The following is a 280,161-nucleotide window of genomic DNA, read 5'->3' as shown; positions in this document are numbered from 1 at the left end:
GGAAGTATTGCTCCTGTTTTCCTCTTCCCGAGTGGACGGTCGTGACCGTTCTCGGGACGCCCTGCGATTCTCCTGTCTCGGAGATCGGTGCCGATCGGGTGTCTGTTGATGTCGCCTTTCGTTGCGGGCCCGGTCGGCTTCATAGGTCCTTTGTCTCCTGTCGATGGGAGGAGACCGTCGTTCGGCATTCACGGAGCGGGATTGGCCACGAAGGGAAACTTGACAATCCTTCGTGTTGTGCGTATTCGGTGGAAGGAGCGAACATAAGGGTCCACCTCTTTTTGGCTTGGGCGGGCGGCCACTTCTTGTACGTGCGACCTGGCGTGGGGGGATCGGATTGCTTCAGCTTTCGGTCCTCTAGGTGGCTGCTGAGCGGCGTGCTGTTTCCGCTCGGCATGAATAGGTGCCCGCTCGATGGGAGTTTCCTTTTTCTGGGCGGCTTGTGCTTCTTCCACGTTTATGTATTCGTTGGCCCGATATAGCATATGATCATAATCTCGGGGCGGCTTTCGGATGAGCGACCGGAAGAAGTCCCCATCCACAAGGCCCTGAGTGAAGGCATTCATCATCGTCTCCGATGTGGCCGTTGGGATATCCATCGCCACTTGGTTGAATCGCTGGATGTAGGCTCGAAGCGATTCTCTCGACTCTTGCTTGATGGCAAACAAGCTGACACTTGTCTTCTGATAACGCTGACTGCTAGCGAAGTGGTGGAGGAAGGCCGTTCGGAAGTCCTTGAAACTAGTGATGGATCCGTCCGGCAACCTCCGAAACCACCATTGAGCCGATCCCGAGAGAGTTGTAAGGAAGACGCGGCACTTTACTCCATCTGTATATTGATGGAGCGTAGCCGTGTTATCAAACTTACCCAGATGATCATCCGGGTCCGTTGTTCCGTTGTACTCGCCGATTGTCGGAGGCACGTAGTGCTTGGGTAGAGGGTCTCGTAGAATAACCTCCGAGAATTGACGATTGATCCGCTCGGGAGATGAGTCCGCTCGGGGAGCTTTCCCCTTCCTGTCATCCCGCCTTGGCATTTCGTCAGAAGAAGAGCCTCTATCTCTTCGAGCTGGTGCGGCTTCAGGGGTGCGAAATAAGGCCCGATGGAATGCGACAGTGGCTTGAGGTGCTTCCGCTCGGCCACCAGACGCAGATGTTGCTTGTTACTCCGGCCGTTCGGCTGATGCTTTTTGTTTTTGCTCCATAAGTTTGGTGGCCCTCATCTCGACTAGAGCATCGAGTTCTTCTGTTGAAAGCGTTACGATGTGTTGTCGTCCAGCCTCGTCCATTGTTCCTGTTCGAATGCAGGTGCGTTCCCACAGACGGCGCCAATTTGATCCTGTTCGAACCAAGGGTCAACGAACGCTGGGGATGTGGCGCTCCTTGCTGGGTCCTCGAGTGCTCCGGTGAACCTGCAGCAAAACCGAGCCGGGAGGGGTGTCCCGGCGACGGCCCTCCGACGCTCAAGTCAGGCGAGGAATAACAAGAAGGTGGTCTCCAGATCAAGATTTTTCATACCTCCGGTGAAGAAAGGGAGGCCTTATATAGACCTCCCGAAGAAGCCTGGGCGCACCAATCAAAGTAACCACCTGCCTTTGACCATGCCCAGGTATGGGTCTGTCAGAAGGGCCATGCCCAGATATGGATATGTCAGGAAGATGTCCATGAGGCCATACTGCTACTGTATCAACCTTTCCATGATGTGACGGCAAGGTCCTCCATCGTGCGATCTTGTGTACGGCCTAATCATCAGACATGCTTTAGCTGATATCCCATATCCCGAGCCGAGCGCATAGGCCGCTCGGCCCCCTTTGTACCCTCGCCCTTATCTTGGCCGAACGGACGACCCGCTCGGCCCTTCGGTTCCAGCCGAGCGGCATCCCGCTCGGCCCTTCGATCCTCCTGCCTTGGCGTCGGAAACCCAAACCCTTGGATGGGTTATGTCTAGCTCCGCTCGGACTTACTCAGCTGCTCGGCGTGGCCATTAACCGCTTAGTCAGCCCTTCATCGGTCCTCAAGCTGAGACCCTTCAAAGAATGGGTCCCCCATTCTTATCGCCGGATCATATGTGATGTTGTTAGTAATCATAACAACTATTTTATATAACAGCTGCATTTTAGATATTGGCATACGGTGTACCAACAGATGCTACTGATGAGTACATTAAAATAAGGGAATCGACTTCCATTGAAAGTGTGAAATGATTTTGTCGTGTTGTTATTGAAGTTTTTGGAGGGTATACCTACGACTCTAAACGCTCACGATGTTATTAGGATACTTGGATTGGTGAGCAACGAGGTTTTTCAAGTATGTTAGGTAGCATAGATTGCATACACTGGAGGTAAAAAAAAATATCCAACTGCATGGGTAGGACAATATTCCAATCGTAGTGGAAAGTCAACAATTATTTTGATCAGAATTTTTTCATTATATGGAATGGACAAATCTGATCTACATTACTCATATCTCTCTACATAGCTTATTGCATATCCAGTAAACGACTTTATAGTTCACCTTATTACAGGAGACGTTTGCCGATATCAAAGTATACAATTCCTTATATAGGGAACCGTAGTGACTTCAGGTCTAAGGACTATTTATACTAATAATCATTATGAAAATGTTTATGATACTCATATAACGATCCATGAAACTTCTCATGATGGGTCAATTCAGTATATATTCTCTAATATATACTCATGTGTCAATTTGTTATTTTATATCCATGACTTATCAGAATAAGTCATCAATTGACCTACATGCTAGTTTCAGTGTATTAATATTGTCCTTGTATATTAATATTTGACTAGGAATAATTAAGAATAATGTTCTCTATATATGTCGACAACCTCCCACAATCAATCCAACAATTGATATGCTGTAGATTAGAACATACTATTTTAAGGCATTATTATATATATTCAGCTAGCGCAAACATAAAGTAAATATAATAACCAAAATATTACCTTTCATTGATAAATATGATACAATATGTGCTAAGTCAATCAACACATGATTATCTCTTTGGGCTTACACTAACACTCCAAACACTCACGATGTTGCTAGGATACTCCAGAATTGGTGAGCAACGAGGTTTTTAGGTATGTTAGGTAGCTTAGATTGCATACACTGTAGGTGAAAAAAATTGTCCAATAGCATAAGTAAGACAATATTCTAATCATAGTGGAAAGCAAACAATTATTCTAGAAGCTATAGTTGATTATGATCTATGAATTTGGCATGCATATTTTGGGTTGGCTGGATAGAATAATGATATTAATGTACTTGAGTCTTCTCATATTTTTGTTAATCTTGCTGAAGGTATTCTATTTTGCTCGTTATGTTGTTCAAGAAAAGAGTACAATATAGGCTACTATTTACCTGATGGTATACATCCTAAATGGTCAATACTTGTTCAAACGATTCATGATTCATGGGATCGAAAGAATATATTATTTGCAATGAGGCAAGAAGCGTGTGGAAAGAATGTTGAGTGAGTATTTGGCATGCTCCAATCACACTTTGCAATTATTGCAGTACCTTCACATTTTTGACGAAAAATATTTTACATAATATAATGACATCATGTATTATTATGCATAATATGATAATTAAATATGAATGTGATTTAAATGCATAAATCGTGGAATACTTCGATCGACCTACTCTAGATGTTGAGGTAGCCATAGATGATAGTATTCAATTTGAAGAGTTTCTAACTTGATACAGATAAATCAAAGATAAATTAAAGAAGTTCAATTGCCCTTCGAAATGCATTAATTGAATATATTTATGAGAATAATATAGTAATTCTGAAAGTTAAAATCTCATAATATTATATTTTCAATTATGTGTCATTGTTTATTTTAAATAAAAATTAATAAAATATTTTATCCTAATTGTGTATGATTTATAATATTTTTAAAAAATAATTATACCAGAATAACTATATAATAAAAATGAAAAATGAAAATCATAATTATATATATTAGTTGGATGGAGAATATTTTTTAAAAATTTAACCTATCATATATCAATTAAAGTATTTAATCATGTCGATAGTGTTGGGACCTTGACGTCCGCTAGAGGGGGGTGAATAGCGGCTCACTCAAATCGATCACTTCCTATAATGTTAGTGCACAGCGAAAATACAAAAACAACTACTAACAAGAGAAAGCAAACCTAACACGTTGATTTAACGTGGTTCGGAGATAAAGCTCCTACTCCACGGCTGTCCGTAAGGTGGACGATCCCGATCCGTCGGTGGATGACTCCTCGAAAAACCTCCGGCTAGCTCAAGCTCCTTGTCGGTGGAGAAACCTCGCCACAAACACTTGAATACAAGCACACCGATCACACGAGGGCTTGGGAGACTCTAATAGGCTTTAACCAAGTCTATTTCGTCAACTTCAACCAAGCTTCCAATGCTTGGTTATATAGGCCACGGGTTAGAAAACCCCGCCTACCAGTCGACTGCCAAAACATGCAGTCGACTGCCCTTCGTGGAAATTCGACCGTTGCAGCCCAACGGCTCGATACCAACCCTCTGTTCGCTACCAGTCGACTGCCCCAATCGACTGCACCAGTCGACTGATGAAACCACCAGTCGACTGTTACAGTAACGCTACAGTAACGCTATAGTACTACTACAGTAAACCCTAATTTTGGGATTTTACCCCGAGTACATTCACTCAGCACTCGTTCTCGCCCGACCAACCTAGACCTAGCCTTCTAGCCTCCTCCATCAGCCTTGCGTCCCTCGGATGCCTCCCCATCCTTCACGTCTTGCCTTCTGGAGCTTCCATCGGCCTTGTCATTGTTGTCGGGTCTTCCTTTGCCAAGAGGTCACGCCTCCGGGACTTCATCCATTGCCAAGTCACACTTGGACTTACGTTGCTAAAACTACATGCTTGGACTTACACCGCCAAGACTTATCCTTGGACTTTCCTCCTTTGCCAAGATCACACTTGGACTTACGTTGCCAAGACTACATGCTTGGACTTATACCGCCAAGACTCACCCTTGGACTTTCCTTGTTATACCTGTATCCTGCACACTCACAATGCATATCAAATACAACAATAAACCTAACTTAAACTTTTGCCCAAACATCAAAACCTAGGGTACCCAGATTGCTCCAACAGATAGGATGAAAAGTTAGGATGTGACGCTCCCCTTAATCTCCTGTAGACTTCGCTCCGACCTGCAACACATATGACGTCAGTGCCGAGCTAAGGAAGGGGTCCCCGGTGTTAGCCTTCCGATGCTCAAATCAATCACCGGCGATGATGCAGAAAGCAGAGCAACAAGAACAATGAATAGTAGCAACAACATTGAATATCACATATCTTCACCGATGCTTGGATTCCCCTTTATATAGAGCTCCTGTAGCACGCGTACATGCTTCCCCAAGCAGGTACGTTTCTCGAAGCTTTCCTTGAAAAGACTCATCAGTAAAGTGTCCCTGATACAGTACCTTAACAAAGCTGAGTATATCTCTGAAGTGATAGTGAAAGTTTCTGCTGTACGATCTTCTGACTGACCATGCGGGGTGTCGGCGGTACTAACTCCTACAAGGATGTCGATGGATAACAGAGAGAGTATGTTGCTAGGCCGAGCGGGTTGGCCGCTCGGCCGGAGCTCCCATATTTCTGAGTCCCGTCCGCTCGACCGGGATTTCGTTACATGCATCCGCTTGGTCGGAACTCGACAGTGCTCGTGCTACGTCCGCTCAGCCCAAACACCAATGTGCCTGTGTCGCGTCCACTTGGCTCAGATTCTGCATATCATCCTTTGGCATCCTCTTATTGAGCGTCAGCTATTCGGCGTATTACCCGAGTCAGGGGGTGGGATCGGATCAAGCCCTTTTCTTCTCGGTCGGGACATTATCCGACCAATCGATGATATTTCGAGCGTTGATTGTCTTGATCCCGATCTCGACCGTGGCATCTATCCTCCTCGGGGTGGTGTCCCTCCTTATCACCGCATCAGTATTAATTTTAAATATAATAAATATCATATAAAAAATTTAATAAATTAAAATGTAAGTTGATAATTAAATTAAATAAGAAAAAAATAGAATATTCTAAGAATAATCCTTTTTGGTGTGATATGGTATAAGTGGATTGGAATTGAAATAGTTTTTAATGTTAAAATTATATCATTTTGGTGTAAAATTTATATCAAATATGGTGTTTGTGATGGGAGATCTCAAGACATCTCCAATGAGCAATTTTTAAAGACGTTTGTGATCGAAATGAAAAAATAGCTAAGAAAAAAATTCTAATTATTATGGATGCATGATTTGAAATTTATAATTTAAGAGTCATAGTGAAATTTCAATCCACTTTTCATCTAAAAATTAGCAATATGGATGAGAAAGGTAATTAATAATGCACAAGAAATTTATAGGACAAATTTTTAATTATGACGAGAAGGTTAGATTTTTATATTTGGATGTCATATTAAAGACTAAAAAAATTAAACACACATTCACTATATATAGTTAATCTTAAAGCTTTATTTATTTGGAAAGCTTCAATAGATATAACAATAATCTTTTATTTACTTGGTAAAAACAACAAGAACACATGAGTTACCCTCTTCTTTTATGGGTAATTATTGTGATCCTCCCTTTGTCCTTGGCCACGTTCGGTGGGATAATCAAAAACAAAAATACAGCGAAGCCAGAAAAAAACGTCTCCCACGTGAAGGCCGTCAAATCTCTTTCCCCAGAAATAACCAAGTTGATGTTTTGACGGATGCAGAGGCCAGAAATCCGACAAAGTTTGATCCAAACTCACTGTTAATTTTGGACGATGTCAGCACTTAATTCGCCAAACTCTCTGCCACCAGATGCTCTTTCTGTCCTCGTCTGCTCTCTTGTACGTAGTTTGCCAGCTTGTCATCTTCTTCTTCCTCCTCCTCCTCCTCTGTGATTTGAGCAGACTGGAGGAGGAGGAGGAGGAGGAGGAGGAAGGGTAAAAAGAAAAGAGAGAGAACAAAATGGCGAAAGCTGCCAAGGAAGAATGATCCAAATAGAGGACAGCCAACCTCTGTTCCACAAATCGAGCTCATCTTATCTTTTTCCTTCATTTCCTCCACCTACTCCTCACTATCGTCCCAAAAGGCGGTGCTTTTCAACTTGTGCCGCCGATAAAAAATCACGCCGTGCCTTCTCTTGGTTCACAGAGGAAGAATGAAAGCGAGTTCTGTAGATTTACTTTGTGCCGTGTTGTTTCTTGGTCTTGGGTGCGCCGCAACGGCGGCCGCCGGAGACGGGGATGTGCCGGCGTCGCCGTTGCCGAGGGCGAACGCGAGCCAGAGCGGCTGCCGGTTGGATTTGTCGAACGAGCTCTTCGGCGGGGTGGGCGACGCCTGCGTCCGAGGGGGGCTCGACAGGAGCCGGTGCTGCCCGGTGCTGGCCGCCTGGCTCTTCGCCGCGCACGCGCGCTCAGCCTTGGAGCTCCCGGAGGAGGACGAGTCGGAGGGAGTCGACGGGCCGATGATGCCGGAGGACAACGAGAAGTGCGCGGTGTCTCTGCAGAGCGCGCTGGAGCGGCGAGACATCCGGTTGCCGCGGCCCAACGCCACCTGCGACACCGTGCTCTGTTTCTGCGGTATCCACCTCCACCACATCGGGCCACTCCGGTGCCCCGCGGCGTTCAATCTCAGCGGCGGCACTGTCGCGCCCACCGCAGCGGTCCGGCGGCTAGAGAGGGATTGCCGGAACGCGTCCTACGCTGGCTGCTCCCGTTGCCTTCGTTCCCTCGACAAGGTCCGATTTTTCCACGCACAATCTCTTCCCGATCAAGTTTAATTTACAGTTTACTCGAGTTCGTCAGATTTTTCTACTCGTTTCTTAATTTTATTCGCGCGATTAGTGGCATTTATTGCTCGATTCGCTAATCAATGCTCTGTTCCAGAGCAGAACAGAACAGAACAGAAAGCATCACCTCCCTGACCTACTTAGTACTTAATTAATTATGAACACCGCAATCATTGATTCATTCCCTTGAATTTAATGAGACGAACTCGTAGTACACTTGGATTACTTGTGCGCAGGTGAAGAAGGGGAACGGCGGTGGGGGCGACGGCGGCGATCGGGCGGCGAGGATGTTTGCGTGGGACTGCGAGCTGATGAGCCTGACGTGGCTGCTGGCGAGGAACAAGACGGCGTACATCCCCACGGTGTCGGCTGTCCTCCGCGCCTTGCTCTACAGTGGCCTCCCGGCGGCCGGAGGCGGCGGCGGCGGAAGGTGCAGCCCGGACCTGGAGAACATGCCGCTCGCCGTCGACTCCCTCCAATTTCAGCACTTGGGTAGCGACGAGGTTAACTCCGCGGCGCTCCCTACTCGTAGGCCCGTTGACTCCCTCTTACGCGCTTCATTTTCTCTGGCCGTTGTCTTCGCTGGAGTTCCCTTTCTCTAGGCCGGGGCCGGCGACTCACGCCGCCGGTGAATTAATACGTGAGGCTATGGGGGTTGTTGTATACTAGTCTTGAATATTTCTTTATCTAATTATTAATTTTTATTTAAACAAAATTCTGTTCTTAGAGATGACTTAATTTGATATGATGCAAATGATTTACTTATTTTCTTTATTATTATTATTATTTTTAAAACCATTGAAGTGATACTTTCAGTCACTATCGAGTGCAACATGTTCATTCTCGTGAGGGAGACACGACACCGATTCATTTCAAATAATTTCATTTTGCTTTATAGCTTTTTTACATTTTTTGTTTTATGTTCTATAATTTGGAATAATATTTTATCCTGATACACGTGGCAAACAAGCTGAGAAGTAAAAAATCTATACACGAGGGATGATGCACTCGTAATCTTAGGGAATATGATATACTGTGATGTAGTTTGGTTTCGGATAATGTAATAAAATAGTTTTTAGTATATAATTTAATATTAATAATGATAATATTATTATTAATAGTAATTGATATATAAATAAATAAAATCAGATAATTTATTTATTTATTTGTATTATTTTAAAGTTTTTTTAATAATTTAATTGGGTTTTAAGTTTTAAATCTATTTAATTTATCTCAACTATAATTAGGAATTATTAATTTCATTTATTAAGATTTTAATTAAAATATTAAAGTTAAAAAAAATCAAAATTCTTCATCATCTTCCTCCCCCACTTTCCACCGCCGTCGACTGCTACCACCTCCTGCCACTATGTCTCTGTGCGCCGCTATCGTGTCCACAAGAAGCTTCGGTGACAACCTGCGCGTGTGAAGGAAGGCTACACCTGCTGCCGTCGCCTGCTGCCACCTTTGGCATCGCCTCACTGTCAATTTGACACCGCCTCGCTTGACGACCATGTTCGACTCCGATTGTGCTCCAAGCGTTCAAAGGTTAATTTCGATTTTCTTTTTTACTTAACCTCCGAAATTAAGAAAAATCTCAGCAGCCTGATCTAGATATTTTGATTTCGAGTCAGGTGCTCAAATTGATAACGTTTGTTAACATTTTGAAATCAAGAAAAACTTCAAATTCCAAAAAAATATATATATAGATCCATTACATTAACAACTCCCTTAGTATCGGCCTCAGGATATGGAGGGAGGTATATGTCGGTATACAGGCATCAGGTACATGGTGGGGTAAATCTTAAGTAGTTAGTTCTTGAAAATCGACCCCTGTCCATTACACCAGAGATGTCATACGCCACTGTCTATGCTACACCCTGAGCACTTCAGATTTCAAAAAAATCTCAAATTAAACATTATTATCATTGATAGTCTTAGGCACATAACTAAGATTATCCATGATAACTCTGAATTTCATACATGCCTTTACGGTCAAGATAGTTGGCCTCAAGGTAAAATATACAAGAATAAATTAGAATACTGAGCGGTTTTCTAAATACATGAGACATTATTTTTTCCCTAGGAAATGAATCTATTAGAATTGACCCATCTTAATATATCAAATGACTCTACAATCATGGTGGAACTTTCTGAAATTAATTATGCCGAATTACTTCCAAATATTTTTGTTAGTGTCACTATTATCTTATTATGCTGGGTTTCATTTTGATCCATATAAAGTTAAATTATAAACCGAGATTAAGAGACTAGTTGACAGTTGATTTTAATTTTGTCAGTTAGTATTAGATATTTAATTTACATTGATTAATTTTGGATGATGATTTTAGTTCTATAAAAATTTTTTATCAATCATTATAAATTGAGAAGTTTATCTACCAATCTAATATTCTTAGATCAATAGCTCATTAAAATTTTTTTATTAATTTATCAATAGTAAGATTTGATTCGTAGATTGGTAAGAGACAAAGAAGATGCCTTACCGCTCTAAGTCGACCGGATAATGGTGGTCTGGCTGGTGTGACCATATGATTTACTGTAAATCTAATTTGACTAAGTGATAGGAGTGTACAATGATAAATACAATATATATAGATTTTTTTAAAATGACATACTCACAATTTAAATTAATTATGAAAATGAAATTAATAATTTTTTATACCATATAATTTTAAATTGTTTAAATAGCCACACTAATTATAAAATAATAAAATTATCGTAAAAAGTATGAACAAAAATATATTTAAAAAATATTGAAGGCGAATGCCTCGTAATTAAGTTTAGGATAGCAACATGGTTATATTTTATTCATTAAACTCTCAAATGTCAATGGCTTTCATGTCCTTTCTTATAATCCAAATTAAATGTTTAATGGAAGTAGAACAGCATGAATCGATATGCTTTATATTTAAAAACAATTTCCAGTGTTCTTCGTCGCTTTCAGTTGGAGTTCGATCTCCTTCTCCGCTTGGTAAATTTAAGAAACAGTCCACCTATCAATCGGGGAGGAAAGCGGATCCTTTTGCTTCTCATTTCTTCTCAGGTATTAACTTTCATCGCCGTTATGTGATCATCTTCGATTTTGTAAGGCGATTTCAATCGCATTGTTCATATTTTCCCACTTTTTTGGTTTGCGCTTCGTTCTTCATGTTCATACTGTTAGATTGTGTTTAAGGGGATTTTCTTGTCTTTTCTTTTCTTTTTTTTGTACACAAGATTACGACAAACTTTCTGAAAGAAATGGATCAAATTGGTGGAAATACTTAGTTCTGGATCGGAGAAAGGCCTCTTTTATACGATTGATCAATTTTTTGATTAAAACGAAGGTCGACACGTAAGTTACAAGGAAGATAATGAAGAAATAAGTTTAGTTATAGTCTCTTGTTTCTATTTTTCTTACTATATGACCTAATTTGAGGTAACAGAAACCTCGATCATGTCCTTTTGTTGTTTAACCCCACTGGATTATCCGAGATGGTAAGTGGTGCTTACGTTTGCAACTGAGAATGCAGGGTCGAACCACAGTGATGTCGGGGTGTAAATCTCCGGACCTTGTGTACCTCCCCCACCCACCACTTGCCCTTTCGGTTACCGTGATTTACCTCCATCGTGATGACCTTGGGTTGGGTGCGACAAGGGCATTGGGGACGAGCGATTTCGCCTTTTACAGATGTCCTTTTGTTGTTCGAAGCATGATTAAAAAAAGGTAAACTTGCAAACATGGACTCGGATCCTCTGGTCCCCTTATCCTGGTCCGCTCCTGGACCAGGATAAGGGGATTGGTGGGAAGCAATGACCCCCACCTGTTAACAGGTGGGGGGTCATTGCCCCCCACCAATGCAAAGGCTGGACCATGAATTGGTCTAGCCTTTGCAGACCAGAGGATCCGCCCCTTACAAATATAGAACAGTCAGTTGTTTGACTGATGTTTATTGCATCTCAGAATCAAATGGAAAAGTCAGAAATGAGAACAAACACAAGTGAAAGGGGACCGGATCCTCTGGGTCGCTTTTTGCGATCCAAGGGATGGTCCCTTTGCATGCATTGATGGAATAGATGACCCCCACTCATAAAATAGGTGAGGACCATTCATCCCATCAATGCATGCAAAAGGATCATCCCCTGGACCGCAAAAAACGGTCAGAGGATCTGCAGACACATGAATCGACTGTCACCTTTATGGATATTTTTCCTCCTTTTGAGGAAAATGGCTATAAAATTTAGAGATGGTTCGGAGCTAACTCCTTCTGTAATTGTTGCTTTTACTTATTTGTAGATTATTATCAACTACTTTCTATGCTAAGTGGTAAATCTTCAACTATTTCTTTTCTTTAGCATTTGAGTTAGGAATATCTGTCTTTTTGTTCGGTTTTCGTTTCTCCTTCATGTCATAGTGTGACTCATTCAGGAGTGCTCTATAGCCGTGCTCAAGGTTTGTTGTCTTGTAGTCAATTATATCTCCATTTTTTGGTCTAGAAACTATTTTCTTCCTTGCAAGATAATAATTGGGACTCGTTTTTATGTCAAATGAATTTCCTTTCCTTCATGACAAAATCGAAAAAGAGCAGGAAGCATCTGATGGCATCCTCAAAGATTCAAGCCTTTTGGAATCACCCTGCAGGACCAAAAACTAGTATGTTATCATTCTTGTCCTGCCGTTTTACTTTCTTGTTGCAAACATTCATGTGCATTTCATTGGTGCTTGTTCAATTCCACATGTATTTTTCACTCAGTCATTTATTTTTGTTTTGTTCTTACTGCTCGTTCCAATAAATATAAGCAGCGATACAAATTTGTGCTGCAGGGTTATTTACAGTTAATGGATCAAGTAATTAAACTTCGATATGCATGTCTTCAATAAGAATTGAAACCTCAATGATCATAGTGAAACAGCCACACTTGATTTCGCCTTATTTTTCTTAAGTTCATTAGTGGCTGCACTAGAAAATTTCTTCAATCCATCAACCTAACTAAAATTTCTCTAGTTAACAAGAAAACTCATATCAAATGTTTTTCTGAATAAATGTATTTCTTTTTCCTTTTAACAGCTTACTGAATACTGACTCAAAATATTTGACATCTGGATAGTTATGACTTCTGATGTCATAACTCATCAGTTGTTTTGGACACAATTCTAACAAAAGAATTCACCAGAATCTGAGCTAGGGATGCCGACAATTTTATTAGAACATCTGCACCCTATATAGCTTGCTTAAGGTTACTAAGAGTACTAGTTCATTAAATTTAGGAAACTAGAAATATGAAAATTTTTTAGTTATCTTTGTGATTGGTACTGATCATGTCCGAGTGCTGAGTCGACAGATGCTGGGGACGTAGCGCTCTCGTTGACGGCGTACGATCCTCCGACTGGTGTGAGCCTCCGGTGGAAACCTGCAAGCACGAAACCGGGCCGGGAAGGGGTTCCCGGCGACGACCCTCCGACGTTCAAGTCAGCTCCGGCGAAAAGAGATCGAAACAGTGTAACGAGACCAAGAGCTACAATAGATGAGAATGCATACCTCCGTCGAAGGTTGGGGGCCCTTATATAGGGCTCCCCGGAGGCGCGTGCACGCTCTTCGAAGCGTGCACGCTCCTCAAAGCATACCTAGAAATGGTCATGTCAGAAAAGTACGCCTGACGCCATACCTCAACCGTCCGAGCATATCTCTGACGTGACAGTGGAAACTTCCACCGTACGATTCTCTGTCCGGTCCGGCCGCCAACCATGCTGTTTGTCGGCGACTCATGTCTCGAGAGGGATATCACCGGCTGTCCCCTTTATCCTTTTCTGCTCCTTTTTATCTGTTGCTAGCCTAACCGGGAGAGATGCAGGGACCCACTGCCGTCCGGGATGGGACGTGTACTGGTCCGAGCGCGGGGGCCGCTCGGCCACATGCTCGGACGAGAGTCTTCGTTGATTCGCAACTTGTCCGAGCGAACAGGCCGCTCGGCGCCTCAACTTTCCTAGGCGGACTCATGAGCGTCAGAAATCCGGCCCGCGACCGAGCTGTTTCTGCGCCGCATTGGGCGCGGTCGTGGCCGATCAGCCAGGTGGCCTTCCGATCAGCCACACCTTTAGGTTGACTATCTTGGCTTTTACCTCCGTGTCATTGACCTCTATCTCGCACGGGACTCCACTCTTACTACCGGATTAGGTACAAATAGCAGTATAAAATGTTGGTGTTCGTATTAAAGTAGATACTTCTAAGGAGTTTTAGATGGTAGTTGGTTAATTGACATATAGATATGAGAATGAACATGGTCAAATTGACAGCCCTGGGCATCAAGTTTGTCTTGCTACTAAAGTTGAAACTTCCAAGGAATTTGAAGTGATACTTTGTTAATTCATCATATAGATATGAGATGATGAAATTCACAGTTAGTTCCATGCCTTTTTGAAAATAAAGTATTTGGGATTGAGCTAAACCAGATATTACCAAATTTTCTATCAACATATTGCATAGGATCTTCACCTTTCAGTTGGCTTGGTACCACAAAGGATATCTGATAAGACGAGTTTCTTATGAACAAGTTTGAAAATGGCACGAAGCAAAAAAAACTTGCAAAACTAACATGATTGACTTCTCATTTCCATTTCACTTTTTAAAAGATCCAATTAAGTCAGGAAGATCTTAGGTTTAATTCTTCGCCTATTATAATTCTTAGTATAACTTTGTAAAATCACTAACCTTATTCCTTTGCTAGTTCATTTCTGGGCACCAACTTTTAAATGGGGTATTAGCATGATTGACTTCTCATTTCCATTTCACTTTTTAAAAGATCCAATTAAGTCAGGAAGATCTTAGGTTTAATTCTTCGCCTATTATAATTCTTAGTATAACTTTGTAAAATCACTAACCTTATTCCTTTGCTAGTTCATTTCTGGGCACCAACTTTTAAATGGGGTATTAGCATTGCCAACGTTGCCGACTTCTCCAAGCCACCTGAAAATATCTCTTATCCTCAGCAATTTGGTATGTCTCAGGCAAGAGGAATTGTACTTCTAAATTGAAGTTTTAAACTGGCACATATAACATAATCCTTTTCATTTTATTTTGGTACTCAGTTGTTGCATGCACTGGTGTAATCTGGTCCCGATACAGCACGATCATCACACCGGTATACCCTATCATATTTACTATTTCTGTCGTGTATGCTAGGCGTGCACGGGAGGCACCCAACATATCACAACTCCTAGCCTGCATATCTTGCTAAATTATAATTCCATTTTCGTGCCCAAACTTGGTTAGCAACAATAAAAAGACTTGGTCGTTGTTGCTAAACATGCATATCAAACGAGGAAGAGGAAGACAAAAAAAAAAAAGACTAAATTACATCCATTATAGTAAGATCATGCCCATTCACATGTAGAGTTTGTGATGACATAGCTACGGCTAGGTATTAAGATAGTAGGATTAAGCTTCTCTTAACCCACAATAGTTTCTGAGATATAATTATTTATCCTTTAAGATTGAGTTTTGCTTCTGTCGATCATATGATTCAATCAGCTGGATGCAAATGCACAGCATTCATCCTTCACCAGTCGGAATTTTTCCCGGTCTATCAAATGGCAAAAAAACTAAAGATAAAAAATTGATCCAAGTGTTGGATTGACTGCTGAAGCAGTGGAACCAATGATAAATGTATCTTTAGTTCTGATTTTGAAGGCATCTTTTTTATTTGCTTAAGATTAGCAATATATCTGCTGGTGATGTGTTTATTTGAATAATGAAAAAAACTAATATAGTGCTAAATTGGCTGTATCACAGTGAGGAACTTACTTCTTAGCTACATCTATTATCTTATTCATCAGCCACTGGACATGCATCAATCTTTTTCCAAAAATTTTGGTGTCTCACTAGGAACAACATATTGAATTTGAGTTAATGGGTCATTCAGTTAACTACTAATTTTGGTTGTTTTCTTGATTTAATTGAGATAAAATGTTATGTTGGACTTGTATACACCATTTTGGGAGGAGCAAAATTAACTACTGATCTTGTCCTGTTTGCCTGAGATTGCAGAAGAACTGGAACCTTTTTAGTGTAAGTGTCGGAATGGCTGGAACCGGGCTTTATCAGCTGTCTCGCAAAATCAGGTGTGGTAATTTCATTTCAATTGTTCTTTTGTGAGGCTTCTATGGTACATTGACAATTTGTTGATTTCTATTTTTACTGTCACGACTCACATTTTATGAGCAAATTGTGCCTTGAATTGCTAACTTAAAATTCTTAAACTGAGTTGATTATAGCTTATCCTTGCGCCTTCATGTAGCTTATAATTATTCATGATTAAACTACTTTATTTGATGAAAAGGCTGGTGACTTGCATTGCAATATCAGTATTTTGTTAAATTGATTAACGGCATTAATGGAATGAACATTTCCCTTTATCTTAGCTATACTTTCTTGTTGAGACAATCAAACAAGTACTGAATCAGATTCAAATTTCAGGCATGATTACTTATCTGCAGAAGAAAAAGAACCTCTCAAGGAATGATGTTATTATGATCAGCAACTTTTCTTTGCTGTTGCAGCAATTGACAATTCAATGTCCGGTTGATAACCTGTAAAATGTTTTACTTCTAAATCATTCCACGCAATTCATTGTTTCATGTAAGATGCAATTAGTCTGGGTGACTACTGCATTTCTGGGAACTATCCTAGACAATAAATAAACAATATTATATACAACAATATTGTATACAATAACAATAGTAATCAAGTCTTATCCTACTAGGTGAAGTCGACTATGTGGATTATTCTATGACATTGAACTCTGTCCCCTATTATGTCATCATCTATATTTATATAAATTTTATCTTATTTTATTTTTACTAATCAAGTCTTTTTTGATCTTCGTTTGATGTGCGTATTTATGGTAGTTTCACACTATATAATTGAGACATTTATTGACCGTTTAGTACATGTCTCTATAATCTTAAACGAGTCTTTCAGAGTTTGACTTCTTCGTAAATATTTTCATTTCTTATTTTGCCCATCTAATATGTTTACATATCCACCTTAATATCTTAATTTTTTTATCTTCATGTATTTGAGTTATACCCCAACATTTAACATCATATAATATAAAATATCTAATTATCATTTTATAGAACTTCCTTTAGAGTTTTATAGGTATTGAAGGATATAATTCCATTCGAGAATCCAGATTGGATTTAGAAAGCATAGTTCATATAACTAAAAGCTCTCTCTACCTTACTAATAAATAAAATAAAATTTTATACAATTCCATTGTTTATTTAAATAATTTGTAACCAAATAACACATTTGATACGGTATATTATGAGTGGATTCAGAGGTGATGTGATAGTCAAAATCAGGATATATGCAGCTAAATGAATCGCTCTCATCGGGGCTCAACTCCTCACCTCTCAGCGCTAAGGCCTTCAGTATGAAATCGGTCGGTCCTAGAGCCGTTCGAGCTTAGGAGACTTATCGCTCTACTCAGAGCCCAGATATACAGAGTAAATTCGGTCGGCTCCTTCAACAGTCAGGCATATGGAGCCTAGCTCTCCGATTCTACAATACAACTCCCAACATATTACCGATTGGCCAAAGGGGCAATCGGACTTATAGGGCATAGTTCTCTATCTCTCAGCGCTAAAGCAACTCTCAAGATATGGTCGGTCGGCCAAAGAGGCGATCAGACTCAAAAGACTTTGTTCTCCACTTTTCTTGTCAGTCTCCCAACATACAGTCGGTCGGTCACTAGGTCGATCGGACTACCTCCAAGAGATAATATTGTTAGAGAATCACAATAACCTATCAGATAATAGCAACTACTTGACATAGAATATTTCGCCATCAAGGCATATACAGGAAACATAACCTTCCTTTGAGGGTGTCCATGCAACTTTTATTATCTAGCATTACTGAGCATATTTTGATATCTGACATTCTCAGTCGTCTCATTAATACAAGGATTACAAAAGATGATTCATGTGCATAAAATGAAACCTTTCTCGAAGGGTGGCTATACAGATTCCATTACTCGACATATTTTGACACTAGACATTATCTGACACCTCATGATTACAGGGTTCTGAGAGTTAGTATAACAAGTGATTCTCTCCGTTGGCCAAGTACGTTAGAAGATGCACACATTTACTGTTCATCTTCTTCTCCGCTTTTCGCTCGGCTGTGGTACTGACTTGAGCGTCCAAGTGTTTGTGTAAGGGAACCCTCCTTAGTTCTTGCGTCCAAGTGTTTGTGTGCGCAGGAAGGAGTGTCAGGAAAAAGTGTCAGGTGTCGTCTATTTTCCGTCCCAGAGTCTTCTCTCAGTTAATGACAGAGTCATTTACCTAGCACATCATCTTCGTCGCTTTAAGACATGATCAACATTGTATTGAAGAAAATAGTCTTCTTCATTTATTTTCTAATTTTAAATGTGTTTCTTTGTCATTTTTTCTACCAAATTAAACTAATTATATTGGCTTAACCAAGGATTATACACTAATTTTCTAACTATGATTTCTATTAATAATTAATATAGGTCGATATATATGATGATGATTCGTAAAGTCGTTGAGGAAGTTTTCACGGCCAGCTCAATGGTCCAAACGCAAAGGACGACGAGAGATCCAAATTTAGCTCTTTTGCCCAACCACCAACCCACGATCACTTTATGCATGTCACCAAAATCCTCGGCGACAACCAACGACGAAGAAGGAGATCGAAAACAAGGAAGAAGAGGATGGTGAAGGAAGCATAGTGACAAGCCATTCCACTTCCTTCGTCAATCTTCTTCTTCTTCGATCGTCTCAATCGTGTTCTCGATCCTTTCGTTGCTCCATCGATGGGTTTGCTGAGTTACACTAAAAAGAAAAGCCAAAAGGTTACCCATTACTTGTGCTGTTGCAAATTGTCGATCGCCAAGAGGAACAAGGATGACAAGATACCCAAGGAAGAAAGGAAGAGTAAGAGGAGAAAGACAGCCAAGGACAACGAGGTGAAGAAGAAGAATGACGAGGGAAATAAGCCCTTTTTCTGCCTGCAAAAGCAGTCGAATAAGGGCGAGAAGAAACAGAGAAAGCTACTGCTTTTCGGAAAAAAGAAGGCATCGAAGCTTTCGATGGAACAGAGGAGGAAGAAGTTTAAGAAGTTTTGGAGGAGGAGGAAGAAGGCGCAAAAGAAGGCAAATCTCATATCGCTCGTTAAAAGCATCTCATTCAAATCCGGTAATTAATTAATTAATTATTTATTTGTTACATTAGATCGGCCTTGAATGATTTGGGGTTCGAATTTAGATAAAGTCAAGATAAATATTTTCCTTATGTACTAGTCAATATTCCAAAGGCTAGTAGTCGTCCGTGATTTACCTCCTCCGTGTTGGCCCTGGGACGGATTGACGGGGGGCGTTGGGACGAGCGTATTCGTCTTTTACCACAATTGAATGGGATATTATTTTCCGAGACTACGGTGCCGCTGTAGAACATCAAATTTGTCACCTAATTATCCGTGGTTCGATTTCAATTACGGTATATTTATAAGAATTTTTCTTCTAAATGGGACGTGTAACCAACGGATAGTGGGCTTTTAGGTTATCCATCGCGCGCGCTTTTCAATTTATTTTAATTGCCGATAGAAAAATTCTGTGAAATTAGATCAATCATTCAGGATTAATCAATAAGGCTAACTGAATTCCTTGCAGATAGTGGCAAGCAAAGGTTTGCTGCCGAGGAAATCCTACGCATTGGAAGCGAAAATATTGCAGCTCGGGTGTTTACATTTAGAGAACTGGCAACGGCCACCAGAAATTTCAATCCTGAAAACTTAGTTGGCGAAGGTGGATTCGGGAGGGTGTACAAAGGACAGCTTAAAGGCTCAAATGAGGTACTACTTTTTGTTTGATCGTTTACCGACAAATAAATAGGACTATAAGTGAATCAAACGTTCACGTTTAAAATGTAAAAACTTTCAAATAAACAAACAAAATGCTTTCAGTTCGTAGCAGTTAAGCAACTGGACAGAAAGGGATTTCAAGGAAACAGGGAGTTCCTCGTCGAGGTCCTCATGCTCAGCCTGCTCCACCACCAAAACCTCGTGAAATTGCTCGGCTATTGCACTGACGGAGATCAAAGAATCCTTGTCTACGATTACATGCCGATGGGTTCACTGGAGGACCATTTATTCGGTACCTCCTTCAATTGTTCTCTCAAAGACTACTAATTCTTCTTGTCAAATTAAAGAGTGAAATCTGGATGCAAACTTCTTTTACAGATTTAGGACCCAATGGCAAGGCTCTGGACTGGCACACGAGGATGAAAATCGCCGCGGGAGCGGCCAAGGGACTCGAGTACTTGCACGAGATCGCAACCCCGCCGGTGATCTATCGAGACTTCAAGGCATCGAACATCCTTCTCGATGAGAATTACAACTCCAAGTTGTCGGATTTCGGCCTCGCCAAGGTAGGCCCGATGGGGGATAACAGTCATGTGTCCACCAGGGTGATGGGCACCTACGGCTACTGCGCGCCGGAGTACGCTCTGACGGGCAAATTGACAAAGATGTCCGACATTTACAGCTTCGGAGTCGTGTTCATGGAGCTGATCACCGGAAGGAGAGCGATCGACATCACCAGACCCAAGCAAGAGCAGCACTTGATCAACTGGGTAAACTTACAATTCTTTCCGCGCCTTAATTAAGGAGAATCTTGGTGCAACGATAAAGTTGTTACCATATGATTAAAAAATCACAGGTTAGAATCTTGAAAATAGCCTCTTATAAAAATTAAGATAAGGCTGCGTACAATGAATCCTTTCTCGAACTCCGCATGAGAGAAGTTTCGTACATAGGATTATTTTTTTTTTTAATGTATTTGTGAGTACATACATAAGATTCTGTATGGGCACCTACAGGCAGAGCCACTGTTCAGAGACAAGAGGAAGTTCGAGGCGATGGTTGATCCAGTTCTGGAGGGCAAGTACCCGATGAAGGGTCTGTACCAAGCAATTGCTGTGGCTCAAATGTGCCTGCAGGAAGAAGCCACAATTCGCCCGCTCATTAGCGACGTCGTGACGGCTCTTGAACACCTCGCCAATCCCAAGAACGACGACACTAACGCTCCCAATCTCTAGCGATCGAGGCGCCTGGGGGAAGTGTCGAATAAATAGTTAACCAGAATTTGACTGCACGAGTTGTAAAATACAAAGACTATATTATCTTTTCAGTTGTATTTACTGCATCTGCAATATCTTGTGTGCATTTATTTGTGCCGAACATGTTTTTGAATGTCGCGTCAGTAATATAAGGTTATATTTCCCTTTCAGATTCATTGACGTATATAACATGATTGTGGTTAACCAACAACAACAACAATAACTAAATTTTTTCTCACTAGGTGAAGTCGACTGTATGAATCCTTTTACGCCATTGACCTCTATCTCCTATGATTGTGGTTAACCAATTTGGCCAAAAATTGAAAGGAAGATTTGTTACGTGCACTACTACTTGATAAGCTGTTGCAAGTTGAGATCCCAAGCTGTGCACTACTTGATAAGCTGTTGCAAGTTGAGATCCCAAGCTGAAGCCAAACGCATCGCTAGTTGATCTGGTGATGCCCCCTCCCGGTCCTCCGGGGGTTCGAGAGCTGAAGCTTTGCGGAGGTTCAGTAAGATCTCTCTCTTCCAGTCGAGAGGAATGTTGAGGAAGCCCGGTCCATTCTCGACAAAGAAATCCGATAGCTGCAACTCAAACGTAGAATGGTTAACTATTTGGGGGTCGGAATGAGAAAATAGGTGTTGAATACTGGGGTACCTGTTGGAGCCAGGACACTGCAATATCAAACAGACTTTCTTCGGGAATAAACTGCCCAATTGCACACAAGACTTCGATCGCAATTTCACCGCGGAGCTGATCAAAGACTGGACCAGATTTATCCATCAGCTTTACCAGCAGTAAGTCGTCGTCGGTAGACAAAATCTCTGCATAAGCTGAATCAACATCACTACCATGGAGAGAATCCATAGCTCGAGTCCAAGATGCCCAAAGAGGCCCCTTGTCTAACCTTGGATTTTCATCAGCTAGAGCTTTGGCATCTGGTTCTGGAACGGCTACTCTTGCTGCGGTTCTAGAAGTTCCGTTGTCTTCTCCAGCTACTCGTATAGCTTCTAGAGTAGCCTCGTCTTTTGAAGCTTGCCAAACACTTCTTGCTGAAGGCCCTTCGCCGAGCCTAAATGGCCCAGATCCCCTTTCCCAACCCCGCCTGCCACTGAATTGATTCGTCTCATGATCAGTTCGGGGTACCCAACTCTCCCCTGGAACAGTCGCATAGCCTCTTCTAGAGTTCATTGGACCATTTCTCGGAAGACCATAGGAATCCCATGTTTCAGATTCTAACCCCCAAGTGAAACTCCTTCCCCTCAATCCAGAAGCCACATTGTCCTGTTGATAAAACTGCTCCGAGAAAGGAAGTCGCCCCTCGCCACCCCTACCCAACATAGAGCTGGAGTAATCATGTAGGCCATTGTACTTGCCCATAGACCTACCTGGAGACCTATCAAACCCATGGATCATGTTTCCACCTCTTTTTCCAGATGAGAATGTCAAATCACGAGCCATTTCTTCGACAACTCTCTCAAGACATCTGACTCGGTTGTCAAGAGTTACCATGCTATCATGGGAGCCTCCCATAAAGTCCTGCGTTGATGCAGCATGCACAAGAAATGGGTGAGCGCAAAGAGAAAAAAGAAAAATCATACAATCATTTAGACTCTATATAATTAACAAAAAATTGAAAACCAAAATATATACAGGCTGCTTACATAAAGCACAGATCTCTGCTCTTTAAGTGTAATTAACAAGAATGCCCAAGTAAAGGTCTTCCCACCAATTAAGGGATGATATGCAAAAGAGATATCCTAACAGAGAATCTTTCACTGGCGTGCATATGTTAAGATTGCTTCAAGACAGTGAGCTTAAAATTCAGTCGTCATTCATAAGAGTTTAATCAAAGCTCAAGAATAAAACAGATCAAAAATACCAATTTGTGAATAGGCATAATGGTTCTTCTGCTGTCACATAAATGAATTAGTAAGAAATCAACAAACTAAAAGCAAGTTAAACAGTGTTAATCAGTACCAGTTCACTAAAAAGTGACAAGAGTTATATTTTATCTGAAAGCATAACTAGGAAAAGATTCATCTAGTAGATCGCACATGGTTAACTGCTCTTAGTAAGCAAACCTAAAATGCGAGCAATCTTGGTAACTAACAGATCAGTGTTTGAAGAAAGTTCAGGCACTAGTGCCCCAACCTAAGTGCTTTTACAGGTTGAGATGAGGTGAGCTCACCTTGATGCAAGGCATTAAGGTGCGTGCCTAAAAGCTAGGAAGAACCAAAAGAAAGTTCAGGCACTAGTGCCACAACCTAGGTGCATTAAGGTGTGTGCCTAGGTGGATGAATGTTTTGTTATTTCCTCAGTCGATAGCTAAAGGAAGAACCAAAAAAACAAAAGTTAGAACAGGGACTCTGAACTTTGACCAAATGAAGATGAGGACTTAATTCTTTGGATAATTTAAATCTATTGATCATTTTTAATCATCTTTACACCATTTCAACTTATTCTCTCAATTTAGCAAATATTGACTATACACCTAATTGTTGTTGTTGAATATTAGTATTTTTTTTTTAATCCTTCATCTTAGCATTTTTATCTCTGCTACATTAATTTTCCAAAATGTGCATTGATATTCTGAAAAAATGTGTCTCCCATCACTTAGGTGTAAGCACGGACATTTTGACCCTAGGCTCTATGACCACTTAGTGCTTAGTCATGCCAAGCTACTTTCAAAACAAACACAGCAGCAAGATACTAAAAGAACATGCATTTGACAACCTGCTAAAAGCAATCAGCAGATAGTGAGCACTTAAATTGAACATCTTTTGTATGCAAATGACAAATAAAAACAGTTGATCTCATCTCACACAAAGAAAAAATGTAACGAATAAGATATTTTATCAGCAGACAAACCTGTAACATATTCATAAGACTTGATTGTTGCCTCTCTAATTGGGTTAGCTGCCTCTGTATCGTGGACCAATTTGCTTTGTTGTTTACAAAGGATCCTTCAACATGCACATCAGATCTTGTAACGTTGACACGTCCAGGAGAAGGATCCCCAATGACTTCTGATCGATCAACATCAGAGTTTTTTGCTTTTGATTCTTTTTTGATGAATCCTCTTTGATCTATCCCAGCATCTTGATCAAGATTGAGCAAGTCTTGTAACTTATTGTGATCCCTTACACGTTTCACAGAATTCTGATAATTTGCTTTGTTATGTTCATTAGCACCTAGTTCCTGAAGCACTGCTCCAGAACCGTTTGATGTTCCAGTTGAATTACTATAAGTTGTTTTTGATCCATCTTCATTTTGTGAATTAGAAGATTGTAAGAACTTCCGAGGTACCACTACTTCTACAGGTAAGTCATTTTGACTCCTTTTCTCAAACTTCTGAAAGAATTCTGGGTTCAATTCTTTATCGCTTAAAGATGGTGCTTTTTTCTTTAACATTACCACTGCTTTCTCTGGTATGTTAGTACCTTTTCCTTTGGGTATAGAATCATTTTCAGTTGGTGAAGAATCAATATATGTGCTTTTGGATTCTGACCTTTTGCTTGGGCTAAACCTTTTAAGATATGTCATCCCGTCTTTATCAGATATGTCAGGATTTTTAGAATCTGCAGTAATGTTCACCACCAAAATGTAAAATTCGTGTAGTAAGGTAAGGGGATTCAATAAATATGACCAAGTTCAATTACATGCCTTTTGCATTTCCTGATGTTGAATTCTCACGGTGCCCTGTAATATTCATCCATATCTGCAATGCTTCTGTCACACTGTCTCTGACAGGTTTTACCTGAAAGATGAACCAATGGATTGACAAACCTAGCACAAGAAGCAACATAGTATTTGACAAATTGTCATGAAAGATCATGTTGAGCTGACTATTCGGTCATGTGTTTCATCAGATACATGGACGATGATGATAATAATAATCAAACTCGAGTGTTCGAGTGAACCAAGGGAAGTAGTTGTGTGCTATTGTCATATACAGGCAGGCAAAAAAATAAACAAATTTGAGTGAACTAAGAGAAGTAACCTTCCTCAAGAGCAGCTATTGTCGCTGAAGTTTCATCAGCAATCAAATGGCTTGAGTATGAAGCCAAAACGGCAAGAGTATCAGCAGCAGCTTTGCGTGCAGCCCACTCACTACTCTCAAGGCATTCACAAACACTTTGCAGCACTTGTTGCATGCTCTGCATATGAATACCTCCTACCTGAGAAAAGCATTGGTAGAATATTTTTTAGAACAATGTTGTACTCAAAGTGAAAGTTATAACTTTTGCTCAGGCCAAAACGTGAAGATCTTCACCATGTAATTAAGGAAAAAAGAATTTGACAACATTCAGACACAATCAACCTGTGTTTCAATAAGATATTCATATAAAGAGACAGGAAATTATATGTTATAGACCTCAGGCAAAAACATTTCTACCAGTATATTCAGATAGAAAAAAAAAAATCAAAGGACAGAGAGAAGTACATAAGCTTAAATGAGAACCCACTCAAACGACTCTCGCCAAGAAAGAAAGAAAGGAAAAAATTCTCCATATGATTAAATTGAGAAAATATTCTACTAAAAATACAAATAGCTGACATAAGCTTGTGGTCATCTACTAAACTATGAATGGAAAAAAAAACATGGTAGGTTCTGTTAGCTGAACTGAAAGATACATAAGAAACAACTAAAAGATGAAAGTTTTACCAAGGATCTGGTCTACATTTTAAATGTCTCAGTGATGATTCATCTCCAATAACTATTAATCGCAATCCATCAAGGAAAAAAATTAGAAGCATGTTAAGAATCAGGTCATATAGACTCTTGGAGAGTGATGGCTACTGAAACAGAACAATCTGCAAGAATGTGTTCTGCCGACAAACCAGACACTCCAAAGACTAACCTTTGCCACGCTAGAGAGAACTGAAAGCAAGGCTCCTTTGGCTAGAAAGCTTTGACAACTAAACAGCTTACAGATCCTAGGGCACAACCTCTGGAACATCGCCCCGCCTGCCGCCGCCGTCCTCCCCTCATCTTCCCCCTCCCCACCACCACCTCCGCAGCCTCCTCCGCCACCACACTCGACGACCTTCGCGAGACACATTGCCGCCCCTCCCTGCACCGCCTTGTTCTGCTCCCCCATTGCTTCGAATAACGGTTTCACGAACAGCGTCATTGCAGGAAACGACCCACCAGTGGCACCACCGCCGGTGCCTTCCTCCTGTGCCGCCGTCGCCACCAAGGGCCGGAGGTAGAGGGCGGCAAGAGAGCCGGCAGCATCACGGCACACCTCGCGGACGCATGTGTCGGAGGCCGGATCCTTGAGTCGTCGCGCAATGTGGCCGATGATCTTCGGGAGGTGGGCGGACGCCGCGTCGGTGTGGGCGGCGCACAGGAACGCCAGATGGCGGAGTGTCTCGCGCCGGGCGATGAGAAAAGATGCGTTCTTGGAGCCGGCGGGATCCTGAGGGCCGGGCGAGGGCAAGGAGGAGTCGTGGGCGAGGGTATTGAGCACCATCGGAACGCCGTCAGCGGAGATGGCGCGGATCATCTTTTCGAGGTCCTCGACGGCGATATGGTAGGTGTCTCGCTCGGAGAGCTTGGCGAGCGCAGCCAGGATCCGCGACCTGAGCTCCACCATTGCAAGATGGGAGGAGAGGGAAGAGGAAGTTTGAGTTTTGGAGGAAGAGGAGGAGGAATTGGAAGTGTTTGGGTTTAGGGAAGCGGATTTGGAGAGCTTCGAGGGTTGAGGAAGAGGATCCGAACTGAAAGATTGGAGGAAGAGAAGAAGAAGCAGAAGTTCTACAAATGTTTGGGGATTCGGCAGAACGTGGGGAATACTGAAGACATATATTTGTTTGTATAACTTTAATTTTAATTATTAGAAATATACTTTTCTTAACATTATCTGATCAGGTAGTGAGAGCGCCCCCCCCTTTTGCAAAGTCAACGCCAGGTGGAAGTCACCGGAGCAGGCACCCATCCGGGGAGAGTGTGGTCCGACCGGACTGCCGGCCGTAGACGGCCGGTCCGACCGGACTGCCGGCCGGCCGATGGAATCGAATACCCGGATGGGTCCGGCCGGCTCGCACTTATGGTTGGAAGGCACCCTGTCAAATCGGGATTCCGACGCTCAGTTGAAAAGGTCATGGACCGAGCTGACCTTTTGACCGACCAAAGTCATAAAGCACCCCTGTTTATTAGTCTCCACAAAGCACAAGTAAACCACCGCGGATGTCCGCCCGGATGTTGAGGGAGCTGTCCGCCCGGACGACAAGTTTGGAGCAAGGGAAAAGGACAGGGGACTTCTTTCTCTGACAACCGGTAGGTTTCACGTGTGTGCCATGCTCCAAATCTTGTGACAGGGGATTCTGCTGTCCCATCAAGGGCATGCTTTGACTGTAGTGATATGGGTCAGGTAAGCTTTCTGACAGCCGCATACCTAGGAAAGGACAGAGGACACGTATGCACCTCGGTACACGTGCCCAAACCCTTCACAGCTCTATATAAAGAGCCTCAGACTTCGCCGGGAGAGGATTTTTGGGAGAGGTATTCTGAGACTTTGGGAGCCACCTTGTTTATCGTAATTTACCTGACTTGAGCGTCGGAGGGTCGCCGCCGGGAACTCCCTTCCCGGCCCGACTTCTGTGCAGGTTAGCCAGAGCATCGCGCCACCAGTTGGAGATCTACATCAGCGAGTCGGAAAGTGCCACGTGCCCAGCGTTAGCCGGAGCATCGCGCCACCAGTTGGAGATCTACATCAGCGAGTCGGAAAGCGTCACGTGCCCAGCGTCTGTTGACTTCTGGTTCGGACAGGATCAATATCATTTCGATATTTTTCAATACTTAATTTGTTTTTTTAGGAGAAACTTCATTTTACCCTTAAGTTATTTACATTTATTTCAACATGCCCCTCAGAATATACATAGTTGACCGGCCAGGTCCCACGGAGTCTCTGGTCCTACTAAATTTTTTCACGGACTATCGGAATAAATCTAGAGTAGGTATAGTGGGCAGTTCAGATGTCTTGTATCCTTTGATTGTACCCTCCATTTAAAGAAAAAAATTTCTATAAATACATTATAGATGAGATTGAATCGTAAATATTTAGATAATAATTTGAATGTCCTGGGACGACATTATAATCCCGGGACTATAATATAGATCTTTATATCCTGTGTAATAGTGTAGATATATTCTTAATTTCTGAACCATTTAAAAATTGAGTTCACGAATTAATAAATAAACTTTATTTAATGGGCAATTGATTAAGAAAACTGAGCTGATAGGTCATTCATTAATTCTTAATTTACTTTGATAGTTAATCTGAGTATTTTAGAATTAATCGATGTAAACTGAACCGGGTGTTAAGTTGATTTCAAAATGTAAAATTTGATCGGGTAGACATTAAAAAGTGAGCTAGCAAAAAGAAAGAGAAGTAGTTTCATTTTGTCGAATAGATGTGATCCTATATATTTGAAAGCGGAAAAGATAGTGCATTGGGCAGATAATTCTGATGTTGACTCGGCAAAGATTCCTAGCTCGAAAAAAATGACTCCAAATGGCCTTGCGTGTCAAAAGGAACGTCAGCAACTAGAAAAAGGAGGGGTTCCCCTCGCAAGCACTCTGATGCTCAAGTTAGTAATCCAGATGGAGACGATAAATAGTAGAATGAACAGTCGTTATGGATGAGTAAAGTTGCATAGCATCGCATGCCTCGCGTACCTATGCTTATAGATGGAGACCCCATTTTATAGTATAACTGTGTCTGTGCACAAATCTCACAGCATTTTCAAAAAAAGATAGACCATAAAGATGTTTTAATACCTTTCTCAAAATAGACCCACAATTTCTACATTTTAAAGAGTGGAAGTTTTTAGTGTACAGCTTACATATGGAATATTCTCAATCATCCGTGACACAAATACCAAAAAGAAATGTGAGGTCGTTGGGTTGAGGAGCTCTTAATATGCTTAATTAGCAAACCGATCGAATCCCTCCTATAAGTGCCCCGGGTTGATTTTGATGTGGTCAACCAAGTTAAGTTAGAATATGTTGTGTTTGATTCTTATGTCTAAGTGTGTGGAAACTTAAGAAAAAAAAAGTCGAGCGAAAGACGCAGCGAGAAAGATGGCACGGGAAGCGAGTCGACGGGCTCGGTGCATCTGAGGGACGAGAAGCTACGGGAGAGTACACCAACAGACGAAAAGGAGGTGTGCGGCGTATCCGAGGGATGAGAAGGTCAGAGTTGATCAGTTCAGGTGAGCTCAACTCTAATTGACCGGAACATCACCCACGTGAAGAGCGGCAAGCAAACGCTAGTAGCCACTTCTACTATAAAGACAGAGTTGGTAGCATGATATGAAACATCCTATCACAGGATTTGGCTGCGGAACTTCATCATAACATTGCAAATCGTTGATAGCATTGACAAGCCACTAAGCATCTACTGTGATAATAAAGTCACAGAACTTTATGCCAAGAACAACCGTAGTTCGTTGAAATCTAAGCACATTGACATTAAGTTTCTAGCAGTTAAAGAAAGAGTTCAGAGTTGTCAGGTCATGGTAGAGCACATGAGCACAGATTTCATGTTGGTTGATCCACTCACCAAAGGCTTGGTGCCTAAAGTGTTTCATGCGCATGTTATAGATATGAGAGTATTTATTATGGAAGAAGAATTCAACTAGTAGAAGTCTGTATTTATTTTATTGCACTATGTTGATTAATAAAGAAACATTTATTTTGATTATTATACACACTTAAAGTTCAAAATATTAATGAGAATTTATATATTTGTTTGACACTTTGACTATGATTCATTTACTGTTTCTATTTAACATTTGGTATCTGCAAATATGATACAGATTCCTTTTGGAATCATAAAGTTTAGATCATGATTTGCTATTGCAGTTTAGCATAAAGTATTTTACAAATATGATCTGATGTCTTTTGAGGTCATCTTAGGACTAGTTAGAAATTAACATGTATTGATTATATTTAATATAATTTTCACTCTACACATCCATATTTTGATCTATGTCATTAATAACATTAGTATTGTGATTACTATTGGAGCTTGTTACGATCACATACAGTAGTTATGACCTCTTTAGTTCTATATTAATAATGCCCATGGACTAAATTGTTTACAGAGGTATCTTGTACCCATAAAGTTTGATATTAACTAAAATTGCATTCGCATATTATTTATAATCACATATAGCTCAAGTGGACGATTGCTGAATTTAATATCCCTTGAGGTGGGCTCACATGTGATTTAAGAGACTTGTGATACTAAAATACGTTAAGTAATTTAACTTAAGATTATTGGGTTTCGGGCTTCAGGTTATTGGATGTGGGTTCAATGTGTAGAACCCTTTAGTTCAATTCATTATTATCTATGAGCGGATAACGGATTAGAGTCCAATATAAAGAAAAGTTTCCCAAGGATTTAGGGGATCAAATCTTGACCTAGTTTCTTGTTCCCCATTAACAAGGAACTTTTTGGCACCATCATCCCCTAAGCCTCCTGGAAGATCTTCCCCATTTACTTCCACTTCTTCTTCTTCCTCAGGATCTTCCATGCGGCGCTAAAGGACAAAGACATGATTCTTTAATCAGGTTCTTTGTCTATTATGTTTTCTTATATTGTGGCATATTTACGACGTAACTAGATCTTGATTAGGTTTATTATTTATCTCGTTAGATTTCTTTATTGGTTCTTAGAAATCATGATGTTAGGGGAAACAATTAACTCTATCAAAATGATCTTCATCAACTTTAATAGTATAAAAAAATTAGGATCATCTAACTTCATTTTCTGCAACTATTCTAATACATCTCATATATCCCCAACTCTCATATTTATTATTCTTTTGGATCGCAAATAGTTTTTATAATCCTCAGGAATAAAACCTAAATTCTCCCTTCCATCTACTTACCTCACCATAAGCTAATGAGATGCTTTCGGGAGGATTCATATATTACTTGACATCAAAATCTGTATCACTACAAAAGAAGATATATTCCTATGACTTCTATAGTTGTGTGTTTTGTTTGGACTTGAGAGATAATGATTATGCTCTTTAACAAATTACACCACAATTAGCTTGTCATTTTTTTATTGCTAATATTCATTTTGGTCTCACAACCAAACCTTATTTCAACATGACTTGCTTTGACATAAAGATCGCATTTATCTTTTCCTCTTTTACCTTACACATAACAATAAAATACCCTATCAAGCAATTTATCTGATATATCATTGTGGGTTTTACCTCTTTTTACGTCAAATTTAACCTTTTTAACATATGTCAAATAAAATTGATATTCATACTCTCTATCTCAATTTTCAACCTCATTTATAGTATATCCAAATCTTTTTCATTATTCAGACCTTTAAAATTAATCAAACAATACAAAAATTCAAACAATCAATATAGATATTCAATCAAACAATGCAAAACTACAAAAAAATAGCTTTCAATACATTTCACTACGAATAAAAAATCATAATTTAATTTAAAACAGTAAATTTTACAAAATTATGCTAAAATCACTAACACATCGCATAAGTAGTAGATATTTAATAAATATTTGTAAAATTCGACTCAACAAAATACTACGCAGTCCCAAATTGTATAAAAGCATAAAATTCAAATAAAAATAGTACCAATTAACCTAAATAATAAAAATTTATTCTATCAATGCTAAATTCGATAAAATTTAATTAAAACATACTAACTTGCATAAGAAATAATGAATTCACCCAAAAAATGATAAAAATGGACAACTTTAACTACAAACAATATCAATTTCCTTTAACTACCTATTTCAAAGAAACAATGCAAAATTCGAGCTATATAAACATAAATACAGTCTCACTTTGTAAAAAAAAATTATACAGTCTCACTTTGCAAAATAATATAATTTCACAATACAATTTCACAATACACAAAGGAAAATTTGATAAACTAGAGCTCGATACATTTTCAATCTGATTCTTATTATCTTCATCAATAATATTAAAGTTATTTTCTTGATTATCTTTATTTCCTTCAAAATTCAAATGATGATAACTTATAAATTCACGCTCCATAATAATTGTTTGATCTTACAAAAAACAAACAACGGAAAATTTATAGATTCTCAAGGCCAAGCAAATAACAAAATAACTAACATCTTACTATTTTATTAAAAATCTCCCCCCTTTATTAACTAATTTTGATGAAACCTAAAATGAATTTACGTTACTATCCTTTTTTTCTATTCACACTAAAAATAATTTCAAGATTTATTAGTAATTCCACAAGCGAAACAATTAGTAATCTAGAGTTCGAGACTCAGCTACAACGTATTATTATGAATTTTTTTCATCATTAATTTTCTCTGGTTATTTTATATAAAAAAATATAGTTCTCTTTAGTCGTCCCACATCTTAGAATTAACAACACTATGATCAAAAAATCTTCTATAAATATTTTAGGCCGACGATGTTAAAAAATATACTTTTCTTAGTTTCTTTTACTAAGATAAGTATAATATTAAATTAAAATAATTTTTTGTATAGAGAAGACTGTTACAGTAATTTATTGTTAGGATTCTCTAATGTCACCCATGCATTATTGCACTATTGCATGAGTCTTGAAATAATTTATATATTATTATATTACACACGCAACTCGTGTGCACGATCACACTAGTATCAATGAAGTTTGGATATATTTTATAAAACAATCCTACTAGATCCTATTATATTTAATAAGTGTTTTTATTTTTTTTTAATCAAAGTTGGCATTTTTTTTAGCCACTCATGTTTCATGTTTCAGCAACATCATTGTCTTTTGCTCAACACCGGTACAGTTCTAAGGCCATTATCTTAACCAACAATAACTAAAATTAGAGTAAAATAGTACCTACAAAATTCATCGAGGACAAAGCTCAAAGCTTGGGTCCTTGAGGGTCGAGGGCAGGGCCTTAAAGTTGGTCGTCGTCGAGTAGGAGTGGAAGCCCTGGGTTGTACTTGTCAACGGCATGTCATCGACGATTAGCTACTCAGAGCTTTGAAGGACGGAAACTAAGATGATTGGATTGTATTCAGATGTTGCCAGAGCTTGGGTCGTCACGAGAGGTCATGAATCGATCGGAGGCCATTCGATCAGTGGTGGGTCGTCACAAGAGGTTGCAAGTCATGAAGTTGAGTATTACATTTTAAAGAAATTAGAGCTTGGGTCGTCACAAGAGGTCGCATACCTCTCTTTCAAAGAAATTAGAGCGTAAATAAAATGATATCTAAAATATATGTGCACGAATCCTCGAATCATAAGATGAATTAGTTCACTCATAGATGCGGTTCTATGGACTCCATTTATTTTTGATCCTGTTCGAGCGCTGAGTCGACGGACGCAGGGGACGTGACACTCTCCGCTGCTGATCCGACTAGTGACGTAGGTCTTCGACGAACCTGCAAAGAAGCCGAGCCGGGAGGGATTTTCCGACGACGACCCTCCGACGCTCAAGTCAGGCAACTAGAAATGAGAGAGGCAGCGTAACTGTGGCTACAGTGAACATTGCGCATCCCTTCGTCGACGTTTGAGGGTCCTTATATAGGACCCCGGGAGGCACGGATACGCTTCTCGATGCATGCACGCTTCCTAAACATACCTTAACGAGCTCATGTCAGAAAAGTATCCCTGACGCAATTCCGCAATCGTCCGAGCATATCCCGGATGTGACGGTAGAAGCTTCCACCGTATGATCCTGTGTACGACTCGGCCGCCAACCCTGCTGCCTGTCGGCGGCAGATGTCTCGAGTATGATGTTATACCCTGTCTCCTTTGTCCTCTTGCGTCTCCTGTCTGTTCCAGTGCTGAGCAATTTGGCCGCTCGACGGGCATATCACTTCTGTCCCGATCATATGCTCGGATGAGATTGCTCCTGCCTGTCTTTGTTGCCTTGTGCCCCGGCCGAACGGATGGCCCGCTCGGCCCTGAAATCTTTTTATCTTGAGCATCGGAAACCCGACCCCTAGTCGGGTTGTCTTTCATTTGGCTCGGGAGATTCCCGGCCGATCGGCCCTTTTCGTCCGGTCGATCGGGTTTCAGCGTTGAATCTCTTGATTTTTGACCTCCATATGTCGTTGACCTTCCGCTCATGAGGATCCTTTATTTTTATCACCGGATCAATACAGATGAAATCTATAAAATTTTACTTATGAATAACCTCTGGTTCAGAAATAAATTAGAAATTATAGTCCAGAGAATCCGGACTGAGAACATGATAGCAAGTTCAGGAGATCCGAACTACTGTAGAGCCGCTGCCGTCCCACAGATGTTAGGGACTCGTCTTTCTCCAGCGGATGAAGAGGCAGGCACGCCTGCCGAGGATGGGACGGGAATATCTATCTTTTTACAGAATAATTAAAACGACCACTAAAATCCAAGGAAATCTAAACTACTATTACAGAATAAAATATTAATTAATTAATTAATTAGTTAAAAGATCACATCCTAAAAACCCAAAAACAAAACAAAAAACAAAAGCCTTCGCCGCCGGAAACTGATCGTTCTCCATCACCGTCAACCGGAGATATCTATCTCGATGAGGTTCTCCTCCGCTTCAGCCTTAAGGTCGATCTCTATCATGTCCTCCCCGTCCTCCTCCCCACTTTGTGAATCCCACCGGAGCCATAGCTCCTCCGGCGAGCTCGATCCCTCCGCTGCGTCAATCGAAGATCCTTCGTCACTGTCCGAGTCAGAATCAACGCCGGCGAACCGGAGCGATCCTAATCTCCCGCTTCCCAAGTCGCCATTTTGCCGCCATCTCAGGTATTCCCAGAAACGAACGCAGCCGACTTCGCCTTCCTCCTCGTGCTCTTCGTAAATGACCTCGAGCGGGAAGCCCCGCCGGCCGTTATCGTTGAAAAAGGGCGCCTTTTGATGGTAACTCGAGAAGCATGTTGGCTCAGAATCAATGATTCGCACACACGCACAAAGCAAAGAAGAAAGAAAAGAGAAACACAGAGCAGTGCCTTCACAAAAAATAAACTTGCAGTGAATTGATTTCTACGTACATCTGTGATGTATTTATACACAAAAGTTGATAAGAATTAATACTACGAGATGCAACAAAATAGGAAACGAAATAGGAAAGATCCATACAAATAGGGAAGACTGAGTAAAAGAATTATCAAAAACCGACGTGGGGATAAGGCTTATTATATCAGGATTATTTTATCACATTACTCCCCCTAATCCTGACATGGTTGTAAATCACGGACGTCGAGTAATTGTCGCATCGCAGCTAACTTCACTCCTGACAATGCTTTAGTTAATACATCGGCTCGCTGTTCTCCGGTATTAACGAACTCAACCTCAATCTGTCCCTTTTCAACACATTCTCTGATAAAATGAAATTTTGTATCTATATGTTTGCTTCGACCATGGAATACCGGATTCTTCATGAGAGCTATGGCAGATTTATTATCAACAAATAATGTTACCGGCTTCGGCTCTACACCGGTTAATTCGCTTGCAAGGCTCTTTAACCATAAAGCATGACAGGCTGCAGTTGTGGCTGCCATGAACTCTGCCTCACAAGATGAAAGTGCCACTGTCTTCTGCTTCTGTGAATTCCAAGACACCAAGCTTTCATTAAGATAGAAAGCCATTCCACTTGTACTTTTCCTTCCATCAAGATCACCAGCTAAATCACTATCCGAGTAGCCGAATATACAAAATTCCTGAGGTCCTTTTATGTAAACAAGCCCAAAATGGATTGTACCTTTCAAATACCTGAGAATTTGTTTGACCACCTTGTGGTGCATAATTGTGGGTCTCTCCATGTATCTGCTCGCCATTCCGACAGAATATGACAGGTCCGGCCGTGTATGTAACAAATATCTCAGGCAACCAATGAGGCGCCTATACTCCGTGGCGTCAATTGGAGTCCCTTCCAAGTCTTTATGCAGCTGTGTCTTGGGTTCCATTGGATGCTTTGTGGCGTTGCAATCTGCCATCTTGAAATGAGATAGAATTTTCTTGGCATAAGCTGATTGTCTAAGTAAAATCCGATTCTTCTGTTGTTCCACTTCAATCCCTAAGTAGTAGGAGAGAAGACCCAAATCACTCATATCAAATTCTGCCATCATTTGTTGTTTGAACTTGTTGATGTTTTCTGTGCTACTTCCTGTCACGATGAGATCATCGACATATACTCCAACAAGTATACTTACTTCTCCTTTACGCCTTGTATATACTGCATGTTCTTGCGTACATTTTTTGAAGCCAAGCTCTTCTAGACTCCTGTTCAGTCGTATGTTCCAGGCTCGTGGAGCTTGCCGCAGTCCATAGAGAGCTTTGGACAATCTGTACACCTTATCTTTCTGATTTGGTACTTCAAATCCTTCCGGTTGATTGACATATATTTCTTCTTCTAACTCTCCATTGAGAAATGCTGACTTCACATCTAGATGGTGTACCTCCCAGCTTTGATTTGCTGCAAGCGCAAGAATTACTCGAACAGTATCAAGTCTAGCGACAGGTGCAAATACCTCTTCAAAGTCGATGCCGTGTCTTTGTACATAGCCTTTCGCCACTAACCTTGCTTTATGCTTAATGACTTTCCCATCTGCATCTTTCTTCAGTTTGAACACCCACTTTAGGCCGATAGGTTTGTGGCCTAATGGGAGTTCAGTTAGGGTCCAAGTCTTGTTCATCTTGATAGACTTCAGTTCCTCCTCCATTGCTTTGTACCAGCAAGCCTCGGTTGCAGCCTCTTGGTAACATGTCGGCTCTTCAGACATCACCATCATCACCTCTTCATTAATACCATCAATTTCCTCAGTGTTGGTGTAGATATCGGCAAGGGATCTATAACGGACTGGTCCTTCATAAGACTCGGGTGTATTTGATTCCGAAGATGAGGTAGCTGCATAGGCGTTCGATGATGGTGTAGATGGACTTGATACACTTGTCATGGGCACCACGGCTTCTGATGGTGGTGTGACATCTTCCACTCCTGCCTCAGTATCTGCTGCAACAAACGGCTCATCGGAATAGGATGCATCCAACATACTAAACTCCGGCAAGTTTTCTTCATTGTTAGCACCTGCATTCCATGTCCATTCACAATTTTCTTGAAATATGGCATCTCTACTTACTTGTAGCTTGCCACGCTTTGGATCAAATAGCCGATGAGCTTTGCAGCCTTCCTCGACACCCAAGTATACCATGGGTGAACTTCTGTCGTCGAGCTTCTTAAGGTGAGGGGTTGTGTTTTTCACATATACAACACAACCGAACACCCTCAAGTGGGAGAGATGTGGCTTTCTCCCCATCCAAGCTTCAAATGGAGTACGCTCTCCTAGCGCCTTAGTTGGGAGACGGTTTAGTAGATAGACAGCATGCCTAACCGCCTCTCCCCAGAACCTTGCCGGCATATGCGTACCCTTGAGAAGAGATCTTGCCATGGCTATAACGGTGCGATTACGGCGCTCCACAACACCATTCTGTTGGGGTGTGTAGGGAGCCGTGAGGTGTCGCTCGTGTTAGTTAGAGCCCTAGAGCCAATCATTTGATGATTGTATGGACTCATGTATATCATATTCTTGTTTATTAATAAAGGCATTTGTTTGGTTATTATACTTATTTATATTAGTGTCAAATAGACTAAGTATAATAGCGTCCTTGAGTAGAAGGTTCATACCTATATCAATCGATTAGTTGAATCGATAGTGAGATGATATAGGGAACACTACTCTAAATCATTCCTAGTCGAGTATTAGCATTCAGGGACAATGTTAATACAATAAGACTAGCATGTAGGTCAGCTCGATGACTTGATCTCACAAGTCATGGATATAGAGATATCAAGCTGACACATGGGTATGCATTAGAGAATGTATACTGAATGACCCGCCATGAGAAAGTATCATGGATCGTTATATGAGTGTCATATACTTTCTCATGTGGCTATTAGTATGACTATTAGTCCTTAGACCTGAAGTCACCATGGATCCCTACATAAGGAGTTATGTACTTTAGTTTCATCAAACGTCACCCGTAATTGGGTGGACTATAAAGGCGATTCTGGGTATATAACGAATTATGTAGAGGATGTGAGTGATGTAGATGGGATCTATCCTCCCATATGACGGGAGCGACATCGGTATTCTTGATAGAGTGAGACCACTAAGTGCATGGCCATGCCCAAATGAGTCAACATTAGATGTTGAGCTCATTTGATCGAGTGAGTCTACTTGGAGTTCAAGATTTAGATTGATTAGAGGATGACACGGTCTATGCCTCACATTGATCAATCTAGATGTCTAGGATAGAAGGACACTTGTCATTATTTTGTGAGTAGTCACAATTGGTAGTCACGAGGTGATGTCGGATCTCGACATTCTTGTAACTTGGGTAGTAATGATGTGTTGCTAGATACCGCTCATTACTTATGCTCCTAAATGGGTTTAGGGCATTGCCAATGTTACAAGAACCTATAGGGTCACACACTTAGGACAATTAGGTGGAGATTAGGTTCATATGATGAACCAAGAGGATTAGATTCATTTGATGAATCAAATTGGATTAAGAGTAATCCTAATTGGGCTAACTTGAGTTCGACTCAAGTTGATTCATGTGTTAAATGAGTCTAATTTAGATTATGACTCATTGAATCAATTTAATTTAATGAATTAGATTCATTATATTAAGTTGGCTCGAATCAAATGGTTGGATTAGATCCACCATGGTAGAGATTGTGTCAAGTTTGACTTGACATGAGAAGGAAGACCAAAGGTCAATTTTGACTTGACCTTTTGCCACCTCATTGGTGAGTTGGCATTAGGTGGACCAATAATGATGTTCCACATCATCATGGGTGCCACCTCATGAAAGTGACAAAGCCACTCTCTTAATGGTTTCATATTAATTGTAATTAATGCAATTAATGTGATTTTATGGTTTCACATTAATTGCAATTAATGCAATTAATGTGAATTTTGAAATGTGGCCGGCCACTTTGTTTTGGGTGAAGAAATTCATTTTTCATTCACTAGAGTGTATCTTCCTCCTTCTCCCTCTCAAGCTCTACCTCTCCCTCTCCTCCCTTGGCCGAACCACATAGGTGCTAGCACACCTTGGTTTTGGTCATCTCCATCTAGTGTGTCCGTGTGGATACTTCTAGAGGACCGGCGCTTGACGGTCTTGAGATCCGGCATCATTTGGACGAGCGGGAACGCGAAGGGCATCGCATCAAAGGTATAAATGGTTTATCCTTATGTAGATCTACTGTAGATTAAAGTTTTCAAACTCGTATTTTCGTTCGGTTTTACCTTGCACGAGATCCGTGGCTTGGGCGATTCGGGGTTTCCGCGACGCGAAAAGCGGTTTTCGCGGCCCGAAAAACCCAACAGTGGTATCAGAGCCACGTGCAAGGCTTGTACGAGTTTGTTTTTATTTTTATGAAAAATAAAACCTTCTGTGATTTTCTGTAAAAATTAGTTTTTTATGATTTTATGGGTAATTTTTCCGTAGAAGCGAAGCACAAGTGTCTCGGCACTTGTAGGCTTCGGCTACCGGAAAGATCTTTCAAAACCGGCTTCGTTTTGCCCCAAATCCTTTTGGGACAGCGAGCTTGGGTGCCATTAGATCGCAAAGGAGCAACTCACGATGGTTAGATCGTGGGTAGGGGTACTTCCCCTAACCCCGCAAGGGGATTTGCTCCGCGATTGCACCCGAAATCGCTAAAAACGAACCCGCCGGGAGATTTTTCCGAAACGGCAATGTCTCGACCCAAATCGTTTTGGGACAGCAGGTTTAGGCGCTGTTGGATCGCAAAGGAACCCTCGCGATGGTTAGATCGCGGGTAGGGGCGATGCCCCTGGGCCCCGCAAGGGGATCCGTTCCGCGACTAAACGGGACCGCCGGGAAATTTTATTCGTAAAATTGTAAAAATTAATTTTAAAATTATAGAAAATTATGAAAAATATATAATTTTGAATTATATATTAATTTGTGATAGTCATGGCCCAAAGCCCAATTTGATTGGATAATGTGTTGTAATTCATAATACGGCCTGCGTGCCGTTTTGTGATGTGTGTGCTTGTAATTTTATTTTATTTTCGCGACCTGCGAGTCGTGCCTCTCTCTTATATTCTGGTTGTAAATTAGATTTAGACTCGAATGTAACTCGAGTTTCAAATTGTAATGTACAAATTGGAGCGGTGGAGGGTCCACACGAGACGGAGTACCGAGGCGGGCACGAGCAACACAAGGTGGTCAAAGGGAGGAGCTTGGAGAAGCTGTTGACCCTAGGTTGACCATTCGATCTTCTCATTGGCTTGAGAAGATCGTAGTAGGGCCATGACTAAATCACAAATAGATTAATTAATTAATTGTTATGTATTTGATGCATGTTTAATAATTAATTAATTAATTAGTGCCTTAACGATTAGATTAGATCTAAGTCGTGCACATGATGCACCCTTGCGATTAGATTAGATCTAAGTCGTGCACAAGATGCATCCTTCTCGATTAGATTAGATCTAGATCGAACCAACTCTAAAATGCCTAACCGTGCTGTGATACCTATCACTACCTTGATCACATGTATTGTTGAATCTGCCAAAGCAGAGCAATACATATTATCTTGGTAGGGTACGGAGGGACAATCTTGGTCCCGCCTATCAACGCATGGGTGAATACAAACTCAATTAGATTGAGTATTCCTAGTTACTCGGTTGGATCGAGTCAACTATAGGCATTATTCCAACGGTTGGAAAAGTAGGTCAAAATCACATCTATATTAACTCTCGGGCGTATTAGCCAAAGCTAACTCGAGTTTTAATATAAATGCAGATATTGATTCTATAAACAAGAGTTGCATAGAGATGTAATTGGTAATCGTTACCTACTGATCATACTAAGCCTTGGGCGTATTAGCCAAAGCTAACTCAAGGGTTAGTATGATGTGGATCTTGTCCCACAAGAATTATAGAATTCAGTGGGAGCATCGTTTAATTAAAGGCCTAATTAAATGATTTTTTAAAGAATATGATATTTATTTCTGCAAATTTTCTGTTGTAGATAACCATGACGTCAAATACGAACATTTTCTCTCTGCGATCTGTCCTTAAGAAGGACAAGCTCAACGGAGCAAATTTCTGGACTGACAGGAATCGAGAATAGTTCTCACCCAAGAACGTGAACTGTACGTTCGGAGCAGGCTCTTCCACTGCCACGCGAAATGATCGAGATGCTTACAAGAAGCATCAAGATGACGATTAGATGTGTCTTGTCTTATGCTCGCAACCATGAACTTTGAGCTTGAAGCAACATGAGTTTATGAGCGCTACGATATGGTTGAACATCTTTGTCACATATATCAAGGACAAGCAAGGCAATGGAAGAGGAACTCCAAAGAATACCGAAGATCTTAAGAAGAAGAGAAATAAGATTTCTACTTGGTATAAATGTTATAGAAGTCAACCTCTCTATTTCTTCATCGTGGGTATTAGATCGGATGTGCTTCGCACATTTGTACTAATGTACAAGCCTGAATAGCGAGCATTGACGAAGGGTGAGATAGACTCACGAGTAGGCAATGGAGCACGAGTTCTTGCTATTGCTGTAGGAACTTATCATCTATCTCGCCCTGGGCTAGTACTAGAATTAGACGATTGTTGTTATGTACTGCCTTGACAAAGAACATAATATCGTTTCTTGTTTGGACAAGAGAGGATACTGTTTATAATAAAGAACAAATGTTGTTCCGTCTTTTTAAACGATATGTTCTATTGTAGTGCACCTCGATAAACGGACTCTACATTCTAGACCTAGAGAGCCCGCCTATAACATAAATACCAAGAGGATCAAGTCGAATGACTTGAACCAAACTTACCGCTGTCGCTAGGTCATATAAATGACAAGCGCTTATCCCGACTCCATAAGGATGGTTTCTGGACTCATTTGATTTTGAATCATATGAGATATGCGAGTCATGCCTACGAGGCAAGATGACCAAGACTCCTTTAGTGGGCATAGCGAGAGAGCAAGCGATTTGTTAGGACTCATACATAGTGATGTATGTGGCCCTTTCAATGTTGTCTAGAGGCGGTTATATGTACTTCATCACATTTAGTAGATATGGTTATGTGTATATGATGACACATAAATCTGAATCCTTTGAAAATTCAAAGAATTCAAGAATGAAGTACAAAACCAGCTTGGCAAGAGTATTAAGGTACTTCGATCAGATCGAGGTGGTGAATACCTAAGCCATGAGTTTCGTGACTACTTAGCTGAGTGTGGGATTTTATCTCAAGTCACTCCTCCTGGAACACCACAGTGGAATGCTGTATCCGAAAGGAGGAATCGTACCCTATTAGATATGGTACGATCTATGATGAGTCACACAAATCTTCCTATATCTTTTTAGGGATATGCTCTAGACACAACAACCTTCACACTTAACCATGTTCCATCCAAAGCTGTGATAAAGACACCATATAAGATATGGATTGGGAGAGATGTTGAGATATCTTTCATGAGGATTTGGGGTTGTGAGGCTTACGTTCGACGCAAGTCTCGGACAAGTTAGGACCCAAATCCGACAAGTGCTATTTCATCGGATATCCCAAGGAAACTAAGGGATATTACTTCTACATTCCAAGTCACCACAAAGACTGGGGTCTTTCTAGAAAGAGACTTTGTTTCTAGAAAGACTAGTGGGAGCACGTTCAATCTTGAAGAAGTTCAAGATGCGAACAATAGCACTAATGCTCGATGGAAATTGAACTGGAACCACAAAGTGTTGTGGATGATGTTGTTCCACAAGGAGTTGAGGAACAACAACCAGTTCAAGTAGACATACCTCTTCGCAGGTCTGATAGGGTACGTCGTCAGCCTGAGAGATACTCATTTCTCTTGTCTGACCATGATGACATTGTGCTCATAGAGGATGAGCCTACCACCTATCAAGAAGCTGTGATGAGACCAGATTCTGAGAAATGGCTAGAAGCCATGAGATCCGAGATAGAATCCATGTACACCAACCAAGTATGGACTTTGGTTGATCCACCTGAAGGGGTAAAACCCATTGGGTGCAAGTGGGTCTTTAAGAGAAAGACTGACATGGATGGACTTATCTATAAGGGTCGCTTGGTAGCTAAAGGTTTCAAGCAAATTCATGGTATTGACTATGATGAAACCTTTTCTCCAATAGCGATGTTTATGTCTATTCGGATCATGCTTGCTATTGCAGCCTACCATGACTATGAGATATGGCAGATGGATGTCAAAACCGCGTTTCTGAATGGAAACCTACTCGAGGATGTGTACATGACACAACCTGAGGGTTTTGTAGATCCACAGCATACTAGTAGAGTATGCAAGCTGCATAGGTCCATTTATGGACTAAAGCAAGCTTCTCGGAGCTGGAATCTTCGATTCGATGATGCGATCAAACAGTTTGGTTTCATCAAGAACGAAGATGAACCTTGTGTCTACAAGAAGGTTGTAGGGGATATAGTTGTCTTCCTCATATTGTATGTGGATGACATACTACTCATTGGGAAGGACATCCCTATGCTTCAGTCTGTCAAGACTTGGCTAGAGAGTTGCTTCTCAATGAAGGACTTAGGTGAGGCATCCCGCATTCTAGGGATTCAGATCTATAGAGATAGATCTAAGAGATTGCTTGGCCTAAGTCAGAGTACATACATTGACAAGGTACTCCTTCGGTTTGCCATGCAGAACTCCAAGAAGGGATTTCTGCCGATGTCACATGGCGTGAGTCTTTCGAAGACTCAAGGTCCCTCTTCTAGAGAGGAGAGAGACCGCATGGATCAGATCCCTTATGCCTCAGCCATAGGATCGATCATGTACGCCATGCTATGTACTCGACCTGATGTCTCGTATGCTTTGAGCATGACGAGCAGATACCAGTCAGATCCAGGTGAAAGTCACTGGATAGCGGTCAAGAATATTCTTAAGTACTTGAGAAGGACTAAAGAATATTTCTTGATATATGGAGGCAATGATGAGCTAACTGTAAAGGGTTACAGTGATGCTAGCTTCCAGACCGACCAGGATGACTATAGATCGCAGTCGGGGTTCGTATTTTGCATTAATGGTGGTGCTGTCAGCTGGAAGAGTTCGAAGCAGGATACAGTAGCTGATTCTACAACAGAAGCCGAGTATATTGCTGCATCAGAGGCAGCAAAGGAGGCAGTTTGGATCCGCAAGTTCATCACTGAACTTGGGGTGGTTCCTAGCATCGCTGACCCAGTTGAGCTCTATTGTGACAACAATGGAGCTATAGCACAGGCGAAGGAACCTCGCTCACACCAGCGGACCAAGCACATACTACGGCGCTTCCATCTCATTCGAGAGATTATCGATAGAGGAGATGTGAAGATTTGCAGAGTACCGACAGAGGCTAACATCGCAGATCCCTTGACCAAGGCTTTGGCACAGAGGAAGCATGATGGTCACACTAGGTCTTTAGGCCTTAGAGCCTATACTGATTGGCACTAGTGCTAGTGGGAGATTGTTAGTTAGAGCCCTAGAGCCAATCATTTGATGATTGTATGGACTCATGTATATCATATTCTTGTTTATTAATAAAGGCATTTGTTTGGTTATTATACTTATTTATATTAGTGTCAAATAGACTAAGTATAATAGCGTCCTTGAGTAGAAGGTTCATACCTATATCAATCGATTAGTTGAATCGATAGTGAGATGATATAGGGAACACTACTCTAAATCATTCCTAGTCGAGTATTAGCATTCAGGGACAATGTTAATACAATAAGACTAGCATGTAGGTCAGCTCGATGACTTGATCTCACAAGTCATGGATATAGAGATATCAAGCCGACACATGGGTATGCATTAGAGAATGTATATTGAATGACCCGCCATGAGAAAGTATCATGGATCGTTATATGAGTGTCATATACTTTCTCATGTGGCTATTAGTATGACTATTAGTCCTTAGACCTGAAGTCACCATGGATCCCTACATAAGGAGTTATGTACTTTAGTTTCGTCAAACGTCACCCGTAATTGGGTGGACTATAAAGGCGATTACTGGGTATATAACGAATTATGTAGAGGGATGTGAGTGATGTAGATGGGATCTATCCCTCCCATATGACGGGAGCGACATCGGTATTCTTGATAGAGTGAGACCACTAAGTGCATGGCCATGCCCAAATGAGTCAACATTAGATGTTGAGCTCATTTGATCAGAGTGAGTCTACTTGGAGTTCAAGATTTAGATTGATTAGAGGATGACACGGTCTATGCCTCACATTGATCAATCTAGATGTCTAGGATAGAAGGACACTTGTCATTATTTTGTGAGTAGTCACAATTGGTAGTCACAAGGTGATGTCGGATCTCGACATTCTTGTAACTTGGGTAGTAATGATGTGTTGCTAGATACCGCTCATTACTTATGCTCCTAAATGGGTTTAGGGCATTGCCAACGTTACAAGAACCTATAGGGTCACACACTTAGGACAATTAGGTGGAGATTAGGTTCATATGATGAACCAAGAGGATTAGATTCATTTGATGAATCAAATTGGATTAAGAGTAATCCTAATTGGGCTAACTTGAGTTCGACTCAAGTTGATTCATGTGTTAAATGAGTCTAATTTAGATTTTGACTCATTGAATCAATTTAATTTAATGAATTAGATTCATTATATTAAGTTGGCTCGAATCAAATGGTTGGATTAGATCCACCATGGTAGAGATTGAGTCAAGTTTGACTTGACATGAGAAGGAAGACCAAAGGTCAATTTTGACTTGACCTTTTGCCACCTCATTGGTGAGTTGGCATTAGGTGGACCAATAATGATGTTCCACATCATCATGGGTGCCACCTCATGAAAGTGACAAAGCCACTCTCTTAATGGTTTCATATTAATTGTAATTAATGCAATTAATGTGATTTTATGGTTTCACATTAATTACAATTAATGCAATTAATGTGAATTTTGAAATGTGGCCGGCCACTTTGTTTTGGGTGAAGAAATTCATTTTTCATTCACTAGAGTGTATCTTCCTCCTTCTCCCTCTCAAGCTCTACCTCTCCCTCTCCTCCCTTGGCCGAACCACATAGGTGCTAGCACACCTTGGTTTTGGTCATCTCCATCTAGTGTGTCCGTGTGGATACTTCTAGAGGATCGGCGCTTGACGGTCTTGAGATCCGGCATCATTTGGACGAGCGGGAACGCGAAGGGCATCGCATCAAAGGTATAAATGGTTTATCCTTATGTAGATCTACTGTAGATTAAAGTTTTCAAACTCGTACTCGTATTTTCGTTCGGTTTTACCTTGCACGAGATCCGTGGCTTGGGCGATTCGGGGTTTCCGCGACGCGAAAAGCGGTTTTCGCGGCCCGAAAAACCTAACAGCTCGATTCCTTCATTTCCACAAAAACGAGTGAACTCCGTGGATAGAAACTCGCCGCCTCGGTCTGTTCGAAGTGTTCTGATCTTGTACCCAGTCTTGTTCTCCGTCAAGACTTTGAACTTCTTGAATGCTTGGAATGCATCATTCAGGTTGGGTCTTCTAAGCTTGCTATGAGACAGACTTGCTTGAATGTCTTCAAGGTTATCTTGTACAAGCGATTTTGTGTTCGCTTTACCTGTATCAAAACTCCGCCCATGATGACCAGTCATGGCCGGTCCCAAGCCCGGATAAAGGAGGAGGGTTGCGTTAGGTTGCCAGCCAGCGTCAAACTATGGCAAAATTTCATGAATGAATCCATTAAACTATTGTGCTAATGCTAGGTTGTTCCCCGGAAGGAACGCGTTACAGGGTCCGACTGTAACGTCTCGGCAAGGACCGCTACATCTCCAGAACTCGGGTGTAGTGATAAATATGCAAGAGTTCGCGTTACAGGGTCCGACTGTAACGTCTCAGCAAGGACCGCTACATCTCCATGAGAACTTGGGTGTAGTGTTAAATAGGCAAGAGTTCTCACACCATAGGTTAGATAAGAACAAATATGATAGGAAAACTAATAATCTAAGATTTGGAACATGGAATATAGGAACTCTCACTGGTAAATCAATGGAGGTAGTAGATATGATGATTAGGAGAAAAATTAATATTTTATGTGTACAAGAGACAAAATGGACAGGTGAGAAGGCAAAGATGATAGAGAACTCGGGTTTTAAGTTATGGTACACTGGAAAAAGTAAAACAAGAAATGGAGTGGGTATTATTGTAGATAGTTTGTTAAAGGATGAAGTTGTAGGAGTAGTTAGAAAAGGGGATAGAATTATAACTCTTAAGATAATAGTGGCGAAAGAAACTATGAACATAATTAGCGTATATACACCACAAGTAGGATTAGATGAAGCTACCAAATTAAGGTTTTGGGAGGACTTAGATGAAATATTACAAAATATTCCACCAAATGAAAGGATTTTAATAGGAGGTGATCTAAATGGCCATGTCGGAGTGAAAAATGAGGAATATGAGAGAGTACATGGGAGTTATGGGTTTGGAACGAGAAATGAGGAAGGGAAAACTATATTAGATTTTGCGATAGCATATGACCTTATATTAGCTAATACATTTTTTAAGAAAAGAGAAGAACACTTAGTCACATTCAAAAGTGGGAAGAATAAATCGCAAATTGACTTTCTTATGGTTAGGAAGAAGGATAGAAAGATTTGTAAAGATTGCAAAGTCATCCCTGGAGAAAGCTTAACTACCCAACATAGGGTAGTAGTGTTGGATACACATCTTAAACATAGTATCAATAGAAAGAAAATATATACAATTCCTAGAATTAAGTGGTGGAAGTTAAAGGATGGGAAGCAACATATATTTAAGGAGAAGGTAGAAGTACAAGCATTAGGTGAAATATACGATGACTCTAATACAACATGGGATAAGATGGTATCAAAGTTGAAAATAGTAGCTAAGAGTGTCATCGGTGAGTCAAAGGGGCATGCACCGCTAAGTAAAGAATCTTGGTGGTGGAATGAGAAAGTACAAGAGAAAGTGAAGGAAAAACGAATAGCTTATAAGGAATTATATATTTGTAAGAATGAGGAAAACTTAAAAAAATATACAATAGCCAAGAAAGAAACTAAGAAAGTAGTGAGTGAAGCAAAAAATAAAACTTTTGAACGGTTATATCAAAAATTGGATACAAAAGAAGGGGAAAGAGATATTTATAGAATAGCTAAAGTGAGAGAAAGGAAAACAAGATATCTTAGCCAAATAAAATGTATTAAAGATGAATGTAATAGGGTATTAGTAATGATGGAGAAATAAAAGAGCGGTGGAAGAGGTATTTTCATCAACTTTTTAATGAAGGTTTAGGAGACCAACTTAACTTAGGTAATTTAATTAGGTCAAATGAGCATCGAAATTTTAATTTTTATCGTAGAATTCAAACTTCAGAAGTAAAACAAGTTTTAAATGAGATGCACAATGGAAAAGCCGTTGGACCAGATGATATTCCGATAGAGGTATGGAAGTGCTTAGGGAAACAAGGTATTGAATGGCTTACAAAATTATTTAACATGATATTGAAAACGAAAAAAATGTCTGATCAATGGAGGATAAGTACTCTAGTTCCCTTATATAAGAATAAGGGAGACGTACAAAATTGTGCAAACTATAGGGGTATTAAACTAATGAGTCATACTATGAAACTTTGGGAAAAAGTAATAGAAAAAAGATTAAGGAAGGAGACCATAGTGACAGAAAATCAATTTGGGTTCATGCCTGGAAGGTCGACAATAGAAGCTATACATCTTCTTAGACAATTAATTGAAAAATATCGAGAGCAAAGACAAGATCTACACATGGTATTCATTGACTTAGAAAAGGCATATGATAGAGTCCCAAGAGAAATTATATGGAGAATTTTAGAAAAGAGAGGTGTTAGCGTAACATATATTGAACTAATTAAGGATATGTATGAGGATGTAACGACCAGAGTAAAGACTTCAGGTGGAGTAACTGAAGCATTTCCAATAAAGATAGGGTTACATCAAGGATCAGCTCTAAGTCCCTATCTTTTTACACTAATTATGGATGAACTCACTGCACACATTCAAGACACAGTACCGTGGTGCATGTTGTTTGCAGATGATATTATTTTGGTAGATGAGACACGTGAAGGAGTAAATGCTAAGCTAGAATCTTGGAGGGAAACACTAGAAGGGAAAGGTTTTAAGCTTAGTAGATTAAAGACGGAATATATGGAATTTAAGTTTAGCAATATTAGAAGTAATGAAACAATTGTTAAGATAGGAGAGGATGAGTTGTCCGGAACCGAGAGATTTAAATATTTAGGATCATTTTTACAAAATGATGGAGGGATTGAGAGAGATGTCTTACATAGCAGGATGGGTGAAATGGAGGGCGTCGAGTGTTTTATGTGACCGTAAAGTACCTCTTAAACTTAAAGGTAAGTTCTATAAAACCGCAGTTAGACCTGCTATGTTATATGGAGCTGAATGTTGAGCTATGACTCGAGCACATGAGCAGAAGATGAGAGTTGCAGAGATGAGGATGTTAAGGTGGATGTGTGGACATACGAGCATGGACAAAATAAGAAATGAGAGCATTAGAGAGAAAGTAGGAGTTGCATCTATTGAGGAAAAACTCAGAGAGACACGTTTAAGATGGTACGGACATGTACTTAGACGACCAATAAATGCTCCAGTTAGGCGATGTGAAACTATGATAAACATGCATATAAAACGAGGAAGAGGAAGACCAAAAAAGACTTGGTTAGCAACAATAAAACAAGATAAAATTTATTTAAATATAGATGATGATATAATAGGAGATAGAGCTCAATGGCGTAAAAGGATTCATACAGCCGACCCCACTTAGTGGGAAAAGGCTTGGTTGTTGTTGTTGTTGTTGTTGTTTACCTGTATCAAGAGCTTCCCGCTCCTATCAATCACCTTCATGGTATCTCCTTCCATGTGCACCTCGTTCCCAATTTCTGTCAATTGACCAAGACTTATGATATTACTACAAAGTTTCGGAATGTAGTATACCTCGTGGATAGCCTTCTGATCACCGTTCTTGCATTCGAACACAACCGTCCCTTTGCCCATGATCTCAATGGTTGATCCATCGCCAAACCTCACCCTCCCGGTGATGGTTTCATCTAGTTCTTGAAACTTCTCACGATGGCCAGTCATGTGGTTGCTGGCACCGTTGTCAAGATACCAAACGTCTTGATCTTCTTCTTTCTTAGCGTTGCGATACATCTCTGGTAGAAGTCGTTCTTCGTTGAGCAGAATGATATCTTGCCGCTCATGCCTAGTGTGAGACTCCTCGTGGTACACTGTCATCATCAGTGTTGGTTCTTCATCGGCGACGCAAGTGAGGTGAGCCTCATCTCTATGAGGCTTGCTGTAGCATTCAGATGCATAGTGCCCCATTTTCTCACAATTGAAACATTTTATATGTTTCTTGTCCCGAGTGCCACTGTTGTTGCTGCTAGTGCCTCCTGCACTGTCTTGGCGCTGCGTACCACGGCCACGTCCGCGCCCTCGCCCACGTCCACGCCAATTGCCACGATTGGGATTGCTGGATCCACGCCCCTTGCCTCTTGATGAAGTGTCCACATTGCTTCCTTTCTGTCGCATTTGCCATTCGGCATGAGTAAGTAGGAGCTCACCTTCAGTGTTGTTGGTGTTGCCATGTAATCGTAGTGTTCGTTCCTCGTACGCCTTCAGTCGCCCTATAGCCTCCTCAAAAGGCATAGTCTCAAGGTCGTGGAACTGCTCAATACCGGCAACAATAGGGAAGAATTTATCAGGGACAGAATCGAGCAACTTCTTTACCAGAGAGGAATCTTCAAGTGTGGCACCAAGGGTGGAGAACTTGCTGCTCAAGGCGCTGAGTTTGCCAGCAAACTCATCAATCGTCTCGGTCTCCTTCATCCGGAGGGCGTCAAACTCGCTCTTCAATGTTTGTACGCGTGCCTTCTTCACCCGATCACTACCAAGATACCTCGTCTTGAGGCTATCCCAGACTTCCTTCGCCGTCTTCTTATTTGCGATCTGGAGAAGGATGTCTTCGGGGACACACTGCAAGATATATGCACGTGCCTTTTTGTCCTTCTTTGCATCTACCTGGGCTCCTTCTGCTGGCTCCACCGTCTCCCAGACTCCCTGGGCATCTAGAATCGCCTCTGTCTTTATCGCCCACACAGTGTAATTGTGAGGGTTTAGCATCGGATAAGGAAATGACACTCCGCCGTTCTCCTTCGCAGCAGCTTGTGGGATACCCGACATTTTTTGTAGAATCGTGGATTCAAGGCTCTGATACCAATTGTTGGCTCAGAATCAATGATTCGCACACACGCACAAAGCAAAGAAGAAAGAAAAGAGAAACACAGAGCAGTGCCTTCACAAAAAATAAACTTGCAGTGAATTGATTTCTACGTACATCTGTGATGTATTTATACACAAAAGTTGATAAGAATTAATACTACGAGATGCAACAAAATAGGAAACGAAATAGGAAAGATCCATACAAATAGGGAAGACTGAGTAAAAGAATTATCAAAAACCGACGTGGGGATAAGGCTTATTATATCAGGATTATTTTCTCACAAAGCATTCCGTGTTGTCCGTGAGGTACGATGCCGGGAGCTCCTTCTGCTCCGCCGCCACGGTGGCGGCAGTGGGAGTCTCTGCCGGTGAGGATCCGAGGCGGAGAAGGGCGGCGAGGAGTAGGAATGTGGAGATGGGAACGGGAGAGAGAAGGAAAGGGAGGAGCGAGCGGGGGACGTAGAGGGCGACCAGGAGGGAGGCTGCGGCGAGGACGGCGAAGAGGGGGTGGGAGGAGAGGGAGGAGGCAAGAAGGAAAGATCTTGAGAGGAGACCTGGGAGAATAACAGAGGATTCCTCAGTTTTTGCTTCCGCCATTGTTGGAAACGCAGAGCGAGCGAAAGCTCGAGGCGAAGAGGGAAGAAGCAGCTCGATTTCGGAGAAGCATGGAAAAGCAAGAAACAAGGCTGCTTTTTTTTTTGTTGGTTTAAACTTACTGATGATGTTGATAATTGAAATGACACGAGGAACCCACCTTCTCCTGTTTTCTCCCAAGGCCTTGTTTACGTCGGGCGACCAGGGTGCCTTCGCCTGATCCTGATGTGCACTTTGAGGAGGTAATCTACTTGCTATGATCACCTGCGAAACATTTTTTATTTTATACATATATATTTTGATAAACTTGTTTTTTTTTTCCGGCTGTCTTGTTCCTTTCACCGTTAGAATATCCATACCAACTTCTTTATTAAAATACATAATTTAGAATAATTTTTTTCTTTATTAAATTAAATACTATTTTTTACTACACCATATATTAATCTTTTTATTTTTTTTCTTCTTTATAATATTTAGATAATAAAATTTATTTCTTAAATTTAAAGAAATAATATTTATAAATATAAAATTTAAGAAATGAATAAGATAATTGATGTAAGAGTTTTTTAACTACCCTATTTAAAATTTAGAATAAAATTTATAAACAGGATAATTAATATGGACGCTCATGTATATACGTATAATAATGAGCTAAATTAGGACAATATAAAAAATATAAATATAATTTCATTAGATCATATACGAGAAACTAAAGCAAAATGAGATAAAATAGTCTAGTGCATAAAATATTTACTTTACCACATCCCATATACGTTATTAGGTGTTATTAGGCTGATAAAAGCAACCAACTTCTAGGTAGAGCATTCTAGATCAAAACAAGTTAATGCATGAGGTGGTCGATCAAATGAACACAATACATAAGGTCAGGGGCGTAGCCATCTTAAGGAGAGGGGGTGCGACCGCCCCCTCTCACATTTTATTTATATATATATCTCGTCACTTTGAGCAGATGATTCATCACCATTCAATGTTGAAAATTGAAATTGATCATATATTTGAAAAGTTCATGAACTAAGTTATCCATTGGCACCACTTCTATGAGGAAATATCACGATTTGAAATGTTAAGTATTGAATTTTAAAAATAAAATATATAATAATAAACAAATAAACTAAATCATAGGGCACAAAGTAAGGAAGCTAAATTAAATTGAATCGAGTTTGAACTAAATTCAACAGGTAGATATGGAGATAAGTATTATGTTGGTTCAAATTGGAATTGATTTGAAGTTGAGTTATGAGCAAATTAAGTTTAATATTTAAACGAGTTTGAACGATTTAAAAATAATTAAGATATTTTTGACAAAACCTTTCATTTTTTTTCTCTCCCTCTTCTCCCTATGCATGTTACATCTCAATCATATCGTATGTCACCCCTTCGCCCATTTCTCTCTCTTTTTTTTTTTTTTTTCTCTTCTTCCTCATTTGCTTCTTCATTTTTTCGTCTCCAATGTTAGTAAACCTATAATTTTTTCCTCTCCTCTTCTAAAGCACAAGAGCTTTTTTCTTCTCCTTTCTCTTCTCCAACAAGCAAGAAATGCAATATCAATTGCTACCCTCTTCTAGCAACAAGATCAAGCAACCATCAACCCCCCTACTTCTTCCTCTTATGATATTTTTTAGGATTTTATGACCACATCAAAATAGTCATGTTTTGTCTTGCCCTGCTCTCTTTGTGTTATTACCGAGCTCACCAAAACTAGTCGAGGTTGCTAACGAAGAAAGTAAAGTTCTCCTATTTTTTTTACTTCTTCCTTTTTATTTTATCTTCTCTATTTTTCTAAAAAGCAATGATCTTCCAAGAGTTGTAAGTTATTCCTTTATTGTTTGATGAATTTTTGAAAATTACCCCTTCTAATTAAGGTCCGTCATATTGCACCGCACATAACTTGCTTACTAGTAAAAAAAAACAATGTTAGAAGGTTGCATATACATAATGAACTGAAGATTAGAAGTGGCATGGAAACTAAGACGACTCATGGATTATGATGGTTCAAAGAAGTTGATTATTCTCTTCCTAATTTGAGCAACTATTAATCGGCAACACTACAAACCAAAATGAATTCAAGTGTACACAGCAATTTTAAGATCACATCTATGATGTAATCATAAAGGCTACGTTTAATTAAGTGTAATATAATTAAATTTATAATGTAATGTAATGTAATCTTGATTACATTACTACGTTTGGTAATATAATGTATGTAATCTTTGATTACAAAGATAATTATATTCTTTTATTTGGTATCCATTATTTTTTATAAGAAATATAATTCATATTGTTATAAATGATAAAAATATCTTACGACTTCAACCGACGATCGTCGCACCTCTGTCGGAGCTTGTGTCCGGTGATCGATGTCGACCAGTGACCGGCGATGACCAGCGACTGGTGGCAACGGCCACCGTCGCTGACCGACGACCAACGGCGGGGGCCGGCGATCTGCGGCGGCGGCGGCCGGTGAGCGAACGATGGTCGACAGGCGATAGGCTGACTAGGGATATATTCGGCATTCAATTTTTGATTAAACAGTGATCTCGTAATGTAATCAGATTATATAGTATTTACTTTGTAATCCAGATTACAAAATTTCACTACCTTTTATAATCAAGATTATATTACATTACAGGTTTAAAGTTAAAATAAACAAAATAATCAACCTTGTAATATAATCCTGATTACATTATAAGACAGATTACACCCCACCAAAAAAAATATTCCAAGTGTACATACCAAAATGAAATCTGATATTGATGGAAGATCACAAGATGAAGCAACACTACATGGCCAAAGGTTCAATGAACTGGTCAAGTGGCAGGGAGGGATGTTTACTTCACATCACTCTGCCAACTCTTTTCTTCTCATCCACCTCACTAAACAATTCGCCATCAAACTTTTTTTTTGGGTCCAAGTATGGTCAAATGGCCCCCCTTCCAACAAAGGCAGTAGTAACCTTTGCTCATAGTCCCCTACAAACTTTTTAATTATTGGGTGAGCTACAAATTGGAATCACTTTTTGAGGTACCTGAAACGGATGCGGCAGATCTTTCGTTTTCCAGCATCGCCTCCTATAGAAAGTGAAGTACGGACCAACAGGCCAAATTGTGGGATGAATTTTTCTTCTTCTAAGTCTGCCTTATATTGCTTCTCGTGCGGATTAAACTTAAAGCAAAGTAATAAAATATATGTTTCAATTAATAAAAGATATATTATAAATTAAATTTCATATAGAGTGAATGAAATATCGTAAAAGGATAAGCGTGTAGCATACAAATTTATTGTCCATCATGTGGCTGAAAAATCTTTAGCTCAGTACTGTGCAGGAGAATATGGAATTGACGGCAAAGCTGCCTTTCAGAAAAAGAAACACACTTATTTTATAGCATTTGAATATTTTGCAAATGAACAAAAGATACAATATCAAAACAATTTTAAAAAAAAGTTTGCATGGTCCAACAACAATTTCTTGGCTTAAAACTGCTTGAACGAAAATATAATATACCTGAAACTTGCAACTCTTAATGGATGATCCAATTGTGCAAAAAAGACGGGTCCTGCCGTCCAACGGCCCCCTAGGCCTGACCCCACAGGGATCTTAGGAGGAGGTAAATCAGCTTAATGGATGATCCAAGAAATACAGCTGAGTGGTTGACGGCCCCTTTTATAAAGATGCTGTTGGGTTCAGAGCGCAGCGGAAGACATATATTGAATCATGGATCTTTCGTGGTACATATAGTTTTACACAAAATAATATAAAACATACCTTGAGTCCTCGATAGGTGTGAATGATATCACAGACAGATAGACAGATAAGAGCCCCACGTGTGACTCCTCTAGCGGTATCCACGCGCACTAGATCACGAACTTGACACAATCCGTTAGGTGCTAGCCACTTGGATCGACAAAGTCTTGGAAGCACTACCGATCTCTTCCGGTGGAAGACAAAGTTGACGAAGGAGAAACGGAGAGAATGAAATCCTTTTATTGAATCTTTCCGAGGATGGCTATTTATAGCTTCCAAGGAATACGAAGAGTTAAGTCTTCAATTAATTCATCATTTATGATCTTCATTAATAAGAAAAATGAAGAGTTATAGGCTCCATAAATTCTTCATTTATAACCTTCATTATGATAACTCTTCAAATTCTTCATTAATTATCATTATGATGACTTTTCGAATTCTCCATTAATCATCATGATTATGGCTATTCGAATTCTCTCTTCTTTGTATCAAATAAATCCATATTTGATTTTGATCTCGACTCGCTTCCGATACTCTTGTTCATGTCTACGTGCTATGCGTGCGACCCTCTAGGTTTTATACACGAAGGCAGTGTAAATCCATACACAGACTAAGGTCTAGCAATAGTTTTTAGCCACCCAACGCGATAAAATTAATATCAGTCATAAACTGTAAACCACTATGAACCGATTACTGTGTAATTCAATCTCTTCATCTAAAGCCTACATCCCAATTAATTCGATATATTATGCATCATTATCAAATTAATTGTTTTACTTGATTTCCAAGATATAATAGACTTCTCTTGAATGATAAATCATTCCTCCCATGGCCATGGATTTTGAGTCACTAATATCTCTATCAAGCGGCCAGGATGTTAACTCCTAATCCAAGAGAGCGATAAATCCTCTATTGACTCAACACTATTCTCTCTACGCTTTGTCATACACCCAACTACCGTATTAATCACAATCCGATTAAAGACTGCTTTTAACGGCATCAAAGCACATAACTCCACGCATAGAATAAATGAAGGTCTCAAGTCAAAAGATCAGTTACACTCGTTCATAAGAGGAATAACCAATGATGTTTAATATGTGGTCTCCTCTTGAGCGGGTCGTGTCCAGTGTACCTCTAAACTCAAGGCACCCCCAAGTACAACTTGGATATCCATCCCTCCGGTCTATCTCGACCTAGTCATACTCAGCGTTGATCTAGACATCCATGTCCTCTCTAGATATCTATCCGATCAAGGACTGCTTTCAGATTAATATACTCATTAATCTGTGGGACTTTATCATTAATCATATACGTACAGAAAAGTAAATAATTAATGATAAATTCTTGCCTTTATTAAATAATTATTATTTATCCACAAAATACATAAGTAGTGTCTTGGCACATAAGTGCACACACTAACAATCTCTCACTTGCACTATTGCCAAACACTACGGACTCTCAGTCCTAGGCTCCTCACATGGGTCTCATGTTTCTGTAGAGGTAAGGCCTTTGTGAGTGGGTCTGCGATATTCTCGCTGGTATCTACTCTGCTAACCAACACATCACCCCTATGAACAATCTCCCTAAGGAGGTGATACTTCCTTAGTACATGCTTGGATCGTTGGTGAGACCTTGGCTCCTTTGCCTGTGCTATGGCCGCATTATTGTCACAGTATAGCACAACTGGATCAACAATGCTAGGAACCACTTCAAGCTCCGCTATGAAGTTCTTGATCCACACAGCTTCCTTTGCTGCCTCTGAAGCTGCTATGTACTCGGACTCAGCTGTTGAATCTGCAACTGTCTCCTGCTTGGAACTCCTCCAGCAAACAGCTGCACCATTCAGACAAAACACATATCCTTGTTGCGACTTCAGATCATCCCGATCTGTCTGAAAACTTGCGTCAGTATATCCTCTAACGACTAATTCCTCGTCTCCTCCAAAAACTAAGAACATGTTCTTTGTTCTTCTAAGATACTTGAGGATAGTCTTTGCCGCAGTCCAATGACCCTGTCCAGGATCTGACTGATATCTACTCGTCATGCTTAATGCATACGAGACATCTGGTCGAGTGCATATCATAGCATATATTATGGACCCTATAGCCGAAGCATAAGGTATCTTGTCCATTCTACTTCTTTCCTCTTGTGTTCCTGGACACATAGCTTTGGAAAGATGCACACCATGTGATACTGGTAAATATCCTCTTTTGGAGTCCTGCATACCGAATCTATTCAGCATTTTATCAATGTATACACCTTGACTTAACCCTAGTAACCTGCTTTGTCTATCTCGGTATATTCTAATACCTAAGACATAGGTTGCATCTCCAAGATCTTTCATTGAGAAACACTCTCCCAACCAAGTCTTGGTAGATTCTAGGCTAGGGATGTCATTGCCTATAAGAATTATATCATCAACGTACAACACTAGGAATGTAACCTTACTCCCACTAACCTTCTTGTAAACGCAAGGTTCTTCTGGATTCTTGACGAAAGAAAAATCTTTAATGGCTTCGTCAAATCGCAGATTCCAACTCCGAGATGCTTGCTTTAGTCCATAAATGGACTTCTTGAGCTTACATACTTTATTGGCATTCTCGGATTTTATAAAACCGGGAGGTTGTACCATATATACTTCCTCCTGTAACCTTCCATTTAGGAAAACAGTTTTAACATCCATTTGCCAAATCTCGTAGTCCTTGTAAGCTGCTATAGCTAGCAAAATTCTAATGGACTTAAGCATTGCAATGAGTGAAAATGTTTCATCATAGTCAATTCCATGACGTTGATTGAAACCCTTTGCCACAAGCCTAGCTTTATAGGTACTTATGTTCCCATCCATGTCAATCTTTTTCTTGAAGATCCATTTGCACCCTATGAGTTTTACCCCAACTGGCACATCAACCAACTCCCAAACTTGGTTGGTGTACATGGAGTCCATTTCAGATTTCATGGCTTCCAGCCATTTCTCAGAATCATTTGAAGCAACTGCTTCCTCGTAAGTCGACGGTTCATCATCTTCGATGAGTAGCACTTTCTCATCTTGGGTTACCAGCCAACCATATCTGTTTGGCTCTCGATGTATTCTTGTAGACTTACGTTGATCTCGCGTTTCTTGAGCAGTCCCGGATGAAGGAGACACTTGTGCTTGTGGCACTGTCTCATTATCCAACTGTTCATCTTCCAACCTATTTGTAGAGTCTATAATTTCTTCAAAACTTACTTTACTCCCACTATTTTCTTTAGAAATAAATTCCTTTTCCAAGAAAGTAGCATACCGAGCAACAATAACTTTATGCTCACTTGGGAGATAAAAATAATATCCCATTGTAGCTTTGGGATAACCTACAAACATACATTTTATGGATCTTGCTGCAAGCTTATTAGAATTTTCATTCTTCACATAAGCATCACAACCCCATATCTTTAGATAAGACAAATTTGGTTTCTTTCCAAACCATGACTCATAAGGAGTCTTATCTACTGTCTTAGTTGGAACTCGGTTAAGTGTGTATGCTGCTGTTTCTAAGGCATAGCCCCAAAATGACATTGGAAGACTTGCATGACTCATCATTGATCTAACCATATCCATGAGTGTGCGATTTCTCCTTTCCGAAACACCATTCCACTCTGGCGTCCTAGGAGGTGTAAGTTGGGAAATTATCCCACACTCTTTTAGGTAATCAATGAACTCTTGGCTTAGATACTCGCCACCTCGATCACTCCGAAGGACCTTAATCTTCTTACCAAGTTATTTTTCTACCTCATTCTTGAACTCCTTAAACTTGTCTAGAGTTTCAGACTTATGTCTCATTAAGTAGACATATCCATATCTACTTAAATCGTCAGTAAAAGTCACGAAGTAGGTATACGCTCCTCTAGCCTGAACTTGCAATGGTCCACAAACATCACTATGTATGAGTTCTAGTGGTTCCTTTGCCCGTTCACCTATCTTGGTGAATGGCTTCTTGGTCATTTTTCCTTGTAAACACGCTTCGCATGTATCTATGGGCTCTAATTCAAAAGAGTCCAAATACCCATTATTGAGTAGTCTAGCGATGCGTTTCTGGGTTATATGACCAAGTCTACAGTACCAGAGGTATGTTAAGTTTGAGTCATGTAATTTCTGTTTCTTACTTTCAATACAATAGATCGGTTCATCTAAGTTAAGAACATAAAGACCATTATTTAATGAACCATTCCCATAGAATATATTATTCAAATAAAAGGAACATAACTTGTCCTTGAATTGAAATACAAATCCCTTGGTGTCTAAACTTGACACCGAAATGATATTCTTTGAGAAACTAGGAACAAAATAATAATTTTCTAAGTTTAAAACAAGTCTGCTAGGCAAATTTATTGAATATGTTCCTACAGCTAACGCAGCAACTCTCGCTCCATTAGCTACTCGTAGGTCCATTTCGCCCTTGGACAACCGTCTGCAGTCACTTAGACCTTACATGTTCGCACAAATGTGAGAATTACTTCCAGAATCTATGACCCATGATGAAGAAACAGAAAGATTGCACTCTATCATAAAGATAACTGAAGCATCCGCTCCACTGGCATTCTTCTTCATGAAAATATAGCAGTTTTTCTTCCAGTGACCTTTCTTGCCACAATGGAAGCATATTGCCTCCTTCTCATCAGATTGGGGTACCTGCATCCCTTTCTTAAGCTTCTTCTGAGCTTGATATTTAGGATTCTTCACTGTATTAGCCTTGGGATTGAACTTCCCGGTGCTTGGACGCTTGTTGGTCTTTCTGACCATCATTGCATGCAGTGAAGGATTTACCTTCATATCCTTCTCAGCAGTTTTCAACATTACCATCAAATCAGTCAAACTCTTGTCCATGCTGTTCATGTTGAAGTTCAACACAAACTGAGAAAATGATGGAGGTAGTGACGATAAGACTAGGTCAACAGCCAAGTCCTGGTCTAACTTGAAACCTAAGCTCTCGAGCCTCTCTATGTACCCGATCATCTTGAGTACATAAGGCCCAACTTGGTTTCCTTCCTCCAGCATGGTACGAAACAGTGCTCGAGAGGTTTCATACCTCTCTACTCTCGCACTCTCTTGGAAGAGCTCACGCAAGTGCTGATCAACCTCCTTAGCACTCATGTTCTCATGCTGTCTCTGTAACTCGGGAGACATAGAAGACAACATGATGCATTGCACATCCAGTGCATCTTCCATATACTGAGAATAATATGACTGATCTTCCTCTGAAGCATCGGGTGTAGGCTCTTTCAGTGGTTCGTCTTCAAGCACATAAATTTTTCTCTCATGTCTTAAGACGATTTTTAGTTTCCTATACCAATCCAGGTAGTTGGAACCGCGCGAGGAGAATATTCTCTTTCTCGAGAATGCTTCGCAGCGATAAGGTACTTGTGTTTGCCATCTAAAATTTAAAGCAGAGTTTTAGTATTTGTGGAATTATTTAATAAAGGTCTTTTATAACTCCTATTATTTTATTCAAATCCAACAGTCCTCACTGTCAGAATCGGGAATTAGTTGGTAATAATTCCTAATAGGACCGAAACCCTGAATCATATAGAATGCACACAGCTGAGCTGTACCTACATGCTACATTCATCAAGTAGGCCTTAACTTGCCAATTACAAATCTATGTGACTTTCGGTATATTCTTGTCGTGCCTTATATTCTCAACTCTCGCCCCTCAAATCAGTTAACCTTAGCTGAGCTAAACAAGTCAACGAATTTGAGTTAAGTCGACCCACTAATAATTATAATAAATTATAGATGTTTTGACATAAGCCCACAGCTGAGCTGTACCGACTTTATGTAAAAACTCTAACTATCATCATAGTTATTAGTGGAGGGCATTTAACAAATCTTGACTTTAATATATTTAAGGGATTTTATAATTATTAAAATGTCTCACCATGATTAACTTCTTGTGCGTTTGCACAATCTTATTACGAGATTTATCTCCATTAATCCTTATAGTCTTTTAAGACAATAGGTCTCAGAGATTTTAACACATTAATCTACTTATGCCACAAGGAATTTTATATCTAAATTACAACATGCATTACTTCACAAGTTTTTAGACAAAATTCATTTCTATCATGAAATATTACGGCATATAACTTAAAATAAAGAAATTAAGATTTCTTCGAAATCTCTCGAAACACTGATTCCTTCAAATAAATTTTGAAGAATCGGTTTCGTACTATATGATCCGACCACGAATTTGCTCTGATACCACTGTTGGGTTCAGAGCGCAGCGGAAGACATATATTGAATCATGGATCTTTCGTGGTACATATAGTTTTACACAAAATAATATAAAACATACCTCGAGTCCTCGATAGGTGTGAATGATATCACAGACAGATAGACAGATAAGAGCCCCACGTGTGACTCCTCTAGCGGTATCCACGCGCACTAGATCACGAACTTGACACGATCCGTTAGGTGCTAGCCACTTGGATCGACAAAGTCTTGGAAGCACTACCGATCTCTTCCGGTGGAAGACAAAGTTGACGAAGGAGAAACGGAGAGAATGAAATCCTTTTATTGAATCTTTCCGAGGATGGCTATTTATAGCTTCCAAGGAATACGAAGAGTTAAGTCTTCAATTAATTCATCATTTATGATCTTCATTAATAAGGAAAATGAAGAGTTATAGGCTCCATAAATTCTTCATTTATAACCTTCATTATGATAACTCTTCAAATTCTTCATTAATTATCATTATGATGACTTTTCGAATTCTCCATTAATCATCATGATTATGGCTATTCGAATTCTCTCTTCTTTGTATCAAATAAATCCATATTTGATTTTGATCTCGACTCGCTTCCGATACTCTTGTTCATGTCTACGTGCTATGCGTGCGACCCTCTAGGTTTTATACACGAAGGCAGTGTAAATCCATACACAGACTAAGGTAACCGTCCAGCAATAGTTTTTAGCCACCCAACGCGATAAAATTAATATCAGTCATAAACTGTAAACCACTATGAACCGATTACTGTGTAATTCAATCTCTTCATCTAAAGCTTACATCCCAATTAATTCGATACATTATGCATCATTATCAAATTAATTGTTTTACTTGATTTCCAAGATATAATAGACTCCTCTTGAATGATAAATCATTCCTCCCATGGCCATGGATTTTGAGTCACTAATATCTCTATCAAGCGGCCAGGATGTTAACTCCTAATCCAAGAGAGCGATAAATCCTCTATTGACTCAACACTATTCTCTCTACGCTTTGTCATACACCCAACTACCGTATTAATCACAATCCGATTAAAGACTGCTTTTAACGGCATCAAAGCACATAACTCCACGCATAGAATAAATGAAGGTCTCAAGTCAAAAGATCAGTTACACTCGTTCATAAGAGGAATAACCAATGATGTTTAATATGTGGTCTCCTCTTGAGCAGGTCGTGTCCAGTGTACCTTTAAACTCAATGCACCCCCAAGTACAACTTGGATATCCATCCCTCCGGTCTATCTCGACCTAGTCATACTTAGCGTTGATCTAGACATCCATGTCCCCTCTAGATATCTATCCGATCAAGGACTGCTTTCAGATTAATATACTCATTAATCTGTGGAACTTTATCATTAATCATATACGTACAGAAAAATAAATAATTAATGATAAATTCTTGCCTTTATTAAATAATTATTATTTATCCATAAAATATATAAGTAGTGTGTTGGCACATAAGTGCACACACTAACAGATGCATCAAGCCCACATTCAGAGAGTGAAAGGACACCACTGATCAGAAATGAGACAAACGAACACCCTTTTCCACATTGAATCCAGACATAGTGCTGCTGTATGCAATAAAAATGCAAGAAATACTTATGTGAACACTTTACAAATACAAAATACTCAAAATAGACATATTCCTGAGAAAATATTGACAATTCTGGCATGAAATAGAAAGTAATATATAAAAAAGTCAGTCCAATGCATGAACTCTTGTCATGCGAGGTTCCAGAAAAAAATTTATTGTACATAATTTTACCTTACTGTTTATAAGAGATTGTTTTCAAGATTCATATCTGTGATATCACAAAGCAACAACTTTATCGTTGCACCAAAGCTCCCCTTCATGAAATAGAAAGTAATATGATCTTAAAAAATTATTCTATTTTAGAAAATGATATTGTTGATATTTAGAATTCACAGCATAATCATCTGGTCTCAATTTACCAAAATCTTGGCCGCTTAACATTCGGACAAAAGCCACCAAAAATCTTCCTTTCCATTTACAAAGGCAGTCTAAATGAAGGCAAGAAAATGATCCATAGTCAGAAGTGAAAAGGACCTTTTAGGTCGATAAATATAATTTTATTAAACTTGATTTCTTGCTTAAAAGTTCATTTCACAAGAATAAAATCATATTTCCAACATTTAGCAGCTTAGAGGGCATCTAACAAAGACAAATATAGCACACTTCATGATCTTTTTAAAGAAAAATGGGCATCCACTAGGAAACTAATAAACATTGAATGTACAAATAGTTGACACGCAATCCACCAAAAAAATATGATTAAAGGAATATATGAACACATGTGACCAGACAATAGTTACATGCCCTATATTCACTATGTTCAGTTGCCGAACTTTTGGAAGCAGTTGTCAGCTTTCATGTTCTGGTTGGAGATACACTTATTAAGGTAAGTTGCTTCTCTGATAGTGCCATTTCACAAAACAAGTGTCCTAATCTGTCATTGAAACATAGATGGAAGCAATTGATTCCATCAGGAACAGAAAAATCACGCTTAAATAAAGGATGAGCGTCAGATTCAATTTCAGAAGCACAAATGCCAAAAAGGTTAATCATAACAATTTGACGCTTAGAACTTCTTGCGTATTGAATATTAAGCAGACTGACTACCTCGCTAGTTACACAACAGATGTAGCACAGTGCTGTCTTTCTTCTATGACAGCAAAATCATTCCTTGCAAAGATAGTCATTATTAGACAACCATTTAGAGAAACTGAGTCATCTGGATCAATGATTTTACGGGCTTCCAGATGAGACAAATAGATGATGTAGAATAGAAGGCCTCCCTACAAAAATCATGTCGTAATTCTAAGCTTACATGAGATAATGTGGCATAAGTAAGATCCTGCACATCAAAGTTTACCAAACTTACATGGAAACCTGATATTCAAGATTAGATTAAGTGGCAGACAATGCAAAAATAACCTCTTTAACTGAAATATTTACAATCTAAAAACATTGAGAAGGAAAACCAAGTGTTAACAGAATGAAAACAAACCAAAAGAATCTCTTGTCCAAAATGAAATTACTAATTGAGATTGTCGTACATAATGCAAATTCAACAAATATATTCAAGCACAATAATTTTCTTTGATAAAACATCTATCATATCGTTGTTCATATTACAGAACTGCTATAAATGACAGTTGACTCAAATATCAGACCAATGAAACAACATTCAATACAAAATGCAGATGATACCATTTTAAATATATACATGTGATACAAACTGTAGCAAGAAAATTAGTTATGTAGCTCTTTCATAGCAACAACAGCCACTGAATCAAAGTCAATTTCCTGGCCTTTGGGCAACCTATCAAAAACTGAAGCTTGTCCTCGTTTTGACATCAAGAATGCTATCTTCCAGTACACAAATGCTTGCCAACTTCCAAGTTTTCGTTCTCTGTAATAGTTGCACAAAACCTTCTTGTTCCAACATAACACACTGGTAACTAATTACATTTTTTAAGTTATTAGTTATTGTGATGGTCTGAGCACTTTGAATAGCTGGTGTCATTGCCATCACCGTTTACATTAACCATTACATCATGGATATCTTAAGTTTCAACTTGTTTTTGTCATGATCATTTCCTTGTTGCTTTGGCCCCTTCACTTATTGTTGGTTGTCCTACCTTGAACTAATCCAACATACTTGTGTTCTTGAAGTTCTTGATGCTTTTGCCTTTCCCTAATAGTATTGACAATGTTAAGACAATGACTAGCAAAGTATGAATGGTACATTCTTCAATTAAAAGTGATGCACTTATACAACTAACCTTAATCAACACTCTCTAGACTTCTGTTGCTTCAAATATCTTGGCCACCAAATTCCACTGAACCCAACTTGCATTTTTAAAAAGATGACAGGAAGAAGTTGATCTTCAAAGATTTGATTCTATTCTTCATGTGATTTTTTTCAATGTTACACCTACCTTGCCATAATTTGTGATACAATAGAATTTAAGTTCCCAGGCAAAATTCATAGAAATTGTATGTGATACTCTCATTCAGTCTCATGTGATTGTGTGAGAAGTTTTGGACTAATTAAAGGGTCGACAAATTTAAATGAACAAACTAACAAGAATCTTGACTTAATCATCTAGGATTAATCATCAGTGATAACACATATTGAATAGATCTCTCATTTGAGTAAGTTGTGACATGTTAGTATCAGACCCAACTTAATCCTACACAAGATGAGAGTTTGAAAATAACTACTTGTTGATAGCAAAACTAACATCAGCCTGACATGTTGTCACCTGTGTCAGTCAGATTTGGATGTATCTGACACAAGTGTAATCCTGACACAGGCTATTTCTAAAATTTCTGACGTGTGATCAATAGAAATATTGTACCCACTCAGAGTGTCAATATCCGAGTGTTGATATCTGACATGAACATGACAGACAATTAAAGAGTCAAAGTAACAAAGGTTGACAGCTATGTCTCAGTTTGGCAAGTTGGACTTCAATTTTTGAAGTGAGCATTAAACCATATGTATGAGAGAATCTAATTTTCGAGTTGTGGGCCAGTGAAAGAGATTGATACCTTGAGATGGTGAATCATCAACTATTATCAACTTGGATTTAAGCATTTGGGACAAGTAGTTAGACCTAACAAGTTAACAAATCAATTTTCTCATTTGGTCAACGTGCAAATTGTGACATTACATATATGATCACAAAGAACCATCAATAAATAGATGAGAAGCATGCCTTGTGACCTGATTACAAGAATTATCTAACCCTCTAATTACTTTGTCCATTGTTTAAGCAAGTCAGCAATGCTTCTGCACTGATTCAACCATACTTTATATCAGTACTTGAATTATGAATTTTCAACCTACTTCTTCATGAATATTCAACCACCATAGAAGAAAGTATTTATAAGAAATTTGAATATTGCAAGCCACTTTAGTATGGAATGCAAGAAAAGATCTATTCTTCAGTTATTCTCACCCATAAAGATCAATTCAAATCATACATCTCAACTATAAGAAAACTCTACCACAACTCCGATACCCTACGCACCCACGGTGCACACCTGCCTTGGGCGATGAGGGGGCAGCGCCCACGTGGGCCACTAGGGGGGCCACAACACATGGGTACGCCCCCTCAATCGCCCACAGTGGGTGTGCAGCCTAGCAAGCGTGTGGGAGGTGCGCACCATCATGCACAAGAAGGTAAATAGGGTATATATATATAGGGATGTTATGCAGCACACCTTATGGTGCACACCCCATGAGCACCTAGTGTATTTTTTTTTTTTATTTCTTTAGCTTAAATACTATACCCTTCTAAAAAAATGTCAAAAAAAAATACACTAGATGTTCACGGGTTGTGCACCATAAGATGTGCAACATAACAAAATCCTATATATAAACTCTAAAAAAATTTCAAAAAAAAAAAAACACTAGATGTTCACGGGCTGTCCACCATAAGATGTGCAACATAACAAAATCCTATATCTATATAGTGTGAGTGAGAAAGCAATGTAAAATTCCTATGATGTTCATAATAGTTGATTCATGATACATATAGATCTTCTATTCCATCTTTAACAACACTGATCTAAGGGTGAAAATAGGCAACTCCCCCCTAATCAGGAAAATAAAAAAAGGCTACTTAACAGCACAGGGCCTGACTACAACATTGCAACAGCATTAACTTCTTCAGATATTATCAAAATGTGAAACTTGAGCAAAAACAGTATTCATGGTCATATAAAGCATGCTTGGGATAGATATAACAGAAATAAGCATTGCTGGGAGTAATCACCTTATCTTGTGCTTATTACGCTCCACCATTTTTTGGATGCCTTTTCTTCTGGATGACCATACTTTTGAAGCAATGCCTTTGTCTCTCGCAGGCGCAATTTGTAAGCCTTTTTCCAGCTAGAAAACCGCGCCTTTAACTTTTGCAGTTCTTCAACAGGATTCACTTTAGAACTTGCTTGCCCTACCTTCACTTTGGCAATGGATCCAGCATCATCCTCAAATGTCTGCCGATGTTTCTCAAACTCCTTTACAAGATGAATAACCGCTATACTTCTGTAATCAATGTTCCTTGCTATTTCACCATCTATAATGTGTTTAGTAGGAGTTTCTTCAGGTGTTTGATCACTGAAAGATGTATCTTCTGACTCATAGCTGTGGTTAATTGGGTACATATCCAACCGATCAGATTGGCTTGTCATATCATCAGGAAGGAGGCTCCTTTGTGCAGTGGCTAAACTTAACTGTAGTGTAAAAAATTCATTAGGCATTTAAAGCAGTATAATTCCTTCAGTTGCTAATGTAAGGATTAACTTAATGATGCCACAAATTATTCACATTGAAAAATAGATCACAAAGAAAACTCTAAACAAAGTTCAAGGGTTCTTTATGTTAAATTTTACATCCATTGGAAAGAAAGAATAAAGTAAATAGCAATTACACACTGGAACATGAAATTACAAATCGGAATTAACCATAGTAAATTATGCTCTAATCTTAACTAAATGCTAAAATGTATTCAAGTATGATCTAAGAAGTACATCAAAGAAGTGGAACAAAAACCATGTCTACTCTATCTTATAAATTCACCTGCAAATTACATAGCTGTTTCTGCCATGTCTGCTCCATTGACTTCATTTTTAGTTCATATTGCAACCATGTTGACTCATATTGTTTAAGTCTTTGCTGCAATATAGCATTTTCCTCTTCCTTTTTTCTCAATGCTGCCTCTGCCATCAGGGCCCTCTTGTGAAGTTCATTGGTATTTGTAAGGTGAACCTGATGAAGCTGAATGGTTACATCCTACTATTTTGGAGCATGATATCTTTAGCTATTAATTAGAAAAACGAAAATAAATTTCTACATGATAAAATTTGCTTTTAACAAAGCACATGAAAAATTCTTGCTTCTATCAAACTCAATACATCATTGTAGCCATATAATTTCATTTTTAGTTACAGTATTTTTTTCTAATATTAATTGCAAATGTGATTCATGCAATGCTTTTGGTTCAAAGAGAGTTTTTGTACTAAGAATACAAATAAATAAAATGGTTTGCAAAAAATAGAATGCATGAGGATCTAAAGATGCTAAAATAATACAAACACATGAACAGTTCCAAGTAGGCATTCAAAACACCAAATTCTCCTCCAGATTTTATTTATGCTAGTTCCTGTAAGCCTGTAACTCCATGTCACACAGAATTAGGAATTCAGACATACTAGTCTGCAATTTTTATTTGGAAGATGATAATACTATATGATGTAGCAATTGAATCCTAAGAGATATCCATTCTATAACAAGATACTAGCAAATGCTCAGTCAGTTCACAGCTTCAGTAACTTCTATGGTATAAAGCATTAAGCAATACACTCATTATCCAGTATCACTGAATAAATACATAAACAAAAATGAAGGTTATACCAAGGTTATCGAGTAGGCAAACCTATGTCCTGAAACTGACATTTGATTTGAACATGACTCCAATCATTTTCTTAAGAACCATACCACAAAGAAGATTATTTTTGAGAAATTTCCAAAATACTACTCGACAAGAAGCTCAAAGTAGATAAATTATGTTGAACTACAATAAACAAATCTTCTAAGTACTGCACATATACTGATGTTTGATATACAAAGAGGGTTTATCTTCTTAAGCACAAATATTAAGTAGATACCTCAACTGGTCGAGGAAGATTCATTTCTGAAGTTTCCTTTACTAGCACATGATTTTGTTTTGGCATTTCCTGAATATGCCAGCCAGCAAAATTCTTTCTTGCCAACCAACCACGAATAACTGCAGAGACAATTCAAAAGAGTTGAAGCCCAAAAGGAACTGGAAAATGACTAAATTGATGGTTGCAAGATTTAGCTAGCTTACGAGATTGCAAAAGAACAATGCTCTTCTGCTGGTAGCCAAATCTCCTCTTAGCAATTCGTCGTCTCACATGCTTTTGGATAAGAATAGCCACACTCCATCTCCTTGCCAAAACATCAAAATTGTGTCTTGCTTTTTGACCACGAATAACTATTTAAGTTAAAATTAGTCAAAATAATAAGGTATAGGAAGGATCCAAAAAACTGATACTGGTTTCTTAACAGAAGATGACATGTACAAGAAGAATAAAAGAATATTTGTCCAGCTAAATGAAGCATTTCTCCTTTATCAACAGGTCAAAATAATAGAGCTAGTTAAAATCAATGGCATTTGATGAAAGAAGCCTAGCTTAAGCATGCTAGTAGAAGCATTCTTCCTAGTTCAGACTAGATTTTGCCTCAATTAAATCTATATTTATAAAAGGTTAGAAAAGATTAAAAGATGCATAGCATGTGATGGCTAGCCCACGATGCATATAGAAGCATTACATGATTGTATCGTAGTTGCTCCGCTCATCATTTCTCTATAACACCTATGGGCTTGAAAACAACGGAAGTTCTTTTGAACTTTAACAACCCCCCGTAAAACTTGATTTCGAGCTTCTTCCAGTGTAGCAATCTGAATACAAACCAAAGAGTGTTGAAAAACATAAATAACATCTCAAAGTCATATTATATAGGCATAGGATACATATGATTATTTATATTGCATTATTCCTTTTCATAGTAAGTGACAAATGATTTTAACCAAACTTCCATACAGGAAACCAGAACATGATTAATCGATACCCCATGCACTTTATTGTTTATAACACAATCTTTCTAGCGTCTATTACGAGATTAATGACAGTTGCAGGACTAGCAGGCTAAGAAAGAAATTAGCAACTGCAGCAACATTTATGTATAAGGAATAGCAGTGTTTTACAAATAAAAAAAAAAAGGGCAGCCCGGTGCACAAAGCTCCCACCATGCGGGATCCCGGGGAAGGATCCATTGTATGCAGCCTTACCCTGCTTTTTGCAAGAGATTGTTTCCAAGATTCGAACACGACCTTTTGGTCACATGGCAACAACTTTACCGTTACGCCAAGGCTCCCCTTCAGCAGTGTTTTACAAATAAAGCACAAATTTGACAATTCAAAATATATTGACTATATACTATGACATTACAAGTTCTTAGAGTTTTATTTTTTTTTCTGGACTCAGTCCTACTGATTGGTAACCTAGTCATTAGTAGTCAGATATGGTAGGTGCTGAATTTTTTGGCTCATAGCTGACCTGATTTACAATCAATTTCTCAAACAATTCAGCAATAGATCAATTTAATTATATATTTAATCTCCGTCTATGCCACATGATTGTACATATCTCGCCAACTAATGAATATAATTGGTGGACCTTTGAACTTCCCTTTCCTCAAAAGTAGGAATCAAAATGAATAAATTAAGCTCCAAAAGTGGACCTTGAGGACAAATAAAAGCAGAGAAAAACTTTAATGAAAGAATATCGATGTGAACGACAAATGTACAAAATAACCAAAGCAGAAATTCCATTGCATTGAAGGGAGAAATGTGAAAGAATAAAGAAAAACAAACTACCTGTCCTGTTCGGAAAAATAACTTTGTGTAGCCCACTCTATACATCTCAGGTGCCACATTGAATTGTTGTAGTATGGCAACTGCTAAACTGAGTGAATCATGAGGCTTTGAATTTCTTATGAGAAGAAACCCATACCTACAGAGAAAATATGTATATAAGTCATAAGAAGTTATCATCCAGCCAAACTATTGCTGCTTTACCCAATTAAAAAAATAAAAGCACACCGTTCAACAAATAGTTGATGTTTTATACGAGTTGGATAGCCTGATCTGGATATCCGGACAACTTCAAGAACACCACACCATCTTAGCTGTTGTAAGACAAGATCATGCTGGTACAAGCCTGCGAGTTGCTTGCTATTTGGCTTGATACATCGTATAAAATGTGGAGTAGTACTTTCTAACCTTTGCATCAACTTGAAAAGTTGTCCCTACAAACATGTTGCAACATATGACAGTATCAGTTTGCAATCAAATTTATATCAAAAAGTCCAACCATTAGATTTGACTATGATGAACATATACAATACAAAGATACAGACTCACTTGTTTTGCAACTATGTGAAAATACAATTTCTATTTATTCTTGAAAATGCCAGCGTTGATAAAAAAATAATTTAATGTTAGGCACCAAAATCACAATGCAACAGTTGTAACTTACAAGTCCTAGCAACATTAGAACATTTATCTCTCTTGGTGATTATGATTGAAATTATTAATGAGCCATAAACATCACAACAATACAGAGGTTTGACAATTATTCTTGTTTCTCAGAAGTATAAAAGTTTAATCTCATAAAGAAAGTTTAAAGGAATAGAAGTGCAGAAAATAGCTTATGTGCACAGATCCACTAAAATAAATGTTGGAAGGAACTATTGTATAAGAAAAGCTTTTTAGTAAGATATTGAAGGAAGCATACATCAATGGAGATATCCTATGAATTTCAAGTGTCAAAGAGGGCCCTAAAATATGTGCCTAGGGGAGTAACAGAGAAATCTCATTCCACATTAAAGTTCTCATCTTGTTAAAGGCACATGTAAGGGACTCCTAGTAACACAAATATTTAGGAAGGATAGAATAGAATGCGTTACCAGTGGAAAGGCCATTTTGCAAAAGAAAATTTAGTCATGCAAGACATCTTCCTAGAAACTCAAAATTAGTGACAGAAGTGCTCAGCAAGTATAGGACTGCAAACCAACCGAATCGCAAACAAACTAGGGAAAAGCATATCTACATTTGTTTGAAACGCCAAATGAACAAGATCAAATAATTTGTTTAGCTTGGATAACCAAACATATTTAAGCTGGGCTCAATGAAACACCTTAAATATGTATATTAGCATTGTTTATATTTGTTTAATACTACCTCCATTGCATCTATACTTGACACAGACAACCAAATATGCACGAGCACTCTCGTACTACGGACAAGCTTGTATTATCTTTGAATTTGCAAAATTTTATTTTAGAGTTTCAGCTATTCTCCCCCACCCCCTAGTCATATCAAAACATACTCGAGCCTCTTCAAGACTGGTCATTGATCCTAACAATTACAATACTTCCCTTTTAGTTTAATGGAGGCGTGTGATCATACAAGACCCTAGAAGCTCCACTCCCTTTCAAGCACCCATTCTATATATGATTAATTATTTTAATCAAAATCTGAGTTAGATTATTAGTGTCAACTGCCCTAAACACTAACATTATATATATAAATATGTAGGTTTATTTAAATATTTAATTATATTATTTTCTTATTTATAAAACACATACTAAATTTTATATAAAATGTATTAATTGAGAACAAAATAATCTACATAATCTTTTCTTTTATCAAGATAATTACTACCAGTGTAGTTTTAAGACATAATGTAACTGCTTAGAATCCAAATCATTTTATATTCTTTTAAGATGAATCCACGCAAAATGAAGCTAAGTTTCACATATTGATTTGAGTTTGAGCATGATTATAAAATGAGATTCTCTCTAGTTAAGCTAAGTAAAAGCTTGCTCGAGCTCCTTAAGAGTTCATTAAGCTGTCTAGAAAAAGAGCTTGATAGAATAGTATCGAGCATAAATGTTGATTACTTAATATGGTTGTCACCAAGTTAATTACTACCAGTGTAGTTTTAAGACAATGTAACTGCTTAGAATCCAAATCATTTTATATTCTTTTAAGATGTATCCATGCATAATGAAGCTATATTTCACTTATTGGTTTGAGTTTGAGAATGATTATAAAATGAGATTCTCTCTAGTTAAGTTCAGTAAACGTTTGCTCGAGCTCCTTAGGAGTTCATTAAGCTGTCTAGAAAAAGATCTTGATAGAATAGTACCGAGCATAAATGTTGATTACTTAATATGGTTGTCACCAAGTTAATTACTACCAGTGTAGTTTTAAGACATAATGTAACTGCTTAGAATCCAAATCATTTTATATTCTTTTAAGATGTATCCACGCATAATGAAGATAAGTTTCACTTATTGATTTGAGTTTGAGTATGATTATAAGATGAGATTCTCTCTAGTTAAGCTCAGTAAAGGCTTGCTTGAGCTCCTTAAGAGTTCAGTAAGCTGTCTAGAAAAAGACCTTGACAGAATAGTATAGAGCATAAATGTTGATTACTTAATATGGTTGTCACTACCTTAAATTTCGCCACAACACTTAGCTTCCGTAGATCAACACTACCTAGTTGTCGAAACGGGCTTTGATCCTTCTCAGACTGCAGTGTGTTGTAGAGAAATGATTTGGGAAGCAGGTGAGCACAGGAAACAAGAAGCTGGACTAAATCTGTATGCAATGTATCTCTGTTCTTCTCCAAGAAACCATTTGAATCATATGAAACCTGTTGCCATTTCAATTGTCAAATGGAGGAATTTGGAGAACAAATGAGTAATTTACTGATTAAGTGAAAGAATGATGCTATCTAAATAAACAGCAAGAAGTGTGTTAAGGAAATGAGATTTCTGTAATCAAACTGTGTGCTGATCAAACAACAAAAATAAAATCAAGCTGAAAAGTTCTTTTAATCCACCCATACAATTAAGAGGTCCACAAAGAAGAAAATCCCTTTGTTAAAGCTCAGCAACAAACAGAAATCAGATACCAGCAAAGCCATAAAACAGTGAAGTTTCTGACCTCTCCAGCATAATGGGAAATTCTAAAAGCACCTCCTCTTTCCCCCTTAAAGCAGTTGTCACCAGTCAAGTGCTGCATGAGCTTGTTAGCAAAAGTTAGATCTGATGCTTTAGGAAAAGTAGACTCTTCGTCCAAAAGGGATATTAGCCCTAAAGGTTTCTGCAATGATAAGGTAAACAGCAGTAATACTCTGACCTGTTATTATGCTGATCATGAAGTGAAAAGTTCATATGATAAATTGAGAAAATAAGAAACGGAAAAAGAAAAATCAAATAAGCATGAAATTAGCTTAGAAAGGATGGTAAGTTGCAGAAACTACAGGGAAAAGACATTCTGTTACTCAGAGTACAGTCAATAAATCACGGAAATAGGAACTTTAACATTGTGAGTTCTGATTAATGCCAAGTCATGAATGAGCCTTCTAAGAGGCCAAAATGTTCCCATAGCTAAAAACTGACATTGAGCTAACAGTTAGTAGCTCTAATGGTAAGCCAGCTAGATCCATAAAAGTTCACCGGTTCGAATTAGTATAATACTATAATGAAATTGATGTAAAGGATTTAACCTTGCCATTCTTGCCCCGAAAGGAGTAAGTTTAACATCCAATGTAGTGCGGGTACACACCTCATGGTCAAGACCAAAAAAAACTTGTCGTCGACAGGAATCCTGCCATGAGGTTGCTTAGTGAGCATGATATTTCTCTTACTTCTGCTTTGAGCCCAAAAGTATGAAACTTGAGGATATCATCACTAAGCCATAATACACACACACCCAACCCAATGCCTATTCAAGATCTTGGCACTGCCTATTACAGTAAAGTAACACATATTAGAGACATGACAGCAACTAAGCAAGCTTGCACTAGTTTTTTAGGTGAATTAACAAACTTTCACCAATTTTTTTTTAGTGTGAGTTAAACAAAGTTGCACCAGTTAAGTGAAGAATACAAACCAATCCACATGTAGCACATTTAAGATTTAGTCTGTCAGAAAAAAAAAAAGCTAAACAAAGTAAGACAGTTCTATTTTGCTATCTTTGTGTTAAAGGTAATGGGACAGAATGCTAAAAGAATGGAGAGCAAATTGTAGTAACCATACCAGGTGATGTCCAGCACTCCAATTCAGAACACCTAAGCTAACTAATCTAAGAAACTGTGTACTGCACTTCTGGTAAATAGATGGGAGGATGAGCTCCTGTTTTCATAGGCATACCTAAAGAATTGGCTAAAATGGCAAATACCCCAAACAAAATAATGAATCCACATTCCACAAGTGTAATATCAGGTGAATTTGCTAACATAAAACCTCCCTAAATACAGAAATATACATGGGCTGACTATCCAAGACACATAAACAAGATATTATAAACATCTTGCGGCTCATAACCAAATATATCCTTTCCCTTCAAGACCATCCAAAAAAGGTATGGAACTCATTCACCAAATCAAAAGTAGTTTGGAAGCACTAACAAATGTGTAATGATAATACTTGAACATTAAATATTGGTGCACCAAGGATACTAGCACATGAATTTTAATTTCTTTATTAAGATTAAATGATAGACTTGCCACATGAGTCATGAGAATAAGGAGCATAACCATACTCCACCATAAATCCAATTTTCAACACATCCAAAAATTAATATAGAATATTATTTAGGAATAAGAATGTTTAGATTATATTTATATAATTCAGTCGACCAATTAAGTTAACATGATATTGCTCTAATGAGACTTCTAAAGGTATCAGCAGTCAAAAAAGACCAGCCAAACCTTTTCAAAGAGATTGAGGCAATCAGTATTATCCACAAATTCAACTTTGTCCCAGTCAATTCCATCTTGGGCATATTCCTATAAAATTAGAAATGCATAATAATAAGATAAACCAGATATAAACAAATAAAAAAGAAAACAAATAAGGTGCACTGCAATAAAGTTCCATAAGAAAGAAACCCAGTAAAACACAAGGCCCTTCACATGTTGGATTCAACTTTGATTAATGTGAGATGCAAGGATTTGAGAGACAAATTCCTTGGCATGTTTCCAAGGGTGCAGGGAACATCACACTTACTAATGGGATGGAACTACATTGATTTGAACTACATACCTATTGAGTGGGTCTGTGTCTTTTAGGATTTTATGTGATTGAATGTCAACCTGGTCAGTTTTTCTGCCTGCCCTATCAGGTATTCTATCAACTCGACTTGATGCTCTTCCAATTTGATATAGTGTTTGAATGTAATTTGGCATATATGTAACCAATTTTGCATCCACATACTTGAGCAAATTTTTATGCCAGTAGTCAATTCCTTGGTTTATAAAAGAAAATCTATCAGTATGTGAGATATATGTTGTAGCCAGTCACACAATATTATCTCTTTGTGCTACTATGACGTATGATATCTTATCAAACAACTTATAATTATTTCACTTGTTGATTTTGCTTGCATATCATTATTCTACTTTCTCTTCTTCAAATTTTTGTGTCTCACTTCTTCTAGCATTAAAGAACGAAGGTGTTTGATTCCTAACTAATAACAACAATAACCAAGTCTTATTCCACTAGATAGAGTATAACTCGCAATTCTACGTCATTGAGCTTTATCCCCTACTATATCATCATTTATATTTAAATAAATTTTTATCTTATTTTATTATTGCTAATCAAGTCTTCTTTGGTCTTCCTCTTCCTCGTTTGATGTGCACATTTGTCATAGTTAATTCCTAACTAACAACAAATTCATAATATATGGATATAAAAGTAAAATGCCATATACATGTACAAAAAAATGCCCCATGTTAACATCTCCTACAACTTTTTAAATTCTTTAACATTGATGATAATTTCAGAATTCTCATCATTGTTATCGTCAAAACATATTTATCTCAGCTCCTTAAGATTGGATACATGATGCCTTTCATATTGTATGCATGCTCTAATTTAAATGTAATAGATCTAGGTGATATCATTGTAACAAAGCCATCTAATGTCAATATTTCATAATGCATCCATGATCTAATCCAAGGTTGTGTTTCCTACAAAGAAGAAAATGTGAAAAAAAATAAAATGGCGGAAAGATTTACCTAACAATCCTCATCCTAAATTTCCTTTAGAAGGAATGGGGAGAGGGAGGAACAGACGATGGAGATCTTTCCCCGATTGGGGATTTTAACCAAAATTGTTTTGCCAAATTTGTGCAGAAGTATTGTTCACATGCAACGTCCGCTTTGTATTTATGTTTTTTATGCTTTCAATAAACAAATGCTAAAATTTAAGTTCCACTCTCTTTCCTTCCCTCCAAGTAAACAGTTGAAAAAAGAAACTCACTTCTTTCCTTCCTCCAAGGAAATGCAAACAAGGGAAATATTTCCCTTCTTTCCTATGATTTTTTCCCTCCCTACTTTCCTTCCATGACTGTTTTCACCTCATGGTGATTCCTGCATCATGTCTCTCTTTCCTTCAAACTCCTCAGTTCAGGAGACATAATTTTCTTAATTGGATATTGAGTTTTTGCACAAAAAGTGAGATGTCAAACAAAAAAAAAAACCATCATATACTTTAGATAAAATAATAACTGATTCCAGGAATTGAAACCAACCTTATGAAATCATATCTACTCAACCCCTTCAAAGAAAAATGAAGGCATTGCCACTACTTTATAGCAAACAACTTCTATTGACACAGCAAAACAAAAAAAAAATTAACAAAAAAATTCAGTGGTAATACTAATGAGATTCAAGCAATCAAGGATAATCATGATGATGATGTCTTTGCATGATGCCTTTGCATGTATATATCTAAGGGAGAGAGAAAAAATCAAGAAGGTAGGATCTTGCCTCCTGTTCAAGTTTAAATAGGTGGCGATTGAAGTGTTGTTGTAGCTTCTCATTACAATAATTTATGCAAAACTGTTCAAAACCGTTTTTCTACAAGAGTAAAATGTCAGTCTAATAAACAAGAAACATTCAATAAAGCAATATTTAATTGAAAGCACTGGTAGATCCATACATGAAAAGATTCAAATCCGAAAATATCCAAAATGCTAATGGATTGTCCAGCGTAGCATTTTCCTACTTCAAGTGATGTGTTAATTTGTTCGACAAGCCAGTCAAATAAGCTAGAATACATTGTTTTTGCCAATGCATCCCGGGTGTCAATTGCCTGCAACAGTAGAGACATAATTTAGCCAAAAGGGATGTACAACATCATCTTAGTGGAGCACCATTGAGCAAATAATTCCAATTGTACCTGCTGTAATGTAAGCTTTTGGATAATATTATCATTGCCAGCTTGGATTTTACGAGTTGATAAAGCTAGCATTAAATCAGGTATTTCACAATCCATCAACTTTGCTGCATTAGCTACTCCTGCAAATGGCACAGGAGAGAATGAACATTATTCTTTGCAGCATGGAGAACAGGCAATCTCATCAGAGGAAGGAAGAACAATGGAGCTGGATAGGCTCCAATACCAAGTTGAGAAACTTGATATTATATTCTATACAAATGGGATTAAAAATCATTTATTTATAGATCTAAAGATGACTATTCCCATTCAAAGTCCTGCTATATAGCCCAATGCCTAACTTGCATCCAGCTAAATTATCTAATAATTTGGTTGAATTGTAACTTCTCAAACAAAGGTGCAGTACTAGCATGGTTATTTACATCATCATTGTCATATTTGTCCCAACTATTTAAGGTGGGCTATGTGAATATCATTGATCCATTTAGAACTACATCACCAGTACCATTCAAATTAATTTAATCACTATTTTATTACCCAACTAAAGATTCTATTAGTCTAAAATCTTTTATACCTTCCCCTCTAATGGATACAACTCAGGTAACTAAAGGATCTACTAGTTGCCTTTGAACATGTCCACACCATCTATTTTTTTGTAATTTGATCATTTCTTAGAACTATTCAGGTTTTAAGTTAAGTTATAAGCAGGGATTCTGATTCCCAATGAGAACAAAAGCATGAAACTATTTGGTGTCATGCTGGCTTGCAAATACTGGTGTTCGTCGGCAACAAATAACACAAAGAACCCTGCACACTGCTGAACCCTAACAGCATCAAAAAGGGAACCAGGTGGAGGAATAGAAACTTATTTGAAAGTTTACAGTTAAATCACCATCAAAAAACTGTTGGAAGCCTCTGCCGAAGATCTCAGCCTCCTGGCATGGTGTCTCAGCTGGGTCATCATCTTGGTGTGGAAGTGGAAATAGACATCACATCCAATATGGATTGGTGGTATGAGATTTAAAACCATGCTTGCTGTAGTAGTATATTTTATTGTAGCTATTCTAGTAACCATGCATATGCATCTTACATTTTATGAGCAAGCATGCATGAGGAAACACCAAGGAGTTTATAACAAGAAAAAGCAATGGTAAGTTGGAATAGCCATGTATAAATAGTGTACCTTCACCAAGGACCACTTCAACATGGTTTTCATTATCTACCACTGAGAAGCAAATATTACCCAGCCATAATACTGCAGTAAGTGTAGAGAAGAGATGCTTTTGATTTTGCTTAGATATTTGAATGACATCCAAGGCTTCCTGGAGAAAATTAGTCAGTTACATGATTATCATGCTGAAAACAATTAAAGAATTTCATAAAAAATAATTCAAGGAGCATAACATGCTTTTGAGTGATCAGTTAAAATTTACCATTAATTTGTGAAATCTCTGAGCATCATCAACATAGTCTATGGTCAAGCAGTTACTTTGCTTCAAATATTCATATTCATCAGCAGTTCTTAGATTCAACTCCTCTGCATATTACAATTGAATTTCAAGAGATGTGTGGCATAGTATAATATTCCTTAAAGCTAGAAAGTTATCATGTATCTGGGAAGTAAGGTCATATATGAAATTGACTAAATGAATACCTTTGAGACTCGGAGCAGCTCCAGCACAAAGTTGATAGAAAACATGATATGATCTTTCACCTGTTGGTCTCTGAACTACCCTTGACTAGAGGAAAAAAAGTTATAAGCCATTAAGTACTAATTTGCTACAATGTATTAGAGAATTGCCTTATACTGTAAAATAAATACCTTTTCAAGTAAAACTTCCATGTGCAAATTGTTTGAGAATACGAGATGTGAAAATGTCAGTTGCAAGGGGAAAATCTAATATAAGAAGCAGTAAAAAGGTACCAATAACATTTCTTACAAGTTTGAATTTTAGCACCACCAATTTTTCCAGCAGTACTGAAATTTATTTCAATAAGTTTCCCCTGCGACATAAAACAGTGTATATGCAAACAATTGTCAAGATGATAGATACACGTTGGCAAGGCTAGCAGGATAGGAAAAAAAACATATTGATCATGCAAATACAATAAACTGCTCTAGCCATTGGCCAACTCACAAATCTGCTTGAGTTATCATTTCTTGAAGTTTTTGCATTTCCAAATGCTTCCAGTATCGAGTTACTCTGCAAAACCTCATCCTCTATGCCACAACCACCCCCGAGATCTGCAAGATACAGCATTGCGAATTTTGCAGTCTCAGTTTTACCGGCACCACTTTCACCACTGCAATTCAAGATGCAACATAACCACTCAAGAGATGCTAATAATGAATGACACAAATTATCAAGCTGGAAATTTGTAGATGGATCAAAAGCTTCACATAATTGCTATGGAGAATGAAATCACCTTATTATAATAGATTGATTTACACCATCTGCAGAATAAACAATTAGGATTTATCAATTGCTCCAGAAATTCAATGCAACACAAACATATTTACCTAATAAGAGATCAAAATTGTCATCAAGATGCAGGCCTACCTCTCCTCATTTCATTAAAAGCAGAATCTGCTATTGCAAAGACATGTGGGCTCTCTGTGAGCTTCTGCTTGTATGCTGTAATATAATCTTTTCCATAAAAGGGTACCTCTTTAAATGGATTGATTGCAACCAAAACAGGTCCTGCTTTAGTCTGAATAGAGGGAAATAAAATTCAAATAACTAGTGAAGGTGAAAAAAGTGGGGAAAAAAAGTTAAGACTAAGTTTCATATATTGAAAAGCATGCTTACATAAACACTATCACAAGAGTAGCGGTATCTAAGATTGTGGAGAACTGATGGTTCATTCAAATAACTAAGCTGTATAAGATCATCAACACCATCAAGGATATGAGGGTTGGCGGGCAAGAGATCTTCACCAGTAACCAAAAGAACCTGATTATGGACCAGTAGTTAATTACCAGATATTGCCTGTAATTATATAGAAGACAAGTACAGATTTAGGATTTTACATTTCCATCAGATAACAAGATTTTCACATTGTCCCCTGAAACTGTTTGAATGTGACCTAGCTCCCACTTCGCTTCCTGAGTCCAGCACCAAACTTGCATATTCTAAAAGGTGGAACGGGAAAATCTTATGTAATATGTTTGAAAATTATTTAAAAGAATAAAGAATACCGATATTGAATGGAATAGAGTAAGAATTAAGAACCATCAAACATTTATCGCCAACAGGAACTCTTAGAAACAAGTAAACCAGAGTGTCTGGCGATGATATTTCGAGAAACTTTAAATTACCTTCTTCACGGCACATTCACTAGTGCCACTCTTCCCCAACTTCTTGTTCCGTGGGATGGATGATGGCAGTGCTACAGAAGAAGGCCTTGAATCATTCACCTCCACCTTTTTTCCGTGGTTCTCTAGCTTCGTCATCATGACATAGGGAGACTCTTCTGGACGCTCAAGCCTCCGCACTTTCTTACTATCAAATACACCACTCCTAAACACCACCTCTTTATCACCCCTTCGCATTTTCTCTTCATTCTCAAAATCCCGTTTGACGTGACCCCTTAAAATTTCCTCAGATGCACTTTGTCCGACTTTAAGATTGACAGCCACGGACCTTTTTGAAGTAGGAAGGCGCCCTCTCGCGGTGGGACGGACAGGCAAAGCAGGTGGAAGATCTTTTGGCTGCTCCTCCTTCATCCTGATGGAATCCAGCATCACCTCAAGGGAACTTCGAACGATCGAAGGAGATGTAGCCGCCGCTGACAACATGATTTGAAACGCCTCAAAATGAACAGCTACTACCTAAAAACCAGCTTTCTCCGGTTATTTCAGTCTTTCCATGGCTTCCCGCAGTACGAACCTGACATCGATCCCGGCCAAAACTCCTAACGCTGGAAACTAGTTTCAACCATACACTGTCCGAGAAAAAGCTGCAACGTTGAAGGAAGTTCAAAACACGAAGCAGGGAAGCGGAGGTTGTTGTCTGATTCCAAATTCCAGAGTGCCTCAGAGGAAGAGACGATGGGAACAAGCAGCGCTCGCTTCGAAAGAGAAGCAACTAGGGTTTGCTTCGCCGGGAACTCGATTCAAAATTTCGCACAGGAATCCGTATCCGTCGCTGTTTCTCTTCGCTTTTCGCTAATAAAATAGTAGAAAACGACAAGGGCCGACTCGAGAGACAAATAAGTCCTCCAACATTGAAATAATTACGACTGCACTGCATTCGGTGAGAAGTGAAGATGGTCGATGGACTGTGGGCAAATTTGTCAGTTCGCATTGAAGGGAACGGAATTGTCTTCGCGTTCGGTAGGTTACGGTTATCCGCGAAGGGTTGAGGACGGAGCTACGGGCTACAGCGTCATGAGAACGGACGAACATAACGGCCATTGGACAAAAAAAAGATTCCCGTTATATTAAATTCATTTAAATAAATCAATAAATATTCATATTTATGAATTTAAATAGAGACAATTACGAGTGCCTATAATTTTAAATAAATCTCGATTTAATCTAAATTTGATTAGTGGATATAATTGGATCTTGATTATGATATAAATGTACTTAATGTCCTTCCATTCTTTTGATCTTTATTAACAGGATTTATGCCCCGGGAATAGGGATGGCAATTGCACCCGAATCCGATGGAGGATCTGACATCCGACCCGAATGGAGGAGGGTATGGAGGGACTATCAATACCCGATACCCGACCCGAATACCCGATTAAATAATATATATACATATATTAAAGAAAATTTTCTTTTCCCAAAATCGACTTACTATTTTTGTTGATATTAAGAGGAGACTATATAGATGTTTAATCTATTTTTTTAATTATATATATATTTTAATAGGTTGTTAATTTTAATATATGTTTGTTGAATGATAATAGTTGGATAGAAAGAAGAAAAATTATAACTATAGAAGATATCTGATCATTTAATGGGTATGGGTATACCCATCGGAGATCCTATACCCGATGGGTATGGGGACGGAGGATATAGAATTCGACCCGAACCCGACCCATTGTCATCCCTACCCGGGAATATGGTGCAGCGGTAAGATATTTAGGTTGTCATCCAGGTATTCGTGATTCGAGTCCCAACTATGGTGAATTTATAAGAATTTTTCCTCCAAATGGGACACACAATTAAAGGATGTTGGGCTCCTGGGTTGCCCGCTGCGAGCGCTCCCGATTTACCTTAATGATCGGTGAAAAATTTTCGTGGGACTTAGTCGATCACCTCAATCTCAACGTTACCCAACCTGATTAATTTTTTTTTATTAACGAGATTTAGAAAATCATGTCATAATCCCTAATTATGATATATTTATTAAAAAAAATCCAAAAAAATATTACTTCTAGATCATCTGAGTATTTTCTAATTAAAATATAATGAAAAATTTTGATAGATCAAACTTGAGATTAGGTGTTCATCATTTGTTTTTTATTAACAGGAGTTAGAGCATTTAATTTTGCTTTAAATTTTAGACCGCTTAATAGATGCGAATCAAACCGTATTTTGTATTATGGAAAAGCAAGCTAATAGTGCATGAACATGCAATCGTTAGTTCCCTCGGATAGATCTAGTGGTTAATATATGAGATATTGTCATCATGAGGTCTGAAATTTGAATCTCAGAAAAACTGAAATAAATGTCTCCCTTATGTGCTAGTCACTATTCCAAAGGCTAGTAGCCGTCTGTGATTTACCTTCTCTGTGTTGATCCTGGAACGAATTGACGGGGGCGCTAGGAGCGAGCGTATTCATCTTTTGCAATTATAAACATGCAATCGTTAGCCGTTTTAAAAGGGTTTTACGATATTGTTATGATCAACCTCCATCAACTACCTTACCTTACAACTTTTTTTTATTATATCTACAGCCCAAGTGGCGTAGTCACGTGGCGACAAGAAGATGCGATCGTCCTTGGAATTTTTTTTTTAAATAGTATTATATATTTAAAAAGTCCTCATCACTATTTTAACCAATCGATTCACTATTATTCATCGTCGAAAATTTGAAATTGATCACATATTTGGAAAGTCCTCGACCTACTTAAGCTATCCATTAGTACTACTTTTACAAGAAAATATCGTGATTTAGAATGTTAAATATTAAATTTTAAAAATAAAATATGTAATAATAAACGGATAAATTAAATTGTAGAATACGACATGAGAACACTAAATTAAAATTGGATTGGGTTCAACTAAATTTAACAGGTAGATACAGAAATAAGGATTATATTAGATCAACCCAAGATTGATTTGAAGTTAATTTAGTCAAGTTATAACCGTTGGAATCTCTTGTAGTGGTGCAATCTGGGTGTAGGTAGAATAACGGTATCCCACCATTTTGGCAATGTCAATACTAGAGTTAGACTCTATCTTGTTAAAATGAATTTACCCAACATACAGTGCTCACGGAACAAAACAATCGTCTCCCGAGATACAATGAATGTATCTTGCAATAGCATCACTGTAAATCGCAAGACCTCCAAACCGAAGAAGTTTCTTGAACTCTCCAATGCAAGTATGGAATGCAATGTTTGCTTTACTTAAAAATAATTGAGTGAGTGAAATGAGAATGTAAGGGACCTTATTTATACTAAATGAAGGGGTATAAAAATCTCTTTGTTCAATTAGATCTCATCCATCCATTTTGAATTAGATGATGTTAACAACATCTTTTCCTAAGAGACACCCTACCTCTTCATTAGATGTCACTATTTAGAAATCAATGAATGAAATTTAACCATCAAAAGGATATTTAAACCTTTCAAGTTGAATGAACAAGATTTGTCAATCTTGATCTAACGATCAAGATTTAATTTCTCATTTACATTAAATTTCTAACAATTCCCCACATAAATGAAAATTAATGCATGCATGTTACCACCTAAGGAGAGTTAAATCGAAAAATTATTACATCAGGAGCGGTAGCTTGTGACTTTGAACCTTCCATAGTAGAGTATCATCGAATTTACTAGGCTACTTGGTGAACATGATATCTTGAACTACTCAGTCATTCATGTAAACCAAAACAATGATACCTACACAATAACTTCTCTCACTTTTTTATAGTTTTCACTGTTCTGTGAGTTTTGACCATGGACAACATCTTGGATTTAAAGTATTTGATTGAAGCGGTCATCTTCATACTTATATAGATGACCTCCTATATAGAGTATCCTACTGTACTCTACTTTTTCAAGTATAGGAGTCATTAAAAGTTTATAACTTAACCTCACTACATATCGTATGTAGCACTTTTCTATCCTAGGAATGAGAGGGGAACTAATCCAAATGCTCACGAGAACTTTCATAATTTCGTTGTCCCATTGAACTAAGATCTTGAGATCTCCAATCAACAATGTTGGGTTACCACTATGAATGTTCTTGTTTGTAGATTTTTAATCTTATTCCTCTTGATATGCAGTATATTTGATCTTTATTTAACCCTTTTATAAAAGGATCGACCAAGTTATCTTTTGATTTAACATAATCGACAAAGATAATTCTATCAGAGATCAACTGTCTAATGGTATTGTGTCCTCGACAAATATGTCGTGACTTACCATCATGCAAACTATTTTTTGCCCTTGCAATTGTCGATTGATTATCACAATATATCATCATAGTAGGTACTGATTTTTCACAACATGGGATATCTTCTAAGAGGTTACAAAGACATTTTGCTTCTTCTGCGGCTTTATCTAAAGCTATAAACTCAGATTTCATAGTTGATCGAGCTATGCAGGTTTGTTTCATGGATTTTCATGACATTGCTCCACCACCAATGGTAAATACATATCCATTGGTGGATTTAGAGTCTTTTATATGATATCCAATTTGTATCATAATAGCCTTCTAGTACCATTGGATATCTCGTATAATATAATCCATACTATAAGGTATATCTTAAATATTTAAGAACCCTTATTAATGTCTTCCAATGGTACCCGTAAATCTACTTAATTTATTGACCGCATAGGTAATATCCGGACATGTGCAGTTAGTGATATACATCAAAATGCCAATTATCCTCAAATATTTCAATTGGGATACGGTTCACCATAGGTCTTAGCTAAATGCAAGCTTAAGTGCATCGGTGTTTTTATAGAGGAAAGACTATATACATTAAATTTCCTTAGTACTGTCTCAATATAATGACACTGTGAAAGGATAATTCTATCTAATGTCTTATTGATCTTAATCCCGAGTATAACGTCTGCTATACTAATATCTTTCATATCAAAGGTTTTTGTGAATATTTTCTTAGTAGTCATGATTATATTATAATTACTACTCATGATGAGCATATCATTTACATATAGACAAATAATAACAAACGAGTAAGTGTGCCTTTGATATATATGCATTTATCGCAATCGTTTATTTTAAATCCATTTGACATCATAATTTTATCAAATTTCTCATACCACTGTTTCAGCACTTGTTTTAGCCCATGTAGTGACTTCACGAGTCTATACACCTTTTTTCTTATTTTGGAGCCACAAACCTTTCAGATTGCTCCATATATATTTATTTTTCTAATTCATCATTTAGAAAGGTTATTTTCACATCCATGATGTATCTCAAGGTTATGTATTGCAACAATAGCAATGAGTACTCGAATGGATGTGATCCTTGTTACTGGTGAATATGTATCAAAGAAGTCAAGGTATTCCTTTTCTTTGAATCCCTTTGACACTAGTCTTACCTTATATTTTTTAATAGTTTCATCAGCCTTATATTTCTTCTGTTGGGTCCCTTGGCGGTCGGCTTGAGGGAGGGTGAATTTCCTGAAAAAGAAAACAAAAACCTTTCTCATTCTTTCAACTCTAATTAAAAGCAACTATAATAATAAATGAAAATAACAACTTAAAAATGAGTCACCATATTTACTTGGTTACAACCTAGGTGGTTGTTAATCCAAGACCAATGAAAACACCAAAAGAAAATCTCCTTCATTGAAGGCGGAGAAGCCTCTTACACTCGTTGAAAATCTCAAACAGTTGTTATGAAATGATTACACGAGTTGTTATCTATTTCCTATATCCAGGGGGTCTTTTTATAGCCCTTGGAAAATTTTATCCGTGGCTTGAATGCGCCTTCCATAGGGTTGGAAGGCGCCTCCAGTGAGACACCAAAGGATAAAGCTTTATCATTTGCAATGGCTAAAATCAGTTTGGTCAAAGACGCCTTCCATAGAGCTGTAAGGTGTCTTCGTACTGTTCATCGAAGGCGCCTTCCAGCCATGGAATGCGCCTTCCACAATGAAGGTGTGAGGGCGCCTTCAATTCACTTTAAGAGTGCCTCGAACAACAATTACAGCCTCCTTTCGCTCTTCTGCTGTTCTGATTGCCTGGGTGATCGCAACCATCCGAAATAGGGCTCACCCGGACCCATTTTTCAGCCTTCTCCTCAAGCAAGCTTTCGTTCCGGCTTCTCATCCCTTGGTATGTCGCTCACATCCTTCTCGTCCATCGGTGTACTCTTTAGCAGCACCTCGTCCCTCGGATGCACTGAGCCCGTCGGCTCCCTTCCTGTGTTATCCTTCTGCTAATTGCTTCTTCCGCTCGACTTCTTATGTTTCTAAGCTCCTGCACACTTAGACACAAGGGTTAAACACAATAGGACCTAACTTAACCTAGTTGATCATATCAAAACTACTACGGGATTCCAACATCTTCTTTAGGATATATTTACATCCTAAAGGCTTGATTCCAGATGGAATATCCACCAATTCTCAAGTATGGTTTTACATGATGAAATTTATTTCACTATTGATGGTTTCTTTCCAAAAGGGAGCCTCAGGACTTGAAAAGGCTTCGCTTATTGTCTTTGGTTCATTTTCCAACATATAAGTCATGAAATCAGGACTAAATGAATTTACTATTCTGGCCCTCTTGTTGCATCTTAGTTCTTCATTATTTCCAATATTACTCACAGTTTCATAAGTTCTTTTATTTAAACTTTCATCTTTCCTATCTTTACAAGGAAAAATATATTCAAAAAATATAGTATTCCTTGATTCAATTGTTATTCCAACATGTACATCACGGGCTGCTAATTTGTGCACCAAAAATCGATATGGACTACTATTATTGGCTATTGGCATATCCAATAAAAATGCAATCAATTGTCTTTGGTCCTATTTTGGTATGCTTTAGCTTAGACATTTTTACCTTAGCCATACACCTTGACACTTTCAAATATTTATAAGAAGGCTTATGACCATTTTTATAACTCATAAAGAGTTTTATCATTCCTTTATGAGGGATTTTATTGAGAATATAATTTGTCGATAAAATAGCCCCCCCCCCCCCCCCCCATAAATTATGGGGTAAGGTCGAACTTATCAACATAACTTTCATCATTTATTTAAGATTCAATTCTTACACTCGACAATCTCATTTGATTGAGGAGAGTAAGGAACTGTCGTTTAATGAATAATGTCAGATTCTGTACAAAATTCATCAAATGGATCACCATATTCTCTTCCTCGATTACTTCGAATTCTTTTAATTCGTTGACCAATTTGATTCTCAACTTCATTTTTATAATTTTTGAATGCTTCTAAGACTTTATATTTGCCTTTCAATAGATACACATAATAGTATCTAATGTAATCATCAATGAAAGTAACAAAGTACTTTTTATCTCCTCTAGTTTGCATAAATTTTATGTCACATATGTCAATATGAATTAATTCTTGAAGGGTCATTCTTCTTTTCACTGAATGGAAAGACAACTTTGTCATTTTAGCTTCAACACATATTTCATATTTATGTGTTGGATCAACATTAAATGTTGACTATAAATTTAAATTCATAAGTTGTCACAAAATGTTATAATTTATATATCCAAGTCAAACATATCATAAATTAGAACACTCGATCAAATAAGCAAAATTTATCAGTTTATTACCATTGAATTCATGGTGTACAACTATTACATTCATTTTAAATAGATCGTTCTCCATAAACCCTTTGCTTATAAATTGACCATTTTTTGTCAATACTTATTTATTCAGACTCAAGCACTAGCTTGAATCTAGCTTTGACAAGAGTCAACCCTAACACTAAATTGTTTCGAATGTCGGGAACATGAAACACATCAATTAGTGTCATTTATTTGCATGATATCATCTTTAGTACCACCTTACCATGACCAAAAATGTTGAAAGTTACAGAATTACCCATAATTAGTTTTCTCCCATTAATAGGGGTATAAGTTAAAAATTAGGCATTGTCAGAGCAAATGTGTTGTGTGACATTAGTATTGACCCACCACTGTCTTAGATTGTCCACCAAGTTGACTTCAAATATAATGACAGTTAGGTTTAATATTGACATATCTATTGGTACTGACTTATCTTCGATCATGTGCACTTGAGTGACTTTCTTTGGAAGTCGACAATCTTTGGCCTTGTGATTCGGTTTGCCACAGTTATGGTATGTTCCTTGAAACTTCTTGGCCCTGTCCTTTGTTGGGATAACTTTTCTTTCTGCTAGTATTTGGTTCCAGCAGATTTGCCTTTGTAAATATAGACATTTTTATTGTTTTTTATTGCTTATGATTGTCTTCTTCAATCCGCAGTCTTACAATCAGATTCTTAAGTTTCATCTCCTTTCGCTTGTGCTTTAGATAATTTTTGAATTCCCTCCATGAAGGTGGAAGTTTCTCGATTATCGTGGTAACTTGAAATGACTCATTCATTATCATGCCCTCAACATGCAAATTATGTAGGATCAACTGCAACTATTGAATTTAAGTTGTTACAATTTTAGAATCAATCATCTCGAAATCTAAAAAATTATCGACGATTAATTTCTTTGATCCGACATCTTCTAAGTTGTAATTCCTTTCGAGAGATTCCCATAGCTCCTTTGCAGTTGCCATTGGAATATAAACATTGTATAACGTGTTATCCAAGTTATTGAGGATATAGTTTCAACATAAGAAGTCACTATGTCCCCAAGCATCATATGCCCCCTTCTTTCCTTTATCAATCTCGTCTTGAGATATAGAGGGCCATCTTTACATAAGAACCTCGCAAGGTTCAACCTGGTTAGATGAAATAACATCTTTTGTTGTCGCCTCTTAAAATTCATACCTATAAATTTCTCTGACTTCTCGCCAAGTGCCGATGGAATGTGAGCCATCGATGATGAATCTATTAAGACTGCACAGAAAAAATCATCTTAAAATGGTTGGAATCTTTTGATAATGGTGCAATCTTTATGCGGGCAGAATGACGGTATCCCACCGTCTTGGCGAAGTCGGGGCTAGAGTTAGACTCTATCTCTTTAAGACAATTTTTTTCCGCACACAGTGCTCACGGAACATGACAATTGTCTCCCAAGATATAACGATTGTATCTTGTGATAGCAGCATTGCAAATTGCAAGACCTCCGAACCCAAAAAAACTTCTTGAACTCTCCAATGCAAGTATGAAATGCAATACTTGCTTTGCTTAGAAGTAATTGAGTGAGTGAAATGAGGATGTGAAAGAACTTATTTATACTAAATGAAAGGGTATAAGAACCTCTTAGTTCAATCAGATCTTATCCATCCATTTTGAATTGGATGATATAGATCACATCTTTTCCTAAGAGACACACTACCTCTTCATTAGATGTCACCTTTTAGAAATCAATGAATGAGATTTAATCATCCAAAGGTACTTAAACATTTAAAGTTGAATGAACAAGATTTGTCAATGTTGATCTAACAATCAAGATTTAATTTCTCATTTACATTAAACTTCTAACAATGACTGAATCAAGTTTAAGATTTAAATGAGTTCGATTGATTTAAAACAAATTATGATATATTCGAGGAAACCTTTTCATTCATTTGTTTCTCCCTTTTCTCCCTACGCAAGCTACAACCCCTACCGTGTCGTATGCTACCACCATGCTTTCACCTATCCTCTTTTATTTTTCCCTTCCTCTTCTTAGTCATTTCCTTCTCTTCTCCAACGACAGTAAACCTACAATGTTTTTCTCTTCTCAAGCACATTAGCTCTCTTTTCTTCTCCTTTCTCTTCTCCAGCAAGCATGAAATGTAGCATCAACTGCCGACCTCTTCCGGCAACAAGAGCAAACCCTTGACCCTAGCATTTTCTTCCTTTTTTTGTGTTTTCTAAGATTTTGTTGGCACCGTAAGAATAGTCATATTTTATCTTGCACTTTTTTGTGTCATTGCCGAGCTCATTGAAGTTAGTCGAGATTGCTAGCGAAGAAAGAAAATGTTGGTGCAATATCCCTTAGGTCAAGGTTGACTGAGTTGACCAAACTTGAGTCTTGGTCATAGTTTCGATGTTTGACAATACATGTTAGACACATGGACAATGCAGGTGCAGTTGTTCATGTGGGGAGATTCTGATCAGGGACTGATCAGTGTGATTGAAGAAGAGTCAAGTAGGTCAAGAGAGTGACTGGATACTTGACTGGAAAGTCCTGGTGAGTGAAGCCAGGCAGAAGGAAAGTCCTGGTGAGTGAAGCCAGGCAGAAGGAAAATCCTGGTGAGTGAAGCCAGGTGAAAGACCTAGTGAGTGAAGCTAGGCAGTAAGAAAAGTCCTGGTGAGTGAAGCCAGGCAGAAGGAAAGTCCTGATGAGTGAAGCTAGGCAGATGGAAAACCCTAGTGAGTGAAGCTAGGTGAAAGCCCTGGTGAGTGAAGCCAGGCAAGGGCAAATCTAGTTGGGTCAAGGTTGACCAGACATCTGGTGGAAGTCCAAGTAGGTCAAGGGAGTGACCGGATACTTGGCACGAAAAGAAAAGTCCAAGTGGGTCAAAGGGATTGACCGAACACTTGGTGTGGGAAGTCCTAGCAGGTCAAAGGAGTGACCAGATGCTAGGCATGATGTATCAACAGGACAAGGTTGACCGGATGTTTGTTTGAGAGGCTTAGGACTTGGTTTTGGGCAAAAACCAAGAGCTGGATCGATCAGTGGATCGATCCAGGTGCTGGATCGATCAGTGGATCGATCCAGACCTTTCCCAGCGAATAGAGTGCCTCTGGATCGATCAGTGGATCGATCCAGAGGTCCCAATCGATCAGTGGATCGATTGGGACGCTGCTGCTTCGCGCGATAAGCGCTGGATCGATCCATGGATCGATCCAGGCGTTTTTCCCAGAGCACAGAGGCGCTCTGGATCGATCCAAAGCCTCCCCGATCGATTGGGAGCAATCCAATCGATCGGGATCCGACCGTTGGCATCGATAAAGGCCGCAGGCGCACGATTCCTTCGGTATCTCTTCACAGATTCATTTCAGATCCTCACCAGCTCCTCCACAACTCTTCTCAAGCTCGAGATCGCCAGTTCTTGAAGGTTCTTGGAGGCTCTTCCAAGTCAAGAGGCGGATCAAAGCAAGAAGAAGAAACTAGGGTTAGGGTTTGTGTACTCATTGTAAGCTTGTAAGCTTGTATTTCTTTACTACCCTTTCTTCTTCTTGTATTGAGTCTTGTAGGGCTTCTCCGCCCTTGGTAGTTACCATAAAGGAGAGTTTCATTAGTGGAGGATGCGTGCGTTATGTGGATCCTTGGATTAGTCACCTCCCTTGGAGGTGGATACCAAGTAAAATCCAAGTGTTAGCGTGTTTGTATTTGTTTCTTTGTATTTCCGCTGTGCATCTTTGAAGAAACAAGCAACGCCGAGCAACGAGCACAAGAAGAGCTATTCACCCCCCCTCTAGCTACTTTTCGGTCCTAACAGAAAAGTTCTCATCTTTTGCTTCTTCCTCCCTATGTTCTCTTCTCCGTTTTCCTTAAAAGCAACGCTCTTTCTTTTATCTTTTCTAGTGAGCAACCATTTACAAGGAGCTCATTTTCCCCTTTATCCAACCACAACAATAATAAGAGGAGTAAGCTATTCCTTTCTTCTTTCACGTTTCATTATTTGGAGGAAAGTCGTAAAGTATAAACTTTATTTTATTATGTTGCTAGTTAGGATTGTTAAATTGGAATGGAGAATGCTAAATATCATGCGTAAGTGAGATCATAAGTGATTCTTAGACTTTAAGTCATAGATAAGTTTTGGAGATCAACGGATCATGATTTCAACTAGAATCAGGGGTAATTTTTTTGTGTTTAATTAATTTTTTTGATTTATTGAATTGACCCCCTCTGGTTGAAAATTTTGGCTAGTCCACTGATTGTCCTCATGAATTAGTGAGGTTGATATCTACGTGATTGTTTGCTCCAATAAATTTCGAAGTCAATTTTCAAAGAGCATAAAATACTTCTCTCGTTGGGTGTCTGATTTCCTCCATAGTCATTATGATAGGACAAAATACTAATCATGATTTACTTATATTTTGTCGTGGAGTTGATGATACTAAACTACTTGAGGCGAGTGATATCACTTTTACTCTAATATTTTATTACAACTACTCTATAATGTTTACCTATTTGAAATAGTTCCTATTTAATATTTTAAAAAATTGGCAAATGTTTACATTAAAAATTAGTTAACAACAATACAAGGATAAACATCTTTTAAATAGAAATAGAGTTAATTTTACTTAATGTGATAAAAAATAATTTATTATAATTATAATATAATTATTTTTTTACAATAGATAGATGATCTTTTGATTCACCTATAATTTAAATTTTGTTTCTTTAATTATTTCTTTGAATATTTTAGTATTACATCATATATATATATATATATATATCTTGTTACTATTTAAATAATATCTAAATATTATTATATGTAATCATTTAGTAATTTTAAATATATTATAATAGCTTTGGTTGATATTAGACTTTTATATAATATGGAAAACATAGCTGTTCTTTTCCTTCAAATACGAAGCAAAATATTAGACTAGTTTGTAATGACTTTCAACAAATATTCATATATTCATATTTTTTTTATATGAATACAAATGTAAAAGAAACAAAAATAATAATAAAAATATTTCTCATGCAGCGCGTGCCGTTTTACCAAACGTAAATAGATTGTTGCATGAATGATTCCACCTAACAACCATTCACACTCGTCCTTTTGCCGCGGCCTCTAGGGTATCTTTTCGGGTAGCTTTGCGTGCGCCGGACCCAGAGAATCGCGTTCGTCAACTAGTTTTTCTTAACGGCCTGCGATCGCCCCGTTTCATTCTTCTACTCTCGCTCGCTCGCACGCACTCCAATTCATTCGCCTCTTCCCTTGCAGCTCGCGCGGCTCTCCTTCGATCGAAGTCGCCCAATCCCCTCGCAGCTCTCCTCCCCGCTTCCAGCTCTCATGTCGCCCGACTCAAGCAACTGCTTCTCCGGATTGCGAGCTCAAGCGTAGGGTTTCGGCTTCTAATCCGGCCGCTTCCTCCATTTTTCTCGTTTACATGTCTTCGCCTTCTTCGGCGTCTATAGCGGCGCCAGCGGTCAAGATCTGCTTCAACACACACTGTAAGGAGTCCGTATCGGACCATCAGCCACCTCGGAGGAGGGGATGGCGCCTTCGCTCTGGAGAGATCGCCGAGCTTTGCGACCGCTGCTCGTACAGCCTCTATATCTCGCCCACTCTACTACTTCATGTTACTGTCCCTTTATTCATAAACCGTTTATTCTGTTTATATTGTCTAAAAACGTATTGGGTCATTCACGATTCGAGTTTTTCTGTGCTCAGATTTGGTTTTCCAGTGAGCCACCGCGGCGGCGGCGGTTGTTTCTTTCCATCTACTTTTCGTATATCTGTTCATTTATTATTTTACGATGACGTGCTTTCTAAATTGATTGTTCTATTTCTTACCCAAAAATGGAGTTCTATTATTGCGACGTGTTTGAGGTAAATTTTTATGTTTAATAATTACGGTAGAAATGTTAACAGATGTCATCTTATGCTTCCGATACGCGAAATGTATGTAATTTATTATTATTATTTTCGTGTTCGAATTTTCTCTCCAATCAATTGTGTCATTCTTATATTTAAATCCCGATTTTATCCACTGTAGATCCGCGTTTGAGCAAGGGACTTTCTGCGAGACGTTTCATGCCGATGATTCTGGTTGGAGGAACTGTGAGACGTGCGTCAAGGTTAGAGATATCTGTTAACTATTTAGATTAGCATGTAAGCATGTTACTTGTGGGCCTGTGGCCGTGGCTGAAGGCAAAATCTTCGTTTGCGGCTATCTGTGTCGTATACCTTATCATGTTGTCCTGTTTACAGCGACTGCATTGTGGGTGTATCGTGTCAGCTCAGACTTATGTATTTCTTGATGCTGGAGGAGTTGAATGCATCGCATGCGCTAGGAAATCTCTTACAATGGTGCGCTGCAGAAGCCTCTTTTTATCACTGTTATGCAGTACTTATCTTTGATTCTTCCTTTCTTTTATTGACTCTAGCATAATTTATTGTTCGAGCTGCAACATCACTCGAACATTTTGTCTTTATCTAGAATTTGTCTTTTGGATTTTTTGTGGGTCCAAAATTTCTATCATCATATGATATAGAGGCACTAAATAATATGAGAGATAATCTGATTAGCTAGAAAGACACTGTGCTGGTATAATTGCTGCTGTATGTTTATTTCAAAACTGAATGCTATCAGGATAAGTTCCTTAATTTACATAATTTTTTTTTTATCCTTGTATATTACTACTATACTTTCTAATCAAACATCTATACTTGGAGAAATGGTCTAATTGACAACGGAGCTAGGGGTCTCAGAACAGCAATCATGCGATTCTATTGTATTTTCTCCATACTAAATCATTTGGTAGCTGTATTCAACTGAATTGATTTTAATCTATTAACACAGTTATTTGTTGCATTTAATCTCATTCCATGCCATGAGTAAAAATATAGATATCCAATATTAACTTTTCAGATATATCAGACTTTTAATACTTTGCTTGTTGACTTCATTCCTATTCATAAATTTCTAGGCACCAAATCAAATATCATCTTCTCTTGTGCTTATGCAACAGCATGTACCTGAAGGGAGAGATTCACCTGCTAAAACCTGGAGATCAATTGCTACTCCATTGTGTGGTCAGTGGCGTCAAGCTCCACATATGTGGAATATGACAATGCAGTCTGATTTGCAACAAAGACTATCATATGAATTTGACAGACCTAGTAGCATTGAGAAGTTGGCACCTGGAGGACGCCATTCTATTTCAGCACATGAAAAGAAATTTGAGCCCGAGAGAAAAATTGCTACCAACCTTAACAACATCTCACGAGATAAATACACTCACGGGAATACAGGTTTGGAGTCATTTCTTTGTTACGGAAAATATTATACGTAGATAATGCTGGCATTTTGGTAAACTTCTTGTAGGAGAAAATGATCCTATGTCTATAAGGAAATCAGTAAGTGCAGACCCTTGTTCTACCAGTTCCTTAGTAAACTTTGAAGCAAAGCAAAATTCATCTATCAAGTTGCAACAATTACCTGTTTCAAAAGAAAACTCGTCTCTACTTATTGGTCTTCCAGCATCCTTTTCATCATCAAATGGAGTCAAAGATCCAATGAATCTTTCACCAAACCAACCACCAGCACAAGTAACTACTCCATTATCAAAGCAGTTTTACCCTCAACGTATGAATGAAGCTGAATTGCAAGTTCAAATGCGCAATGGAAGAACTCGAGTTGATACCTATCCACGGACACAATTGCTTCCTCGATATTGGCCTAGGATAACAAATCAAGAGATGAAACAAATATCTGGCGAGTATCCTTCTATTTTGTATGTTTTGGCATTATCACGCATACCTTAATGTACTTATCTATGATGTTATTCCCTACCCCTTAAATGTTACTGAAGTCTTTACTTAACTGTTACAAGTCCACAATCCTCCATCACTCCCTTGTTTGAAAAGATGTTAAGCGCTAGCGATGCCGGGCGGATTGGACGACTGGTGCTTCCAAAGAAATGTGCAGAGGTAACTTCATTTTTTTAGTATTAATATTAGAAATTTCAGAAACCTTAAGTTCATTAAATAATAATTCTCTTTTTTATACTTCTAAAATTTAATGTCCGTACAAAATGCCTAATTTGTCCAACAAAGTTTAATGTTCAATGATGCCTGACTACAATAAAATAATATGTTCTGCACCAAGGGAATTAGATCTCGATAGAGTCCACATATTTCCTACTTATTTATTGTCGAGGGATTGCTAAGCTGAATTCTTGAATTATTTATCCAACATATTTTTTATTTTGTACACTGTACTTCACAGCTCTTAAGGATTTGTGGCTTTCTGTACTTTTGAATGCCATTAAACTCATTAACTCATTGTTGGTCTGACTTTGCATGGAATACATTACATAGCTACTGGGATTGAGTTTTATTAGCTTTATACAATGAAAAAACAAATTATTTTACTCCCAACTATTGGAGAAGGTGACATGGATTCTATCTTGTCATCTATGCAAGGTTTTGCTAATAATATCTCTCTACCCTTCACTCCATCTTAACCTATATTACCTCATATTTATCAAATTTGCTTCATACATATAGCAATAGCTCTTTAGATAAACATATTCTTGTTTGTTAACTTTTTGATCCACCGGAAGTTTTCATCTAGAGAACTAGTTTAGTTTCTTAGTTGGCCTTCTTGTTGTCTATATTTTCAACACAGGCATACTTCCCTGCGATTTCTCAGCCAGAAGGACTTCCTTTAAAAGTTCAGGATGCAAGTGGAAAGGATTGGGTATTCCAATTTCGATTTTGGCCTAACAACAACAGTAGGATGTATGTGTTGGAGGGGGTTACACCTTGCATTCAGGCAATGCAACTGCAAGCAGGTGACACAGGTATTATTCTAATATATTTAGATGATCATCTCTTGGGCAAAGATATTGCTATTGAATGCTTCCATGGTTTCTCCAGATAATCCGTATTAATCCTCCCCAAGATCAATGGATGCATTGACACACATTTCTTTAAGTTGGCCATATTTGATCTTAACTCTTTTATATACCATCTCTTCCAGTTTTAGTTTAATTATCCTCTTGCATCATCTTGTCATCATGGGATGATATATCAAAGTTACCTTATGTATTATCTTATGGAAGATGTTTCTCATGATGGCTTTAGTTTTTTAGTTTTATATTATTGTTTCACGCTTGACATATTAAAGTTGTGAAGGCAATATATATGCAATGTACAAGTGTAGTTTAACATAGTTGTATGGTGTTTATTTTTATTTTTGTGTTGAAGCTAAATGTATTTCTGCAGTTACATTTAGTAGGATAGATCCAGAAGGAAAGTTGGTCATGGGATTTAGAAAGGCTTCTAACAGCTCTATTGAACAGGTTGGTTGATCAAGTGTTAGGCATTCAAAAAATGTATATGCTTGGCTAGAATTTTGTTGTTCTGGAGATGGATTAATCCTGCTTTATCATGTAGCATGTTATTGTGCTGATAGAGAAACTTCTCACCACTTGCTTCTATGCTCCTCTAAACCTTCCAATTGAATGCACTGTCAATGCATCAATTTGAATTTGTTTTTTTGTTGGTCAGTGGTCATTTATGTATTAACAAAATTAAAGTTTGACTGCCCTACGCTGAAGAGTATAGCCCTGCATATTATATTGCTGAAATTGATTTATGTAGCTAACCCTATGGGATCATAAACATTGTTGGTCTTTTTTTTTTTGCCAAGAACCGAGTTTCTTTTATTAATGCCTTTGCATGGTTTCTTTTCCTAATTTGATTGATTCACATTTGCTTTATCAAATATAAGCATCCAACTAGTCTGTGCTAATATAATCATGTAAAGATAAGTTACATTTTGATAAAGGTGTTGTATTATTCATGAATTTTGCATAATTTATGTTAAACATCTGTTATATAATTTATTATAGTGTTACAATTTCATAGCCATTCCCTAATTTTGTGTTGCATCATCATGATTTCTAAGCTAAAATTGGTAACTGCGATTTTGACTTGCACCATGATTCAAAGTTGGATTTTGTAACCTGCAGGATCCTGAAACACATAAATCTAGCAGCGAAATCTCACCACCACCAGAAGGTAATAAGAGAACAATATGGAACCCTAAATGTTTCTTTTGAAACCTCTAAAGTTGTCATAATGGTCAATGCAGCAGATCAGATCACCTCACTTGTACAAAAGGATGGATCTACCACCAAGTTATTGCAGGTTCCTAGCAAAAGAAAAGCCAAAACTCTTGGCTCTAAGAGTTACCGCCTACGTATTGAAAATGAGGAATCCATGGAATTGAAACTGACATGGGAAGAGGCTCAAAAGTTGCTCCGCCCGGCTCCCAATTCTTCTCCTAGTATTGTTGTTATCGAAGGCCATGAATTTGAGGAATATGAGGTGAATAAATAGCTTCAATTTTATGTCATACTTGATTATTTTTGCAAAAATCTTTAAATCATGGCATTAGGTTTTGTGGGGATTTAATGAGAGATTCAATTTAAGGATTCTTGTTTTATTATTCAATTTAAGTATTCACTTTTTACACCATATCTCCACAGTGTCCATAAAATGATTGCTCATTGAGTGAATCTCTTTTTGCTTAAACCAATCATTTTCTTATCTGTGAAATTTCATTTCTGTAGAACTGCTTTAATTCCTGCAGAGAAGATCTTCTGTTAGAACATGACTACTTTTCCTAATTAAGATTATTCTATTCAGTGAAATTAAGCTAACGAATTATTAAAGATCTGAACTTGTTAGTCTGTTAGATCCTCAACAAGCAAGAAATCACTCACAACAACAACAACCAGTCTTATCCCACTAGGTGGAGTCGGCAAGAAATCACTCACATACAATTAAATCAATCTAGTCTTCCTTCTGACAATTCGATGATTCACTCCATGCCAATTATGAGATCGATTTGAATTCTAAATTGCTAGTTCAAAAAAGCTTGATCATTGCAGCAATGGCTGCAAGTCAGTAAGCTATTGTGCATTGTGGAGTCTCTTCATGCAACAGTAGTGAGTCATGTAGTTATGGTTGTAGTAGAGTTGTAGACTTGTAGTGCATTTACTTGTAATAAACTTAATCCAAGCAACTGCACCCAATTTTCGTAATATTCTGCCTTCACTAAATTATCAACCCAGCGATTCCATATATTTATTTCCAAGTATAATTATGACAAATGGAAAGTCACTGGATGCCATGTTAAACCTAACTCAAACATTTCTTTCACCATTGTAGCCTTGTTTACTATTGTGCATAAATAGGACAAACAAAGAATCTGTCTTTAACAATTAATTCTTTCTCCTCAACACTACAGGAAGCACCTGTACTAGGGAAGAAGACATACCTTACCTCAGATCAAGCTGGGTATTCTTTCTGGACTATCTTCCTGATATTTCATCATGCTTTTACATATCTTTTGATGCATTTGGTATGGTTTTTATCTCCAGTCTAATTGTAAAAAAAAAATATCCAAGTAAAAAATTGTTAGGAATATACATGATATTTTAATCTTTATGTAAATAAATCATTAACATTTTTATGTAAAGGTCATAAATGCGGTTTATTCTGTGAGCAAATATATAAAAAAAATTCTGAGATTGTTAGAAAAAATTCAATCATCTACTCAAAGTGTCAGCAAATAGTTCTTCGTATGACTATCACCACCAATTTATGTCGAGTGATCTCTAATTCTACCTTTTATTTTTTGTGATGATTATATCACAAGTAAGAATGTCAGTTTTGACTATTGGAAAGTAGTACGTATTAAAATGATGACTAATTTAATATAATTGTGAATCAGTGTCATAAATTTATAATAATAATAATTTTAATTGTTAGATGAAGACTAAGTATTTATTCAATATCCCATAAAATAATTTAAATTTAGTTATTCAAATTTTTTATGACGTATAACTTTAATTATAAAATATGTATTGGAACATGTAAAATATTAATTATCAATAATTAGGTATTTATGACATTACAACTTGAGATGGCACTTATGCCTTGTGACTGATTATTTCTTTGACTTGATAGTAAGGATTAAAATCTCATTCATGGCATTTCCCATTGTTGGCTAGAAAGAGATAGTATCAATGTCAATTGATGTGTCATTTTTGGGTAAGAAGTTGCGCCATCCAACATCAAATAAGGTGAGAGGGTGGACGAGCAGCAGAAGAGTTGGATGAAGAAGAGGAGGAAGAAAAGGAAGAAGAGGTGGTGCACCAAGGGTTATGATGTTTATTGGTGAGAATTTAAATGGCTTTCTATCTTTGCTCCCTCCCTCGATGCTCCTCCTTAATAATCTCCATGCTAGGCCCCCCTCTGATGTGGTGCCACTGCATCTGACTATGGTCCCAGTTTTGAGCCAGTTTCAGTCTCAATAACAACAATGGAATATCTCACCTGTTTCAAGTGATACGAGATTTCAATACTTACATGAAAAAAAAATGATTAACCAGGTCAGATAAATGTCGAACCTGGGACGACCGGCCCAGCCCCACAGAAGTTTCCTACCGGCCACCAGAGTAAATCGGGAAAGTGCACATGGAGGTCCATCCTGACAGCCAGTATTCTCAGGTCCGCTACCCATTAAGGAGAAATTTTTTTCAATAATTATATGGAGTTAGATATGGATGTCAAATAGGAACATAATTGGAAACTTTGGGAGGGTGAAATGTCATCTTCTAAAGGTTGGAAATTGCACAAGGTTGTGACAGCCAAAACCTTTGAGCATGGATCGTATTTCCAACCCCAAATACCTGGGACACTTGGGCTGTTTGATGTTGTGGTTCTAAAGTGGCATTTGAAGTCGGGATTACTTTCTGCAAAAATAGATGAAGGATAGTGGGAAAACGCTGCACTAGAAACAAAATTTAATAAGTAATAAAAGGCTCTCTTAAGCAATCTAGAGTGACAAATATACTGTATTGGCATTTTAAGTTGGATACTTAAATGCCCCACTTAAAAAAAAAAATGATTAACCAAGTCAAGTAATGTCGAACCTAGAATGATCGGTCCGGTCTCACGGAAGTTTTCCACCGACCACCTGGGTAAAGCAGGAAAGTGCACATGGAGGTCTATCTTGACAGTCAACATTCTCAGGTCTGTCATCCATCAAGGAGAAAAATTTTCAATAATACGCCGCAGCTAAGTCTCAAACTTTAGATCCCTGATCTCTCACTGGAGGATCTAACCATGACACCTTGCCCCCCGGACTTGACTGTTCCACTTAGCTGATGGAGGAAGTGGAGTATTGCCTTATTCTTCATCCATAATTTTCTTATACTTTACATGCACTACGTCGTTGGAGATAAAAGCGTGTAATTTGGATTTTGGAATGCCAATGTGAGAATGATCAAGCCATCTCATAGTTATCCATATACTCTGTTGTATGATGTGCTACAGCTGTACATGGTACGTAATAACATGGACTGGTGCGACAGGACCAAGATTGTAAACTTTGCTTGTGAGAATTAGATTCCTATGAGTTGCATGATTAGACGACAAAATTTGTAGTTCTCCTTGTCACTCAGTTTCTACTCATGCATAAATAGATGACTATTATGGTTCTCCTTAGCTTTCTGTACTTGTGCATAAATTGGGATATGCAATAGTGTTAACTGTACCTTTAACTTAGCAGAATCACTTTAGCCATCATAAAAATCATGCATCCAGATACATAGTTTCAACTATTATCTGTTTTTTAGTCATTTAGCTGTACTTTAATATGTGATGTAAACTGTTAGGTTCTTGCAATAGGAAAAATTGGACTCTTGGATGAAATAATATTTAACTGAGCATTTAGAACTACCAAGTGCCTGATATCGTCATGTTCCTGTTTGAGTTTTCATGCACTTCATTTTCATTGTACCTTGCCATATATAGATTGATTAATTCTGTAGGTAAATTCATGATGTTTGCTAGTATTATCAAATATGCACCAATATGTATATTGTTACAAGTGTTGCTTTGTTTTCAATCTTTGTAACATTGTCCAGTGAAAGTCACCAATGGGTTCGATGTGAAGAATGTTTGAAGTGGCGCAAAGTGCCAGTGGATGCACTACTTCTATTCAGGTGGACTTGCTTGGAAAATGTTTGGGATCCTGAAAGGTGACTTGGAGATTTATATTTTGGAATTGTTGAAGTTCCTTCATTTTTAGTTAAATTTTGGCATTCTCAAATGAATCATGAATATTTAAAGTATATGGTTGTCAATGCTCTGTTAGAATCAGAGAATCAGAAAAATCTAGAATGAGTATTTTCATACAGGAAATCACTAGGACTTGCATTATTCTGTTTCAGATCTTGTTTGCAAGTTCATCATGATTTTGTGCAATATCATAAACATGTGTAGGATCGTACTGTCTAATATTGGGTCAGGTGCAATTTTTATTCCAACTTTTACCATTTTTTACATGTCTATCTTTGCCTGTTAGTTTAAACAAATCTATATTTACTTATTTAAATCCTTAACAATTAGATTCTGTTGTTAATATCATCAATTTACAATTAAGTGATGAGATGACACCTAAGTATGGTCGGTGCAGTCAATTAATTGAGTTCCTCAAATAGCTAAGTGATATAAACAAGATGGGTCAATTATTTGTAATTCGGTATCGCGTGGCAATATGATACATTGGATAAAAATTATCATCTCAGGATGCGATTCATTATTGAAGATTTAATTGATTATGATTATTTTTTTAAACTAAAAGGTGAACATTAATTTGTGAAGGGGTTAACGCTGAGATATATTTTGAAATTGACCCTATAACATTTTGATATAAATAGCAATCTTAATGATTCATGCTAAACTTTGACTGACGTTGATGATCTGACCGGATGAAAGAAGTTATTATGTCCAACTGACAACCCAAAATAGTTGCTGTCTTGGTCTCTGAAAACTAATAGAAACGCCCTAGATGCCCTGGAATTGTGCCTTTGAATTGTACATCTTAAGAACACATGAATAGTCCCTGGAAGGATTTTTACGTGCATCAATCTATCATAATTCATTCCACCTTTTGTTTATTGTTGTACGAAAGTTGCATTCTTATGTTCAACCTTAAAACATAAACCATTGTTTCTAAACTTGTCATTGGAAAAAGAAGTTTGCAACTCTTTCCAATTAAACCCCTGTTACTTAGTTGTGTATATACACGGATTTACCAAAAGTGTGATAGTCTTGTCAACAATTTACTCAATCCTATTCAACTATTTGTTACTGGTTCTTTCAATATGTTCAGGTCATCTTGTTCTTCTGCTCAAGAATTGAGTTTGGAGCAGATAGCAGACATGGTCTCCTGTAAATCAGGTATATATATATTATTTCCTCAGTCATACTATGGCTATAATCTCCAAAGATTGTCAGTATTCAATACTTTCTGCTAATTAGGTATGTTTATTCGTTATCATTTTCTAAAGGTAGCTTAATGTACTACAATTACAAAGGATTGTGGCTTAGCTGTTGGATTTTCCAGTTTCTTTTCTGAAGTCGAGTACTTCAAATGCAATTATTGATTCCAATTGTTTCTGTGAACAACAGGTGTTTTGAAAAAGGGGAAGGCGAAAGCAGAAAGAGACAGCGTTGAAGTGTCAGACGGGCTTGATACACTTGCAAATCTCGCTATTCTTGGTTACACTAAAAGCCTCCACAAATCTTCCCAACCAACAACAAGACATCCCCGGCATAAGCCTGGCTGCACTTGCATTGTCTGTATCCAGCCTCCCAGTGGCAAGGGCCCCAAGCACAAGCCACACTGCACATGCAACGTCTGCCTCACTGTGAAACGCAGGTTCAGAACGCTCGAGTTAAGGCGCGAAAAGCGTCAGTCGGAGAAGGCATCCGAGACACCAGCAAAGCAGAAGTCACCCATCCTGCCATCACCACTTTTGTCACCACAACCAGCGAGTATGGATGTTACACCAACCGGTCCGATCGATGAGGTTGCCACTCAGAAGGTAGATACGTTGAACGTCGACATGGTAGTCGACGAAGCATCTGATCACAGAACAACATCTGCGTCCCCTCTCAAAACACGCCAGATTGATTTGAACATCCAACCAGAGAGGGAGGAAGAACCATTGACACAACATCAAAGTGTGACACTGGTACCCTACTGAACCTGTAACTTTCGGAGAATCCGGAAGTTCATCAGAGACCAGCGATCATAGTGAGAAAGGGTCTGTATCCATCAGACAGAGTGCATTATCGACGTGGGCCGCTGATCAATTGGCAGTTGGGATCGAATCAAGCTCGATCCTGCTGACTGAACAGTCCAAAGGGACTTCCTAAAATACTAAGTGCAGAATCCAAAGTAACTCCGCTAAAGTGAGTAGCCCATTTGGGCAACATCACCTTTTGCTTGATCGCCAATTTTATAACTATCTGTACAGTCATTAATTATGCAAAGGACACTAACGTATCCATAGGCCTTCCTTGCAAGTTATGATCCTAATTAATCAAGTCATTTATATTTATTTTACCTGTTTATCTTCTCTAAGTTTGATGGTTGTGATTGGCTAAAAGAGGCATATGTACCCATTAAATGTTTCTAAAAGCTATTAGATAAAATTAGGTGTGCACTGCAAAATATTCCCACTATAATTTAATTTTTTTTTACTCCTATTTTCTTAGTTTTATATTTAATATATTTATTTTACATTCAAAAGTCATGTCACTCGTTTTATAACCAGGTCGCCAAATGCGCTAATTAATAATTCTGAATATTAATTCGAATCATTTTGGCGGAAAGCAAAATTTAAATTGACAAAAACGAGTTTCGATGAGATTTTTGAATGATCGTTCTTCCAACATTTACTGCAGATTTGTTTTTTTTTTTTTTTACATCAAAAACAAGTTTAGCATCAACTGAATTTGAGATTTTCCGGACGATTACGAATTTACGATGAGAAAATGGGTGTTTCGGGGAGATTTTTGGATGATCGTTCTAGCATCAACAAATTTGAGATTTTTCGGTATCGTAGAGAACAATCACAATGTAGAAAAGATGACGGAAAAGCAAAAGATTTAAAATCGACGAAAACGCACTTCGATGAGATTTTTGGCCGATCGTTCCAATATATTACATCGATCTTCAAATACCAAAACCAAGTTCAGCATCAATCGTATCTGAAGAAAAATGGCGGAAAAAATAAACAAAAATTAAATCGCCAAAAACTTGTTTTGAAGAAATTTATGGGATAGAAAATCTTCTTCCCTTCTCGCAACCGAAAAAAAAAGGGGTAAAAGGATAGAAAATTCAAAGCAGAAAAGTAGGTTTTCTTCGTTACTGACCACAACAGGCAGCCGTGCGGAACGGCAAAAAGTTCAGATTTCTTGGTCCGGGGAAGCGAGCCTAGAAGCGATGGCGGAGTGGTACATCGCGTCGTGGAAGGTCTCCGTCGCCCTCATCTCCCGCCGCAGCATCTTCGCCTTCTCTGTCGTCAGCCTCGGCCTCCGTTCTGAGGATTCCGTCGCCCCATCTGCAGTCTCCCCGGCAATCTTCGGTTCCTCGTCCGAGACCGGCATGTCCCCAAAGATCGAGCGGAACAGTGGAGCCCACCAGCGGCGCTTGGCGTCGCCGGAGGAGGGAACCGGAGAAGAGGCCCGTGCGGCGAGGGAGAGCGGGCGGCGGAGACGCGGATTCGTAGGCGGAAGGATCGTGGGAGAGAGGAGGTTGGTAGCCATCGGCGAAGGAAGAGGATCGCCCAGAGAAGAAGAGGGACGGAGGACTGCTTTTAATAATTGAGAAGTTTCCATTTCAACCCTCCGAGTTTTTTAATTTCTTACTTGAGGCTTGAGCAAGTAGATCAGGTTTTCCAATTCCAGGTCATGTCATGTCACCTTTCCAATTCCAATTCCATTCCATGGATAATTATCTACTATTAGAAAAATATAAATTAAATAAAAATATTATATATCTTTATATATTAAAATTTTCAAGCACAATCTAGATTTTTAATTTTCTCAACAATTTGTATTAATTTTTAAATTAGTAGATAATTCATTTTTATAGGTTAAATTTGTTTACAACTTAGAGGCCAAAAAGGATCGAATTGAATAAATTATTTTTTTAATCAATCTATGAAAATTGAATAAACTAAAATAATTAAATATCAGTTAATTCAATTTTCAATCTAATTAATTAAAATTTTAAAATCAAATTAAAATTTTATTTAATTAATTACATTATTAAATAAAAATTAACTTAATTAATATCCTTATTCGAATTAACTGAATTTTATATTTTAAAATTAAAACCAAATTCTTTTAACTATAAACCAAATTAACTGAACTGGATTTTTAAATCACATCAATTAATTCAATTTTATCAAATTTTTACTCAGTCCGTGTTCTTTATTATGAGAACTACCTAATCAGTCACACAATCCGCTATATTATTAAGCCCATGATGTACAAAAGAATTTCTGAATTAATTTAGAAGCCCATTTATGGCCCATTAGTGAGCCCAGTAAATTTCGAAGGCTCATTAGTAAACCTATGAAGTATACAAATGGGACACTGATACAATTCAAGAGCTAAACTGTGAATTTCATTCAAACATGTTTACAGCAAAATCAAGAAACAAATTACCTAAGTAGTAAAAAAGAAACATAATTTGGCAGGTGAATGTATGAAGAGTACATTCAACACCGAAGAATTTATAGAATAGAATTGCGATCTCTGTAATATGAATCACTAATTCACTATAGTTATCGAATAGAAGCAAGCAGGTGTTGTCGCAGAATGGAACAGTAGCCAAATTGCTTGCTAATGCTTTGGTTTTATTTTGACATCTCCATTAGGTATAGCATTTTGGGCCTGCACCAGCCTCTGGTTCCTGAAAATTAAGATACCCAAATCATAGACGAAGCAATTGTCTTATAGTGTGTTTGCATTTATCAGCTGTTTAACAGAGAAAAGTGAATAGGCACAGTTAGCTGTGTTAGGGAATTAGTCAAATTCGATTGAAAATTTGAGATGCAATCATGCAGTAATAGCTCACAATATATGGTGTGTTTAGATCATAGAAATAGCTATCAGATACCTTATGAATTCCCAAATTATTATTCTCTAATCATAGTTTTTATTTATTCCTTACCTCCATTTCAAGGAATACACGTTCCTACTCCATTTCACCCTCAGAAAAATGTTTATTTCTACCTATTCAAATACATATTTTGAATGGAAAGCTTGGGCCAAATAGAGCGAGCGGCGTCAAACAAACCAGGGTGGCTGAGCAAATAAGAAAAAAAAAGTCAGGGCGAGCAGGCCAAATAGGCATATGAAAGACAAACTTTGGACTGGCAAGTTTGTTGTCCGTTAGTTATAACATATTTAGGAACCAAATATAGCAATGAAAATGACCCGTCTATTCCATTCTATAAACCAAAACTAAAGAATAAATATTCCTATTTCATTCCCTATCAATTATATTCCTTGGGAATAAGTATTCTTCCATTGCAAGAACCAAATATATGGATGCAACTATGACAATAGAAGATTGAGTTTGAAATGTTTTAGAGTAGCAAAAGAAATATTGATCTAGTCGGTGGAAAAATATTAAGGATTGACTTTGATGAGTTAAGCTCTTATGACTTACAGCAGCAGCAGCAGCAGCAGCAGCACGAACCTCCTTGTAAGTCATCACTTCATCTGGAAAAGCTTGATTAAGCTCCTCAAGAAGGTGCTTTCTAAAACTCTATTACCATTAGGAAAAAAATAAAAATAAAAAACCAATACATGATATGCAGCAATGATGCAAATATGGGCTCATCAAAGCATCTATAAACTAATAGCATTAAAATTATAGTCATTTACCTTCTCAGATCAGAAAGCATAATGCAATCAACAAAACTTATGGCCATTAGACAATGAAGGGAAAAGCAAACAACTTATAGAATCATTACTTAACAGTAACCCTGGTAATGCTAGTGCAAAAAACTTCTGGGTAGATGAAGATAAGTATGAAGACTAATTTGAAACTCAACTGTTGTATTGTTTGATGACCCATTGCATTGCAAAAAAATTACATCAAAGCAACAACAGTTTTCCACAGCCGAAGAATTGTAAATCTTTGCTGCTCTTGGTCAGCATTGCATTAGACGCATGGCTGAATATCACGCAAGGAGCCTTTTTTTTGTGGCTTTCCTGGTGTGCTATGCTTCAACAACAAATAAGAAGGCAGCAACATGAACTTTATCCCAAGATTTGATACCCCCTATATATGCTATATATCTAGCAATACCAACACAAAATTGACCACTTATGCTAAGCAAAGTTTCCTATAGTCTTCATTACTGGCCTACCTACAGATCTAATTATTCAACTTATCTATGATTGTATCAGTTGGTTTTAGATATGCCTATTCAGTCTTAATGAAGTTGTCCTGATTTAAGAACATAAATGTCAACGTTCACAACAACAACGAGCCAACTATTGGATATCAGCAAACTTTTATGGATGTATTCATTAATTGTTCTTATATTGTTTTAGCTGACTGAGTGGTTCTAACACAACTCTTAACCTTTTCCATTTGGTCTCAAGACCAACATTGTCATATCAAGTGCTGAAATTATCATCATGAATTAATAAAAGTGTATCAGTTGAATAAACACATTGTGAGCATATACCTAACATCATCCGGTTCAAAATTCCACATAAAATCAGATAAGATAAGGTTCCCAAATTCGCTACATAGCAAGACTCAAGAAAAAGTGGAGAAAAATTTGAGTAATACATAGTTTCTATGTCAAATAAATCCTGGAGAAGAAAGGGATCGAGGAGTTTACCTTCAAAGCATCAGTCTTTCCTTTGGTAATCTGGTTCTTGGAAATGAAGCTATTTATCACATCCCTAGTGAACTGATCTGGATTCTTCCCATCATCAATCAAACTACAAGGAAAAAACCAAAATCTTCTAAAGTTATTCAAACGTAGATGGAAAAGACAGATGAGGCAAACTAAATGGGGCCTAAAAAGCCAGGAACCAAAGAACCCACTTGACGACCTCCAAAGGGATCTGGAAGTTGCAATTTTCCGCCAATTTCTGTATCCCATCGAGCTCCGCCACCAAAGTGTTTCTGATAAAAAAAAAAAACCCTAAAATCAGAGGCGGTGGCAGAGTGGAGTGAAAGGAGATTCAAAGCAGGAAAGGGAGATGGGTTACAGTCTCTGGAGGAGCGGGAGTTGCGAAGCGACGCTGAAGGAAGATACCGTCAGGTAGAGCTTGTGGAGGAGGCCGAGGGTTCTGTCGACGGAGTCGATGATCTGGCTGAGGCTCTCCTTCTGATCATCAACGGTGCCTGAATTCGAGTTTGGCGCCGGGATGGGATCGGTGGAGGCGGGGACGGAGACGACGCCGTCGCCGGCGGCTGTGGAGGACTTGTGCGGCGAGGGATCCATCGGGCTGCCGACGAAACAGAATCAATGGGATTGGAATTTTCCTTTTCCCCCAAAATTTAAGCCATAAAGTTTTTGAAATCTCCATAATGGCCCTCACAATTTACCTAGTCTTCTCATTTTACCCCTACCATTCGCTAGCGAGCCTTTAATTTAATTGGGCCATAAACTGGGCCAAATATTTGAAGTGAGCTTCAATTGGGCCGCTCATTAAAGAGCTATCCAGGATTGAGTGGGTTCGAGTTGGGCCGAGTTAATTCTAGAAGCGTCGCGAGCTTGCCAACCATGGGCTATTTATTCCTGCGAATGACCCCTTTCCTGCGCAATCGCAGCCCTAAACCCTTGTCGCCCTTCTCGTCCGCGTGGTTTCTTCGCCTCGGAGAAGATCGATCAATGGCAGCGTCCGCGATGCTTCGAGCTATGAGGCGACGCGATCTGTCAACGCCCCTCCTGTCCTCCCGCCTCGGATCCGTAAGCTTCCTTTTCTTTCTTCCATCCTTCGTCAGCCCTTTTGTTAATACATGTTAAATAGTAGATAAGACATGATAACTAGGAAATTCGAATCCTTTCTCACAAATTTGATTACCTAATGAATCCAGTAATATATGCTGTTAAATTAAGTTGGCTGTAGTTTGGAAAATTATGTTCGGGTCATACATAGTCAGATGATTCCCTCTTCTGTCCTCTTATTATGTACAAGTTCTAGTCGGGCAAGGTACCAGATCTGTCGCTCAGACTTGCCATAGGAAGGAGAAGGCAGAGATGGGATGAGTATGGTTTAGGACGAGGAATTACGTGCAGAAAATGAGCAATGTATTGGTGGGTATATGGGAGACCAGCTGTTGATTACTAGTGATAAGTGTCTATTATACATAGATGAAAATGATAGACAATCAATGATAGCCAAGAAATGCAAAGCCTTGCTCACAAGTGTGACCATCTAATAAAGGTAGTTATATATGCTGCCAAATCTGACCTGTTATAGTTCCTTAACAATCATTGACAATTTGGGTTCTTTCAATTTGTCATCTATAATTAAAGAGGGAAAGTTAACGAGTTAACTGTCAAGTAGGCTTGGTTTACTCTGGTTGAAAAGAAGGGAGCGTAGATGGTCTATTTTGTAAATTTTATGTTCATTTTCCTTTCCTTCCATTCCTCCTACTAGCTGTCTCTCCAATTACCAAGTTGTGATTTAACAGTGCCCTATGTGGCTCTCTTATGCTCTATATAATTTTGATTAACTTTTGTTTATTAATTGGATCCAATTTCAGTAAATAACATAAATGCTTGTTCGTACTAATTTTTTTAAAACACAATGTTGGTTTGGTTATGGTAGTTTTCTTCTTCTTTTTTTTCTCTCTCTCAAATTTTTAGAAGATGAGATAATTTGGTATATAATTTTGTATGAGCTTACATGGAAGCAAATGATGCAATATATGAAGTGGGACTCTATGTGTCAAAGATAGATAAATGGTATTTTGCTGATATCATATGATAAGTTCATCACTTAGGCGAAACATTTGATCATTGATTGGAGTAGCAGTTATGCAACATGTCATTTGAAGCTGAATCATGAATATAACTATTTGATTAGTTGGCCACAGTTAGAGGATATACTAAATCTTCTATCTTTTTATTATATGTTTCCAACATAAATGCAATATAAATATTCAAAGGATTTAGAAGGTATAAGAGTTTTAAACATACTTTGAAGGTCTCAATATATATGTGTCTAAGTTTGACCAGGCTACGTTCTCTAAGCTTCATATGGGATCATCCACATTTTATTTCTTGTTTATTTCTGCAGTTATTATCAGGAAGCAATGGCGTGGCGCTAGGTCACAAATGGACTAACTTGGCTAGAACTTTCAGGTATCAACTCAACATTTACATGATTTATCATCATGAATTTTGTTTGTCTCGCTACTTGCATAATCTATCACCTGACATTATGCTATGTTTGTTGGTCCTTTCACCAAGGTTATTTTGTATACATTTTATGCAGCTCAAAGCCTCTAGGCAATGATATAATTGGGATTGATTTGGGAACGACAAATTCTTGTGTTGCGGTCATGGAGGGAAAGGTTATACCTCATGCATTCTCTTTGGTCTATTTGCTACTTGATCATTTTTGGTTCATTTGAAAACTAAATATTCTTTCACATGCTTGTGCAGAATGCTAAAGTTATTGAGAATGCTGAAGGAGCCCGTACTACACCATCAGTTGTAGCTTTTAATCAAAAAGGTGAATTGATTGTTGGAACCCCAGCAAAACGTCAGGCAGTTACTAATCCAACAAACACGGTTTTCGGTACCAAGCGACTGATAGGCCGTCGTTTTGATGATCCTCAAACACAGAAAGAGATGAAGATGGTTCCTTTTAAGATTGTTAAGGCACCTAATGGGGATGCATGGGTAGAAGCCAACGGTCAGCAATATTCTCCTAGCCAGATCGGTGCATTTGTTTTGACAAAGATGAAAGAAACTGCTGAAGCTTACCTCGGTAAATCCATTTCGAAGGCCGTGATTACAGTACCTGCATATTTTAATGATGCTCAACGCCAGGCTACAAAGGATGCTGGGAGAATCGCTGGCTTAGATGTGCAAAGAATCATTAATGAACCAACCGCAGCTGCACTAGCTTACGGTTTGAACAACAAAGAAGGCTTGATCGCTGTGTTTGATCTTGGAGGTGGAACATTTGATGTTTCAATTTTAGAAATATCAAATGGTGTATTTGAGGTATAGATATTTTTACCCTTTAAAATTAGTGTTTACTATCTTTTATCCATTTCTTGAGCATTCTATTTTTTTCTCAAGGTCAAAGCTACAAATGGCGACACCTTCTTGGGCGGTGAAGATTTTGACAATGCTCTTGTCGAATTTTTGGTCGATGAATTCAAGAGATCTGAAGCAATAGATCTTTCAAAAGACAGACTAGCTTTACAAAGACTTCGTGAAGCAGCAGAGAAGGCTAAGATTGAACTATCGTCGACTTCGCAGACTGAAATCAACCTTCCATTCATAACTGCTGATGCTTCTGGAGCAAAACATATGAATATCACTCTTACAAGATCAAAGTTCGAGACCTTAGTAAATCACTTAATTGAGAGGACCAGGAGTCCCTGCACAAATTGTCTCAAGGATGCCAACATAAGCAGCAAAGAAGTCGACGAGGTTCTTCTAGTTGGTGGAATGACTCGAGTTCCGAGGGTTCAGGAAATAGTTTCTGAGATCTTCGGAAAGAGCCCTAGCAAGGGAGTGAATCCAGACGAAGCTGTTGCAATGGGAGCTGCTATCCAAGGTGGTATTCTTCGTGGAGATGTTAAGGAACTTCTCTTGTTAGATGTGACACCCTTATCGCTCGGCATCGAAACTCTCGGCGGTATCTTTACAAGATTGATCAACAGAAATACTACCATCCCCACAAAGAAGAGCCAGGTGTAGAATAATACTAACTATTAGTTTCATTTTTGAAAAAAGGTAAGAAAGAATGTGAGATTTAGACTAATCTTTGTGAAATGTTTCATTTCTTCAATTAGGTGTTCTCTACGGCGGCTGACAATCAAACCCAGGTTGGAGTCCGTGTGTTGCAAGGCGAGCGCGAAATGGCTGCTGACAACAAGCTCTTGGGCGAGTTTGAGCTCATCGGTATTCCACCAGCACCTCGCGGCATGCCACAAATCGAGGTCACATTTGACATTGATGCCAATGGGATCGTGACTGTCTTTGCAAAAGACAAATCCACTGGAAAGGAGCAGCAGATCACTATCCGCTCGTCCGGCGGGCTCTCTGAGGATGAGATCGAGAAGATGGTCAAGGAGGCCGAGTTGCACGCCCAAAAGGATCAAGAGAGGAAAGCCTTGATTGACATCAAGAACAGTGCCGACACCACAATCTACAGCATCGAAAAGAGCCTGAATGAGTTCAGGGACAAAATCCCTGCTGAGGTTGCCAGTGAGATCGAGTCAGCTGTTTCTGATCTACGCAAAGAGATGGCGGGGGACAACATCGACAGCATCAAGGCCAAGCTTGACGCAGCTAACAAGGCTGTTTCGAAGATCGGGCAGCACATGCAGGGAGGAAGCTCGGGTGGATCATCGTCTTCCGGAGGGTCTCAAGGTGATCAAGCTCCAGATGCAGAATACGAAGAGGTGAAGAAGTAAGGTAAGGATCAGCGTCAGTAATCAGACTCTGATTTTGGACTTGTACATGAGGATGATCTTTAAGTAGTTGATTTCTGAAATAGGACTTTGCATCGCTACTTGTTATTGTCGGGTTTATTTCTGGTTATGGTTGGGAAGAGCAAATTTAGTATGCTCTGTTTTGACTGTGAAGAGGTTATCTAGCAGTTGATGTTACGTGTTACTTTTTTTAGTGAATTTTCTATCGAGTTATTTATACTTAGAAGCAGAAGATGTTACTGAAAAAATCACGGGTGAATACTGTGAATAGTGCGATGGAGACTTGATAACAGTCCAAATACTTCAGCTAACCATTTTGCCGAACAGGTTGAGAACACATGTGCTTTAGCAGAGGCTAGGGAGCACCCATACCGTCTCCATTGCGGACTCACCTTTGAGCAACCCCGGCGAATCCGGAGAAAGCACTTCGATCGTCTGCTCTTCCATCGAGAACACGTACCAGGCATCCTTCCGCCGGCCCACGTAGTAGATGCAATCGCCTCTGATCCCCAATCCAGTTCCGGTGGCGATCGATCCGGCGAAGCCGGTGGATCCAAGGAACACAGCCCTTCCCCCCAAGTCAAGCGCCTCCACCCATCTACCGCGCTTGAAGTCCCATCGGAAAACGTCGAAACCGCGCTGGAATCTGTGGCACAGGACCAGCATGTCGCCGCCGGCTTCGGCCAGAAATTGCTCGTAGTGGGCGGAGGCGGGAGCGGGGGCGGCCGCACTGCCGTTGCGTAACGGGTGGAAGTCTCGATCGGCGGAGAGATCCGCGACGAGGAGCTGCATCGTGGCGGTGAGGGCGTAGAGATTGCCGTCGCGGAAGAAGATCATGTCTGCGATGCTTGGATCGGAATCGCGGATGGTCCAGAGGGAGTCGCCGATGCGGGAGTATTGAATTAAAGATCCGCCCTTGGAGAAGAGAAGGACGACGCAGTGGTGGCCGGCGGTGACGGGGTTGGAGGAGAGGAGGACTCGGCGAAAGGGTAAGGGGGCGGTGGGGAGGCGGATCTGAGATTGGGTGAAGATGTTCCAGAGGAGGATCTTGGATTTAGGGGAGTGAGTGGCGGTGACGAGGTGGCCGCCGGGGACGAAAGCGAGGGAGCGGCGCGAGTGGACGCTCCATGGGAGCCGGAAGCGGTAGAGACGGCGACGGGGGAGGTCGAAGAAGGCCTCGGTGTACGAGGGAAAACGGGTGAGGAGGAGGAGCGGCGATTGTCCGGCGAGGGCGTCGACGGAGGGGGCGCCCGCCGATCGCCACGCGCGGCAGACTCCGCGGAAGGCGAAGAAGTCCTCGAGGCTGTCGAGGCGACGGAGAACGGCGAGAAGGAGCGGCGGAGTCAGTGATGCCCAATCCCTCCTCTTCGTATCCGAAACCTCTTCCTCTCCTGCTCTCCAAGGAGACGTAGAGGAAAACCCACGTCGTTTAACGAATTCCATGGAGAGAGAGGGAGAGACTCTCCTGCTCTCAAAGGAGACGAAAACCCACGGCGTTTAACGAATTCCATGGAGAGAGAGACCTTTACAAATTGCAACGCAAAACACAACACAGTACGCCAACAAACTCGACTGTAATGGCAAGTATCTGCCCTATTGAGAGCACAAGGGAAAAAAATCCAAATATTAACATGTTTGAAAATAACTTAAGTAATGGAATTGAATTGAATTTCATTATGAATTGAATTCCATAAAAAATTAAATTCAATTTTATGTTTGGAATGAATTGTAACTTAAGTTATGAAATTCTTATGTTTTACCATTTTATCCTTCTCTCTTTTTTCTTTTCTTTTTTTACAAAGAAGAGAGAATGAGGGCACAATAAACATAATATGGAGAATTGAATTCCCTATCTAAATCACACATAAAGAGGTGTGATTTACTTTTGTCTTGTTTGATGGAATTGGAATTGAATTCCATATCAATTCTTAGCTAAAAAATCATTCCAAAACATAGAATTCAATTCCAATTCTAAAAGGAATTGAATTCCATATCATTCCAAACAGGCCATAAAGTAAGTAGAGAAATCCATTGAGGTATCGTCCATTGAATGTTAACACCTTGCCAAGCATCCAATGCAATCTCAGCATGCGGAAACATCTGCTGCAATTGCGGAAACGATGTTGGCTTTCATAATGATATCATAATGCAATCTTAACGGGTAAGCTCTTTCCACATTGGTGCTAATTCATAGGTTTTGTAATAAGTATTAATAAAAAGACATTAATATACATCTACCTCTTTCCCTGGAATTAATGACAAATTATAATCCACAGATATAACATCTCACGTACATACTAAAGTATTTGACATGTTTTGAAACATATTAAAATGTTAGTAGCTAAACACTAAACTAAGCGAGGATTTTGTGGATCATTAGTAAATATTTTATGTGATATCTTAAATTTTTTTCATGATTCACTATTTATTGGGTGTCATAAAACATCATCTATTTCAATCTATTTTTTTTATATCATCTCATATCTTTTGCTTTTATTGTATGTTTCGCAATAAACAGTCACTTAAGTTTAGACTTCAAAGGAAAATATCAAAAAAAATTCCGAGTATCATTTTTTTTATTTATCCCATCATACTTGTATAGTTGTATATGAGCTTCTTGCACACTGGAAATGTATTCTTATTTTAGTGCTCATCTCAAAATAATATACAATCATTTTTACATATATGTATCTTCTCATATGTCAATTCTAACTCTTTTAATAATTTTTTTTGACTTCATAATGATAGTTTAGAATGCCTCTTGCAATAAATGAAGTAATATATTAATTAATTTGATCAAAAAATTGAATATAGAAAAATTAGTAAAGTGTAATACAACTCTTTTTGTACTTTTTTAAATATTGAGTTATAATTTCCTCTAATATCATGTGCATTCATATTTTCATTAATATCATCTAATTAAAGTCCACTTGCAATTTTTTAAATAAGTAAGCATGCCTTCTTCAAAATCATAATTATATTCCTCTTCATTTACAATATTTATATTAACAGATGATATAATAATTTCACCATGAAAATTCCAAACTTTGTATAATATATCAAATCATCACCTATAAAACATAATCCAACTCATATTTAAATAAATTGCACACCTTTAACATGGACAATGAATTTTAGATAAATTCAAACTTATCAATTTTCATCGATCAAAATAACTCAAAAATTATCATTTAAATATAAAAAAAATACTAAATTCATTATTTAAGTATCAAAATATCTCTAAAATTATCATCTAGTATTAAAATAACCCTAAAATTATGATTAAAATATTGAAAATACTAGAGATCAAAATAACTAGCATCAAGATCATCTAATATCAAAAATTCTAAAATTATCCTTTCTAAATATTAAAATATCTCTAAAATTATCATCTAAATATCAAAATATCCTTTAAGATTATCATCTAAGTATAAAAAAAATTGATTAAAAATACTGATAATAATACTTGAAAAGCTTCAACCACGATAGAAAAGATTTGAATGAGGGTCAGAATAGAAAGGTCGGTCGGAGCAGAAGCAAGACAATCGCCAGAGCAAGGAGTAGAAAGGAAGAGTCGCCCGAGCAAGGAAGCTAGTGCTTTTTTTTATGTATGTTAGTGACAATTTTCCATTTTCGCCACTAAACCTTGCGATTAGCGACGAATTAAGTCGTTTTGTCACTATAATAGAGGTTTAGCAGCGAAAAAATCCCTGCTCACCACTAAGCACGAGGTTTAGCGGTGAATATAGTTTATTTCGTTGCTAACATTACAGTTTCGCTACGAATTCGGCCCCATTAATTCACCGCTAATCTCTCTTTAGAAATGGGACCGCCTAAAACCCTATTAGTGATGAATTATAAAATTTGTCGCTAATATATATATATATTTTTTGAAATATTATTATTTGCAACCATATGATGTTTAGTCGCAAATAGCACTATTTAGTTACGAATTAAAATTTCATGGCTAATAATTCATAGCTATTTTTTTTATAGTGTGTTTCTTATTACCCTAAATTTAATCTTCCATTTGTCTCAAGAAACCCTTTTGATGAGTAAAAGTTGTTTCAGCTCTAAAACTTTAATAATCAATCCTGATCTCTCTAATGATATAGTCTTCCTTCCACAATGTTTTCTCCAAGGGATAAGTCAAACGACGAGATACATCAAAGGATGAATATTCTATCTCCAAATGTCTATAAGATCATTGATACAATACTATTACCTTTTGGATCTATAAACAATTTAATTATTATCCTACAAACAAAAAATTGATGTAAAATTATGATGAATTAATAAGGATAAAGAAGAAAAAAAAAGTACCAATGTCATTCATGTCTCGCTTTTGATGGCTTACCATTCTGAGTTAGCATGATTTAATTATAGAGTGTATCTATTGTCTCATTAATAACTTATTCAAGATTTTGACCTCACTTATGAATTTCAATGTCGAGATAGAATCAATTCTATTAGGTCATAAATAACTTATTCAAGATTTTGACCTTACTTATGAATTTCAACATCGAGATAGAATCAGTTGAACTCGGTTTGTCGATCATCTGCCCTAATATATACTTAAATAATATCAATGAAGCTCTCAATGTTGAGATAGAATCAATTGAGTTCGGTTTACCGATCATCTGCCCTAATATATACTTAAATAATATCAATGAAGCTCTCGAGCATGATGCAACGACAAAATTCTCAAAAGGACATTCAAATATTCACAATTTGAATTTCAATTTAAAATATATTGTATATATTTTCTTCAAGTGGAATGAAATATTTTGTTGTTAGATAAAGAGTTACTCATCCTTCTAAATTTACCCATTAAATGAACTAAGGAAGGTCATCCGCCTCCATCACAAGTTAGAATTTATGATGATTGATTGGATCCCATAAAAATTTTTTATGAACATCAGGATAAATTAGAAAATAGTTATGATAGATGGTCTAGAAATTCAATATTATATAATTACGTTCTATTTATTTATAAATAAAAATTCTATAAATAATCGTAATTAGGGATCAAATTAGAAATATCTGAATAATAATTTAAAAAATCCGGGCGTACTTCATCAAATTCGTTAATCATGTGAGTATTAACTTTCAATTTGCCTTAAACCACGTGTCGTTAAACCGGTCTTCGCCTGTTAATTATATCTTAATCATCTACGTCGTCGTACGGTGAGCCATCGCTTTCGTGGACCACGTGCTGGAAGATCGGACGGCTATTACTCACTGTCGGTGGTTTGTGGTCCCCTGCTCGTCTTGCCGACAAAGCAGACCGAGGAAAATCCACCAACAACCTCAGCCCTTGCTGTTCCACAATCACGACGCAGGTGTTCTTTTGGGTAAACTGAGAAATTCACTGCGTGAAATGTTAGTTAGGATGAATAAAACGGGCGGGTCCCGCTGAATAATGCCGCTGTCGCGGTGTCGTGCTGCTGTCTGAGCCGGTTTATTAATAACATATCGGCAAATTGCCAAAAGCAATTAAGCAAACAGAGTATAACGTACAGCAACGACATAAAAGCGTTTCAGTTTGGCCGTGATGGGTGATCATAACAGTTGTTACGTAGCTGTAAATAGCGCGATGAGTTTTATATCAGAGTTCTTTTATTTCTCAACTCGCCCACTGTTCTTCTTCGAGGTCCGTTTTGAGTCAAGAAGAGCGAAGGAGAAGATTTTTGTTTGTTTGTTTTTTTTTTTGCTGTAAATTTTGTTCGCATTGTTTGTTCGTATTGTTTGCTCTTGATATCGTGTACTATTTGTTCCTTTGATTTCTCCGCTTTACAATCCAATTTGTTCTTCTTTTCCGGAAGAGGAAGCAATCGGTCGCAGTTCGGGGAAGCAAAAAGAAATCTTTCTTCTGCTGTTCTTCGATTTTTTTTTCTTAGTTTTTATTTTGAATTAGAGGCGATATCTTTCCGGTTGGATTTTTCCATTTGGGAATTTCGGAGGAGAGATCTGAGAATGCGGTCGAGGAGGGCGGAGGGTGGGGAGGCGGCGGGGGCGGCGGCGGCAGCGTTTACTTCCGTAAATGAGACTCCAGATAAGAAGGCTGCGGAGTGGGAGGTCAGGCCGTGTGGGATGCTGGTCCAGAAGCGCGATTCCGACGCCGATGCCAGCGGTGCGGCTCCGGTGCCCACCGTCCGCCTCAAGGTCAAATACGGCGTCGCGTCTCACGAGATCTACATCAGTTCCCAGGCGACCTTCGGTAAGAATTCCATATTCGTTATTCTTCTGTTCGATTGGTCGGCAAGGTGTTCGATGAATTGAATGAGAGAGTTTTTCCGGTGATGTGGTTCGCTGCGCAGGCGAACTGAAGAAGCTTCTCTCGTCGAAGACTGGTCTCCACCCGCTCGACATGAAGCTGGTGTACAAGGACAAGGAGCGGGACTCGTCGGCATTCCTGGACATCGCCGGCGTGAAGGACAAGTCGAAGGTACTGCTGCTTGAAGACCCCACGGCGCAGGCCAAGCGCTTGCTCGAGATGCGCAAGACAAAAAAAATGGAGAAAGCGGCCAAGTCCATCTCCGACATCAGCCTCGAGGTCGACCGCCTCGCCTCCAAGGTAATAATCTCCCACCTCCGGCCGCCGCCGCCACCGTCATCTACTTCTTTTCCTCCAAGATTCGATCTTTTTCTCAATAATTTATCAGGTGTCGGCGTTGGACGCGATTTTGAGCAAAGGTGGGAAGGTAATGGAGAACGACGTGGCCAATCTCATCGAATTGCTGATGAACGAGCTGATCAAATTGGACTCCATTATTGCTGAAGATGATGCCAAGTTGCAGAGGAGATTGCAGGTAAGATCAATTCTGCCCTTGAACAGTCATGATCGTATCAAACTCTGACTTCATTCTCTGCTTGGATCAGATCAAGAGAGTGCAGAAGTACGTGGAGACACTGGACATGATCAAGATCAAGAATGCAAAGGCACAACAACCGAACCATCAGCCACAGCATCAGGTTCAAACTCAAAATCAACAACAAATGCATCAAAATGGGAACTTGCAGCAGCAGCAACATCCAATTCACACTCAGTATCAGCAGCAACTCCAGGAGAAGAAGGTGGTGGTGACAACCAACTGGGAGACATTTGATTCTCTATTCATGCCATCCACCTCCGCCGCCGCCGCCACTGCAGTCACCTCCATCGCCACCCCTGCTCCTCATCCGAGATTCGACTGGGAGCTGTTCTGAGCATCTGGCGGATTGCCACAGAAGAAGAAAAGGCAAAAATTCCTGGCTTGAAAGCAACATTGTGTGTGATTATGCTTTTGTAGCTGTTTCAATTTCTGGTGAGATCCTCTAAAACAACAACATTTCCTTCTGCTCTATTACTCTTATTCTTTGTGTGTATATGTTATCTCGATAGAGGGTTTCATTCAGATCCATGAAAAATAATGAACGAACGAATGATTGTTATTGTTATGTTTACCATTTGAGGTGAAAGAAAGAGCCTACTTTTCATAATTAGGGTGATCGATATCCCATTCAACTGACAGTAATATGATTGGATCCCCTCAATCGGGATGAGTTCAATCATTCCTCTTTTTATGATTTACTCGAGTAAATATCATCATAAAAGGTAAAGTACTCGTGTTGAAATCTTGGTTGGTTGTGCTGAGATGCCTTTCTTCCCGCATCAAGTATACACAAACAGGGAGATGCCTTGCCAATAAAGATCAATCATTTCAAGAGCATGTGCTGGTTAGTGGATCCTTCCACAAAAGCAGATTCTTCTTCTGGTACAAAAGCAAAATTAGTAGTAGTAATAATAATAGTCGTTGGATTTGCACGACCTACTAGGTCAAGTTATGATCCAAGTGCTAAATATATCTCCTTCTCTTTTAGCTTTGATTGATGACGTACAGTATGGATGGTTGATACGGTGTATAAAGGTGGAACCAGGGGCGTAGCTAGAATTTAAATTAAGGTGGGGCTAATCGTTGACGATAATTGATATAATAAATTAATTAATTTAAAAATATAAAAAAATAAAAAAGTATATGAATATTAATTTTCCTAAAATATGGAATATAAGTATTCAATATTTAATACATATAAAAGCATGAGAAAAATACTATTAAAATTGTGCTCATTCTTTTTAAAATCAAACTCATTATTATATCGATTATTAATTTTTTTTAACTAACTTCAGTTTTATATATATATATAATATCTATTAAAAAGAGAATAGATTAAAAATATATTCTATAAAACTACATTTAGAAAATATAGAATTTAAATAATTCAAACAATTGGCTTTCCATCAAGCTAAAAGTATACAAATCAAGAATCTTAATAGTTGAAGTATCCAGAATTGATCAAGAATCTTAATAGTTGAAGTATCCAGAATTGTGAGCAAACGGGATAAATTGAGTAATTGACTATCATTGAATAAGATTTTCTAGAAAATGAAAAAAATTATATTTACAAACCTAGACTTATGTTGCTCATTACTTAGCAAGGTAGCGACCTCCTCCCGTGTGGCCACTAGTGAAGCAGTTGCTCGTCACTTGATGAGGCAGTGTTTGCCTCACGCGTGTGGTCGCTTCATGGGCGATTACACATAAAGCGGTTGTTGGTCACTTGGCAAAGTAGCGCCAATTCACGAGTGATCATCGATCGTTGCCTCGTCGACTACCACTCAAGCGGTTGATGCTTGGCTCTTTCTCAACGATAGAATTTTATTTTGTTAAATAAGAAATAAAAAATTAAATTACTTTTGAATAATGAATTCCTCGTTTGCTACAAAGAGTAAAGGAAACTGTACTGCGAGTATATTTATGGTAAAAAAAAGTTAAAATTAATATATTTATTAACTTATAAATATATTTATAATGACTTTTATAAATTGATCATTCTAATTTGATATTTAAAATTTTATTTTTGAATTTGATATTTTAAAATTGGTCCATGCATGGAAATGATCCATTAATGAGTTTATATGGGGCTAATATCTAAAAAAATCAAAATTATTAATTATGTTTCTAAAAAAAGAGGTGGGGCTGGAGCCCACCCTAGCCCAAGGATGGCTCCGCCCCTGGGTGGAACCTAATAAAATCAGGAAGTCAAAAGCACATGATAATTAAAAATCAATAAGAAGAGACAGTCAATAATCAGGAGAAGGAGGGAGTTACACCGTCGTCATCAGTCGCATAATTCCTGGTTGGGCACAGACAGAGCAGGTCTCTAGATCTGAGACGTAAGACGCGGCCTGGACTAGTTCCTGACTTGCCTCCAACTAATCGGACTTCCCCAGTTCGGGCTGTATAAATGCGGTTGATATTTTCACTAAGATAACTCTCGGTCTGTTCTTCAATGATCAAGACGTGAAAGATGGGTTTTTCGCCACAGCCTCAGATAAAACCTGGTCGGTTCGCCATAGCTCATCCTCCTTATCAAGGCTCAAGCCTGGTGGTACATCTGAGCGGTCGTCCCGAGCTGTCTGTACTAAACCCGGGCGGAATAGAAAGCACTAAGCGACAACAATATTAGGGAATCGTAATCTCTTGTCATAGAATAATTATCATACGTCAGGGAATATTCCAGTAGTTTGCTATCACCTGCGAATGGAACCTTTCTTCCACTAATAGGAGGCCACCGTACCTCCTCTCTCACTTTCTTGATTTTTGGTCTCTAACGTTCTAGATACTTGTCGGAGTGTGTGCAGAGTTCAGGTCCTCATACTATAGATCAGAGAGTTCCACGTGAAGTTTATTTTTCAGACGTGCATACACCGGATGTGGTAAAATCATCTCTCTGTCAACACTAGCGTCATCTCTGCCGACCTCCGTTTGATTCATATTTCGGACAGGATTAACAGTGATGTCAAGCCTGCGAATTTATAACAGATATAGTGAATTTTGATTTGTCCAATACTTGGATTCTAACCAGAGTCACATGACTTATCATGCATGAAGAGTACTCCGCATTCATGAGACTGAAACTGAAGTTAGAGCATTGTGTCATGACTAATAATGCTTCGTCCCATCAATACTGGTTGTCCATCTACTTTCATGTGGTGCGATGCAGTGGTCCAATCGAAGCAGGACAAACGAGTAGATGATGCATATGTAATGTGGCTGGGAAATCATCATCATTTGCCAAATACACTTACAGTGACACTTTCTGGCCATGAGGTCTTTGAAGCCACAGGCCCCTTGTGGTGGAGCCTTCTATGTGCTGGTCTCCAACTCTCCCTTAGGGATTTGGGGGCATTGGCAGGCCTGTTACCTGCCCATATCTGTAGACCTTGTCCATACCCGATTAATAATACTCAGCGGCCGTTCTCAGTCATGCTCAGGTTTGCGTCTCACCATCACATCAACACTGCTGGACTAAAAAGGAATGTGACATCGGAATGCAGCGCTAATTGAGTCTCTGAGTTGTTCTCTTGGACGTATACGCCCGACATAAGACAATACAGAGGAGAATGGATTGAGACATGAAAATATTTTATTCAGGTGAAACAAAGTGTACATTTTGGTAGTGAGATATTTTAACACTAGCAAAATGTTATAGGAACACGTTGAATTAAAAACACCCTCAAAATAAAAGTGATTGTGTTTAAACATGAGCTTAATGGAAGTGATCATTATGCTCCCCACAAGTGGAGAGGTATGCCCCCGGATGATTCCATATGATATATCAAATTCTAAACTATATAGTATTGAAAAGTTAGTAAAAAAAAATATTGATATAGCTGAATTTTTAATATGGTATAAATTTTATTTCATTTATAATGATAGTCCGGTTTTTTCTTTGAAAAATATTAACATATATTTAATCAGATTTCATTCGACTTTACTATTCAGTTCTACTTGAAAGAGGGGCATTTGATGATAGTTGGATTTACCTCAAGAGATGTAACAGGTTCTCTCGAATAATATAGTTAAGTTCTTCCTTTTGGGTTGAATAAATATTGCCGAACAATATCATCAAAGCCCCATATTGCAATATTACTAAGTTCTACAAAGTAATAATAACAGGGTTTTAATCGGATGATATTACTGAAGGTCTGCCGAGCAATATCGTCAAAATCCCGCAGGACAATATTACTAAGTTCTATAAAGCAATAATGATAAGGTTTTAACTGTGTGATATTACCGAAGATCTGCTGAACAATATCATCAAAGCCCTACGTGACAATATTACTAAATTTTACAGAGTAATAACAATAGGGTTTTAACTGAGCGATATTATCGAAGTTCTGCCGAACAATATCATCAAATCCTTACAGAGCAATATTACTAAGTTCTACATAGTAACAATGACAGAGTTTTAGCGGGGCGATATTACTGAAGGTTTGCCGAGTAATATTACTTAGTTGCACAAAGCAATGAATAACACTCAATCTCACAGAGCAACACGTAAAGGTCTATCAAGCAATAATGTTAAGTGTTCATAGAGTAATATTAAAGTTTTACTGAGCAATAACGCTTAGTTCCACAATGTGACACCGTTAAGGTTCACCTGACAATAATATTAAGTTTTCACAAGGAAATTATATTAAGGCCCGCAAAGCAATACTATTGAGTGAGCCTTTCGCTAGGAAGCTTCTAGTTGCCAGCACGTTGCACTCAATGATCGGAAAAATAAATGATGGATGTCAAAGATGGTTCCCTTAATTCTTTTCTCATAATACATGACAATCAGTGAATGACGAATGAGTAATGATTGTCAAAAGCAATTCCTTGGGAGCCTTCTTCACTTTACGTGGCAGTCAAGAATTGAAAGCACGATAACAGATCATTAGGCTTCCTCACTGACTTAGGCAGGAAGAAGTAAAAAAGTACTAAGGCAGGTGACGTGGAGATTCTCATCTAACAATTTTATAAGCACATCGGATAATAGCTTTTAGGTACAATGGTCTTTTGTTTTCAAACTAGCGGATGTAACTCTTTTTTTTTTTCAAATTCTTTTTCTTCTTTTACTTTTTTTCTCTCCACATATTACTAACTTGAGCATCGGAGGGACCGTACCAGAGGGGCCACGTCAGAGGAGCCGCACTGAAGAAGCCGCACCGGAGGAGCAGAACCGACTGTAATCAAACAATACAAGAGAATAGGACTTGTTTAGGAGGAGCTCGAGCGAGTAGAAAAATGAGCCATCAGTTTATATTAAAATTTTGATATCGGTACGATATACGCGGTATATCAATATTAAATATTATATCAATATCAATACTGAAAATTTTGATATGGTACAATATCGTATCAAAATTTTGGATATATCGATAATATCAATATGATTAAGTATATTTCAAGACAATATTTATGGTATATCACATTTTTAATATTTTTTCCACTTCTACCTTAGGTTAGTGTGCAATGGTAAGAAGCTTCCCCAATTAATCAGTTACTCATAGGTCAAATCCTAACCGCGGTACACTATGGATTAATTTTCTCCATGAGAAGATAATCCCTGGCTGTGGAGTACCTCTGGATTTACTTTAATGGTCCGTGAGAAATGTTTATAGGACTGAGCCGATCACATCTAACGTTAATATATTGGAAGAGCTGTCTATATTAAAAAAAAAATTGAACGTGCAATATATACGAGCCTTCTCTAGATGCTTAATTCCTTTCTAATAGAAGCACTGTTTTCCTATTTGGGTTTTTCGTAAGAGAATCAAACTGTCAAAGCTTGATCAATTAGGCACTTTTGTTTGATCGTTATTTTATAATTAATAATAATAAAAAAACTGCCAAACTCTTCGAAGAGGGGATGATCATACACGATCCACTTTCTTGCTAAAATAGGTCTTCTCTTTGATTCAACTCGACTCAAGTTTACACATGAATAATTAGGATTGACTCATGAACAATTGGCACGGGCTTTGCGAGGGAGGTAGGCTTCTCTTCTCCAGCAATGATGACCAAAAACCTCGGTTCCAAATTGATTGGAACTCGAACACAAGCTTCCTTAGGCACAAAGGCCATGCTTTGGTAGTCGCTAATTGTGGAGAATTTTCGGTGAGAGCATGCGAGCATCATTAGAGCCATAATTATGAGGATCATCATGGCTAGGGCTATAAACAAATCGAGTCGAGCCGAGTTTTGGGATATTCAAACTTATTTGATAAAGTAACCAAGCTGTGCCGAGTTGAACTTAGAATGAATTAAACTTTTAAAATGAGTGTTCAAGCTTGGCTTGATTTATTTTTTATGAGCTTGAATTTATTTAAAACCTGACTCATTTAGATATTATCAAGCTCTCAATTCAAGCTTGGCTTGAGCTTGGCTCGATCTTGGTTTGTTTACATGTTATCAAGCTCTCGATTCAAGCTTGTTCGATTGTTTGAAACTTTTAGTTGTTTGATTGGTTATTGAGCTTGATAATTTAAATTTATTTATTTTATTTTATTTTATTATTTATTTAGCATATTGAAAAAAAATTTATTAATAAATATGGTTCATGAACGTTGTTCACGAACGTTATACACGAACGTTAATGAACTAAACACATATATGTTCAAGCTTATTTGTTTAGCTTAATGAGCTATATTTAAGCTTGTTTGTTTAATTAATCGTATGTATATTGAACGAACATAAACAAGCTCTTATCAAGTTGAACACCAAGGTTGTTCATGAACGCTTGATTCATTTATAACCCTAATTATGGCCACTAAACCTCCAAAAAAATATGGAATTGGTGCGCCAAAAGTTGAATCCATTTGCATATGAACTCATTAAAACTCTTGATCCTTTTGATTGATCTTGGCAAATGGAATTTGTTCTTCTATTTCACGGATTTTGTTTACTTGAGTTGAGCGGATCGTGAAGAAGGATGAGGACAAGGGATGCCAATTTATAGGTAAGAAGAGAGGACAAGGAAAACAACCTTGTGGCAGCATCATTCATTTAGTTTGGAAGTTTCCACTTAATTAGTTTTCTTTTCCTCTCTAATTTGCTCTATATGCAACTAATGATGGTGCCATTAGTCTTAAAAAATGTAATCTTCAAGATAGATTAAAAAAAAAAGTGACAATCGATTATTGCCTAACTCTCGAAGAATCCTTAAAATTTTTATTGCTCTATGACTCAAAATAATCTTAATTTAAGAGTCAACCACCATGATATTTAAAAAAGAAGATATTCTTTGAAGGGATAAAATAATAAATTATCTAGTTTTTTAAGCTAGAGAAGTCGAGTAAAACTAAAACCTCCTTGATGAATAGTCACGTAGAGTTGATGCAATAATAATAATAATAAAACTTTCTTTGATAAATAGTCATTTAGAACTGATGGATGCAAAACGTGAAGAAGGGGATTTGGAGTGGGAACTTTATTCTTGAAAATTATTGATGTTGATGTATTTAATAAAAAAAGTCATATAATGCTATTTCATACCCCTCAAATTTGAGTCAGGATTCTCTGGATCGTAAAATTACGGTTTAGAGGATGGACCACACAAGTTGATTAGTTGATGGGGATGAATCCCACTTATTTAATATGTGAAATTCATCTCTATCAATCAATGGATGTAGTGGTCCATCCTTTGGACCATAAATTACGATCCAGAAGATCTGTCCTCCTCAAATCTTACAATGCATCCTATGGACCGCAAGCTAGATTCGTGTATGTTTGATGAAGGTATTAACTTACTAAATTGGTAACACTTGAAAGTTATAAAAGTCTCAAGTATCCATTCTTCATACATTATCAAAAGTAATAATAATAATAATAATAAAAATTAAAAATGAGTCGAACTTAAGCTCTAAAATGGTCCACTTAGCTACTAGTCGAGCGATGTGTCACCTGCACGACATGTTAATCACTAAAATGGCATAGCAATTTTAACACTTGATTAGTGTTGTAAACAATAGATGCTAACTTGAAAAGTAGTTTAAACTATTTTAGAAAGATGTGTTAAGAAAGAAGCAATGAAATGTCATCCACTTTAGAAGGATATGAAACACACTTCTGGTTTGAAAAAGAAAAATGACCTCTATTGCTTCTTCAGTCGACTCCTTCAGTAGCAGCTGGTTTTACATGAGCATAGGTTCAGCCATATGAACCACTGTTGTCTGGGGCCACGGCGCGCACCAACGAAGAGGATGCTCATCACATAAATTGATTCATCTGTTGAACATGATCACCCTTCAAAGTATGATATCACAATGCGCTTTGTGGTATGGCCCTTCAAGTAACAGATATAATTGCCACTAAAAAATAATCACTCATACAATTACTGTCCTAACAGAATTTTTCAGAAGAAGATGATCGAATTCGTCCTATTAACATACATAAATTGGATCAGTTTACATGAACCATGAAGGAGATGAAAAGAAAAAAGGAAAAAAAAAGAGAGAGAGAAGGAAAAGACAATCAATTGTCTTATTCACTTTCGTCGCTATAAGAGACTAAACCCATGAGTGCATTCGGAGCAGCATCAAGTGATGACTTTACATCAACGTCATTGGAAGGTTTTGTACCCTCTGAAGATCCAACAGGTGCTGGCTCCGTCTTGGCTTTCTTCGCTTGCGGTTTCACTGTGATAATTATGTTCCCCATTCGGGCTTGTTGATTCCTCTTAAGACCTGGCCTAGGTACCTGCGGTTGGAGGAATTTGTCAATGGAGGAAGGTAACAATTAATAATCTCATTCATGATATTTCACATCGGTTGGAGGCTGACCTCAGCTGTAGCAACAGGTGTGCTGTCTTTGAGCTCATGAACAAAAGAGGATTGAGCTGCCACTGCATCCTACAAGCAAAGAAGAGGTTTTGAAACAAGTGGATGACAAAAACTCACGAGTTATTTGACAAAATCCATGAAGTTGACAAAAGTCTAAACGTGATGTACCAGTCAAAAGTTGATACCAAAGAACTAGTTTGCAATGAAACGTAACTAGGATTATTTCCCAAATGATGCAATGTTATGTGAATTGTCAATAGAAATAGAATGCCTCTGAACAATGATATAACTTAATTATAATGATCTAACAATTTGCATGAGTAATATGTTTTATTTTTTGGAATAATGATATAGCTTAACTACAATGACAACCATGTTGCTAGCTGAGCTCGGTAAAGACTAAACAAGCTCAAACAGATAAAAAAAAGCTTGAAAACCATCAAGTTCAGCTCAGCACAGCTTGTTGGCAGCCCTAGAAGTGTGCGCATAAAGGAAGATGATTTCCTTCAACAACACGAAAGGAATAAACAAAGATAGAAAGAAAAAGAGAAAACATGAATATTACTTATATCACCATGTGCAGTATTTGAGTATTAAATAAAAATCCTCATATGCAGCAATTATGAGAAAGGAAGAAAAACAATCAGATGGTGGAGGTGATATTTACATGAAAACTGCGAAGCTCTTCAGCTTCTTCAAGTGCGACTTGTTTTTCGTATTCTCTCCTGGACTGAAGTGAGAAAAAGAGATTAGTGGCAACCTTAAAGTAAAGAAGGATAGCATCATAAATTAATATAGAGTGGAACTAATTTGTCCTGTTGCATTAAATCAGGAAGCCAAACTTTCAGTAGCTTCTACTTTCTGAGAAATTAAGCAACTAAAGCTATTAACTATTTGATCCATAATAATCAACTGACATTTAGATATTAGGATACAAAACTTGAGAGAGAGGACATGTAATGATCCATAAAGTAACAAAGGAATCATATTAACTCAATGTAAAAGGGGACAAATTTCATAATAAAATATTGTTACTAAGAGTTCCATTCTGTAAAAGAGAAACACACCACCATACATAGGAGGGAACATTTTGGTCATGCTCACCGTGGCCAAATTATCTAAAAACTCTGTTTCATCCTCGTCAAGGGCTTTTGGTGGTCCTAAACATACAAAGAACACAATGACATTACACATGAAAAAAGTGAGGCCTTTAAAAACATAGTTTAAGGAAGAAAATCACTCAATATTGACCCACTTATTTCTGAACCAGCATAATGACTAAAATCTATTCACATGATATAGTTAATGAAAAGAACACTCACTGTGTTTAAATCTTTCATTAAACTCAGCATCCTTTTTTTCTTTGTTTTCCCTCAAGATCTGTAAAGCAAAAGAGTCAGTCGCAGGAACATAACAATCTATGAAGCACAGCTGAGTATTGTTTTTTTACTTCAGAAACTATTTCTTTTTAAAGAAAAAAAAATTATCATCAATTATTGAGCCACATAAATACATGCCAATAGAAGAAAATCAACAGCAGCCCACCATTTAAAAATACGGGAAAATACCAAGAAACACAAGGCAGATTTCGCAAAAAAATACATATATAATTGAGTTGACAATTGCAAGCAGATTCAATCACATAAATCTGAATAAGGTTTCTTTCCGTACTATAGATACAGATAACAAAAACCAAATCTAGAATACATAGGTGGAGAAGTAATACATGGTAGAAATTCTGATAGTATGTCATGGAAATGCACCCATCATGTGCTTGGAAAATAGAGAAACCACATAGAACGCACAAGATGATAGTTCATAGTTCTCCTAAATGACAAGCACCCAAATGTTGCAATAACAAAGTGTACAATGACGCGATATTCTGTTCGAATACATAATTAGAACAGTTTTCACCAAACTTACAATTTTATCAATCGCAGTTTGAAACAACCATATAAGATAAATTTGGAAAGCATAGAAACTAATAAATCTAATCTTGCACAGTAAAATAAGGTAAATTTGGACAGCAAAGTAAAAGATGATTAGCACTGAATAAAAGGATTATATGTCCTAATAACACTTCCACTTAATAAAAATAAGATATTAATTTTTCAAATTTATCAGGCACAGTTCCATCACACACAATTTGATATGCGTAATCTGAATAATGTAATTTTTATTATGACTACTAGAAGCTGATGTAAACATACAAAGGAACAAGAAAAACAAGGGTAGATATCAATTAGACAGATGAAACATAGGATCTGATTTGTTCATCAACAATTTCATATCAAGAGATAGAGGCTCATTCCTAACTCAGCAGGTGAACAACAAAGTAGCATAGAGGAAAAGGAACGCACTAACCTCGTACAATGGCCTGTCCCTAGAGGCGGTTCCGTCTTCGACACGTTCGCCTCTCGTCCTCTTCGATTGAATCAACTGCAGCGGATCAAAGCACCGAACGTAGGGTTAGCTTTACGAAGATGTGCAGGGAGGATAGGCAAAAGATGAGGGCTTCGATTGAGGGGTTGAGCGAAGAATAACCTGCTCTTCCGAGACGAAGTTAACCAGGCGAAGCGGCGCTGCCGCCGACTCGTCCGCCATCGCTTCCCGCTGGTGATTCAACTCACACCGCTCCGTTATGGGACGGAGGTACCTGGAAAAAAAACCAATGGGGTTCGAATATTTTTCGCAGTTTACTGGAAACCGAGCCGGTCTGCCTGCGGGTCGGGCTCGACAATAAAATCTGGTCTATATTATATTTATAATGCATCCGTTTGATTTAAAATTTCAAATTAGATAAAAAAATAATTGTTAAAACAAAATCGCATACTTTAAAATATTCAGGGTGTAATCGAACCCGAAAAAAGTATATATATATAACGCCTAAAATATTTTTATTTAAAATTTTTCATTTAACTTGAAGACTAATACACTATAAATTAATTAAAAAATCTGAATGTTAAAAGTAAAATCTTGAATATTATACCCTAATTGAGAAGTCTGAATTCTAGAGGTAAAAAGTTTTTTTTTAAATAAAAATTATATTAAACTCCGAGCGTGTATAATCATGCACCAAACATGCTCGCAGAATATCAATTATATATGGAGAAATTTGATATCATGCACATTCTTATTTTGCACACTCATGGATGATTCTTTGATATCCTGCACACTCTTATCTTGCACACTCATAGATGATTCTCACAGGTTTGGATGCTCAGACTTATGAGGTTCACTTGGACCTGTGAGGATTACCTATGAGTGTTCAAAATAAAGGTATGCAAGATAAAAACATTATATATATATAAACGAGCCTCTTAACGAACATATTTACGAGCTTCTTAACAAACACATTTGTGAGTCTCTAAATGAACATATTTGTAAGCTCACAAATCAAATATTGTTAAGCTCAAACTCAACTCGATAATATTTTTGAGCTCAAAATCAGACACGAACTCAACTCGTTAACTTAATTAAATGAAGACGAATAAATTATTTTTTAAATCGAGACCTAAATAGCTCATCAACTCATTTACATATGGGAAAATTCTGTTTTGCCCTCAGTTTTTTATTACTTTTACAAAATGCCTCTAACAGAGACCATTAACTGCACAACTGCTTTCTTCATGCAACTTTTTTCAAATTTTAGAAGAAACTATGGCGGAGCTAATAAATTCACCCGAAACACATGACCCAATACCACTCACAAGGAGCACCAAATGCACCCTTTAGCTCTGAATGCAGCATTCAACTTCATTCACGGGGTTCTTGTTCCAAAACATTACTATGGAATCACAAACAAAAATACAAACAAAACTCAGAAAACATTAAAGATAGATCCTCTGTATTATACTAATTAATGCCATTCCATCTTAACAATTCATAAACCCTAAAGTTTCTAGTTAGTATCTGTTCCAAGAAGTCAGACTTGCTAATGATCTTTAGAACATCAAAGAGTGGACTTAGAAATCACTTCGCCAAATTTGACAAACCACTGGGCATCAGACAAGCTACTGCTGTCATGTTCGGCACTAGACTTGACGACTTCTGGGTGACCACTGGGGAGGAAGTGGGTGTAGGACTTTGCATTTGCCATGCCAGGCTTCATGCTCTGGGCAGGCAGCAAGGTCATCAGCACGCGTGCAATTTCGTGCATTGTAGGCCGGTCGGACGGATGCCTTTTCGTGCACAGCAATGCGAGTTGTAATGCCTTCTTGACTTGGTTCATGTTTGTGCATGTTACTGATACTTCGTTGTCCACTGCCTCCATTACTGTATTGTCGTCCGCCTTTGAGAGGATCTAGAATTCAAAAGAGTTTATTAGTTTGGAGCAAAAGAATGATTTGGTATTAGTGATAGAAAATTGATTAGTTAGATGGTGCTAACCAGTTGATGTAAGTTGGAGTCATTGTCGACGGGCTTCTTCCCCGTAAGTAGCTCCAGAAGCACAATTCCAAAGCTGTAAACATCTGATTTTTCGGTTAGTCTGGATGTGCGAGCATACTCCGGGTCTATGTAGCCAATTGTGCCAAGCACATAGGTTGATGCATGAGTCTTTGCTGATGAGATAGACTTGGCTAGGCCGAAATCAGAGAGATGAGCTTCGAAGTTCTCATCGAGCAGAATGTTGGATGACTTGACATCTCTGTGGATGATTCGGGGGTTGCAGTCGTGATGAAGATAAGACAGTCCCTGTGCTGCACCAACTGCGATTTTCAGTCGTGTGTCCCAATCAAGCCTCACTTTCTTCGATGGGCCTGAAAGATGTATAATTTGTTCAAAGCAGTGCGTATAAGGAGAACAAAATAAAAGAGAGGATGTTTTGTTGTGTGAACCATGAAGAAGATCCCACAAGGAGCCATTTTCCATGAACTCATAGAAGAGTAGATTTCCATTTGGGGAAAGCGAATAGCCATGTAAGCTGACCAAGTTTCGATGCCTAATGCTACCGACGGTCTCTAGTTCAGTCTCGAACTCACGGTAGCTGTGTGGATGTTGACTATAGAGTCTCTTTATTGCGATAGTCTTGGAGCTCTTGAGAACACACTTGTACACTGTGCTAGAAGAACCATAGCCAATTATGTATTTATCACTCAAGTTATCAGTGAGTCTCATTATATCGTCGTATGTATGAATCGCCATGTCCATTTGCAGATATATCAACTTTGGCGGACCTGTTAATGAACAATGTTCAAGAAAAAGGAAATTTACCACATAATGTACATTAACTAATCATGAAACACATGTAGTATAGAAACTGAGACATACATTGGATATTGCACTTCGGTCCCTTGATGATTTGGTTTGGTTGATTTGACCGGTATATCGCTAATATTGCCATTGTTAGCAGCAAAATGCAACCCAAACTAATGCAAACAACAACAGCTCGAGAAATGGTAACTAGAGAAGAGGTAGAATGTAATATTAGTTAGCACACTACTCGGAATAATTCAGCAAGAAACGTGTTGCAAAGGAAGCGTTACCTTTTGGGTGAAGAACCGGTTGGCAAATGGATCCTAACCAGTTTCCACACAACATTGCATTGCCAAAGAAACTGAAAAAGGAATTAGAATAAGTACTTCTTGATTAGATATTGAAATCATCGAACCAGTTACTAGGATAATCACCTTTCGGGAGGAAATCTTGAAAAGTTCTTGTACAGAGGAATATTCCCAGAAAAATTGTTAAAGGAAAGGTTCCTGAATCAGTTCACCATGGATGAGCAATTTGTCATTACAAAGGAAAACTTTTAGAATCAGAAGTGCGAAAAGCTCACAAGTTTGTTAAACTGAAGCAGTTCGCCAACTGAACTGGAATCTCTCCGTAGAGATTGTTGCTGTTAAGAATCCTAATTCAAAAAGCACACAGTTAGAAAGTGTTAAAGAATTCCACGAATCGGATGGATTCTACTGGTTCAACTTACAAAGTATCTAGATACTGCAGCTGACCCAATTCTTGAGGAATTCTTCCAATGAGCTTGTTGTACGAGATGTTACTAAAGAAATTCGATGCATCATTCAAGAACAAAAACATGACAATATCAAAGATATTGTACAATGCTCAATGACTTACATGACTTGAACACTTCGTAGGTTTCCGAATTCAGCAGGGAGAACTCCACTGAAACTGTTATTGCTCAAGTCCCTATGGTAATACAAAAAAAGAACAAATTTCATTTTGGAGAAAAGCAACTCAATCGATTCAATCTCATTAGATCTAGGATGTACGATTCACTCACAGTACGAGAAGATGCTCAAGATCACCAACAGAATCAGGTATTCGACCAGAGAAATCATTTGCTGAGAGGTCTCTGAAGTCACAAAATACATATAATTATCAAATATAACTCATAATCCTACTTGAGTTGAATCATAATAGAAAAATGAATTACTCACAGAGTGTCAAGATTGACAATTCTACCCAACTCGGCGGGAATTTCTCCATTAAAGTTGTTTGAAGACAAGTTCCTGAAGGATAGCAGAGAGGTTACTTGAATGCAACGAATTACACAATTTTATTGTTGGACGCTTTTAACTTTTTTATACAAAGACATGTTCTATGTAAAGTGTCTATGTGCACAGTAAGAAAAGTTTGCATGAACACACTCTTCACTATGTGCTAAATGGACTTGAAATTGAATGCAAATCCTATTTAGAATCCCTATATCATTCATCAGCTAAGGCCAAGATTCAATCCTGAACATTTTTGACACACTCTTTATTAACTAGTCTAAGCTAACTCAAACAGCTAAAAAGGTCAAAGACGAAGAGAAGAATGTACTCACAGATAAGTCAGACTCTCTAACTTTTGAAGCTCCAAAGGTATAGAACCATTTAAATGGTTACCATGAACATTGCTGTGAATGAAAAATGATATAATTAACAAAGAAAAAGAAAAATATTCCAAAGGAAAAGAGAAAGGAAACTCACAATTTGTTCAGAGCAGTGCAAGAGCTGATGTTTAGTGGAATAGGTCCTGTAAGATAGTTATTGGCGAGATTCCTATCAAAAGAGAAACAGAAACATGCATATTTAACTTATCGCAAGAAATTTCAAGTATGGTATCATAGAATTCATGATAAATGGTTCTCACAATTCAAACAGTTCTTCGAGTTTTCCAAGCTCCTCTGGAATATTGCCCACTAGTTGGTTATCATTAAGCTGCCTGTTTATTAGAACTAGAGCTGTTAATGAACATAATTTGACGAAAAAGATTCACACTTTGCTTAGTGAGAGCTTGTTTACAAAACAAACGAGCTTAGATTATAGTCACTTTAGCTCATTATGAATAAGACTTGCGAGCTATTCATAAACAAAGATATTTACAAAATTGTAATTGTTCACAAACTTGTTTATGATTTGATTACTATCTTCCATCTTTAGTTTTTAATTAAAATATATAAATACTACATTATTATGTAAAATTTCAAACTATCAAATGATAAGGACAAGCATGTCACTAGTTGAGATCAGAAAAAACTCAAGCATGGCTCAAGCTCGATAAGTTGTTTAATAAACATCTTAGCTCAACTCAACATGGTATAATTATGCAAGAGGTTAAGAACTAAAATATAGAACAATTCTTACAGATAACTAAGCCTTGTCATGTTCCCCAACTCAGGAGGTATTGGCCCTGTCAGTTTGTTACCGTGCAGGTACCTAAAAGGAACCAAGAAACAAATCATAAAGACTAGGTCACATTTGGTTTTTTATGTAAAACAGATAACAAGATTCAGAAACTGACAATTTTCCAGTGTAGGACAAGTTGCCAAGAATAGGAGGAATGGTCCCAACAAGTTCATTTTCACTTAAGTCCCTGAAAAGTGTGCGTTCATGTGTGAGTTAAAATTAGCCTTGTCCTTCTCAAATGGCTTAAGGAGAAAATTAGGTCGCACTATTTGAACTTTATCAGAGATCTAAAGAACTAGATGAGCTAGCTCTTTACTTCTGTTGACAGCACTGCGCCAACTGTTTACTTGTTAGAGTGTTCGTTAAGAGAGCAAGTCCCACCAAAGTCCCACGAGAACAGAAAGGTACAAACAGCAGACTGAATTCCATTGCAAACAACAAAAACTTACAGCACAGCAAGAGCCTGCATAAGACCAATCACATCTGGTATCTTTCCAGTGAGTCTGTTTCCCTGAAGTGACCTATGAAATGAAACAAGACCAAAGTACAGTTATAAGCCAAGAGAAAACTTGATAGTATGCAAAGATCAAACTTTGATGCAAATTTAGTGGAGTGAAGAGATCATAAAGTTACGAAAGACTTTTATAACTGAATTGAAGTTTCAGTTTTGAAAACATATCAGGGGTCCTGATTAATGATTAATACTATTGAAGAATGATTCACACGACACTTTTAACAGACTAATGGCGGAATCAAATATCTTCCGCTGCCTGACTTGTAGGAAGTCAATGTTGTAAGAAGTAGCTCATCCAAGAAAACTAAAAGCATGTTTCAGTTCTGAAAACCATATAAGGACCCTGCCTAACGCTATCAAAGAAGATTCACAGAATTTTTCACTACTTTTTAACAGATGAAAGAAAAGAAAATATCATACAATTTAGATTCTTGTTGAAAGCCAATGTTTTAAGAAGTAACTCAAGAAAGAAGCTACAAGCATGTTTAGGCTCTGAAATTATATCAAGGATCACGACTAATGCTATCAGAGAAAGGTTCACACAGAGCACTGCATTTTTCTCTATTTTTAAATAGATGAAAGAACATAAGCCAATAATATATACGGTAGTGACTTGTAGAAAGCCAACTTCGTAAGAAGTAGATCAAGTAAGAACACTACAACTACAAGCATGAGCTCTGAAAATCACATTAGAGGTCACGAATAATGCTGTCTAGCGAAGATCTATGCAAAGCACTCAGTTTTCACTAAAAAAAATGAAAGTGGATAACCTACAATGTAGCAACTTGTAGAAAGCCAATGTTGTAAGGAATCTCTCCCCTTATTTGGTTGTATGAAATGTCCCTAAAAGCCACAAGCAACAATGTTACAAACTTTGAATTTTGCTTGTAGAAGCTTTAACACAGGAAGCACTTTACAATATCTCAAAGCTGGTGCAGTTGCCTATGCTATCAGGAATAGTGCCTGTGAGATTATTTCCTCTCACATCACTGCATGGCAAAATCACAGAAGTCAGTAAAAACCACATATTTTCCATTTTGCCGACAAGGAGCAAACATGAACAGGACCAAGATGACTCACAAGTACCAAAGGCCAGTCAATTGGCACATATCAGGAGATAAATCTCCATTGAGAAAGTTACCACGCAAGCCTCTAGTAGCCATGTAGCAAACAAAAGAGAATCACGAGCTGTCCTCATAGAAAATGTTATGAAATGAAATGGGAATGAAAAATTACAGATACTGCAGCACTTCGTTCCAATAAATGAGTCGAGGAATTTCTCCAGTGAGTTGATTCTGAGCCAAATCTCTGTCCACGACACAAACCATCACAACATCTATGAGAACTGCTACAAACGTGAAAAATTACGAGAAGTAATCAATATCTGAAAGAAGTTACAAGGTTTTCAGGTTTGGAATTTGGGATAGTGTTGTGGGAATGGGCCCTGCCAGTTTGTTGTTCTTCAGGTTCCTGCTTTGCACCATGGATTAGACACAAGATTTAGCAAGAAATTAATTGCAGAGATTAGCTTACAGGTCCTCCAGTTGCTTGAGCTTGGAGAGTGAAAATGGAATGTCGCCATACAACGCATTTCCAGACAAATCCCTGCAATATTTTGTTTGCATGGTGAAAAGTTGAAGAGAAGAAGAATAAGAAGGTAATGAAGAGTGAGAAGAAAGCATGAACGAAAGATTACAAATATTTTAGAGCAACACAGTCTCCAATCTCATCTGGGATTTGTCCAGTTAGCTTGTTCCCCTTCAAATCACTGCACCCACCATAAAGTATTCGTTAAACCGCATTAAAATACTCATCAATAGTTTTTAAATCCCAATAAGGAAGCTTTTTTAAATAATTGTGGCCGAGGAGGATACATGGATTGCAAGTTCTTGAGCTCCCCAACCTCAGGCGAGATCTCTCCGCCAAGATTCAGATTCGAAAGGTTTCTTGAATTCGACAGCGCAAAAAGTGTATATTTGTCAGATCAAAGCCCAGATAAATGTAAATCAACGTAAAAACGATTTTAATTATTTTTTTTTACAAGGCGACGACGGAGGAGGTGAGGTTGTCGCAGAGCACGCCTCTCCAGGCGCAATGGTCGTCGTCGCCATCGCCGGTGGCGTTGGCAGCGTTCCAGTCGAGGAGCAAGTTGGCAACGTTGCTGAAAGAGGCCTTGAGCGAAAGCAGAGCCTTTCCTGAGTCCCAAAGGGCGATTTAGCTGGAAATAGAACATGAGAACAGGGGAGATGAGAAGTAGAAGAGATCGACCTTCGTCTGAGAGAGGAGAAGCGCACGGGAGGAAGAGGATAAGCAGCAGCATCAACATCAACAGCACTATCCTTCGCCCCTTGTTCTTTTCCATGGCTACGGAAACTCGGAAGCTATCCGAGGACGGAATCGAGAGCTCCACGCATTCTTCGACCACGAAGGCGAGCGAGAGTTAGAATGCGAGCGCAGAGTGTGTGTTTGCGCTTTTTGTTTGTGTTAGAGAAAGAGGGCGTAGTGCACATTACCAACCCAAATGGTGGTGGCGACAACGACATGACTGTTGCTTCTAGGCCCGTCCTCGCCATGGTCCATCTCTTCTCCCTCCCTGCCCATGGACCACCACACCGCCCTCTCTCTCTCTCTCTCTCTCTCTCTCTCTCTCCTCTCTAGCTCTCTCTGGTTTCTGGGCGGCGCATCGAACAATAAAACCACAGAACAGAAGCAGAAGCGGCCGCAGCGCTGCAAAGCTACAGCGCCTACGCTCTGCAACCCACCACCATGACAAAGCAGGCACCTTTACTGCTCCTCGCGAGCGCTACACCGACATGGATCAGCTGTATATCGCCATCGGGAAGCGCGGTGTGGCGAAGGGACAAAAATGCAAACAGCCCTTGGGCGCGAGGGCATTGATTCATCGATTCACTGCGGAGGAAGGAGGAGAGAGAGTGGTCAAAGGGGAGCAGGGCATTGCCATGTCTGTGCTCCGCTGCTGCTGGTGTTTACTGGAAGGGATCAGCGGTGGCAGGAGAAGAAAGGGACCGTTCTGGTGTAAATGAAAAAAAGGCGAAGGAACTAAGAAGAGGGACGATGTGCCCGATACGGAGAGAGGACTGTTGCTCGCCTTTATCCGCCATGGTTGGTTGGTTGATTCTTCCTTGCTCGGCACGTACCACGTACCTTCATGCAAAAGAGGAAGGTGGACGTACTTCCTCAAGTAGAAGAAATCGAGAACACAGAACACTGAACGCCATTTAATTATTACGCAAACAATCATATAACAAAACCGAATGGAAGTGCGAAACATAAATCAAAGTTTAGAGCTCAATCACGAATCCGTCCTTTCCATTCCGAGGAAGGATTAGTGAATGGGAGAGGATTGAATTGGCGAGTACAGACCAGCTTCCTTTCATAAATCCTTCCGTAGGCCAAGGCCAAATTATAGTTTCTTAATTTATTTACTTATATATGATCGTGCGGTCGGCCAGACCGTGTGTAGTACTACTATAAATGAACTAAATATTATCCTCTCGGATGGGTCTGATGTTACCACCATGAGATGTTATCGTCCGTGATTTATCTCATCCGTGTTGACCCTGGAACGAATTGGTGGGACATTGAAAAAACGTATTCGTTTTTTACTATCATAAATGAATTAAACATTAGTGAATAAAATTGATATTGTTTGGTAAAAATTTATTTATTTTATTTAATATATATAAAATTAATTAAATAAATAAATTTGAATAACTCGTTAAATTAAATAAACAAGTTTGAATACAACGTTCACGAACAATGTTCATTAATAATATTCACAAGTCATGTTTATTAATAAAACTCATATTAACGTGTTAAATAAATAAATTAAATAAATAAATAATTTTGAATTATCAAACTCAATAATCAATTAAACAATCAAACAAATTTGAATTGACAATTATATAACATGTAAATAAATTAAGCTCAAATCAAGTTGAAGTCAAATTTGAATTGAGAGCTCAATAAAATTTAAATAAATCATGCTTAAGCCAAGTTTCAAATAAATTTAAGCTCCATATATGTGGAACTTAGGGGGTCGCTAAGGTAGTGGATCTATCTTCAAATAAATTTAAGCTCATAAAAAAAAATCAAATTAAATTTGAAAAACCATTTTAAAGACTTAGTTTATTTTAATATCAACTCGATTTTACTCTATTAACTTATTAAATAAATTTAAACATCCTAAAATTTAACTAAGCTTGGCTGGATTTATTTACGATCCTAATTGTGTATGACTCTTGAGGTGATGAATTTCATCTTTTATTTCCATAATGAAGGATTAGAGCGTTAACTAATGCTAAAAAAAACGAGAGAGAGAGCTGATATCAATGGATAGAAAAGGATGGTGCATGGGTTTGCCGAGTGTGAAGTGATTGAGCCAAGTCATGGAAGAGGCAATAAAGTAATTAAGAAGCCAAAGCCAAAAGGCAAAGGCGTGAAATGAAGAATCCAAGAGAGAGCGAGGGGATTGATGGGATATGATGGGTCCTACGGAGAAGAAGGGCATTAAATTGAATGGTGCGATGAAGATGGATTGATTGAACACATCATGGAATCCGTGACACACTCCACTTTTTATTACCCTTCCCAATCTCTCATCTCATTCATCCAACGGATCATCATGAGGCGTGCCCCTCGTGCTGTTCCTGCAAGCTGGGGGCACTCAACCGCCTCACCTCCCACCCAGCTGCCGGTTGACGTCCATGCAACCAACCATCATTTTGCCTGTTGAAAATACACAAACCAATCATTCAATTTTTGATTCGGTTTTTTCAAGAGACAACCAAAAATTATAAATTGATGCTATTTGAAAGTGGAAAAAATTAGCGTACTGGATAAGTTATTGTTGTTGGGTATTGCTAAACGGTCAAAATCTGGCCAGCTAGAATATATGCATGCAAGCATATGCATGGGTATTTTAGTAATTTCATATGGCCACATTAATTATATGCATGTTCATGCATGTATTTTAATTGGGAGATAGGGATTTCTAGCTGACCAGATTCTGGCCAGCAAGATTTACTCATTGTTGTTATTGGCTGAAAATTTTAAGTTAAAAAAACCAATGATCTTACGTCTCTAAAGAACAATAACAATTGGATGAGAGAGGGAGGTCTCTCGTTCAAATTAGCAATTCATTTGAAGGCTATAGAAAATAAAATGAACAGTAATTATTAGTATATAAAATTATATAGCATTGTAAACTTGTGCATATAGATGAAGATCCGAATCTCAAAAGCATTCCTAAAAAGAACAAATTATGAAGATGCTTTGATAAAATGAACTCGTAATCTTTACGTTTAGTATGATGAAAGCTTCTAATATATAACTTGTATATAAAATATTCTCTATCATCTATCATATAAAATGTCAAAAAAGGAACGTGAGACTATTGGATTAAGAGATCCTTAATATATGTAACTGGCGATCGAGACTCTCATGTAGTCCCATCGGTTGTTGCTTACAAGAGTGATCCGATCGGATTTAAGGAATATTGTCGGAGACCCGTCCTTTGCTCGGCCTCTCTATTTGGCATCAGAGTTTGGTCAGACCAAGTGTTTAGTTTGTCCGATTGAACCATTGGTCCCATCGGCTAGATCAGTCGGCCAAAATAGTTGACTGTACTAGCCCCGAGTGATGAAGTAAATCTTGCTCTGGAGGGTGTTGACTTGACTTAGAGTTTTATCAATATTGAGGGCTTGACATCTGACAGGCCCAAGGGTCCGGTCGGATGACCTCTCGGTCGAGATGATCATTTAAGATGGCCCCGAGTGTTAATTCCCTCTTGACTTTGATTGCTCTGTCTATCTCATTGACTTTGACCAGACTATATTTTTGTATAAAAATCAATTATGTGTAGAGCTATCAATTTAGGTTGGACCCGTCCGATTGACGTCAAATAATTTAAACAGATTGAGTTGAAATTTTATCAATCTAAATCCATAGTGAGCCGACCGTGTAGGCCCGCAACCCGCACGGTCGAGCCTCGTGCTTGGGTTGGACCCGTCCCACCATCTAATTGTGCGCGTGATTTTTTTTTTTAAAAAATAAGTATTGGAAATACGGTGAATTGTAGGAGCAAAAGGAAAATATGCCGCTTATGTAGGCCGGATTCTGGGCCGATCCGTGGCTAACGGCGTCGGCCCAACATGATTCTTTCGTTGAGCAGCTGGGTCAGTCCGTTCCATGAGTCGTGACTTAAATAGCGAGTTACGTCGTGTCCTAGGTCTTTTATTTTCGGCGATTCAGAACTATAAATATTCCAAACCCTGTAACCGAACCGTGCTCTGTGTCTCAGCTTGCGTCGCCGCGCATCCACGACGCGATCTTTTCCGACCGCAAGCGAGAGCCGCTCTGCCGCCGAGATGCCTTCCCTCCTCTTGTCCGAGCCACATCTCACCGAGGAGATGAAGAGTAAGAATTTTAAGAAGCGGAAGGTCGATGAGGACGAGGAGGAGAGTGATACCACCTCCGATTCCACCGTAGTTAAGAGGCGGAAGCTGATGGAGGAGATCGTGGAAGCGGATGATCCGAATGTCTTGTCCAACTTTAGGATCTCGAACGCCCTGAGAGAGGCTCTGGAATCGAAGGGGATAAAGGCATTGTTCCCCATCCAGGCCATGACTTTCGATCTCATACTCGATGGGTTTGACTTAGTGGGCAGAGCACGGACCGGTCAGGTGTGTGATGTCTTACCTCTGTTTGTTTCTTATTACATGTAGCCTGTAGGTTTATTGTTTCTGTTTACTCTATCTACTGCATTAAATTGCGTTGCTCGCCATCAGTGATTATCACCATGCTTTCCAATTCAATTTTCGATGCCAATAGTCAGTGGACATTTGGAGGTTTGCACAAACCTAGAATTTATCAGAAAAAGCGAAGTTAATGGAGACGTTGAATTATCATTTTATTTCAAATGAAACTGATTTTGTTTGGTGGTGATTTGTTTTTATATCATATCTTTATATATTTTGTTTCACGAGGGAAAGGAAAAACAAAAGGGCTTCCTAAATCTCTTGAATAAAAATTAAAATAGTTCAATGTGCTAGAATTATAGGCAGATGAAGGACGTGGAAGGTTTAAGAGACAGCAGTCAATTTTGGATCCTTAATTTTTTTTTTTGCTCCGTCCAAATTTCTCAAGCTTGAAAACTAGTGCTTCATCGATCTTATAAAGTTACCTCATTGCAATTCTATCCAGTGAAGTATTATAAATTTCCAAAATAGTTGATTAAAATACTGCAAATAGAGCCGTAGCAACCCTCCTTTAATAATGTACGTAGGCCCCTTAGCCTATTGCTACTTTACCACATTCCAGATTCAATTTTTTCAACAAATCCCCTATGGTAGTTTGTCTTGGCACAAATCTAAAAATATCCTCAACGAATTGAGATTTGTTTCACGTTGTGTACCATTTTGCTGTACCTAGGTTTATTGACTAAAACTCAATATTTCGACACTGATTATTTACTTTTTATTGAAAGCATAATAGTTTCTATTTGATCTTAGTTGACATTGTTCAAGCTTAATTCTCAACTATGATAACTTTTCTGGTTTTAAGCTTGTAAACAATATTTCCACCAACCTGTTTCTTTTTTTGGGAAATCAAAATAATGTCAACAGTTTTTCCTGATATGGATTGTACTGATCATGATTGTTTGTTGTATGTATGGTCATATTCATAGGGTAAAACTTTGGCATTTGTGTTGCCTATATTAGAATCTTTGACAAATGGAATTCTCAAGGGATCAAGAAAGACTGGTTATGGAAGATCTCCTAGTGTTTTAGTACTTCTTCCGACTCGAGAGCTTGCTAAACAGGTATTCCAAATTAGAACTTAGTTTTGTATTTTTGTGTGCAGCTGTACTATGATTCACTATCTCATCTCTTGATGATCATAACCATGAATCTCAGGTGCACTCAGACTTTGAGGTCTATGGTCAAGCAGTGGGGTTATCTTCATGCTGTTTGTATGGTGGGTCTCCTTTCCGTGCTCAAGTAATGTCAATAAAGGAAGGTGTTGATATTGTTGTTGGAACTCCAGGACGTGTAAAGGTCTATTTTTTTTTCCTATAGTTTCATAAGAATTTTTAGGCCCAGCTGTTTTCCCTAAAAACTGTCATATCTTGCAGGATCACATACAGAGAAATACTCTTGACCTAAAAACTCTAAATTTCCGTGTCCTCGATGAAGCAGATGAAATGTTGAAAATGGGTTTCGTGAATGATGTGGAACTAATTCTCCGTATGAGTCTTCACTGTCTTTCACCAATTTCTTTTCGACTTACATCCTTTCAAAAGGATTTTTTTATCTAAGCATAAATTCATATTGCATTCTTTCACTTGTTTTATGACTAATGTTAATTTTTTTCCGTCCTTTTTTATTCACAGGTAAAGTTGAGGATGCTAAGAAAGTTCAAACTCTCCTATTCAGTGCTACATTACCTGACTGGGTAAAGAAGGTATATATCAATTTTGTTTCCTAGATTTTCACTCTTTTCAAGTAATTTTTGTCCAAGGATGTAACCTAGTTTGTACTTACTCTGCCACATGATTTCATTTCCATATTGGCCTAATATCTTATAGGAACACCATCGCCTTTGAAAACTATAGCACCTTAAGTTTCAAGTTCAAAGAAACTGTATGAGATAACTACTTGATTATGAATTCAATTTTATGCTTATGCCCTTTTCCACATATGTTCCCAGATATCAGCAAGGTTCCTTAAGAAAGATAAGAAAACAGCAGACCTCATTGGCAATCAAAAACTGAAGGCTAGTGCTAATGTTAGGCATCTTGTTCTTCCTTGTTCTCCTTCCGTGAGACAAAAACTCATTCCATATATTATCGATTTCTATAGCAGGTTTGAATTTTTTTTTTTTTTTTATGTTATCCACCTACACTTTCACTTCTCTGTTTATTCGGTTCCTTGTGGATTGGTTCCTAAGAGTGTGCCTGTGGAAATATTCTTAGTGGAGGCCGAACTATTATTTTCACCGAGACAAAAAAATCTGCAGACAAGCTTGGTAGTATCTTACCTGGTGCACAGGCTTTGCATGGAGACATAATGCAACAACAGCGAGAAGTATGTGCATGACTATGAGAGATCTTTTTCTTTAAAATCATATTGCCCAAGTGGTCTTCAAATTCATCAATTCATATCTGTGTCTCCGTATTAGGTCATACTAGCTGGATTTAGGTCTGGCAAGTTTTTGGTTTTGGTTGCAACAAATGTGGCAGCTCGGGGATTAGACATCAGCGATGTGCAATTGATTATACAGGTCCTTTATATCCTCAAACTAATTTCATCAATTATTATTATTATATGAGTTTAGATTTGAATATTATTAGTGATCTTAAATAGCTATGACTTGGAGATCTTACCTATGCTAACAATATGTTCCATTGCATAACTAAACTTTTTTCAGTGTGAGCCCCCACGTGATGTCGAAGATTACATTCATCGCTCTGGGCGAACCGGAAGAGCTGGTATGTATGTGTATATTACTTCCCCATGGTGTTCATTCATTTATTTGACGCCAAGTTAAGACAGAAGTTTCTTTTAGGCAATACTGGCATTGCAATCCTACTATATGAACCCAAAAACAAGTCCCGTGTTTCTCGAATCGAAAAAGACTCCGGTGTTAAATTTGAGCACATCTCTGCACCCGAGTCTGCTGGTATTGATGAATCAGCTGAATCTTTAGCAGCTACTGCTATTACAAACGTTAACAGGTAAGCTACTACATTCTTGTTCGGAAATGCTTCATTTCAGAAACACTAACCGTCAAATGTGTCAGATTCTCTCGTGGTAGAGATGGGAAAAGCTTCTCCAATGGAGGTGGTCGGGGTGGCCGCTGGGAAGGTGGCCGGGGAGGAGGTCGAGGAAGAGGACGTGGAGGTGATCGAGGAGGCAGCCGGGAACATGGAGGAGGTCGGGGAAGAGGTCGTGCTGGCCAAGGAGGCAAGAGATTTAACCGAAGGAGGTGAAATGTATATTTTTGGCGGTTTTTGTATCTCATATCGTAGCTAAATTGTTTTTTTTTTTGAATTTATTCTATTGTGTTTCAATTACTCAAGTCTGATTGTGAGCATTGTTGCTCCTGTAGCACGTAGCTGTGGCAAAGTTGCATATTGTATTAATTTATGAACGAATTTACTATGTGTTTTTGATAAACTAGTATAAGAGTACAATGAAATTCTCCAAGTTAAATTTTATGTTGGTTTTAAAAAGGGAACTCAAACAAGTCAACTCGTTGAAAAACTAAGATTGAAATGTTTAAATCTGGAGTTTGATTTGATTTAGTTTGGATTGGAACAATTTGGCATTCAAATATTCTAGTTAATATAAGAGTAAAGTAGAGAAAAATTTTCAATGACAATTTTAATTTTACATGCGATTCTTATTCATAAAAATGTTTATTTTCACTCTTGTATGTAAACTTTTATTTGTTTAATTTTCTTCATGTAAATATTATTTTTAACTGTCAGATTTTTAATGTCAAAAAATGAGTATAATTTTTTTTTAAAATCAACACTTTACATTAAAATAAGTATATTTTCTATTAAATTGAGCATGTTTTTTTAATATATTTTCTATTAAATTGAGTATAATTTTTTTCCAACTTAATATAATTATCCTAAATTCAACACCATTTAAAGAAAATCTAGTATATTTTTTATCATTGAGTATCGTTTAAAAAAAAATGTATATTTTCTATTGATAGAAAATATAATAGATTCTAGTTTAATGTACTGAATTTAAAAAGAATTATACTCATTTTTAGACTTTTTATACTTAAAATATCATGAGCAATTAGGTAAGCATATTTGACTAAGTAGTGGAAATAAAGATTTGTTTCCATGAAGACTACATGCAAAATTGTGTTTGCCAATGAGGATCGTAGGTAAATTTTCTCTTAATATAATTAATTTACTGAATATTTCTATTATGTGATTTGGTTAACAACTAAGGAGACATGATCTCTTGGACTACTTTTTGTGGTTCAGGGGATGTGCCACTCGTATTTTGCGGGCGGATCGTGGCCGCGATTCGCCCGTAAATGATTGCGATCCTTTTTTGGTTCATCATCCCTATCAGGTTATAGTTTTTGTTCGGAGCGGGCGGTTGGAGGTCGTCTGGAGGACACCATCGCTCGGCGCCCAGTAACCTGGCCACTTATCCACCATCGGAGGCCTCCGGGCGGCCTCCGGCTGTCTCTTCCGAACAAAAATTATAACCTGATGGGGACAATGAACCCAGAAAAGGATCATAATAATTTACGATCGGATCATGATCACGATCCGACTATAAATACGAATGACGCATCTCTTTGACCATAAAAAAGTGGTCCAAGATCTATGCTCACAACTAAGATAGACCCGGTCGAATCACCGCGGGGATAGACCAAAACGGACCGCGTCTCACAGCATCGCATGGCGGCTGCGGCTCGCACGCATCGACTCCTCTTCCCCTTCGCCTTCCCCCGAGTCCGAATCCCCCACCGTTGTCTTCCTCTTCTCCCCTCACCGCCCGGCGCCGGCATCCATCACCGCCGCCTCCGGCCCCAACTGGTCATCCAGAGGATGGTCTCTGGCGAGTCTCAATCCACTCCATCGTCGACCCGTATCGCTTTGCCGAACGGCGATTCTGTTGAGATCCTCGCGGCCCCCGGTGTCTCCGATTCCGATCTCAGGTTAATTATCCGCATTCATGTTTTCTTTTTGTGTTTCGTTTGCTTTCTAAGATCGAGCGGTTGTTTTACAGGAAGCTTTTTTTTGTTTGTTTTGTTTTTTGGATCCAGAAATGCTGTCAATTCTTTTGTCTTTAAGCAGTGGTTGAAGAACATAAGTAGTGAAACAGGCCTTTTAGCAGGAGGATTGTCTTTAAGACAAGTTTACATTCAGGTAATATCTTATTGATCCTTTTTTGTAATTTACTCAAGTGTTTTTCTCGGTTTCCTAAATTTAGTCTAGTATTTTTCCCTACTTATATATCGATGTTTGAATAACACATCGAAGGATTAAAATTAGAATTCCGTGAATTCTTATTCCTATTGTTAATCACCTTGATTATTAAACTTATTTTTCGCTTATAATTCACTAATCTCTCGTGGAACTCTGCATAAGATGTTTCGCTTATATTCACTAATCTCTCGTGGAGCTCTGCATAAGACCAACCATTATACCTCATGCAATGTAAACTCATCGAAATCTAAGCAAGGTTTTGATTTAAGTTAGACACGGAAGATGAGTTAATCTTGAATTATGAGAGATCATAACAGTGAAGCAACTTTCTAGTTTAAGGACAAGGGATAGCTATGAAAAAGAATATCAATATAAAAATTATTAAAGTTGATCAACTAATCACTTATCCTAAAAACTCAAACTTGTAGGAAAGAGATTATTTATATCCTAAATAAAAATTACCAAAATTCAATCACAAAGATGAGCTTATAGGGTTAACGTTTCCTAGTCTATAATATTTATAAGAAGTTCCCTTGTATGTCTTCAGTTATATCATTTTTTCAGGAGATGTTTTTCAACATATATATATGGAGCCTAGAACTTATGAACCATGATATTCCTTTGCGTCATGCTAGTAAGATGATTAAAATGCAGGATCACTCCCTCAGTCAACAACATCCTTGTCATGAATGTTGAGCAAATTAAGCGCTTTCTCTCTTCACTGCCACCTCTATTCATACTTATTATAGCTATGGTTACATCCTTTTGGTTTCTTTGATGCAACTGCATTATTATGTTGTATTTCTCTTTTTTTCGTTTTCAGTTTTTTGAATGCTTGATTGTTGTTTGAGTGATTGATACACCTTCCTTACAGGGAGTAGATATGTTTGGAAGAGGTGTTGGATTTTTGAAGTTTAAAGCAAATATTGTTGATAAAGAAACACAAACAAAGGTATTCCAATTATCAGATTTTAGACGAATGATTGCTCACAACCACAATTCTTAGTAAGTCCAAGGCAACAATGGATGTTATGCTAAGACATTGAAGCTTTTTTACTCATTCTCTAAGTTTTCTTTTTCTTTTTCTTGTATATATGCATTGTGCATTATAAAGTATTCGAATCTTATGCTGAACTAGGTGATTTTCCTATAACTCTATGTAAATGTAAAGTATGGCTATTAACATCCATATGCCATCGCCATAGTAAAAGTAGACATATGCAAGGTTTAAAGTATTGTTCTGTGCAAGAGTTTTGTTCCTCAATCGGAAGGGATGATTTTGACACCATATTGTAGCGCCACTTGGTACAAATCGAAGTGCGTTGTATGAATTTAGATAAGCTGGAAATGTATGTCTCAGTCATGCTGCCTGGCACAACAAGAGGGTTCAAAACATGTGCTTATGTTTTGAGGATAAGGGTTTCTTTCTTTTCTGTGGGTCTAACCTTTTTTCTTCTGTTTCTGTGTAAATTAAATTGTTTTTTCCTTGGTGCATGTTAACAGGCTGTTGGTTGAATCTTTTTTCCTTAAATCAGGTTCTTCATTTTCTTTCTATGTCCTGTTTAGCCTTTTTTATATCTTCTTTATCTCTTTAGATTCCTGGAATTGTGTTTGCCAGAGGACCAGCTGTTGCTGTGTTGATACTCCTTGATTCGGGTGGAAAAACCTATGTTGTTCTTACAGAGCAGGTATATTCCTAGAATGACTGCTGCGCAAACCACTTGTAAACTTTTATTTATGCAGAAACCACAGTAGTTTTCTCTAATTTTATGTCTTCAAAACCTCACCAAATCTTGTGAACGTTTAAGCCTAGGGTTCCTGTTGGAAAACTCATTCTAGAAATCCCAGCTGGGATGATAGATGACGAAGCTGGAGATATCATTGGCACAGCAGTTCGTGAGGTAATCACGAACTAGATTCTCTTATCTAAAAACTTCGGGCTAAATCTCTTATCTAAGTCTACTTATGGCATGAACTAGATCAGTATAGAGATTTGGCCTAAAGTTATATTCATTTGATAGTTGAGAACACCATCCTATTAGGTTCAAGATAATAATTTTGTAAGCTTACATTTTCATTTTAAAAAACAAACTATATTCACATTGAATTATCGTTGATACAGGTTGAAGAGGAGATAGGGATATCCTTGAAAAAAGAAAACATGGTGAATCTCACAGCATTTCTTGATCCAAACACTGGATGTAAAGTTTTCCCGTCTCCGGTAAATTATTCATAACTTGGTTATTTGTGTTATCTTTCATCCACACAGAACTACAACCAGTGCGATATAAGTTGCTGTTCAGTAAGATGACTAGATTTTAATGATTGTAAGATACAAATTGTGAGAACAAGATGTATGCGCACTTCAGCATGAAGTGTTTAAACCTTGCTTTTGACCAGACATGTTTCTGGTTATTCTTTGCAGGGAGGGTGCGACGAGGAACTGAGTCTGTTTCTCTATAAAGGCACTGCGGATGAGGAGACAATAGCCGCTCTTCAGGGGAAGGAAATGGGCCTTCGCGACCATGGTGAGCTGATCAAGGTACATGTCGTTCCTTACGATAGGCTATGGCAGGTGACCGCCGATATGAAAGCCCTAGCCGCCATTGCCCTCTACGAGATGGCCAAGAGGAATGGCCTTTTACTTTGAAACCACAAAGCTCGTTGTCTCCACTCGATCTACATGTAAAGATGTGTTCTGATATATTTTTCTTAAGGAATTAGTTTCACTTTAAACTTGTCAAATAGCAAGTGAGCTGCAATTGGATTTGGAATTGTGTGAATAAGGCTAAACCAGCAAATGCAATAATATAGCAAGTGTTCTCGATGCTGGCAGAAGGGGAGCCTTGGCGCAACGATAAAATTGTTACTTTGTGATCAAAAGATCATGGGTTCTAATCCTGAAAATAACCTCTTGCTTCGTGTACCGGTCTGTCATGCAGCAATGCATGATTTTAAGAACATTCATATGGTCTGGTAAGTTCGATAAAAGCCTGAGGGGGTGTTTGGTTTAGGGGAATAGGAGTGGGGAATGAGAATGAGAATCATTGATTGTTAATGTTTGAATTATAGGAATAGGAATACAAATAAGGGAATGAATCCTTGAAATTGGGTAATAACTCATTCCCATGTACCTCCCCTTCAATGAGTCATTATCCTATTTTCATCAATCAAAATATTCCCTTATTTCAAAAATACCCTTGACCTAAAACTAAAATTTTCTCCCTTAATTTCAAATATCAAAATATATTTATTTATTTTTTCTTTCATATTACTTCTCTCTCCTTATTCTCTTTCATCATATTTTTTCTCTCATTATTTTATCACACACTTTCTCTCTCCTTAATCTTTCCTATCACACTCTCTTTCATCTTTTTTTTTCATTAGACTTTCTCTTTCCTCAATCTCTTCCTTCTTTTTTTTTCTTATAAAACTTTCTCTCTCCTCAATCTCTCTTGTCACACTCCCTCCTTTTTTTCCTTAACACACTTTCTCTCTCATCATACTTTCTCCCTCATCATACTTTCTCTCTCCTCAATCTCTCCCATCACACTCACTGTTCTTTTTTTTCTCATCACACTTTCTCTCTCACCATACCTTCTCTCTCCTCAATCTCTTTCTCATCACACTCTCTCTCCTCATTTTTTTTCATTACATTTTCTCTCTCTTTATCCTCTCTCATCATACTTTCTCTCGCATCATATTTTCTCTCTCATCTTCTCTCATCATGCTCTCTTATATCACACTCTCTTTTCTCATTTTCTCTCATTACACTTTCTCTCTCTTTATTCTTTCTCATCACACTTTCTCTCTTATCATACTTTCTCTCTCATCATTCTCTTTCATCATATTTTTCTCTCACATTCATCTTTCTCTCACATCTAATTTTTTCTCTTATTTTCCTTTAAGGGTAAAAAAGAAAATTTTGATTGATTCCGATAGAAAATATGCAACTAATCAAACATTACTTTTAAAAGTGATATCCATGCTCATACCTCTTCCCATTCCATAATACAATGATTTTCATTCCGATTCCTATTCCTAGGAAAGAACCAAACGCCCCCTGAATTTAGCTATTTAAAGTCCTAAAATTCTCTTTCTATATTTTGAAAATAAGAGAACAATTTCTATTCGTGAATTGTATTCTTTGTACTTCTGCTTAAAAAAAACAGCACGGTTTAAATTTAAATTATTTAATTAATAAATAAGCTTAATAAATTTGATAAACCAAACCAACACACTTTTAAAATGCTCTTTTTTGCTTTTCCGGAAATAGGAATAGAATTTGAAATCCCTAAATTTCTATTATTGGTAACGGGCCCCGTTCCTAGGGTTAAATCGGCCGGCGTCATTTGAAATCCCCAGGTCCTGGTACGAGCACCAAACTTCCCCTAGCCCCTTCTCCCATTGCGAGATCTCCTCTCTCTCTCTCTACCCCCTCGATCCTCGATCCTCGATCCTCGATCCTCGATCCTCGATCCTCGTCGTCGCCGACGACTATACCGTCGGAGGTGGCCGTCGGCGGCAATTTTTGGGTCTTTCTGGAGCCCTACGCTCGCAATGAGGCCGTCTAGTACCTCTGTGACAATTGCGTAGCGGTCGATCTCTCCTATTGGATCGGCCAGCACGACGCCGTCACGCCGTCATCCGAAGCCGGAGATGTCATCTCCGGAATCCTCACCTGCGCAGCACCGTCTCCCTCTTCTCCAAGGTTCGCCATCCTATGCCCCGGTCCTCCCCGTTTTCTTACCAAGGTTGGAGGACGAATGGTTAGGGTTTATGCTCCATGAGTCTGATCGGTTGCGTGGTTACGTTATTTTGTTTAGATGGGAGCTCATTTGGTGTTTGTGGTGGAGGAGGAGGAGTCTCCATCTAAGTCGCGGGTAAGGATCGAGCGTTTCTTCCAGATGTCGAGCTTCAATCCCTCGGAGCTGCCGAAACCCGAATGCGATGGGTAATAGGGGACCCCTGTGAGGTAGTGTAATGGTTTCTTCACAAATATGTTCATATTGGCATCTCTGTTGAATTCACATTGTGTTGAAATTGACATATCTGTTGAATGCTTAACGTTTTATGTTTTTTTCATCATACGGGGAATTTTTTTCTCTGATTCTGTTTGAGGCTGACCCTGACAGCTGAAATGGTTCGAAGCATGAAGTCCCCTCCAAGTATAAGAAAGCATATAGCATTACATTTGAAATGACACATGGATCTTTAGCTTCTTTTTCCTATGAGATTATTTGTATAAAATAATGGGTTAAGTACCAATAGTAGGAATTGTTTGTTCACACTGATGCGGTGGTTTCCTTCTGCCCTTGAGTGTAATGTGGGTCAATAATCCCGTTGATCTGTCAGTCAAAGTTACGACGAGTCATATTTGACGCACAAGAGAATTAATCCCGTTCAGATAGGACTTAGATCTAATCGGATATGCTAGACTCCCTACACAAGCTCTCAGTCTTAGACTCCCTACACAAGCTCTCAGATTCCATCTCAGTCGCGGACCCCTTCTCAGTCTTTGACTTTGTCTCAGTCTCGGACTCCCTCACAGTCTCGAACTCCCCCTTAGTCCTAGACTCCCTATACAGGGTCTTTGTCTCGGACTCCATCTCAGTTTGTTCTAAAAATCGGCCTAGGCGGCCGCCTAGGTGCTAGGCGCTAGCCAGCCACACCGAAAATATGCTAGTCGGCCAGCCTAGGCAGCTTTGGCGCCTAGGCGGCCCTAGGCGTTGACTAATCAGTCGAATCGTCTAGGCGCTGCGGTAATAGTGCAGGGTTTTCATATTTTGTTTTTGTTAGTTTGGGCTTTTAAATTTAAAGCCCAATCTAAAAAAAATTAAAATGTGATCTTGAGTTTGTATCTGATGATGATATTGTGTTTGTGTTCGATGATGATCAAGTTGTTGAAAATTATAGAGAAGAAAAAGTGGAATAAATTTGTGATATTTTATTAGTTGTGTAATTTTGAACTCATTTTAAATTTGATTTATTGTGTTGGAGTTATAGACTATGATTTATTATGTAATTTATGTTGATACCGTGGAATCCGCCTAGTGGCGCCTAGTCCTGGCCTAGGCACTAGGCGTTGGTTTGGCGCCCGATTAGCGCCTAGCAAATTTAAGAACCTTGGTCTCGGACATGTCTTAGTCTTGGACTATATCTCAGTCTCGGATCATATCTCAATCTCAGACTCCATCTTAGTTTCAGACTTCGTCTCAGTCTTGGCAGCAGATACCATCTCAATTTTCCCCCTCATCCTTGATGAAATCTTCGTCTCGACTCTCGTTGCTAGCGTTCTCCTTCAAAGGAGGAGCCTAACATCATCTCCTTCAAGGCCACTCCATATCGATGTCATTTTCTCTACCCTCAGAATAGGTTTATGCCCTATGTGAGCGTACTGAGAATGGTGAATATTCCAAGACGCGTGGTGTCCTGAGAATGGTGAGATAGTTATGAGGTTGTCAAACTGGGTCTCCGAGATACCCCTCCTATTGACAAGTGGCGCTATGAGAGTGGGAAGGCAGCCAACAGTTGCCGGATCTGGTCCCCTCTTTGGCCCTTGTGATGATGATATTCCTGACGTGGAGATGCTCTTTAGATGACTATATAAGCACTCACGAAGGTAAATACAAAGGGGGAAAATTTTTGCTAACTCAACCAGGTTCTCCTTTCTGCGTTTTCCTACGCATCATCTCAAATAAATCCTAACCTGAGCGTCGGAGTGGCTCCCGGATCCATCCCCCGGCTCATCTAACCCTCCATTTGAGTGTGTCTTAAGTCCCCTCATCCTTTGGACCGACACACACATGTCGGAGACTTGACGATCCACAGTAATTTGGCCAAAACACACACTAAAGCAGAAGTGGTTTGAATTATTAGATTTAATCTAAAGCATGCTCCAAAAAGTTAAATACTTTTCTACCATTGATTGGAATGGAGTATTTATTCCATTTGGTTCTAAATTTTTGGGAGGAACAATTTGAAACCTGCTAGAGAGAGGGTGACTTAGCACTATCTAATAGTTTATTGTTGCTTCCCATTGACTTCTACCTATTTGTTGATGTGATATGCGTTGGATCTTACAGCTTGAAGGAGGTTTCTTTGATAAAAAAAAAAGGTGGATCCGCCACCTCAGCTGCCCTCCTAGAGCTAGGAGGTTTCTTTGATAATACAGTGTTGGTTTGAATTTTTGTATAGAAATCCTGTAATTCATATAAGATCATTGTAGTTGCATATTCATACCGCTCTTAATTCACTGGAGTTCCTCAAATTATTGGGGATGGATGCCTACTTTAGAAACTTGGTGTGAAGCTGAAGCTCATTGTACACAACTAAATCACGAAGGCCATCTGGATGCTTCCATTATTGCTGGCAGTTGTTCCTTTCTTTTGGGAACAAAATGCATTGTAAAGTGCCTGAGCTCTAATTCTAGAGTAAGGATCAGACCTTTATTTTTCATTTGAACGTAACTGTTTAGTTGATGTCCCCATTGCACGTGTTCTTTTTTTCCTTGTTTTATTGTTTGGAGTAATTTCCAGTTAATATATCTTTTTTTTTGGCTTAGCTCTAGTGCAGTCTTCTATCCTAAGATGTTTGGCACCATTTTATCAGGAATCACGCGAGCCCTATAATTATCAGATATTGTAAAGCTTCTGGCTCGCAATGACCATGATTTACATGGTGTTCCTGGGTTTGAGATTGATGCTGCTGTTTGCTTTGTGAAGCTGTATTCTAATAATGAGACTTTAGATCTGTACGTGTCAGATTAATGTTTGGCTTTGGTTTAGTTGTATTGGTGGCGTGATTGTTTCAACTCATTTCTCTTCAAACTGATTTTGACATGCTTTTTAGGTTTTCCCTAATTGGGAATGGGGATTCAAATATAGTAAATGGAATTAAAAAGTTGCCCACAACTGTTTGATTTCCATGTGCAATCGGAGAAAATGAAATTTGAAGACAGATGGCTTTCTCATGCAATTCTGTGAACTATTTGTCCCACAATGCTTACAAGCTCTTTGGCTGCGTGGATGACCACATTTAGCATCTGAATTCCTTTACAGGTTTGGAACTTTATAGTTTCTGGATTATCCATCGATTCCTGCTTTTTCACATTATGCCTGTATCTTGCTATTTCTGAACTCCTTTCAGACTCGTATTCTATGTTTTAGTGTTGTGATCTAAGGCATAATGTTAGAGCATCTCCAATGGGAGGTTTTTATGAGCTCTTTAACTTTCACTATGAAGTGTCAATGAATAATAAGAAATGGGGATCAATATTGCGGACCGTTTCTTAATCTCTTTCTTCTGTTTTTTGATGGGGCTACAAAAAAAAGCTCCTTTCCATTGTGGATGCCCTTAGGACAGAGCTTTTTTATGGCCCCCCACCAAAAAAAAGAAGGGAAAGATTAAGAAGCGGATCTGAAATATTGAACCCCGCTTTTTAATATTCATTGACACACCGTTAAAGAGCTCATAAAAACCTCCTGATGGAGATGCTCTTAGCCTCTTTCCGTGTCTTATCAGAGTAGGATGATTCTGAGAGAGAAAATGGTCAATTTGGAAAACTCTAGATGAGATGGCGGCGACAATAAGTGAGATGGATGGATGGATTACGATGGAGAGACTTACAGTTTTCCAGAATAGTAGAGATGTATGTACTCAATTGTATCAGAAAACACTGTGATTACAGAAAAAGATGAAGTGTGGAACAGCAGTCATGGTGTCTGATCTCTCCATAAGGTAATTGTCTTTGTTTCTGCTTGTCACTACTGGAAAAAGAAAAGGTAGTTTTATCATATTTAAAAATGATTTATATTGATTGGATCGAAGGTTAGCGCAGCTGTCCAGTTCATCCCAGTTGTATCCGCTGATTTGCAGCGGCATCATTAGCCACCCCTCCACCTTGCCATAGAAGTAACAACAATCATATTATGCCCAAGTTTACCTTGTCATAACATCATTTCTATTTTGTTTACATTTCAGATTTTATGGAGAAGCTGGTGAATGCTTTGAATTTTGAAATACCTAATATTTTGAGTTTGCGAATGATGAGTCCTCATAGATTAACGCTTATGCTTTTTCACATTTGATTTGCAGGCCATACCTGGATAGTGAACACTGGATGACTTAGTGTTCACTCAGGCTGAACATCCCATGCCTCGCCCTTGCCGCACGGCAAAATTAAACCTGTGCATCGCATGGTCGGGTGAGTTTTACCCTCAATGCTCACATCGCAAGCGGCCGGGATTAGATATGCAAGATGATTTGTCTGGTGCGCTCTTCCATCTCTCGTAATTTTTCACTGTAGGAGGGCTGCACGTTAATTCTGTTAACAATATACAAACTTTGCATGACGGACAATAGCTATTTGCAGGATCTTTGATGTTCTGAAGACAATATCTATACTTGATCGTTGTTGTTTGGAACAGCGATGTGGTGGAACGTTTGATGAGCAAATAATGGTCCGATTTAGAAATTTGAACCATTGCTGTTGATTTGGATTGAGTGGGGCTGGTTGAATTTCTGATGATTAATTGGGCCGTGTATGTATTTTTTATTGGGCTTCGAATAAGCCGATCATGGGCTGTGACTTGTAATAGCTGGTCATTCAATAAGGTTAATCAGCGACAGCGCCCTAAGTAACATGGGGGCTTCCATGGACTGTTTTCATCAGTTACCAAAATAAATGGTCATGTGCCATTTTCTGAGCCACTAATAATCCGTGAATGTGTAAAAGCCATTGCGGGGTTTCGTATTGCTCTTTCATCGTGCGTGTAAGTGTTTAAAAGCCGTTGATGGATCGCTATAGTGCCGTGAATGTTTAAAAGCATCTCATTGGCCTGTTTCTGTAGTCATCTGCTAATCAAAAAGAGTGGGCCGTTAAATGGCTTTACTTGCGATTATAGGACTTCCTCTTTGGTCATTTTAGGCCTAGCTTATCAAAATTTTACTAGCTTTAGCTAGGACATTAAATACTAAATGGGTCGTTTTGGGCCTTTAATGGACCGTTAGATAGACTTTTTGGGTGTTCATAGCCGTAAATTGTATATTGGGCCTTTGATGGGCTGCTAAACATTTGATAGGCCGTTAAATGGGCTCATTAGAGTTTTAATGGGCTGTTAAATTGGCTAATTTGTCTTTAATGGGCTAGTTGTAGGCTTTTAACGGGCCGTCAGAAACTTGACCTTAATGGCCCATTATATAAGGCTGTCCTCGTATAATGGCCTTTTACTAGGCCCTTCATTGCCACTTTTGGACCATTAATAGGCCTTTTTGACACCACTAATTGGGCTTTTAGGCCTCTAATGGGCCATCAATGTAAACTTCTCCACGTGTCCTTTTTGGGGTGATATCTGTTGGGCATTTAAATGGATCTTACAGGCCATTATTTGACTTCTGTTGGGCTCTAAACGATCACGTGCGGTTTTAATAGGCGACAAATATCAAATAGGCTATTTCGGACCTTTAATAGCGGGCTATGCTAGGCTATTTTGTAACTAATTGTCAAACGATACGAAGTAGATGATGGATCGACAATGAATAAATATTGGGCCATTAATGATTACGCCGTAAAAGCATTTTTTTTCTAACTATTTATATGCCTAACAGTCGAACTCGAGACTAAAATTTTAAATTTGATCAGGTTTTAGTTGGATTTAACTTTGATATTTTCAAATTAAAGTATTTCAATTTAACTTAAGCTTATTTTTTAAAATCAATTTGAAAACAAATCGGGACTTAAAATGGTTAAAGAGCTAAATATCTCAAGTCGCCAAATGGAAGTATAGAGGAAGGATTTTTAAGAACGATAATATTCTGAAAAGCCAATTTCACCTCGATGAAATAAAGATTTGAAAAGTTTCAAACTGAAATAAAGTTCAAAAAAACCCTATGTTTTTTTGCTTTAAATTGTAAATCCAAATCAAACTAATAAATTATTTGATAAAAGTAATTGATTTTAGAAGCTCACCCCTGATGCTTTCGTGTTGCTCTTGTTCTGGCTTAATCCATTTTTAGTCCTTGCGCTCTTCTTCCACTGCTCTTGAACAAGCAAGAAAGAATAAAAACTCTTCCCTAAGGACCCTGTCCACCCCTTTCAACTCATTCATCTTCACCTCATCAAACTCAACCACCCCATAGATGATGGGTCATCATAAACCAAGATGAATAACTGAATCAAAGGGAAGAAAACATGAAAAAAAAATACTTTTAAGTGCCGCAGTCAAACAGCAAAAATCCACTTGTGAATATATCCTCAAATGATATTTCGAAAAGAGATTCATCTGCTTGCACATACTATTGTACCGACTTTGAACAAAATGTGACAGAATCTTCTCGTCTGCATAGGCAATTATCATAATTATAATTACTATTAAATCATCTAAATCCTTTGACCTTCGGATCCAATATTACTTACCAAACTTATATTTAACTACAACTCTCTCTCTCTCTCTCTCTCTCTCTCTCTCTCTCTCTCTCTCTCTCTCTCTCTCTCTATATGGAGGGAGAGGGTGTCCGTGCTAAACACCTTCGACCGCCATGTCATCGCCGGGCCCGTATTCACCGTGATTTACTCCCTCTCATACTCGTGGGGCAGGGGTGAGGGGGCCGCTGGGCGGCGGGACCCGCCTTTTGCAACATATATGGAGGGAGAGGGACATTTTCATCAAATCACTGTTTAGGGCTTTTCAGCAACGCAGCTCTGGCCATCAAAGCCGCAGCTGGTATTATAGCTCGCCACCATGCCCCTTTCTGCCTCGCCACCAGCCACTAGAGCAATTGCCATCACCACAACTGCCTCCAGCGATCGCCGCCGCCCTCTGGGCCATCGGTAGGCAAGCTCCGCCTCTATTTCCCTCTCCCTTGGCACGTTGGCCCTTCTCTCCGCCGACCACAACCAGCCGACGTTGCCTTCCGAGGTCGCTGCTCACCTTATTGTCACTGCCAGGTCGCCAACCGACCACACCAGCGCAAATCTGCCCTGAGCGCAGCCAGTTCCCATCGTCGCAGACGACCTCCGAGCAACAGTCGTCCCCCATCATCGTAGACGGCCTCCAATCCGCGTTGTCGTACACTTCCGACGCTGATTTGATATCTGATCCACGTTGACGTGTATTTTCGGCACTGATTTGGCCTTCGAGCCATCATTGTGTTCCGACCTTTGAGCCGTTATTGTGTTCTGGCCTTCGAGCCGCCGTCATGTTTCGGCCTTTGTGTTGTTATTGTATTCCGGCCTGCGTGTTGATATCATATCCCGACCTGTGTGTCGCGACGAGGTCCCAACCTGCATGTCGTCTTCCAAATCCAGGTTGTGCTCGACTAGGTGCCGTCAGATCCAGCTCTTCATCCTGTTCAGAGTCATCTACTCTTCCGGGTCACGACAACTCGAGCAACGTCTCAACCAACTCACCGATCTACCAGAAGGCGCCCCTTGAGACAGGGTACATTTACCGTATTTAATCTTCATTCATTTCATTATTATACTCTTAGCCTGTTTCTTATATATTCGTCAGAGATCGGGAGACAACCCGATCGTTGGCTGCAGGTAGCGTTGACAGAGGGCTCCTGATGACTTAGTCAATATAGAAGGCAGCTCTACATACCCCCTCCGGGTTATAACAATTCAGTCAATATTCCGGCCACATCATCCAGACAGTCCATTTATATATATATATATAACTTAAAATTTAGATGCAATCCAATTTCTAGACTGTAAAACATGTATAGGGAAATCAGTTTTCTAAAGAGCAGGTGCTTCAGTTTTACTAAATTAAATGTAATATTTTGTAGATATACCTACAATAGAAGAATAAATGAACTAAACAACTTCCAATGAAAACACATGTGTAGAAAACCTACATCTAAATTTTAAACTTTTCCAATACTTAGCTTAATCATCCACATTTAGATTTGGCAAGAAAGAACTTCTAAACATGAGTACTAGCATAACTATAAGTCTACTATAACTAATAAAGGACTAATCATTTCATCTAACACCAACTCTAACTGATACAAAATTTAAAAACAGTTAAGAATAATACTAAGGCAAGATTCTACTGGGTAAGATTCTCACCAAAGTATGCAATCATGGTGCAATTCATTCAAATAAGAGAGTTGACTTTTATGCTAGGCTTTGCTACTGGTCCAGAATAATAAGGCTTGCATGAACAGTACTTTACTCAGCTAGCCTTGTATTATTAACTCACTACCTACATGAGAAACACAATGGTCGTTCCATTGTCAATTTGTTAGGTTCCACCAATGAAATTAAATGCTTAAAATTAATTATAATTCGTTCATTTTAAGCCTATAAATCTACACCCGTATATTGTTATTTGAGGTCGTGTGTCACAGTTTCAAAAGAAAAAATGGTTTTAAATCACAGAATCATGAATTCCATGGATGTATTTATTAAAAAGGCCTGCAATGCTCAGAATAATTGAAACAAAATACAGACCGAATAATAGCAACAAAGTAGAAACTACTTTTTCTTATATATTATAGAACAGAGTGACCCCATAAACCTTGACAAGGGAATCCTATGAATGCGCCTCTACAGGATTTAATACTCATTAACAATTAATCATCCATGACTGGAATTAAATACCGAACTAATTCGGAAGAACAAAAAATGACTTTCTACAGAAAAACTTTTAGAAGCCCTCCATGCACCATGCAAGCAAAGTTCCACAATGTAGGCAGCAGCAGAAGCAAAAAAACAAATCACATAATACATATTATAATATTATATGCGTATATATTTCTTGAACTCACATCATTTGATGTGCCAACCCATGCTTATCCCATCCCAAAGTTTTTTTTGGATCACTCTCCCCCGCTCTATTTAAAACCCTTGCCCTTCTTTCCACTTGTTCACCCTACATTAGATCGAACGGCCTTAGAAACGAGGGCAACACCTTCCCCACGAGAAACACCTTAATTCTCCTCCTCTTTCATTGCGCATGTACTTCCATGTAGTGTGGCGAGGATACATAGAGAAAGAGGGCAATGTCATTGGCTGAACCCAGTTTGGACCAGGGTTTGATCAAGCCATGGATGAAGAAGGCTGTAAGGGCGAGCACACGGCCAAGTGAGAACATGGCGGAGGCCAAGCGCATTCTCGCGCTCGCCTCGCCCATTGCGCTCACCGGACTCCTCCACTACTCTCGCTCCCTCGTCTCCATGATCTTCCTCGGCCGCCTCGGCCATCTCCCCCTCGCCGGCGGTGCCCTCGCCATTGGTTTCGCCAACATCACCGGCTACTCTGTCCTCTCTGGCCTCGCAATGGGCATGGAGCCATTGTGCGGCCAGGCTGTCGGAGCACATCGACCCACCCTACTCGGCCCCGCCCTCCACCGAGCTGTCCTCCTGCTCCTCGTCGCTTCCCTTCCCATCGCTGCCTTATGGCTCACGATGGACCGGCTGCTGCTCCTTTGCGGCCAGGATGCGGACGTTGCCGCTGCTGCATATGCTTATGTTCTTGCCTCCCTCCCCGACCTCATATTTCAATCCTTCCTCCACCCCATTCGCATCTTCCTTCGCTCTCAATCCATCACGCTCCCCGTCACCTACGCCACTGTCATCGCCGCCGTCCTTCACCTCCCTCTCAACTATGCCCTTGTCTTTCGCCTTCGCCTTGGCATCCATGGCGTCGCTATTGCCTCCGTTTGCACCAATCTTAACATACTCCTCTTCCTCCTCCTCTATATATTATGCGCTGACGTTCACTGCCCCACTGGAGTACTCAACCTTTCCACGGATTGCTTTAGGGGATGGCGCTCGCTTCTCGGTTTTGCCATTCCTAGCGTCGTCTCCGTGTGCTTGGAGTGGTGGTGGTACGAGATCATGGTCCTCCTTTGTGGCCTCCTCCTCGACCCCAAATGTACAGTCGCCTCGATGGGCATCATCATCCAAACCACCTCATTGATCTACATTTTCCCTTCCTCCCTGAGCTTCAGCATCTCCACCCGCGTCGCCAATGAGCTCGGCGCCGACCGGCCCGATCGCGCCCACCGTGCTGCCAACGTAGGCCTCGCCTGCAGTGCCGTACTCGGGCTACTGGCGTTCCTGTTCGCGGTGGCAGTTCGGCACGTGTGGGCGTGTATGTTCACGTCCGATGCCACCATTGTGGCGCTCACAGCCACGGTGCTGCCCGTCGTCGGGGCTTGTGAGCTGGGGAACTGCCCGCAGACGGTGGGGTGTGGAGTGCTGCGTGGGAGCGCGAGGCCACGCGTCGGGGCCAACATAAATTTGGGCTCTTTCTACGGCGTGGGGATGCCAGTGGCGACAGCGCTGGCGTTCTGGGCGCAATGGGACTTCATGGGGTTGTGGATCGGCATGCTCGCGGCCCAGGCAGCGTGCGTCACGCTGATGCTGCTCGTCGTACGACGCACAGACTGGGAGCTGCTAGCGCAGCGCGCGCGACAGCTCATCGGTGTCCGTCTCGACCCGGCTGCCGCTGATGAAGCAGCCGTGGTGGTGGTGCAAAATGACAAGGATGAGAAGCAGCCAGAAGAAACAGCAAAAACTGAAAGCAGCGTTAACATTAACTACGACTCGATTGTTTGGAATCATCTTTGATGATCCTGTGGCTGCAACAAGTCCATAGCTTCCCATTGTTATCTTATTTGATCTTTTCTTCGTTTCTAAACAAAAGATCACTGCGATCCCTTTGTCAGCATGTGAATTGGGAAGAGATCAGACATCGAAACGTTGCAAAGCAATTAAAGGGGAAAAAAATAAAGTGAAGCTTTTTAACTGCAAAATTAATTGGGGAAAGAAGGAAAAAAACAAAAAGGAAATTTGATTGAAGATTCACTAGAGACCACTGCTTTATGTTTTGGTCTGTTCTAAAACAGTTCAACTGAAAAAATTACCATCTCAGATGGACCGGATTAATTCCAGTTTCATTTTTAAAATATTAAAGGTCTATTCGTCTGAAAGGATAAACTAAAAAATAATTTACTCCTCGGTCCATCAGATTTGTCTCATTTGAGCAGACCGAGGGAAGGGTGGAGGATATTAAATTTTTTTATATGTTACTTTATTATTTGATTCAATTTTATAACCTCAATCTAATCTTTCATTTTCTCAACTTCTCGCTATCATACACGCCTCTGCAAGCTCTCTGTCTCTCTCAATCTCCATGCCTTTCTCACACTTATTTGGGTTTTCCTTATGTTTTCTATCTCTCCTCTAATCAAAATCGATTAAACAGACATGTATGATAAAAGCGATATAATATATAGTTGAATGAAGAGATTAGCTATGGTTAAATTGATACTTTTGATCTTCTCATAATAGAATAGGAAGAAAGTTAGAAGGATTTGAAAGTTGCCTAGATGGAACGAGAGATAACAGAGGAGAATATTGTTGTCTTTATTCAATCTGGACTAATTGTTCATTAATTTATCACTCTAACTCCGTGAATAAAGGATGGATGAATAGGTTATCTTGTTCATCTACTGTCTATCTAAGTAAACAAGAAGAAAAATAAGTTAGAACAATATTCAGCTACATATCCATCCATCCATTCAACTATACAAGCCCTGAATTTAAATATTTAATCCTATATAACATTACACCATATTGCATGCCCATATATCAACCAAAATTATTAATATATAAATATATATAAACTCCATCCCATAATTAGATATCATATAGGATTCAGAAAACTATAAAAATTATCTAAGCTTTCTGATATTAATTCATCCGTTTTGCTAAGAAATTTTATATGTACATGGTCATGGGTACAAATCAATTATTGTTTTGTGTAATAAAATGACTGATTATTATGACACACAAGGGGTCAATTGGAATCGAGATAAAATGAGAAGCAAGGTGGAAGGAAGAGATTAAACTTGGCATAAATAAAGTTGGACCATTGAATAAATAGATGTATATTATCAATTTACTAAACTTTAACTTTAAACCATTTATTGACTATGGGATATCAAATTCTAATGCTATAAGAATATATCAATTAACACAGTGACAACTATTAAACTTGTTAACTAACACAAGGAGAGAGTCTTACAGATGCAGGTGTTGCCAAGAAGATTCATCACGAAGCAGGGATAGTTGCTGTACTCATACGCACACACACACAAAAAATAAATAAATAAATAAATAAGCATACGGCAAGAAACTCAAAAGAACATAAGAAGTACAATGAAAATGACATGGTGACCGTGCAACCACGATTACAAAAAATGCTAGAATTAACTTAAACTAATGGAACCAACTTGTTGAGATATAATCACTCACGATTAGTTAAAGGATATTATCAATTGTCACTTGACATGCGGTACCCAATTGTGAATAAGAGTCGGATGTTCATTGATTTTCCAAATCTCCAAGAGTCATTGGTACACGAATCTAGCTCTTTTGATTAATCTATTCATGTTTGGTATATTAAGGGTGGTGACAGTTGGAATGTTTGCATTAACATCATCATTTTTGGCTTTAAACAAAGATATCTGCTTGTGATTCAGTACTGAAAAAGTTGATTATGGATCACCAAAACCAGGATTAAAAGTGTTCTAGCCAATTGGAATAAGTCATATCTCATTGACAATCCAAAGAATGAGGTAGACAAACTATTCGCAATGTCATTTGCCTGGTGGGTAACATCACATGATGCACTGTTGTGTTTAAATACTTGCAAAATTTTAATTTATCAATGAAGTGTGATTTGCCATGGATTGAGCATGCCAATCACAATCTTGGCAGAACTTGCTAATCAAGATATATTTTTTTCTGTAGTAGAAAAATGTCATATTTAAGCATGAAAAAGTACTCCAATCTTCAGAGTCTACATAGAGTCTACATATATGACCATCCTAGAGAATGCCAATTATTGACTGTCAAAGGCTGTTGTCCATTGATCCCAGACCATATGAGCATGCATTAGGTTGGTCCCTAGTATTTTCTTCCAATTCACAGCTTAAATTCACATGGTAGAGGACCATCACCATGCATTTACATGATTATATAGATTGAATGCACATGCTCAGTGGCAAAGCATGATAAGGACATTTATACAAGTTACAACGTAAAGATAACAAACCTTACATTCATCTCCATATGAAAGACACTTCCCTTGGTAATCACTATGAATAATTGTCTGACATAATTATGGAATTTCTATTGAACGCTTTTGAATGTGACGTAAAGAATAAGTTCTCAGAAGATGGAAAGGTGCAGAGAGATATAGCGGAGTTGCCTGATAGCGTCGGAACTTGGAAGACTCTAAACTATAAAATTAGCAAGTGGCTAAGATCACATGGCAAGATAATATATCTAATAAATTATATCAAACAAGTTCTTAATGGGGACTTCTTGGAGAATTTAAGGAGCGGAAGTTCTAACAGATGGGAAGAAGCCAACTGACTGTTGGAAGTCTCTAATCTTGAGAATAATAATAAGCTAGTGGCTAAGATCCCATGATAGGATAATGTATCTAATATATTCTATCAAGGACCTTCTGGATATTTTTTAGGAGTGCAATTAGAGACATGTCTAGTGGAAACCGGTAAGGGAACCACACTTCCCCATTGACCAGAATGCATACATTTGTTTTAGTTCAAACTTCATTATCAGTTCTCATTTCTCTAGATAAAGACAAAAGGAAATCATGTAAATTAAACCAATGAAAGATAATACAAATCCAACTATTAATTATTCTTGCAATGCAAGCATATGCCTCTTACTTTTTTATTCCACTCATACTTTCTTATTCCACGCACATTTTACTAGTCCTCAGTTTGATTCCTTTTGCATAAAGCATCAAGAGTGATGATGATGCATGAATAAATTCAAGCGGAGTTTTGTCTTTTCACTCCTTATTTAAATTTCCAAAGAAATAATGATTATTATCCTGTTTTGAGAAACCGTGCAATCGATAAGCGATAATGATGGGGATTAGTACCAGGGAAACCTACATATATTAATCTAAAAGCAAAAGACAAAGTAAGAAGTCAAAAATAAAATTAAGCAGTTACATTTTATCAAACTACAATAAAAGGAAGTACATCCATTGAAGACAAGTATTAAAAAAAAACACATATTTCACAAATAATGTAGGGTTGGAACTTAAGCTAAATAGTTTATTCCAGGTGAAGCATTAAAACAAACTGTGACTTTGATGGTCGGTAAAATAAACACTATTATTCACTAAAGAATTGGATTGTCAGCCATGAGCCTTTCTAAGGTATGGCCATTACAAAGCACTATGGAATTCTCTATCTCAACACTATCCATGAAATCAGGGCTACGATCTCTATGCATTTTTGTTCTATTTTACAAGCAGTGTGAAACTTCATTTGGTTGAAATGGTTTATTCGAACTAAACCTTTCATCCAGGGAACAAGAACTAATATAATATCAAAAATAAACTTAAATTAAATAGGAAATCAAACAAATTACCCTATCGTGGCTTCACGACCGCATTTGACGAGCACCTCATCTCGGGAGGGTTCAACGAACGTTTCATAGGGATTCTTGCGGGAGGCGAGAACCGTTTCGCAATGCATCACTGGAAGACGAATGCTGTTAGATCGGTCGATTGGATAATATATAGGGCAAAGGAAGGGTAAATACCTATTCTTCCAGTTGAAAGATCGAGCATAGAAACAATCCGCCATGAAATCGCCTTGCCGATCGCATTCGATGGAGCAGTTTAGGTCGCCGCGTGGGAGAGTAAGAACATTTGAGGATTTTGAAAGTTTCTGATTATTTGCATATAAATATTATATTTATGGATTAATTATTTACAAGCTTTATTTTAAATAATAACAATATTAATAATAATAATAAATATCAAATATAATTATTTAGAATATATTTAAATCATTCAATAAACGTACATAATGCATATATTGATTCATAATAATCATCGATCAAAATTTTTATTTATCATTGATATTCAATATGTAACATAAATAATGCCAAAATATTAATTTATATACATTTAAAATATATTTTGCTAACATATAATTAATTTGATAAAAATAAATTTAACAATTGTTAAAATCTGAAACACCCAAAATAAATAATTAACAAATTTATATAAAGTAAAATTATTTAAACTTAAACTTAATCTCTAACAAAGTAAAATGCTACACAATTGAGTTTTTAGACAATAAATTTAGCTCATTGCTAATTTTGAATATAGGCATTTAAACAAAAACTAAAATATTTAATTCTAATTTGGTCCTTAAAATTCATATTTTAAAAAATAATATTCACCTTTTTGGCTTGTGCGAAATTTAAAATGGGCACTTGAAAAATAAATCAATGGACAATGGAATTGGAAATTGAACTAAGCAATTGAATACGTAATAAGTGTTGAAACAATAACCTTTTGTGATGTATCAGCAGAGATATGATTTGAATCAAGATATAAGCAATGTGTAGCCCATTTATCAGTTTCACTGCAATATCATTGGCAAAGATGAACACCATAAACTCCAGTAGTTCTCTGAGCAATATCAAAGTACTGAAGCTCCAAATGTAATTTTGGGGCTTACACAAGGCAGAAGAGAAGCAGATCTCATCTTGAAGTATATATTACATAAACTTGTCGAAGAAAAGTTTGCAAAACTTGTAAGGGAGTCTGTCCCTGGGATCAAAACTACAATGGATGAGGTGAGGTGGGTTCCCTTTTAAACTATAGCCTACAAGAAGAGGCTAGTAGGATGGTTCTAACGATGATCTTATACTTCTTCGTGTGTATGATTTTTAGGCTAGACATCATGTACCAAAGATGCAACTAGAGAAGATACAATACTAGCACAATGGTCGCGATTGAATTTCTCAATCCGATTTCATATTGTTTGGCTGGTTCATTGCAGTCTTGGAGCCACAATCCAGTATAAGAAAGAACCATTGTCACAAGAAAGCCTGCTGTGGATCATTTCCCACATTAACTCGGATTGTCAATGATCAGAATCACTTATCTCAAACACACATCTTTTCGGAATCAGACTTGAATTGAGTGCACAAACATTTCCACACCTAGAGATGGAGTGAAACATTGGTGAAATTTGTGCGCCAACAGAGGGAGATATCCTCTTTGCTGCTAGGACAAGGTGCTTCCCGACTTCGTATCTGTTGCAGTTAAAAGTTATACTATGCTTGTTGAATGGTGATCGACAAATCTTTGATATAGACTGAGGTGTCAAAGGAGCAAGTTTTCTATTGACTCGTCGTCTACTCAGCCTTTGATGTTTGTTTGCTCCTGACAAACTATTTTCTGCTTGGCGAATGCAGCACCGATTGGTTTTCTTTACATTTGAAATAACACCATGTGAGATCTCATCGTCGTCAAAAGTTGGATCATGCTTGACAATTATTGCAGTTTTACAGCCCCGAGAAGAAGAAAATTTTGTTTCTGATTTACTGCTATTGACAGAACAAACTGGGGTTTCATTCGAGGCTCTTTCCTCAGCCGAGTACTGTCCATGTTTCATTGCAAAACTAGTTTCTTTGATACAATTAGAATCATAAACATCTGAAACAGTCTGTCTCCCCAATTTTTGCCAAATTTTGGAAGCATTCACTTCGTCATTGTCACAGAAATATCTCAAAATAAGACCACTAACAGAGATTTCCTCTGAACAGTTGGCACTAGGAACCTCTTTCATTGGTGAAGAATTCATCTTTTCCCCACCTTTTGATGGGTGTTCTGATAGCCAAGTTTCGCCCCTTTGAATCACCTTCTTTGCAGAATCCACATCAGAATTTACAGATTTGCAGGTTTTAGAAGTGTCCACAGCCTCCTTTGCAACAGCATTCACTTGAATGTTTTCTCCTAATTTCACTATCTTAGTTACATTAGGACTTTTTCTGTCATTCAGAGTTGAGAATCCTTGTACTTTAGTGCACAAGGCTTGATCAGAAACTTTGCGACAAGTTGAGATGTTTTTGGGATCGTTACTTGAAGCTGACATTATTTTGGAATTTGGACAAACAGTTTCACCCTGATGAGAAATTTTTTGTCTTCTGTGGTTTATAGAGGGAGGTGATTCTATTTGTTGCAAAGTTATGTCTGTCAATAAGGATGCATTCATTTGAAGAAACCAAGCAGATCGAGATCCACAACAGGCTTCCCTTATAAACATTGAATCAGGAATATGATAGAAATTCGTTTTTTGCTTTACCTATCACAAGAAAGCGAGGTAACACTATCATATCAGAGATTTGACGGAAAAAAAAAAAATAACACAATTAGGACCTTCAAAAAGGCATACCATGAGGGAGTGGACAATGATTTCTCCTAAGGTTGGAAAACACAAAATGTGCTCACACTTGAGTTTACCTGGAAAGTAATCACAATATATTACTTAAACATGATGAATAACAAAAAACAGTAAACATTTTATTGACATCATGGAGAATCATCACCATCGTCAATGTCATTGATATGGCAGATGATGTGGAGCCTCCGAGTCGGGTCAAAGTCAAGAAGGCCGATTGACGTGACAGTCCAAGTCAAGGAGGGGTCAACCCTCGAAGCCAGCACAGTCGATCGACACATGAGAGTTCGTCTGACCGTATCGATGGGCCGGTCGGACGTCGATCCACTGAATACTGATGAATAGTTAAAGACGAGTCATCACTTGCCAGAGCCAAGGCTTCTTTGCCATTCGAAGACAACACGATTAACCAGCTCGGTTGAGCAGTCCAGCCGATCGGAACTACGGTCCAATCGAATGGATTGGATGCCTAATCTGATTGAGCTCTTTGGCCAAACAGATAAACCGAGTGATGGATGAGTCCCCAAAAACACTCTATAAATCCGATCGGCCGCCCTTGCAAGCGATGGTTGATCGGGTCATAGGAGGAACTTGGTCTGCTTATCATGTATGTATATTGTGGGCCCCTCAATCTAACGACTTTATATTCTTTTTTGGCATTTTGTGCCACGGAGGACAGAGAATATTCTACATGCAAGCTGTATGCCAGAAGCTTCCTCTCTGCCAAATGCAGAGATTACACGTCCATTTTAGGAAAGATATCAGAACATCTTTATGGTGCGTCTTTTTTTGGAAACACTTTGAGATTCGTGCACAGACAAATAATAGCACTATTAAAGCGGTCTCCACCTACAGGCGCAGGTAAGCGATACTGCGCGATTACACACGGATAACCACTGTTCATTTAGAAATACTATTCATTTTACTCGATCATATCACTGACTTGAGCGTCGAAGTGTCTACGTTGGTGACCTCTTCCCTGATCCGAGTGCTAATGCTCTTTTTTGACACACAGGGACACTTCGGAGTCACTATTTGACAACGACGAGTCTTCATTTGGTTAACAGTAGAGTCATCTTTCCCAGCTTACCGTCTTCTCAGCTTTCGAACAAGATCAGCTATCAACATGACAACATCATCATTGTTATCATATCATACCAAACCTAACCGTTTGGGTTAGCCATATCACAAAATATTGTTCAAAACAATTGAAACATCACATTAGTTAAACTTTTCTTTCGTCTCGCTCTATCTAATACACCATTCATTATAATTAGCTAAACTCCTATCGATGTCTTTAAACATGCTTATATCATTTTAACTTATTTTTCAATTGCACCCGGATAAAAAAGATTTTGTTTTTATATTTTCTATGAATTACATATTCATCTTAGCATTCTCATATTTCACATTATTTTTTGTACTGAACCAACATTAAATCTAAGCGATGAAAGATAGGGGAGCAAATGAGACTAGAGACTCGGGTAGTCCTTGTTGTGAATGAAACACTAGGTATTGCGCATATCAACCCCTGCAGTATTGTAGCTAAAGTGCTAAGTATCCTAGGTATCATACTAACAACACTACTCTAGGTAGCACACTAATAAAACCTGATTAAGCAGTTTCTTCAGAAACCATTAGGGAGATTACAGAGATCGAATAGCCATTGCAGCAAAGCAGGAGAAGCAAACTACGGTAACAAATCTACATTGATTCAAGAAAACTAAAGAAAGGCACCACAATGTAAGATCAAACCAAATGGACCGAATAGAGAAGATCACTCACGTTTGAGGTCTCGAGCCGTGATGCTACCGGGGGCGGACAGGGCGAGACGAGTGCCGAGGCTGGTGTCGATGAAGACGGGCATTTCGAGTTCCATCTCCACCAAGAAGACGCAAAGATGCGGCCTTTACGTCCGCGTTCGGCGTTCTCGCTCTAGGTATTGGTTCTTTCTCGGGTGAGAAGAAAAATAGAGTACTGAAGGAAAATTAATACGAATATTTTCGGATTAATAAATATAAGCATAAATCAATTCAGCGCCTCATTTATTATATTAAATAGAATTAATTTTCTTAAATTTTTTTAATCACTCAAGTTATTCGGTCAAACAGCAAGGAGATAAAAGAAGATTACTACATCCCGTTACATTCGTTACAGAGGGAAGAAAAAAACGTACCTTTTTGCAATTCCCCTTTTCGGTTTGGTTTGGGATTTCTGGTGCGATAATCCCGATCTGCAGGCGACGATTGCTCCGCTCCCGATTTTTATCCATTTTGTTTGATCGGATTCGGAAGGGGGCGTGGACGATGCAGAAGACGGCGCAGGCGTGGTTCTCCGGCGGGCCCAGCGAGCGCGATCCGGCGCCCTCCTCGTCCTCGCTCCTCGCCGACTGGAACTCCTACGCCGCCTCCAGGGCCGCGGAGGACGGCGGCTCCTCCGTGCTCTCCTCCTTCGACATCGAAGCTGCCGTCAGGACCGCCAACGACAAGGTCACCGACACCTTCAGCGTGTGAGTGCACTGCCGTCTCTTTTGATCGTATCGTTTGTTTTCTTCGTTTAGGGATTCTATGTTGAGGTACCGAAAGGGAGGATCACGACGGGATTTGCCTCTTTGAATGTGAGAAATTTAGAGAAGAATTCTCATTTCCCTTTGTGTGTGTATTCCTTAAATGCCAAGATCCTACTTTTTTGCTGCCTGCTTTCAGCAAGAAGAAGAAGGGATCCATAGTAGCAAAAATAAAAAATAAAAAAAATAGAGGAAATTCTATGTTCTTTTTCTTCACGAAAGAACCTTACCAAATGAAGAGATTTGTATAGGGGCATCATGACCGCCCTTGATGTCGAGGTTGTTATTCATGTCACTAGTTACTTGGATGAGAGAACTAACCAATTAATTTGTTAGGTTCACCCATTGACCATTTTTTTAAGTCTCTGTTAATAGTAGTTCACTTTCTCTTGTTTAAGCTTATAAAGTTTCTTTGTTAGGCTACAATTCACCATGTGTGACTAATTTAAGATGGCATAATCTCTCCTCTTAATTTTTTAGATTCCTGTTAGGACCCAAGTTCCAACTCATAACCTAACATGATCCCCATCAATGGCATGTTAAGTCTAGCAGGGGCTACACCACCATCACAAATGCACCCTCTCCAATACCTTACTGTGCTTAGAATTAGGTTCTTTCTAGTACCAATTGTCACGACCGACTTAAACCATTAGCCTATTGGACAACCACAAAGCCAAAATGCTTAAGCCTGAGATACTAATAGTTTGCTCGTCATCTGAATTGGGGTATTTCATCCTCAAACACACATCACGTTATGAAGTCTTGTTGGGAGACACCAGAGTGATTATCCGGATGTTTATACGCGCAAGGTTATTTGAAATGATTCCTGGAGGGCATTTTCATTGCATTGTTGCATATTTGGAGGGTTTGAACAAGAAGAATAAACTAAGATGATCAAGCATGTTAAGTATGTTGTATCATAATTATCTAGAGTGATGACATCATGATCGCCCTATCAAATCTGCCTTGCTTCATATTCTCAGTATGTGCTATCCTTAACATTGCCATGGTTGGAGCATTTAAAGTTGTTTCTAATCAAATCCTTTTTGTTTTCTTGCTCTAATTGCTTATATCTTGTAAATCACCATGTTTTAGTGTTACTAAAGGCGTTAGGGAATTACCCGGAAGCTTCCAGACTGCTACCAGCAGCGTTCCATCTGGAAAATCTCTGATGTACTTCAGCTTGCTCCTTGCTAGTGGCTTCTTTCTAGTTTTCATTGCGTTCACCATGTTTCTTCCGGTCATGGTGCTGATGCCTCAGAAGTTTGCCATCTGTTTTACTTTGGGGTGTGCATCTATTGTTGGATCTTTCTTTGCTCTTAAAGGCCCCAAGAATCAGCTCAAGCACATGTCTTCAAGGGAGGTATTTTACTATCTAAAGGATCATAATTTTGGAAATGTATTTATCTGCTCTAATAATGGGAGTAATTTTCTAACATTCTGAAAATAATTCCAAGATTTAAAAGATAAAAGATTAGCTTATAATCAAAAGATGTGACATTCAGCTAAGTTTCTACGCCATGATATAAACTGAAATGCTACAGCTTACACAGCTACTAGGAAATATAGAGCAAATAAGAGTGAAATGTTAATGTATCACCAGATTCTTGATCCTCATGCACTCCAGTGTACTCATTTTCTATGGAGAGGAATACAAATGGCTTTTGCAAGTGGCCCTTTGCAAAACCATTTTCTTGTGTTTTGAGAGCCCTGCATTCTGTCATTGATCTAACTAAACGACATGTGATATTTTTGTCTGAGAAGAAAAATGATGTAAAACAGGAAGAAGGAAGAAGAGATGATGATCAGAGATATTTGAGATTAGAGAATGACAAAGATACTATGAAATGACTGATTTATATGCATCATAACATACATGCTGCTTCTTTGCAGAGACTTCCTTTCACTTTGGGATTTGTTGGCAGTATGGTTGGCACCATTTATGTGTCAATGGTGCTTCATAGCTACATTCTGTCGGTTCTATTCTCTGTCTTACAGGTAATCGTCTTTTCATTCTCTCTTATGTTCTTCAAGTGTAAAAAAAAATGTGCACATTGTTCTGAATTCAAGGTGTTTGTTCCATCTTGTTCAAATTATGTCCTATACTTTGTTCCTTGTTCGTTCATGTCAAGTTTATAAGAAAGATAAACCCTCAAATCCAAAAGTTTTACTCGTGCATTGAATGGAAATGAAGCTACATTTTCTTTAGGGAGCTTTGGAGTTAAAAAAAAAAAAAAAAAAAACTTAAGTTGCTAACATTGCTTAGCCATGGATCGTTCAAATGTTAGATAAAGAGAAGGGAATTTCATTTGGTGCTGGTAATTCATTTTGATAGACATGTTTCTTCACTAATCAATTTTGGAGATCTATCTTACAAATTATGTATCTTGCCTGACTGGTGATCTCTTTTCCCTAGATTCAACTCCTTTCTTTGTAGCTAGTTGACATTTTGCTATACTTCATGGAGAATATTTTCTGTTTTCTGTGGAGATCAATGTACAATCCTCAATAGTTGATTTTCCATGTCTCCTCAGGTTCTTGCACTTGCATACTATGCAATCTCATATTTTCCTGGAGGATCTGCTGGCCTGCGGTTCCTTTCAGCAACGATGACATCCTCAATACTCCGATGCTTCGGAAGATAAAGCAATTGTACATATAATCAGCAAATTCAGTTTCGAGATCATCCAATGGAGAATGTGATTGGTCAGAAACTTTTCAGCTTTAAACTGGATCCTAGAGTTCTTGGCTCAGCCCACTGGTGAACAATTGGAAGCTTTTCGATTTTCAATTTGATTATTGAAGTTGTAGCACACAGTGCAAATTCTGAAACACCTTTTTGCTTACTTTCTCCGCAGTAATTGTGGGTGTAGTCAGTGTTAGTTAACATTGTTTAATTATAAACATATCAAGATTAATCCTCCTTGCTGCTATTTCAATGATCAATTTTGGATTGTCTTTTGCTTCATTCAACCTGATACGGGATATAACGAGCGGACCTAGGAGATGACGTGGAGGTCAAGGTGATATGATGATCAAAGTCAATGGAAGAGAACATCTCCCATTTGACTTCGTCGTTCACCTAACATTAGGGTTCTCAGTTCTCTCGATCAGCAGGGTTAAAAGTCGAGCGAAAGTAGCCAACCGGCCCTTAAGCCGATCGAATGTATAAATCCCAGTACTCTACATAAAAGATAACCCGTCTAGTCATTTAATAATTGATCAGGTTTTGGGCAGCCAGTCTTATAGGGTGGCCGATATGTTCGGCCCATTTCTTAATCGACTAGTCATATACTTGGTTAGAATATGAATCAGCCTCCTCGAGGCTCGCAAACCCCTCGATGTAAGCCCAGTCAGGTAAAAGGCCGTCCAAATTTGAAGTACTTATCTTCATACTATTGCCCCAAATAGACATCCAGTAAAGCAAGGTTTACTAGAGGAACTTCCAGGACGCACAAAGCATCCTGTTATTTCTCAAATAGATTTATAACAAGATCAAAGTATTATATTATTATTCTCCAAATAAAGGTCTCAAGGATATATAGAACATAACTGAGTGACTTAAATGCCGAGATAAATATAAAAGCAGTCAGTTTTATTGGTCAGTCAAGATACATACAATACAATATAACAGGGCAAATTATACAAAATATGATTGAGCAGCTCAATAATGACGGCCGGTCTCAAGGACCACTCGAGATATATTCATCAAACAATATCCTAATACTTGTCAGAATAATAACTATGTCTCGAATAGTATTATTCTGAAAACTTCTTACCTAACAATTATAATGAATTACCTAACAAACTTTAACACACTTTACCACCTCATGATCATGGAGGTTATGTGAGGTGATAATATAAAGAGGGAAGTCTTCTCCATGGTGGAGGTATGTTCTCTGAACATCTGCAACTTTACTCTCACGCACACATTCTTACTGTTCTTCATCCACCTATTTGGATCGATACTGACTTGAGCGTCAAAGGGCTTTTGCCAAAGACTCCCCCTGGTTTTTAAACACTGACATCTGGTTGGCTCGTCTTCTTGTGCGCAGAATATAAGAAAAGCTTTTTCTCATAGAGAAAAATCTTCTGTCGATCAATCATCAGTTCATCGTGCTCAGTGTATCATCTCTGTAATTTTTAGATAGGATCACAACCAATTATGATGACCTGTGCAGCTGAACCACTTAATCAGGTTCGAGTACTTATGGAAGTAATAGAAGTTGGATTTGGTTGAATTGTAAATACTCCTTATAGAGTTTGTGATGAGCTATTTTTGCTTGATATACTCCACTATGAGTACAGTGTGTATGTTTGGTTTTATAGTAAATAGAGGTATCTATAATCTCGATCAATTTACGAGCACTCGTCTATATAAATTGTAGAATTTATATTCTAAATGTATGATAAACAAATAAAATAAAAGTGGTAAAAGTTTACAGCGATCAATTATGATGACCTGTGCAGCTGAACCACTTAATCAGGTTCGAGTACTTATGGAAGTAATAGAAGTTGGATTTGGTTGAATTGTAAATACTCCTTATAGAGTTTGTGATGAGCTATTTTTGCTTGATATACTCCACTATGAGTACAGTGTGTATGTTTGGTTTTATAGTAAATAGAGGTATCTATAATCTCGATCAATTTACGAGCACTCGTCTATATAAATTGTAGAATTTATATTCTAAATGTATGATAAACAAATAAAATAAAAGTGGTAAAAGTTTACAGCGATCTCTCGCAGATCCGCAATCGGCAGTGGCGAAAACTCACTGTCGGAAAAGCGATCACAAGATCGGAAAGCCCTCCGCAATTCCACAAACCAAATCTCACCGCCTCAGATGTGATTATCCACACTGATCCTTGGACGTATCCCCTTTATATAGGGAAATTAATCAGGGGCATAATGGACCTTTTCCATTATGAGTAGTGGGGAACATGGGTCATGTTCCCCACTATCCCCATTTCCAACATAAATTACCTCTACTCGACTCATCTTCTTCCTTGGAGCGGCTATCAGGTCCACCGAGTCGATTCCTTTCCGAACGGCCTATAATTCATTGCGATATCTTAAAATATTATGATGACATTGTTATGAACAAATCAAAATCCAACCAAATGGCAATATTTGGACTCTTTTGTTTGAACTAATTGATAGCCCCTTAATTAAACAACTAACCATAACTTAATTTGTTTAATTAGTAAATCTAAAATCTTTTTTTTTTAAATAAAAAAATCCGATCATATAGGAGATCCACCTCGTTTCCTATTCCTTGGTCCAAGATATTGAATTACTCCCATTAATTACGGATTTGCTTCACTAAACCTCTTCCAAGTGTCCTCTATTTAGGAGTACAAAAACCCTTAACCACACCTAATTTTCTTATTAACTCAATTAGGTGAAGGATTAAAGAAGGAAATCCAAAGAGATGAAGGCCCTTCTTCTCTTCACTCTTCTATTCCTTTTCAATCTCGCATTTGCAACAAAGAAGGTAAATAAATAAATAAATACTCGTGGACAAACTTTTTTAATGATTTGATGCGTATTTAAAATGTATTATATCTTCCAATATATCTCGTGGTTAATTTAGGATTATATTGTTTACTTGGGAGGACACTCTTATACGGCTGACCCTACTTCAGATGATTTTGAGAGGACAACTCTATCGCATTACGATTTAATCGGATCGATATTAGGAAGGTAAATACCTTGATTATCTCAGGTTTTATTGAGTTTATATACAATTAAGAAAATTTTAATTTAAATATTTTTCTTATTTTTATCATTATTTCAGTAATGAAGCGGCCCGATCTTCCATTTTCTACTCGTACACAAAAACCATCAATGGCTTTGTTGCGAGGCTCGAAGACGAAGAAGCCTCAAAGATCTCGAGTTAATATTTTCTCCTATTTATAGATAATTTATTTATATATGTATAAAGGGACAAAAAAATATTTTAGACTGTCCAAAATTGGCATATATAATTTATAATTTATTTTATAGGGCATCCACGGGTTTTCTCGGTGTTTAAAAACAAAGTGAGGAAATTACACACGACGAGGTCTTGGGATTTCATGGGCGGTGAATTGAACAAGGCGAGCGAAGCCCATTCCATGTCTATATGGGCCAAGGCCCATTATGGGGAAGGCGTCATTATTGCCAATCTAGACACAGGTCGTGTATTTTTTTTTCTATATATATATATATATATAAAGAATTTTTTTAAAAAAATTCGAAATTGGATAAAAATGTTGTTGGTTCAAAAGGAGCGTGGCCCGAGTCAAAGAGCTTCAATGACGAAGGATTGGGTCCGATTCCAGAGAAGTGGAAAGGGATTTGCCAAAACAATTCCAACTCTACTACTTTGAGGCCTTTCAACTGTAACAGGTCAGATATTTATGATTTTATTTTGCGTTATTACTATCAAAAATAAATTGACATCAAACCTCTAATATTAAACTCAACTTCCTACTCAATTTTTCCATCAAAAAAAAAAAAAATGTTCTCACTTTTACATACTTTTCTTTCCTTCAATTTCTTTTAACTCCTTAATATACACCAGTATACTTAATTATCTTTATTTTTAAGTAAAAAATCTAAAATTAGATATAATTCTTCTAAAATTTAGTATAATTTAATATTTTTTTTTATGAATTAGGTAGTGTTGTTTGATTGGTTAGGGAGTAATTCAACTCAATTCAATTTAAATTTAGTATTTTTTAACTAAAATCAAATATATTTTCTATTTAATTATACATGAATTTTTTTACATGACTAATCGATTGACTTAAATTAAATCGATTGGTATGAACTCTCAATCGATTGGTTAGACAGAAAAAGAGTCATGTTTAATTGGATAAAAAATATATTCAATTCTAATTTAAATGCGTTAAATTTTAAAGAAATTATACTTTATTTTAAGTTTTTTTATAAAAAATATAAAGATAATTAGGTAATTGATGTGTATTAGGGAATTAAAAGTAAATTGAAGAACAAAAAAAAATTTGTATTAGGGGGAAATTGAGTTCCCTCTTAGGGAGTTTAGGATAATTTGTCCTAATATTCTTATTATTATTACTATTATTATTATTATTATTATTGATTTAGAAATTTAATTTAAAATCACTAATGAGTTTTCTTTATAATTGAACTGATTCAGGAAGTTGATTGGCGCGCGATCTTACAATTTGGGCGACCAACACTTGCCGAACGGCGATCCCTCCCCTCGGGACATCGACGGCCACGGCACCCACACCCTCTCCACCGCCGGCGGCGCCTTCGTCCGCGGAGCCAGCATCTTCGGCCAAGGACGCGGGACCGCCCGCGGCGGCGCCCCCCGCGCCCGCCTCGCGGCGTACAAGATCTGCTGGATTGGCTGCTCCGACGCCAACATCCTCGCCGCCTTCGACGACGCCATCCACGACGGCGTCCAAGTCATCTCCATCTCCGTCGGCAGCCCCGCCTCCGAGTACGCCACCGACTCCCTAGCCATCGGCGCGCTCCATGCGGCTCAACGCGGCGTCATCGTCGTCGCTTCCGGCGGCAACGACGGCCCCCTCCCGGGCACCGTCGAGAACGTCGCGCCGTGGATCTTAACCGTCGGAGCCAGCACCATCGACCGCGACTTCGCCTCCTACCTCACGCTAGGCAACAACAAGCGAATCAGGGTAGATCAACTCTAACACATAACAAAGTTTCAATTTTTCTCCTTTCCATGAATCTCAAAATTTCCCACAATTAAATCAGGGAGAGAGCCTCTCACAGAAATCTTTGCCGGCGACGACGTTTTACCCGCTGATCGACGGCGCCGCTGCAAAGCTGCACAATGCGTCACAGGAAGAAGCGTGAGACGATTCTTTCATCTTCTTCAATCCGAATCGAGCTACAAAGATTATAGATTTTGAACAGGGTTCGATGGTTTTGATCCAAATTTGCAGGGGAATGTGCCAGCCGGAAACGCTCGACAGTAGCAAAGTCCGAGGAAAAATCGTGCTCTGCACACGCGACAGCTTGTACGCGCGTGTGACCAAGGGGTTGGTCGTCGAGAAAGCCGGTGGGGTTGGCATGGTCCTCGCCAACCCCGCCGACGCCGGCAGCAGCACCATCGCCGACGCCCACTTGCTCCCCGCCACCATGCTCTCCTACAACCACTCGCGCGTCGTCCGTGCTTACATGAAATCCACCGAGTAATCGACCATCAAATCCCCCCAATTCCCGTCTGATCGTCATATAAAAATTCGATCTTTGTTCCATTCTCCAGGTCGCCTAGGGCTTCCATCTCCCCTGTTTCCACCCAATTAAGGGTGAAGCCATCCCCTGTGATGGCGGGCTTCTCGTCGCAGGGCCCGAACCTCATCAATCTGGAGATCCTCAAGGTCCGTTTCGATCGATCTGTCGAGTGGCTTCCGTTGCCCTAGTCAAAAATTGATTTTGGTCTGGAATTCGCAGCCCGACATCACGGCGCCCGGCGTGAACATCCTCGCAGCCTTCACCGACGCCATCGGCCCTTCCGGCATGTCGACGGACAAACGCCGCGTAGCGTTCAATGTGATGTCCGGTACTTCCATGTCCTGCCCACACATCGCCGGAATCGCCGCCTTACTAAGAAAGCTCCATCCAGATTGGAGCCCCGCCGCCATCAAATCCGCCATCATGACCACCGGTACTACTGACTCTCTTCCTCGGCCGATCAGATTTTGATTGTGTCAAAAGCCCTAATTTTTTTTTTCATAACGCAGCGAGGACTCGCGACAACAAGAGAACGCCGATGAAGGACCTCAACTTCGTCAAGGCGACGCCTTTTCATTACGGCGCCGGCCACGTCCGGCCAAACCGCGCCATGGACCCGGGGCTGGTCTACGACCTCACCTTCGCCGACTACGTGGACTTTATCTGCACCCGGGGCTACGGCCCCAACGCCACCGCGGCGCTCGTCGGCCGGGGATACCGGTGCCCTAAGAAGCCAATCAGAGTGGAGAACCTGAACTACCCCTCGATCGCGGTGCCACAGCTGGCCAAATCCTTCACCGTCACGCGCAGGTTGAAGAACGTCGGGGCAGTTCCGGCGAAGTACAGGGTGACGGTGAAGGCGCCGTTCATGATCCAGGTGGCGGTGGAGCCGACCGTGCTGCGGTTCGAGAGGATCGGGGAGGAAAAGAAGTTTCATGTTCTGCTGACATCGAGCAACGCGAGCGTGGGAGTAGGGTTTTTGTTTGGCGGCTTGACATGGAGCGACGGGAAGCATTACGTCAGAAGTCCCATTACGGTCAACGTCGTCTCGTGATCTTTGACTTTTCTATTGGGATATTTTTTTCCCTCCTTTTCTTAATCTTAGGCCGAAAGTAGTTTCAATAAAAGTAGTTTTCTATTTTTTATTTTTTTATTTTTTAAATTACTAAAGGCCAATAATGTCAAAACATTAATGACAAATTGTTTTTTTGAAATTTCTTAAATTATTATTAAAAAATAACGGACAAAAAGTAAATATCTATTCACATTTTCGGAAATAAAGAACTATTAATTAAAAGAATTAAATTTTCTATAATTTTTGAAACTAAAGAAAACTGTAATAAATACTGTCAGAATATTTATTTTTTTTAATAGATACAGTCGAAATATAATAAAACAAAGATCCAGAAGTTGTTAGCGTAATCAGTGATGGTTTGAGCCAGCAGGGATCTCTTGGTCCATAAATTACGGATTAGGGGATGGTCCATTGATCTGGACCTTTGATCTGAATGGACCTCATCTTTTAATAAGTGGGGTTTATTCAAATCAAAGGTCCACATATAGTGGACCATCCTCTGGTCCGCAATTTGCGGACCAGGAGATCTGCTCCTGGTTTGAGCAAGGAGAGAAGCCCCCTCAATTTGTCCCGGAAGTACTAGAGCTGTAAACGAATTGAGTCCGCTTATAAATTTTTCGAACCGGTTCATAAATTTTTTAAGCCGGCTCAAAAAAAAACATTCAATTTGTATTTAAATTTATCAAATTTGAACTGAATTTGAATATGTTTAAAAAATTTTCGAATCGAATTCGTGCCCCAATTATATTTTTCAATAGTTCAAGAACTGATCATGAATTTTAATATTTTATTAATATAAATTAAATATATATTAAATAAATAAATTTCAAGTATTTCGAACATCACCAATAATTCGAATAGTTCATGAATATATTTAAATCTTTTAAACTGAATTCGAACCTGAACCCTAATTTAAACTAAATTCGAACATAAAATTTTAAATTTTTCGAACTCGAATTCAACTCGAATATAATTATTTCTAATCGAATTTGAATCTGAGATTTTTCAACAACTTGAAATTGAACTCGAACTCGAATATAGTTATTTCGAATCGAATTTGAATCTTAGACTTTTCAACATATTTGACTCGATTGAGTTCGTTTACATCACTAAAACACTATTTGTCCTTGAATAGTGATTTATCTCGCCATAATCGCCGCCCGGGACAGAGCAAGGAGAGAAGAAATTGAGGGGGAGAGAGAGAGAGAGGGAGTCTAGGTGAAGCTTTGTTGATGCAATGGTTTGAGCTAGGAGACAAAAAGCTACTACCTTTCCCTTCCTCGCCCTTTCGCCTTTCTCCCCTGTGGATTTCTAATCCTTGCGATCTTGTTCGTCTTTCTTTTCGACTTTCGAGGATCGCTTTTTCCACTCGAGAGGAGGATGTTTTCGGGGTTGATCCACCGACCGGAAGCTTCGATTCCACCGGAGGAGGCGCAAGTCCCGACCCTGGCCCTGACGGCGGACCCCAAGCCGCGACTCCGATGGACGGCCGAGCTCCACGACCGCTTCGTCGACGCCGTCGCCCAGCTCGGCGGACCTGAAAGTTAGTATCTTTTGCCTTCACTTGAAGCTCTTTTTACTTCTTTTTGCCGTAAAGACCGAGAAATGTCGTCTTGTGAGCCGATTTACGCGTCGATTTGTGGTCGATTCAAGAGATCTGTGGTTCGTCGCTTGCATCCCTTTTTTCCCGCCTTCGAAACGTATCCAGATCTGAGTTTGTCTCCTTGCTGGTTGACTCTAGGTTTACTTTGTGATCCAATTGGGGTCTCCTGATTACATGAAATCGCATGACTTCGAAATCCCATCTAATTTGCATCTTCTAGTTCATCTTGCCACTAGATTGCCTCTGAAGTACGAAGTTATCCTAGTCAGGACACCATTTCATACTTTTGGCTTCAATTAAGTTGGAGCTTTGGTTCTTTGAGGCATGTTCAACCTATCAATGCCACTAGAAAGGCGACTGCACCTCAGCAAGGAGTATCAGAGGCACTTGTGATCTGAACACCAGCAGTGTGTTCGATGTGAGAGCTACAGTGGCAGTAATGCAGGACTTGTTTCTAGGTGAATTTATTCCCCAATGGCAGCAAGATGCTTAGAGGGAAAAAAATCCAGTTTTTCACCAAGATATTGTCAATGTGAAGCAAAGAAGGTATGGATGTTCGATCGAGGTGATACCAAGGGTAGATTTCGAAAGGGCTTCACATCTTAAGCTGTTTGCATGGACGATTGAGAGTAGGAAGGAAGGTGCATATATAGAGAAAAGAGATGGAAAAGAAGGCTACACACCATTACATCAAACTCATGGCCTCTGTCGAGGGGATTGAAGATTTAGCTTGCTTTTATATCAAATCAGGACTAAATCTACACATATGCATACGCATACATGCTTCAAATGAAACACCTATGATTTAGTATGTCATGCAGAAACTATGGCCATATACTCTAGCACTAGTTAATGGCATGAAGTCTGATATGGTGTTTGGATATGTTGATTTGCCTGTTTTCAGACAATGCTGTTTCGCATATTCGAAGCTGTCTCCTAATATTTTGGTTGCAGCAGTTCAGTGATTTTAACATGGCATTGTTTCAGACTGTTGTTGGTTTTACACTTTATTGTCATTGTTTACCAAAAGGGATGAGTAATAGTTTCCTTGTTTTTGTCATATTTTACTTGAATATGAAGTTTTAGATTAACTTATCTGTTATGTTTTCAAGCAATTGACCTTTAAAGTATGTTTTTCTAGAATTGAATTCTGTGATGGATCTTTTGTGGTTGGCATCTCTACATATCTTCCTAGAAGATCACAGTCACATTGATTCATTGATGTAGTTCACCAGTTTAACAGCTAAATGTGATAACACGTTAAATATTGCAGAGGCAACACCGAAGGCTCTCATGCGGACAATGGGCGTTAAAGGACTTACTCTTTTTCACCTGAAAAGTCATCTCCAGGTATCAACATGTTAAATTCTACCATCTCATGAAATTCATTCTTTGTTGGTGATGTAAATCAATAAAATACTTTGTTTTTCCCCTGTCATTGCTTCCAGAAATACAGATTAGGAAAGCAATCGGGCAAAGAGATGACTGATCAATCAAAAGACGGTAAGTCAATTGGTTTATATCTATATACTTGACTCATTCCAGGTAGAATAGAATCCACAAAGACTTCTACGAAAGCCTTTTCTAGCTAGGAATGTGTTCTCTTCGAAATGTTTAGAAAGTGTCTCAAAGCTCTTTCAGATGATTGGTGACTCAGTTAGATCATTTGGGTCTTTAAGTTCTTTCCATATACTGTGAATGCAATTGGCTGTGTTTTGCCTGAACATGCTTCTAGTCAGCTACCACACATCGTAACTGGTGAGGGAGACCAAACTCATAATTGAGATTTTTGTCTCTATTTGAAGTTATTTGTTACACCGATATCGCACATGAGAATTCGCTTAGACTACGTTTTCGTAGCATTATTAATTAATTGTTATTCTGTCATTATGACTTGGTAATCAGGTAAGTAACCTTGCTGCAACAAATTCATTGTACCTTGTATTTCAGCTTCCTTCCTTTTGGAAAATCCAAGTAGTGGTGCTTTGTCCCCAAAAGTGCCTACTCCAGATGTCAACGAGTAAGTCGAATTTAACCTTGTTACTGATATAGTCTTTGTAAAAAGAATCTTGCTGCAGATATAGCTCGAGATAATTTCGCATAAATCAGCAGTTCTAAATATTGACATGGTTCTCCTTCTTTCAGGGGTCAGGAAGTCAAGGAGGCCCTGAGAGCACAGATGGAAGTACAAAGAAGATTGTTTGAACAAGTGGAGGTACCGAATCGGTCGCTTTGTTTCCGTTTGCATTTTCCCTCACCTTGGCGTTTGCCGGTTTCAGTCTACTATAATGAGATTTTGAGTCCATTGAGTCCATTTCAACATGCAATACCATCGACCAATACGTACATTGTCTGAGCTCAAATTGCTTAGCTGATTCTATTAACACCTTTTTGACAATTTGATCAGGTCCAGAAGCATGTGCAGATCCGAATGGATGCTTATCAGAAGTACATTGATTCCTTACTAGCAAAGGCGTGTGAGATAGCATCCGATCAAATCGCTTCTTCAAATTGTTTCGCGTCACAGAGCATGGACTTCCAACCATGCCAACCAGAACCATTTGCTCCTCATCTGACCTCTTGACCCAATCTGTTCTCCATCAGTTATCTGCAAGTTCAATGAATGCAACTGGTCCTGATTACCGGAGTACTGCTTGGCTATGGTTCTAGTCCTGATTGCTGAATCATCTGTCATCAAAAGCCAACTCTTTGATCAGAAGCCACAGGAATTGAAAAACAGACCATGCTAATGAAAAAAATTCTTGTTATTGTTGTATTAGATCTCTTTGATTTTGGATGTGGAGGAAGAAATTTAGTGGACACTGGTTGATGTTTAGACGATGAGGTGTTTTCCCACTCTATTGGATATCTTACTCTTTATCGAGTTTGGTTTTATTCTTGAACCATCAGGATGAATGTTGCTCGTTAGAATTAAGTTTACTCAAGACGATCTATCCTGAACTCTAGTTCAGCCTTTTATTTTGCTCATCATTCGATATGGATTACACAATTAACTGGAATCCCGACTTAAACTCACACAATTAATGCTTGCACGTAGTATAACTACAGTAGAATTCCGACTCAAACTGAATTATCTAGAAATAGCCAGTACAATCGCAAAATAAAAGCGAGGAGAACTAAGTTTTCATACACAACTAAATTTTTATTAATGTCCATCTTAATAACTGAAATCATCTTAAGAAGATCTTCAAAGAGTTTGCATTAAAGTTACATTCTAATGACAATAACATCATCCTCGCTAGCATCAACTACGTTTTGGTGCCTGAAAGAACCAAAGCCAAGGCCACCAGTTCATCTCACTATCGATATATGACGTGCATATACGGAAATACAAACTTGAGTTCTTTGATAATTTGAATCGAAAAACATGTATAGCGAACTATTCTTCTAGATCTCTGCGAGTCTTTTAGAGAACAATCTAGCAAACTAGCAAGATTGATGGAATTTCCTTGAATCTGAAAATTGAATAGCTTGAAAGTTTGTCTACTGGGTGTATGAATCAAGCAGGGCTAGAATCTGAAGTTGGGATCTACGTCCATTGACCATGCAAATTTCGCTAGTAGTGATTTGTTGAATATCTGGAAAGACAGGCAAGCCAAATATTAGAACACAAGTCGAAATGACATCGCATTCCTATCAATAGAGTAGACTATTACAAGACACGAATTTTAACCAAGGAAAGCTGGCTTCACGTATGTGATGCTCAGGAAAAAAGTAGGAAGCTGTGTACCTTCTCAATTGGAACTTCATGTCTCTTGCACCATGCGACCGATATTCTCGGATCTAGGTAATTGATTTTTGATGTACCAAGTGCAACTGTTTTCAGATCCTCTTTTATTTGTTTATCAATTTCCATCTTTTCTATCTTTGCATCAAGCTGAGCAATCTTCTTTCCGATCCTGCAAGTTGAGATGCATCAGATATTTGTATTTCAAAACAGAGATCCAAATTCAACAGTTCAGAAGTTGGTTACGCTTCAGGGGCCAAGTTTTTCTTCGTCTTTCCTTCTTTATCTTTGAGTGGAGGCTTCCCTTTCCTAGCCCTGTTCAGATCCTTCGACAATTCCTCCCTTTGTGCCTGTTTACAGCACATTGGTATACTTGTGAGGAAAATCGTGGAGAAACTATACAAAATTTTTGAGTAATTTACTGAAGCACCAAAAACTTGGGACCTTCAAATCATTTATCTTTTCATTCAACTTAGACATCTGATTTTCATGAGACTTGGAGACGCTGCGCTGATGGTTACAGATAATTGCAACCTGTTTCGGAACACAAAATATTGGTCATGATCACGACTCAATGCTAAAGAATAAAAAGAGAATAAGAACAAAAATTACTTCTTTGTTTGCATGCTGATAGACTGCAATTTTCTCAGGTGCGGTGCCATCCTTAGTTTCCTTATTTAACTGCGTCGTGATGAAAATAGCTAATAAGTCATCCTGATATGGCTTACCTAGGAAACTGTATCATGATTTTATTGATGAAAGTATTAAAGGATCCTGAAAAAAAGACACACATATAAATCCATAAAGGTATAATAGCACTAGAAAAAAAATCAATTTGCACGGTATTTTGGATGCTTAAAAATGTCCCAACAATAGAAAGTAGTTCTGTTCATGAAAACATGTGTATCACCTCCAAAATATCTTACAGGTGTTTTTTTCATTCAATATGAGCTGCCAATTGTTTTGATCAAACACCATCATTGTTCTTCAACAATCAAAACTAAAACGATAAAGCAGGTCAAACAAAATAGCTGATGGAGACTGTAAAACCTTGAGCATACAGAGGGACTGAAAATCAACATAAACTATGATCTCAGTTTCTTTCTTACTATAGCATCCAATGTGATAGAAGCGTTGTATGTACGGAAAACTTTTGCAGTAAGTCCAGGCATGAGTTCCTTGAGATGTGTGTTGAGTTTGCTTGTGTCCAACAAGTCAAACAGATCGTCACCCTTGTCTTTCTTACCACCATTACTCCTTTTAGCTAACAAAATACAATGGTTAATTAAGGTCCAAACATAAGGTTGATAGAAACTCGGCTAACAAAAAATTCGCAGTTATGTCTCACCGGTTTGAAAATCGCCAATTGCTTTATAGACAGGTGGTTCAACCTCCACAGTGTTCAAGTATCGAATAGAATCTTTACCTAAGAAGTCAAACTAGAGAAATCAAAATGTTAAGACCACTCCGCAAAAAGATGAGACACGGTGTACACAATAGATTCTACCTTCAGCTTATTTGGAGGGACCAGCTCAACATTCTCCACCTTTAAAGTACAGCAACCAACAGTATCAGCCTCATCATCATCCTGTATAACAATTTTCATACCAAAAGGGATAATCAGTTAACACTTGCCATACAAAGTAATTCTAATTAACCGCACCTGCAATAATATATACACCTAGGATTAATGTGATAACATAGTTAAACTTGGAATTATAGCAAGCATTTCAGTGTATAAACATAAGATAATATTGAAGGTTTCATCGACTTATCTAACAGTCGAAAGAAAAAAAGAAAATCCAACTACTATGCATGCAATAATGAAAATAGTCAAACTAGTGTCATCTAATTTGAAGCTGGACAGTTGAAGCCAAGGTTTAAAATCTAGATCTGTGCCCAATTTTAATTCCAAACTGGAACGATATAGTTTCGATACCGTATCATATCATGCCGATATGGTTTCGATATTTTTTAAATATAAAATATATTAAATAAAAATAAAAAATTAATCTAAATATTTTTAAAATACAAAAAAATTATATATATATATATATATATAGTTTTATTAGGGTTTAATTAAGTTTATTTAAATTATCCCTATTATAGTTAGGAATTAATTGAAATTATTAACCTAAGTTTTATTTAATTAAAAGCTAATTTCGCACTTTATGTTTTGGGCTGCCAATGCCGCCATCACCCCTCGCGCGACGTGCCCATGGCGGCCGTGGGACATCAAGCGTGCCGGTGCCAGTTGGCGGGCAAAATGAAATGTTTCACCCACACCAGGTGGTTCGGAATGAGATTTTAAACATTGGTTGAAGCTAATCAGATAATTGAAAAATAGAAGGAAATGAGAGGCAAGATTAAAAAATTTACAAAAATCACAAGAGGAGAAAAAAAAATACACACATAAACAAACAAAGAACCTAGTTAAACTTTGATGTTTAATTGGTACCTTTTCATTGCCTGCCCTAAGTGCTAGCTTATCAATAAGATAAGTTGCCACTGCAATTTGTCGCTTAGTTGGATCTTTACTATTGAAATCTCTTGTATAGTTTGCACGGATATTTTGTATATAATCCTGCAATATAAACAGCATGATATGAAAATAATGCAACAATATCTGATGTTCTAAAATGAAGACTATTTGACTAACTGTAGCAAGTTGCATTTGTTGTTCATGGAGCAGTACACAGGTCAAAACTCATGCTGCTAGTAAATTCAAGGGAAAAGTAGCTGTTACCTTCAGCAGCCTGGCTTTCTCATACTTCTCTTTATCACTTTGCCCTTTTAATGAACTACTCGCTGCCAGAAAAACATACTTGAATTCTTTTGGATTGATTGGATCATTCCAGAATGCCAACCATGTAACAGTGTTATCGTGCTTTATTTCTTTCCATCTGGCAAGTAATCAAATGTTGATATAAGAATGGTCTTATGTATATTCAATTTTACCCTCACAAACTGTAAGTAGTTTGATCTGGTCTGGTGCAAGCCAAATTAAACTTTTATTCCCTCAAATTATGTTACCTTTCACCAGGTATTGGGCATTCTGGAATTGGTGCATCTTTCCCTATGTTGATTGTAATATCTTTTGGCCTAATTCTCTGTTTCAACTTGCCCATCTATAATCACAGCAAGCCAACAGTCGTTCAGCAGTATAAAAGGATAACTTGATATTTTAAATTGACCCAGACAGCTAGAAACCAATAAATTAGATATAAAAACATGAGAGTGTGACCTTTGGATGCTCTCCTCGGCCTCGGAATAACCCTGGAGGTTCGACTCTGAAGTTCCCAACCTAAAACACAATAGTGGTCAGCATAAAATAAAAGAGAACACATGGTTATAACTTGTAAAATATGCATTTCCAGTATTTAGTATATAGGCATTTCCAGTATTTAGTATATAGCACTGAAACAAAGTTTATGGAGGTGTTCAATTGATGACTGATGTGGGGTGAAGATGAAACCATGTGGACAAGGGTGTATTTTGGGGATTTCATTGCCTTTTTCCCTTTTTTAGGGATTGTCTTCCTCGAAGAAAAGGAGAAGGCTGCCCTTTTTCTTTCTTTCCGCGCGACGCTGCCAAACCCCCCCCCCCCTCTGTCTCAGCCGATGGGATCACGCTATTGGCCGCTTCCACCGGATCTCCTCCTTAGCCACTGGCTTCTCCTCTCAAACACTGCCATCCTTCTCTCTGCTCCCCTCATGCTGTCTTTCTTCCTAACGAAGCCACCACCTCCTCTCTTCTCTTGTTAGCCACACCGCCAGCCACGCCACCTCAAGCAATGGCATTCCTTGCCGCCATCGCCGGGCAACGCCTTCTCGACCATTGATCTCCGGACAAAGGCCGATCTCCCCCTTTCTTCGCTATGCTTCGCTGCCGGTCAGACTGTTGGTCCTTTTCCCTTCCTGTCAGTCACGCTAGCAACAGATCTCCGTGCAGACACTACCCGACTAATGCCAATCTCATCGCTTGCCATTACTGACATCGATCTCTGTCATGGATCTCCGCACCCCCACCAGCCGATCTCCAACAAATCTCTCGCTGTCATATGCCTCCGAGCTACTACTGTCGTGCACCCCTTGCGGTGCTCCATGTAAATCAAGCCTTTAGGGCACCATTTCTAAGTCACCCGTAGCCGTCTACGGCCTTGCAAATCCCATGAATTTCCGATCGCCTCTATCAATCGGATCTGGTGCATCTTTGTTTGGCTCTACCACCCCATTGATCTAGAGCATTTCCGGTCAGCTCCGCCGACCCTGCTCTCTAGTTGGCCTTGCTAATCCCAACCCGGCTCCCGGCTCCCGGCTCCCGGCTCCCGACTCCTAGCTCCCTAATCGGATACTCCAGAGGTTCAACTCCCGATCAGATACTTCAGGGGCCTGCTTACCAATCAGATACTCCAAGGGCTCAACTCTTTGACCGAATCTCTAGCTCATGTCTGATCGTCCTTGCCATTTAGACGCTCTGACTCACCTCCACTATGACCTGATGCATCTCATAGACCCAGATATTCAGATGCTCTTGTACGTGCACTAACCTGACACATGGAATAGTATGGTGGACGAAGCATGATCCCATGAGATCTTCTACATACCAAATATGATTAATGTGACATTCTAATACGATGATGGAACATCTCCCATACGAGGACATAACATCATGTAAAAAGCGCATCATCGCACACCATCCCCTCTTACAGTCTCGGATGTGACATCTCTTTTCAAATTATAAAAAATCCCGCCACGCGTGTCAAGGTACACGCACATCTACAGAGATACATATTACTTTACTACACTATTCATCTTCTCCATATCCATCATCAGGATTTGACTTGAACGTCGAAGTGGAAGGCCGAGGTACCCGGCCATCCCTCTAACGCTCTATTTCCTTTTTTTTCATGTCTTCTAGCAGCCTTGCAGGTAGGACTCTAAGCACTTTCGATTCCCTGTTCTTGGCTTTTTTCTCGGAGGTCCAGAGATTCAGTCAACTGATAACCATCAATTTTGCTATAATATTTTGATTCATATATGCATGCTTTTATGATCACCTCATAGGTTAAATTCGTATTTACATCATATTTCATGAATTGCATTTATTCTTAGACTTAACTTCAAACTATCTCATTTTTTCGATATTTGATGCTAATATTAGAATATAATCTTTGTAGGCATCAAAGGACAAGGACTTGAGGTTGATCAACCAGGATTGAGCTCAATTCTGAGATTAAATGAGAAGATCAAGCTTTGGAGCGATCTGAATTGTTCATTCAAAATCAAGAGCAATATGAGTCATACATCAAAGATCTACTCCATCCAAGCCAAGGGGAAGTAGATCACAGCCATCGAACAAGATCTGGAGCTTTTGATCTAGATCTGAATTGATCCAACCATTGATCAAGATCCGAAGCATTCTGGACCGTTCATTCAGATCTGGATCAGATTTAAAGGGGAGAAGCCACAGTGTTTCGTTCGCTAAATTTCTACAAGGATCGCGTCAAAACAGAGGAGGCGGACGAGCTTGCATTCCCGATCCACCTTTCACCATCGACGGTGAACGGAGGTCAAGGGTGCTTCCCTTCCTCCAATCATCATCCACCTATCACCAGCCGGCGACACCACTTCATGACTTCAACCTTTTGATTCATCACTGATGGCCAACTCTGTCGCGGCTTCATGTGAAGAAGAAGCGGAGAAGCGGAGAAGAGGAGAAGCAAGCGGATTTGATATGGTTTCTTCATCTTTTAGTCGTTGCCAAATTTCTACAGGGATCGCATCAAAACAGAGGAGGCGGATGAGCTTGCATTCCCGATCCACCTTCCTTCGTCAACAGTGAACGGAGGTCAAGGGCGCTTCCCTTCCTCCGATCATCATCCACCTATCACCAGCCGACGACACCACTTCAACCTTTTGATTCATCACTGATCGCCAACTATGCTGCAGCTTCATGTGAAGAAGAAACGGAGAAGAGGAGAAGCAAGCGAATTTGATATGGTTTCTTCGTCTTTCAGCCGATGATCTTCTTCCTTGAAACTCCGCACCCAGCTGAACGATCAGAAGTGTTTGCTTCTGATCCCTCTGATTTCTGAATCGATTTCTAGCTTCAGCTGTGTCACTGGATCAGATCATCTGATCTGATCGGTTCTTCATCATCTGCAAGGTCCGGACATCTTCGTCCAATTCAGTGAGTGCTTGGGGTTTCCTCCAACTCACCTTGGTTTATCACTTCTCTCAAATTTCATTTATGCCTTTCTGTCTTTTCCATTTCCAGCTTCGTTTAGTTGTGTTGCCAGATTAGTTTCGTAGATCTGAATTGTTTGGGTTATATGAAGGTTTAGATTTGTTTCCTTGTTTTCAATTCATCTGAATGTTTGCCAGCTCCTTGAGTGGAGATCTGAATTTGAGCTTGTGTTGGTTCATGAGCTATTTTCGATTACTGTGCAATTGATTCTCTGTTTATTGTTCTTGGCATTAAGTGGATCTGAATCTGTTTTGCTTCTATTAGTTCTTGTTCTTATTTAGTTCTATTCCTCTCCATGGATTTGACTAGATCTCCTTCCATGTGACGAATGGTTGGTTGATCCCTCATGCATCTAATCTTTGTAATTTGGATAGTTCTAGCTTTGTTCTTATTAGTCTCCATTCTGTTAATTCTGGTTGCTTCTCTTTAATGCAGTGATTAGGTCAGTTTAGGTTCCATTACTTGTATTGTCTTCCATTCATTAGGTTTGGTTTCATTCTTGCATTGTCTTTATTTGTTAAATTTAGTACTAAAAATCCAAAACCCCAATTATAATAAACATCGTTTACATTCTTGAGAGAGATGATCCGGATCATTCCCTATGCTTCATTAGCTTAGAGGGGTTCGGTGATTATTTGATACCAATTCACGATATCATCCCCTCTGACAGTCCCAGATGTGACATCTCCTTTCAGGTTATAAAAAGTCTCATCCCGCGGGCCAAGGTACACACACGTCTACAGAGATATATATTACTTTACTACACTATTCATCTTCTCCATTTCCATCATCGGGATCTGACTTGAACGTCGAAGTGGAAGGCCGGGGCCCGGGGTAGCCATCCCTCTAATGCTCTTTCTCCTTTTTTTTCTGTCTTCTAGCAGCCTTGCAAGCAGAACTCTCATGCACTTTCGGTTCCCTATTCTTGGTTTTTTTCTTGGAGGTCCAGAGATTCAATCAACCTAGAAGACAACCCAGCCTCTTCTTCCTCCTAGTCATGGAGACTTGGTCAACATCAACAACACCTTATCGGTAGTCTAGCTCTCACCTATTTCAGACAGGATCAATAACCATGAATGATGTATGAGTTAAATGTACCGTGAATCGTATATGAGTTCACCTCTACATGAGTTATAAACTTGAGTAAAATTAGTAAGCTTTTTTCCATCAATACATCATAAAACTGGCTACCAAATAGCTTGATAACACAAATGAAACTACGCATTAAAACCAACCTTCTCTTTCACACCATCAACAATAGCCCACATGTATTTCTCCTCTTGTTTCAATTTTTCTTCCTTTGCAACCTTCTTTTCCTACATTAGATGCATAGATACATAGTTATTCCTACTTATTAAAAAATGCTTAACTTGATTCAAGAGACAAGAAAAAGAATACAAGTGAACAAAAAATCAAATAAATTACTACTGAATTTGTTCCTTACAATAATATCTTTTCTAATTATTATAAACTATAACAACGAAAACATTAAGTTTATTGCAAACATGATCCAGTAGTAAGCAAAAGCAGAATGACAGCCACTATTCACATTATCATAAGTAGCTCCTCCCAATGCTATTCTTGCATTCTTCCTATCTGTGTACAAAGCATGTATTGTTAAAATTCAAGAAGGCTAGAATAGTTTGAAATGGAATTACTAAACAAAGTTCAATTTACCAATCATGCCAAGTTATAGTAGAAAATTAAAGAAATAACATCTTTGCAATCCAAGGATATCTAATCAGTTATGGAGTATGAATTAGGGTAAACGACAATAAAAAAATAAGTGAATTTGATAGTTTGTACAAATTTATTGTTTTATCAGCACCAGTTCCCCAAGCTTTATTAAAAAACGCAATCAGATAAATAGCATGAACCCATTATTGGTACATATTAATGCAAGAGCCAAATGGATAAAACATTGTGCTTATGTGTTCTGTGACTTCTGTCTGATAAAATAATTGCCATAATTTTGTGGACATTTCACTGTAATTTACCTCGGAAGTCATTTGCTTCTTCTTCTCCTTCTCTTTTAGATGCCACTCATATATTGGGGTAAAATCACATAGCTCGAACTTCTTAATGATGTGATTTTTACCAAGCATAAGTCGCCAGTCATGCATAAAGTTTTCAATAAATTGCTTTTTGCTAGCATAATCTGTGTCCTTCATGACAGCAAACATTGTTGCAACCTACAGCCAGGGAGTTCCCATATGTTAAAGAAAAAGAGTCTTCAGTTCATGGTCTGGAGTTTGACAAGGAAATAATACTTTTTTTAAAGAGTGCAATAGAATACAATTATTGTATGAAGTAAAACAATAGTAGAGAAAGAATTATAATCCTCAAACAAGAAGCAATGTAACCATCTTAAACCTAACCTCCTCTTGTTCAGGTGTCAAATCAACTGGTTGTCCCTTATATAGCATTTTAACCCCGTGAGGCTTGTAAGGAGGAGGAAATATAACACCATTGTGCTCCAAGGTAGTCCATTTCTGCCCCCCACCAGAACCCGGAGGCATCTTCAATGACTTGGAAAATTTAGAATCCTTCATCTTTTTCTTCATTTTAACGTTACTCTTCTTGAGTGACGAGCTAGTAGTTTTGTGCAATGCATTCTTGCTGATTGATGCACTGTTAGATGACACTGTTTTTTTCATTCTTTGTGCAATTGGTAAGTGATCATTATCATGTGTTTTACTTTCTTTCTTAACAAAATCTTCCTGTTTAACCTTCACAGAAGCTGAAGAATCTGAAAGTTTTGATTTCTTAATTGATGAAGAATCAGCAGGATTGGCACCAGAAAGGGGCCGCTTTTGACCACCCTTGGCAGAGTTCTCATCACTGCTTTTGTCCTTCTTGTCAGAACCATTTAACTTCGACTTGGAAGATGACTTCTCAGCTACATTGGAGTCTTTCATAGATGAACCACCAATTGCCTTGGACTGAAACCTGGAAAGAAGTGGTTTTTCATCTTCCGAGTCATCAGATTCTTCTTTGGTCTTTGAAGTTAATTTCACAGATAGAGGTAAAGGCTTTGTACTTTGAGAAGCCTTCACGGCCTGTAATGAGGCACTTCTGTTGACTATACCAGATGAAGAGTATTTCAAACTCAATGGTTTATCATCATCAGAATTCTCACTTTTTATGTTTGACTTGCTCAAATCCATGTTTCCTGCACTTCCACTTGTAAAGTTATCCCCTTTAGAATGCATGCATATTTTCTCTACTTCCATGGAACGTTTTCTCTGAACAGCTACAGATGTCGAGTTAAGTGTATGGCTTAATGGTTTATCATCATCTGAATCAGATAATCCATCCTTGGGTTTCAGATTTGCATCATTGGTTATTAATTTATTGTGGGATGCAGGTTGCAAAGATCCCACATTTGGGCGAGCCAAAGGAGGCTTCTCACTAGATGCCTTAGAGAGTAACTTAACATTTTGCAAATGTGAGCTCTCACCATTCTGAGCAATTTGGTTAGAAACAAGATTAGAGCCGGCATCCTTTTGAGTATCAGTCTTCTTTGAAGTAGAGCTCAAGTGACGTTGCTTTGATGAAGAGTTTGCCCTCCTAAAAACCAAAGGTGCATCATCATCTTCTTCGCTGTCATTCATAACTGCATTGATGCAACCATGAACCGACATTAGCTATATCTTAGTTTGACCAAATAGATCAGGTTCTACCTGAAATACACAAAAAAGATTTAGAAGGCTAAACGTCAGGTAGGAAAGATGACGTCAACATCCATGGTACCAAGTGAAGAAAATTTTGCAATCTTTTGCGACGGGACAAGAAGTCAAGGCTGGATCAGTAAATAGATAAATGAATCAGTATGCTTGCTGCTCAATTTACAAGTATTTTTGTCATATTTCCAGCTGACATGTATAATTCCGAAGTATTGCTAGCTCAAGATTAAGAATATGCAACCAAAATTTTCATGCATAACATCAATCACAGGGAGGAAATTTGAATCTAAATCTTAAAACCTCACAAATGTTTCACTCTGAATACCACATTCAACCATTTTTCATTGGTTAGTGTACTCTAAAATGAATCCTCACCATGATATGAATGTTATTGCAACATATGCATTTTCTACAAGCAAGGTGAACAACCAGAGCCTAACAATGACACCTATAACCACCAGGTCGACTCTCAACCACGACACCATACTCGAACGAATGAACAAAACATGAAACACAACGCACACAAGTCTACATCAATGCTGAAAAAAAAAAATCTTCACCGTGGAGCAGCAAATCCGCACAAATCATATTGAAACCAGCTAAAAATGCGTAAACCCAATCAATAATATACTATTTTTAGCATACCGATGGAACCGGCAAACTGGCTTCTTAGAGGCGGAACCTGGGATGACGCGGATAAGCAAGAGGAAAGGAAGCAGTAGCAAATTCCGAGGTGCGATTACTGCGGCCGTTTAAGATTTATAAGTCGGGGAAGCGGTTAGGGTTTTGATGAGTAATCCTCCAGCTTGCCTCTGGTCCTTCACCCGCTCCCTCAGATTCTCTCGCTTATTGCTCTTTGCGTCCGAAATCTACATCGATTTCGGTGCTTATTTTTGCTGCGCGATGAAGAAATCGGTGTCGATCGGCTGGCCGCCGTCGGGTTTATTCGCCCTCGCCTTTCCTTCGCAGCACTGAATGAAGCATCAGTTTATTGTTTTGGAGGATTAGAATAAAGTTTGCAGATAAACCCTTCATTTTCACGAATTGTTTACACAGATAATTTCTCTAACGACCAAAAGTTTTTGGGCAAAAATATAAACATTACATAGCGTCGTTTCTTTTTTTTAAAAAATAATAAATTAAATACACGTCCCTCCTATAATTTTATTTCAAAAATATCTTTCGATTCAACCTTATCGTTACAATCATATATAAATTAAAGGATTTAAGATTTAATATTTAAATTTTATACTATATAGAAATTATCTAATAGCTATTGATGTATTTAAAGTGAATTCAAAATTTAAGATTTATGAAGCTAAGTGATAATTTCTATAACTGTTTAAATTAATTTTGAGTAAGTTAAAATAATTTTGATTAAGTTATTAATATTATTTTGATATAAATAGTGTTTTAAAATTCCAAATATTTAATTAATATTAAACATGGTGTAATAACAACCTCGTACATATTACAATAGCTATTGAGTAGTTTCTGCATGATATAAATCATAAATCACATATCGAATAGCTTCTATACTATGTAAAAATTATCCGATAGTTACTACATAGTGTAAAAGTCATCCAGTAACTTCTAACCAATAATATTATATCAATAGATATCTTACTATTTTACTATTTTATTAAAGAAATTGAATTCTTTACTAACTAATTTTGATGAAATTTAAAATAAAATTACGTTAATGTTCTTTTTTATATAAAAAATATGTACTGTCATGATTTTTTTAGTCTCATATCTTAAGATTAATAACACCATGAGCAAAAAAATTTCTATAAATACCTTAGACCGACGATATTAGAAAGAATATCTTTCTCCGCCTTTTCGCTAAGATCAAATATAATATCTATTTTTATTAATATAATGTATGATATAAAAAATTAAATTAAATCTTTATGAGGGAAAGTTTGTTACAATAGTATTTTTATGAGGAAAAGTTTGTTACAATAATTTGTTACTGGATTCTCGAGCCTCACTCTTGTGTTCCACTACTACATCCCTTGAGTCGCATGACCTGACTCATTCTTATTATTAAGTTCAATTTATAGATTTAAGACACTAATTTACTCATATTCGCATACTATATTATACATACAACCTGTAACCTAGCGGGAGGAGTAATTTTTTAAAAAAGAAAAATACGAGTGATTCCTAAAATTTATGATTTTTGACCAAATTTATTTTTGGATTTTTGCATTTACTTCCTATAGTTTAAGAACGAAATTTAATAAAGTTTTGAGGTTAAGTAGAATTTTTAAAAATAATAAAAAACAATAAAAAAATAAAAGCTCATGTTATTTTTATTACGGTTAATCCATAAAAGTACTTTTTATTTTAAATGTTATTAAAATAGCTGTGACTTTTAATGTAAAGTAAAATTATTTTAAATTGCTCGAACTATTAAAATATTAGTTATTATACAGTACACTATATTTAAAAAAAAAATCTGGTGAGATAGTTTTTTATTTTTAAAAATAAAGTATCCTATTAATAATAACAAAAATATAAAATGCCCTCTTATTTTTACCTAATACAAATTAGATTAAAAAAAAAATTCTTTATTTATCATATCAGACACTTTTATGTTAAAAATATTTTAAAATCCTATTGTTTAAAAAATTATACTTTTATATCATTTTTTTTATTAAACTTATTTAAATTACTTAATTGTTTTAATCAATTAATCTAGACAATTAATTTATGCTACATCAATTTTTTATCAATACAATAATTTATATTTTCTTTCTTGATAAATAATTTATATTTTAACAATAATTACTTTTTCAAAATTATTATAATTTAGTTTTAAAATATAATTTAGATTTTCCCTCCTTTATTTACTTTTTAAAAAATGGCATAATGTGAGAATAATTACATTCATAAAATATATGCAAGTAAATTATTTTATTTTTTTAACAAATCTTATTTTATTTTATTGATAAAGAATCCTAATACGCAAATTCCTATCACCGTCCATCATGAATCCTTTGTTGGTCATTCGTATTGACAAGATGCGATGGAGATTCTCGCATAGAAAATACAAAGGGGACGGATTTTGCTAGAACGACGATGGTCACATCGACGTCGATATATAGTCAAACTGGAAGAGCAAATAATAAAAAATGTCAGTCAAACTGGAAGAGCAAATAATAAAAAATGTCATAGTCAATAGATTCCAAATTGTCGTGTCTCGTTTTCTTCTTCTTTTTCTTTATCTCTCTACTTTTAGTCATGAATTCCATAATTTCAAGGCGATTTTGGATTTGATGAGTGTTCGGGTATCGATTCTATTTGTTATTGTGAAATCTTCCCCTTTTTTCGTACAATAGGAGACGATTTCAAGTACAATTGTTGATCTTTCTAAAAAAAGTGGGGATGATGACACATTGAGTAAGCGGTTTGATGTTGACTATGCAAAGACTCCTAGTTGGAAAAAAGATAAATTCGAGAGGTCTTGCATGTCAAAGGGAACGGCAAAAACCAAGTCAAGGAAGGATCCTTGGGATAGACACTTCAACACCCAAGTCAGTGAATGATCGCGTGGAAAGCAATGAAGAGTAGTAAATGGACAGTGTATGTGTAGAGTTTGCACGTGTTAATTTTTCTCTCTACATGAATCTTGATGTATTACTAAAAATGGACAGACCATAATGATGCTCTAACACCTTTCCAAAATGGATCTGCAATTTCTGCATAGAAACTTCTATCGTACAACTGACACAAGGAATATTCCATTGATTCTCTCATAGTTGTTACACAAAATGACAAAAAAGAATGTTGAGTCATTGAATAGGAGGCCCTTAATACGCTTAACTGTCAAACAAACCGAGTCTCTTCTAAAGTCTGAGGATATCGCTTGCAAGAGCGGCTAGGTCAGATTGAGGAATGATATCAGAAACTCAATCTTCACTCGGTCTCTCTGTTTAGCCAAAGAGTCCAATCGGACTGAGTGTCCAGTATGTCCGATCTGCACTATAGTTCGACCGGATAGATCACTCAGACGGGATAGGTAATCATGTTATCCCAAGTGACAAAAAGGACTTTGCTCTAAATGATATTGGCTTAGCCCGGGGCTTCATCAACACTGAGGGACCCGAGATCCAACTGGACGAAGAGTCCAATCGGATGACCACTCAACCCAGAAGACCGGTCGTACTGGTCCAGGTATTAACCCTTCCTTGACTTTAACTGCCATGTCAGACCTCCTCTTATATTTTGACTTGACTTTGGGGGTCCCATATCATTCGTCGTATCATAAGTCTCTCTTTCAAGTCTAATCGAAGGAGGTTGCAAGTCCGACTGACTAGATATTTGTGTCGCTCGTGCCTCTTCCGATCGAATCATTGCAGCCCCACTCCAAGATATCCTCTAAGTCCAAATCCAAAAATAAGTCCTTTGCAGAAGGGTTGGATAAGCAGCCTAAGCCTAAGAAAATAATCACAACATTGAGGCTGCCCTCACAAGAATGGCTCACCATCAGTCCTTTAGAGTCACTCACCTCTTGACATACTATCAAGATCCAAATCCCATTAGCTCAAACTTGGGTTGACGCTCGAGCAAATGTGGTTGATGGCTCGCCAGAGGAGCTATCCGATCGATTTTCTCATGACATTATAGCGGTAAGCATTCTTCATTATTGCATATTCATTTTTCTTAAGTGTCCTAAATTTCTATTTACTTCATTAGTTCTGGGTGAATGACCTAACTCTTTGCCAAAAAATGACAATGCAAAATCATGAAAATCGGCTCCTGAAGAACTTGATTAGAGGAGCAAGCACCTCTGAAGGTCCAGTCGATCGGCTTGAAGCAAAAGCAACTCAACTAAAGAGCAAGTTGGAGAACCAATTAGAGCTACTATTAAGAGCCGAGCGAGTTCTTACTTTAGAAAAGGATAAAGGTCATGACTAGGAGGTCAAAATTGAGAGGCTCAAGAAATAGGTACACACTTTCGATGCTCGTCTTTGAAAATCAGAGCCATAGAAGATCTGGACTTGAAAAACAAGCCTGAGTCCTTGCTCAGAAACTCAAAGAAGCAAAGATTGCCCTTATTTCCTAGCAAGCAAACTAGGCAGCCGAAATTACATTGAAGGACCTTTAGTTTGAAGAAAAACAACAAGCACTCATTTCCAAGTGTTGGTTGCTATTCGGAAAACCTAGAGGTTCCACTGTACAAAAATTTTGTACAAAGGTCTGAACCTTTTCCTAGCTACAATGTGTTCTTTTAAATTAAATTTTAGATCGCCTGCGGAACTTAACACGTTTGATCCAAAACTTAATCTATTTGTTCTTTTAGATTTAGACTTGGATCTCCTGCGGAACTTAACACGTTCGATCCAAATCACCTTAAGTTATTAATTCTATTAAATATTAATTTCCATAATTGGTTCCCAGTACTGACGTGGCGAGGCACATGACCTTCTTGGATATGGGAGCAACCACCACCGACTAGACAAAACCTTTTATGAAAAACTAATATTTAATTTCCTAAAATAACTTTAGGTTAACCAAAAGGAACAATCAAATCAAAGGAAAAGAAAAAAATAAAAGAACACAACATCGAAAAACATATTCGAAATATTAGAATCGTAAGCCTCTTGTATTTGGTATTATTTCCAAAAATAACTAGTATGATGCGAAAAGAAAAATTACTAGTTATACCTTTTAGAAAGACCTCTTGATCTTCTACCGTATTCTTCTTCTAACCTCGGACGTTGTGTGGGCAACGATCTTCCAAGATGAGAAACCACCAAACACCTTCTTCTCCTCCTAGCTAGGTTCGGCCAAAACAAGAAAGCTTCACCAAGGAAGAAGAAAAAAAAAACACCAACCAAACTCCAAGGGATGCAAGCTTTCTCTCCTTTTTCTTCTTCTTCTCCAAGTAGTATCCGGCCACCACAAGAGCTCCAAGCAAGAGGGATGTTTCGGCCACCACAAAGAAGAAGAGAGGGAGAGGATGTTGGCCGGCCACACCAAGGAATAAGAGAGGGAGGAAAAATAATAGAGGTTGTACCCCATGAAGGCACCCCACCCCTTCTTTTATATTCCTTAGCCTTGGTAAATTAGGAAATTTAATTACAATAAAATTTCCTTAATTTCCTTGACATGATTTAATTAAGAAAAATAAAATAAAATTTCTCAATTAAACTCTTAATGGCCGACCACATCATAGAGAGACAAATTAGACAAGTTTCAATCAACAAATTAAAACTTCCTAATTTATTTCCGGAAATTTTAAAAATAAAATTTCTCTTCAAAAATCCCTTCATGGTTGATAAAAAGAAATTTCTATAATTTTAATTTTTCAACATGTGAATAATTTTTAAAGAGAAAATAAAATATCTCTCCAATCTACAAATAAGGAAAGAAATCTAATCTCTTTCTTTAATCTTTTGTAGATCCTTTTTAAAAGAGATATTTTAATTTTAATTCTCTTTAATAAATTATATCTTCCACATAATAAAAATAAAAATTAAAATTCTTTTAATTTAATTATGGCCGGCCCCCTCTAGCTTGGGTTCAAGCTAGGGCCGGCCACCCTAAACCATGCTTAGGCCGGCCCTAGCTTGATTCCAAGCTAGCTTGGCCGATCCCCTTTAGGTGGGTATAGAAGGTGGGTATAGGTGGGTATAGTACTCTATAAATAAAAGGCTACGATAGGGACCGAGAGGAGAATTGATTTTGATCTCCCGATAAAATTAAGCATCCCGTGTTCGCCCCGAACACACAACTTAATTTTATCAATAATAATTCATTCCACTAGAGAACTATTATTGAACTACCGCACCAATCCCAAATTACATTTTTGGGCTCCTTCTTATTATGAGTGTGCTAGTCTCCCTGTGTTTAAGATATCGAATGTCCACTAATTAAGTGAGTTACTGACAACTCATTTAATTAATATTTTAGTCTAAGAGTAGTACCACTCAACCTTATCGTCATGTCGGACTAAGTCCACATGCAGAGTTTAACATGACAATCTTTATGAGCTCCTCTTGGGGACATTATCAACCTAGTATCTCTAGGACACAGTTTCCTTCTATAATCAACAACACACACTATAAGTGATATCATTTCCCAACTTATCGGGCTTATTGATTCATCGAACTAAATCTCACCCATTGATAAATTAAAGAAATAAATATCAAATATATGTGCTTGTTATTATATTAGGATTAAAAGCACACACTTCCATAATAACTGAGGTCTTTGTTCCTTTATAAAGTCAGTATAAAAGAAACGACCTCAAATGATCCTACTCAATACAATCTGAGTGTACTAGTGTAATTATATAGTCAAGATAAACTAATACCTAATTACACTACGACCTTCTAATGGTTTGTTTCTTTCCATTTTGGTCATGAACTACTGTTTATAATTTATAAGGTACTGATAACATCATCTTCTGTATGTGACACCACATACTATGTTATCTACAATATAAATTAATTGAACAACTACAAACAAATGTAGATAATTTGACCAAATGTGATTCTTTATTCAAAATAAATGTTTACAAAAGCTTAGGCTTTCAGTATACACTCCAACACCAAGGACGCCGAGCTGGAGGCCCTAAAGGCCGAGCTAGAAGCTTCAAAGTCGGAGCTGACAAATACAAGGCAGGAGAGCAAAAACGGCTAGAAGCTTTCAAAGTAGAATATCTACGCTTACAGGATTTCAATCAAATGCTTGCCAATTGGACTTCCAAGATGTTTGCCTATAGAGCAGAAGGGGTCATTAAGTAGTTAAGGGAGGATAACTATTTGATGGTTGACATCCCTAGAAATTTTATATGTTGCCAGGAGATTTTGAGTAACATCTCGGTAGACCCCTTCCCTGAGTTTGCCAAAAGTACTTTAAAAAGACTTTTCCTTAGAAGTTTCTTTAGTTCTGTAAAAGATTTGAAAAACTTATGCCACGCTTATTTATATATTTTTCCCTTTATCTTTATGTCTCATATGTTTTTTCCCTTAGCATTTTATAATGCCTCCTCCTTTCCTTAGATTGTCATCCCTTTACTAGTTCAAATTTATGCGAGTGGTGTTTGATCAACCTCCCACTAACATGAGCATCAACCTGTCCTTCTGAAAAGCTTTAAATACATGATCAGAGGTTTGGAGGATACTAGAAAAATCACCGACAACTTGATTCGGAGGAAGTAGCATTCGAGACTTAGTCGTGAGAGCAATCTCACTTATAATTCGATCGATCAACACAAAAGTTTGGAACTTGGTTGTGAGGACAAGCTCACTTATAACTTGGTCGCTCGGTACAAGAGTCTGAAACTTGGGTGTAAGAGCAAACTCACTTATAACTCGCTAGAAAAACTTGAGAGTTTGGAACTTGGGTTGAGAGGAAGCTCACTTATAACTCGATCGCTCGGCACGAGAGTTTGGAACTTGGGTGTGAGAGCAAGCTCATTTAATTATAACTCGGTCGAACGACTAGAGAGTCTGGAACTTGGGCGCGAGAGCAAGCTCACTTATAACTCGACCGCTCGACATGAGAGTCTGGGACTTGGCCATTAGAGCAAGCTCACTTATAACTCGATTGAATAACACGAGAATTTGAGACTTGGTGATGAGAGCAAGCTCATTTATAATTCGTTCGAACGACACAAGAGTCTAAGACTTGGTCGTGAGAGCAAGTACACTTATAACTCAATCAAACAACACGCGAGTCTGTGACATTAGCGTAAGAGTAAGCTTACTTATAACTTGGTTGAACGGTACGAGATTCAGAGACATACGCATGAAAACACGCTCACTTATAACTCAACTGAATGATATAAGAGTTTGGAGCATGATCTTGATAACCAAGTCACTTATAACTCAGTTGATTAACACGAGAGTTTGAGACTTGGTAGTGAGAGTTAACTCACTTATAACTCGGCCGAACGATACGAGAATTTGGGACTTGGTCGTGAGAGCAAACTCACTTAAAACTCGATCGAAGGACACGAGAGTCTGAAACTTAGGTGTAAGAGTAAGATCACTTATAACTTAGTTGAACGGTCCAAGAGTCTGGTGTTATATTTGAGAGATATCCTAAGACAATTGCCTTATACTATGTACTATTTATTAGATAAATAGAAATTCACTATTTGAGTGCACATTCTGTATATGCATGAATAAATTTTAAACTCATTTACTGAATATCCACAATATGATATATAGTATAAGAGAACTTGTGATTAGATTATAACTAGTGAGCATCTCTACATGTGCAATTATAAATGTATTGAATAATCTCTGATCGTTGAATTGATGAGTTCAGACATCATCAATTCTGTGAGACTAGCACGTGTTATACTTCTTGGTTTATCTAAGCAGTTGTTCATCACTGACTGGAGATATTGGGATGTCGAGAGTTAAACATGGATACTAGTTATGGTAACTAGTTAATTGGAGTAACCTGTTGTAAAACTTCATATGGTTCTCTACATATATGGATATGTCAATGAAGCTCTTATTACAACTCGAATACAAATTTCCTTCAACTTACAATATTCAAGTTACCTTGGTCATGGAGACTTATACTTTAACATCTTAAGCAAATATCTCCGTAGAGGTGTGGACCCGAAATGATTGGATATAAGTTGAAGTACTCGAAGGTATTTGGATAGTCGATAGAAGATTCATCGCTCCTTACGAAGAGATGTATACCCTGTGGCCACTTGTCAAGATTGTTACTCAAAGTCTTTGGCCAAAACATCACATGTTAAGAGTACTATACTCTTGGACACATGTACGAGTAATTTGAATCCACAAGATGAGGAATTATTACTTGGGCTAGGTGCGACGTAGTCAGCCGAGTGGGGGTTGACACGTAAACCATTGTTTATCCTCTGAAGGGCGCTTTCCATGCTCTCCTGGGTGCCTCCCCACAGCGAAAACCATATCCCCAAGGTTTATGTGTGCGAGGGGGCCTCCGCCCTATCCAGGGTGTTAGAACTCTGTGGTAGTTTTGATGTGGTTAATCAAATTCGGTTAGGTTATGTTGTGTTTGATCCTTATGTCTAAGTGTGCATGAGCTTAGGAACACAAGAAGTCGAGCGAAAGATGCAACTAGCGAGAAGGACGATGCGGGAGAGAGCCGACAAGCTCGTTGTGTCCGAGAGACGAAGTGCTGCGGAAGAGTACACCGGTGGACGAGAAGGACGTGTGCAAGGTTCAAGGGACGAAAAGCGGGGGAGAAAGCTTGCTCGAGGAGAAGACCGGAAAATGAGTCAGGATAAGCTCAATTCCGAATGGACGGAATCATCCAGATGATCGGAGTAGCAGAAGAGCCAAAGGGGGAGCTGCGGAGTTGCTGGAGGCACCCTCAATGTGGCTGAAGGCGCCTTTGCGCCTTTCTATGAGAAAGCACCTTCAACCACCCATAGAAGGCGTCTTCAACTTTTTGAAAGCGCCTTATACTGGCCAAAATGCAACAATTGGCGAAGATAGGACTTTATCTTCGCTTGTCTTGTTAGAGGCACCTTCCAACCTCGAATAAGATTTTCCAAAGAGTATAAAAAGACTCATAGACCTAGGAAATAGATAACAATTCAAGTATTCATTTCCTAGTAACTTTCTGAGCGTTCAAAGAGTATAAGAGATTTCTCCGCCATTATCGAAAGAGATATTTTAGTACTTTCTTTTGCTATGGATTAACAACAATCTAGGTTATAACCAAGTAACTCTTCTACCTCTCTCTTTTTAAAGTTGTTCATTTAATTTGTTTTTATAATTGTGCTACTAATCTTATTTAAAATATTGAGAAAGGTCTATTTGTAATTGTTATACAGGCAATTCAACCCCTTTTGTCCGTCGCACGGGTCCTAACACAGGGTGCCTTCCACTAGATCCGAGGCACCTCCAAGCAACTCTGAGACGCCTCGAGCAGTGTTCATTCAAGGGTAATTTATGTGTTTCAGCTCTTATAAAACACATTAGTCCAAATACACAAAGCTATCATGCAAAATAAAGGTAACACACAAATAATATAGAAATAAAATATTTAACAATCTTCAGACGGTCCGGATCTGACTTTGAATTTCGCTAAAACTCTAAATCAAATTGATGCCTACTTTTCCCTCTACAAGGAATGCATCTTCACATATTCCTCTCAGAAGAGATTACGTTTTGTTAAACCAGTCCTCTAAACCATTGGGACTTTTACTCAATATCTGAGACTTCATGACTTTCGCCTAGTATCCTCAACCCTAGGATTTCCTGCCTGGTGTACGCAACCTCCAGGACTTTCACCTGGTGTCCTTGACCATAGAACTTTTGCCCAACGTCCTCAACCTGCCTGACTTTGCCTAGCCCCATGGACTAAGACTTCATTGCTTAGCTGTAGCTAGGATTTTCCAACTACATAGTGTCTAATACGACTTCTTTGCCTAGTCTCAACTAGAACTTTCACCTTTCACTTAGAACTTTCATGTACACTTAGATAGACTTGTTAGATCACAACATGACTTAACTTTGAACCTTTACCAAATATCAAAACACAAGTTTGATTAGCTAGTGCTTCTAGCACTAACAATAAACCTATACTGCCTTAGCAATAAAGTAAATAACTTTAATTAAATTGTTACCAACATAGAAATGTTGAAGTTGAATGCTCGTGTGTCGGTGTCGATTTGCCGATAGTGGTTGGAATTCGCAGATTAGTAGCACAACAACAGTACAGTGAAGTCGAAGTGGCAGAACGATCATATGAGTTCATATGGAAGTTGTGTCCAAGCTACTGGCCGAACATGGCTTTTAAGGAGTGTTGAGGGCGCCTCCAAACTAGTCCGAGGCACCTTCAACCCCAAACTTGATATTGTAAATTTCGGCCTTTATCAGCTCTGAAGCCCTCAGTCTTTATCCGTGCAAGGGCGGCTCCAAGCACTATGAGGCACCTCCAATGCACTCCGAAGCGACTCCAATGCGCTCCAAAGCGCCTTCGTGCAGTAAACTTCTATCCTTGAAGTTTATCTACATGTAGGTGCCTTCACTAGGTCCAGGGCACCTCCGCGCAGCTCCGAGGCACTTCCTTGCATCTCCGATGTGCCTCGCATACTCAAATACTATGCATTTTAACCCTGCAAAATCCAAAAAATAAAATATAACTTACAAAATAAAGTTAATACAATATAAAATAGTATTATTAATTATATTATATGTTATCAAGATCAGGATCTAGTCATGATCTCAGCTTAGACTTTCAAAATGATTCTAAGCTGAACTAGCGCCTATAGTCCCACTGGGATTCGTTCTTACTACATCACTTCCTCCAATGACTTATCTTCACTTACTATTTGTAGTCACTTGACTTGTCTTTTGACCCATCAAGTCTTCCTGTCAATTGTCAGATCCACAGACCCAGTTGAACTTCAACTAGCTGTCAGATCCGATAGACTCAACTGGACTTCCTGTCAAATATCATGTCACACTTTGACATATCTAGACTTCATGCCAGTTATCAGGTCCTCGGACCTAATTGAGCTTCAGCATGGTGTCAGATACTCTAGATCCGTCAATTCCTACACATTCAATAAAAATATCAAATTACATAAAATTTAACTTTAATCATTTATCATTCATCAAAATTAAAATTTAACTATTAATGTCAACTGCACTAATAATATGTGATCTAGTGCTTCTATCTATGATGGTATTGTGCTGCTTGTTAGATATCACAAGTTGCAACTCTACATTGGATGACTGGTAGTAAAAGATCGATCAATTATTCGTAGATTAATAAAGTTCGATGTTCCTATCCATTGGATGGCTGGTGCACTTAATTTTCATTGTCAATAACAAGCTCTGTGAAAAAATAATAATAGTAAACCACACTTGAATTTTGATCAAAAAAATTGAAAGTGGCAAGGAACTTAAACCAGCAAGAGTCCAAACCATGGCCTATTCAAGCAAGCAAAGATTGAAGTAAACAGGTCATTAACCTTACCAGGATGATAAAATTAACAATCAAATGTTATCTCTAAGATCTTCAGTTTAAAATTTATCTTATTCAACAGATAAAATTTTGAGAGCTTTGACTATATATTATCTGAACAAAATAATCAAGTGGATCAATATATATGTTATCTAAAAACAATGCTGAATACATCTTCAACATACAGGGCTCGAAGTTTAAAAATCATGCTTAGCTTAGTCCACTAGATTAAAATATGGTGATCTCCAGATTTCACTACCACAGATATGGAAGTTTAAAATAGGTAGATTAATAGCATAAATAAACCTGCTGCTTGAATATATGGGAACATTAGAGCCTTCATAAGCACAATACAATCATCAGGAATTAGAGGATCATACTTGGCTTAGTTTTCTGAATTGATTACTACGTCAATTAGAGCATAATTACAGATGTTATATCAGAAATAGGAGAGAACTGATGATATTTCAGTTTAGAGTTCTGTCTTCGATTGGCTCGCGTTCAGAGGCACTACAAAGAGAAACGTATATATAAACAACTTGAAATAACAAAGGAAATATATAGGTATGATTGAGATTCAACAAAAGAAACCTCTTATTCAGTTATTTGTAAGTATATTTTAAGAATTCAATTGAAAATGTGTTGGGAAAAAATAAATTTTATTGTTTCTTTCACTTTTCACTCCCTTTAATATAGTGTATATGTATTATATGTGAGCATAAATGTTCATAAACAGTTAAGATAAATGCTAACTTTTTTTAGACAGAGGAAATCGACATCGTGTACTGGTCACTGCTCAGATGTAGTTACTCGTGATTTATCTCTCTTCATATAATCTGGAGATAGACTATGAGAGGTGCCTAGGATGAGTGTTATCACCTTTGCAATGTATGTGAGTGAGTGAATGATTTAGTTTAGCTTCTCATCCCTTCAACTACGATTTTGTGAAGAGTGACTCAGCATGCGACAATTATTGCAAGTAATTAAAGAACATTATGCAAAAGTCAGCTTTACCTACATTTATTTAATTGGTGTGTTGATGCCTATAAAGCCAATATATTTTAAATCAGTCTGAAGTACCCAGAATGATGCTTCGACTTCAGTATGCATGTCAGAATATCGATAATTTTCAAAATGCCCCATATGTTAATTAATAATTCAATAAGCATAGGAAAGGGATTCTATCATTAACCATGGAGACAACTGAATAAGTATCCTATCTCTGGCCAAATCTGGATGAAAGGGATCTTTCATCTAAAGTTATGGCCCACAAGTAGTCTCCTAGTTGTTTTGCACTGGGACTGAGTGACTGAGTCTCGTTTGATGCCAGCTAGAACTAGACAAGACAAGGTGAGATGTAAAGGCACTATTTATCATGTGTCACCGTCTGTGATAGCCAAGGCAAAGCAAGAAGGAAACTTATCAGCTGGCAAAGTTTGAAAGTCGCAAAATGGCATGGCCAATACCATTTCTCAATATAAAGAAGCACACGAACCAACTAAGCATGTACTGCACCGCTAGTGAATTGCGCGCTAGAATAGAGTTTATGAGACCAACTTTTTCTTCCAAGGCAGAAGGCCGTCAGAAGAAGAGACAGAGACTTGTAGAGGAAATCTACATGGTGAGGGGACCAATGGGACCAGATTGGAATAAGCAGCTGTGGCGCATTGCAGGAGGTCCCTCGTTGCCTGAAGCAATTATTTATAGCGCTGGGTCCTCTGCGATGCCATACGGCAGTAAGCATTTCCGATCCCCAAGAAACGGATCTCGTAGCAAAGGGGGAAAAAATCATTGGAAAAAAGGTGCGCATTTAAGTTTGAGAAAGAAAAAAAATTAGCTAGCTCTCTGCACAGCTACACTCTACCCCCAAAGTTTTATTAATATTAAAGCCCCTCAATACTTTAGTATCACGATGCCAAAATGTCACCTGTCTGTTAAATATATATCTTAATAAAACTCTAGGAGCCGTTTGGCAATTGGATTAGTTAATTCAGAGTTTAATGCAACAGTATCGGAGGAGAGATTACCTGAATTGGTGCTATCATAGCCAAAGAGGGAGGTCCCGGTTCCTGTCCCGGGGAAGGGAAGGGCATTGTGATGCGGCGTTGCATCCCTCTCCCACGCCATGGATGATTGTTGGGGGCCGAGGAGGTCGAGGTGCCAGACCTGGTACTGCCGCGGCAGTAGTAGTCGTCGTACGTCTTCGCCTGCAATAGCGGAATCCGGTGACCACGGAGCAGGATTCCAGGCCAACGCTTCTCTTCCGTTAGCAGCACCAGCGCCAGGTTCGCACTGCCAACATCGCAGTACACGTCAAAGAACATAAATGTGAGGCCTTTCGCCAATTACGTACAGGTCTCGTACGTGGACGGTGGACCACCCGTAAACAGCGAGGGGCCGTACGGTGCCAGCATTTAACAGGAGTCGTGACTGTGTGCTACAAAGGAGAAAAAGAATAACAGGGGTTGGTGGCTGGCCGCTTTCAATCGCGGACCGTTGCAGCCAATTATTGTAGGTGAAAAAAAAAAAAACAAGGAGAACTTTAGATTGTCCTGTAAAAATACCTATTTAATAACTTAGCTGTCGTACACCTCCAACTGGGAGGGAATTTAAAAATGAATTTATGATTAATTATAAAGTATTATACAGAACAAATGAACAATTTAATAACACTTTCTAAATATAATTTTGCAATATTTTAATATTATAGTTTGGTAACAATCAAGAATTATAAATATTCAACTTAAATTTTACACATTAATTGGAACTAAATAAGTTTTATTATACAATTCGATAGCACCCATTCCCATTGAATAATTCAATAATATCTAAATAATAATAACTTAATAGCACACAGGAGTTTTACGCCCAAGGGAAAAGGTATTCAATCATTTAAATTAATAATTTTAGACTTTTTGATGTTTAGAAATAAAAGTTTAGTCATTAAATATCGAGACAAATTTATTTAGAAATTAGTTTGTGATACTTTTTTAATAAAAAATAAAGTTAAATAGTGTTACACTGGAAAGTTGGACCGATAAATATCAATCGTAAAAGAACTCTTCGAAAATGCTCATAAAATTATTTCATCTTTTATAGATAATTAGAGTCTTACCTGCGTCGATAAAATGTGGTCCAGGAAGCTAAGATCGATGCACGGGTTGACTGCCGCTAGTCTCATCGACAGGAACTGAGAATAAACAGTAATACAGTGAAATTTTGTTTTTTTTAATATAAATATAGAGAAAATTTCATTTAATACAGCACGTAATCTGTCTTTTTTTTTTTACATTGCCCTTTATGATATTTTAAAGTTTGCAACATGTAACAATAATTAAAAAAAAAAATTGATAGATTAATTTAAAGTAGTTAATTTAATTGAGTACAATAAAATAGTTTATTTCATAAAAAATGTAAACATATATATACAATAAAAAAAATTAGACCTATGAGTGTGAAATATTAATTTTTAATTTCAATTTGTTTGAAAAAGATCATAAGATGTAAAACAATTTAAGAATAAGAGTTAAGAGCAGAAGGGGCTTAAAAAACAGAACAGCTCAACAAGCAATATAAGTGAAATTATAATTTTATTCAGTTTCTTACACACGCCATTAATATGGATTAACAGTCTCCTCTTTATTAATGTTAACGGAGGAGTCTGATATTTTACTTTCATTTTATAATAATTATAAGAGATAAAAAAAAAAGTAATATTTAAAGCATAAATTATAGGAAAAAAAATAAAAGTACAAGGGTAAAGTAAAATTTTCTCGCAGATAAACCGTTCATTAAAGCATAAATTTGAGACTGGCAAACAACACTATAGACAGTCAAGAACGGTACCTCAACTTGCCTTTGCAGAGACTGTACGTGGTTGATGATTTCATCAAGAACTAAAGCTGTACCTGTTATCTGCGTCAAAAAGACAGATCGGAGAATTAATTCATTCTACAGTCCACTTTCAAAAACGTGCATTCCAAAAGGTTATGCAATAAATTTTTTGTTAGTTTCAGCCAAAAGATTGTGTGCAATCCTGAATAGGATCAATGTTCAGTCACTGTAACAGTCACTGTTAAATTCACTTAGGCTGCTTCAGGAAATAATACAAAAATTTAACGCTGTGAGCTCCTTGAATTTTAGTTTCAGCAGGGAAGATTAATTAGCTTTTTATTAATTAATCATCAATGGCAGAGTACGGCCCTCCACAGAAGTCATGTTCCCTAGTGTAGTAGTGTGACAGTGAATGCATTTTGCATTGGGAAAAAAATGCATATGATATTAACAAACGAGCACATCAATTTAAGCAACTGGTACAGTAAAATGGGTGCATATGAAGACCCTCCCTTTAGGGAAAGCTCAATAAAAGGCGCTATACACCTATAACTTTTGCTCCATTTAACATATTCATTAGCTAAATGAAACCTAAATATAATCAAAAGTGTTTAGGGTAGTCATGGAGAGCTTCTATAGCGAGGGACCATATAAGTCTTTCTCTCCAATATTTATATATTATGATGGTAATGACTTGTGTTCTTTGTAATCCATCCATGTCATCTTGATGTTGCAAGAATTTATATAGCTGTACCCGTTACGTCTGTCTCACATATAGACTTGCGTGATAGGGCACTCGACCACACTAATCACATCATGTCTCTGTCCTCTCTAAACTTTGCCTGCAATCGGCGCCTGGACCATCACTTTGGTTCCATCCTCTTCAATTCACCCGAGGGCACCAATTTGCAGCAACCCCATGCACATCAATCGCTGTACATGGTTCTGCTGCGGCATGGAATCGATTCACAAACCAACAAATAAACACACCCAACAACTGGATGTGGGATTAGACACCTAATCACAATAGCAACGCCGGATCATAATGGAAGGGAAATGCCCAAATGAATCCGACCAAGTTTGGCCCAGTCAAAGGACAGACAATGTAGCTTACAAAAGCAAGCCGACAAGATGTTTGATGGGCCAAACTACATCGCCTATCACTGGCTCCAGGCAAATCAAATGCACGCCACTCCCTCATCTGCTAACTTTTCTCCTACTAAAAGGTCAAGAATCGACCTTTTATGCGTAACAAGGAAGTAATTTGCAAAATTGATTGCGTAAGGAACGCTAAAAGCTTTGAGCCTATCGATGCCATCCAAGTATAATTAGAATGCCAATTAGGGAACAAGTACCATCAAATCCCGGGAATGATTGAGAAAATTACCAACCTTGCTGCAACCGGGGACCAGCTCCTGCAGAAGCTTCATCCGCGCATTTATTTTCTCCCTTCGAGCCTATAAATTGTAAACAATGGGATTAGTGATAATCCCACAGTTAGATGAAGTATTTTAGTCGTTAATTAATCCAGTAGCAGTGGTGGTGTGGAGTACCCGCTCTGCTAAGCTGTGGCTATCGGTTGCTTGTCCTCGGCGAGCGCGGACGTGAACGTAGGGGAGCTTCTCGTCGGCGGTGTCTTCCTCCGTCGCCGTGGCCTTGGTTGGGTCTTTTTTCTCTTCGGTCCTCTTGATTTTTTTTGCTGTTCCCCTCGCCTGTGTTCCAAAATAGGAATGTCTCAGGGGGCTGGCTTCGTGGAAGGTCGATTAATTTACATACCTTGCTTTTCTCGCACGTCCCTTTCCTCTTCGCCGGTGATCTCTTCGTCTTCGGCGAGGGGAGAACGGGGACGGAAGGGGGCGAATCGGGGTCCAGCTGTTCCACCTTCAGCCTCGGCGAGATGCCTCCTCCGGAGCTCGAAGCGGGGGACTCCTCGGATGCGAAGACAGAAAACCTCGCCGCGCTCTCGACGATGGCAGCGTCGGAGGGGAAGGTGGGGGAACAACCGAGCGGAAGGCGGAGCTCCCCCGCCGCGCGGTCGCCTCCAAGGCGGAGTCGCCACATCTCGGCGGCGCCAGCAGGGGAGGAGGCCGCCGCAGTGAGGCCGTACTCGTGGAGGAGCTCCGCGGCCTGGTTGCCGGAGAGGCCAAGAAGCGCGGTGAAGGAGCTCCCATTAGAAGCCTCGAAGTTAGGGTGGACGATCAGACTCTGGATCTCCTCCTCGAAACGGAGGGACTCCGCGATCTCCGCCGCGCAGGTGCCGGAACTCCCCGATCTGACGCCCGAGATCTGCGGGGCCTCGACCGATTCCATCAAAACCTAAGCCAATCGCCTCGATCGCAGCACAATTGCCAGTTCCTGCCGAAGAACGCCACTGGAAACCCCTAAATCGAACGGATCGATCCCGATTCGCGCAGCGTTCTCTCGATCGAGCCCTAGAGCGACTCGAGGAAGCGATCGATTGAACTATCTCGAATGGAAGCACGTCAAATGGGCTCGAAGTCTGGAAGCAGTGAAGTAGGCATGAGCAGAGTTATATAGAGAACTCCACCATGGCCGTCGTCGAGGAGCTCGATTTCTTTGTAATATTGTCCAAGTAATTTCATTTTTCGTGGCGCGTATAACGGAATGGAAACCGACCTGCTTTGAAAGCAACGGGCTGTGACTGTACGAATACACAACTCTTCTGGAAAAGGAGGTGCGCGAGTCGGGTCACCGTCGGTGGCCCAAATGAGATCCTCTACCTACAAGTACTCTTCGGCTTCGTTAGAGGCGTAGAGGATTCGAGGGCTTATATCTTTGGTGAGTGGCCCATAAGAATCTCACCGGCAGACCGCCGTTGACTGGCAGCTGGAGTTTTCGATGGGAATCTCACCGGCTGCCCGCTCTCGATAGGCAGCTGAATTTTACATTCACTGTAATTGGATATTTGTAAAAATATTTTACGATCAATATTTTAAAAAATAAACTTATCATCACTGTAAATGCAAGAATAAAATTTTATATACAATATTATTTTTCGTTGTTGTGTAAAGTGTAAACAGCACAAGGATAACCTATGGGATTTTAGATTGAACATTATTATAAGTTTTTCCAACCTAAATTTTATTATTAGACTTTTCTATTGTTGACACCTTAGTAATTTTTTTTAATGTAGTTCTTCCAATCTATATTAATCCCGAAAATGATCAACTTGATCCTTAGTAAATTTTATATTAATTATCAGAATAAATTAAAAATACCTATGATCCGGTGGAATGCAACGGTAGCATGTGGTGCTTCCGTTCGGCCACCTGATGCTGACGTTGCTTGCTGCTCAGGCCGCTCGGCTGGTACTTTTTGTTTTTGCTCCACAAGCTTAGCGGCCCTCGACTCGATTAGAGCATCGAGTTCTTCCGTGGAAAGCGTCACCGTGTGCTGTCGTCCATTGTTTCCGATCGGATGCAGGAGCGTTTCCCACATACGGTGCCAAATTGATCCTGTCCGAATCGCTGAATCAACGGACGCTGGGTACGTGGCGCTCTCCGGGTCGATGACGTGGATCTTCGACTGGTCGCACGAACCTCAGGCGAACCTGCACAGAAGTCGGGCCGGGAAGGGGTTCCCGGCGGTGACCCTCCGACCATCAAGTCAGGCAAGCTAACAGTGAAGAAGTGGCTGCCAAAATTGTAGAACGCGTACCTTCGGCGAAGTATAAGGCTCTTTATATAGAGCGGTGAAAGAGCTCACGCACACCTACCGAGGTAAATACGTGTCCTTAGCTCATACCTCGATATGTGTTTGTCAGAAAGCTTACCTGACACCATACTGCTACAGTCCAGACACGTCTTCGATGGGACAGCAGAACACCTTGCCGCCAGATTTGGATTATGGCCTAGTCATAGGACTTGACAGCTATCATAAGACGTTCCTTGTCCTTCTCTCCTTAGTCCATGCCGGGACGTCCGGCCGGCACTCATCTCCCGTCCGGCCGGTCGGCACTCATCTCACGTCCAGCCGGTCGGCATTCACCTCACGTCCGTCCCTCCGTATGCGTCGGTATGCTGGGGCGATCCTCGGTAAGGTGCTATGTGGGGACTGCTAGCAGTATGTTATCTTATGTCTACGGTCGAGCATGACTTCCGCTCGGCCCTTCGTTACTGTTCAATCGAGCGCCGGAAACCCGACCCCTGCCAGGGCGCCTTTTGCCCTCGGTTATTCACCGGTCGACCGGTCGACCGGCCGGGAGGTCGGCCCATCCTTCTCCGGTTAGCCGACCAGCCTTCCCTTACCCGGTCAGCTACCTGGCCCTTTGACTTCCACGTGGCGTTGACCCCTCCAAATGGGGGTCCCCTGTTCTAACCACCGGATCAACCTATAAAGATTCATCAGATGGTTAATATTCTTAAATTCACGAAAAAAAATCTTCTATCATGTACCGTAATTAAGATTCAAACCTTAAATATTTTGATTATCTATTAGAAGGTCTAATCATTATACTAATCATGAAGGTGATCATTGTTGGGTGAATACCGATAATAAAAAACGTAGAGCGCACAACGGAAAAGTAAAGGCAAAAGAATAAAGCAACGCTAACAAGAGTCATTTTTTAATTAGTTCGGAGCCTTTATCGACTTCTACTCCAAGGCCTGCACTTGTTGAGTCTTTCGTTGGGCAATCCATTAATAATTCGAATATTTGATTACAAAAAGTTAAGTACATAAATGCTAGAAAGAAAATACCAACAATAGACAATAAGACAGAAAAACAGAGCTTTGTCGGAGAGTCTTCGCAATGTCGCAGAAGCACAGAAGAGCGTGAATTATTTTGTTGTTCTTTAGCTCCAACCTTTACCTTTCTTATATAAGAGGTTCGGGGCGCCTGGATCCTTTTGGGCGCCCTGAATATAACGTAGTCGAGCCACCCCAGGGCGCTCCATGTGACGAAGTGACGTTGTGGATAAAACTTGCATTCCGGGTGCTCGGACTCCATTTTCCAGCAACTTCATTTCCCTGCAAGAAAATGTGTCCGAAACATAAATGTAAAATATCTTGCAAAACAGAGTGTTAGCACAGTTTATAATCAAAATATGATAGTAATTAAATTTCATCTCTTCGAGACCGGAATCTAGTCACGATCTTGACTTAGATATCCGAAATGGATCTAAGTCGGATCGACGTCTAATGTTCCCTTCCCGGGAACGCGTCTTCATAGTCACTCTCCTCCTGTGACTTACCTCCACTTACCTGTCAGACGTCCGGTCAGCCCTTCGACCCGTCTGGGCTTCGTGCCAGCTATCCAGTCAGCCCGTCGACCTAGCTAGACTTCGTGTCAAACGTCCGGTCAACCCATCGACTCATTTGGACTCCGTGCCAACTATCCGGTCGGCCCGTTGACCTAGCTGAGCTTCGTGGCAGACATCAGGTCAGCCCGTCGACCTGTTTGGGCTTCTCCTGCATACTCGATCAGAGTGTTAGATAACAATGAGACTAACTTAACCTATTTTGTCATTTATAAAAACTTGAGTTAAACCGTTAGTGCTAACCGCACCAACAACCATCCCATCCATAAAAATTTTCTACTAACTATTAATTTTCATCGATTATCAAGATAAATTGAAAAGTCCTTATGAAGATCCGGTCAGCATTCTTAGATTTGTTTCTTACTTGAAAAAAAAAACTCCTATAATATATCGTAACTTAGACTCTAATTTTAAATCCTTAATTATATGTTAAATGACCTAACTATTACACGATTAACTTGGGCAACCCATAATTTCTTAAATATACTTATGTTTGTATCATTAATAAACCCAAATAAGAAAGAAACCATAAAATTATTTAATTTTACCATGTAATTAAGTAACGTATTTTCTACTTTTATGTAGTATGAATTTTTTATATATATAATTTAGACATTTAATCCTATTCGATCCATAAAAATTTCTGTCATTCTACTGAAGAAAATTTGGTGTAATGTGTCATGTCATAGTTAGTTGGGATTTAAATTTTAAATGTTCGATTGAATGATGCGGAAAATTTGACGAAGTGATTAGGAAAATCGAGAAATAATTAAAATGGGAGCACCCTAAATGATTTGAAACATATAGATCCTTTAGATTTTTGCTTTAAAAACAAAGCAAGTTATTTGCTGGCATCACGCTGAAGACGACTTTTGTTTAAACTTATAAATCAATGTGTTTCTTCCGTCCAATAGGGACGCCCCGTTGACTTACTACTTTCCATTCCCATCTAGAAGTCTTCGCAGTCCTCCTCGTTGCATTCTCCTGTTCGCAATCTCATCCTCATCCATGCGATTTCGTCAAGCTCGAAGAGATCGAGTATTGACCGAAGATATTTTGTAGGAGATCGAAGTTTGGAGGCGAATCATCAGCAAAGATCGAATTTTGCGGGATCTGCTGCCTATTTTCCGGCGCCAAGGGCTTTCCGGCGGCGTGATGAAAATGGAGAACCAGGCGGTGGTGGCGATCGATTGTACCGCGGGGGGTAGCAAGGCGAAGGAGTGGAGCGGCGGAGTCGGCGGTGACAGCGAGGCCGCCGCGCTGCAGACCGGCGACATCCTCGAGGAGGTCATCTTCAGGGCGCTGCCGCCTGCGCGGGCGCCATTCAAGGGCGGCCGGGCGGCGGTGATGAAGCAGCTCCACACTGCGTACAAGCGCGGCGACACCTCCGTGCTCCTCAAGGCCCGCCGGGGATGGCCCGACGACCCCAGCGCCGCCACCATCGAGCTCCAGGCCTGCATCACGTCCAACCCGCAGGCCGGACGCCGGCAGTACGTGCTGCGATCCATCCAATACCCCAATCACGCCGTCGACATCGTCGACCGCTCCCTGCCCGACTGCTTTGCCTCGCTGGGTAATACCTACCCTTTCCCTAGTTCACTCTGTTTCCATGAACGAATAAGTCCTTAATTAAATAGATCGTTGTTTCATCGATCGTTCCCTAATCGATTCTCATGTTTAACCACTTTTGCAAAAGGATCGAGGAATTCCAGAGCTGTCAGTGCACTGAGCAACTTCCAACTCCAAGATGGCTACGTCTCATATCCCTGGGAAAAGATGATGCGTAACTCACTGGACACTCCGAACTCAAGCGGCTTCTTCTCCCTGCTCATCCTCCCCAAGGCAGTTGACCCTTCGGGCACGCGCTACAACTCGGTCGAGGACACGTTGGCCCGGGCCAACGCGTGGCTCGACTGCTCTCAGGGCTCAGGAGTCCCCATTGCCTGCACCAGTGTCCAAACTGAGGCCCTACTCACCAAGGTACGAGACGAGTGATTGAACTCACTTTATCCAATACTCCAATTCATGCTCGAGCATCGATGCATAGATTTCCGGCGAGACAGCTTCGTCCACTGTGAACACGGGGTCCTTGGCTGACCTCTCCAACTTAGCCAATGTCAGCCTCTACGGCTTCGAGGACTACCATGGGGTGGACATCGGGGTGATCAGGGCCGTCAGGCTTTGGTACACTCCGAAAGCAGGGGAGATGGCCGTCGAGATTAGGCTTCGGGAAGGCGACTCTAAGTTAGGCTTTGCAATCAGTCGAACCGAAGAGGTTTAGCTCCAATTATACCATGCGTGTTCCTTAATTCTAGTTTGGTTGTCACGTAGATGTAGGAGTTTGTGTTACAGGGGTTCGTCTACATATCATCTGTGATCGACGACGACAGCCCGAACATTGCAGCCACAAGATCGGGCCTCCGAGAGCTCTTCAGAGAAGCCACGGAAGTGTCAAAGCTGCTTGTCGTTTCCAGGGTCGGCGGCGAGAAGGTCCTGCCATGGATGGTCTCCACGTCAGGCGCGATACGGTGCTTCGACACGGTCTCCCTCAGCCAGAAGCTCTCGCTCCACCGCCACGCGCTGAAGCCGATTCTGCTCCACCTGTTCATGTGGGAGAGAGAGATGGCGCCTCCGAGACCGGCGAAAATGGCCGAGAAGCCGGAGGATAAACGATTGCCCTCGCCTCATGTGGCTCGAGTGCTGGTGATTTGGTGTACAGGGGAGGGCCTGACGGATCTCTCACTAGGGACACAGCTGGGGATCTCTCATTCAGATTCCACAACTTCTCCATCACCCGGAACTGGGTTTGATCGGTCCGACGATCCACGTTGGGTTTCATTAGGACACTTTTTAGACGCACCAAATTCATGGATTGTAAAAAATCTTTAAGTTATGGATCCTCCTCATAAAGCTTAAAGAAGGCCCGTAATTTATCTTATATTGGCTCTGAGATAAATTAGTAGTACATCGACAGTATAGAAATGAGAACAGTTATTTTTTTTTACCAATTAAAAATTCATCCAAATCCAGCCGGCTCATTCCTAAGCTAGACCAAAAATATTCGGTAAATTAGGAAACACGTATCTAAGATATTAAAATATTCAAATCATATTTAAGTTTCCCTTTCTAAAATTTTAAAATATTCGATTTCCGCGAATGCTCTTCATCGTCCCTCGTACCTCAGCCTTCTCCTTGCCAGCGAGTCGATCGAATCTAAGGGATGGGAATCTAGGGGTTCTATCTCAGTGAACGACGTCAAAGATCGACGAACAAGAACTCGCAAGACTTCCCAACGGACAGGGGCGTAGCTATATAAGGCTCAGGGGGTGCGGTCGCACCTCCTGGAATTCAAGGAAAATATTAATACGGTGAGGGAAAAAATAAAAAATATATATAGTCATAAATTTTGAAACTTTCTCGTCTTTTTAGTAAAATTTTTTAATTAAAACCCTTTCAACCTAACCATTTTCCTCTTTTCCAAAGTCAATTTTTTTTAATCCATTTTTCTTCTTCCTCCTCTAATCCTGAACTTTTATTTTCCCCTTTTCAATTTTTTTATTCCTATAATTTCTTTCATATTCTTTTTTCTAACTCTAATTTTAACACAAAATCTTTTACGACATGTCGCTACCGTTATAGTCCAAGTCGCTATCACCGGACACCAATTGCTACCATCGTCACTGTCATTTGTTGCATGGTCATTGTCTTCACTTGGTTAACGTCATCGCTTCGCTGATGCTCCATAAAAAAAACACCTTTTAATTAAGGTGAAATTTACTTAATTAATTTCTTTTGCTTAGTCGACACCATTGTTTACTGTCAGCATCACCGTCATCATTTGCTGACTCTGTCGCTTTGCCTCTCCTAAGTGAAAATCCTAACTACGCCATTGCCAACGGATCTATTCTAAGTTTGAAAAAAATGGAATATTTATAGATTTTTAATACCCTTTTAAAACTGAGCATATGGGCTGAACTGGGCCATCCCAATATACAATAAATTAATATTAATACACGTAGTTTACTAATATTCCTTATTTAATGCACGATTTAGATTATTAATATGATATTGCATAGGATTTTATTTCTTGAATAATCCAAATTGATTACCGTCACCGATGCGATAAAAACTTCTCTGAAAGTTTAATTCAAATAAATTAACATAATTTAATGTTATATTTAATTTTCCTAAAATTGTTAAAGTCAATTTCACACTTTCTAAAAGTGAAAATTTTGGTTACAAAAAATAGATAGCTAATAAAAATATTCGTTTTTTATAAAAAAAATATTTTTCTGAGTAATTAATAAATGAGCAAATAGTTTGTTTTGCTTATTATTTGAATCATAATATTTTATAAAATTGGGAACCTTTATAAATTGTTTAAAATAAAAGAAAATAAGAAAGTTTCAAAAAAAAAAAAAAATTTGATGTTACTGCCCAGGATCGAACTGGGGACCTTTAGTGTGTAAGACTAACGTGATAACCACTACACCACAGTAACTGCGTGCTAATGTTTCAGGTTTTAAATTATTTAACAATATTATATTAGATTATTATAAAAGAAAATATTTTAAAAATTATTAAAATATCATCTCACTCATATTTATAACTTATTAAAAATCATATTTGATCTATTAATTAACTTAGGAAATTTTAATTACAAATACTCCCAACAAAAATCTCTCGATCAAACCCTAAAATCTCTCGCATCAAACCCTAAAATTTATGGAGCAAAAGTCAGCTGCCGTCCCTCCACGTTTCAAAGACATAAAGAACAAACTAGAAGAGGAGAAGAAAAAGGAAGCCATGCGAGCAACCATTCTTAAACTGGAGGCTGAAATTTCTGATTTGCGGAATGAGATTGCAACGAGAGAGGAGAAAGAATTCACAATGGTTGGATTCTGCTTTGCGACTGGACTCGCGTTAATGGCGACTGCGTTTTAATTCTAAGTATAGACAGATATATCATGATAATTTGTTTGGCTTTCTACAAATTCCCAAGGACATGCATGAACTCACATTGCTAGCTAGTAAATTGATTTGTTCCACAGTGAAAGCAAATTTATCTGATTGGATTGGAAGGTATTAATATGTGCATTAAAAAACAACAATATCCCATGCGTTGTGATTGTGATGCTTGAATATTAAATGGTCTACAGTTAGTATATGTTTGTTTGTTTTGTTTTTTTAAGTTTCTTGGGCTTATTGTATGAGGAAGGGTGATTACGTTTATTCTGAACGTTCTTTACCATTCATCTTCAGATTATATAAAGATGAATAAATTATGATATCAATTTATAATTAAATATTAGATTATGACTGTAGCACATAAACAAAAAATATGAGAGTTGCAAAAATATATTTGTAGGCAATGGAGAAAGTGGAGACGTGGGAACATGCCCACGTTCCCCACTACTCTTGAAGGAAAAGATCATCATACCCCTAGGTCATTTCCCTTTATAAATAGTACGTCCAAGGATAATCAAGGTATGCAATGTAGAGTGAGGAAGGAGAGTATATGAGACGGTGGGATTTGGTTCATGAAATTGTGGAGGACTTTTCGATCCTGTGATCGCTCTTTCGACAGCGAGTCTTGCCGACGTCGATTGCAGATCTGCAAGAGATCAATGTAAGCATTTACTGTTTATCAATTTAATTTGTATCCATGCATTTAGAATAATCAACAATATTAAGGTGGATCTATAAACATACGAAGATAGACAGAATAAGAAATTAGAGCATTAAAAAGAAAGTTAGAATTACAACTCTTGGGTGAAAACTTCTAGAGACGCGTTTAAGATGATACAGACATGTACTTAGACGATCAATAAATGTTTCAGTTAGGCAATATGAAACTATGACAAATACGCACATCAAACGGAAGACAAAATTTTTTTTTATTAATAATAAAATAAGATAAGATTTATTTAAGTATAGATGATAATATAGTAGAGGATAGAATTATTGTCAACAAAAAATTGATTAGTAATAATAAAGTAAGATAAAATTTATTTAAGTATAGATAATAATGATATAGTAAGAGATAAAGCTATAAAATCATCCATATAATCGATCTCATATAATAAGATAAGATTTTATTATTGTTATATATAATTCACACTATTCAGTTGTCAGAGTTGTCCTTCAGAATGTATAATATAGATACAAATGTACTATGCATTATCAATTGGGCGCATGAAGGTCATTTCTTTTGTGAATTTCATTTTATGATTTTTTTTTTATAATCATATCCAATTAATTTTGAAGGCGGTCGGTTGACTCTATGAAATTTTCTTATTGATCATCAGAATAAATTAAAAAACGCTTACGGTTCGACATTCAATGGTCAGTGTTCTTAGGTCTGTCATCCCACTGGAGAAAAATCACTCTTGTATTATGTCGTAGTTGAAAATTAAATTTTAAATATCTAATTAACCTGAAAATTAAATTTTAGATATCCAATTAACGGTAAATTAAAGAAAAATCCCCAATTACAATGTTAACTTTGCATGCAATCCCCATATCCAAAAAACTTTGTTTCCACTCCCTGCATGCAAAGTATTACTTGTTTCAACTCCCTTATGTAAATATTATTACCTAAATTGCCCCTCAGATTTTTTAGGTACAAAAAGTCAAAAATTGAATACAAAAATGCCAAAAACAAGTATAATTCTTCTTAAAGTCAGTACTTTATGTTAAAATTGAGTATATTTTCAATCAAAATTATCCCTCTTATTTTTTAGGTATAAAAAGTCTAAAAACAAATATAATTTCTGTTAAATTCAGCACTTTACACTAGAATCTAGCACTCTATACTAGGCTCGAGTATATTTTCTATCGAAATTAACCCTCATATTTTTCGGTACAAATAGTCTAAAAATGAATATAATTCCTATTAAATTCACCACATTAAACTAAAATCGAGTATATTTTGAGGTGAAAAAAGAATCGTACTCAATTTGATAGAAAATATACTAGATTCTAAGTTAATATACTCAATTTAAGAGGATTTATACTGATTTTTAGATTTTTTGTACCTAAAAATATCATGGGCAATTAGGTAAATATGTTTGACTGGGGAGTGAAAACAAAAATTTTCATGGATGGGGACTGCATGCAAAGATTTGTTTGCCAATAGGGGTTGCATGCAAAATTACCCTCTAATTAACCATTGAATATTTTTTACAGCTTCATTGCCCGGGGCGAATTTCATAACATAACATGATGAAACTAAGTAAGATTCCATACCACCTCAAGTGTGATAATTCATCAATCTATAGCAGGACTGCCATCTAGTGCTTTCACGTCGTATGCCATGGTTTTGTACTCTAGATGGATCGACTAGAATATGGGTGAAAAAATAGATCTATTATCTTAACGACCTCTAGTGTTTGCTCTATATATATGGAGGGAGGTAAATACAGATACACAGACATTAGGCGCATGGTGGGATAAACTCCAGATCGTCAGTTTCTGAAAATCGACCCCTGACCATTACACCAAAAATATCATGCGTCTATTGTCTGTGTTACACCCTGAGGCCAGGATAATGGGTGAAAAAGCTCCATCATCATATCAACCCGGTCAGAACTCATTTGCTTCTTATCAAATTCAAACACAAATTTATTAATCTTTCAAATTCAACATTAAATTAAGGTTATGATTTATGCAGAAAAATCGATTGAATTATAATTCAATTGTCTACGGCTAGTAGATACTAGAAACAGAGAATGACCCAAGTTTGGTGTTACCTGAATCAATATTTTTTTTTCAAAAATAGGGAGTGAAGCTTCTCAAACATTATGAGAGTCTCAAGACGATCAAATGTTTTGTTGAGATAGAGGCATCTAAATCGAAAAACGTTCGCGGAGGCCCATTCAAACTGTCAATGTTCTTAGAATTGTCATTCCACTGGAGAAAAATCTTTGTTACTCCGGAGGCGAGATAGAGACATCTTTCGATCATTCTTCCTTCCGATGGAATCACGGTCTCATCATTCTTTTACCATTGCAATCGGGTTAGGAAACATAATCGATCCATACTCATTTTCACAAATGAGTGGTTTCTCTTTTATTTTTTTCACTAACCCTCTATTTGGGAGGAGGTAAGAGAAGGGGAGGAAAGGTTAAATAAAAAAAAAAAAGAGAATTTTTAACCTCGTTTGGGAAGAAGTGAGTTAACTGATAAGTATGTAATAAACAAAAGAGAGAAAAGAAATAATTACTTTCTTATTAATATTAGCATAGGCTAACAAACTTATTTATACATATGGTCAACTAATTATATGGAAAAGTATTCTGATATATATGGTAACATATTACATTATCTATGGTAATAATAAATATAAAAAAATGATAAATATGGTTGTCGACGGGCTCGATGCATCCGAAGGACGAAAGGGCTACGGAAGAATACACCGGTGGACGAGAAGAACGTACGCGACGTTCGAGGGACGAGAAGCCGGAGCGGAAGCCTGCTCGAGGAGAAGGCTAGAAATTGGGTTCGGGTGAGCTCTATTTCGGTTGGCCGCAATCACCCAAGCGAACGGAGCAACGGAAGATCCAAAAGAAAGCTGGAGCTATTTATATGTTGCAGGCAGAGGGGGCCCTCCATAAAGGATGGGAAGCGCTCTCCATAAGTATCATGCTTATTGAGGGCGCCCTCGACCCAGTCTTTGTAGCAGTTTGGCAGCGGATAAAGCTTTATCCGCTGCCTCGTTGGAGGCGCCCTCCAAGCCCCTTGGAGGCGCCCTCAAGCAGTAGATAAGATTTTCTTGGGGCTATAAAAGGACCCCCTGGACCTAGGAAAGATACAACAACTTTAGAACAACTACTGTAATCATTTCTTAGAGATTTTCTAAGCTTTTCAAAGAGTGTAAGAGTCTTTTCCGCTTACAGAGAAGGAGATATTTCTTGTAGAGCTTTGCAACCACCTTAGATTAACAACTACCTAGGTTGTAACCAAGTCAAATTTGTTTGCCTCTTTTCTTTTTAATTAGTTGTTCATTTTAGTTTATTTTAATTGTGATATTGCTACTAATCTTGGTTGGAAAGAAGGGAAAGGTTATTCTTGTTTACAGACGTTGCGCCCTCTCACCGGCCCCGACGCTACACCAACAAGTGATATCTGAGTTCAACCGCCTCAGAAGGACTAACCGGTACAAGCATTCATCCACCGAAGTTTGAGGGAGACTTCGCACAATGAAAACGCCGGATGGAGGTATTCTTCAAAACATATTTCGAAATTATTTTAACAATGAAATATGGTTTTACACTTCCAAAAGACATAAGAATATCAGTGGACGAATAAGGAGCAAGCCGACTTCGTGGTGAATGGTAAAGCATAATTCCATCTACTCAACGTTCTTCTGCCCCAGGAGGTCAATCGAATCGGCAACTACGACTCAGCAAAGGAACTTTGGGAGAAGTTCTTGAAACTGCATGAAGGAACTTCCGAAATGAAGCTTGCGAGGCGGGACGTGCTCCAGAATCAATTGACGAACCTTAAGATGGAAGAAGGAGAGTCAGTAGCACAACTATACGGAAGAATCAAGGAGCTGATAACCAGACTAACAAACTTCGGAGAAACGGTAACGAATCGGGACGTACAAAGGTATGCTTTAAATGCGTTCCCAAGAACACCTGAATGGATATATATAGTAGACTCCTACTATATATCCAAGGATTTCGAGGTAAGTACTTTAGAAAGTCTTTTCTCAACTTTTGAATTACATGAATCTCGATGTGCAGGACAAAGAAAAGGACCGAGTCAGAATGTTGCCCTGAAGGCAAGAACAAATGATTCAGACTCCGACGAATCAATTGATAAAAACGAAGCAGCCCTTCTGGTAAGAAAATTTAATAAATTTATTCAGTCTAATAAGTTTAAATCGCAGACAAAGAGGGATTACTGAAATAAAAGAAAGGTTCGTTGCTACAACTGTAACGAAGAAGGACACATCAAAGATGACTGCTCAAAATTGAAGAAAAGGGACAAGGAAAAAGAAAAGTACAAAAGACCAACATCCTCCAAACACAAGACCCTGAAGGGCACATGGGATGATTCATCATCCTCCGATTATGAGATCGCAGCCTTCTCGGGACTAGCTCTAATGGCCAACCATCAAGTAGATGAAGAAACCAGCTCAGAGATCAACATAGATGAAGGGGGAGGAACATCGGAAGAAAGCAGCAATGAAAGGGGAGCATCAAAAATTGAGGTAAGTGAGGTACGTGCTCTGTCTCCCAAGTAGTTCTTTAAATTTATTAGAAGTCTTATTAAAGATCTAGTTAAACTAAAAAAGGAAAATGTTGAATTGAAATTGAATTTAGCAAAAGCATGTCCTCTATAATTGTATGATAATCTAAAATTAGACAATGAAAAATTGAAAATAGAAATAAAAAAATTGAAAAATGACCATGCATGCTTGAATAACTTTCAAAAATCAAAACTTAGAATTATGATAAATTAAATTGGTATATCAGGCATCACTAAGGTCAACTTAGAAAAATTCTCAGAAAATATGTACCCCCAAATTCTTAGTTAACCCAATAGGAAGGAACTATACTGGTTCCAAAGTCTTACTTAGATTAACTATTTTTTTTAAGTTTTCAGAAAAAATTAAATGTTTAAATTTTTTAAAAAACTTTGTCTAAAAGTGATTGATAATTTAATAATCAAAAAAATTTAGTATCTCGTCATAGTCTGGAAGTCAATTATTAAATTACATATTTAATTGACATTCTTTCAAATTCCCTCCATAAAATGCGTTCGGGTCCGGCCGTTAGGCGTTAACGAGATCCTCTCCCTTAGAAAGCTCTTCTCGTCGTCTCCGATCTCTCTCCCGCACTCGCCTTCTTCTCTCTCGAATTTCCCAGATCCCTCCGGTTCCGCTCGCGAAGTCGATTCAATTCGCTTCCTCAAGCTCGATCCGGATCGTTTCTTGCTTTCGCGCGAGTGGAATCGACGTTGAAGAGGCGGATCTGTCCCTTCCGTCGTTGCGAGTTGGATCGAGGTGAAGGGAAATTCCTCTCTCTTTGATATCGACAGTATCTCTGTCGGAATTTTGAGGCAAGGGATTTCTGGGATGGAATTCAATCCTTCGGATAGCAGTGGTAAGAGTTTGCTACCATTTTCCCCTCCGAGTGATTGTAGTGCTATGGTTTAGGTTTAGGATTGTGTTAGGTGATTTTTTTAAACAATAAATTTGTAATAATCATCTTTCATCGCGTGCGAGGCTGTGATAATTTGTGGGAGATCGCTCTTCTCCAGGGAGGAGCTAGGGTTTCTTGAACTCGATAGCTGATGCGGTTGGTCCTAAATCGGTCTTTACATCGTTTGATAGTCGTCTTTGGTGAGATGACAGAGTTGATGAAGGATGGATTCATGGCCCTGACGATCCTGTGCTCGGTCTGACGTCCTTACATTCGGAGCGTAATCTGTTCGTCGCCCACTCTCGGCATGTCATTAGTTGATGTCTTTAACGAGTCGGGATGATATTGTTGAATCTTTGGGTATACAATTATGGAAATGGGGTTGAGTTTGGACGATGGTGCTTAAATTCTTTCCTTTCATCCTTGAGCAAGGAGGCCCAAGAAGATTCAATAGACTTCGGTTGAGATATAGTCTAAGGTGCATATCTTCCATTATTATCCCACTTTGATTTAACTCAAACGTCACAGCCCAAGTCGTCAGGCTTATTCTTGTTGCTGTTGTAGGTCTTTTTTTCTTTGGTGGTCAAAGCCAAAGCCTAAGGTTTAGTAGGTTTTTTTCTTTGGTGGTCTGTGTTGTTCTCATTAAAAGGCTTGCTTGAACTAACATTCAGATCACTCTAGATATCATAAGTCTGTATGGGGGAAAGGCCTCCAAACTCAAATGGATTATCAATGGAATGCAACGAATTCCCTATATGTACAAGAGGAGATCCCTTCGGAAAACCTTGGGTTCCTCACACCATGAGAGGCCTTGACTCAAACAATGTTGTTGTTGCTGTAACAAAGATAATTTTATACCAAACATCCATGTAGGAGCTTGAAGTCTTTGTTTGGGAAAAAAATCTTGAATTGTTTGGCGAACCATGTTTCCAGTTTTCCCCCTCGTGTACTTGTTGGTCTATCTCCCTTAAAAGTTAATTGACTAATCAGCATTTTAAGGGCGTGCCTTCAAACACCAGGTGAACTTGCTTTTCCCTTCTTAGTTTAGAGAAAAATAGAAGCAGGCCAAGCAATTGTGGGCCTTGTCTCTACAGATTGTGATGATTTAAAGTCTCACTCACTATGATTACAAGACATTTTCGCATTTTGGATGATGTTACCTTGGTGCTGCTCCAAATCAATTAACCAACACCTAATATATGTTCTTTAGACACCATTCAGTTAGTAATATTACTTTTATCCTACTATTCAGAGTCTAGTCATAGCAAGAAAACAGGTGTTGCATTACTAACTAGATTAATTTTCTTCTGTTACTACTCGCTGTATATTTTAGAGATTTCATAGTGAAATAGCCGTCTCCTTAGCTATTGTGTGATTTTGAGGGTTCATTGCCATGCTTTATTACCGGTTTTGTAGACCTCATTTATTTTTCATTTCTTATGAAGATGACTTGTATTCGTAAAGGCATTAAGAATCCTGCACATTGTATCTACAAGTATGCTTTAAATATGGTAGTTCTTGGTAAATGCAGGAACTGATGATGATCTTCCTCCACCCCATCAGAATAGGGGTATCAGAGGGCATATGATGACAGGTTACAAGAGGAACGTTGTTGGTGCTATGCCCTATTCCAGGATGCAAAATGATATGGAAATCCAAATACATCAACTTGAGCAGGCAGCATACAATTCAATTCTGCGAGCTTTTAAGGCTCAATCTGATGCCCTTACTTGGGTAATTGTCTGCTTGAAGTTCATATTGTTACTTCATCACCGTTTCTTGGTTTCGATTATTATTCTGTATGTATAAATTGGATGCCTTTGGGAGCAATGTCTTCAGGAGAAAGAAAGTCTAATAACTGATCTACGAAAGGAGCTTAGAGTATCAGGTGAGGAACATAGAGAACTATTAAGTAGGGTGAATGTGGATGACATTATTCAAAGAATAAGGTCAGTCAATGGATCAATCAAAAGAATTGCATTTTCAGCTTTAGTTTAATGTATTTTGTTAATTGCTTAATATTTTATCAATTTTTTAAATAGGGAATGGAGACGAGAAGGCGGGCTTCAGTCTGGGTTGTTTGATAATATTCAATTGGATGGTCCTACTCCCAGTCCTAGCATTTCAGCTTCTCACAAGAGGCAACGTACTCAGGCTGCACCCTCATTGTCTTTCGACGCACCATCTCCTGGTTTGCACTTGCAGCCTTCATCATCAGCTGCAAAAAGGAGAACCGCAATAGGTGCAAAGGGAAAGAAACCTAAGACAGTAAGTATCAGGTCAATAAAATTTACTCGATGCCATTCTTCTGACATTATGCAATTTATCATGCATTCTAATTCTCGTGTTGAAGTTACATCCACAATACAGGGTCAAGCAATACCTAGTGCTGCTTCAACAAAAACTATGCAGTATCCTTCTGCAGGTCCTAGTGGAAGAGGCCAAGTTCCTGCAAGCAAGAATTATTCTGGTGCACCTGCTGTCAATGAAGCAGCTAAAAAAATTCCATGTGACCCACTAATTGGGCGAAAAGTCATGACTCGGTGGCCTGAAGATAATAACTTCTACGAAGCTGTTATCATGGAATACAATCCAGTGGCAGTAAGTCTTTTCAGTTCTTTAAGTTTTTTTCTCCTTGAATCCTTCAGCATTGCAAATTCTTTTGATATTCTGATTATCTAAACTTCACAGGGCTTGCATGGTCTGATTTATGAAGTTGGCACAGAGAAGGAGACGTATGAATGGGTCAATCTTAAGGAGGTAAGTAGATAGCCCTGTCATGTTAGAATATATGGTTCATATTTTGTTCAGGAGTTTATTGTAACAACTTCAGTTGTGATTTCACTCCTGAATCATGAGAAGGTTGAAAAAATATGAGAGTTTTAGACGGCTAGGTTTAAAGTAGATCCTTTCTGGTTCACATTTCAGTAGTTGTGCTTTGTCTCCTGGACTTGCTGGTTTCGGTGTGATTTGACATCATTAGGATTCTAAATCATAATTGGTTGACATGAGTTAATTATTTTCATGCTGTAATGTACCCTCTTTATTATACATCATCACAGATTCTTCCTGAAAATATAAGATGGGAAGGTGGGGATCCAGGTATCAGCCATCGTTCTGGTCAGAGCATTAAGAAGCCCTCAGGCCGCACTCGTGCAGTTCCAGGAGCAGGAAGAGGAAGAATAACCAGGAAGAAACAGGCGAAGAAAGATTTTCCACCATTCCAGAATGGCATCAACAAGAAGAGCCTCGACCACTTGGAGATATTCAACACCAAGATGCTCATAAGAGAAGTAAGAAAAATTTAAAGTCATTCATTTTCATGATTCCTATTTTAACACTCGCAGTCCTTTGAATTAGGTGGAGAAGGTTTTTGTTGCAAACCATCCTGATCCTGTTGCCATGGAAAAGGCCAAGGCGTTGTTGAAAGTAAGAAAAGCTTTCTCTTTTTTGGTCTCTCGTGTTACTAATCAATGTTGAGTGACACCCTGCAGGAGCATGAACAATCGCTGATCGATGCAATTGGGAGGCTGGCGGGTGCATCTGATGGCGAAAGTGGTAACTAGGTATAAGAAAAATCCTTAACATCATATATAAATTTTTTATTCGAACTAATAAAAAACTTAATTTTTTCTATCTTGAAAACTTTAATACTTATTATAAAAATTTTGATTTATAATGTCTTTAAAAAAGTTTATATTCCTTTATTTTAATAAATATGTAATGTGTATAGAATTATTGGATTCTAAAGGAATTTATTGTCAAAATTTGGATTTATTAGATTTATATTTTGTTTATAAAGATTTAAATATAAACAGATAGATGTCTAGTTCTATAAAACTTTGTTGTAAAAATGTGCATTTCATGTTTACAAAATGGCAATCTAAAATTTTTTAGTATTGTAAAATTAAAATGCATAACTTTATCACTCAGTCTGCTTTGTGACACATAGCTTAGCCACATGGTAGAATAGGACCGATTGGTTGAAACTTCTACCAGGAATAATTTTATACAAACAAATATTTGCAGGGGTTTGAGAAATGCAATAGTTGAAATATATGGTAGTAGTGGTAAGTCCTGTTTCCCTTCATTCCAAGTCCAAATCAAAAGCATATCCCCAAGGAGAATTGCATGATCTGTCATCGCTAAGAACCAAAAGGCTGTTATTATCCCGTCTGGAATTAAGTTGGTCTCTTTTTCCTCCTTTTATCTTTGCAGAAGGAGACGAACACCAGTTTTCACATGGAGCTGGATCATGGATGGAGAAACCAGCAACACCAAGCTAATCTGATGTCCATGGCACAGGTCACAGGCGGTTTTTAGAGGACCTTACAATGGTGACGGCCACCACCCGGAGATGCCAATGACTATGATACTAACTTATGAAATCCTTGTGTCTATATTGCTTCATACTCGGTTGACATACAGTGGCAAAGGAACACGGCAGCAGCCCAAGGATTGGAAGCTGAAATTACAAGCAAATGCAGCTTAACTCACTGGTCGGTACCTGGAAAATGCTCAGGTGAAGGGTCCAATTCTCGGTACTTGTACGCATTCTTTCTGACATTTGAATGCATTATTGCAATTACAAACAATGCAATTACAAACAAAGAGTTTTGCTAAATGCAATGGCCCAACAGAAGCCATTAAGTGCTATGAAGTTCATTGATGACACGTAAGCACAAGAGTTGCAATTCGAATCCAATGCAAAAATATAAATAATTTTAATTTAAATTCGATTAGAAATGAAATTCAAACTTGAGTTTTAAAAAGTTTAGATCAAACTTAAACAAATGAATTGTGCTAATTTTTTATTTGAACATAATTAAATTATAATTTAAAAAAAAAATAAATTTGAGTTCAATTCAAGTTTTTAAATTTTAATTTGAGTATATTTATATAAAAAATTACGTAAAATTAAAGATGATTAGTGAATAATCAAGTAAAATATTATGAATTTAAATTTGTCATCCCAAGTTATCCCAAGCTTGTCATCCCATAGAAATTGGGAATATACTTCGTGGCCATCTCTAACATCATTCCAAATTAAGGGTGGGTATGCAACAGCAAGTGCACCCATTAGATATAGGAAGCACTTTGGATGCTACAAGTGGCAAAACAGCTATCAACAAGTGAATCACTACGTCATTAAGATAGTGGTGCAAAACAAAAAACAAAACAGGTATCTAGCTAACCAATATCCAACACACCATTTGGGGAAAAAAACAAAAACCACGCTGACCGATTTGATCAATCAAGGTCTCACTAAAAAACAGTTAGAAATTTGCAGTCAGATGCTAAACTTAAGCAACTTCAAGAGGTGTACTCTAATTCAATAATCACGATTTTTTCATTGGCAAGCTAAATTGCGCTCAGTCTCGAAACACAACAAGAAGACGAACCCTGAGCACAGAAATTTAATCTCACACTTTATTCAATGTCGGCAAAAGTCGCAGAAGACAATGGAACCTATGCCAAGAATGAGTTCTCTTGCCTCTTCATCCTTCAACTTTTATATTTGCAGCGTCGGGCTGTCGGTTGCCAGCCCCATGGTATTCAGACCATTATCGACATAGACAACCGACCCAGTCACAGCCGATGCGAGGGGAGACACCAAGAAGGCTGCTGCATTGCCGACTTCATCTGTATAAACAAGTTTACTTTGTTATATGAAATAGTTTGCTCAGTCATTTTGATGGACAACATGAAATAGTGGACAAATCAGTTCTGAATTGTGTCGTGACCTGCAAGCAATTCTTTCTGTAACGGGGCATTCACGTATGAATAATCAATCATCTTTTCGATGAATCCGATGGCTTTAGCAGCTCGGCTTCCCAGAGGGCCTGAGCATATCATATTCACATACCATGTTTAGGTGACATTGAAAAATGGTTTGCTGGGGTGAGTTCAGTTAACAATAAAAAGAGGAAACTGCCCAACTAATGGGAGTGAGGTTTGAACAACCCAAGTGTAGCATACAAGGAAACATTGACGCACACCTGCAGATATTGTATTGACTCTAACTTGACCTTTTCTTCCGGCTTCAAAAGCCAGCACCTACATCCAAAAACAAAAGCAATACTAGATGAAAACATCAAAATTACTGAATCTATATTTTGCCAAATATAAGCTTAGATGAGTGAACTACCATATAGCTTGGGTTTAAATATTTCCAAACACTAGCCGGTCTTGACAATCAATTTCACATACAACAATTACATAAGAGTTGAACTTACTTTTGTATCGCTCTCCAATGCAGCTTTTGCTGAGCTCATTCCACCTCCGTATCTGCAAGTTGATGCAAGAACTAAACAAGTATTTCAAATTATAAACTTTGGAATAACCGAATAGGCGAATAACAAGGAAAAAGGTTATACCCTGGGATTGTCCTTTCAGAAGCTATGTATGTCAAAGATATTGAAGCACCGCCTGCCATGTTTAACGGAGACATCCATAACAAAGTGAAGATGAGATATAAAATCTATGTGCCAACAAGAAAAGGAATTGTTTGATAACCTAATTTTGGGTTTTATTATAACTACTAGCATTTATTCTGTCCTTAAAGAAGAAGATAGAATGATGGATTGATAATGATGTTCTTGTCAGGATCTCAAGTTGAAATATACACACAAATGGAACATGCAATTGTTTTGTTTTCATGGAATCGAAAGAAACCTGGATTCATTATTGGAAGAAAGTGCTGAAGCAGGGAGACAAAAGAGTAACTCGAAGCTGAAATTGCAGCAAGATACCCTCTTCTAGATGTCTCCAAGAGTGGTTTCGTTACCTGTTTATGAAAACCATAATTTAGAACTAAAGTAAAAAACATCATGATTATATGATGGTGTAAGGTAGTACCTCTGGTCCATTGGCAAGAGAATGCACGAGGATGTCAATGCTTCCAAAATCTTTCGTCACAGCTTCTGCCACTTCCTGCACCAAGCAGAAGAAGGCATCAGTAACACAAGAGCGTGTGAAAAATCAAATGAATTATCATTCCAGGCTTTAGTTATGTTTACACTGTCTCTTGGAGAAAAAATGTTTAATTAGCGTACAGAAAGGGGAATTCAAGTCTGGTGAAGACAAGGAGTTGGTGCCTACCTTAACAGTCCAATTTGAGGATCCAGCATAGCGTTTGTTTGTCTTGACCTAAATAAACACCATACAAGCTGCTGATTATGATCATAAATTGGAATAAGTGCCAGGAACCAATTTTATCAAAAGCTTCTTTTACATACATCTTCAGGAACATCATCAGGTGTATCGTAAACGGCATCAAGAGGATATACTTTGACAATATCCATCAGCGAGCCATTTGGCAATCTGTAAATACAATCTGAGAAAGATTACTACTGGACATGAAAGAGAAAAAAAATAAATCCAACCATGTATGCCCCTAATAATAGAGGAAGGCATACTTCCGTGACTCATCAAATTTGCCACGCCTTAAGCTTGTCTCAAATATGTTCAGTGCCTATTGAAGAATGATCCAACAGAAGGCTAATATTTCAGTGTTTATCTAATTACGTAATAACAGACTAAACAAGACTTCAGAAGCACTTACAGGCACCCATGTACCAACAAGTATTTCTGCCCCAGCAGCGGCAAGAGCCTTTGCGATTGCCCAGCCATAACCATTATCATCGGCAACTCCAGCAATAAATGCCCTTTTACCTACATAAGAAGAACACATTATCATCAGTATTCCCAGCAACCAAAATGTCATAAAATTTAGGAATCAAGCATTAGGATATGTGATTTTCTGAATGTAGGTAGTGAAATATAGAACACCAGTATCCAAAGGATGTAATTAAATATGACTTGCATTAAAAATGTTATATAAAACACCGGATGGTGAAAAAGTGTAAATAAGAACAGGATTTTGACATCTGATATAAGGAAACTCAATTGATTGTTCACAATGCATAAGGATAAGTGGGAGCATGAATGTAGGCAGTCAAACATAACAATCCATATACCCATCAGATGTTATCAAAAATGGGTTACCCTTATAAATACAAGATAAAACACTACATGACGAAAGAAACAAGGAAAAACAACAAGCAAACTATGATAAGAAAATAATCCTGTAAGAAAACAAAACTACGTAGGTCATAAGTTACTGAAGTAGTCCTGAAATTTCAAGGAAAGTGACAGGGCAAACTATGAAGAACCATATATATATACCTCTTAGATCAATAGGCAATCCATATGCAATCTCTTTCTCACTTTCCCCAGACATTGCCCTGATAGCAAACCTTTGACACTTTGAAGGAGATGAATATCTCACACAGAGAGGCTGGGGAGACAAGGAACTTGGTGAGTTTGCTGAACTTTGTTTGGTTACTTTTAGATTGGACCCAGAAATTGCCATCCTAGTGGTGAACAATCTCCTGGGAGAAGAGACGCAAGCCTTTGCTGCCGTAGCTTGCAAACCAGTAGCAACTAATGCCTCCATTGTCTCTAGCAGTAGTAGAAACCTGAACAAACCACAGAACAACAGTGGGTTTGCCATCATAAACACTCATTTAGATCCGCTGTCTTATGCAGATGTAAAGTTATCTTAGTTACAGACATTGAGCTACACCATTAGCATTCCAAAAAGCTAAAAACTAACCAGGTATTAGCTTTGCATATATCAAGAAACACACAACGAAATGTAACCAGCAAACTTAAACATCAACATGGCGGATGGTCAGGAAGGATAACTATCTAAAATCTATTGTTTGGGCCTAGAATGAACTAAAAACTTTCTTTCATGGAAGGTTTCCATTTGGGCTCTCACAAATGACAAATCAATTTTTTTTCATACGAACATTTTCATGTATCAAACAACACACAACCAAGGGCAGTCGGCAAACAAACACTTTCATGTTGGATGCTTATGAGCTAGGAAGTATAATCAAGAAACACGCTATTCAAGTCTAAAATTAGCTAAAAGCTCCACTTTATCCAACGCTTCCATTTCGGATCCTCGCCAGTCACAGATCAAACATTTCACATGAATCTTCAACCAACATTACGACCTTGTGAAACAAAACATCACAAGAACAAAAGAGGATCCCGAAAAATTTTTAATTATTAGAACGAGAACAATTTCAGCTGAGATAAAAGTAAAAAAGAAAAAGAAAAATATACCAGAGATCTCAAACTACTCGCTGGTGACAAAAATGCTGAGAGAGGAAAGACCCGAATAAGCGGAGATCTCTCACCTTTCGGAGGACGACGGGCGAGCGCCAAGGGCAGTGGCTGGCCTTCGGATCAATCCGACGTTAGGCTGCTCTGGTTAAATCGAAGCGTATTTCGATGACACCGAGGAGGTGAGATAGAAACTGGTCCGCAGTCCTGCGGAGCGATCGAGAGAGAGCGCTGCGTTTGTCGTTGAGCTGTCAATGGCGATGCGTTAGGGTTTAACCTTCGAGTTGGCGGAGCTCGAACTCAGTCGCTGAGTTCATCCATTGAGTCACTTCAGCCCGTGATCGCCTTTTGAATCACGTAAAGACACGTGTCCTTCTTGGATATTAGATTGAATTAGATAATTAATTAAAAAAACTTATGCACGTTGTTTAAATTGAATATATTATTTTAAAATTTGATATTTAGGAACGTATAAGCAACAAATAGACTTTATGTGTGCAAGCAAAAAATATAATTTTTTAGATAATTAAATGTATGTGTATATTAAAAATAATATCATAATTCATGTTAATAAATATAATTAATTTACTAAATATCAATGTAATATCACTTTGGCTTATATAAACTTAATGGAATTTCATTGATTGCTCACGAATTCTCACCTTGACCTTTATTTTGGCACTGTTTTACTCATTTAGAAGTAGAGATGGATCAATCCATGGTGGGATAGATCGATTTGTGATAAGTTAATCATTTAGTGGAGCGGGACGAGATGATCTGTTAACTTAGCAGGTTAGAAATTTCCAACCCAACCTAATCTAAGAAGGATTACGGGTTTAACGGATCAACCCACAGATCTATCATAAAAAATTTTAAAAAAATTAAATGTTACGTATCTTCAATGTTTTATTTCATAAAGATTTCATCAATCAAATGTATTCATAAACACATATTTTAAATATAAATAGATAAAAATGAGTATTTATGTGAAATGAAAAGTATTATTTTTATTTCAAAATTATAATAAAAGAAAATAATAAATTGACATAAAACTTAACTTATATGTATTTCTCAACCTGTGGATCAACCCAAGTTAGTCGTGGATCGATCCACGCGGGTCGTAGGCCTAAGTTGGTCGGCTTATGATGAATTTAGATTGATAAAATTTTAATTTAATCTGTTTAAATTATTTGATGGGATAGGTTAATCCGATAAATTGACAGTAATATGAAAAAGTTATAGATTATCCATGGATTTTTCTTGAGAGCATGTCAAGCATCATCTTCATTCTTCACTCTTATAGTGACAATATAATTTTATATTTTTATAGTTTATATTGAGCAAAGAGACATTGCTTTTGATTTTTTACAATTACAAAATTATATTTTAAAGAAAAGTATAGTCTATTAGGGTTTTAATTATCTGAATTTATCTCTAATAATCTCAAATCTCACCATCCACGTATCTATGCCATCCGCATGTTAATTCCAATCATTATTGTTTTCTCACATTCATATAATATTGCAATCTACTTGGAAAGCAATCTACTTTTTCGAAGGACAATGAATACTTTTATTATTATTATTATTATTTTTTATTTTAATCCTTGATGGTTAGAATAAGAAGATCCTACCTTTATCTAATGTTAATTTATATGAAATGTTAGACATTGTTTATTTAAATAGTGATGAATCTTATAGCGGTTGGGAATTGGTGGTGAACCTCTTGGTTCAATTAAATAAGGAATTGGACAGTACAACAAACCAACACCTAAGCAATAAAAAAACTAATTGTAATTAAATAGTTATCTACACTGTGTCAATGTTCGATCTGTTGACAGTAGTCTAATGCAGCGAAGCAGTAGCGCGACATCAACATAATGTAACCGAAGTCACAAAATAATTATAGTAGCTCGTAGAAGAAATGTGTTCTTTCTGATAGCCAAATAATCCTTTTAAATAGTGTTGAGGGCACTTTTAATCTCGTTCGAGGCGCCTCCAACAACAAATGTGATTCCCTTGCCTTCGAACTCGATAAGCTCCGCAAACTGCGGCTCCTATCTACACAAGGGTACATTCTAGGCGCTTCGAGATGACTCCAATGCACTCTGAGACACCTCTAGCGCACTTCAAGGCATTTTCTCATTGCGAGAACTTTATCCTCAATGTTCATCCATGCGAGGGTGCTTCCCCTAGATCCAAGGTGCCTCCGTGACACTTTGAGACACCTCGGACACTGTTCATCTGAGGTTGCTTTTGACTTTTCACCCCAACAAAAAGTGTTAGTCCAAGTAATAAGTTATACCCTGTAAAACAGAGTTAGCACAATAAAATATAAAGAATTATTAATTAAATCATGTTATTCAAACCAGGATCTAGTTATAGTCTCAGTTTAGGCTTCTAAGATAGACATAAATTGGACTAGTGTCTATAGTCCCACCAGGACTCGCCCTCACTAGATAACTCTCCTCCATTGACTTACCACATTTACCATTGGTAGTCGCTTGACTTGTCTTTTGACCCACCGGTCTTCCCGTCAATTGTCAGATCCGTATACCAACTGGGCTTTGGCCAACTGTCAGATCCCGTAGACTTAGTTGAACCTCCTTCCAGATATTAGGTCATCCAGATGTATTTGGGTTTTCCACCAGCTATCAGGTCTAACAAAGCTAGCTAGATTTCAGCCTAGTGTCGGATCCTTTAGACTCGTCAAGTCTTGCACACTTGGTAAGAACATTAGATCATATAGAACCTAACTTTAACCATTTGTCATTCGTCAAAAATATAAGTTTGATCATTGGTGCCAATTGTAACAACAGTAAGTGGGTATTCACTATAAACTACAACTCAGATGATTCCCTAGAACAATATAAGGTTTGTTTGGTTGCTAAAGACTTTATGCAAACTTACAGAGTAAACTATTCTGAAACATTCTCTTCGATAGCTAAATTGAACACAGTTCGAGTCTTGTTATCAGTTGCTGTAAATCTTGATTGACCACTAAATCAATTAGATGTGAAGAATATGTTTCTAAATAGTGATTTATAAGAAGAGGCCTGCACAGAGGCACCCCCAAGATTTTCTAATCAACTTGGATAAAAAATGTGTAACCTGAAAATATCTCTCTATGGACTGAAGCAATCACCCAGAGCATGGTTCAAGTGGTTCACAAATTTTATAAAAAGTCAGGGATACACCCAAGGACAATTTGATCATACTTTATTCACAAAAGACATTGAAGAAAGACAAGATCTCTATGCTGATCTTGTATGTTAAAATGATATAGAAGAGATGAGCACATAGAAGAGATGAGCACACTAAAAGCAAACCTAGCCCAGGAATTGAAATTAAAAACTTGAGTCAGCTAAGATACTTTCTTGTAATAGAGAAAGCAAGATCAAGGAAATCTATTATGATGTCTTATAAAAAGTATATTCTCGACATCTTAAAGGAAAATGGGATGAGTGGGTGTAGGATAGCAAATAATCCAATTGAAGTGAACGCAAAGCTGGGAGATATAAAAAATGGCACTCTAGTAGACTCAGTAAGATGTCAAAGACTTGTTGGAAGACTAATTTACTTGTCTCATATTCATTGAGGCATTGCTTTTGCAGCTAGTATGATCAATCAATTCATACATTCTCCATATGAAGAACATCTGAATGCAATGTACCGAATCCTAAGATATTTAAAAGAAATACTTAGAAAGAGACTTTTCTTCAGAAAGGATGAGAAATGAGATATTGAAATATATACAGATGCAGACTGGACAAGCTCTGTCTGTTACTTATCGAAAGTCAACTTCAGAGTACTATATATTTGTGTGGGGCAACAGTAACTTAGAGAAGTAAGAAGAAAATTATTGTAGCCAAAGCAGTGCAAAGGTTGAGTTTAGAACAATGACTAAGGAGTATGTGAAATTCTTTGGCTAAATAAAGTTTTGCATGAACTAAGAGACTAATAAATCTTCCTATGAAACTATGCTATGATAACGATACAACAATCAATATTGTTCATAATCCAATTGTACATGATACAACGAAAAATATTAAATTGATAAAACACTTTAAAAAAGAGAAGTTGGAAGATGAAACAATTTGCAATTCATTTATTCTAACCATGCTACAAGTTATAGATGTTTTGACCAAGGAATTTTCAAGACAACTCTTTGAAACACAAGTTAATAAGTTGTGCATGATGAATATCTTTGCACCAACTTGAAAGGGAGTGTCAATAAATTAGGCATGAATTGATTAGATTAAATGTATTATGATTTATTTGATTAAAATTTAGGAAGATAATTATTAGGTTTAGAATATTTCTTTCTTGTATTATTCTCTTTAATAATATATTTAGACTTGTACACTTTCTTCTCTTTAATAATATATTGAAATTTGAATTCGAGATGAATAAAAAAAAGGAGAGTAGATTTTAGTTAGAGAAAATTATGTTTTTAGTCATGTAACTTATACATTTTTTAATTTTAGTCCTGTTATGAGTCAATTTACATTTTTAGTCCTTTAACTTGTAATATTTTTCAATTTCAGTATTTTTTTCTTCTAAAATTGAAAATTTTCAACGGAAAATGATGAGTTGTAAATTGAATTTGGGGATTTTGATTTTTTATGACCCATGTGTTTTTATATTCCAACCACAAACTAGATATTTTCCGTTGAAAAATTATAATTTTGGAGGAAAAAAGACTGAAATTGGGAAATATTACAAGTTACAGGACTAAGAACGTAAATTAACTCATAACAGGACTAAAATTGAAAAAGATGCAAGTTACAGGACTGAAAATATAATTTTCTCATTTTAGTTAGCTAGAGGAATGCTCGTTGGAGTGGTTGTCTCCTTGGAGTGGTGCAATGGTTAAAGTATATGGTGTTGTCATATGAGGTCTTGAGGTCAAAACTCGGCGAGTCCTAGCATACCTCCTCATGTCTTGCCACCTGCACTAATAGCTAATAACCACCCATAATTTACTTTCTCCATGTTAACCTAAAAATAAGTTAGCAGAGGTGCTGGGGTGAACGAATCACCTTTTGCCATATGCACATTGGAGTGGTAGAAATTATATACACCTTGTTTTTTTATAGAGTTGACACTGTTAAGACTTGGGCAAGTACAATGTAGGAGATGTATTTGCATTCTAGTCATGCCTTTATATTATGGATGCTAGTGCACAAACGACCATCTACACGCGATCAAATATTAGTGCATAAATGACCATCTACACGCGATCAAATAGAATATTTGATTGAAATTTCATGTTTTGTGATTCAAAGGAGGAGACATAAAAATATCTATTTTATATGTTGACTTATTATGACTAAATGGAAGAAGATTTAAGGATGTCGGTGCATATAGAAGATGTCTCCGAATGAACGTATGTTCCTATTCTTAAGTGATATTGGATAGATAGTTGGGTATTGTTTTTATCCTTCGAGATTATGATGTAGTAGTATATCTAAGTTATCATCAAGATATTTATGATGTGATCATTTTTATCCTCTGAGATTATGATATAATAGTATATCTAAGTTATCATCCAGATATTTATGATGTGATCCTCAACTATAGTATATCTGTAGAATTTTTTCTTCCAAATGAATCATGCAACTAAAAAATGTTAGGCTTCTTGACTGTCAATCACGAGTGCTTCCCGATTTACTTTGCTAGCCGATGAAAAATTTCAGACCAATCACTCCAGGACTAATCAATGAGGCTAACTAGGTCACTACGAGTGTTTCCTAATTTATCCTGATAACCTATAGAAAAATTTTATTAGGTCAAATCTATCATCCCTAAAAATAATAAATAGGTTAATTAAGTTTATATTATATATATATATATATATATATATATATAATAAAACTGAAAATTTATGAAGATTTAAGTTAAAAAAGCATCATTATAAAATTTCTATTGTAATCTTTTATGCGTGGGTCGGACTATAGGCGTGTTGGTAGGCCCAAATCATCAGCACGTGCTTGTCACGCTCTCTCCATCCCTAGGTCGACGCCTGCTACAAGTTACGCAAACCGTATCGGAATTTCGTTTGGTTTTGCTCGACGATTACGGCGGGAGCGATCCGGGACGGAGCTCGTCGTGTAGTGTTCCTGCTTTCCTTCTCGGTTTGCCTTCTTCGGATGTTAATTTTTCCTCCTTATTGTTTTTCTGTATTGACCGTTGTTCGCATGTGAATCGTCCTCCGCCAATTCTCGATCTGATCGTTGCGTCTCTAGGTTTCTCATGCACGCAGTGTCTGATATCATATTTGGAAGTCCTGTTCTTCCACCTTACCTTTGCGCTGTCTCACAGGCACAACCTCCCCTCCACCGGCGATTGCTGTGGCGTTGCTTAATGTAGTTTTCTAAAATTTGTAATAATCCGTGAGAATCTCTCCCGATGGAATTTATTATTGTGATTGAGTATGTTTCATCCCGCAACATCCTCATTGTCTTCTTCTAGTAACTAACTGTATTGAGTGCTTTTCCATGAAGAATTAGCTCAAATCACTCTCTATTAACCTCTGCTAGTACATAGAGTTACTTGATTATTCATTTCCCTATATTTAGACTGCCACTAGACATTTTACATTATTTGAATATATTGGATCCTGTGTTTCCAGGAATTCAACACCCGGGATTATTGTTTTTTCATTGACAATATTAGACCGACTATTGTGATGATAATCAAATCAGAGCTAGATTGAATGTTAGTTTACTTATTTATGGTCTTAATATCTTCATTTTTTTGAAGAAAAATTTATAGGTAAATGCATAAATATATTGCAAACATTTCTATGCCATGATACCCATATGTCCTTTATGATAGATCATTGGATGCTGGAAATAGGAGCTTTGGAGCTGTCAATAGTCCTAGAGAGGAGTGGGAGAAATCTATTTGGATTTTTAGGACATTTGAGGGGTTCTTGCTTTCACAGAGGAGAGCTGAAGTGGATGGTTTATCCAACATTTAATTTGCATTGGTTATTGCTGTTGAGCATTTTGGAGGGCTTGGGCAATGGAGCTTGTGGAGCACCATTCGCATCAAGAATTTCTTTCTTGGTTTGCTTCACAGTTTTGACCTTTTTCATCTTTAATTCAAAAGTCAAAGAGGGTCCTTATCAATTTGAATCAGCATCAATGGAAGTTGGGGATTAACCTGTGCAAGTTTCATTTTATGCCTTTTTATATCTAAACTTTGCTTTTTTATAGGGACTATATTTACAGTGGCAACCATGAGTTCTCGACTAAGTCGTACACTTTATGTGGGCAACCTCCCTATAGATATACGGGAATCAGAAGTTGAAGATTTATTTCGCAAGGTTTCTATCTAAAGACACTTTCTTCAGCTGTTAGATATACATCATGTCATTTTTCTGATCGAGCTTGAACTAGTCTTAAAGTCAATAATTCATCTATGCATTTAACTCTGCTAGTTGCTGCTTGAACTCCAAGCACATGCTTCCCACAAACTTATAGAGGATGGGTGGCAAATGTATTCTTTAAATGTATTGTAGGCATCATCTCCAGTCATTAATTCCCAAATGGTGGTTCTTTGACAATGATATTTCTGATATTTTCTATCTACAGTAGGTCCAATCTTGTCATTAAACAATATACTGACACAATTTGGAGAAATATATCATTATGTCACATTGAGCTCTAGTTTTAGTACCAGAGGTATAGGATAACAATTAGACATATTTGTGAGTTGAGTATTTTAATGGTGTCAACATGCAGTCTTGCATCTTGTTGTTATTATGATTGTGTGTTTCTCAGAATTTAGAACTGCATTTTTTATAATATTATCAATATAATCTCATTGTAGTATGGCCACATAGTGGAAATTCAATTGAAGAATCCACCTAGACCCCCTGGTTATTGTTTTGTTGAGGTAAATGCTTTTAACTGGGACTTTAATTACATTTCCGGGGTTTTTTTCGCTTCCAAATCTTATGATTTAAATTGTTTTTGTAGTTTGAAAGTTCGCGGGATGCAGAAGATGCAGTCAGGGGCCGCGATGGCTATGAGTTTGATGGACAACGTCTTAGGGTAATAAGCATTTGTATCATGTGGCTATTCTGTATAATTACTTTGTTTTATCTCATTGTTCCATGAAGGTTGAGGTAGCCCATGGTGGTCGAGGGCAATCATTTCCAGTTGGACGAGGTAGTCGGCGTGGTGGGGGAGAAAACAAATTTGGAGCGTCACATCGTTCAGAATATCGAGGTGATTTCCACTAATACGTAGATTTTTTGCTAGGTTTCTATTTGATGTATTACAAATTTGACATTTTTATACTTTTACAGTGATTGTTCGGGGGCTTCCTTCTTCAGCTTCATGGCAGGATCTAAAGGTATGGAAACTTCCTGTATACACTTCAAACAATTGTTTACCTTTTTGTTGACCTTTCAACTTTTGTCATCCTAGGATCACATGAGGAAGGCTGGAGATGTATGTTTTGCACAGATTTACCGTGATGGTGATGGTAGGTTCCAAAAATCTATTATAAACTCTCATCTATATGGTAGTTAGTACTTGCAAAAATGTGAGAACAGCCAAGATCATGGTGTCTGTTGATATATACTTGTTACACACATTATATACTTGTGCACATTTCACAAACATTAGAAACTAGCCAATGGTTTCCATTTTGAGTGATAGCTATTTTTATTTGTTGGCATGAACTATTAAGCACTAGACAAATTTAATCTATGAACTATGAGCGTCATATCTAATAACACGAAATTTAAAAGACTTAACTATTACTAGATAGCAATGCAGATTTTGTTAACGTTTAGTGGGATAAATTTCATTAGTTAATGCCAGAAAAAGAGAGAAAATAAGTTAGGGTGGAATGGATGTGGTCTAAGACGACTGGCAGCTTCTATTGTTAAGCAAGTTAAATTGATGAGTTGAAGGTGTGAAAGATAAGGGAGACCAAATATTACCAGTGATATGCTGGAGGATCAGTTTACAATTATAAATTTGTATGATATCCTGGTAAGTGACGATTCATATTTCATTTGTTTTTTTTTTTTTGCTGCACTCAGAGCCAATTTACTGATAACTCTAGTTTTTGGCCTTTTTGATCAAGATGTCTTGTTTTACCAACTATACTTTAATTGAGCCATAAAAACTATCAACTTGTCATAGCATCACTTGTAGACAACATGATTGTCCCCATGGGGGTGCCCAGTTAGTTAGAGGGTGGTAGCTTTGCTACAATAGGGCAAGGGGTCAATTCTTGGCGGACGCATGCCGGGAAAAAAACTTATACCAACCTTTAGTATCTTGGCGGTCGGCTATAAGTTGATCTCGTGATTTACCTCCCTTCACATAGCTTGTGGACGGACGGGCAGGCTGGCGGGCGCATGCCTTCGAGGAAAAAAAACTCAGTGGTCGGCTATAAACTGATCTTGTGATTTACCTTCCTTCACATAATTTAGGGACGAGCTATGAGAGGCATTTGGGGTTGAGCGTAATCATCTTTTACTAAAACTTGTATACAACATGATTAATCCTCACCTATAGTTTGAAAATATGGATGTTCTTGTGTGTATAATGATGCAGTGCAGATAACTTATTACATCAAAAGCATCCCTGATCAATCATCTTGCCCATAATATGAAATACAAGCTGAAACACATACATACACCGTTATCTATAATTCTACAAGAATATGGAAAAATAAGACTTCTTTGTTAAAATTTTGAATTTTCCTCCAGGTGTTATGGGCTTGGTGGATTATACAAATTCTGAAGACATGAAATATGCTGTAAGAGCATTTCTTCTGCCTTTGCCATTCTCTTAGGAATACATTTGATGAATATTATTTACCTTTTTTATGCCCTTGCCAGATTCGTAAGCTTGATGACACTGAATTTAAAAATCCCTTTTCGAGGTCCTACATCCGGGTATGTTCTTTCAAAATGGCAGATGTGAATTACAGAATGAAGTCCTAATTGTCTTGTAAGGTTTAAAGTATTGTTCCATGGCGAAGGTTTGGTCTCCAGTTGGAACGTACAACTTTGGTACAGTTCCATGTTGACACCTAGCACGCTTCATGCTAAGATTAATTCAAATGAGTCATCTTCACTTAGCTGTCCGCCTCCAAATATAAGCTTATTGGACTTACAAAGTCAGTTCAATTGAATTAAATTTTTAGGGTAACAAGTTGCAAGCACCTTGACTAATGTATACCTTATTAATAATGGGTGCCGTGCGTGAGATTAAAGCATTATTTCTCGTACTATCCTAGTTAAATCAACCCTATAATTTTATATTTTTTCAGTATATAGGTTAAATAATATTCCAAGGACATTTCGTGTTGGAACTAGTTGCGTCATTTGTCAATAAATATATCTTTTGGTTAGCTATTGGGAGTTGTACTCAGATTGACGAGATTGAAATTAGAAAAGACACAAAATATCGATAGTCTGATACATATCACATTCTTCAATTTTAGTGATCCTTTGTACACTAGTATTGGTAAACCGATTATGCTTCTCTCATCTCACCTTCTACTCTTCTCCTCTTTGTGATTAGTGGATGAAACCATGGTTTAAAATTTTGTTTCATGCCGGGTGAAATTTATTGTTCCCGACACTGGCACACTATGTGGTTCCGCCCTAAGGTCGAGGCACCGTGATTCCGTGGTGACCTCCGCGAGCATGCAGGTGAAAAAAACTTAGAGAGCGTTTGGTTATCCCAGTTTCTATTTTCATTTTCCGGAAAATGTGCGTTTTCTGGAAAATAGAAAATAACTTTTAGACATTCTCTTCTTTTTTAGAAAATGCCATCTCTTTTTTTAGAAAACAGATGTGGAAACTGCAAACCAAACACTATTTTTCAGAAAATGCATGTTTTCCAGAAAATGAAAATGGAAAACATGTAAACCAAACACTCCCTTAGGCTTTAATAATTAAACTTAGGTCAATTTCAATCGGTTCTTAGTTATAAATAGGATAATATAAATGGACGTAATCAAATCCTAATGAAACTATCCTATTATATTATTTGTTTAATCTTGAAAATATATAATAAATTATTTATTTATTTACCATATAGAGACGCCGCAATCTCATATTTTTTTTTAAAAAATATTTTATTTTTTAAATATTTAGATTAATTTTTTTAATTAATATTTTATATTTCAAAAATACTGAAATCATATTGACACAGTACGATACGATACCAAACTGTGTTGTTCCGGTCATAAACTGAAACTCCTATATGTCTCGAGATTTTAACAAATTGACAAAACCGAAGGATGAATCTAGTGAAGAGTATCTTATGGTCTCATTTGATTTGCTGACACAAACAAACAGCAAGAATTGTGTTTGTTTGTCAAATGTGCAATCTTATCCAACCCAAACAAAGAGATCAAACATAATTTGATTGTTTTCCTCATTTTCTCCAGGTGAAAAGCTACGAGAGAAGTATGTCAAGGAGCCGAAGTCCAAGCAGAAGCCGTAGTAGAAGCAGAGGCCCTAGAAGGAGTCGGAGGTAAATTTATATTCATTCATTAGTTGACTTGAAGCCTATTCCAGCTATATTTCAATTATTATTATTTTTAGCTCAAGCAAATGTTTTTTTTTTTTTTTCATTTTTGACCGTTTAGCCATCTCTCTTTACTATAGTAACTCATTTCTAATTATTTTATCCAGCAAATCATATGAAAGGGCTAAATCAAGATCACCATCCAAACCTGAATCTCCACGACCCAGGTCTCAGTCTCCAGCCAGAGCGTCCAGGTAGTTTTCTGCACCAGGCCCTCATCTTTTTTATGTGAAAATTTGTCAACATCCTTTTTTTTCCAAATTAACTTCAATGAATATTTTGCTTCCAGATCAAGATCTAGGTCAAGATCCAGTTGATAATTCCAGGTGATTTTTAAAACCTCAATTCTTGCAAAGTAGTCGAAAATAATGTGTGTTTTTGGCTTAAGCTAAAATATTTTCCATGCAATCCTCTATTTACATGATAAATTTAAAAAGTAAACAACTTGTAGTATGCATAGAAGTGCTGACTAAAGGGAGTTCATTTTCTCATTAAATGGGCACATTGCGAGTCTAATGGTGTGCTTAGTTATGGGAATAACTATTTTATTCTTTATGAATTCCTGTGAAGTAAATATTTCTATATTTTGGTTGCAAAACTAAACTTGAAATATTAGCTCCCATGAAATTGTGATTCTCTATTCATAACGAATAGCTATTCAAATAATTATTCCATGATAATTACATTCTCTAAATAATATATATTCTTACTCTATCCAACCATTTAAAAAATAAGAACATATATAATGAATGCGGGTGAGTAGATAGGTTACTAGGCCATCAGGTAGATTTAGTGTTCAGGCATACCAATGGAGTTGGATGGGTTGATCGGGTTAGATTGACCATTCGATCCCATTGGGCCAGATTGGTTGGGTGAGTCTACATAAATCAATTGAATGAGAAGTTTAGCCAATCAGACAGGTCAGGTCTGATGGAATGGTCAGACAGGTCTGGATATCTACAAATTGCATTTAATTTATTTTTTAAAAAAATACTTGGTAAACCTATGTGTCTATGTGCTTTTTCATTCCTTGATTTTCCAATAATTTATTTATTTAGTTTTTTGCAGGTCTGCGCCTCTTCAAGATTATCTGTATTCTCTAAATTCTGCATAACTACCGCCGTTGCTTCCGTGTTATCTGTCTTCTTTAAATTCTGCAAACCACTGCGATGCTTCAGACAATGAGCGAATTTGATCTGGCATATTCAACTCTTGTTTGTTCAATTTAGTTACTTGAATTCGAGTTCTATTTGTTGTTTACTCTTACAAACTGTGGATCAAACAATTATCAGCTGTTTTGTGTGGAATTATCGAGTGCTTTTCTTATTTTAAATTTTGTAGGCTGTGGGTCTTTATTTCTCTACATATTAATTTCAAAATGATTAATTTATTAGCATGAACATTATGGGCAACGATGGATAGACATTGCTGGGGACGATTTTAAATTGTAGTGAATTTGAATCTTCATTTTCATTCTGTAGTTTTTTTTTCCTTGTTTATCATGTCTCTTTATCTCCTGTGTTATTTGATGTGATCGTGATTTCATGGCTTGTAAAATCCATCGTTTTTTTAAGAGAAAATTACATTTTCAATTTTGTAATTGGTATCTTTTTCAATTTTAATTTTGTTATGAATTAGTTTACGTTCTTAATCCTATAACTTATAATATTTTTTAATTTCAATCTTTTTTTTTCTAAAATTGAAAATTTTCAATCGAAAATGTCTAATTTGTGGTTGGAATATAAAAAATGCATAGGTCATAAAAAATTAAAATCCTCAAATTCAATTTACAACTCATCATTTTTTGTTTAAAAATTTTAATTTTAGAGAAAAAATTATTGAAATTGAAAAATATTACAAGTTAAAGGATTGAAATTGAAAAATATTATTAAAGTTAAAGGACTAAAAATATAAATTGATTTATAACAGAATTAAAATTAAAAAAATATAAGTTATAGGACTAAAAATATATTTTTTTTCTTTTTTTAATAACCTATTTCACAATTGAGCATGCATTTAAAAACCTTATTGCTTGCTTGCTCCTTAAACTTGCTTAATAAATGTGTCGCATGACTATTTTTTGGTATTTGCCTAGTAAGCAAATTTGATTCAGTTCAATTTTTATTTGCGTTATTTGGATCCCATCACTTCCATTTAATAAAAAAAAATTGGATCTATTATCTTAATCATTCTTATAGTGCCAGTTTTATTGATATGGAGGGAGATGAATATAAATATACATATTATATTATACATATATGTGGTGGGATAAATTTTAGATATAATATAAACGTGCTCAAATCAAATATATATAGGCCGTCCAATTTTTGTGTGCAGTGTGCTCCCAGTGAATAAATTCCTGTCCTCTTATCTTATGCTTTCTGTTTTTAGAAAGAAGATGTTTTCTTTTTTAAAAAATAAATAAATAAAAGAAATGTAAAACCAGAAAATACAACATCAAGGAATCGACTTCGTACCAACGAGGACATTTGTAGTCCTCGTCGTGGCACAGCAACGAGAAACGTCCGCAGGATGACGTCACGGAATTTGTTGCTTTCCGTGGCGTCGCATATTTGAACCGTGAGCTTCTCCCGGGACTGAAGGCGGTTATTAGCTACCCACTCACACGCCGCCACGTGTCACCTCGGCATCCTCCACAACACAATTCATGGCTATAAGTACCGCTCCCACCTCGTTGTCTTCCTGACTCACGAACTTCCATCGCTAGCGGACGAGCCATCTCATCCTCGCTCTATTTTCGCCTTCGATCGAGGAGTTCGCCGGTGAGTGCAGTTGATTTCTTCCTTCTCGACGATCTTAAAAGTTAAAACTAGAGCATTTTGTTGTGTTTATTTTTTTGGCAAAATTTAGTCACTGATTTATTTCTCCTCTCCGATCTGAATCTTAGAACATTTTTCTTAGATCTTTTCTGTTTGGAAACTTATTTTCTGCTCCGTTCTAATCTGTGGAAAATTTCTCGAGGAAGAGCGATTCTAGTTCAGGTTCTTGAACTAAATCATTGTGATTAATGGCGCTTTCTCCCTCCTCGCCGATCTGAAACTAGCAATTCGTTGTTTACTTTTATTTTAGAAGTTTTGCTTCCGCTCTGTTCTTATCGGTGTAAGATTTCTCGAGGAAGAACTCGGATTCTAGCTACCTTAGGTTTTTGAAGGAAAACCTTGCGATTAATGGTCTTCCTCTCAGACAGTGTATTTCCTTCTCTCTGATTTAAAACTAGACTATCTTTGTTCTTTTCTACTGGTCGGTGGAAGTCTTCTTGAGGTCCAGGAATCCCTGTGGCTTCTAGCGCTTGATCTCAGTTAACATGGTTGCAATCGTTTTGTTAAATCGTCGTATTTTCTGTATTGCCGTTTTTTAATGCAGTCGTTTCAACTTCCCACATTTGAACTCAGATTACAGTGTCAGTTTCATGGCTAGTGCCTTGTTTTCATCTTTTTAGAATCTAATTAATCGAGTATGGTTTCTATGGTTCTAAAATAAAATATGTAAAGTTCTTTCACATACGGCTAGCATCCAAAAGAACCCGAACTGTTGATACAAAGATTGTCTGGTAAGTACAGAAATCTCCTCTTTGTTATTCTATGTTGCAAAGGCGGGTCCCGCTGCCCAGCGGCCCCCTCACCCCTGCCCCACGAGTATGAGAGGGAGTAAATCACGGTGAATACGGGCCCGGCGATGACATGTCCTCTTTGTTATTCTAGATTAGAGTGGAAGTTGTAAATATTTTCAGTACAAGGATGAAGGAACCCCTTTAGGGGACATTTTTGGGTTTTGTTTTTTGGATTTTTCAAAGTTTTCCAGTGATTTGAGATAACTTGATATGCTTTTCGTTTTATTAAGTTCTTGAACGTGCATCCATTTTATTGCAGCGAGGATATCCCCATGGCTACTGTGACTGCATCACACTTCATTGCTAAAACCCCATGTTCCAGCTACAATAGAGCTGGTGTTTCTGAGGCTCTGGCCTTCCGAATCAGAACGATCCCCTATCTGAGTAATCATGCCAGTAGTTTTGGAGGACTGAGATCTTGGAACCGGATGGATTCACGTTTGATGCAATGCGCAAAGGCAACCCCTAGTCCAGCAAGGAAGGGGATCCGACATGTTGGTTTAAGACACTTTGTTGTCTGTGCAAGTGGAATGAACTTGGTCTTTGTTGGTGCTGAGGTGGCTCCATGGAGCAAAACCGGAGGGCTCGGAGATGTTCTTGGAGGACTGCCGCCAGCCATGGCTGTAATCTTTATATGCTTTATCTCTTTGTGCCTAAGTCTCCTTGCAACAGATTGACTAATGCTTTTTAGCTTTTTATGCGCAGGCAAACGGACACAGGGTGATGACTGTGGCTCCGCGATATGACCAATACAAAGATGCATGGGATACGAGTGTCACAGTTGAGGTATCAGACTACCTTGTTAAACTTAGATGGCCTTTCTTCAATTTCTTTAATCTCTCGTTAAATCATGGTCCCTGCATGCAGTTGAAAGTTGGTGATAGAATTGAAACTGTTCGCTTCTTCCACTGCTACAAAAGAGGAGTTGATCGGGTGTTTGTGGATCACCCTTTCTTCCTTGAGAAGGTTTTATTACATGACCATGATTTTTTTGTTGTTAATACTGTCAAGTTCCTCCAATTAATAATGAACTGGCACAAAGCGTTACTGCAAATCTGCATTCTGAAGGTTTTGGGAAAAACTGGAGGAAAGATATACGGTCCTGACACAGGAACTGATTATGAAGATAACCAGCTAAGATTCAGCCTTTTGTGTCTAGTAAGTCTTCTTTATATACTTCACTAGGAATAGATTTCTTTTGGAAGCTCTTAGTTTTATTGATGAGAAATTGCTCCCGCTGAGTTATTTTTGTGTGCCAACCTCTGAAAGATACCAATTAGCTTCTGGTGATATATAACCAATCAGTAATTGCAGAACCATTTAGTTACATGAAAGTGCAAAAATATTAAGCGTGCACTTTCCCATTCAATGATCTTTTCCTATCATTAGGCATAAATTTCAGTTCAAATTTCTTGCTATTAAGATTCTCACAAAGGTGTGGATTGACTCTTCCAGGCAGCTCTGGAAGCTCCAAGAGTTCTGAATATCAACAACAGCAAATATTTTTCTGGACCATATGGTATTCGCTAATACTTTCAGCCAATGTGCTTTTGAACTGATGATACCTAACAGTTTTTTGATCTTTGACAATCACTTATTCATCCAGGGGAGGATGTTGTATTCATTGCTAATGATTGGCACACTGCTCCGTTGCCTTGCTACTTAAAAGCCTTGTATCAAGCCTATGGAGTCTACAAGAATGCTAAAGTAAGTCTGCCAAGAACTCCCATTCTGTTCTTGCTTTTCAAAGCTTTATTACTGATATAGGTGACTGATTGTTTGGCAATTTTTTTCTTTGTTTCAGGTTGCTTTCTGCATTCATAATATTGCATATCAGGGTCGGTTTGCCTTGGCAGATTTTTCACGTCTCAATCTCCCTGAAACATTTGAATCTTCTTTTAATTTCATCGACGGGTATGCTCCTTGATCATGCACCGTTATTTAATAATCTCGAGTTGTAAGCCAAAACCATGTGGCTTCAGTTTTTTGAGAATGGAGAAAATCAGATATATTTGTTTTGCAGCTATAGCAAACCAGTGAAAGGGAGGAAAATTAACTGGATGAAGGCTGGAATTATAGAATCAACTCGAGTGTTGACTGTGAGCCCATACTATGCCCAGGAGCTTGTTTCAGGGATCGAAAAGGGAGTCGAGTTGGACAATGAACTGCGCATGAAAACCATCTATGGGATTGTAAATGGAATGGACATCAATGAGTGGAATCCGTTGACAGACAAATACGTATCAATAAACTACGACGCAGAGACGGTTCGTCTATGCCTTATTTTTTTTCGACTTTATTTTTAGCTTCATCATGAAGCTCACAATTGATGTTTCAGGTAATGGATGCAAAACCTCTCAACAAGGAGGCTTTGCAAGCCAAGGTTGGTCTACCTGTCAACAAAACCATGCCTGTGATAGCCTTCATTGGAAGACTAGAAGAACAGAAGGGTTCAGACATTTTAGCGGAAGCAATTCCAGAGTTTATTAGTGAGGGTGTTCAAGTTATAGTGCTCGTAAGAAGGCTATCTTTTCCTCTCTCGTCTACCATACACAATTAGGCATCACCATGCTAATTGCGAATGATAATAGGGTACGGGTAAAAAGAAGTTAGAGCGTCAACTTGCATTGCTGGAGGACAAGTTTCCGGACAAATTCAAAGCACATATGAAGTTCAATGTTCCTTTGGCTCATGGAATCATGGCAGGTGCTGATATGCTTATTGTTCCAAGTAGATTTGAGCCATGCGGTCTCATTCAGCTCCAGAGCATGAGATATGGAATTGTATGTTGCCTCTTCTTATTCACCATTAATCTTTGAACTTGAGCACCTCAAAAGTGAACTGAGAAATTATTTTATGTATTTGACATTCGACCCTTTCTGAAATTTGATGCAGCCTCCCATATGTACCACCACTGGCGGACTCGTTGACACGGTAAAGGATGGCATCACTGGTTTCCATATGGGCCCCTTCAGTGTAGAGGTATAGACATGCTTCCTAAATCTAGATGCATCACGAATCACAATATATATTAGATGCATCAACAAGATTCTGATAAGCTCTGCTACTTGTTCAGTGCGATGCCGTGGATAAATCAGACGTGGAAAAGATTGTAAAAACGGTGAAGAAGGCCCTCAAAGTGTATGGGACACCAGCCTTTGCGGAGATGATACAGAACTGCATGGCTCAAGATCTCTCCTGGAAGGTACATCTTCTAATCATCAATTCCAACTATTCATTTATTGTGTAAGGCCTTGCCTCTTAAAGGTTACTAAACGTTTGGGTATCCTTAATGTCCCTTTTGGCAGGGCCCTGCGAAGGAATGGGAGAAGTTCTTGCTGAGCCTTGGTGTTGAAGGTAGTGAAGCTGGAATAGATGGGGAGGAAATAGCTCCTCTTGCCAAGGAAAACGTAGCTACTCCATGAAACTGATCGGGCTAGGTGTTCCTCTCGTTCGCACAAAAGTAGTTTAACTGACACTCCTCACCTTACGTAACGTCCACAAGTCATCATAATGCACCATCAGTTGTTGCTTAATGTGAATTGTTGCTTGCGTACGCTGATTCAAATTTTGAGAAAAGTAGCACCTTGGTTTTCAGAAAAGTGCTGACTCTTAACGTGCAAAAAATATACGTAACGTGCTGAAAATTACAAGTATAAATATAAACTCAATTACATATTTAAAATAATAATTTTCATGATTAAAATTAATTGAACCAACAGTATGTACCTACCATAATTGCCTATTTATAAAAATAATTTAATTCCTCCGATGAGCAAAGAGGCTAATAGAATTGTTTGGCTTCCAAAAACACATGAATTAGCTTTTATATCAAACTCTACTAGATAACACTTATACTTGCTGTGCAATGGATATTTAGTACACTATCAGAAGCATGAATAAAAATCTACAAGTTCGAGAGATCAAATGAAAAAAAAAAAAACCGAAGCAAGCATTCAAGTTTGAGAGATCAAACAGCTCCTAAAGAAAGAAGAGAAGCTTCTGAACTACAAATTGTGGCATAATAATCTAGCCGATAGATGGTATTCATGTACGTGCCAATTTATAGTAAATAAGAGAAGGCAAATGGCCTTGAAATTGGATTTAACAGACTAGGCTCATGATTCTGCAATTGTCACTTCAACCTCAACACCAGGCTCAATTGTAATGGAGGTGATCTGCTTCACTACTTCAGGAGAGCTGCAAAGATCAATTACCCTCTTGTGTACCCGGAGCTCAAACCGATCCCATGTATTGGTTCCTAGAATAATGAGTTTCTGGTCAAGTTCCTCTTCCAAAAGGCAAGTGTTTTACAAAAAATTGCAGAAATATCAAACAACAAAATACATGGGCTACCAATAATGAAACTAGGATAGTAATTTGTTTGTTATTGATCATCGTTTTCACAATCATATAGTAAGATTGCAGACTCTGACAGAAAGTCAATAAGCAGTTTAGCCTGACTCAATCCATCTGTTACAGGTATCCCGTAGCCATCCTAATGGCATTCTGGTGAAATAAGTATCCACAAAACTTCATGTCCAAACAGTTAAGACTCAAATAGCAAACAAATTAATGATGATAATTCAAATATAAACCTGAACCAATACTTCAATATGAGTTTTTGAGAGCTTGGTTTTTTTTTTTCTGGTGAAATAAGGAACATCTAACTACACAGAATTTCCATGATACGTACGAAGATAATTAAATCCAAAGTGACTCAATATTACTGTTGAAAATTTTAAGAAGGCTTGCTGATTTCTAGGGTAAAGTGGCCATGTTTTCCTACAAATCTCTTATGAAAAAAGAAAAACTAAAATTTCGTATTTGAAAGAAATGAAGTGATATAGATACATGTATTAATGAAGAATGCAAGTCTTCTTAACCACTATCAGAATACTGTATTATCATAGCCACACAGAAACAAATATACTATAAATGATTAGGGCAAACTCGAACTAGAAGAGAGGTTGCAGTACCTTCACCGCACGGAGATTTCCGGGTGGTAATGTTAAGCACCTTGGTGGGCATCCTCACGGGTCCCTTAACAGTCAGCGCCTTGTCCTTGGCGCCCTTTACCAGATCCGCACACACTAAAACATCGAACTCGATCAAAATAAATAAATAAAATAAAATGGAAAAACAAACACCAAAAATAGAGTGCACGAACGTATCCGAGATCACAAAGCCTCACCTTTCTCCAGATTCTTGACGTTCTTGGAGGAGAGGGTGATCCGGATCCGGTTCAGCTCCTCACGAGGCTCCTCCAGCCCTATCTTAGTTGGTTTCGCTGCTGCGTACGCTGTCGCCATTGCTTCGAATCTGAAGGAAATGATCGAATCTCCAACACCGACCTTGCACTGGCTGCCACACGCGTTGAAGAAGCAAAAGAAGGACCGAGGAGGTATTAGGGTTTCGCTCTCTTCGGCTACGGTAGATTTTATATACTCGTACGGACCGAGTCAAACCGGGCCTTAACGAACTATGTGGGCCTTTAGAATTGGACCCAACTCACACTTCTTGGCCCAACAAATTCATGTGAAAGTTAAGAAACTCAATTTTTTCCCCATAATAATAAAATAATAAAAAAAGAATGAACTTAATTGCTGTCAAAATCTCAAGAACACCCGTTAATTCGCATTCTCTATTTGCTACAGATGCATATTTAAGATACAAGTGATTAGTGAAAAATTAATCTTCAGTGATGACTAGGAACAAACAACTATTTACAATGTCGATGAACTTGTATTCTGTTTTCTTCTCCAAAGATATGAATTTTTGCCTCCACTGAAAACTCCAAGTAGCCATTCCTGGTGCCTTGTCGCATAACTTCCCCCGCGACTGATGCAACATGACACAATTCACAATCGATCGAACCACCTGATCAACACACAGCCACACATTATGTCTTAAAATTCAATACACAATCGCCTCAGCTCGGATTGGAATACGGGGCTTGAGATGAGAGTCCTGTGGGCGAGCAGACGAATATCTTCTCGTGAGCAGTCACGAGATATACGGACGAGCTCCCACAATGCTCCCTCGCCGATCATGTCCTTTGCGTTGATTTCTGCATTGCAAAGGTAAGGGAAAACGACGGTAAGGTTTTGTGTTACTGATGGTGTTTAGGATATGTTGAAGTTTACCGTGCTGAGACAAGTGGCATAACGCGAGCTCAATGTGGCGTCTGATAGGCGAAGCTTCATGATTGGCATTTTTCACAATCCAAGGGAGAGCTCCATCCTCTATCAAAAGAGATACGCCGGCCTTATCACCTGAAGGAAGGAAATTAACATGAAGTGTGAGCGATTGTTAAGCAAAGCGACTATGTGCACGAACTATAAATTTGGAGGACTTCCGAGTGCAAGAAATGAAACACAGCATTTGTAATAACTTACTCGTATAAGAGGGAAGATATAAAGAGAATACCGTGATCACTAGACAAGACATTGGTAAAATCTACCGACTGTAAGTGCAAATGCACTAAAAAGAAAACAAAATAACGGAACACGTCCTTGACTCTTGAGCAAAAATCAAGGAGCATGTTTTTCACCTTGAGTAGAAGCTCTAGACTCGCACTTTGCGAAGTTGGCAATGCCTCGAGCAACTTGTGCAAGAACATCAGGGTGTCCACATCTAACCATACCTAGTAAAGCTTTGATGCCACCTTCCCTACTAAGCCTTCTTTGTAGCTTATCTGCAGGAAACAATAAGAATCTCATTTATCAATGGCTAGCTAAAAAGATCAGTGACTAGTAGAGAAGTGTCATAAGATGTTGATAGGAAAAAAAAAAAAAAGTAATCTTTGTTTGAGCTCCAAAGTGAATAATTAGAAGAGAAAATTGATTGTATCTGCTCAGATGAGATCCCTGTTGCATTTGATCATGATAGTTGAGAACCAAATGAATATTTTGCGATGATCATAGGTACCCACAGTGTAATTATTTATTAATTTCCAGGTAATTAAAACAGATATCAATTCATAAAGAGAATACAAATTTGAGAAAAAAATTGAAGGGAAAAAAATCTATATGTAGAAGGAAACATTGCCCCATTATTCAGTGAACATACGGAGATGAGCAAACAATAGTTCTGTCGACCTGGTCCGTAATTATCATTCTTGTTATCTCAAGTGGATTGACTATATATATTGGAAGTACAAGAAGACGACAGTTCAGATGAATGATCCAAATGAAATATAAAAGAGTTCCAAGAGGATTACTTGTACCCTTTGATAATGCATTCTGATTCAGTTGACACTCAGAGGCAGAAAATAGAATATTCGAGAAAGGTACTATAATCTCCTGTTTCTTAAGTACAATTCTACAGATATATTTAAGATCTTAATTGACATTAACAATAGATACAACCTAACACTAGATCCCCACTAATGAGGATATGAAAAGAGAAAATAAATATAACATTTGAATTAGGATTGTAAATGAATAAAATGTTTGTTAAAAAGCTTGATAAGAACCAATTTATGTTTGTTTGATGTTAATAAAATATAAAATGAACTAGCTTAAAGAATAGCGAGGCATGATTAATTATATGTTCATGGACGAAGCTCTTGAAAAATCCATTAAATTACAAACTTAAACAAGGCTCCCTTATGATTGATTACTTCAGTTTTTCATTTGATTGCATAATATATATTACATGGATACATTATGATGTTAGTTATATTTATTCTTTGTGATATCTTACAAAATTTATAGTTCGAATCATCTATATTATGTTAAAATGAGAAAACAATATTAATTTCATTCAAGGGACAATGGTTTAATATTACTGATTTTATATTTCTTTGGACAACCTTGTCTCTAGTTGAGCATGGTAAAAGTTCCAGCTCAGCTCAAGTTGGATATTTTTTTAAGCATAATAAGATAGCAAGTAAGTTTGGACAACCAAATGTGATTTGGATTAGAAAAGTGTGCTCTATCTATTTTGTTATCGCACATGGTAAATCCAACTTACAACTACAAGCCAATGTTGAAGTAGGGTGGGTTGTAGCATTAGCATCTTGAACAAGGATATTAAAAAAGGGTTCAGTCTTACCATTCCCACATAAATTAGCAATGGCTCCAGCAACCATTCTAAGCGTCTGAGGCTCCTCAGCATCAGCAGCAGTCACAGATAACAAGCCAATGCCGCCTTGAGCCATGATAAGCTCTTGGTTGGTTTCTGTGGTGATAAAATGAGTAGAGAGCAGAAATTAGAAAGTCAGAAAAGGAGTCTGTTCTTAAGAGCGAAAAACTATGGTTCTTGTTGGTACAGACGCAAGAATGCATGACAAAAGCATAGGAGAACTATATAATATACTTGCCATTCATTGCGAGGTTAGCAATTGCACCAGCTGCTACCCTACGTATAGTTTCATCCTCTGAGCTTCTTAGAAGCATTAGTAATGATGTAAGCCCGCCAGCCTCTACAATCTTCTCTTGGTTTGCTTCTGGTAACCAAGACATATTAACATTATACAATAACTAATTAGTATACAGAAAATTAAATGCTAAATGCCATGATGCACTCATAGTAAAAGAATCAGACTGTAGACGGCAAAGATGCGTAAGTTAAAGGCCACCTTCAGCTGCTAGATTTGCTACAACTTTCACCGCGTGAACTCGAACATCAAGATCTTCAGATTCAAGCAATGACAGTATCTTGTGCAAACCCACTGACAAAGGAAGAACCATTTAAAAATTTCAAAAATCAAGCTCAATAAATTTTCATTAACCATTACTATCACCAAGTTGTATAATTTATCGGTAAATTTGGACAGATGATTCATTGAAAGATCTGAACTAGCACCTTGCTCAAATAGTTTAGCAATTGAAGCCTTAGGTCCATATGCTGAATCTCTAAGTTGAGAATGTCTAGCTTGAGAAACAAGGGAGTCAAATTCTGTTGATAATTTTGAGGGCACACCTCTGTCAAGGCTTCTCTTAGTCTAAATCAGAAATAAACTCAATCAGATGATAAACTCAGTCAAGCTGGACATATATAATTTTTAGTCATGTACCTCGTCTGCCTGGAAACTTAATTGCAATAATTGACTTTTCAGCATTGCTATTTCTTCTTCAAGTTTCTGCTTCTGACTAGCTTCACTCTCCAGCATCTTGCGAAGTTTCAGAATTTCAGCATTTCCAACTTCCTAACACCAAAAAAGTATAGATCATACAGAATATGAACCCATGTCAGTCAGATTCTAGATACTGATAGGCATTCCGAATTATATCCAAAGTATCACATACCTCTAAATGTTTCCAATGTGACACTTCACTTTTAAGTTTGTTAACTTCATCCTCAATAGACTGCCGTGACAACTTATCATTCTGATGCAACTGTCTAACCTCGCTAACATCAACTGAGGTAGATGTTGATGGATCCTTTGTGCCAGAAATTAGTAATTTGGAATTGTTAGACTATCCAGAAAAGGAGCAAAAGAAAATATGCATTTCATCAAAGAAAAATCACACGACTGGCAATCTGAAAGTTTTGCTAAATGTTTGAAGTTTGTATGAAAGGTATTGCGCAGGAAGCCATCAACGTGTTAGCATTTCAGTCATTTACTGTGGCATGCTTAGCTTCATATTTCTATACCTGAAGGGCACCATAGAGACCTCTAAATATCAGCAAAAATATATCAAGATTGGCACATCTACTTACTAACTATGTTGTGCATCCAAGTACGTTACTAAAAAAAGCATTTGCATTCTACAATGGTGATGACTGATGAAATCAGATAACATGAATAGGCATCTGAAAAGGAAAATTTCTACAGTATCCTAAAAACCAGTGAAGATGCAACAGAATAAAGTTAGCACAAAAAGAAAACTTCTGCAAGAGAGTAATTTGAATTATACTTATTAAGAAGTTCTAATGGTCATTAGTTACTTTATTTTATGTATGAATATTGCATCTCCATAGCATTTTATGGGCAGGAAAGCCAACGGAATTTGCTTTCTTTAGTGCTAGTATTCTGCTTAAGAATCCACTGAAAGAAAATGCAATCACAACTATATTTGCGCCATATTCATCTAGCAGATTATTTATTCATATATGTTCATCTATAAATTATCTGATATCTCATGACAAGGCCTAGAAGCAAGGAAATAGTTTCCTGAAATATTTTATGGACAGACTTCACTATATACCTCTACATTATGTGCCTTTTCAAGACAAAGATTCTGATGTTCTATTCGAGCTTTCTCAACATCGCATTTCCACTTCTCCTCAAGATTCTTTATTGAGTCCAAATAATCTTGCTGGTACGTCAGTCTTTCATTCTATGTAAAAAGGGAGGAATTAAACAAATCAATGAGATGTACTGACTAAATCACGTTCAATAATAATGTTAAAGCTGGAGCCAGCAATTGATATCAAACAATCTATACAGATTCCAGATACAAAAAGTAGCTGCTATATGAGATCAAATCAGACAATGGCCAAAGTAAAGAAGCACACAGGTAAGAATGAGGCTATAATAATCTAGTCCAAGCTTTCAATTCCAATGAAAATGGATTTTTCTGTAGGGAAACGTGATTTCTAACGATTAGCATTTACAATTCTCATGTTGATGTTACCCTGAACATGGTAAAACTTCAACATGGACGCATGGATCTAAACAACATTTTTGAACGTCACTTGCTAAATAAGTGCACAATTTGATTCGACCAAGATGGTCAAGAACTGAAGATCACTCAACACAGAGTCATTGACATAAATCTCGACAAGGAGGCATGAACATAAAATTCATTTTTAAGCTTACTTACCCAAATAATGGATAATTAACATAGGAAAGTCAGATTATTTTGTAGTTACATACAGCAGGTTGCTATCTTGTGAGAATTGACAAAAAAGTAGAAAATTTTATTTACCAAAAAAGCATATTATATTGTATCTCAAAGCAAGAAAAGTTGGAGTGTCAGGAGCAGATGGACCCTCATGTGCACTTTATGAATTTTGAAATGAATTGAGGAGCTACATGAAGCTTATAAAAACCTTTAAGTTTCAAACTCATCAACCAAACCAAATAATACTTTAGATATTAACACAGTGAAGTACAGGAGACTATTAGTTTAGATGTAATCATAATTTGTTAAATCATACGTCCAAACAATTTAAGAAACTTCAAGAAATTGCCTATAAATGAGATGCAGAATTAAATTTAAACACGCCTTGAGAGAATCTATGTAGATTCTTTCTGCTTCAGCAATTCGGCTCTCTGATTCCATATTAATTCTCTCAATTTCATCTTCAAAATCTTTCCGTTGCCTTTCATTTTCCGCAATTAATTTATCAAGCTCAATGTCAAGCCTCCTGCATAAACTTTTATAATCAAATTCCTCCTTTAGTTTGACCATGTTCTCTACCTTCATTGCCTGCAATTCACAAATTCAATTGAAAACGCCTCTTAGAGTGAGGCACTCTGTGCAAGTTACTATGCCGATCTTAGATAGAAAACATCAGACAAGCAAAAAGGGCATGAAAACTAATTCATTTATGGCAAGGGGGAAATCAATATAGAATAACCATACCCTCTGTCCAAACATTATGGTGCTTGCAGTCTCTCCTCTATGGCGAGGTGATGGGCCAATTGTGATCACCAATGAAGTTCTTGCACTGCCTGTAAAATATTTGCATTTAATAAAACATTAGGACAAAGATAGAGCTACTTGTGTCTGTATCAGGCAAAGAATATTTGAAGATTCACATATGATTTAACAGAAGCTATAGGAGATTAAGACACAGATATAAATAAACATCGGAGCCCACAAATCAAGCATGCAATCAAAACAGTATGCAAATAAAAAGGGCATAGTAATTTAAATCAAGAAGCAGAGATTAGGCAGGATTCAGTTTGATATTCTCCAATTTTACCAGTATCAGGCCTTTTTTTTCAAGATTTTCAAATGCAACCGTGGCAGTGTTCATAAAAACTATTCATTAAGTTAAATCATCCGAGTTACGGGATCGTCCAAGTGAAAATTTCAGGTATATAATGAACAAGTAAATGGTGATCCAAGAGGTTCCACATCATACCTCCAAATGAATCTCGAAGAAGTCTTGTAAGCTTTGAATCGCGAACTGGAACATGAGGACTATTTTCAGCAAGTGCATTGATGCATTTACCTAAAGCACTCAGTGATAGATTTATTGACTTTGCTTCTTCTAGAGTATGCCCCTCACTTCCTATAAGGAATAGTAGTGCAGAAAAGCATTAGATATATTCTATAAAATGCATTACCATATAGAAGAGTATATGTTCTTTAGAGCAATAACTACAAGAAGTCCAATGAGTCAGGTACAGAAGAAGAGTATATGTTCTTTAGAGCAATAACTACAAGAAGTCCAAGGAGTCAGATACAGAAGAAGAGTATATGTTCTTTATAGCTACAAGAAGACCAAGCAGTCAGATATAGAAGGATCAAGATAATTATGTAAAAATTGTATAGAATATATATGCACTTTCTGTCTGGTAGAAGAAAGAAACAAATTTGAGTGAAGGCGTTCATATCATCATTGCAAAGGGCCTAATATAACATGATTCAGGATATAAAAGTTCAGAATGCTGGAGGGTGTAAATGTTGCACATCAGGGAGGGAAATCCTAATGTTTTATTCTTGGTTGATAAGAAAGGCAAATACTACAAGACTTTTGCAACTAAATTTTGGCCAAATATCTGGATATAAATGCACAAGTACCTGACTTGTCAATCCTTTCAGAACCAGCAAGATCCACAACAACTAATTTACTTTTTCTAACAATTGGCGGCTTGAAGGATGATACCAAATTGGAGGCCATGCCATTTTCACCATGAAAATTTTGGTCAGCATCAAGTCTTCCTTTCACTGACCTCTTGACATGTACCTATGATGATACAGCAAAAGTTATTTTCAAAGTTCAGGTTATCACAAAAAAATTGATAATTTTTTTGCTCACAATCAGAATAGCATGACTCCTAGATGATTCTGTGTTGAGCTTTGTATTAGCAGCAAAACGGTGTGCTTCTCCTACTCTTAGGAGCTCCATAAAGCTTTTTTGATCTCTAATTTCTACACTCGTTGCACCTGGAAGTGAAACATCCCCAGTCTTTGGGTCTTCTACAATGTTAATATTGTCATTTGCAGGAGTGAGAAGATCTTGTATGCTTTCCATATAAAGCTATTCCAAAAACATACAAAATCAAATGTTAGTCAACATCTAAAAAACAACTATTCCAAAGCATGTGCCCTAGTAAGCTGGCAGATTACATATAAAATTCTATCAATTCAGATGCTTTATAAGTCAAATTATATGGCATATGGGATTATCACATTTTAAACAGCAACAAACCTGCAAATATGATACTGAAACAAAATCAATCTCTGGAGATGTATCTGCAAGAATGTCTTCCATTGCACGGACCATGATGCCTCGGGCAGCTGTATCTTCTTCTCCAAGTCTTCCAAGAGTAAAAGTCTTGCCAGTGCCTGTCTGTCCATAGGCCATAACTGTTCCATTATACCCTTCCAAAACACTCTGCAAAAGAAACTCTTAGCCAGTGGTTGCAAAACCAGAATAACATGGAAGGTAATGATAGCGAACTCTATAATGTTTGAATTCGAATCCAATAGGACTACAATTACTTCATCAAGCCAGAAAAAGAAACAAAAGTACAATAGACTGACATATTTGGGATAAAGATCAAAGAATCTCAAATTTGCCAGTCTAAGAATGGGGAGATTAAATGGAAAATAACAGATTCAAAAATTAAATAATTACTTGAGCAAGCTTCAGGGCAATTTAAAATGGATGTTTAGTCATTTGTTTTTAACATCTTCAAAGAGTAACGTGAACATCTAAAAGTATAACTGTAGTATCAAGCATTATTATGTAGAACTGTCTGTAAGGACACAGATGTGTATGCATCTCATGGAGAAAGGAAAATTTTGGCTGTGCACAAAAAAAAATTGATCAAAGAATTAGAAAATGACATAAAACTTTGAGACAATAAACACATCTACAAATAGAGAAACAAATTTTATAGTTTGCCATTGAGATTGTGCTAATACGTTGTATACACATTAAAGGGGGATTTAAAATAGCAAACAAGGGTAATTGGAAAGTAATCAAGTTATGCATGTGCATCACGCATTCACATACCTCTACAACTGGTTTTGAAACAACTTCATATACACGTTTTTGTGAGGCAGATTCTGTCAGCACCTCATCAAACTCATAAGTTTCTGAATCCCAATTATTCTTACGGAGCTTTAACCTTTTGAGCTGCAACCCATCGTTAAATGTTTAATAGAGCTGTCAGTAAACTTCAAATTTTGCACTGAAGCAGTCAAACTTATATCTCAGACTGCTGAAGATATAGAATTTTTCATTTAACATAAAAGCAGACAAGGACCTCTGGCAGCAACTCAACGCAGTCAGCAAAATCAGCATCTGCTATCATCTCCTCTGCGTTTTGAGGCCGAAGTCTTACAGCCACACGAACTCTTCCAGGAACTATGAATTGTGAAGGGCATGGAAGACTATTAAGTCTTGAAATATGAGAACAATCCAGAAAGAGCCAACATTGAAAAAGTCTACCAATTACCTAGTGACAAATTGGCAAGTAAGAACATTACACTATTATTCTAGGGCCATTCTTCTACTCAGGCATACAACAAATACGATATTAACTGAGGATCATGTTTGTTTCATGTTGTGCTATACATCAATGCACCTACACAACCTAATGACTAATCCAGACTAGTATGCTTTCCAACAATAATTAATAAGTTGAAATATTTGAAGCAAACATTCTTCGAACAGATGTCCCTCTTTCTGCTTAGGACAAACACACATCATTCGAAGAGGAATGCTGGCAATACAATTATCTTGTGGAGTATATTGTCATCAATTCTAATTTTATATGAAATATTACCTTTAAAGAAATCTTTCTTAATACTTGTGTAAATTTTAAACTTCAAACAAGCAACTAAAGAGCCATTATTTCTGAACTACATGAAAAGTTTCGAAATGCAAGATAATGAACCTGATAGTCTTATGCAAAGAATGTGAAAACACTTCATCAGAAAAATCCATTCCAGAATAATAGGAACACGAGATAAATTACAGAAGATCATCGAGTAGAAATGACAAAAAGGGAATGTCAAGACAAACAGAAAAACAAAAGAGAGAACAAGAAAAAAGTGTGAGTCGGTTTCCTCAGTTCATCAAGGATTTTATGGATTAATTCAGCTCAAACTTCAATGTGATGCTAGTTCACTTACCTCCTCCCATTTCGCACAGAACCTAGAAAAAAAGTCCAATCTCTACCCAACCAGGAAATTGATCAAACAACTGGAGCAATTATTCCTTTGGGTCATCACTTTCCGAGCCACTTCCTTCATAACTGCAGCATAACTACTCTGAAACTTCTTTAACACTCTAAAAAATGAACTTCCATCAAGAAGTGGCTTCATAAAGTTCTACAAATAGAAATGTAACTGATTGGCCAGTTATAAAAGTTTAATAGCGTCTGTAACTTTCTTGAATCAATTAACTTCTGGTAGGATCTCTCTCAAAATCATACGCCCGAGGCAAGTTATTGCCTTTATTAAGTTATTCATTAAGTTATACTAGAGGATGTCATGCTTCATACCTACTACACTCAGTTACACATCAGACACGATCATAAAAACTCCGAGACAGTGTTTTCACCAGCATTTCCCCGACTTAATTGTTCAGATGCCCCACACACTTGTAAGTTATCTTAAACCAATCATACAATCCCATCCTCATCTCTAATCTCCACGCTACGAGCCTACGATCGCTGCAAAGTTGATAGTGTAACATCAATTTCAGTGCAACATTGCATTTTTCAACTACACTCGTCTCAAGTACCAGCCAGAGCGCAGAAAACTAATCGATAGCTTAGATAATGATATTTTGCTATTTTTAGAGTAAACAAAAAGGATAAACCTACAAAACAGAATCACGCATTCCAGTGGAGATAAAAATTGTTTTTTTTAGCCCTATTCAAGTCCTGAGATCCAATTAGCCCACAGATCGTTGCAAAATGCTGGCGATCTAGACCAGATCCCACCGGAGTGGAGAGGAAGGGGGGGAAGAACGATACGAACCTCCGGGATCTCCACCAGCCCTGCTGGCGGGAGGAGCCATAGAAACGCCGCGGCGGGAGGCGGCTGCGGCAGCTGAAGGCCTGGACTTGGCAGAAGGCTTGGGCGTGGCGTAGCCAGCGGAGGACGGCGGCAATCGGTCGAGCTTGGAGGCCACCTTGACGCCTCCATTCCGGTAGCTCCCCGATGCCATATCCCCGTGAAAAATAAGAAGAAACCAGAAATGTACCTCCTTTCCCCCTTTCGCCTGCGCCTTCCCCGACTCTGCTACTTCGACAGCACAGCAAAGCGCTTCTCCCTGCTCGATCGCGTCGCAGAGAGTAGACTAGACACGAGATGGAAGCAGGAAGGAGGCGATTGCGGATGAAGGATGCAAAAAGAGTGAGAGAAGGCGAAGAGTTCAAATCAAACGACGTCAGAAAGGGCAAGCGCAGTTGGCGTCCGCTGGCTGCCGATGGGTCAATGGTGTCGGGGAGCAGCGCCGGGCCCCACTAACGTGGGACAGAGAGGGATGAAGACTGGCTCTGCGGTGTCGGTGAACAACGGGTGAAAAAACACCGGGTAAGGGAAGATAATCGCTTTTGTTCTTGGTGTTATTATTTAATTATTTTCAATTTATTTTTACAGTTCTTTTCTTGAATAACAGAAATTAAATTACGACAAAATATTTGATATTGTGACAAATTTTTATTAGGAATGAGTTTAAATTATGCTAATAAATGTTAAACAAAATTAAATTCGAATCAATTAAATTATTATTTTTATATCATGAATAATCAATTATATTATGTCCATCTGATTTAAGAAATGGCTACCTACTACATGCAGATTTCAAACGTCATAAATAGCGACAAATACCTACTTATGACGTAATAAATAATATGAAAATTCCTCATGTGTAGCAATAATTATTTCTAATTTAAAAAATGTTAAATTGTGAGATGTGATTTATTAACTATTAACGGGAAGGAGACACTAGTACTGCATTTCAACTGTTAGAATTTTTAAAAATTTTCTCGATATAAAAAAGTTTGTAAATTTTATAAACTTTGAGATTTTAGTATTTCATTTATTATGATAAAAATAAATCCGAAAATGGTCAAATATCATATTTATATATTTTTTAATTACGATGGAACAAAAATATAATGGATTTCTTTAATTAATTTATTATAATGATTGAACTTTTCGTAACGCTGGCCACTCACTTCCCTCACGACCTTAACCACGAAATACTACACCTACCCATGGATTCCTACCCATCGACACCAACCAGATTCCTCGATAAAATGAAAGAATAATCACGGCCACAATCTCTGGGCCCCGCTCTGACTTTCCAATAAGAGAACCTCATTAATTGATTTTTGGTGGGCAAAAGCAAACCCAAAAACCATGCGACCGTTACATGGGTTGTCGGTAAAATAATTATAATTATAATTATAATAATTTTTTATTAAATACATACTTTAACATTAATCCAATTTCATCATGTTCACTTTATATGTTTTTTTTTTAAACTAAAAAAAAATATGATGCGAAAAGAAAAATGATATATTCGAAAAAGAATCTTAATAAAATATTCAAGGATAGATATATAAAATGATGGAGCTCATAAAAAGTGAAATGATCGATCATAAATAGAGGGTTTTGAGATTTTTATTAATAGAAGGTTTTGGGCAAATTTCTGCGCAGGGAGAGAAAATTAGAAAGAGACGTTGGCGGAGAAGATGACACAACGTTAGAAGAAAAGTCGGCGGAGATAAAAAGATATTAGGCTTATAAAAATTTATGAAGGATAAGATGGGGATTTATGAAATTATATAAGGATATTTTAGAGAAATACAAATTTATGAAGGATAAGATGGGGATTTATGAAATTATATAAGGATATTTTAGAGAAATAAGTTATTAAAATAAGATCTTTTTTTAAAAAGTAGGGTCTACCATATTTTTTTAAAAACGGCTTATAAGCTCTAAAACAACTTATTTTGACAACTTATAAGTTATTTGAAAACAAATTTACCAAACAAATTTGAAGAGTTTATAAGCTCCAAAACAACTTATAAGTTATTTTAGAGAGCTTATAAGCTTAGCCAAACACCCTCTAAATACATACTTTAACATTAATCCAATTTCATCATGTTCACTTTATATGTTTTTTTTTTAAACTAAAAAAAAATATGATGCGAAAAGAAAAATGATATATTCGAAAAAGAATCTTAATAAAATATTCAAGGATAGATATATAAAATGATGGAGCTCATAAAAAGTGAAATGATCGATCATAAATTTATATGTCTATCCTTAAGTATTTCATTGAGATTTTTTGTGTATTCTAAATAGTGGTATATTTTTTTATTTACCAAAGAAATATCTTAATTTTAAAATTATCAAAAAGAATATTACAAATAATATTATTCCCTTACTATCTCGCTCGTCAACCTCCTAAATCTCCCTTCTCTTGTCATTTTTCAATGCATCCCCTCTCTCCGGGATTAAAAATGACCTAATATTTTCTCATATCAGGCCCAACGGTATGATCCCATATCAGAGTCACGATGGATTTGATATTTCCCATATTAAGGCCTACTCTAGGTTTGATATAGTTAATATCAGACCCGGTGTAGGTCTGATATTTTTTCACATCAGGCCCAGCATGAGTTTGATATGATCCAATATCAAGTCTAGTATGAGCTTGATATTTTCTCACGTCATATCCAACGTGAGCCTGATATTTTCTCATATTATGGCCACTAAGAGATGCATTGGAAACAACATCCGGAGAGAGGCATTTTAAGTTGCCCTCGATCCCTTTAGGGAATCAAAGCCCGTAGTTCTTTTTACATTTTTATCCTTTTACATTTTCGTTCACTTCGATTTCTGTTCACAATCATGTTTGTTCATTCAGTATCAAAATCTTCAACTTTGTCATCTGAAAGTTGCATTCCTTGGATTCTTTTCTCCGCTCTGGTCCAATCGTCCAGTAATGCTTGGGCTTCCAATGAGTCGAGAGACAAAGTTGATCGTCGTTCATCTAATATGTTGCTGTCAGCATTGAACGTCTGCTCCACAACAACAGTTGACACTGGACAAGCTAAAATTTCTTTAGCGATCACGGAGAAGACGGGAAAGCTTTGAGCCTTCTATGACCACTACTTTAAGATATCAAAATTTTCGCTATTTGTTTCATTAAAATCAAAAGAAGTTGTAAAATAATTCTCAAATTCTTGTGTGGAACTTAAGGATCTTCATGGACGTTTTGGTCGTTCTTTTAATAAAAGTTGTGCTTTTGTAAGTTTTAAATTATATTAGTAGTTTGTTGTATTTCAGAAATATTAATTTATGTTCCATATTTTGCATAATATTGATTATAAATATCATATAAATAAATTCTAACATTATATATAATATTAAGGAGAAGAATAATCTATAATTGGAATTAAATTGGAATTAAAGTGTACGTAATATAAAGTTAACATTTCTTATAAAACTTCTAATTTAAATCTAGGATTTAAAGCAAATGCAATTAAATAAATTTCAGGAATAAAATAAAAATATTTTTCCCATTTAGTTTTCATAGCTAAGATGCAAGGAGATAAAGATTCATTATTAATATGTTCATTTAAAACTAATACTATATTAAAAAAATTCTAAAACTAATTGAGCAATACAATAATAAAAACCGGAAAGTTGTTCAGTTGCATCATTAAATACTTTTAAAATTTCACAAATACTACTATAAATATTCCATTGTTGTGAAAATAAATATATATTAATATTAGTATTTTGTGCAAAAAAAAATGAACATAATAATTCTTTATATTGAAATGAATCTTGTAATAATTGATATGTTGAATTCCAACGTGTTGGTACATCACGTGGAATTTTTAGGTCTCGTTCCATTAATTTTACAAAACTACCCCATTGTTTCATTATAGATGGATGAGACCATAAATAAGAAATTGATTCTAATTGGTTTAATATAACTTTCTAAAATTTTTAAACCATCTTGAACACATAAATTTAAAACATGGCATACACAACGAATATAAAAAATAAACCTCAATAATAGGTTGACAAGCAAATTTTAGATCATCTATACAAGCGGTATTAGAACTAGCATTATCTAATGATATTGAAAATATTTTATGAGTTAAACCATATTCTTCTAAAATTAAACATAATAATTGTGCGATATTATGAGCATTATGTGATTCATCAAAAACTCTATAAGCTAATAATCTTTTTTGGAGGTTCCAAGAGTTATCGATCCAATGACAAGTCACACCCATATACGAATGTGTTTGCCAATGATCACTCCAAATATCGGAACATAAAGAAACTTTATTATCTAATTTACTAAATTCATCAATTAAATTCTTTTTTCCTTGTTTTACTAATTTTTTAATTGCACGAGTAAGTGTAGTCCTAGGAACACGTTTAGCACATGGATTAAGAGATTCTTTACAAAAATCTTCAAATGTGCATTTAGATCCAAAACTAAAAGAAAGATGTTCTACGGAAACAAATTTAGCTAATGATTCTCTTAATTTATTATCCGAATATAAAAATAAACCGGAATCGGTACTACCGCTAGTTGAAGAAAATCTTGATAATTGTGTTTGAGAACGGTCGAGTCCATATTCCATCGGGTGCTTCGTTTCTACATGTCGTTTCAACGACCCATAGCCGCCGCCGGCTTGGAATTTGTAGGAAGCATTGCAGTGCTTACATTTTGCACGCATTTCTCCCGACGGAAGAGTGACCTTCTCAAAATGTTTAGTAAAAATAGAAGATTTTAGAGGAGGAAGTTCCCGAACCTTAAGTAATACGTCGGTACTTCCTTGTGTGTCGGGTGTCGGATTCGGAAGATGCTCGATCTCATCATGGTGGATTGAATGTTGGGTCCTCCTCCGCGGATTCATTGTTGCTTTCCTTAGGGCTCGAGATGATGCACCTCCGCGGCCTCCTTCCTAATTGAAAGCGAAAGCGTGTAGAGATTAGAGAATCACGAAAATTAAGAGTAGAGAAGATGTGTGAAAAATGATGAAATAAGCTCTACATTTATAGAGTTTGATAATGTAGGACACTAAATCATATGCATTGATCAAAAAGCGGTGAATGATCCTAACCGTTGAAAAAAAAACCTAAAAACCCTCCCAAAAGCGACTCTGAACCGCCCGGTTAACGGCAGTTCCGTAACTGAACCATGGGTTAACCGTGTTCAAACCCGTTAAAAAAAAAAAAAAAAATCTGCGGCTGAACCGCGGTTGACACTTTGAGTTAACCGTGGTTCGCGATTTACATCGATGAGCGGGCCGGCGGCTGCGGTGAAATTCATCATTCAACGACGAATTGACGGGCAACGACGCGTTGACCGGTCTGGCTTCCGGGCGAGTCGGGCAGCCCGGCTACGGTCGGGTCTACTCTAGGGTTGATATAGTTAATAGGGATGACAATTTCACTCGAACCCAATGGAGAATTCGATATCCGGCTCGAATGGAGGAGGATATGGAGAGACTATCAATACCCGACCCGAATATCCGATTAAATAATATATATATATATATATTAAAGAAAATTTTCTTTTTTCAAAATCAACTTACTATTTTTGTTGATATTAGGAGAAGACTATATAGATTTTTAATCTATTTTTTAAAATTATATATATATTTTTATTGAATGATAATAGTCGGATAGAAAGAAAAAAATTATAACCATAAAAGATATTTGATCATTTAATGGATATGAGTATATCCATCGGAAATCCTATATCCGATGAGTATGAGTATGGAGGATATAGAATCCGTTCCGAACCTGATCCATTACCATCTCTAATAGTTAAATATCAGGCTCAGTGTAGGTCTGATATTTTCTCACATCAGGCCCAGTGTGAGTTTGATATGGTCCAATATCAGGTCTAGTATGAAGCAATGTTTCTCACGTCAGACTCAGTGTGAGCCTGAT

The 280,161-nt window shown here is 38.0% G+C and overlaps 29 protein-coding genes, 2 long non-coding RNA genes, 1 other non-coding gene and 1 pseudogene across 52 annotated transcripts; 18 read left to right on the top strand and 15 right to left on the bottom strand.

Annotated features, from left to right (window-relative positions):
- Positions 1-6,655: 6,655 nt before the first annotated feature.
- Positions 6,656-8,593, top strand: LOC122035903 (uncharacterized GPI-anchored protein At4g28100-like). The gene is made up of 2 exons (XM_042595059.1): positions 6,656-7,777; positions 8,065-8,593. The coding sequence occupies exons 1-2, from the start codon at positions 7,199-7,201 to the stop codon at positions 8,428-8,430; spliced, it is 945 nt and encodes a 314-aa protein (XP_042450993.1). The 5' UTR covers positions 6,656-7,198; the 3' UTR covers positions 8,431-8,593.
- A 2,783-nt stretch (positions 8,594-11,376) lies between these two features.
- LOC122035854 (mitochondrial pyruvate carrier 4-like) lies at positions 11,377-16,509 on the top strand. Its single transcript, XM_042594995.1, has 5 exons — positions 11,377-11,476; positions 14,725-14,823; positions 14,916-14,968; positions 15,874-15,947; positions 16,303-16,509. The coding sequence occupies exons 1-5, from the start codon at positions 11,377-11,379 to the stop codon at positions 16,346-16,348; spliced, it is 372 nt and encodes a 123-aa protein (XP_042450929.1). The 3' UTR covers positions 16,349-16,509.
- A 2,158-nt stretch (positions 16,510-18,667) lies between these two features.
- LOC122035853 (probable serine/threonine-protein kinase PBL23) lies at positions 18,668-20,999 on the top strand. The gene is made up of 5 exons (XM_042594994.1): positions 18,668-19,049; positions 19,523-19,704; positions 19,816-20,005; positions 20,092-20,483; positions 20,730-20,999. Exons 1-5 carry the CDS (start codon positions 18,668-18,670, stop codon positions 20,946-20,948), a joined length of 1,365 nt encoding a protein of 454 aa, XP_042450928.1. The 3' UTR covers positions 20,949-20,999.
- Positions 21,000-21,094: 95 nt separating this feature from the next.
- On the bottom strand, positions 21,095-30,519 carry LOC122035852 (microtubule-associated protein TORTIFOLIA1-like). The gene is made up of 7 exons (XM_042594992.1): positions 30,407-30,519; positions 25,836-26,772; positions 24,978-25,151; positions 24,637-24,730; positions 23,842-24,551; positions 21,628-22,509; positions 21,095-21,554 (listed from the first exon to the last, which is right to left on the bottom strand). Exons 1-7 carry the CDS (start codon positions 30,517-30,519, stop codon positions 21,360-21,362), a joined length of 3,105 nt encoding a protein of 1,034 aa, XP_042450926.1. The 3' UTR covers positions 21,095-21,359.
- Positions 30,520-46,510: 15,991 nt separating this feature from the next.
- Positions 46,511-51,239, bottom strand: LOC122035851. Its single transcript, XM_042594991.1, has 2 exons — positions 49,863-51,239; positions 46,511-46,600 (listed from the first exon to the last, which is right to left on the bottom strand). Exons 1-2 carry the CDS (start codon positions 51,237-51,239, stop codon positions 46,511-46,513), a joined length of 1,467 nt encoding a protein of 488 aa, XP_042450925.1.
- A 12,978-nt stretch (positions 51,240-64,217) lies between these two features.
- LOC122035866 (myosin-1-like) lies at positions 64,218-82,918 on the bottom strand. Of its 5 annotated transcripts, none has more exons than XR_006127272.1 (26): positions 82,097-82,918; positions 81,809-81,910; positions 81,588-81,731; positions 81,339-81,489; positions 81,205-81,232; positions 80,916-81,081; positions 80,718-80,781; positions 80,600-80,613; positions 80,432-80,516; positions 80,211-80,314; positions 79,961-80,099; positions 78,781-78,899; positions 78,541-78,693; positions 78,369-78,458; positions 76,305-76,382; positions 74,534-74,692; positions 74,040-74,240; positions 71,621-71,826; positions 71,396-71,531; positions 70,288-70,417; positions 69,803-69,949; positions 69,600-69,718; positions 68,512-68,700; positions 67,706-68,165; positions 64,539-64,714; positions 64,218-64,365 (listed from the first exon to the last, which is right to left on the bottom strand). XR_006127272.1 is itself a non-coding variant. In XM_042595018.1 (25 exons), exons 1-24 carry the CDS (start codon positions 82,574-82,576, stop codon positions 67,707-67,709), a joined length of 3,663 nt encoding a protein of 1,220 aa, XP_042450952.1. In that variant the 5' UTR covers positions 82,577-82,918; the 3' UTR covers positions 64,290-64,714; position 67,706. The 5 variants fall into 5 exon arrangements, 1 of the variants encoding a protein (XP_042450952.1); XR_006127270.1 differs by lacking the exons at positions 64,218-64,365; positions 64,539-64,714 and adding exons at positions 64,997-65,616; positions 65,705-65,860; XR_006127269.1 differs by lacking the exons at positions 64,218-64,365; positions 64,539-64,714 and adding exons at positions 64,997-65,616; positions 65,705-65,856.
- A 12,022-nt stretch (positions 82,919-94,940) lies between these two features.
- Positions 94,941-106,215, top strand: LOC122035863 (B3 domain-containing protein Os07g0563300-like). Of its 2 annotated transcripts, none has more exons than XM_042595010.1 (14): positions 94,941-95,318; positions 95,773-95,854; positions 95,988-96,086; positions 96,707-97,031; positions 97,105-97,498; positions 97,613-97,709; positions 98,410-98,584; positions 99,009-99,085; positions 99,758-99,806; positions 99,883-100,115; positions 101,041-101,090; positions 103,727-103,840; positions 104,977-105,044; positions 105,276-106,215. In XM_042595010.1, the coding sequence occupies exons 1-14, from the start codon at positions 95,164-95,166 to the stop codon at positions 105,851-105,853; spliced, it is 2,496 nt and encodes an 831-aa protein (XP_042450944.1). In that variant the 5' UTR covers positions 94,941-95,163; the 3' UTR covers positions 105,854-106,215. The 2 variants fall into 2 exon arrangements, with proteins under 2 accessions (XP_042450944.1, XP_042450942.1); XM_042595008.1 differs by having other exon boundaries at positions 99,880-100,115.
- Positions 106,216-106,672: 457 nt separating this feature from the next.
- LOC122035898 lies at positions 106,673-107,460 on the bottom strand. Its single transcript, XM_042595054.1, has 2 exons — positions 107,028-107,460; positions 106,673-106,862 (listed from the first exon to the last, which is right to left on the bottom strand). The coding sequence occupies exon 1, from the start codon at positions 107,418-107,420 to the stop codon at positions 107,061-107,063; it is 360 nt and encodes a 119-aa protein (XP_042450988.1). The 5' UTR covers positions 107,421-107,460; the 3' UTR covers positions 106,673-106,862; positions 107,028-107,060.
- Positions 107,461-108,263: 803 nt separating this feature from the next.
- LOC122035904 (mediator of RNA polymerase II transcription subunit 10b-like) lies at positions 108,264-111,181 on the bottom strand. Of its 3 annotated transcripts, none has more exons than XM_042595061.1 (5): positions 110,901-111,181; positions 110,734-110,814; positions 110,525-110,627; positions 109,336-109,434; positions 108,264-108,573 (listed from the first exon to the last, which is right to left on the bottom strand). In XM_042595061.1, the coding sequence occupies exons 1-5, from the start codon at positions 111,134-111,136 to the stop codon at positions 108,535-108,537; spliced, it is 558 nt and encodes a 185-aa protein (XP_042450995.1). In that variant the 5' UTR covers positions 111,137-111,181; the 3' UTR covers positions 108,264-108,534. The 3 variants fall into 3 exon arrangements, with proteins under 3 accessions (XP_042450995.1, XP_042450997.1, XP_042450996.1); XM_042595063.1 differs by having other exon boundaries at positions 108,264-108,566; XM_042595062.1 differs by having other exon boundaries at positions 109,345-109,434.
- Positions 111,182-111,450: 269 nt separating this feature from the next.
- LOC122035882 (heat shock 70 kDa protein, mitochondrial) lies at positions 111,451-115,540 on the top strand. Its single transcript, XM_042595033.1, has 6 exons — positions 111,451-111,604; positions 112,941-113,005; positions 113,139-113,217; positions 113,309-113,875; positions 113,954-114,574; positions 114,676-115,540. Exons 1-6 carry the CDS (start codon positions 111,527-111,529, stop codon positions 115,297-115,299), a joined length of 2,034 nt encoding a protein of 677 aa, XP_042450967.1. The 5' UTR covers positions 111,451-111,526; the 3' UTR covers positions 115,300-115,540.
- A 60-nt stretch (positions 115,541-115,600) lies between these two features.
- Positions 115,601-116,872, bottom strand: LOC122035883 (F-box/kelch-repeat protein At1g64840-like). The gene has a single exon (XM_042595034.1). The coding sequence runs from the start codon at positions 116,758-116,760 to the stop codon at positions 115,663-115,665; it is 1,098 nt and encodes a 365-aa protein (XP_042450968.1). The 5' UTR covers positions 116,761-116,872; the 3' UTR covers positions 115,601-115,662.
- A 4,062-nt stretch (positions 116,873-120,934) lies between these two features.
- On the top strand, positions 120,935-122,766 carry LOC122035884 (BAG family molecular chaperone regulator 2-like). Its single transcript, XM_042595035.1, has 4 exons — positions 120,935-121,537; positions 121,638-121,894; positions 121,983-122,129; positions 122,200-122,766. Exons 1-4 carry the CDS (start codon positions 121,294-121,296, stop codon positions 122,524-122,526), a joined length of 975 nt encoding a protein of 324 aa, XP_042450969.1. The 5' UTR covers positions 120,935-121,293; the 3' UTR covers positions 122,527-122,766.
- Positions 122,767-130,468: 7,702 nt separating this feature from the next.
- On the bottom strand, positions 130,469-133,665 carry LOC122035907 (PSME3-interacting protein). Its single transcript, XM_042595067.1, has 7 exons — positions 133,514-133,665; positions 133,334-133,408; positions 132,292-132,349; positions 132,074-132,129; positions 131,637-131,699; positions 130,970-131,038; positions 130,469-130,886 (listed from the first exon to the last, which is right to left on the bottom strand). The coding sequence occupies exons 1-7, from the start codon at positions 133,571-133,573 to the stop codon at positions 130,671-130,673; spliced, it is 597 nt and encodes a 198-aa protein (XP_042451001.1). The 5' UTR covers positions 133,574-133,665; the 3' UTR covers positions 130,469-130,670.
- Positions 133,666-134,699: 1,034 nt separating this feature from the next.
- LOC122035890 (LRR receptor-like serine/threonine-protein kinase SIK1) lies at positions 134,700-142,458 on the bottom strand. Of its 2 annotated transcripts, none has more exons than XM_042595039.1 (28): positions 141,628-142,458; positions 141,383-141,529; positions 141,156-141,309; positions 140,989-141,060; positions 140,811-140,882; positions 140,648-140,719; positions 140,513-140,584; positions 140,351-140,422; positions 140,195-140,266; positions 140,032-140,103; positions 139,889-139,957; positions 139,050-139,121; positions 138,716-138,787; positions 138,559-138,630; positions 138,065-138,136; positions 137,902-137,973; positions 137,757-137,828; positions 137,368-137,439; positions 137,211-137,282; positions 137,045-137,116; positions 136,896-136,967; positions 136,749-136,820; positions 136,600-136,671; positions 136,456-136,526; positions 136,241-136,372; positions 135,808-136,146; positions 135,359-135,729; positions 134,700-135,272 (listed from the first exon to the last, which is right to left on the bottom strand). In XM_042595039.1, the coding sequence occupies exons 1-28, from the start codon at positions 141,713-141,715 to the stop codon at positions 134,922-134,924; spliced, it is 3,090 nt and encodes a 1,029-aa protein (XP_042450973.1). In that variant the 5' UTR covers positions 141,716-142,458; the 3' UTR covers positions 134,700-134,921. The 2 variants fall into 2 exon arrangements, with proteins under 2 accessions (XP_042450973.1, XP_042450974.1); XM_042595040.1 differs by having other exon boundaries at positions 141,632-142,455.
- Positions 142,459-145,401: 2,943 nt separating this feature from the next.
- Positions 145,402-149,369, top strand: LOC122035900 (DEAD-box ATP-dependent RNA helicase 7-like). The gene is made up of 11 exons (XM_042595057.1): positions 145,402-145,818; positions 146,823-146,957; positions 147,052-147,192; positions 147,270-147,381; positions 147,528-147,598; positions 147,845-147,999; positions 148,110-148,221; positions 148,316-148,417; positions 148,565-148,625; positions 148,703-148,871; positions 148,937-149,369. The coding sequence occupies exons 1-11, from the start codon at positions 145,504-145,506 to the stop codon at positions 149,124-149,126; spliced, it is 1,563 nt and encodes a 520-aa protein (XP_042450991.1). The 5' UTR covers positions 145,402-145,503; the 3' UTR covers positions 149,127-149,369.
- A 1,154-nt stretch (positions 149,370-150,523) lies between these two features.
- Positions 150,524-153,872, top strand: LOC122035905 (nudix hydrolase 14, chloroplastic-like). Its single transcript, XM_042595064.1, has 7 exons — positions 150,524-150,832; positions 150,941-151,043; positions 151,978-152,055; positions 152,699-152,791; positions 152,912-153,004; positions 153,226-153,324; positions 153,529-153,872. The coding sequence occupies exons 1-7, from the start codon at positions 150,573-150,575 to the stop codon at positions 153,751-153,753; spliced, it is 951 nt and encodes a 316-aa protein (XP_042450998.1). The 5' UTR covers positions 150,524-150,572; the 3' UTR covers positions 153,754-153,872.
- A 1,561-nt stretch (positions 153,873-155,433) lies between these two features.
- Positions 155,434-160,814, top strand: LOC122035879. 2 transcript variants are annotated; one of them, XR_006127275.1, is made up of 6 exons: positions 155,434-155,814; positions 155,930-156,078; positions 158,668-158,856; positions 158,955-159,842; positions 160,200-160,374; positions 160,477-160,814. It is a non-coding gene; the product is annotated as an uncharacterized LOC122035879 (long non-coding RNA). The 2 variants fall into 2 exon arrangements; XR_006127274.1 differs by having other exon boundaries at positions 155,436-155,814; positions 158,715-158,856.
- Positions 160,815-165,139: 4,325 nt separating this feature from the next.
- LOC122035872 (protein DETOXIFICATION 49-like) lies at positions 165,140-166,806 on the top strand. Its single transcript, XM_042595024.1, has one exon. The coding sequence runs from the start codon at positions 165,159-165,161 to the stop codon at positions 166,680-166,682; it is 1,524 nt and encodes a 507-aa protein (XP_042450958.1). The 5' UTR covers positions 165,140-165,158; the 3' UTR covers positions 166,683-166,806.
- A 1,142-nt stretch (positions 166,807-167,948) lies between these two features.
- LOC122035873 lies at positions 167,949-175,315 on the bottom strand. 2 transcript variants are annotated; one of them, XR_006127273.1, is made up of 7 exons: positions 175,148-175,315; positions 173,357-173,424; positions 171,635-173,266; positions 171,466-171,538; positions 170,706-170,833; positions 170,532-170,640; positions 167,949-168,188 (listed from the first exon to the last, which is right to left on the bottom strand). XR_006127273.1 is itself a non-coding variant. In XM_042595025.1 (3 exons), the coding sequence occupies exons 1-3, from the start codon at positions 175,239-175,241 to the stop codon at positions 172,043-172,045; spliced, it is 1,386 nt and encodes a 461-aa protein (XP_042450959.1). In that variant the 5' UTR covers positions 175,242-175,315; the 3' UTR covers positions 171,198-172,042. The 2 variants fall into 2 exon arrangements, 1 of the variants encoding a protein (XP_042450959.1); XM_042595025.1 differs by lacking the exons at positions 167,949-168,188; positions 170,532-170,640; positions 170,706-170,833 and having other exon boundaries at positions 171,198-173,266.
- A 188-nt stretch (positions 175,316-175,503) lies between these two features.
- LOC122035874 (protein transport protein SFT2-like) lies at positions 175,504-178,874 on the top strand. The gene is made up of 4 exons (XM_042595026.1): positions 175,504-175,871; positions 177,024-177,291; positions 177,822-177,926; positions 178,463-178,874. Exons 1-4 carry the CDS (start codon positions 175,669-175,671, stop codon positions 178,571-178,573), a joined length of 687 nt encoding a protein of 228 aa, XP_042450960.1. The 5' UTR covers positions 175,504-175,668; the 3' UTR covers positions 178,574-178,874.
- A 2,486-nt stretch (positions 178,875-181,360) lies between these two features.
- On the top strand, positions 181,361-185,215 carry LOC122035880 (subtilisin-like protease SBT5.3). The gene is made up of 11 exons (XM_042595031.1): positions 181,361-181,423; positions 181,523-181,632; positions 181,727-181,824; positions 181,936-182,106; positions 182,199-182,319; positions 183,092-183,599; positions 183,679-183,776; positions 183,870-184,118; positions 184,193-184,307; positions 184,381-184,594; positions 184,671-185,215. The coding sequence occupies exons 1-11, from the start codon at positions 181,361-181,363 to the stop codon at positions 185,213-185,215; spliced, it is 2,292 nt and encodes a 763-aa protein (XP_042450965.1).
- A 1,161-nt stretch (positions 185,216-186,376) lies between these two features.
- On the top strand, positions 186,377-189,748 carry LOC122035902 (annotated as a pseudogene).
- A 269-nt stretch (positions 189,749-190,017) lies between these two features.
- LOC122035895 (DNA topoisomerase 1 beta-like) lies at positions 190,018-201,518 on the bottom strand. Of its 4 annotated transcripts, none has more exons than XM_042595049.1 (16): positions 201,168-201,518; positions 199,215-200,519; positions 198,834-199,028; positions 198,072-198,152; positions 193,832-193,891; positions 193,621-193,715; positions 193,334-193,490; positions 193,046-193,171; positions 192,095-192,175; positions 191,936-192,026; positions 191,697-191,851; positions 191,200-191,268; positions 191,032-191,121; positions 190,834-190,937; positions 190,591-190,759; positions 190,018-190,438 (listed from the first exon to the last, which is right to left on the bottom strand). In XM_042595049.1, the coding sequence occupies exons 2-16, from the start codon at positions 200,478-200,480 to the stop codon at positions 190,370-190,372; spliced, it is 2,808 nt and encodes a 935-aa protein (XP_042450983.1). In that variant the 5' UTR covers positions 200,481-200,519; positions 201,168-201,518; the 3' UTR covers positions 190,018-190,369. The 4 variants fall into 4 exon arrangements, with proteins under 4 accessions (XP_042450983.1, XP_042450984.1, XP_042450985.1 ...); XM_042595050.1 differs by having other exon boundaries at positions 199,215-200,452; XM_042595051.1 differs by lacking the exons at positions 198,072-198,152; positions 198,834-199,028; positions 199,215-200,519; positions 201,168-201,518 and adding an exon at positions 194,987-195,005.
- On the top strand, positions 194,197-196,957 carry LOC122035897. The gene is made up of 2 exons (XR_006127276.1): positions 194,197-195,455; positions 195,767-196,957. It is a non-coding gene; the product is annotated as an uncharacterized LOC122035897 (long non-coding RNA).
- A 12,216-nt stretch (positions 201,519-213,734) lies between the features above and the next one.
- LOC122035881 (transcription factor bHLH48-like) lies at positions 213,735-220,254 on the bottom strand. Its single transcript, XM_042595032.1, has 7 exons — positions 219,078-220,254; positions 218,855-219,013; positions 218,693-218,758; positions 217,314-217,382; positions 216,583-216,657; positions 215,495-215,759; positions 213,735-213,977 (listed from the first exon to the last, which is right to left on the bottom strand). Exons 1-7 carry the CDS (start codon positions 219,609-219,611, stop codon positions 213,940-213,942), a joined length of 1,206 nt encoding a protein of 401 aa, XP_042450966.1. The 5' UTR covers positions 219,612-220,254; the 3' UTR covers positions 213,735-213,939.
- Positions 220,255-223,507: 3,253 nt separating this feature from the next.
- LOC122035885 lies at positions 223,508-225,517 on the top strand. The gene is made up of 4 exons (XM_042595036.1): positions 223,508-224,152; positions 224,276-224,559; positions 224,627-224,854; positions 224,932-225,517. The coding sequence occupies exons 1-4, from the start codon at positions 223,735-223,737 to the stop codon at positions 225,466-225,468; spliced, it is 1,467 nt and encodes a 488-aa protein (XP_042450970.1). The 5' UTR covers positions 223,508-223,734; the 3' UTR covers positions 225,469-225,517.
- A 1,490-nt stretch (positions 225,518-227,007) lies between these two features.
- Positions 227,008-227,080, bottom strand: TRNAV-UAC. The gene has a single exon. It is a non-coding gene; the product is annotated as a tRNA-Val (tRNA).
- A 6,312-nt stretch (positions 227,081-233,392) lies between these two features.
- On the top strand, positions 233,393-238,365 carry LOC122035849 (protein EMSY-LIKE 3-like). Of its 2 annotated transcripts, XM_042594990.1 has the most exons (11): positions 233,393-233,693; positions 235,264-235,466; positions 235,572-235,681; positions 235,775-236,000; positions 236,103-236,333; positions 236,424-236,492; positions 236,795-237,025; positions 237,093-237,161; positions 237,227-237,298; positions 237,762-237,802; positions 237,951-238,365. In XM_042594990.1, exons 1-9 carry the CDS (start codon positions 233,666-233,668, stop codon positions 237,296-237,298), a joined length of 1,239 nt encoding a protein of 412 aa, XP_042450924.1. In that variant the 5' UTR covers positions 233,393-233,665; the 3' UTR covers positions 237,762-237,802; positions 237,951-238,365. The 2 variants fall into 2 exon arrangements, with proteins under 2 accessions (XP_042450924.1, XP_042450923.1); XM_042594989.1 differs by lacking the exon at positions 237,762-237,802.
- Positions 238,366-239,015: 650 nt separating this feature from the next.
- On the bottom strand, positions 239,016-243,186 carry LOC122035901 (enoyl-[acyl-carrier-protein] reductase [NADH] 1, chloroplastic-like). Its single transcript, XM_042595058.1, has 13 exons — positions 242,945-243,186; positions 241,920-242,212; positions 241,297-241,406; positions 241,151-241,206; positions 240,971-241,055; positions 240,834-240,881; positions 240,591-240,665; positions 240,408-240,519; positions 240,110-240,161; positions 239,969-240,020; positions 239,732-239,789; positions 239,477-239,575; positions 239,016-239,375 (listed from the first exon to the last, which is right to left on the bottom strand). Exons 2-13 carry the CDS (start codon positions 242,188-242,190, stop codon positions 239,245-239,247), a joined length of 1,149 nt encoding a protein of 382 aa, XP_042450992.1. The 5' UTR covers positions 242,191-242,212; positions 242,945-243,186; the 3' UTR covers positions 239,016-239,244.
- Positions 243,187-248,864: 5,678 nt separating this feature from the next.
- LOC122035864 (serine/arginine-rich splicing factor SR34A-like) lies at positions 248,865-255,782 on the top strand. Of its 7 annotated transcripts, none has more exons than XM_042595014.1 (14): positions 248,933-249,006; positions 249,194-249,264; positions 250,093-250,202; positions 250,709-250,774; positions 250,858-250,932; positions 251,001-251,109; positions 251,190-251,236; positions 251,311-251,368; positions 252,609-252,658; positions 252,741-252,797; positions 254,303-254,388; positions 254,550-254,636; positions 254,732-254,768; positions 255,511-255,782. In XM_042595014.1, exons 3-13 carry the CDS (start codon positions 250,116-250,118, stop codon positions 254,757-254,759), a joined length of 750 nt encoding a protein of 249 aa, XP_042450948.1. In that variant the 5' UTR covers positions 248,933-249,006; positions 249,194-249,264; positions 250,093-250,115; the 3' UTR covers positions 254,760-254,768; positions 255,511-255,782. The 7 variants fall into 7 exon arrangements, with proteins under 7 accessions (XP_042450951.1, XP_042450945.1, XP_042450949.1 ...); XM_042595016.1 differs by having other exon boundaries at positions 248,937-249,006; positions 249,194-249,254; XM_042595017.1 differs by lacking the exon at positions 249,194-249,264 and having other exon boundaries at positions 248,865-249,006.
- Positions 255,783-257,159: 1,377 nt separating this feature from the next.
- Positions 257,160-261,668, top strand: LOC122035878 (granule-bound starch synthase 1b, chloroplastic/amyloplastic-like). The gene is made up of 14 exons (XM_042595029.1): positions 257,160-257,225; positions 258,333-258,696; positions 258,779-258,859; positions 258,941-259,039; positions 259,142-259,231; positions 259,529-259,592; positions 259,680-259,780; positions 259,878-259,987; positions 260,097-260,340; positions 260,412-260,588; positions 260,665-260,856; positions 260,969-261,055; positions 261,150-261,278; positions 261,382-261,668. The coding sequence occupies exons 2-14, from the start codon at positions 258,346-258,348 to the stop codon at positions 261,496-261,498; spliced, it is 1,842 nt and encodes a 613-aa protein (XP_042450963.1). The 5' UTR covers positions 257,160-257,225; positions 258,333-258,345; the 3' UTR covers positions 261,499-261,668.
- Positions 261,669-262,033: 365 nt separating this feature from the next.
- Positions 262,034-263,484, bottom strand: LOC122035877 (40S ribosomal protein S20-1-like). Its single transcript, XM_042595028.1, has 3 exons — positions 263,268-263,484; positions 263,053-263,166; positions 262,034-262,334 (listed from the first exon to the last, which is right to left on the bottom strand). The coding sequence occupies exons 1-3, from the start codon at positions 263,383-263,385 to the stop codon at positions 262,192-262,194; spliced, it is 375 nt and encodes a 124-aa protein (XP_042450962.1). The 5' UTR covers positions 263,386-263,484; the 3' UTR covers positions 262,034-262,191.
- A 169-nt stretch (positions 263,485-263,653) lies between these two features.
- Positions 263,654-274,617, bottom strand: LOC122035871 (kinesin-like protein KIN-UB). Its single transcript, XM_042595023.1, has 19 exons — positions 274,198-274,617; positions 272,475-272,575; positions 272,222-272,344; positions 271,412-271,597; positions 271,019-271,240; positions 270,781-270,946; positions 270,119-270,268; positions 269,614-269,702; positions 269,254-269,457; positions 268,231-268,362; positions 267,328-267,462; positions 267,096-267,227; positions 266,885-267,023; positions 266,658-266,750; positions 266,400-266,525; positions 266,132-266,257; positions 264,627-264,770; positions 264,220-264,348; positions 263,654-264,143 (listed from the first exon to the last, which is right to left on the bottom strand). Exons 1-19 carry the CDS (start codon positions 274,385-274,387, stop codon positions 263,983-263,985), a joined length of 2,748 nt encoding a protein of 915 aa, XP_042450957.1. The 5' UTR covers positions 274,388-274,617; the 3' UTR covers positions 263,654-263,982.
- Positions 274,618-280,161: the final 5,544 nt, after the last annotated feature.

This window comes from Zingiber officinale, unplaced genomic scaffold (assembly GCF_018446385.1).
Source record: "Zingiber officinale cultivar Zhangliang unplaced genomic scaffold, Zo_v1.1 ctg125, whole genome shotgun sequence".
NCBI lineage: Eukaryota > Viridiplantae > Streptophyta > Magnoliopsida > Zingiberales > Zingiberaceae > Zingiber > Zingiber officinale.
This window is presented reverse-complemented; position numbering and strand designations above follow the sequence as displayed.

What these genes read in the sequence shown, in the direction of transcription:
- LOC122035903 (XM_042595059.1), top strand. Translation starts at nt 7,199, where the DNA reads ATGAAAGCGAGTTCTGTAGATTTACTTTGTGCCGTGTTGTTTCTTGGT. An exon ending in GCCTTCGTTCCCTCGACAAG is followed by an intron (nt 7,778 to 8,064) that starts GTCCGATTTTTC and finishes ACTTGTGCGCAG; the next exon opens with GTGAAGAAGGGGAACGGCGG.
- LOC122035854 (XM_042594995.1), top strand. Translation starts at nt 11,377, where the DNA reads ATGTCGGGGTGTAAATCTCCGGACCTTGTGTACCTCCCCCACCCACCA. An exon ending in TCGTGATGACCTTGGGTTGG is followed by an intron (nt 11,477 to 14,724) that starts GTGCGACAAGGG and finishes TTCCTTTGCTAG; the next exon opens with TTCATTTCTGGGCACCAACT. An exon ending in CAGCTGTCTCGCAAAATCAG is followed by an intron (nt 15,948 to 16,302) that starts GTGTGGTAATTT and finishes TTCAAATTTCAG; the next exon opens with GCATGATTACTTATCTGCAG.
- LOC122035853 (XM_042594994.1), top strand. Translation starts at nt 18,668, where the DNA reads ATGGGTTTGCTGAGTTACACTAAAAAGAAAAGCCAAAAGGTTACCCAT. An exon ending in AAGCATCTCATTCAAATCCG is followed by an intron (nt 19,050 to 19,522) that starts GTAATTAATTAA and finishes AATTCCTTGCAG; the next exon opens with ATAGTGGCAAGCAAAGGTTT. An exon ending in AGCAGCACTTGATCAACTGG is followed by an intron (nt 20,484 to 20,729) that starts GTAAACTTACAA and finishes GGGCACCTACAG; the next exon opens with GCAGAGCCACTGTTCAGAGA.
- LOC122035852 (XM_042594992.1), bottom strand. Translation starts at nt 30,519, where the DNA reads ATGGAAGATCCTGAGGAAGAAGAAGAAGTGGAAGTAAATGGGGAAGAT. An exon ending in CGACAATAGCTGCTCTTGAG is followed by an intron (nt 24,731 to 24,977) that starts GAAGGTTACTTC and finishes TTCATCTTTCAG; the next exon opens with GTAAAACCTGTCAGAGACAG. An exon ending in GTCTTATGAATATGTTACAG is followed by an intron (nt 22,510 to 23,841) that starts GTTTGTCTGCTG and finishes GCATCAACGCAG; the next exon opens with GACTTTATGGGAGGCTCCCA.
- LOC122035851 (XM_042594991.1), bottom strand. Translation starts at nt 51,239, where the DNA reads ATGTCGGGTATCCCACAAGCTGCTGCGAAGGAGAACGGCGGAGTGTCA. An exon ending in GCGGGAAGCTCTTGATACAG is followed by an intron (nt 46,601 to 49,862) that starts GTAAACAACAAC and finishes GTTTTGATACAG; the next exon opens with GTAAAGCGAACACAAAATCG.
- LOC122035866 (XM_042595018.1), bottom strand. Translation starts at nt 82,576, where the DNA reads ATGTTGTCAGCGGCGGCTACATCTCCTTCGATCGTTCGAAGTTCCCTT. An exon ending in TGAAGTGGTCCTTGGTGAAG is followed by an intron (nt 78,900 to 79,960) that starts GTACACTATTTA and finishes TGCCATTTGCAG; the next exon opens with GAGTAGCTAATGCAGCAAAG. An exon ending in AACAGCTATGTAATTTGCAG is followed by an intron (nt 68,166 to 68,511) that starts GTGAATTTATAA and finishes TTTACACTACAG; the next exon opens with TTAAGTTTAGCCACTGCACA.
- LOC122035863 (XM_042595008.1), top strand. Translation starts at nt 95,164, where the DNA reads ATGTCTTCGCCTTCTTCGGCGTCTATAGCGGCGCCAGCGGTCAAGATC. An exon ending in GAGCTTTGCGACCGCTGCTC is followed by an intron (nt 95,319 to 95,772) that starts GTACAGCCTCTA and finishes TATCCACTGTAG; the next exon opens with ATCCGCGTTTGAGCAAGGGA. An exon ending in ACTGTGAGACGTGCGTCAAG is followed by an intron (nt 95,855 to 95,987) that starts GTTAGAGATATC and finishes TCCTGTTTACAG; the next exon opens with CGACTGCATTGTGGGTGTAT.
- LOC122035898 (XM_042595054.1), bottom strand. Translation starts at nt 107,420, where the DNA reads ATGGCTACCAACCTCCTCTCTCCCACGATCCTTCCGCCTACGAATCCG.
- LOC122035904 (XM_042595063.1), bottom strand. Translation starts at nt 111,136, where the DNA reads ATGGATCCCTCGCCGCACAAGTCCTCCACAGCCGCCGGCGACGGCGTC. An exon ending in ATCCCTTTGGAGGTCGTCAA is followed by an intron (nt 110,628 to 110,733) that starts GTGGGTTCTTTG and finishes TTTTCCTTGTAG; the next exon opens with TTTGATTGATGATGGGAAGA. An exon ending in CTGCTGCTGCTGCTGCTGCT is followed by an intron (nt 108,567 to 109,335) that starts GTAAGTCATAAG and finishes TTCAGGAACCAG; the next exon opens with AGGCTGGTGCAGGCCCAAAA.
- LOC122035882 (XM_042595033.1), top strand. Translation starts at nt 111,527, where the DNA reads ATGGCAGCGTCCGCGATGCTTCGAGCTATGAGGCGACGCGATCTGTCA. An exon ending in TATCAAATGGTGTATTTGAG is followed by an intron (nt 113,876 to 113,953) that starts GTATAGATATTT and finishes TTTTTTCTCAAG; the next exon opens with GTCAAAGCTACAAATGGCGA. An exon ending in TCCCCACAAAGAAGAGCCAG is followed by an intron (nt 114,575 to 114,675) that starts GTGTAGAATAAT and finishes TTCTTCAATTAG; the next exon opens with GTGTTCTCTACGGCGGCTGA.
- LOC122035883 (XM_042595034.1), bottom strand. Translation starts at nt 116,760, where the DNA reads ATGGAATTCGTTAAACGACGTGGGTTTTCCTCTACGTCTCCTTGGAGA.
- LOC122035884 (XM_042595035.1), top strand. Translation starts at nt 121,294, where the DNA reads ATGCGGTCGAGGAGGGCGGAGGGTGGGGAGGCGGCGGGGGCGGCGGCG. An exon ending in CAGTTCCCAGGCGACCTTCG is followed by an intron (nt 121,538 to 121,637) that starts GTAAGAATTCCA and finishes TTCGCTGCGCAG; the next exon opens with GCGAACTGAAGAAGCTTCTC. An exon ending in TCGACCGCCTCGCCTCCAAG is followed by an intron (nt 121,895 to 121,982) that starts GTAATAATCTCC and finishes ATAATTTATCAG; the next exon opens with GTGTCGGCGTTGGACGCGAT.
- LOC122035907 (XM_042595067.1), bottom strand. Translation starts at nt 133,573, where the DNA reads ATGGCGGACGAGTCGGCGGCAGCGCCGCTTCGCCTGGTTAACTTCGTC. An exon ending in TAATGAAAGATTTAAACACA is followed by an intron (nt 132,130 to 132,291) that starts GTGAGTGTTCTT and finishes TTGTATGTTTAG; the next exon opens with GACCACCAAAAGCCCTTGAC. An exon ending in TTTTAGATAATTTGGCCACG is followed by an intron (nt 131,700 to 132,073) that starts GTGAGCATGACC and finishes TTCTCACTTCAG; the next exon opens with TCCAGGAGAGAATACGAAAA.
- LOC122035890 (XM_042595039.1), bottom strand. Translation starts at nt 141,715, where the DNA reads ATGGGCAGGGAGGGAGAAGAGATGGACCATGGCGAGGACGGGCCTAGA. An exon ending in TTCTCCTCTCTCAGACGAAG is followed by an intron (nt 141,310 to 141,382) that starts GTCGATCTCTTC and finishes TTTGGGACTCAG; the next exon opens with GAAAGGCTCTGCTTTCGCTC. An exon ending in TTGTCCTACACTGGAAAATT is followed by an intron (nt 138,631 to 138,715) that starts GTCAGTTTCTGA and finishes GGTTCCTTTTAG; the next exon opens with GTACCTGCACGGTAACAAAC.
- LOC122035900 (XM_042595057.1), top strand. Translation starts at nt 145,504, where the DNA reads ATGCCTTCCCTCCTCTTGTCCGAGCCACATCTCACCGAGGAGATGAAG. An exon ending in TGATGTGGAACTAATTCTCC is followed by an intron (nt 147,382 to 147,527) that starts GTATGAGTCTTC and finishes TTTTATTCACAG; the next exon opens with GTAAAGTTGAGGATGCTAAG. An exon ending in TACCTGACTGGGTAAAGAAG is followed by an intron (nt 147,599 to 147,844) that starts GTATATATCAAT and finishes ATATGTTCCCAG; the next exon opens with ATATCAGCAAGGTTCCTTAA.
- LOC122035905 (XM_042595064.1), top strand. Translation starts at nt 150,573, where the DNA reads ATGGCGGCTGCGGCTCGCACGCATCGACTCCTCTTCCCCTTCGCCTTC. An exon ending in TAAGACAAGTTTACATTCAG is followed by an intron (nt 151,044 to 151,977) that starts GTAATATCTTAT and finishes CCTTCCTTACAG; the next exon opens with GGAGTAGATATGTTTGGAAG. An exon ending in TTGGCACAGCAGTTCGTGAG is followed by an intron (nt 153,005 to 153,225) that starts GTAATCACGAAC and finishes TCGTTGATACAG; the next exon opens with GTTGAAGAGGAGATAGGGAT.
- LOC122035872 (XM_042595024.1), top strand. Translation starts at nt 165,159, where the DNA reads ATGAAGAAGGCTGTAAGGGCGAGCACACGGCCAAGTGAGAACATGGCG.
- LOC122035873 (XM_042595025.1), bottom strand. Translation starts at nt 175,241, where the DNA reads ATGGAACTCGAAATGCCCGTCTTCATCGACACCAGCCTCGGCACTCGT. An exon ending in CACGGCTCGAGACCTCAAAC is followed by an intron (nt 173,425 to 175,147) that starts GTGAGTGATCTT and finishes ATTACTTTCCAG; the next exon opens with GTAAACTCAAGTGTGAGCAC. An exon ending in TCATTGTCCACTCCCTCATG is followed by an intron (nt 173,267 to 173,356) that starts GTATGCCTTTTT and finishes TTCTTGTGATAG; the next exon opens with GTAAAGCAAAAAACGAATTT.
- LOC122035874 (XM_042595026.1), top strand. Translation starts at nt 175,669, where the DNA reads ATGCAGAAGACGGCGCAGGCGTGGTTCTCCGGCGGGCCCAGCGAGCGC. An exon ending in AGCACATGTCTTCAAGGGAG is followed by an intron (nt 177,292 to 177,821) that starts GTATTTTACTAT and finishes GCTTCTTTGCAG; the next exon opens with AGACTTCCTTTCACTTTGGG. An exon ending in TTCTATTCTCTGTCTTACAG is followed by an intron (nt 177,927 to 178,462) that starts GTAATCGTCTTT and finishes ATGTCTCCTCAG; the next exon opens with GTTCTTGCACTTGCATACTA.
- LOC122035880 (XM_042595031.1), top strand. Translation starts at nt 181,361, where the DNA reads ATGAAGGCCCTTCTTCTCTTCACTCTTCTATTCCTTTTCAATCTCGCA. An exon ending in ATCGGATCGATATTAGGAAG is followed by an intron (nt 181,633 to 181,726) that starts GTAAATACCTTG and finishes TCATTATTTCAG; the next exon opens with TAATGAAGCGGCCCGATCTT. An exon ending in ATCCGCCATCATGACCACCG is followed by an intron (nt 184,595 to 184,670) that starts GTACTACTGACT and finishes TTCATAACGCAG; the next exon opens with CGAGGACTCGCGACAACAAG.
- LOC122035895 (XM_042595049.1), bottom strand. Translation starts at nt 200,480, where the DNA reads ATGTCGGTTCATGGTTGCATCAATGCAGTTATGAATGACAGCGAAGAA. An exon ending in AGAAAGCCAGGCTGCTGAAG is followed by an intron (nt 193,172 to 193,333) that starts GTAACAGCTACT and finishes TTTATATTGCAG; the next exon opens with GATTATATACAAAATATCCG. An exon ending in ATCAGCATGCAAACAAAGAA is followed by an intron (nt 191,122 to 191,199) that starts GTAATTTTTGTT and finishes GTTCCGAAACAG; the next exon opens with GTTGCAATTATCTGTAACCA.
- LOC122035881 (XM_042595032.1), bottom strand. Translation starts at nt 219,611, where the DNA reads ATGGAATCGGTCGAGGCCCCGCAGATCTCGGGCGTCAGATCGGGGAGT. An exon ending in TGGTCCCCGGTTGCAGCAAG is followed by an intron (nt 217,383 to 218,692) that starts GTTGGTAATTTT and finishes TTTTTGACGCAG; the next exon opens with ATAACAGGTACAGCTTTAGT. An exon ending in ACCACATTTTATCGACGCAG is followed by an intron (nt 215,760 to 216,582) that starts GTAAGACTCTAA and finishes CGATGTTGGCAG; the next exon opens with TGCGAACCTGGCGCTGGTGC.
- LOC122035885 (XM_042595036.1), top strand. Translation starts at nt 223,735, where the DNA reads ATGAAAATGGAGAACCAGGCGGTGGTGGCGATCGATTGTACCGCGGGG. An exon ending in CTGAGGCCCTACTCACCAAG is followed by an intron (nt 224,560 to 224,626) that starts GTACGAGACGAG and finishes ATCGATGCATAG; the next exon opens with ATTTCCGGCGAGACAGCTTC. An exon ending in CAATCAGTCGAACCGAAGAG is followed by an intron (nt 224,855 to 224,931) that starts GTTTAGCTCCAA and finishes TTTGTGTTACAG; the next exon opens with GGGTTCGTCTACATATCATC.
- LOC122035849 (XM_042594989.1), top strand. Translation starts at nt 233,666, where the DNA reads ATGGAATTCAATCCTTCGGATAGCAGTG. An exon ending in CCAAGATGCTCATAAGAGAA is followed by an intron (nt 237,026 to 237,092) that starts GTAAGAAAAATT and finishes CCTTTGAATTAG; the next exon opens with GTGGAGAAGGTTTTTGTTGC. An exon ending in AGGCCAAGGCGTTGTTGAAA is followed by an intron (nt 237,162 to 237,226) that starts GTAAGAAAAGCT and finishes GACACCCTGCAG; the next exon opens with GAGCATGAACAATCGCTGAT.
- LOC122035901 (XM_042595058.1), bottom strand. Translation starts at nt 242,190, where the DNA reads ATGGAGGCATTAGTTGCTACTGGTTTGCAAGCTACGGCAGCAAAGGCT. An exon ending in CTCTTGCCAATGGACCAGAG is followed by an intron (nt 240,520 to 240,590) that starts GTACTACCTTAC and finishes TTTCATAAACAG; the next exon opens with GTAACGAAACCACTCTTGGA. An exon ending in AGTCAATACAATATCTGCAG is followed by an intron (nt 239,576 to 239,731) that starts GTGTGCGTCAAT and finishes TGATATGCTCAG; the next exon opens with GCCCTCTGGGAAGCCGAGCT.
- LOC122035864 (XM_042595017.1), top strand. Translation starts at nt 250,116, where the DNA reads ATGAGTTCTCGACTAAGTCGTACACTTTATGTGGGCAACCTCCCTATA. An exon ending in GATTTACCGTGATGGTGATG is followed by an intron (nt 251,369 to 252,608) that starts GTAGGTTCCAAA and finishes ATTTTCCTCCAG; the next exon opens with GTGTTATGGGCTTGGTGGAT. An exon ending in CTGAAGACATGAAATATGCT is followed by an intron (nt 252,659 to 252,740) that starts GTAAGAGCATTT and finishes TGCCCTTGCCAG; the next exon opens with ATTCGTAAGCTTGATGACAC.
- LOC122035878 (XM_042595029.1), top strand. Translation starts at nt 258,346, where the DNA reads ATGGCTACTGTGACTGCATCACACTTCATTGCTAAAACCCCATGTTCC. An exon ending in GAGTCTACAAGAATGCTAAA is followed by an intron (nt 259,781 to 259,877) that starts GTAAGTCTGCCA and finishes TCTTTGTTTCAG; the next exon opens with GTTGCTTTCTGCATTCATAA. An exon ending in GTGTTCAAGTTATAGTGCTC is followed by an intron (nt 260,589 to 260,664) that starts GTAAGAAGGCTA and finishes GAATGATAATAG; the next exon opens with GGTACGGGTAAAAAGAAGTT.
- LOC122035877 (XM_042595028.1), bottom strand. Translation starts at nt 263,385, where the DNA reads ATGGCGACAGCGTACGCAGCAGCGAAACCAACTAAGATAGGGCTGGAG. An exon ending in CGTCAAGAATCTGGAGAAAG is followed by an intron (nt 263,167 to 263,267) that starts GTGAGGCTTTGT and finishes TCGATGTTTTAG; the next exon opens with TGTGTGCGGATCTGGTAAAG. An exon ending in GAAATCTCCGTGCGGTGAAG is followed by an intron (nt 262,335 to 263,052) that starts GTACTGCAACCT and finishes TCATTATTCTAG; the next exon opens with GAACCAATACATGGGATCGG.
- LOC122035871 (XM_042595023.1), bottom strand. Translation starts at nt 274,387, where the DNA reads ATGGCATCGGGGAGCTACCGGAATGGAGGCGTCAAGGTGGCCTCCAAG. An exon ending in TGCTAAACTATTTGAGCAAG is followed by an intron (nt 266,751 to 266,884) that starts GTGCTAGTTCAG and finishes TTCCTTTGTCAG; the next exon opens with TGGGTTTGCACAAGATACTG. An exon ending in TGCTAATTTATGTGGGAATG is followed by an intron (nt 264,771 to 266,131) that starts GTAAGACTGAAC and finishes TGTTTCCTGCAG; the next exon opens with ATAAGCTACAAAGAAGGCTT.